This window comes from Antechinus flavipes, chromosome 1, assembly GCF_016432865.1.
Source record: "Antechinus flavipes isolate AdamAnt ecotype Samford, QLD, Australia chromosome 1, AdamAnt_v2, whole genome shotgun sequence".
Classification (NCBI taxonomy): Eukaryota; Metazoa; Chordata; class Mammalia; order Dasyuromorphia; family Dasyuridae; genus Antechinus; species Antechinus flavipes.
In genome coordinates, this window is record NC_067398.1 from 550,714,558 (window position 1) to 550,964,273 (window position 249,716).

At 36.0% G+C, this 249,716-nt stretch overlaps 1 protein-coding gene and 1 long non-coding RNA gene across 2 annotated transcripts; both read left to right on the forward strand.

Annotated features, from left to right (window-relative positions):
* Positions 1-51,138: 51,138 nt before the first annotated feature.
* On the forward strand, positions 51,139-192,923 carry GFOD1 (glucose-fructose oxidoreductase domain containing 1). The gene is made up of 2 exons (XM_051970665.1): positions 51,139-51,395; positions 191,421-192,923. Exons 1-2 carry the CDS (start codon positions 51,143-51,145, stop codon positions 192,338-192,340), a joined length of 1,173 nt encoding a protein of 390 aa, XP_051826625.1. The 5' UTR covers positions 51,139-51,142; the 3' UTR covers positions 192,341-192,923.
* Positions 192,924-192,982: 59 nt separating this feature from the next.
* Positions 192,983-207,669, forward strand: LOC127544161 (uncharacterized). Its single transcript, XR_007949385.1, has 2 exons — positions 192,983-194,292; positions 195,070-207,669. It is a non-coding gene; the product is annotated as an uncharacterized LOC127544161 (long non-coding RNA).
* Positions 207,670-249,716: the final 42,047 nt, after the last annotated feature.

Here is a 249,716-nt window from a genome sequence, read left to right on the forward strand (position 1 = left end):
AGAAAGCTGAAAAAATAATTTTTTTTTTCACAATTTGTTCTTCAGTCTTTTAGCCAGTCTTTCTTGGCTTATTTCCCTGCTTCCTGATTCCTATCAATTTGCCGGCCTAGACCTACAATATCTGCGTACTTCTGTTGACTCCCCTGGCCTCTGGACCTCTTCCCTACTGGGATCTATGAACTTTTTCTTAGCTGACCTCCGAGACAAGATCCATATTCCACATGCTTCACATGCTTACCTCTTTATGTCAAAGATTTAAATGACCTAAATATAAATTTTGCCCTCTTTGCCCTTTCCTGCAAACCCTGGCTCTTTCTGTGCCTGATTTCTTTAGCTGTTTTCTTGTCACAGTGTGGGAAATGGGCTACTTTCCCAAACACCTTCTCAGGTTTATTTTTAGCAGGTGACTGACCTATTTCCCCTTCCCAGAATTTTTTTTTTTAAGCAGAGGGCAGAGGCACCAGCAGGGGACTGAATGCAATATCTGCCTTTCCTTTCTTTCAGCCTCAGGAACAGAATCCCTTTTTCAGAATCCCTGCAGTCACCGTTACAAGATCTAGGCTCTCAGCAGTCCCTGTCAGTGCTGTGGACGAGCTGACATCCAGGAATCTCAGGCTGTCAGTTATGCTAGACTAATATCTGTCCATGTTGGAAAGGGTCAGTCAGTAGCCTGAGTTTCAAAGTCTGAAAATTGCAGCAAGCCTTGGAGTATGTTGGCTACTGGGGACCTGAAGGAAGTCCTGGGTGAAAGCCATCCTACATTATTTTATCTAAAACAAGTTCCTCCAGACTCTCGTTTCTCACCTTGTTGTGAAATAGTTGCACTAAATTGTTCTTTTCAAGCCTGGGTGGGAGTTATAGATAAGCTCCCGGGGTGTAATTTGGAGAAGAACCCTTTGTCTTACAGGCTTGATAATCTCTGATCCATTCAGACGTGAGCACAACATGTCTGGATGTGCACAAAGACAGAACTATGGAGCTGAATGGAGCTAGGGAGTAAGGGCCAGCAGAGATGTAGGTTGGGAAAGCAATTATGTACAAGGGATAATTTAGGAGGTGCTCAGGTTTTAGACATGGGGACAGACATATGGGTTTTACTGGAGGGCCAAAGGACTAGAAGTTACGGTTTTTGACTTGCTTCACAATTTTGCTGCAGAAATAAAGTCCATTTGACCCTCCCCCCTCAGTCTTATCTCAACTTGTGTCACACTTTGGGGTTAGGTCCTCTGGGGCATTTCACAGAATCATAGAATTGCAATTGGGAGAGACCTCAGAGATCACCAACCTAATATACATTTAAAGCATAATTCTTGTCCAAGATGTCACTAACAAGTATTCATCCACCCACCTAGGGTCATGAAGCACTCCACAGCCCCGTCCCCTGCCCTACAGGCAGTCCATCCCACTATTGGCTAGCTTAGATTGTTAGAAATTTTTCCTCATATTGAAATGAAAATTCCAACCCTATGCCTTCTACCTGTTGGTTTTAGTTCATCCCTCTGAGGAAAGGCAGAAATCAGTCATGAAAAATCTTCAGAAAAAGTAAGTTACCATGTCCTCTCTTCTCTCCCCCTTAGCCCCTAATCAAATGAGAAGTTTGTATAATTGCTAGATAATTTCTCTAGACCTTTTCTTCAGTTTGTCTCTACAGATACAAAAGAGAATAGTTTGGTTTCTTTTAATGCAAAGTCCTGTTTAGAAATCAGAACTGACTACTCAGAGAAGGGTAAAGAAGGCACCTATGATTTCACAGGCCAGGAAAACCCCTGTTTCTTTCCTCTACTTCCCCCGCATTCCCATTATCTTTTCCTTCTGAAATTTCCTTATTTGGGGACAAAGCCTTTAAACCCACAATTTCTTTAATTTTTCTGAAATTATTTCCTATTCACGCTGTACATATCCAGGGTATACTAGTTGTTTAATGTTTTCTTCCCAGTAGAATATGAACTCTTTAAGGACAGAGACTTTTTTTTGGCCTTCTTTACTTTTTCAGCATGTATTACAGTTTTTGGTATATGGTAAATACTTAAAAAGTGCTTATTGAGAGTGGAGGAGGAAACCAACATTTATAAAGCATATACTATATACTAAGCACTGCTAAACGCTTTACAAATATCACCTCCCTTGATCTTCAAAACAACCCTGGGGGAAGGGCTTTTTTTGTCCCCATTTTTACACTTGAGGAAAATAGAGGCCAAAAAAAGTTGTGGTGACTTGCTTATTAGGATTTGAGGCTGAATTTGAACTCAGGTCTTTCTGATTCCAAGCCCAGTGCTTTATTCCAATCTGTATTCTAGCTGTAATGCTAGCTGGATTGCCTTAGCTAACCTAATTAGAGCTATGGTTTAGAGCTTTGCCCCTAAAATAAGAAAAGAAATATATATTTTTTCAACTTAACTTCACATAGGCAATAGTTAATATTGTTAATAGGCAATTGTTCAATAGTTAAATGGTCAAAGGATATGAATGAATAGTTCTTAAAAGAATTGCAAAATACATGAAAAAAATGTTCCAATACTAATGCATTGTTGGTGAAATTGTGAAATAAAGAATTCTGGAGCACAATCTGGAAATGTGTTCAAAGGGCTATAAAACTGTACATACCTTTGACCCAGCAGTGCCATTACTGTGTCCGTATCTCAAGGAAATCATAAAGAAGGGAAAAGGACCCACATGTGCAAAAATTTTTGTAGCATCTCTTTTTCTTATAGCAAAGAATTGGAAAATGAGTAGATGCCTATCGATTGGAAATGGCTGAATAAGTTGTGATATATGAAGATAATGGAATATTATTGTTCTGTAAAAAATGATGAACAAGCTGATTTTAGAAAAGCCTGGAAAGATTTACATGAACTGATGCCAAATGAAACAAACAGAACCAGGAATACATCGTACGCAAGAACAACAAGAATGTGTAATAATCAACTATGAAAGACTTGGTTTTTGGATCACTTGGTTCAGTGATCTGGTTTTTTGATCACTTGGTTCAGTGATCCAAAGCAATCCCATTAGATTTTTGGACAGAAAATATCATCTGCACCCAGAAAAAGAACTAAGGAGACTGAACATAAATCAAAACAGACTATGTTCACTTCTTTTTTCTGTTTGTTTGTTTTTTAATCTCATCCATGGTTTTTCCCTTTTGCTCTGATTTTTCTCTCCCAACATAATTCATAAAATAATGTGTATTATAAATCAATAAATTTACTTGGAAAAAATGTCCCAAGATGCTAATATTAAGAGAAATGAAAATCAAATCAACCCTGAGGTTTCAACCTCAGACCCTTCATACTGGAAAAGATTAAAAACAAATGATAACACTCAGTGTTGGGGGTTGTGTAAGGATAAGCACATTGTTACTTTGTTGATGGAGCTATGAATTGGCACAGCCATACTTAGAAAGCAAATTATACAAATAAAGTGACTAAAAAGTCCCTCTGTATCAGATTCCATTACTGGGATTAGTCTCCAAGGAAAAAAAAAGATTTCTGTACTTATACTCTTCAATCAATCAAACATTTATTAAACACTTACTATGTGCCAGGTAGTGCTGGGGTACAAATGTTTAAAAAAAAAAGTCCCTGCTCTCAAGTAGCTTACAATCTAATGGGGATCACACACACAAAAGGAAGCTGAAATGTAGGAAGGGAAGGTACCCAAGATATGGTAGAAAGGTCAAAATTGTTCAAGCAGGTGAAGCTCTTTGTAGCTGAGTTTCCTTCTTGAAAGGAGGCACACTAATATATTGTTAATGGAGCTGTGTGAAGGTACAACCCTTTTGGGAAGCAATTTGGAATTATACAAATAAAGTGACTAAAATGTCCATACCCTTTGAACCAGAGACTCCATTACTGGGCTTAGCAACCGAGAAAACCACAGAAAAAGAAGAAAGTTTCTATATGTTCCAATCAATAAATATTTATTAAGTACCTACTATGTGTTTGGAATTCATGGTTTTATCTCTATTCAGAAATAAAAGTGGTGATAAGGCCCAATGCTGATGGGATCTTGCAGATTGATGAAGTTTATGGTAGTACTTTTTTTGTGATAGCTAAGAATTGAAAAGCAAAGTAGATTCTTGTCATCTGGGGAATGGCTAAATAGATTTTGGCACATGAATGGAATGGAATATTATGTTAAGAAATGATAAATGTGATAAAGTATGAAAGATACATACAGAAGCATGAAAAGAAGTATGAACTAAGGAATTATAAGAACTATACACAATAACTATAAAGGTGAAAATTAAGAACTACACATCAAAAAGCCAAAATTAAATGTAACAAAATTATAAAAATCAAACAAGATAGAATGAAGATATATGAGAAGAAACCCCAATCTATCCCTTTGTGGAGATGGGAGTCCAAGATATTATATACTGTATATGTTTTAAGACATTTTCAATGTATAATCAAATATGCTAATTTTTTCTTCTCATAACTATTTTTCATAAGAAAAGGAGCACTGAGAAGAGGAAGAAAAAATAGTTGGGATAACCATAGTGATACAAGAAAAGAAAATATCAACAAAAAGTTATTTAAAAATTCATACCAAGGCACAAATTGTGATAGGAGATCTTGTCCTCAGAGCAGGTTCTGATAAAACCTAGCATGACAGAGATGAACTTCATCTACTACATTGTTTTCCTGGGGCCACTTTCTAAAAGTTAGTGGCTGTTCTAGATTGTCAGAGGTCATCTTATCCAACCCTCTGTCTTTATTGTTTATTTTTTTTTCCATGCAAAATAATTTATTTGATAGGATCAAGAGGTTGTAAAGCAAAACTAGAAAAGAAAAGCAAAATTATCAAATAGTTCCACTTAAGCAAAGTAATTTTGGAAGTTTTACTTCAGAATGCAACCCTCTGTCTTTATGCAGGAAAGCATGGAACTGACTTGAAAAGCATAAAGTAATTGGGAAATGGAGGAAGCAGTAAGAAGCTGAACCTTGCAAAAGAATGAAGTAAGCACAACAGGGATGGTAGATTTCATATTCAGGAAATGCCAGTTGTTTAGCTAGTTTGTAGAATATGTGAGGGAAAAAAAATGTGCACCAAATCTGGAAAGATAGACTTGTGCTAGATTGAGCAAGCATTTAAATGCCAAACTGTAAAAGTGTGTATTTTGTCCTTATGACAATGGGGAACCACAGAAACTTCTTTAGCAAGAGAAAATGTAGACAGACCTATCCTTTAGGAGTATCAGTTTTGTAGCTGTGTGCAAAATGGATTAGGAAGGGGAGACTGAAAGCAGGAAGACCACCTAGAAAGTCATTCCTTTAGTCCAGGCTAAGTAAAATGGAGATTCTTAATTTGCTTACAAAAGAGGATAGAAATGGGGGATTAATATCTAACCAGGAAAGGGAAGGGGAAAGGGAAGATTGATAGGAAGTGGGGGTGAGAGAAAGAAACCCCAGGAGGATTTAGCCAAGCTCTCTGGCCCTTGGATGCCTGGCTGGGGAGGGAGGAAGGAAGGAAAGAATTTAGAAATTTTATCCAAGCCAATCCTTTTGTTATATAGATAAAAAATTGAGTCACAAAGAATGAAGTCACCTGGTCAAGGTCAAATAGTAGGTTGGTAGGGTTCAATTTGAAAAGTGAAATGGCATTATATGGCATTTGGTAAATGAATGAAATTCAAAATAATGTGCTATAAAAAAGGTCAGAATCATCCTACTCCATTTTAACCCTAATTCCTTAACTAGGGAGAATACCCTAGCTCAGACAATCATAGGCAGCAAGACTGGGAAAAGTGAGAAAAGTCTTTGAATGCTGTTAGATGAAGTGAAGTGATGCTAGACAAAAGTTGGCTGGGGGATTCATTACACCTCTTTGATGGCTCTCAGATAAAAGAATTAAGTTAGTTAGAAAAGGAATTTTAGAAATTGCAGCCACTTTCTGAAAAGAAACTACCTGAGAGTGGGAGTGATGGTAGGTAGGTAGGGAACAGGAAGGCTTTAGCTTTCTTTGCTCAAGTGCCCTCTTCCCACTCCCTACTTTTTACAGAATGAGGGCTCTTCCAGCTTTGGAGAGTTCAGAGGATGTTGAACTTTCCATCTTCCCATCTACCCACTCATATTCTAAATGGCATCTCTACATTAACTATCAGCCGCATTTACATTGAGAGAAAAAGACAAAAAAGGAACAGATTCCCCTACTAACTTTACAAGGAACTTCTTAGAATCTGTATAATAATAATAATAAAAAAAAAACAGCAAGCATTTATATGTACAAGTACTTTACAATTATTCTTTCTTTTAACAACACACAACACCACTGCAAGATAGTTATTATTATCATGCCCGTTTTACAGATGAGGAAACATAAGAAAAGATGATTTGGATACTTAATATATATTTATGAGAGAATCTTTTTTAGACTTTTAAGGAGGAACACTTAGGACTCTGAGAGAAAGATATAGCCAGCCAAGCTCTCTAGGGACCTTTTTCATCATGGGAGCATGGAAATTGGGATTAAAGGTGGCCTGGAATTCTTATAGACAAGAGTGCCATAACAGTTGAGAGAAAAAGAAAGAAACAGACACATACACACAGAGACAGAGAGAGAAAGGGAAAGAAAGAGAGACAGACAAGTAAAGTGAGACACAGAGACAGAGAGTCAGATATATAACAAAAGAGATAGATATATAAAGATAAAGATACACAGAGAGAGAGAGAGAGACAGAAAGAGAAAGAGACAAAAAGAGGGAAACTGAGTTCTCTTCTGTCTTGAGTGGGGGAAGGGTTTAGACTCCACAAAGGGGAGGAGGACAAGAATTTGAGGCTCCTTTGGAACCTTTTTATTTGCGATGTGTCATATGCTACAGAACCATCTGTTGTTTTTGAAGCCATTTCCAAAACTGTCCTAATGGCCTTTGTGCCTTGGAAAAGCAAAGCATGTTGGTCTCAAAAATCATCTTGCATTGCAGGGCCAGTTGGTAGCAAAGGAAATGCATGCAGTTCTTGGCAGCGGAGGACAAACTCTTAATTTAAGTATAGATCCAACATGTTCTGTCTCAAGGAAGAAATACAATCCAAGGCCCGACGTCAACCTGAAAACTAGGTGTTTTAGTCATTATCCACATTAGATTTGACTGATTTTAAATCAAATATTTTTGAGGTTGAGCAATAAAAAACTGAGGCAAGAGTTTATTGTCATGATTTAATATTTAGTGAGCATTTAGGAAGCTAGTATCAGGATTGCCTTTAATCTGCATCTTCTCAATACCAAGGACTGATAGATATCTTGGGTGATTCTTTGGATCTTATTCAACCAACTCTGATTTGCTCTATCTAGAATCACTCAGCTCATGTCTTTTCATTTTATCCACAAAGATAGTGAGATAGGATTTAGCTTTATCAGGACACGAGAGATTAGAGGGGTTCAATTTTCCTTCTTGACTCCATCCAGAGAGCAAAATGCGAGCCAATGGATGCTCATCTTGCATGGGATCATGGCAGACTGCTTTGTCACTGAGCTGCTGCTTCTGGACTGGGTTGCTGCTATTAGGCTGGAAGGTTGGACTTTGGGCTCTTAGGGTGTAGTATGTCTGCCAGAGGAGATAATCTGCTGGATGTCATGGGCTTGCTTTCCCATGGGCAGCTGAAATTTTTTCTGCTTTCATGCAGTGGATTTGTGGTATTATTTCATTCTCATCAGCTAGTGGAAGAGCACTAGAGTAACTAGTAAGAGTTACTAGAATAACAACTTTTGCCTTAAGATTGGCAGAAAAGGAGAAGAAATTAGACAAGAGGAGAGAAGAGATAGAAGAGAAAAAAATGGTTGTGGGGCAAGTTCCTAATGGAGAGTGTGTGGTATCAAAGAAATAAGTAGGAAGATGAAGGGTTAAAATTGGAAAGGAGATTTTTGTAGAGGCAAGAAACTGGAAACTGAGTGACTGCCTGTCAGTTGGAGAATGGCTGAATAAGTTATGGTGTATGAATGTAATGGAATATTAATGTTCTATAAGAAATGATCAGTCGAATAATTTCAGAAAGACCTGGAGATACTTACATGAACTGCTGCTAACCCTAAGTGAAGTGAGTACAACCAGGAGTACATTATATATAGCAACAAAAAGATTATGTAATGATCAACTGTGATTGATGTGGCTCTTTTCAACAGCAAGGTTATTCAGGCCAGTTCCAATGGTCTTGTGATGGAGAGAACCATCTGTACCCAGAGAGGGGACTATCGGGATTGAGTGTGGATCACAGCATAGTATTTTCACTCTTTTTGTTGTTGGCTTGCATTTTGTTTTCTTTCTCATTTTTTCCTTTTTTGATTTGATTTTTCTTGTGCAACATAATAATTGTGGAAATATGCATAGAAGAATTGCATGTGTAACATATATTGGATTATTTGCCTTCTAAGGTAGAGAGTGCAGGGAGAAGGGAGGGAAAAATTTGAAATACGCGGCTTTATAAAGGTGCATGTTGAAAATTATCCATGCATATGCTTTAAAAATAAAAAGCTTTAATAAAATTTTAAAAATGAAATTGTAAAGGAGAAAAGTATACTTTTAACTCTAAGACTGGAGCAAAGGCTGTGGGAATGAATGGAGATATACAAAAACTTTAAAGAATAGAGTAGAGGCTATGAACGATGGCCTCAATTTTCTCAATAAAGAGAAAGTCACCAGCTGAGAGGAATGTGTGGGTTGTAATTGGAATTTGAGGAAAGAAGAGAAAATTAAGAAGAATAAACGAGGCAAATGTGACAGTTAATTGGGGGAATACTAAAGGATTGCTAACAGTAAAGGTTTGGTTGAAGTTAGACAACATGGATTTAGATATATCATTAACATAGTGTATAGTACATTTCATTCATCCACATTTTTTTCCCTCAAGAAGTAACTTTGGTCTAAGAAGACATTTCAAAAAATGTTTCTCTCCCATTACCTCTAGAAGTAGAGATAGAGTATCTAGTAAAGTGCTTTGAATATAGTATATATTTATAAAAATTTCTTGGATTTAATTGAAAATCTTTGATTACTAAGAATGAATGAATTCTTAATCTCATGTATTAAATAATAGGGGAACGGAAATCTCAGCTTGTAAAATACATATTCTCCCTTCTGTGGCATAGTGGAAAGCACACTTGGATGTGTGCTTTGCATTTATATACTCTCAAGTTTTGAAGAAATGTCTTAATATCTCTTGGCCTTTGTTTCCTCACCTGTAAAAAATGAAGGGGTCAAACTACATACAAAATGGTCTAGTTCTAAATACCATGATCCTAAAAATTATGAAGCTCATTCCTTTATAATACTTACCATGCAGGAAAACATACTTAAGTTTAATCCGGGTAGAGGTAGGAAGGAGAGATTTCCCAATAAAAACACATATATTATGGACATATAGTGTAAATATTTATATGCAAAATAACTAAGCAGCAGGGTGTTACAGTATATAAAGCATTCAACCTGGAGTCAGGAAGAAATTTGGCCTTGAAAACTGACTAGATATGTGATCTTAAGTGAGTCTTTTAATGTCCATCTCTCTTTTTCAAAAGATGAATAATAATAGCATCTACTTGCCAGACTTCTTGTCCAGAGAAAATGAGATAATATTTGTAAAGTTCTTTTTTTAACCTTAAAGCATTACATAAATGCTTGTTAGTATTATTATTATTTTTTCTTTCTTAATTAGTTTGGACTTAAATACAGAAAGACCAAAGGAAAAAACATTTTCATGTACATAACATAACATAAAAAGAGTTTCATAGAAATTAATTTAAAGAAACATTACAGTAAATTTTAAAATATAATCTCTTAAATGTGCCAAAATTAAAAAGGAAAAGAAAAAAAATCACCTCATGACATCTCAACTAATTTTTTATTTTAATCTTTTTCTCTGTATCTTGGCATGCATTTAGCATTCACATAAATTTATGGGGAATCTATGATTTCTTAAAACCTCTAATGATAAGATGCAACTTACTTTGCTTGTATGAGGAATTTTCCTTGACGGCAAATATTTGTCAGAACCTTGAAGCATTATAACTAACCACCAGTTTTCTTTCTGAAGGCTAGATGTCTTTGGTTATTTGGAAAGCATTAAGTTAATAGAATAATATCAAGCTCAAGCATGTTTGGAATACATAAGCCAGTAACAGAATAGTGAATTTTAATTAATTTAACTCCCAACAAGAAGAAAAAAGCAATAACAATACCTAGGGATCTAGCTTCTCTTGATATTTCTTATATCCTTTCAACACCCAACTCTGAAGCTGAGCAACTCAAAGAATCTGTTATTATCAAAGTATATTCTAGGGAGACAAGGTAGGAAAAACACACTAAGAAATAGGTTATCTTAAAGTCTGCTCTAATCACAGAATCTCACCATTGGAAAGCACCTCAGAGGTGAAGTAATACAATCCATCTTTATCATTTCTATATCATACCTAAGAAATGGTCATCCAGATTTTCTTTCAAAAATTTCATTGAGAAGTAATCTCACTACATTCCAAAGTATCTTATTGCATTTTTGAATAGCTTTAATAGCTTTTTTCATTGAGTTTACATTTGTCAATTTTTAAAGTTTTCATTTATTGTTCCTACTCTTTTTATGTAACCAAGCAAAACAAATCAATTCTCTTCTTTGTGACAACCCTTTAAATAATCAAAGATAGCTATTATATTACCCCTCAATTTTTTCTTTTCCAGTTTAAACATCTTCAGTTCCTTCAAAATTACAATAATACATGCTTTTAAAGCTCTTCCCTATTGTTTTCTCCCTCTGTGGTTTGCAAAAATCATATCCTAAGCAAAGTTCATCATAAGGGCTTAATAAATGCTCCCTTCCTTCCTCTCTCTCCTAACTTCTCTCTCTGTCTCTCTCCATCCATCACCTCTCACCTATTTCTAGGACACAAGCCAAGGAAGTTTGATTGGAACCTTAAAGAATTTGTTGGTTTTCCTTTTAGTAGGAGAGAAAAGAAAAAAGAAAAGCAAATTTGAACAAAAACAAATATATTCTATTCGATCAAATGTTTTAATCATTTTGTCTTTGTGGTATCTACAGACACTAGCTTAGCTTTTTTATGCCCCAGCTTTCTTGTCTAATCACCCTTCTCCACATCAACTCCTCATATGCTTGTTGACAGCCAGAGATTTGAACAGAATCTTCATCTCAACAAAAGATGCACTTGGCAGTTTCTTTTGTGATTATCCTAGTGACTATAAGAAAATGAGAGCATCAATCGAGATTCAGCCAATCTTTCTAGCCTGTCAAAATCCTTTTGGTTTCTGACACTGGCATTCAACATGTTAGGTATCCCAGACAGCTTTTTGTCTTCCACAAATCTGGCAAGTATGTCATCTATGCCTTCATCTGACTCAATGATTAAAGAGAAAGAAAGTCAAAAATATTCCAGTGACAAGGACATATTCCAGGGTTAATTCATTAGCAATTGACTCCATCTCCCTTAGGGGGAGAGTTTTGAATTAAAAAGGCTATATGAGACCAAAGAATCATAGATTTAGAGGTAAAAGAGACCTTGAAAGTCACCTTGTTCAAGTACTTTCAAAGTACAGATGAGGAATTTGAGGTCCGGAGAAATCAAATGACAAGCCTATGGATGCATATAAGTAGTAAATAGCAGAATCAAGATTTGAAAATGTTATTCTGATTCCAGACTCGATATTCTTTGCACTGCTTACTCTACACTGGGGAAGGTGAGATTTGTTGACTGATGGAATGAAGCCATATTTCTCAGGCTTCACATTTTTCATTCCATGGCATATGTGTAATTTTTAAAAATTTGGCAATAATACAGCTGAAATTCTCTCTCTCTCTCTCTCTCTCTCTCTCTCTCTCTCTCTCTCTCTCTCTCTCTCTGTGTGTGTGTGTGTGTGTGTGTGTGTGTGTGTGTGTGTGTGTGTATGTGTTTGTACTCGTGGATGCCTTTGAACACTCAGGTGCTCTTTGCTAGCTGGAGTTGTAAATAACTTTAACTCTGAGGCTTCAGTTTTCTCATTTCTAAGAACAGGGGATTGGATTAGATGGCCTCTAAGATGCCTTCCAAGTTTAATATTTTATGATTTTAAGTATATGAAGGCTTGAAACTCAGTCATACAAGGCACTAAGCCAGACCTAGTTTTTAGAATTGCTGCTATGTTTGGAAAAGCTCTCATTCCTCTTTTCATTGTACTTTCATATCCTGGGTTCCCATCCTTTATTGCATTCCCCAGGGCTTGGCTCTCTGCCTGCCCCTAATTCCTGGTAAGGTTAACACCTACCAATTTAAGGTACCACACCTATCCATATCTTGGCAGTTATTTTACTGCTTGGTCTCTGGCTTCTACCAGAGAACCTGTTACCTGGAGCATTTGAGATCCCCTGAGGAACTTGTAAGGGGCAGCTAGATGCTAGAGGGTAGAGTGGTGGGCCTGGAGTTAGGAAGACCTATTTCAAATCCAGCCTCAGACATTTACTAGCTGTGAGACCCTGAACAAGTCACTTAATCCTGTTTGCCTCAGTTCTTCATTTGTAAAATGAGCTGAAGAAGGAAATGACAAACTACTGCAGTATCTTTGCCAAAAAAAACTCCAAATGGGGTCACAAAGAGATTGATATGACTGAAAAGCAAAGGAATAACAAGAGGACTTCCTCACCCACACTTGGATAAACAAACTACTTTAAAAAAAATGCAATTAAAAAAATCAACAGGTAAAAAAGCTTTACTACTCTATTACAAATAATAATGATAGATATTTTCTGATAGGCTTGTAGTTTATATCCCTGTAAGATGGAGAGTGTGAGAATTAGTCACCTCACCTGACATATATATGACAGGTGTCTCACTCAATCACATTGCTACTGGAGCTCAGTGTGAGAATGATATTTGGTTCATGACCACAGCCCGTGAATTTTCTGTGAACAGACCAGGGAGAAAACATAAATCAAATGACCAACTATTTAACTAAGATACTATAACAAAATAAATTATGAGGATAATCAAACAGTAAAACCATTCTCAGACTCTATTATTGCCAATCTACTCCTAATACCCAAACTAAGCTAATGGGTACATTCCAAATTTAGGTTGTTTAACATATTATGGACTCTTGCTACTATAGACCATTTCCCACAGACTCATATGAGATTGCAAAAGGGAATAAATACCTCCTAGAATAAACTCATGGTTGGGTTGGTACGGTGGCACAGGCATGTAATCCTTGTTTCCAGGGAAGCTGAAGATAGTGAATTGCTTGAGTTCTAGAATTCTGAGCTGTAGTGGGCTATGTCTGTTGGGTGTATGAACTAAGAAGTCTAGCATCAATGTAATGAGTACTTTGGAGAAGGGGAGGCTTGATCCTGAATCTGTAGTGGGATTGAGCCTTTGAGTGGCTTCTGTTTAGATAAAATGGGAAGATCCAGTTTGAAAGAAAGAAGAGATGAAGAATGAATGAATTAATGAAAAATAAAGAATCAAAGAAAGGAAGAAGAGAGAAGGAGGGAAGAAAAAAGGGAAGGAAGAAAGGGAAGGGAAGGATAGGAAAGAAGGGAAAGAAAAGGAAGGGAAGAGAACAAAAGGAAAGGGAAGAGAAGAAGAAAAGAAAACAGAGGAAAGAAAAGAAAAAAAGGAAAAGGGAGAGGAAGAAGGGAGAGAACTGCTAAACTTCTCTGGCTTTTGCAGCTCTATATACTACTGAATTTCTGTTCTAATAGAAACTGACCTCTGAGTCGCTTTCCACTGAAGTTCCATTTTATTTCTGATGCTTTCTCCTCTTCTCTGTTACTGAGGCAGGTGTGAAAACTTCTTTGGCTTATCCCTTTCTTTATAATGTTCTTAGTTTTTAGTCTTAGCTGAATTTGGCCTAGTGAATTCCTACTGCCTTAGAAAAGTCAGAGTGACCACCTCCTCTCTTCTCTCCCATCCCGAAAATAGTCATCATCTTCTACTGAGTATCCCTGAAGCTGAGGCTAAAAGACTCATTCTTTTTCATTTTTTCTTTCTACTCCTCTTATGTCAGGTGGTAAACTAGAGTCTTAGCAAGAAGAAGATATTGAAATGCCCATAAGCCTTCAGAAAATATTGCCTGTGTGTGTGTGTGTGTGTGTTTGTGTGTGTGTGATGTCTAGCTCTCTGCTAAATTCTGTTACCATGACAAAAGGCACTTCTCTTAGAGACAGATGAGGAAACTTGAACTCAAATAGGTTAAGTGATTTGCCCAAGATAACACATATAATAAGTATTAGAAATCTGGATTCAAATCTCAAGTTTTTTTGACTAATAGATTCCCTAATGGGGAAAACATAATTGAGAAAATATAGGCAGTAACTTAAATTGTCCAAGTTTACAAATCTAATTCTACATTCAAGTATCCATGGAGAGGGTCACATTTGGAACTGTGGACTTCTGAATTTGAGACCACTTAGCAGTGGAAAGAATTTGGTTGAGCAGAAGAGAAAAGGGACAACTGAATTGAGTAAAATCATTCACATTTTTACATTTTTACACATTTTTACAAAGTGAAATTAGGCTTAAATGAACATCAAGAGTAAGCTTGAAGGGATAGAGATATCATTAAAATAACATAGAATGTAAGGTAAATTAATTAAGCAGCATACATATTGAAAAAGAAATATATATGTATATACATTTATATTTTTATATATTATATATTTTACATATTTATTTGTACACACACACACACACACATATATATATTTAGCATATATACACATTATATATACATAGCAAGGGAAGGTGTCAACCTTTGTGGAGGAAATGAAAGAGAATGATTTGTAAGTTATGGCTGTTTTTCTGCAATCTCCCCAAATGCTACCTAGCAAGAAGATAAACCCTTAAAAATATGAAAAGCATATAGAATTCACTAAGGTAGCAATCCATAATGGGGAGAGACTGCAACCCAACAGATAGGGACTGGCATAGGATAATACAGACAGGATACAGGAAGTAAGGAACTGATAGGGCATATCTGTGCCAACAGAAGACACTAAAGAGAAAGGGTATAGAGAAGGGAAACATTAGAGAAAACATGGATAAACATAAAAAGAAGAAGAAATAGAAACAGTGTGGTGATGGATGTATATTTACAGGACTGGTCAAACAGAAAATGCATGATGAATAAAGTCACAATCTGGCACAGAGAAAATAGCTGTTATGTGGAGTTCAGCAGTATCCCATCATTAAAAATTAATAAATAATATAATAATAATAAATAAGAAGAACTAATTCTTGACTTTTCTTGCTGATATTTTATCTGTTAGAAAATATTTTAGATTCAATTCTGATCTGTTAGGGGAAACTTGTTCCCTAAGTAGAAGTAAATGAGAACCTTGTGAGGAAAGAAACCACCCTTTTGTAAAGTTTGTGAAGGATAAAAGGGCTAAGCACTGACTAAATTCTCTTGGAATTTAGACCACTTCAACTGGCGTTACAATTACAATAAACTTTGCCCCCTTGGAAAAAAGGGGTGGGGCTAGGTACTGGTCTGATATGTACACAAAACCTTAAGGGGGTAGTTGCAAAGAGTTCAGGGGGCAGAAACTAGCGTTCTATGGCCTTAGACTTTAAAAATCAATTGAGACACAAGGAACAGGAAATTGTCAAGAGCTAAGTCCTGATAACTGCAAATGATTCTGAAGAGGACAAAAAAGTGGGAGAGTATTTACAGAGGCTGAGTTGGCTTTTTGGTTGGCTTCACAAGAAATGGAAGCAAGGACAAATTTGATAGAATGGGATAATGATGTAAGAATAATGTTTTTGCCTGAACTCTGTGCTCTTCCCCAACTGCCCTATAGCAGTCATCATGTGTTTAGGATAGAATTAATGAGCTCTTATCTTTAATGAACAAGTAATGATTGGGAGAGAGGGAAGAGAAGAATAGTGACAGAAAGGCAAATCCTAGTGTAGCAGGAGATGTGGCTAAGGAATGTTTGGCCGAGGAATAATACAGGCATTCTTTCTACCTCCTAACCTCCTATATAAAGGTAGTACCAACTCTGATTCTCCTGTTAATAGACTCAATTTCTCTCTAATCTTTGCCCTGGGCTCCTCTGAGGTTGGAGAGAAGGAAAGACATTTCTTTAATGAGAGAGATGATGTCTGAGGTCACTGCCTCAGACAGCCCCAATTTTATTGTAAGTACCAAATCTCCTCCCCCTGGAAAACTGTTTAGCTCATTCTTTGTTCAAGTCACTCCAGATTTATCTATTCTCCTTTGTTTTGGGGGAGCTAAAATCATATGTATCGATAAAATCCCTTTTGATTTGAGGGCCCACCCAGTATTTCCAGTAATTAGAAAAAAAGTCTATTTCTCTTTTCTCTCTCTCTCTCTCTCTCTCTGATTCTAGTCTTCCCATTTTTATTTAATGTGTCCCTCAAGGACACACATATACACATACATAATAAATATCGAAAACAGGTTATATACTACAACCCACCCCAGGTGTTTTGTATAATCCATGAGTTAAGAATGGTTAAAAATTATAAAAAGAAAGCAAAGAAGGAAGAAAGAAAGAAAGAAAGAAAGAAAGAAAGAAAGAAAGAAAGAAAGAAAGAAAGAAAGAAAGAAAGAAAGAGAGGAAGGAAGGAAGGAAGAAGGAAAGAAGGAAGGAAGAAGAAAGGAAAGAAGGAAAGAAGGAAGAAAGAAAGAAGGAAGGAAGAAGAAAAGAAGAAAGAAAGAAGAAAGAAAGAAGGAAGAAGGAAAGAAGGAAGAAGGTAAGAAGGAAAAAAGAAGGAAGGAAGGAAGGAAGGAGGGAAGGAAGAAGAAAGGAAGGAAGGAAGGAAGGAAAGAAAAAAGGAAGAAGGAAAGAAAAAAGAAAGAAAGAAAAGAGGAAAGGAGGAAGGAAGGAAGGAAAGAAGGAAGAAAAAGGAAAGAAGGAAAGAAAAAAGAAAGAAAAGAGGGAAGGAGGGAAGGAAGGAAGGAAAGAAGGAAGAAAAAGGAAAGAAGGAAGAAAGAAAGAAAGAAAAAAGAAGGAAGGAGAGAAGGAGGGAAGAAGGAAGGAAGGAAGGAAGAAAAGAAGAAAGGAAGGAAGGAAGGAAAAGAGGGAAGAAGGGAAGAAGGAAGGAGGAAAGGAGGAAGGAAAAAAAATTCAAAAGATTATAAGCTTGTGATTTTAGAAAGGCCTGGAAAGATTTACACAAACTGATTGATATTGAATGAAACAAGCAGAACCAGGAATACATTGTACACAATAATAGCAAGAATATGGAATGATCAACTATAAAAGAACTGGTTCTTCTCAGTGGCTTAGTGATCCAAGACAATCCCAACAGACTTTGGATAGAAAACACCATCTGCATCCAGAAAAAGAACTATGAAAATTGAATGTAAATCAACACATGCTATGTTCACTTCTTTTTTCTGTTGCTTTTTTTTTCTCTCCCATCATTTTTCCCTTTTGTTCTCATTTTTCTTTCCCAACATGATTCATAAAGTAATGTGTATCAAAATTAATTTTTAAAAAAGATTATTAGCTTGTTGACTATATAAAAAAAAAAAAAAAAGATGATGGACCAGATTTGACCTGTGAGCCATAGTTTACCAATCTCTGAAGGGAGTAAGTAGGGGAAGGCAAAGCCCTCCATTTAGTTCAAAGCCTCCATGCAGTAGATAAAAGTGGCCACTCAGTAGCACTATTTAAAAAAAAATACAGTCAAGAATGTTATTACCACCTATATGGAACTGATCAAATTGAGAGACCTATTAAAGACTTTAGTTTAAAAAGGTCAAAGTCTCCCACTGAATCCAGAGCCGTTTCCAGTTGTCCTGATCTAAATCTTGCTATTGGACCCAGATAGCTCTGAAAGGGAAAGTGAGGCAGGTGACCTTGCACAGCCCTCCCTCACTTAAATCCAATTCATTTGCAAGTCATGACACCACTTCCCTGTTGTCACAGTTCTCTTGCAGAACAAAGATAAGCAACAATAACAACAGGAAGCATTGGTGTCTATAAATATTCTTTTGCAATATCTAATTGATGTTTATTAGTGGTTAACATTGGGGAGAATAAAGACTGGAAGCTTTAGATAACATCAGAGACCTTACCTTCTAGAAGTACTTTTTTATAACCCTTATAAGTGGGAGGTTTTACTAACCTTGTTCTGAGAATCCAATCTCTTAGCAGAAATGTGGATGAGGAACAGAGGTATGTTAATAAATGTTTGATAACTGGCTTTTTAGGAAAAAAAATACTGGACACTTTAAATTTTATCTTCATTAAAATTTTGTCACTTTTTCCTTTTAAATGATATTTTATTTTTTTCAATTCTATGTAGACAATTTTTAATATCCATTTTTTAAAATAAGATTTTGAGTTCCAAAATTTTCTCTATCCCTCCTTCCTCTTTCCCTCCTTCCTTTCCCTTATTCCTAAAATGGTGAATAAACTAGAATAATGGACCAAATCTAATAAAATAAAGTGTCTGACTCAATATTTTCAAGAATTTTTAGAGTATCAGAGTGGATACCATTTCTACAAATCTGTAACTCAATCCTTTCATACCTTGTTAGATAGCCTTTGTGAGTTACTGTGACCGAAAAACTCCCCCAAACAAAAAATCTCTCTGTATAGTAGTTAATCATCTCATGAAAAATTTCTCTGAATCTAGCTAAATTGATTGTTATAGAACACATATACAATCCATTATTTGACCACGATGAAAAGCCTTTATAATTCAGTAGGCCCTAATGGAGATTATGCTTTGCTGGTGCAGTCTTTTTGAGAACATCTATTAAGTACTACGTACTAAGTATTTATTTCATAGAAACACCTCCAAACCCCAGTGAAAAATTGGAATAGGAACTTGGGGGAAGAAAGTATTTTAAAGGTGGGATTTATTACTATACAAATAACTGCATTAAATCAACTCATATTCCAGGGCTTTATTCCTATATGTGCTGCTCAACAACTTCTTGTTTCCACATTATGGGTCAGCCAGCTATGAATGGGAGATGGAATATTTGTATAAATCCCAGCATTTGGCATAGCTTTTCCTTTAAGGAGGTGGCAAGAAAGCATTACTTTATTCCAGGAAAGATTTGAAAATTTTACTCCTTGTATATAGCTGTCAATCAGAGACTTTGAACCTTCATTCTGACATATAAGACTTGACTTTTCACAAAATAAATATTGATGTGCCATGGGTTTTCTGGCTTTTAAAAAAATACGTGCATTTGTAAAAGACAAAATGGAAATATGTCTCTTGTCATCTCTCTCCCATTCTCTGTTGTACTCACAGCAGCTGTGTCTATTTGTTCACCCTTTGTTCCATTTCTAATGACTGGCACTTGGAAGCCTAGATTAATTTGAAAGAGCATTGAGAGAATACAGAAAACCAGTTCATCCACTGTAAATTTTTTCTTCGTTTGTTTTTCCTTGGTTCCTGTGACTCTTTGGTCTGTACTGATATTCTCCATTTCAACCCTTGCTTTGGGGGCCCATTAATAGATGTAAAGAGTATGGATTTGAAATGAAAGAACCTAGATTCAACTCCTGGCTCTTACTCCTTACAAATTATGTGACTGTAAGCAAGTCACTTGGCCTTTCTGTTCTTCATTTGTAAAATGAGAGATTGGACTAGATGACCTCTAAGGCTCCTTCCAACTATAGATCAATGATTTTTATTCAGGTGACTCTAGATCCTTTTCTCTCATTTGTTGTGATGATTTTATTCTTGATTTTCCCATTTATTGACATTTTTGGCTGTTCAGCTGGTTTTGTCATCCAACCTTCCCATGCAACACCTTGCTATCCAGAATTCTTGTCACTGAAGTACCATGATCACCCCCACGATGTTATGATGCCTTTAGGGATATCATAAGTTTGAAATGACATAAGCTCAGTTTATATCGTAATAAAAGAACAACTCAAAAGTTCAAACATACAATCAATTGGCTATTTAATTTCTTCCATGTCAATTAACTGGTTTGACTGTGTTTTGTTTTGTTTTGTTTTCTTATTGAAATAACTGGTTGTTTTTGGCATTGGACAGATATGACCCTGGTTGCTATTTTTTGTCTTCATAGTGAGTTAGTAAAGAAAGACAATAATGATATAATAGCTGTTAGCAATTACATTAAGGTTTGCAAAGTACTTTATATACATAATCTCATTTGATCCTTATGATACCTTTGAGGTAGATACCACACGTATTATTTTTAAAATATATTTTTTTCTCAAATACATGAAAAGATAGTTTTCAACATTCACCTTTACAAAATCTTGTATTCCAAATTTTTCTCTCTTCTCCCCTTCTCCCCTCTCTTAGACAGCAAGCAATCTAATATAGATTAAACATATACAATTATTCTAACCATATTTCCATATTTATCATGCTGTGCAAAAAAAAATCAGATCAATGATTTTTCTTGTGCAATATGATAATTGTACAAATATGTATTGAAGAATTGCACATGTCTAATATATACTGCATTACTTGCCATCTAGGGGAGGGTGTAGGAGGAAGAGAGGGAGGAAAAAAATTGGAATACAAGGTTTTGCAAGGGTGAATGTTGAAAATTATCTATGTATATGTTTTGAAAATAAAAAAAATTAACAAAAATTTTTTAAAAAGAGAAAAATCAGATCAAAGTGGGAGGGAGAAAGAGAGAGGAGCAAAACCCAAGCAAACAAACAGCAACAAAAAAGGTGAAAATATTCTGCTTTGATCCACATTGTCTCTATAGTTTTCTCTCCACATGTGGATGTCTCTTTCCATCATAAATCTGTTGGAATTGCCTCAAATTACCTCATTGTTGAAAAGAATCAAGTTTATTACAATTGATCATCCCATAATCTTGTTACTGTGTACCATGATTCCTGGTTCTGCTCACTTCACTCAGCATCAGTTCATGTAAATTTTTCCAGGCTTTTCTGAAATCAGCCTGCTCATCATTTCTTATAGAAAAATAATATTCCATTATCTTCATATGCTATAACTTATGCCTCAACTGATGGAGATCCACTGAGTTCCTAGTTCCTTGCTGCTACAAACATTTTTGCATGTGTGGGTCTTTTTCCCTTTTTTATGATCTTTTTGGGATACAGGCCCAGTAGAGACACTGCTGGATCAGAAGGTATGCACAATTTTATAACCTTTTGGTCATAGTTCCAAATTGTTCTCCAGCATGGTTAAATCATTTCACAACTCCAGCAATAATGTATAAGTGTCCCAGTTTTCCCACATCCCTTCCAACATTCATCATTATTTTTTCTTGTCATCTTAAATAATATGAAAGATGTGAAACCACAGGTATTACTATCCCTGTTTTACAGTTAGGAAAAATGAGGCTCAAAGAGATCAATGACTTATCCAGTATCATATAATTAGCAGGTGTCAAAGATGAGATTTGAACTCAAGTCCAGCATAATAGAAAACATGCTGTCAATGAGAAAACTAAGTGGTACAGTGAATAGAATTCTCAGCCTGGAGATAGGAAGACCTGAGTTGAAATTTAGATTTAGAAATTTACTATTTGTGTGACCCCAGGCAAATCCCTTTACCTCTGTCTGCTTCCATTTCTTCAACTGTAAAATGAGAGTATTAATAGTAACCCATTTATAAGGTGGTTGTGAGCATCAGATGAGACACTATTGTAAGGTGCTTAGCTCAGCACAAAACCTGGTGTACAGTAGTTCTCTAAATGCTTATTCCTTTCCTTTTCCTTCTTCCGGTAGTTCTTTATAATTATATACTATACTTTGAGAGGAATAGGGCATATGACTGCACTTAGCTGAGATATGACACCTTTCCAAGATCAAAATGCTTTAAACAGAATATAAAGGGAAGTGTAAAGGGCTCATTGGAGAGATTAGGTCACTCAGATGAAAGTGGAACTGGAACCTTTGCTCTTTGAGCCCTATGAGTAAGTGGAAGTTACCCATGGTGTCAAACAATAGCCTTTTAATCTGTGGTGATAACCGAAGCACTTACAGATGGGCTGATTCCAGGAGGGTGTCCTGATCCAGATTCCCAGACTATGCTGCACATGATTCTCTGCCAGAAATGGACTTGCTGGGGCATGCATTGGTAAATGAAACAGATAATATCATTGAGAACTTGTATTTGCGAGTAGGGTCGCTTAAGTGAACACTGCTCTCACCTAAGAACATGAATTGTATGTATGTTGCTGACTCAGTAGCAGTGCCCTAAGAGAATGCCACAGGAGATGGAATCACATTAATTTAAGGGAAAATTGAGGTAATAAAAATACCTGTTTTAGGATTTAGGATTTAATGCTAGGGGGAGGGGAGCTTTGGTTAGCATTTGGCCCAAGAAAATAGACCTCAAAATGATATCAAATCCAACTGCAGGTGATTAAGAATTGGGTCTACAAAATGCTCTGATAAAGATTATCAAGTTTTTTCTTGCATACTTCCAACCCACGATTTCCATGACCTCAATCAGACTCAGACACTTACTAGTTATATGACCGGGCAAGTCACTCAGTCTATTTCCCTTAATTTTCTTCAGCTGTTAAATGGGGATAGTGTGAGAGTCAAATGAGATGCTAATTTATAAAGTGCTTAACACAGTACATACTAAGTATTATGTAAATATTAGCTATTATTATGGCTGTCATTACTCAAACTGGATAGGTAGGTAACACAAAGGCTAGAGCTCTGTCTCTGGAGTCAGGAAGAGGTGAGTTCAAGTTTGACCATAAACACTAGCTGTGTGACCCTGTATAAGTCACTTAATCCTATTTGCCTTTCCTCATCTGTAAAATAAACTGGAGAAGAAAATGACAAAGCACTAAAGTCTCTTTGCCCAAAAAAACTCTACATAGGGTCACCAAAACACAACTGTACAAAGGAGGAAGCTTTTCCTCCTTTTGAGACTAAATCCTTCTCTTTGTAGCTTTGGCCACTAGTTCTAGTTCTGTTCCTCGAGGCCAGGTAGGATGAGAATAATCTCCCTTCCATGACAATCCTTTAAATATTTGAAAACTGTTCAATTTGGGATTGCAATGTCTGAGAGTCATGGTTCATAGATGATTTGAAAAAATTCAAAGAGGTTTGCTTATACTCACAAAAGACTTTATTTATAAAAATATGGACAGATCAAACTCTTAAGTCTGGTCATTAGAAAAATGGGAGAAAATATAATGATAAATGTTGGAGGAAATGTGGTAAACTGGGACACTAATGCTTTGTTGATAGAGTTGTGAAATGCTCCAGCCATTCTGGAGAGCAATTTGGAATTATATCCAAAGGGCTATAAAACTGTCCAGACCCTTTGACCCACATGCCACTTATTGGATCTGTATCTCAAAGAAATCATAAAGGAAGGAAAAGGACCCACATGTGCAAAAATGTGTGTAGCAGCTCTTCTTATGGTAGCAAAGAATTGGAAAAGGAGTAGATGTCCATCATTTGGGGAATGGCTGAATAAGTTGTGGTATATGAAGATAATGGAATATTATTGTTCTATAAAACATGATGAATAAGCCAATTTTAGAAAGACCTGTAAAGATTTACATGAACTGATGTTGAGAGAAACAAGCAGAATCAGGAATACATTGTACAAAATAATAGCAAGAATGTGAGATGATCAGCTATGAAAGACTTGGTTCTTTTCAATAATTCAATGATTCAAAGAAAAAAATGGACAGAAAATGACATCTGTATCCAGAAAAAGAATTATGGAGATTGAGTGTAAATCAACACATGCTATGTTTACTTCTTTTTTTCTGTTGTTTTTTTCCTCTCCCATGGTTTTTCCTTTTTGTTTTGATTTTTCTCTCCCAACATGATTCACAAAGTAATGTATATTAAGTAAATAAATAAAATTTTGAAAAAAAGAATAAAGTTTTGGAGAGTTTTCTATAATGAATTTGGAGGTTTCAGTTAGCATGGGGAGAGTAAGGTACAGATAAGAAGGAGCCAGGATTCGTTTAGCCAAATTATTTAGGGAAGGGGACAGATAAGAAGTCAGGATATAGCTTTGACATAAAGACAAATAAGAAGTCCTGACAGGGCTTTTATGGGAGACAAATAAGGGACAACAGATAAAAGGTTTTATTGCTCTATATTCTTTAGCTAGGTATGCAGTTTTGAATAGATCCTGAGCTCTCATCCCTCTAGGTTAAGTGATTTACTAATAAATGTCTAAAGTTAAATTTGAACTCAGGTTCTTCTGAGACCAAGGCTGGTATCCACTGAACCATCAACCTATAGCTGTTCAATTTCTAAGACACTAGAAGGGATACAAAGATACAACATGTAACCTGTTAAGTAAATACAAAGTGTGTAAAAAAATCATTTCAAAAGGGAGAGAGCTCCAACAATTAGGGAGAATCCACAAAGATCTCTTGCAAGAGGTAGCATCAGAGCTGTTTGGAGGAAGCTAGGGATGCTACAACAAAATAGAAGAAAGAAGAGATCTACAACTGGAAGGGACCTCAGAGACCATCTCTATCATTTTACACATGAGTAAACTGAGGTCCGAGAAAGTTAAACATCCTAGTTACTAAGGAAGCAAAAATATCAGAGGTAGGATTTGAACCCACAGTTACTGAACTAATACTCTTTTCTCATGTACTTATGTGTGAGGAACAGCAAATAAGTCAGTTTGATAGAAACATTATCAAATGAGACTGGAGAGTTAAATAGATGTCCACTTGAGGAGGGCTTTAAATATTAAATTGAAGATTTCACGCTTTATCCTAAAGGCAATAGGAAGTCACTGGAGACTTTTAGTAGAGTAGTGATATGGCCAAATCTGTGTTGCAAGAATATTGATTTTATCCATCAGTGCCATTACTGGGTCTGTATCTCAAGGAAATCATAAAGATGGGGAAAGAACATGTGCAAAAATGTTTGTAGCAGCTCTTTTTGTGGTAGCAAAGAACTGGAAAATGAGTGGATGCCCATCAATTTGGCCATGGCTGTGGTATATGAAGGCAATGGAATATTATTGTTCTATAAAAAATTATGAACAAACCAACTTTAGAAAGGCCTGGAAAGATTTACATGAACTGATGCTGAGCAAAATAAACCCAGTAAATTTTGGATAGAAAATACCATCTGCATCCAAAAAAAGAACTAAGAAGAATGAATGTAAATCAATACATGCTATGTTCACTTCTCTCCTCTATTTTTTTCATCTCTCACATTGTTTTTTCTTTTTTGCTCTGATTTTTCTCTCTTACCATCATTCCTAAAGCAATGTGTATTAATATATATATATACACATACATATATATATATTTAAAAAACAGGAAAACTAAAAAAAAGAATATTGATTTAATAGCAATTTGAAAGATGAATTGAAAAGAAAAAGGATGAAAAACAGGGAGACAAGTTAGAAGACTATTTCAAAACTCTTACAAGCACTTATATGAACTACTTATATGAAATTCAATAAAGATAAATGTAGTCTTATACTTGGCAATAATGAATCAACTTCCCAAGCATAAGACCAGGTACTGTGCTAAGCACTTTGTAAATGGTATTTCATTCCATTTCTCAACAATCCTGGGAAGTAGGTGCTATAAGTGTAGCCATATTACAGTTGAGGAAACGTAGTTAGATGTTAAGAACTTTGCTTATCTGAGGTCATATTTGAATTTAGGATAACCACAGTTCAAAATAATGCAATTTTGGACTCCATCAAGTGGGGCACAGTCTATAAGACCAGGGAGAAGATTATCTTCCTGTAATTTGCTTTCTTCAAACCTCAGTCTTGTGTTGAGGAACCACAGTTTAAGAAGAACAATGATAAGTTGGAGACTGTCCAGAGGAGGCAACCAGAATGTTTTTTCTCTTGAGTCCATGACAGATGAGATTGATGAAATAAGTAATGTTTAGTGAGGAGAAAAAAATTCAGGGAAAGGGGGACATGATGGTTCAAGTATTTGAGTGGCTATTATATGGAGGAAGGATGAGACTTGTTCTGTTTGGGCCCAAAGGGTAGAACCAGGAGGATGTTACAAAAGGGCAAATTTAGGTTTCATACCAGGAAAAACATTGTAACAAGTAAGACTGTCCAAAAATTGGAATGGGAAACCCCAAGAGGTAGTAGATTCTTCTTCTTCAATATCTTTGAGCAGAATCTGGACAATCACTTATCATATATGTTATAGCAGGGATTTCTTTGATTTATTAATTGCACTAGATGGCCACTGTAGTCCTTTCTCAAACTCTGCTATTCTGTGAGATGTCTGTGAGACATAAAATTGGAGATGTTCAGTAGGTCAATGGACTGCTCTTAGTTTCCCTGCTCCAAATCTTCTTTTCTCCAGGATAAACAAATCTATTCTTATTTTACAAATGTGGGAATTAAGACCCAGAGATGGTAAATGTTTTGTCCAAGATCAAAAAATATGAAGTAAATTAATCAGGATATGAACATTGGTTCTGTGACTTTGAATACCTTACCAGTACACTACAATTCTTTTTTCTCATTCTCTTGCTGGATCCAAGGTCCTGACTCTCTTCCTACACCAAATATCTGAGAGAAATGATTGTTTCTCTTTTCTGTTAATAAGTAATTATTGAATCAGGATCAAAATTTTCCCCCTTTTCTACTTCCTTAAACAGAAATCAATCAGTGTAGGAAATCTTTTTCAAAGACTTATCCAGGAAAAGACATTTTCAGTTTGGGCTAATAGATAGATTCCTGCTCATTTTATTTACTTAAACAAGTCTGGAAAAATGTGGATTCTCTCTTTTGTTAACTAGATAATAAGGAAATTGATGTCTCTTTGACCAAAACTTGGGTGATCCAAGTCATATACCTCAAAAATCTCATTGGAATATAATCCACCTCTCATTATAATATTCATTGTCTCATTAATTGCTAACCAGAGTTGATTGCCACCTTCAGGAACACCTATTCTTCCAAGGACATATTATAAATTGGGAGCCTACCTCCATGAGGGTCTTTGACATTCAAGAGTAAAAAAACTGACTTTTTTATTAATACCATACTAGTTCTATTAGTAAAATGATTAAATTACCCAGAAATTATTTCTTTCAAAATTTTTTAATGTCACATACATACACATAGCTTTCAAGGAGCTGGTTATATATGATAAGACTAGCTCTCCACTAACCCCTCGCTTTCTGTATTTGAGAAAAGCACTTGTGATAAGATAATTTCTCTGTATGTTTACTGATTTTATAAATTACTAGATTTGGATTTTTAGCTCTGTTTTTTTGCATTTTGAATTCTGTTATTTGCCCATGTCTTCTCTTCTTTTCTGTCACTTAGTGAAGCTGCTTGGCTGATCAACAATGAAACACATTTCATTTCATGACTGTACTGCCTTTAATGAGAAATTCTGGGTGTAAAGTGGTCATCATGTTCTGGTGTTTAATTGAGTATATTTGAGGAGAAAGGAGAAGAGGCATTTAGATTAAAAATCTTAGGTCTTAGGTCATGATCCCCATCTTCCCACTACAAATTGCCCTGGAAATTAGTGATCAGTTTTGAAAAGCTGTTATTATAAGGCAGACTTTTAAGACAGTTTTTCTGGTTTGCTAATAAATGTGGGTCTGAGTAGTTTGTTAATGATTCAGGTTGCTAAACAGTTTTTTCCCCTATGTACCTATTGATCTGCCTTGAAAAAGTACCACATTTGCTTTCTGTTTATTTATAGAGCTAATGTACCTTGTTACTACATCCTACACTCCAGCTCTTTAACAGTCTGCCCAAAGTGACAGAAGTAAAACAGTATTCTATCACTCCTCAGGTATCATGGACCCAAAGAGGAAAGTGCCTCAGGAATTTTCAGAGGTCAGGATTTAACTGCAGTATTTTTAATCTTTCAAATAAATCCATGTGTATAATTACCAAATACTTATGCATTTCCTTTAAACTGGTTTGTTTCATTTGCTTTCCACCCTAAGTAACACATTGATTTGGCTGAGTTTGCTCACAAAGTCTCAGATGTTTCCTGTAACATCATGATTCACACTGAAGAGAAACCTGTAGTATCACATTCGCTTGGTTTATAAAGCTTGTTGAATCATGTATATTAACTGGTAAAACATAGGAATAGTTATGTAAATTCAAATCCTTTGAAAGTTCTCCCATTCTGTATTAAATATCTGGGAAAAAAAAGACTTTGGGTGAAATCAAGTGATTGATTTTAAAGAGCTGGAATATATTTCTTCTAGTCAAAGACTCTTGGCAACTTTGATTGGAAATTAATGCTAAGTCAAAGGGGCAGGTAGGTGAAAAAGTAGATAGAACACCAAGCCTGGAGTCAGGAAGACTGAGTTCAAATTCAGCCTTTGATACTTTCTTACCTGTATAAATTCAACAAGTCATTTAACCTCTATTTTCCTTAGTTCCTTATCTGCAAAATGGGGATCATGCTGAAGGAGATGTCAAACAACACTGGTATCTTTGTCAAGAAAACTTCATGGACAAAAATTTGTCAGGTTGCAACGTTCAGGTTAGCTTTCTGGAGAAGTGATGAAGGCAGGACAGCCACCAGGAGCATGGTCAAAAATGAAATGTCTCATTTCCAGTCCTTCTTAGCCCTTATATACCTTAGTACAATTACATCATTATAAGATACTGAATATGTGTGAACTAGAGGACCATTGTATCACCATACTAAATACTAAGTATATATGTGAACTAGAAAACCCTCATCTCATCAATTCCACTGAGTCAATACCTTGTTTTGAGTATACTTCTCCAGAGTTCCAGCCCTCTGCATCTCCCACTTTCTTTTATTTTAGAGCACAAGTGGTCACACCTTCCCTGACTTCTCAGGAAGAGAGGTGAAAACAGCAAAAAAGAGGTAATCACACCCTCCCAGACTTCTCAGGAAGGTGAAAACACCAAACCAGATATTGTTAGCAGGTTTCCTCTGGACTGAAGGGTCTTACTTGAAATATGTATACATAAATCCATCAGCTTGGGAGCTATTACACAAGCACATAGTAATATAACACAAGCTAGTAGTAATGTAACAAACAATATGAATCAACATGAGGAATTATACATGTCCATAAGTCCTAGAAGGAGGATATATAAATAACAATCGAATAGCATTCACTTCAGCAGCCAAGAGATAGTCCAAAACCAATCTATTGTCCATTACTTCATATGTCAGGGAATCTAATGATTTCTGCAGATTTTGAAGTCCTGCAGCAGTCTCATCAACAATTTTTGATGTTCAACAGTCAATTGTTACACATAGGGTTAACAGCCATACTTTTCCAGTGGCAAGATGGAACTATCTGACGTTTTTTGGGTCTTTTCCTTTGTTCCAAGGGTCCTCTCCATCTCTCTCCTATGGACAAGACAAATATGGCTCCTTGGCACCCAACTGATTCCTTTTCCATCTGTAGAGATACAAACAAACCCTCTCCCCCAAGCAGTTAACCTATCTGGTCCCTTCCATTCACCACTTTCTGGATCTCTCCACATCACATCCATAGCAATTATCTAAAGATAGTGGAGCTGATTGCACTGGACATACCCTTCCAGTGGGTTATAAAATCTGTCTGCTAGAACCAGTGCATCTTTATCAAAAATAAAAAAAATTAATAGTGTAAAGAGCTAAATTTAAAAGTTCTCTAAGGTTACCTGTGACTCCCCCTTTCTTTTGTTTTTGAAGGAGCATCTTAATGTCTCTGTTTCTCCTCTCTACTCTTGCCTGTCCTTGAGGATTAAAAGGTATGCCAGTGGTGTGTAAAATCTGATACTGTGTCACAAGGGGTGGACAAAACTGCTGCATGGGAAATCAGGGGGTGCTGATTGAGAAGCACCACACTTCTTAATTTCATCAGCACTATACTTCTTTCTTGTCCAATTCTTCATGCTTTTCATCTGCTTTGTCAGTACCATCCCCCTCCTGCTCGTTCTCCTTTTTCCTTATTTTAAAACTTGTGGGATTCCTTAAAGCCAATTGTATTATGTATATATAGAATGTTTCCTTAGGAATTGAATCAGGACCATTATCATTGTAATATTCAATTAGTTGCTGTCTCAGTAATTTCCACTTATCTGGTTCTAATTTTTCTTTCTTAGAGAACCAAGGAGACATGTATTCTAATGTATCTAAGAGTCCAATGATCTGCTCCGAAGTTACCAACAAACCTTGCTTCTTTATTAACCTAATTATGCTTTCTACATACTTCCCTTGGGGTGGGGAAGGCTTTTTTCTTAGTATCTGCCCCATTTTAGCTGAAATACAAAAGTGACTGGTTTACTAGTTTCTGGGTCACAGGAACTTCTCTACTGAATTTACAATCGCGTCAGTTGAGCTGCTGAGTTTAGATCGGTTGAGGTTTAGCTTTGGGGTACCCAAATAAAATTATGGTTTCTGGTGGTCAGGGAGTTAAATGAGATCTAATGGCAGTGCAAGGGTAGGGAGTTCTGAGGATTCCCTTTCTGGTAGCTCAAGAGTCCCCTGTAAAGGAATTTACAAAAATCTAGATTGATAAAAGAAGTTTATTATGGTCATTGGAAGTAAGGTTCAAGTGTAGTTAGTAAAAGGTGTTAGGTAAAGAGAGGAAACAGTATTCCAGTGGGCAGAGGCTCCTTGGGATGCCAAGTGTGGCATAGCACGGTGTGTTTGAAACTTCTGCCAAGAAAGGATTTTAGTTTGGCTCCTTTTATAATGAGAGATTTAGCTAAAGGGACCTGTGGGTGGAGTCCCAAGTTCGCTCAGATCTGATGGGGACTGGGACAAGCCTGGATTTCCTATTGGAATTCAAAAGGGTGCTTTTGACCAGGATTGGTAAATCAAAGGTCCTGGCTTCTTGAATTGATAATGTATCAGCCAGGTGGGGTTGGGAGTAATTGGACTTAAAAATCAATTTGAAAGGATCACAAATCAATTTCTTAAAGGCACCACAGCCCACTTCAGATCCTTACATCCAAAGCCTCAAAATGTAGTGTGCTTCTTTCAGTGCCCCATGTTCAGATGCCAAAATGTAATGTTTGGGTTAGCTTTCTGGAGAAGTGATGAAGGCAAGACAGCCACCAGGAGGATGGTCAAAAATGGAATGCCTCATTTCCAGTCCTTCTTAGCCCTTATATACCTTAGTACAATTACATCATTACAGCATACTGAATATGTTTGAACTAGAGAACCATTACATCACCATGCTAAGTACTAAGTATATATGTGAACTAGAGAATCATCATCTCATCAATTCCACTGAGTTAATACTCTCTTTCAAGTATACTTCTCCAGAGTTCTGGCTCTCTGCATCAGGTAGAGTCAAACATAATTGAATAACTAAGACTTAAAGAATTGAAAGCAACAATTTAGGAAAGAAAATCAAAGGACTTTAAGCTAACCTCAGAGCAAAGGTTTTTATTTTTTGGTATTTCTTTTGTAGAATTAGGTCATAAACTTTACAGTATTTGGTGACGGGCTAGAGAGTGGGTAAGTATCCCTGATAATAATGCAGGAATAAGATCATAAAATCATAATCTTAAAGATGAAAAGGATTTTTGTTGGATGATCTATTAAGGACCATACCTAGGTGAAGGGGCAGGTCAATTCTCCGAGAGCCTCCACAGCTGTGAATCATAAACTAGGAGTTGCAAAGCAGCCTTTACTGACACAAGTGTTACTTGTAGATTAGGAATGAAGTAAATTGGAGGCAGAGGGAAGAAGAGAGAGGTCAGACAATGCAACTGCCTCTCAGTCTCCTTGTATCATTATCATCCTCTCACATGAAAAGATCCATTCTACAGGTCTGAGTTAGACTTCCAGGAGCCACTGGCAGGTCAATTTATTGTTTTTTGAATTTTCTTGTTTTCCCTTGATTGGGAACACAGAGATAGCAAGTGATTATAAGTAACATGCACTGATAACCAAAATTCCACCATTCATTAAGGAGGCTCTCCAGCTGATTGAGAGATCTATGGCGATACAACTAGGTTCTGATTAGTTTGAATAATAAATCCCATAAAATGTATGCATTATTCTAATTTGCACTTCAAATTTCCATTTGACTGGAACAATAATCATATTTTATATAATTATAACTTCAAATAGTATGTATCCAAATACATACAATTACTTCATGAGATTCCTTATTAGTACTAATTTAGCCCTAGTTATACAATTAAGAAATAACTCTGACCTCACTAAAGATTTCCTATGCCTCATTTCCCTCCACATACTTTATAGTGAAAATGTTTTGATCTATTTACTATTTCTTACACATAAGTCTTCATCTTCTACTTCCTGGAATGTTCTTCTTCATCTCTGTCTCTTGAAATCCTTGGCTTCCTTCAATACTCAATTTAGGTATAATCTTTTGCATGAGTTTTTTTCTTGTATCATCAATTTCCAGTTTTTAGTGCCACCCTCTTCTAGCTTACCTAATAACTCCTTTTTATGTATTTTATTTATACTATGCAACCTCCATTTCCAATACATTGATTACAAAGATTATAGCTATTGTTATTACATTTTTAAGAGTGAAATAAAATGTTACAGAAAAGTCAATGTTGATGAGAAAACTGAAAAAGACCTTTCTGGGAGGTACATAGAATATGACAGAGAAAAGCAGGAGTGGGAGAGGGCTTTTTACATTTCCTATGACATAAAAAGTGGATGAATAGTCTGTTGAGAATGATAACTGGATGGAAGCTTTAGAGGCTGTTTCCTGTCATGACTGGGAAGAATTTGGAGTAATGTAGAGAAAAGAGATGGAGAGATCTTTTGTGATAAAGTTGTTTTTATCTTCATCTTGCAAATAATATATTTGAGAAGACACTTAATATCTTAAGAGAAATTGAATGACAGAACTAGTTTTCATAGGAAGAGAAATCAATTGGCATTACATTGAAAATCTGAGGTGACACTATAATTTTTCACAGTCAAAATATTGTAAATGATTATGGCTTTGTTATTCATGTATTTATAAATTATGTGTTTTTTATCTAATTATAAAAATTAAGCAATTTGTGAGATATTTCTTCAGTTACTTAAAACTACATATGGATAAGACCAAAATTTTTAATATCATAGATTTAGAACAGAAGTGACCTTGAAAGTCATTGAGTCCAACTTCCTTTTTTTATAGATAAAGAAATTAAGACTCAGGAAGATTACATAATCTGCTCAGGGTCACGGAACTAGTAAGTATCATCTCCCCATTACAATTGTTGTTGCTTTGTCCTTCCTTCTTGAAGGAGACCATGACATCAGAAAGATGTGAAGAAGTAAAATAAGCCCTAGGAGTGTATATAAAAATAGCATAATAGAGATTCAGTTCAAAACATAAAGAAATTGTCATAAGCATCCGTCATAAGTCACAAAGGAGTGCTATTTATTATGTGAATTAAAACACAGGCATTATCAAGGAAAAGGGTTTTAACAATTAACTAGAGGAAAGACAAGTTCCTTAATGGATCTCAATTAACTTGGAAGAAGCTGCCATAAAAGGGAATACACCATGAGGTGAGACTACTGCAGGCTAAATCCAGATTGGAGTTTAGCAGACTAACCGCAAAAGGGGTTTAGCAAGGGAAGGGGATCACTTCATTGACTGGCAGCAGACCCAAAAAAGAGATTTAGCAAAGATCTACACCACCATAGGCAGATGTTTTTTAAGGGTTTCTAAAGATCTCCATCCAGGGTGAAAATGTAAGGAAAGTCCACTAAAACAAAAGACCAACTAAAGAACAAAAGACTCAATTGTTAGTCAACCAATGAGAGTCAGAGTGATTTAGATTTAAAACATTAAGCCTTAATATAGTAACCTTTAAGGCTAGGATTGTTGAAATTTTTTTTTTTTTAATTCCCAGAGCCTAGACTTAATTCAATAGAATTGATTGATTTTGACCCAGTGTTCCTAGGTGGATAAATATCACAATTGGCTTGGAGGATGTTTTTAAATGGAAAATGTTATTCTTTTTTTTTTTTTTTTTTAATACACACACACACACACACACACACACACACACACACACACCTTTTTATTTACAAACCATATGAATGGGTAGTTTTTCAACAATGACCCTTGCAAAACCTTATGTTCCAACTTTTCTCCTCCTTTCCCCCACCCCCTCCCTTAGATGGCAAGTAGTCTAATACATGTTAAATATGTTAAAGTATATGTTAAATACGATATATACATACATATTTATACAGTTATCTTGCTGCTCAAGAAAGATCGGATCTAGAAAGAAGGTAAAAAAACCTGAGAAGGAAAACAAAAATGCAAGCAAACAATAACAGAGTGGAAATGCTATGTTGTGGTCCACACTCATTTCCCATAGTTTTCTCTCTGGGCGTAGTTGATTCTCTTCATTACTGAACAATTGGAACTAGTTTGCATCATCTCATTGTTGAAGAGAGCCACGTCCATCAGAATTGATCATCATATAGTCTTATTGTTGCCATGTATAATGACCTCCTGGTTCTGCTCATTTGGCTTAGCATCAGTTCATGTAAGTCTTTCTAGGCCTCTCTGAAATCATCCTGCTGGTCATTTCTTACAGAACAATAAGAGCTCATGAGGCATTTAGTCATTTTGAGCTAAAGGAAATTGGATGAGCCATGAATGGGCAAGAGGAAGTGTAGCTAGATAGATTACTTTAGGAATTGTATTTTCTAGTCTTTGATTTTTTTATGTGCTTTTAATAACCTTACCCTATGACACACTTCTATGGTCTGAAATATACACTTGATTAAGAAAAGAAAAATGAATAAATGCTGGAATCTATACCAGAAGATACTGTTAATGGTTAAGTAGAAGAGGTGAAAGAAAGATGTTACTGTAAATATCAAAGATGAAATTGAAACCCTTGTATTCTGACACCAAATCCAATATTCTGTTCAAAATAGCATGTGAAAAATGGAAGCCATGAGACCTTACATAAAGACTTTCTCGACAGGTTTGAAGAGGAAGAGACAATATCTGAGACAACTGACTGAAGTGAAAAGCCCAGGATTCTTCATGCCTTTCGTCTTAAGATTATTTATCACATCCTAAGTTGAATGAGGGAAGCATGTGCTGCAGAAGAGAAAGGAAGGAAGGCTACCTTGGAATTGTTGGAGCAACATAGATTTGAAATTTTTCCTTTAGAGTGTAGAGTTTGACCAACTAGGATGAAGGTTGGACTAGATATAAGTTTAAATTTCTCAGAGATCTTAGATCCTCTGATTCTGTAATTTAGAGTAAACTATTTCTTAGGCACCAAAGCAAGAAATAGAGACTCTGTGGTTTTCCTTATAAGGAAGAACATTTGTATTTGCCATGGGGATAGAATGGGATGAAAATCAAACACTTCTACCACAAAGCATTAAAACACAAGGGAATCCTTACAGTCAAGTCAGCCTCTTAAATTACAAATTTGTTAAGTTTCTTAAAACTATCTTGTAAGTAAGGTTATTATCCCTGAGAAATAACTTGTTTCAGTTACATAGGTCCCAATGAAAGAATGCGTTTACTGATAATCTACAACTTTGTTAAGTAAGAACAACTTATAATGATTGGCTTTTACATCAAGAATGTTAAGCTTGAGACCCCCTCCTCAGATATCAAGATAAGTTATAAGTTTTTTATGATGAATCTCTTACTATTACAATTACATGAGACAATCACTATTAAATGGCATATGCTAGAATTGTGAGTTTGTTTACTTTAAATAAAAGATCTTAGAAATTTGTGTGCAAATATTGAAACATTACTACTAGAAATTTAAATCTGTATTTGATTTGCTTTTAAGCTTTAAAAAATTATTAAAACAAAATTCTTACCTTAGAGGGGTCACATGTTTGTATCCCCTAATTAGATAAAGTATGTTACTTTCTAAAAAGTATTTTGGGTAATTTATAAAAATTATGAGCTATGCTTTAAAATTTTGTCAGCTCTGCTGGACATATGTATAAGTTTTATGAAATTTGGTCCAAAATTATTTAGATATTAACTATATTGTGAATTTTAAAGTTTGTTTGTTTTTAAAGAGATGATTTTAAAAACAAGGGACAACAAAGAGTGATTTGCAAAAGCAATTGATAACTTGAATGGAACATCTAATTAGAATATCACAAGGTAAAGTATTGATTTTTAAAATAACTTTTTATTTGGTACATACATTAAAATTGGAAATAACTATAAATTACATGAAATTCCTATCCATTTTTGTGATAGGCTATGTTATGTTTATTTGGCTATTACTTAAGAAAATTGTGAAATTGCTAATTAAATTATTTGGGGTTATTGTCATAATACTGAAACCTAAAATTGTTAGGGATTATGTGGGTTATATAGATACCACATGATGATAGGCACCAAGTTGAGATTTGGTCATATGAGGAATTCACATTGTCCATTGTCTTTGGCAAAAGGTAAATTTCTTATGAAAAGGGCAAGCTCCTAGTAGAACTTGCCATTTGCCAGGGAAAGGAAACACCCTATGAGATTGGGGCATGCCCTTAGCTAGCAGCTAAATCACAAAAGGGACTTAGCATCCTAAAAGAGTTAGCTCTAAGGAGAAGAAGTGGGGTTGGGAAGCATAGTGAAGTTGAGAGAGACACCACATGGAGTGGGAAAAGGAAAAAGGGAGATCTGTCTGCTTGGAAAGGTGAAGATTTAGCCACCCTTCCCCCGCTGGATATGGCTTTCTTATAAGTGAGAGAACAAATCTATTCACTGTAATTCATGCCCCTTCCCTATCTTCTGCCACTCCCCTTGCTGGTTAAATGAAATTACTTTAACATTAATTGCTTTTATTGCTTAAAGTAATAGCTTATATTTACATGGTGTTAATAACTGAATATTTGTTTTTATTTTTCAAATTTATGGCTACTTTAAGGCAAGGTCATTTTTGATGCTGTACCAAAGATAACACTGCTTAACAATGCAAGATACTTCTAAAAGGTTTGTTAGAACTGTAAGTTCTCTGAAAATGTTTTTTCTACCAATGTTTCCATCTGTCTTCAGCAAATTATTTAATATTTATTTAAGTGCATAATGGTCTCTTTGTTTAATGAATATGAGAACAAATATGATCTATAGCTTTCTTGAAGTATCTAGAGTAGAATTTTAACCTGATATCCTTGCACTAATTTTGGCTGTGTTTTGCAGGTACATTTGATGGATTATGCACAATGGTTTGCAAATTTTGTTTTTGTTTTTATATAGACCTGAAGCCCTTGATTGGTGAAACTTGTTGGTGAGATGAAATCTCTTGGGACTTAATATAATTTTGAGTTTTGAATTTGAATATGATTGCCTGATGGGTCATTGTCAGTAATTCACCATTCCAAAGAAATGCCATAAGTTACTCAGAGGCATGCCTTCCTGAACTGTCACAAGTGGATGCATTATCTGGGCAAGAGCTGGGAGGACAACCTTAGCCTCTGCTTAAGATACGAGCCTTCTGACTCAGTTTCCCCATTCTACTTCTTGGCTACATGATTATTCCTGAATCTGTCGTATGAAGTGGAATTGTTACTGCATGATTGGTTGTCAGGGCTAAATATGCTTTATCTTGTCATGTATGTGTTCTCAGATTGAGGCCCTGAAGAATCAGTTTTGACTGATTATATTATATTATAGTCATGTCCCTGCTTTTTCCTCTTATAGCAAATTTCTATAATCAGAGAAAGTGGTCAGTAGAAGACATGAGGCACAATACAAATATATAGATGACATCTTGATTTGCAGCCCAGCCCTGGAGATTTCTCTGCTTGTTACCATAAAACATTTAACTCTCTTGCTTTCTGAGGTGAGAGTTTCTTTGTCTGAAGGCCCACTCTGCCTAAGTATTTGAACCACTTCTCACCTTCCTTTTGCTCACTAGGAGAGGAAGCAGGACAAGGTTTTTTAAGACCTTGAAAGCTAAACTGATCTCTCCCCCATCCCTCTACCTTTTATACTGTACATTGATGGAAGGTGGGGACAGGTCCTCAACAGACTTGTTTCTTTGAGAAGAATCCTGAAGCAGCTTCAGAAGATGAGACCTTCATGCCTTTATCCCAAATGAATATGGGTCTGGATTGCTTCAGGTGGGAATGATGGTTTGGCCCTGAGACTCCAGGGCCCCTACAGTGCTGTAGTTCTAAGGATAACTGGCAGCCAAATGCCAATTTGTGGTCTGTGGTGACAAGGTTTCCAAGATAATTGGTGGGAGTTGGGGAAAACAGGGTCTCTGATTCCTGCTCATTGCCTTAAGCAGCCTTATTTATCACTCGCTTGCTTATGCACTTAATCACTAGAATAGTTTAAGATTTCTTAGCTAAAATCGTTCCTGAAAGTTTCCACTGATGGGTGGGTGTGGGTTCTAACTGGTAGAGGGTGGGTGATATTGAAGAGAGGAACAAGTTTGAAGGCCTAGATAACAAGGATGTCCTAGTGGAAGAAATGTATCAGGATTAATATGAGAAATCTTCAAAAGTATGAAATAAAGAGGAGGGACTGAATGGGACTAGGAGAAGATTTCTCAAAAAGTTTGTGAGATGAAGTGGGTCAGACCATAGGCCTAAGCTTCAGGAAGTTACATGACCATAGAAAGAAGACAGCATTGCTGACCCTTGGTCAATAGTTACTGCCTTTTCAGTACATCCAATGAACCCAAGTCTTTTGCTATTTAACCAGTTCACTATTTCTGTCTCTCCACCACACACCTTGCTGATCTGGTCAGTTGGTGTGCTTGGACCCCTCCTTGCAAGGACCAAATAAATGCTTCCTGTATGTACCTGAGGATGCTTCTAAGTAGTCAATTTGGGTAAGAGAATCTAGCACCCACTTCACACAAAATCAAGGTAATAAAAAAGAAGAAACTAATTTTGAAATATTTTATTTGAAAATAGACTTATTTATGATGCAAAATCTCGGTTTTTGGCCAATGATTTGCAATTCTAAGTGTCACTGACTTAATTTTTATTAGTACTTTGTGCTTTGCACATAATAATTTCTTGAAAAATATTGGTTGAATGAATAAATTAGAATACTTCTACAATCTAGTGCAATACTTGAAAAATTGAGAGAAAAGTTAGATCAAATTTCTAGTAGCCACTTAATTAACTGTTTTAATTTTAAATTTTTTTCTATGGTCTTAAACTTTTGATTATAGGTAATATTGAAAATTATTATGAAGACAGTTAAGTAAGTGCACCAGATGTGTTGTTGTTGTTGTTTTTTTAATGTGGTTTTTGGTCATGTGGATAGTTGATTAGGTTAATACTTTGGTGAGCACTATTGATAGGTTACAGATCTAAAGTTGGAAAGTTCCTTAGAGGTAGATCTAGAATAGAAGAATAGGAGGAAATGGGGCTGGATTTAATTTGGGAAATGATAGAGCATTGTTATGATCCATTGGATCATAGAGTTGTAAATATAGAAATGGAAGAGGCCTAGGAGGTTATTAAGTTCAAATCTTTAGTTTTACAGAGGAGGAAAGTAAGATTAAATCAATTGCTCAGATAGTAAGTAGCAGAGTTAATATTTGAACTCTGGTATTCTGACACCAGATTTAATGCTCTTTTTTTTTTTTTCTTAATAGTATTTTAGTTTTCCAAATATATGTAAAAATAGTTTTCAACATTTATTTTTGTAAGACTTTGTGTTCCAAATTTTTCTTTCTCCTTACCTTACCTTCCCAAAACAGCAAGCAATCTAATATAGGTTAGATATGTACAGTCATTTTAAACTTATTTCCATGTTTGTCATGTTGTGCAAGAAAAATCAGACCAAAAGGGGAAAAAAATTGTGAGAAAGAAAAAGCAAACAAAAATATGAAAATTTGTTTCAATCTATATTCTATCTCTATAGTTTTTTCTCTGGATGCAAGATGGCATTTTCCATCCCAAGTCTATCAGAATTGCTTTGAATCACCTCATTGTTGAAAGGATCCTAGTTTATCACAGTTGTTCATCCCATAGTCCTGTTGTTGCGATGTACAATGTTCTTATTATGCTCACTTCACAGCATCAGTTCATGTAAGTCTTTTCAGGCTTTTCTGAAATCAGCCTGCTCATCACTTCTTATAGAACAATAATATTCCATTGTTTTCATATAACATAACTTATTCTGCCAACTCTTGGATATCCACTCAATTTCTAATTCCTGCCATCACAAAAACTGCTGCTATAAATATTTTTGTACATGTGGGTCCTTTTTCCTCTTTTATAATCTTTTTGGGGTACAGACCCAATAGTCAATTATTGGATCAAAGGTTATACAGTTTTATAAACCTGTGAACATAGTTCCAAATTGCTCTCCAGAATGGTTGGATCATTTCACAACTCCACCAATAATGCATTAATGTTCCAGTTTTCCCATATTTCCTCCAACATTTATTATTATATTTTCTTGTCATCTTAACCACTGATTTAATGCTCTTGCCACTGTGTCAGAGGAGAGTTTATACAGCAGCTTGGCACAATGAATAGTGTTGGAGCATGAAGACATTGAATAAGGAAGAACATTTTCAATCCTGCCTCAGACACTTAGCTGTCTTAGATGGACAAATCCCATTTAACTCTTCTCAATTCCAGTTTTCTCATTTATAAAACAAAGATAATACTAGCTAGCCATATATGAGTAGTGTATTTGTTCTACCTACCTCATAAGACTGTTTTGATAACCAAATGAGACAATAAGTGTAAAATGCTTTGCAAATCTTAAAATGCAATCTAGATTTCTATTACCATTATTGCTGTGCTTTGCAAACTTATTTGTTATTGTTTAGTCATTTTTTTTACTTGTGTCCAACTTTTTCTTTTCCCATTTGGGATTTTCTTAAAAACAACATTGGAGTAGTTTGCCATTTCCATCTCTATTCCATTTTACCGATGAGGAAATTGAGACAAATGGGGTTAAATGGCTTTCCCAGGGTCACAAGTGTTTCAGGCATGTTTTAAACTCAGATCCTCCTGACTTCAATGCCAGCATTCTATCCACTGTGCCACTTAACTATGGCTAGCAAACCTTAAAGAGGAATGTGAATATTAGCTGTTATAATTGCTTTGCCACTTCCTTTGCAATACTCATCTCAAGTTGTGTACCACTTTTGAACACTGAAAGTCTTGCAGGTAACCCTTGTGGATGTGAATGGGATGTAGCATATTGACAACAACAGCACATGAAACAAATGAAAACTTTGAAACAAAAGTTGTCATCATGGTGAATTATGTTGATATTAAAGAAGTGGACCAATTGTGCAGAGAGTGAATGAGAACAAAAGAGCTTAGGAAAGAACTATACTGGTCTCCATAAATTACTTTTGGTATTCCCAAAGTCTTCATACAGTTTTAAATAATTAAAGCTTAAAACTTCATGAAGATTGTTAGCCGAAGACCTCTAGCACTTTGGAGAGGTCCTTTATGGAGGCTATGTTAAATTACATGAGTGTGTATCATTTAGAAAAAAAATCCAGTCCCACTAAACCCTTATTTCAATCAAGGAAAAAGAGGCTTTAGTAAGTTAAGTGACTTGCCTAAAATCACAGAATAGGAGTGTTCTTAACACTGTCTTATGAAGAGTCAAAGGTGTGGGTCAGTTGTGATCTCTTTAGAGGAGGCAATATCCAGATCAAAGAGTTTGCAGCTCCATGAATATATAATCTCTACACAGTGACAAAGCATTTTAATGAAAAGTTTTTCAAAATCAGTCATATGGATGTGTTTATTCTACATAATTTTAAACATCTGAATATTTGTAAACATCTTCAATACTTCTCAACTTCCAAACATCTGGATACTCAGCTTAGAGCAAACATTCATTTGAAAGAATGAATTTATTTCTTTTGGCATTTTGCCCTTGAAGATCCATCACAAATGTTCATTGCTAGTTAAATACTTTTTTATTTTCTTGTCTTCATATCATCTTTTATTCCTCCTACCTTCTTCACACTCATCCACATTGTCCCAACTGTTTATTTCAATCAATCAACTACAAAAACATAAAGTTACCTGGTGATCTATATTCTTCTATCTGAATGGAACACTCCCATGATTGTTACCAGTTAAAACTTACTTTTGTCAAAAAAAGGGAGGGCTAATGTTCATGAGAAACTAAAATGTGTTTCTATCCCTCATGTCAGGCAGTATTGTTTGATGGATGAAAATGTACTGAGTTAATGGTCACATTTTTCAAGTGTTCAAAAATACAAGAACAAGGAGAAAGAAAATAGCTACCTGTAGTATGTGTTGAGGTTGGGAAGGGGGGATCCCAAAATTCCCAGACCAGTGTCACGAGGTGTCTCAAAAAATTTTGCAGGCCTGAACCCATCTCCTAGTCAAGGAGCAAAGTTTATTGAAGGAAATTATTAGTTATTTAGTGGACTGAATTCTAAGGGAATCCAATAAAGAAATGAAGCAAAAAGAAACAACATATTGATAAAAGTTTTTTTTTTTTTTAAGTCTGCCAATGAAAACATTCAGAAATGTATTACAGTGTGAAAAATTATCAGAAATGTTTAATGAAGCCCTAGAATTTTCAGTAACTAATAAAATTCCTCAATTTTGCAAAAATGTAATTCAGGAAGGAACTGTGTGAGTCAGAAACCATTTAATAAAAAAAGACTGGAGAGATCTCTAGAAGCAAAATAAAATTTATTATACGTTCTCGAGAGAATCGAGGGTCCCAGCCATCGAGCAGACAAGGGAAGGGAGGAAGTACCGTAGGGGGCAGTGTCAAAGCTTTTAATCCCTAACGCAAATTCCCCCTCCCACCACTGACCCTCATCCTTATTGGCTGAGGATCTTACATTCTAAACTCGGGAACTACCCAGGAAATTGAACTTGACCAATAAGTACATAGTTGCCCATATTTGGCTGAAATAGGGAGGATAACAAGAAGGGGACTTAAGTATGCCCTTAGGGGGATAACAGGGAGGGGGCAAGAGGATAGCAGGGAGGACACTTTAAGTCCTTGACTTAATGCTTAAAGTCCTTCAGGCCTATCCAAACTTTGAAATAGATGAAGCCTTACTCGATTTTCACAACTGTCTTGAAAGACCTCACCTTATCTCATTCAGAATTAAATGTATCACATTCCTACAAATGTTAAGACTTATGAGAAGTCTAAGTATTTTTGAAATAGTCAAATTAAACTGCTCAAAGCAAGTTCCTTCTTAATTTGGTTCTAATAAATACAAGCGAGAATTTGTCATAGTTTTAGAAACAAAATATCTTAACAAGAACTTTACTGACTGATGAATGCAGGAAAACTTCATTTTACATTATTCCAAGAATGGATGCCTAGGTTAGTAGATACCCTTTTGGACCCTCAAATGCAGTGTTTTATTTCCTATTTTGAAAAGCATGCTCCCTACCCTCCACCCCCACCTCTATTCTCCATTAATTGTTACAGAAATTACAGAATGTGAATCTCTATATCTCATTACATAGCCATTCCCTGCCCACAATTAGTTTACATGCTTAAGGGGGAAAGAAAGTCAACCATGAAGAGCAAGAGACAAAGTCCAAAAGGATTCTTTTTTTTTTTTTTTTCAAATCTAAGGTCTGATTACAAAAGCCAGGCCCTGTCCCTAAGGAGCTTACATTCTTATGGAAGCAAAGTTCAGAGTGCTCTTGTTTAGCACTTGATTTGTTCAAATCAAAAACCGCCACCCCTCATTACTCTTTGATGTCCTTGTAGGTTTCAATAGATACATATATTTTAAAGCAATAATTAAACTAAAACATACATATGGAGTATTTTAAATACATGAATTTTGAAATATATATCTACATATTTTTCTATTAAAATCTTACTATTCTACTGTTGTGACGTCTCGAATTCTTTAAAAAAATGTATCTTTTGTTTCTGCATACTCAAAATTATTATTTCTAAATGCATTTTTCCCCCTTACAAGAAGCCTTCCAGAGAAGGAGGGAGGGAGCAAGAGGGAAAGAGAAAGAGGATAAAGAAGCACAAAAAACTGTTTAATGTACCAACCAAGTATGTGCATTTCATAGTGTTTAAAATGCTCCTCAATCACATCCCCAACATCTGAAAGGAAGGGAGAAAAGTGTATATTTTTGTGGAAGAGATGGCCTGATCTTAGGCACAGAGATGACAGATAATTGCCAGATAGAATCTTTTATAGGAAGAGCAGCAAACAGGACTATTTGGCTATAAGGGAGAATGCATGAGGGGAAGTAATATATAATCAGCCTGCAAAGATAAGCTAAAGAGAGATAAGGAAAGATTTCAGATACTAAACAGAGAAGTTTGCATTTTGTTCTAATAGTAACAGGAAACCATTGAAGCATTTTGACCTGAGAACAGAACCATATTATTGTACTTATTTGTAAGAAGGAATAGTCAGTGCAACAATAATAATTATTGATTAGATGTCTGCCTATAAATGCTCTTGTGCATATTAGTATGTAGACAGGATTTTGTATCATTTTTAATATGGGTATCATTCATGGTATTATGTGATGAGAATTATCTTGGCTTCTAACTTAGGCTTCCATTTAAACTTTTGCCAGAACATTGCTTTGCATTGTTAATCAAATCAATTCTATCATTACTTCTGGAAAAGAAATGATAATTGACACTTTTGACTCCTTTAACACACGCCAAGATGCCATAGATCAAGATTCCCTTCTTTGGCCATCTTTTCCTTCTATGCTTTTTTGCCTCAGTTGTTACCTAGCCTTAATCACTGAATGGGTGTGGCTTCAGTTAGACTGAGACCTGTTGAAGATCTTAGCTTAAAAAGACTAAAATTTCCCATTTCATCCAGGGCCATCTCTAGTTATCTTGATTTATATTTTGCCATTGGACCCAGATGGCTCTAGAGGAGAAAGTGAGGCAGGTGACCTTGCATAATCCTTTCTCACTTAAATTCAATTCACTTGCATGTTATGGCTTCACCTCCCTGATGTCATGGTCCTCTTTGAGAATGAAGGACAAATAACAACAACCTCTGAAGGTAGTACTCAGAACTGTGCTGGTAAATGCTAATCAGCAGGCCATCTGGGAAATGTGGGACATACTTTTAAATTTTAATCTACATCAACATTTTCTGCATCACTTTATAAAATATAGACAATCAACACAACAATAAATCAAGCTCTGGTTTATAGAATTTGCTAATTTCTGATCTGTAAATACTCCTGCTGAAAATAGAACAGTTAGCTCTCTCTGCTTGGCTCCAAGCCTGGCTCCAAGATACCTCTGGTAGGGTCTGAGTTTTGTTTTGGTATCCCCAGTTCCTGGCACAGCACATGGTATATAGCAGTTGCTTAATACATGCTTCTCATTCATTCATTCATTTAATATTTGTAAACATCATCAAAATTTCTCAGCTTTGGAATATTTGGATTATTTCTATAGTGCAAACATACCATTGGTCAAATTAATTTATTTCTTTGGGCATTTCACTCTTGAAGATCCATCACAAGTCTCCTTTGCCAATTAAGTACTAATGACAAACTTTATTTTTTGTCTTCTTCTCATCTTTTATTCCCTCGACCTTCTCTACTCTCCCTCCTACCCCACTATCATAGCTTTAAAAAAAAATCATTCACAGGTAAACTGTTCCTGATGGCCATTTGATTTAATGACTATTACAATCATAAGCCAAAAAAAATCAACAAAATCCCCATCAGAAAAACTGACCATGATTAAAGTCTCATCTAGATAGATATGTGACACATTTATACTAACCTTCTTACTTGCTAAAAGCTATCTTACAGAGGATATCCTATTTTTATTAATATCTATTTTATTATCCACACCTACAGCTACCTTTTCAGAATCACCACTAGATATATCCCTTACGTCATGGTCAAGAAGTATGTGCTTTGAAAAGTGGTTCTTTAGCTGTTATAATGTTCTATTTCTATGTTTGAAGGCCACTAATGTCAAACTTCAGATTTTTCATGTATGCTTTCATCAATCAATAAACATTTATTAAGCACCTGCTATATACAGGGAACCATTGAAGCATTTTGAGCTGAGAACAGAACCATATTATTGTACTTATTTGTAAGTATATAGTTTCTCAATATCACTTATTCTCTCTGCATTGGTTAAGTCAATCAGCCAATAAATATATATATATATATATATATAATAACTTTTTATTGACAGAACCCATGCCAGGGTAATTTTTTACAACATTATCCCTTGCACTCACTTCTGTTCCAATTTTTCTTCTCCCTCCCTCCATCCCCTCCCCCAGATGGCAAGCACAGCCAGTGAATATTAATCAAATTCCTTCTATATGTTAAATTAAAGCTTCGGGTGCTTCAACCTTTTTCCAAAAACTGAGATAACTATCTAGACTCATAACCAAATCACCCAATTTATCTGAAGATAGTAAGGAGCAGAATTTTGAAAAAAAAAAAAAGTTGTGTATTGTAGTAAAGCCGTGTTTTAAACTTGTTTTCAATGTTATTTAAAAATAACAAATATGGAGTAGAAATAGGATTTAAGATTCAGTTTTTATAAAAAAAAAGTCTGATATTAATATGTCACCTTTGTTTTCTGAATCATCTACAAATAGGCATGTCTATCAATATATGCCAGAAGGCAATAAATGTAATGAATGACTTTTTAAAATTGTTTAGTATACTCAGTAGAATCCTTGGAAGCATTCTAAGGGAATGAAACTCCTTGAGAAAGTACATAGGAACTTTTCAAAATTTCATTGTGACAAAAATATCAGGAAATGTTTTTCATTTTGACATATTTATACTTGATTTTACTTTACAATATACTTTGAAGCAGTAGATTCTAGGAGTTGAGTGTCTATTCCATTGATTTTCTATGTGATCTTGGTAAAGTCATTAACTTCTTTGTCTGATGAATGAAGATAAAGTCTGGGAGGGGTTTGTGTGTCTGTTTTTAAATGAGTTCTTTGATTATAGCAGAGTAGGGATCACTTGGTGAAAAACAATCTCCCTCTAGCAGTGAAGATTTAGGGTCATCATAAAAGTCAAATGCAATATTTTATAAAAGATTTGAAAAGGTTTAAATGTAAGGTATTATTGTTTATAAATCTTTATAAATATAAATCCCCAGAGGGGATTTATCCCAATTCTTACTCATACTGACAAGTAAGGTTTCCAAGAGAAATGTTAGTTACATCTTTCCCTGAGGATTTTGGAATTACTGATTGAAATCTCCCATTCTGGTGTGTTCTCCACAATATCAATCACCAATTACAGTTATTATCTTCCCTATTTCATTGATTGACTCAATGTTTAGTGTCCTGATATCATCTAATCAATTAAAACCAATTAGCTTTTGAAAGGAATATTTTTTGAAAAGATATATAAAAAATAGAAATTATAAAGCATTTTCACCAATACCTTCTCTAGAGATCAAGAGAGAAGAGGATAAAAGTTAAAGTGATTGCCATGAAACATTTCTTCCAGCTTAGTCTTACTTCTGAGTGTGGCAGTTACTGGTCAAATCACTCACTTGCTATGGGACATGGCATTTGACCCGATTGATTTATGGCTGGGTTGGACCTTGCAAATTGCTCACTCCTGAAGGTTATGTTGGCACTATCCCAAACTCAACTGCCAGCAAGCTCTGGTATAGATTCCTGTTCCTGAATCTCTGATAGCTCTCTCTTTGTGTTTTCGAAGGTTACAAGGTCACAACAATCTCTTTATAAGAACATAAAAGAGTAAACATGAGACAGGAAAAGGCATAGTGATAGGAGATGGACAATTTGGCTGGATTGTAAAGTATATGGAAACGAAAAGACAGACAAAATATAGATATTCTATATTTTAGTGTTCGATTTTTTTATGTTTCTATTATCTCCAAGACCCCCATCCCCCATCCTCTAAGAATATAAAACCTCTTTATAAGACAAAAAAAGTTTTTGTTTTTTGTGCCCAGTTTTATTACACTGGAAATGTTGTGAAGAGCTTTAAATGCCAGAGGCATTGTTTCTAGAGTTATAAATAAGGAGTTAATAGAGTTTACTGAGTTTACTAGTAAATCAATCATGAACTTTAGGAAAATAATTTTAATAAGTATGTTTAAGTTGCACTGAAATGAGGACATTCTTGATGCAGGAAGACTAATTAGGAAACTATTTCAATGGTAGAAATGAGAAGTTATGGAAGCCTGAACTAGGGCTCTGACTGATGAGTTGATGATCTGAGTGATGTTAATACTTAGCATTTATATAATTCTTTAAGCTAAGCAAAATACTTTATAAATATAATTTTTATCATTACAACTCTAGGAAGTAGGGGGATTATTATACCCATTTTATAGATGAGAAAACTGAGGCTCAGAGACATTAGTTGCCTTGGATCACACAGCCAAAATTCCAATTCAGGTCTTCTAAACCCCAGCAACTTAAACTGTGGTTCAAGATCCCATAGAGGGTCTTGTAACTGAATGTGGGGGTGGTGAAATTGTGATTTATTATAGGTAAATGTTTGATTTATATATCTATATGTGCAGGGTCATGTAAAAATTTTTCAGGTGAAAAGCAGTAGTGAATGGAAAAAGTTAAGAAGTACTGCTCTAGACACTCAGTCTAGAACTCTAAACATTGCCACCTAACTGCTACCGAGAATAGAATGCATGTGATGTTATAGAGGGAGAAACAACAAGATTTGCTAACTGATTGGAAGTGAGAGAGAGAGTTGTGGAAAATGACAGAGGTTGGAACCTGGGTAACTATAAGGATAGTGTTGTCCTCAACTGAAAAGTAAAAGTGGAGGTTTATTTTATTTTATTTTTTTAAAGATACGAGTTCTACTTAGATTATACTGATATAGAATCCCTACAAGCACACAATTTGGAATATCCAATAGACTTTTGGGGAGAGGAACTAGGGCTTGGAAGAAAGATTAGATCTGGGAGAAAATTAAATAAGTGGGAGTTGATAAGGTCATCAGCTGAAAGAGTGTGGAGAGAAGAGAGGTGCTCAGGACAGAGCTATGGGGTATATCTATACATAGTGGTCATAACATAACTAGTGATCCAGGAAAGAAAACTAAAGAATGTTCAAACAGAAAGACAGCCCAAATATAAATATTCTGTATTTTAGTGTTCGATTTTTTAATGTTTCTATTATCTCCAAGGCCCCTATCCCCCATCCTCCAAGAATATAAAACGTATTTATAAGACAAGGACTGGAAAGTTTTTGTTTTTTGTCCCCAGATGCCAGGCACATATTACCCACGTTAACTTCATAAAAGTTTGTTTAAATGGATGCAGTAAGTAATTAAATTGAACGAGACTGGAGACCCATCAAATGCTGTTACATGATTCTATTATTTTGTTTAAAAAATTCTAATTGTTGTCACAGTTACCATAGAGATTACCAACAACTTGGAAGTGAGGCTAAAAAAGTAAAACAAACAAACAAACAAAAAACTACCAGAGGATGGCTGTTGGCAATGAGAAGGGCTGGGGCAAAGGTTCTCTGGGACAAAAAATAACTTTGACAGCCCATGTCGCTGTGATCCATAGACTGCAGTGGCTATGAACTTGGCAAACAAATCTTTTTGCAGTCAATGAATGAAATCCAATGGGAGATCTATTGCAGGAAAACGAAAAGGCTTGTTTAACTTAACTGGCGATCCTTAAGAGATCTGATAATTTTCTTGCAGAAGAGCTTCTGCCTCAGAGATGACAGCAGAGAAACTAGCACTCCTTTGCAGTCTCCAAGACAGACCAGACCCTTCCCTGCCTCCTGCTGCAGCGTGAGCCATGCAGGCTCATATTTCCATTCACCTCAAATCTCCTTCGCGTTTTAATGCATTTCCTAGGACTGCACTCACAAATGAATGAGGGAAAGGGGATGTGGAGGGAGGGGGAGAGGGGCAGTAAATGAATGGAGCTAGTGAAAGGGATTTTTTTTTTTTTCCCTTTCAAATTACGCTTACTTGCTAGGTAGGATGAGAGGAAAGGGAAAGGAGGCCCGGCGTGTGATGTAGAAAGTAGGATATGAAGAAAGGCAAGGCAAGCGGACAGTGGATGCGTTGTGCAAGGATCTCTTAACTGCGTTGGAGTGGCCTGTGGGCTGCTGTCTGTAACCCAATCCAGACTGGCTTGCTCTGCCTAACAGCTTCGGGGAGGTACCCTGCTTGGCTAGCTGAGGGACAGGACGGTTGCTGTAGGCTGAAGGAGAGGTTACGATCACTAGCGCCCGACTCCTCCCGTAGCGGCTTGTCCAGTTGGGCTAATAAGCACGCCATCGCGACCCTCCCTACATTTATTTGGGGCGGGGCTAAGAGAGAAGAAAGGAGAAAAGAAGGTTGAGAAGGAAAAAGAAATAGAGAAGCAGAACCAGGAGGAAAAGAAGAAAGAGGTGGAGTTGGGGCTGTAGAAGGGAGGAGACAGCAGGCAGAATAAGAAACAAGCGACAAGTCCCGGGGGCGGGTGGGGCGAGGCGGGGTGGGGGTGGGGGTAACTGCTCAGCCCGGAGGCCAATAGTGTGGGGAGCTCGGGAGAGGGCGTTGCAGGAAAACCCAGGGAGCTGACAGCCAAACTCCCCAACTCCGCCTTCCTCCTAGCGCGAGCGAGCCGGGAGCTGGCTGCCGCCGCCGAGGTCGAAGATGGCAGAAGAATGAAGGGGCATGCCGATCTGCCGTGACTCCGCCGCTCAGCAACTTGGGACCCCCACCCTGCCAGGGAGCTCAGCATCCTTCTCCGCGAGCCTCCTGGAGGCTGCTTCGTTTTGGTTGATTTGATTACGAAGAGACGAGGATAACGAGAAGACAGAAGCAGATTCACTCCTTGCTCTGGAAGGTTGCAAGCTTTTTGCTTTTGGGGGGCGTCTGCGGGCTGAGGGTGGGTGGGACTCGCAGCCGCGAAGACAGTTGGGCGCGTGTGTGGGAGGGGTGAAGCCGGAGACCTACCCCTCCCACCCCCCAGTCTCGGGGCCGCAAAGGTTGGGAAGCTCGGTGGCGGCGGCGGCGGCGGAGGTGGAGAGGGGATGAGCCGGCTATGGAGCTGCCCAGGCGGTGCGCGCGGAGCAGGCTGCCGCGGTGGCCGGTGCCCAGCCTGAGCCGGTGCTCCTCTGGGCAGTGGGGCATTTGCGTCTCTGCAGCCACCAGGAGCGAGGGCGGGAGTCTCTGGAACCGGGCGCAGCAGCAGCAGCAGCAGTGGCGGCGGCGACTGGAAGGACTGTGAGCCACAAACGGCGTCCCTGAAGTGGGCTCGGCTTTCCAGATCCCTTGCGTGGCGCATGGTCCCCGAGGGAACCGGCTGGAGCTGCAAGGTCCGGAATCGTGGGGTGTATATGTGCGTTAGCCCGGAGATCCCCGTGGCTGCACAGTTTAGCAGCCATGCTGCCCGGAGTGGGCGTGTTCGGCACCAGCCTCACTGCCCGGGTCATCATCCCGCTCCTGAAGGACGAAGGCTTTGCGGTGAAGGCACTGTGGGGCCGGACGCAGGAAGAAGCCGAGGAGCTGGCCAAGGAGATGAGCGTTCCTTTCTACACCAGTCGCATCGACGAAGTGCTGCTTCACCAGGATGTGGACTTGGTCTGCATCAACCTGCCTCCTCCCCTCACTAGGCAAATCGCGGTCAAAACCCTGGGTGAGTGAGTGAGCCTTCTGCCTTTGCGCCTTTCCGTGACTCCCCAGTCTCCAAGCCCTTTCTCCACACCTGTCCTCCCCACCTTAGCAAGCCTTAGGAGAAATCCACTGACTCCCTCTGCCTCTGCACCCACATGTTCTATCTTCTTCACCCCCGGAGTCTTCCCTTCCCTGGTACTCAGGAGGTTCTTCCTTCTGCACGTGTATTAAGAGGATGTTGGAGGTGTGTGTGAGGTGGGGGGAGCCGGGGCGATACTGAGACTGATGCTGATCGCCAAGCTTGGACAGTAAGAAGAAACCAAATGCCGAGTCGTGTGTGTGTGTGTGTGTGTGTGTGTGTGTGTGTGTGTGTGTGTGTGTGTTGGCGTGTGCAGTCCCAGAGAAAACTGAGTAAATGACACCCCACGTGTTTAGGCTTTTCTTGGGGGGCTGAGAGTTTTGCTATGTAACTCCTGCCAAAACCTTGTCTAGGTAGTTTTTTTTTCCCACTGGGTTTGTTTGTTCGTCTAGGCTTTAGAGGAGAGGGTTCTGGGATAGCAAGCGTCTGGAATTATTCCAGTGTGAGCCCTTAGGCAGGAGGTGGAAGGAGATAAGGTGTCTTCCCTGGAGCCTTTTTGAGGTTATTCAAACGCAGTTAGGCTAGCAAGAAAGGCTTTGGTCTGGCCATATATATAATTTGGGTGGTGATTAAAACTACAACTTTGGAGCTTTCTTTTACATTCTTTTGGGTCAAGTCTAGCTTCTGGTTTGGGATTTGAAATAAGTGCTCTAAAATTCTATGAAAATGGAAACTGTGGTGTCCTAAGCATCATTTCTTTGTACCCAGGAAGACAGATGTCTCTGGTTCCTTTTGTAGGTTAATTGTTGTTTCCTTCCCCAAAGTCTTTCAAAAGCATTTCTAAAGCCTTAGTGTTGAAAGGCTTGATGGTGATCTCTTTATACTTTATCATCCCAGGATCCTAGATTAACATCTCTTTCATATTCCGGAGGAGGGAAAAACAACTCATTGAACACTCCTATTGTTAATTTTCCCAGGGACACTGTACACTATTTACTGGTTCTAGAAAACAAACATTGTCTGAAGTGTCATCAAAGGAGTGATATATTGTTCTTGAATTTTGGGGTTTTGGTGGGAAGAAAGAGAACATGATAAAATGTTAAAGGGAGAATTAAAAAAAAAAAAGAAACTAGGAACCATTTATGAAATACTCTACTTGTAAATATTAAATAGTATCAAATTCAAGAAAGAACCCAAGGGAAAAATATTTTTAAAAATAATCTTGGGTTTATAGTAGGTAAAGGTTATGTGAACTATGACTAAATCATAGACTTACAAAGAGGTTGGAAAAAACTTTCTTCAGGAAAGAAATCATTTTTACTAGTACATACTCCTAGTAGACATGATAGAGGGTCTTGGAATTAGAAAGATGAAAGTTCAGATTTTATATCAGACAATAGTTGAGTGATCTCAAGAAGTCATTTACTTAGTCTCATTTCCTCACATGTAAAATGGCTTTATTAATGGTCCTCATTTTACTAGGTTGTTGTGAGGCTCATGTGAGATAATAGGCAAAGCAATTTGAAAACCTTAAAGTGCTGTATAAATAAATGCTAAATAACTATTGTTATTCTAGAATCAATCCTAGAGGTTATAACCGATTGTATTCAGGCAGTATGATATCCAAGCACTGGGTCACAATTTCTTGTGTTTTAAACATGTGCTATGGTACGGTATAGTAGAATGAATGTTTGACATGAAATTAGCAGATCTGGGTTCAAGTACTGCCTTAGTCTCTAACATTTATTAGTTGTGTGGCTTTAGGCTAGTCATTTAAGTTCCCCAAGCTTAACCCTTAAGAAAAAAAAATGATGTTAGCTCCACCTCTCACATAGCATTGTTGTGAAGAAAGCACTTGAGAGTTGTCTTATTGGGGAGTCAGTTAAATTACTTCTTTGGAAAGAATAGAAGGTTTATTATCTTTGTCAGCTGAGAGTATATTCATACCATGAAATTGTGAATCCTTGAAGTTTTGATATTAATATCGCCACTTTTTTTTTTTCAAATTGAACTTGTGCTTTTTATAGTATAAGGAATTGGTTCTCTAAATTCTAAATCTGGCAGTTGATCTTCATCTTATAACCTAAAGACATTTAGATTTGCTCAGGGTAAAACCTTATATTCTTTTTTTTTTTTAATAATAACTTTATTTTCAAAATATATGTATAGATAGTTTTCAACATTCACCCTTGAAAAATCTTATGTTCCAAATTTCCCCTCCATTCTTTTCTCTAAACAGCAAGTAATCCAATATATGTTAAACATGTGCAATTTTTATATTTTTCCACATTTATCATGCTGCACAAGAAAAAATCAGATCAAAAAGGGAAAAAAATGAAAAAAAAGCAAGCAAACAACAACAAAAAAGGTGAAAATATCATATATTGTGATCCGCATTCAATCTCTACAATCCTTTTTCTGGATACAGATGGTCCTCTCTATCCCATGTCCATTGGAATTGACCTGAATCACGCCATTGTTGGAAAGAGCCTATCACAATTGATCATCACATAATCTTGTTGCTGTGTACAGTGTACTTTTAGTTCTACTCATTTCACTTAGCATCAGTTTTTGTAAGTCTCTCCAGGCCTTTCTGAAATCATCCTGCTGATCAATTTTTATAGAACAATAATATTCCATAACATTCATAACTTATTCAGCCATTCTCCAACTGATGGGCATCCACTCAGTTTCCAGTTCTTTGCCTCTACAAAAAGGATTGCTACAAACATTTTTGCACATATGGATCCTTTTCCCTTTTTTTATGATATTTTTGGAGTATAGGCTCAGTACTTATTGGATCAAAGGGTATACAGTTTGATAGCCTTTTGGCATAGTTCCAAATTGTTCTCTGTAATGGTTAGATCAGTTTACAATTCCACCAACAATGTATTAGTGTCCCAGTTTTCCCACATCCCCTCCAACATTTGTCATTATCTTTTCCTGTTCTCTTAGACAATCTGAGAGGTGTGTAGTGCTACCTTAGAGTTGTCCCAATTTGCATTTCTCTAATCATTTTTTCCATTAGATTAGAAATAGCTTTAATTTTTTCATCTGAAAATTGTCTGGTTTATATCCTTTGACAATTTATCAGTTGGAATGAAAGCCTTATATTCTTCAGAGAACTTGAATCTAGATCTTTTTGATTCTGTGGGCTCAAACTGGTTTCAAAAGTGCTTTACATACATTATTATTGAATTTGAGCCTGGCAATTCCCCTCTCCCCTACCCCCTATCCTTCTCCCTTTCTTCCCCTCTTCACCCCCCCGGAAGAATAACAGGTATGCTCCCAATTTTGTAGATGAACTGTTAGTCATAGGGTCATAAATGAAAAGCTGGAAGGGACTCAGAGGTCATTTAGTTCAGTAGTGTCAAACTTAAATAGAAATGAGGGCCAATAACCCCTAAATAAGAATCTTTTGGGGCTGCATGTTGATACTGTTTAAAAATGTAATAATGTCTATATTTTATTGTGTTTTTATTTATTTTGTTAAATAGTTGTAATCTGACCTAGTGGGTTGGGATGGACTGCAGTTTTGACCCCTATGATTAAACTCAATCTCCTAATTTTTATAGGACTATACTTCTAGAGTGGGAAGGGAGGCCATCTAGTTTAATCTTTTGATTTATAGGTGAGGAAACTGAGGTTTAGGGAGGTAGTTAAGTAACTTGCCTAAAATCACAGACAGCATTAGAACAGAGTTAATCATGTATTGGTCAACCTGCCCTCTGGCAGAGGGGGTGGGGGGAAGGAGGGGAAAAATTGGAACAAAAGGTTTTGCAATTGTCAGTGCTGAAAAATTATCCATGCATATATCTTGTAAATAAAAAGCTATTAAAAAAAAAAGAACAGAGGTTAGCATTTGTTAGACCAAACCATACTGCCTGTTAGGAAATTCTACCTGCAAAGTTTGAACCCAGGTCTCCCTAACTTTTAAATCTGTCACTCTATTCTGCCTGTGTTTATAACATAATTCTGTTTGATGGTGAGGGTACCAAGAATAAACACATATAGGGAGGATATATTGCTGTGTCAGTTTGGGAGTACAGAGCTATCGAGTAATCTGACATCAGCTGACACTTCTAACTTGAGCTGATAATTATGTATCAAGACACTTCTGTATGGAGAGGATGGGGTGGGGATGGGTGGGGTTATGTTGCTCCTGATAAATAAAACAGGCTCTGTTATGCATCAATAGTACTTCTTTTGTCATAAAAAAATCCTAAACAAATATGGTGTTTATCTTCTTAAAGAGCCTCTTCAAACCCAAGATTTAGCAGCTGGGTTTACTGTAGCTCAGAGAATAGAAAGCCTATCCCTAAAGCATGTTTGAAGGGAGATTGTTTTTTTTTTTTTTTTTTTTTTAAATTTTCATTTCATTTTTCTATTGTCCTGGGCCTTTTCTTTTCTTTTCTTTTTGATGATGACATTCATTGAATTTGGAATCTTAAAATTCCTTTTTTTTTCTCAATGACTTTTTAAAAAAATAATTATAACTTTTTATTGACAGGGTAATTTTTTACAACATTATCCCTTGCACTCACTTCTGTTCCGATTTTTCCTCTTCTGTTCCGATTTTTCCTCTCCCTCCCTCCAACCCCTCCTCTAGATGGCAAGCAGTCCTATACATGTTAGATATGCCTGGGCCTTTTCTTAAGCTTTGCTTGTCTCATTAGTGCCAATTGGATTAGAATTCAACCTTAATTTTGGTGCTGCTAATTTTTGGATGTGGGAGAAAGTTATCAGTGCAATTGTAGTGGAATTAGATTTTGTAGGGTTTAGGTCTTGTAGAGACTCAGGCAGTCTTTTTTTTTTTTTTTTTTTTCTTCCTCTTTCTTACTTCATCACTGGGAAAACCAGGGAACAAAAACCATTCTTCCAGGAGCACCTGCAGATGTACAATGGGTTTTCCTTCTTTGGTTGACTTTAGTCCCAGTTGGACCTCGAATAAACATAATGCAATAAATGAATGAAGCAAAAAAGAGATTATATTACAGGAGTTGATCTGGGTTGGGTTGCACTAAGCTTGTTTATATTTAGTGTTGAAATTAAAGTAATATGGATTGCTCTTTTTTATATGAAGATGTCAGGGCTGACACTATCAATTTTTTATCTAGTAGGGCAAACTGGCTTGTGCTTATTATTATTTTTAAACATCATAAGCACAATGGTCCTTGGAGGTGGAATTATATAGCTTGACTACATAGCTATCATTAACTACTACTGTTACTGCTATTGCTGCTATTATTACTACTGCTACTAATTCCATGTCTCCTCCCTCTCTTTATGGGGTCCTCTTCTAGAAGGAAGGACATTTATATGGCACTTTTAAGATATCCCAAGTCTTTTATATAAGTTAACTCATTTGCTCATATAGGAATCAGAACTTTGATCAATTTCATTATAATTATACTTTCACTAATTGAGCTAATCAGCTAGTGTAACTAATATTTAACACTTTCCTAACACAGTGATTTTTTTCCTTATAAAGAGAATTCCAATCTTCCCAAGTTGGGTATTTGTAATATAGGCATCTTTCATAGACCAAATTATTGATAGAATGTGGAAATCTGTGTACATATACTATGGTCCTTTCTGATTTCTGCTCAGTAGACATCCATTACTGAATAATTAAGATTTTGTGTTTATATGCAGGTAAGCTTTGTTTCACTTTGTAAATTCTTACCCAGAGCTACATTGGTAAGCTTGTTCCATGAAGCCATGAGAACTGCTCTCTTTAGAATATGAGAATCTCTCTGGGCTGCAGGACTGTTTGTTGTTGGCAAATTGTTTCCTCTGGAATAAATCATCCTACATTGGACTTTATTTTCTATATCTTCAATCATCAGGTGATGATTCCCCCATCTTTTACAAGTGACTAATAAAAAATATCTGCCAAGCCCTTTGAATATCATTTTAGAAAAAAATTTTTTAAGTATAGTGCTATCATTTTTTGGGAAAAACCCATCTCTGGAGCTAGCTATCAGATCTAAAGTGAATTAATGAAAAAAGCATTTATTAATCACTATTTTGAATACCATGCTAAGTATTGTGGACACAAACACAAAAGTTAAATGGTATTTGCCCCAAGAAGCTTATATTATAGAAGAAATCATAGATCCAGAGCAGTCAGAGTAGGTGTTTTGGCTTGAAAAATCAACCAAGAAATCCATGGAATGCAAGAGAAGTAGAAAAAGTGCCAGGTGGTAAACAAGAAGGTTGGTATCTGGGTATAAAGTGAAACGTGGCTGGGACCATAGAACAGAATGAGCCATGTGAGGCACTTGTAATCAAGGTAGCATTTGCCTTAGGAATTCTAAGTTGAAAATATCAGTCAAAAAACATTTATTAAGCACATAATTTATGCTAGGCAGTTAGATAGCACAGTGGGCAGAGCATTGGGCCTGGAATCAGTGCTCTATTATCTGAGCACTCATCTATCTGGCCTCCCACATTTACTAGATGTGTGATCCTGGGCAAAGGGCAAGTGACTTAATCTGCTCCGTTTCCTAATCTGTAAAATGGGAATGATAACAACAATTACCCCTCAAGGTTGTTGTGAGAATCAAAAGAGAAAACAATTGTAAAGTGTTTTTAGCACAACGCCTGATACGTGGTAAGCATTATATAGATGTTAGCTGCTATTTTATCAACAGAAAATAGACACTCATAAAATATAGACAGTGGACTGTCCCCCAGACTATTCAGCATGGCACAGCCCATGTAGTTAGCTTTTCAGTAAAGGTTGCTAAATATATTAATAATTTGGAGAAATTTAGCCCTTCTTGCTTTGCTAGGAAGAGGTTTTTTCAGAAACAAAAAATAGAATTTAGGACTCTCCTATTTCAAGTTTTTTAGCTTTTGCTCCTGGGAAGCTGACAATGCTACTTCTCTACCTTTATTTTAGGTTGTAAGCTGTCATTGGGACCATGTCAAGATAATTATTGCTCTATGGTAAAGAGTGACAATTTCTGTTTTAATGAGCTTCTTTTTTCCTTAACAAAAGATCATAAACTCAATCCATAGGTCTTTTTTAAACCTGCCAGATTATGGTCACCAAAAGACTCCTTGGATGCTAATTAAGATTTTAGGGCTTCACCTAAGCTTTGATCTTGTTGCATATTGTGACTGAGTCAGCTTTTGTCCTAACTTGTTTGAGTTTACTTAGCTGGGAATTTCAAACTCCCGGTTCTTCCTCCTATACTGTCAGCAGTTGCTTGAAGTTAGAAGGTTACTGCTTTAAAGGTCTTGAGGCTGGGACAGATGAGGAAATAAATCTACTGGCCATCATTGTCAACTGCAGAGTTCTAGCATGGTACACTGATGTTTGCTTTTCCATGCCTCTTTTAAGATCCCTTGTGGCCTTCTCCCCACCTTTTGTAAATAAATTGCTTGGAAGCATTAGTGGATACTAGTACAATTCAGGTATATGAAAATTGTAGAAAGTATGAGAAGTCCCTGGATACTACATAAACAAAAGAAGTTTTGATAATTATTTCTAAGAATAATTAGGTAATGTTATCCTCATTGTATAAAACTGAAATTTTGTTAATTCGAGTTATTACCAAACTGAAGATTTCTGACTTTGAAAAAAAGGACAATTGTACAGAAATGTAAACTTAAACAGAGAGGCTAGAGGCCTTTGAATTCCTCAAAATGAAGGGAGAAAAAAACCCCAAGATATATTCTGTGATTCTCACCAAGAAAGAATGAATAGGTAATCAAATAGATGTTTTGACTTAGATTACTCATATGACACAGTAGAAAATGTTTTTTGAATGGTGGGCACCAATGAACCAAAGAAATATATAACAAAATTTAGCCTCTCTATTATATAAACCTGTATTTAAACCTATGTGCAGAAGGCTATGAAAGACATAAAACTTAGCTCATGGTCTCTACTTTTAACTATAATAGACTACTAATTATATTATGCATATAATAACTATATTATATATAGCATATATGGTACAGTATTTATTATAGATACTAATATTACATAAATAAAACTGCTAATTATGTATTACATGCTATTATAATACTATTTACTATACTATTATAATACTATACTATAATATAATACTGTTATTCTGTAATAGAATATATTATTAAATATGTTAGTAGACCGACTCAAATGAGATAATTCTGCCTAGCAAGATGACCAGCAGCTAAGTAGCATTTCAAAATATTTTCTTGAGGATATTTATGTTTTTTGTACTTTCTCCTCCAAATTTACAGAAATATGGTTAAAAGTGTCTTTAAAAAAAAAAAAAGAAGTAGCTATTTTTCTTCCTTTTTTTTTTTTTTTTTTTTTTTGGTAAGACAATCAGAGTTAAATGACTTGTCCAGGATCACACAGCTAGTAAGTGTTAAGTGTCTGGTGACAGTTTGAACTTAAATTTTCTTGATTTCAAGATCAGTGCTATCCACTGTGCCATCTAGCTGCTCCCGAAGTTGGTGTTTTTTTAAAATCATAGCCTATCTTTATACTTAAGATTTTTGAAGGAATCACAGTGTGGTAATGAATGTAGAAAAGAAGCTTGGACTGAAGTGGAAAGTAAATGATATCTAAAGAAAAGCAGTTTCATTTCTAATTCTTATTGCTATAATTGATTATCTTTAGCTTTTAGCTTACATGAATTCCTTAGCTTTATTCAAAACAATTGGAGTCTAAGAAGCATAAAAACTCAGTATTAGTCAAAGAAATAGAAATGCTTACATGGTGTGAAGAGTTATATTAGGACTTGCAGCAAACTGAGCATCAGGTGATCTCCTGTACTGGCTTGCTCACTCTGCCCAGGTTTTAGTTTCTTCATCTGTTAAATGAAGGTAGTAAAGGACTCATGATGACCCATGGCTGGAAGGTATGGGGAGGAAGATGGCTTAAGTTAAGGATGATTTTTTTTTTTTGATTGAAATTTTTTATTTCCAAAACATATGCAAGGATAATTTTTCAACATTGACCCTTGAAAAATCTTGTGTTCCCATCTTCCTCTTCTCCTCCCCCCCTCCCCTAGATAGCATGTAATCCAATATATGTTAAACATAGTAAAAATATATGTTAAACCCAATATAGGCATACATATTTATACAGTTATCTTGCTGCACAAGAAAAATCAGATAAAAAAAGTAAAAATAATGAGAAAGAAATAAAATTCAAGTAAACCACAACAAAAAGAGAGAAAATACTATGTTGTCATCCACTCTCAGTTCCCACAGTCCTTTCTGTGAGTGTAGATGGCTTTCTCCATCACAGGTTAAGGAGGAATTTTTGAAGAATTGTGTTCAAACATTTATGAAGTAATGAGTTTTGTCATTGAAAGTATATAAGCAGAAAGAGGTTGCATGCCTCCTTATCTGGGACACAGTAGATGGAATAACTGAATTGGATGAAAGATTGGATTAGATGAAAATTTTTTACCCCTAGATGGAAGATTCAGCATGGGTTGGGTCAGTGATTGCAAATGCTTTTTTTTTTTTTTCTCTTTAAATTTAAGGCAGCACAATGTTGTTATTATTCCCTGCCTTCAGGATCGGCACACTATGGAAGAGGAAGGAGATTCTTTTAATTTGAGAATGTGTATTCAATTGCTAAGTTTGGGTTTCATACAATCCTTGAGAAATGATGTGAATGCATATATAGTTCCAAGTATAAGATCCATACAATTCATGACATATCAAAGCCACCTTTGAGAATTATTGAGTTAAACCCAGTGGCAGCTTGCTTGTATCTATACATATTGCCATAAAGCAATATGGTAAATTGTTCATATTGAAGAGGTAGATTTTTGTTTTCATGGGAAGGTTAGAGTCCAGAAAAATGCTTTGCAGTTTCTTGAAAACACTCTAGTCCCCACTCTTCTCCTTTTCAAACCTAGAACAAATTTGTTGTCCAATTTGTGGTCTGTCCCAGGTTGGACAAGCTCTCTAGATAAATATCTCCAAATACAAGTTGAGATCTTTATCATCTCACAAAAGAATATAATAGCCTATTGTGCTTCTTGTTTGTGGATTGTGAAAAATGATTTCACTCAGTAGAACTGCTTTTTGTCTTCTTTTGTTAGTGTCTTCCATCTGGATAAACATGAAAATTTTTAAGGATTCCTTAGAACAGAAGTGTCAAATTTATAACCTTGGCTGCATGATCTGATTGGGAAATATTTAATGAAATAAATTAAAATACAGTGCAACATAGACAATGTTAATTCATGTTTTTTTCAATGAATGTACAGCTGGTAGGGTTCTGTTTCTACTTGTTTGACATCGCTGCCTTAGAAGATATAACAAGAAAAGTAAACCGATTCAGTGATCCTCAGATAATAAACATTAATTTAGGCATAAAACAGGAAGATGTATGTTTGCCAAAGGTACTGCCTGGCATCTGTGATGGAGGAGATCCAAAATAGTCTGAGTTATTTATCTGATCATTCATCTTTTTATCTTTCCATTTTCCCCTAAAACTCACTCTAAATCTATTTTTCATTCTTATGATTTCTATCCTAGCAAACATCAAGTTCCAAATTGTTGTTTGTGGCCATTATAAAGGTGAGGTTGGACCTTTTGAAAATTTGATGCAGTTATTTTAAACAGAATTATTCATTTCTTTTTGTGTTTTTCTTTTTAGAAATTTTATTGATATCTTTATTTTAAAATCATTTTGTTTTCCAAATGTATAATATTCCAAATGTCTTCATTAAGACTTTTGGAACAGCCTTTATGTTCTTCCCCTCTTATCTTCACAGACTCCCTTCCTTGTAACAAAGAATAAAAATTAAGAGAGAAAGAAAAAAGTTTAGCAAATCTGACCAAAATATCAACTAAACTTGATAATTTATACAATGCTTCATACACATAATCAGTCTTCCATTTTTGGAAACAGGTGCAATTTTTAAACCTTTTGTAGATCAAACTTGCTCATTATTATTGTAGAACATTGAGTTTATTATTATTTTTTGTTGTTGCTGCTATTCTTTCCATTTCCATTGTTATAGTCACTGTATAAATTATTTTCCTGTTAGCCTTCTCCCCAGTATTTAGCACAGTGCCTGGCATATAGTAAGTGCTTAATAAATGTTTGAAGGTTTCTGCTTACTCCAAGTTGTATTGGTTCATATAACTTTAACCATGTTTCTCTGTAGTCATTGTGGTCATTGTTTCTTATAGCAGAGTCATATTCCATAACTTGTTTAGTCATTTCCCAATCGATGGGCACCTACTTTGCTTCCAGTTCTTAGTTACTATAAAAAGTGCTGCTATAAATATTTTGATATGGCATTATTCATTTAGAAATATCGACTTGCTTCTGTCAAATGAGGGTTAAGGAATAGGTGATCCTTAAGGTAAAGACTTTACTGATTCCTCTCTGATTTTAAATGTAGAACTATATAGCTGGATACACATAGTTTTGATTGCAGATCTTGGAGGAAAGTCAAGATCAGAATTTGTCTGGATGAACGTTAATTGCATATGCACACCAGGTGCTGAGACACTTGAAAGCTATGTGTGAGTCTGGAAAGGAGAATTGCAGGTTTAGTCAGCTATTCATAGAAAATTATCTTGGTAATATCAAAGACAAGGTATGGCTCCTACAGGAAACAGGGCTTCTGGAAACTGTTAAGAATCATTTCTTCTAGAAGAAGGATGTATAAGAAGGTGAATATGTGCATATATATGTGTACATATGTACATATATATGCATATATATTATATGAAACAATATTTCCCATGATGATAGTATGTTCGTATAAGAAGATTGTCAATAACCTATGGGTAGTACTGATAAATCCATTATTCTGACCAATCCAGCTACTCATCTTTGAAACTTGTGGCCTTTCCATCAGGGTGTTTGGACAAATCAGGGATGTCTTATGTGGTTTGGATTTTCCTGGGTTATATTATAAATCAAAGTATGCTGTTGGCCCTCTGGAAAAAAAAAATTAACAAAAGCTTCTTAATAGAATAGAATATTATAAGATAGTATTTATAAAATATTTGGTTATCTGATTAACCCCCCAGTGCAGTTTTGTTAGCTCCTGGCAATCTGCTGATCTTTTACTTCAATTTGTCTAGTTTCTACATGCTGTCATGTGGTGATCCTATAGAGCTATCAGGACCTTAGTCTTTTGATTTGTGAGATAGTGTTAGCTTTTGTCACTGCATTTCCTAGTCTGGTTTGGTATTGTGGTACCTGTCACTCATGATAAAAATTTTCCTGGATTTTCCAAATCTCTCTCCTCTGCTCCCTGTGTGTGTGTGTGTGTGTGTGTATAGAAGTGGGACTTAGCGTTCAAAAATCTTGTTAAATCTCCTTTGAGAAATCTTATATACTTAATTTTCAGAGTTCATAAAGAAGGAAGCCACACACTTTGAAAGTGATTCTCTAGTGAAAACCCCAAGAAACTTATTAACCAAGAGAATCAGCCTGTTGAGGCAGATGCTTAATTAAATGGTTAAAGACTGACATTTGTAAATAAACTAATATTGGACCCCAATAAGAGATTCAGTTTCAATGAGTTGGTTTTTAGCTTTTGAAGTGTAACTGTGGTCTTATCTCCTCATTTTCTTAGCCAGATATGAGTGATAGTACCATTGTACATTTCCATAATGCTTTATGGTTTACAAAGTACTTTGAGATGTTGATTCTTATTGTGACCTTGTTAAATAGGAAGAACAAGAATTAGTATTCCAGTTTTTACAGATGAGAAAACTGAAGCTCTGAAAGATTAAAATTTGCTTAAGGTCACAGGCAAGTGACAGAGTGATGACTTTGCATTTTGAATAAAAGTACCATCACAGTTTTATTGGCTTTTCATTTATTCAACAAAATCTACTGAGCTATTATTATAGACATAGTGCTGTGCTAGGTACTATGGAGAATACAAAGAAATAACAACACAGTTCCTGCCCTTAAGGAATTTATAACACAATATTTCATTAAACTTAAAAAAAAAAATCTTATTTATTTATTTATTTAGAGCTGGTCCTAAATAAGGACCTGTTTATTAAGGATCTGATGGGTACAGAACTGAAGATGTGTTTAGTTAAGACCTGGCTTTCAGCTACATAGGAGTTATAGTATAGTTGGGGGATAAGACAGAAACAAAGATAAGCCAAAAAAGTGCATCCGAGAGTTGGTGATGATGTGAATAGAGAGCTGGAGATTTATCTTCCTGACTTCAAATCTGGCCTCAGGCACTTATTAGCTGTATGACCTTGAGCAAGTCACTTAACCTATTTTGTCCTCTGTAAAGTGAGCTGGGAAACAAAATGGCAAATTATTTCATTATCTTCTCCAAGAACACTTCAAATGGGGTCATGAAGAGCTAGCTATCATTGGAATGATCAAACAACAAAATTAGAAAGTTGTAAAACTTAACTTCATTGGGGAATGAAGTGTTGAGATGAGTGAAGGTTGTCACTAGGGAAAGCATCGATGACTCCTCCTCTGGCTCTGTTGATAACCCTTTGGACTTCTCTATCAACCTTAGATGCTTTCTCTTCCTGGAAGACCTGTTCTACACATGGGGGAAGATAACTCTGCCCCTGAAGCTCACTTCTCCCATTGGCAAATTCCTGGAAACTCCATTTTGAGAATTGTCCAGACCAGCCATACTTACTCCTTTACTCCTTTTCTAGTTCTGTTGCTGATTGTCCAGATTTTGGTGCCCTCTCTTCTCCCTCCTGTTCTCCCCCTCCCCCATTAGAATGTAAGTACTTTGAGAACTGGACTTTCTTTTTGCTTGTACCACCAGTACAAGTTCAGCACTTGTATATAAGTTGACTTGATATCTTGGAAGAGTCAATTTTGACTCAGGCTTTAGTGGATGAGTAAAAATTGTGGGCAGCTAGGCAACACAGTGGATAGAGTACTAGACCTGAAGTTAGGAAGGAAGATTCATTTTTCTGAGTTCAATTCTGGCCTCACTTTCTAGCTGTCTTTCCCTTAGGCAAGTCACTTAATCCTGTTTGTTTCTGTTTCCTCATCTGTAAAAATGAGCTGAAGAAGGAAATGTTAAATCACTCCAATAAAACCTGATAAAGAGTAGGACTCGCCTGAAGTGACTGAAAATAGCAACAAGAAATTCCACATGTAAAGGAGGAGAAAGATATCATTTCAGATACAAAATATAGGCATAGAAGTAGGAAGATATGGTATAATTTGGGGAGCAGGGAGTTGTCTATTTTACCTGAAGAATAGCATGAATAAGAATAACAATGAACAAGACTAAAAAGGTTGTATGGCACCATGTTGTTCAGGGACTTGAATATTCAAATCTCGCAAACTTAATTTGGCAGGCCAAGGGGATCTCCTGAAGATTTTTGAGTAAATGCATGAGATGACCAGATTGATTCATAACGAAAATTTTTCAGGAAACAATATATGGATGGACTGGAGATAGAAGAAAACAGTAGCAGAGAAATCTCTGAATCATATAGTCCAAGTAGATGATAATGAGGGCTTTTACCAGGGCTGTGACAGCTGTGACAGAACAGGGGAAGAAAGCAGCAGGTATTGAGGAGATAAAAGTCAACAAAATTGGTAACTGATTACATATGAGAAATGAGGAGTACTCTTGCAGACATGATGAAGAATTGTGGATTAGGTGGCATTCCAAATTGGTGGCTTCCAGTTACCTAAATGAATGGACCCAAAGAATAGTAACCCTGTCAACCTGGGAATGAATTTCCGGTGGAGTGTCCCAGAGACCTGTATTTCATTCTTTTGTTTGAATAAATAAATGAATGAATGAATGAGAAAACAAATATATACTAGATGATTTTGTTGAATGTGCCAAACACTGTATTAAGTTCTGGGGACTGAAATATTTTTTATCATTGACTTGGATAGATGTAGATAGCATGCTTGTCAAATTTCCAGCTGACACCAAACAGTGAGGGAAACTTAAGAAGGGTGGAATCTCTATGTCCTCAAACTAAGGTCCTTTCTGTTTCTAATATTCTGTGATTACTACATTTTCAGAGATAGTCCAGATAAAGAGTTGGTACCTGGCAATTTTTTAGTATGTCCTTTTAAACACCCAGTGGAACTTTAAATAGCAATTGTTCCTCATATGATCAGAAATGCCAGCATTCAGGGAATTGAAACTGAGCAAGGAATTAAAGATGGGATTAGACTTAATGTACTCTCACTTTCTTTTTTCTTGATTCATTTCTTCAAGATCAAACAACTTTTATAAAAGTGATTTTATTGATTTTCTTAGGTACTGGGTGATTCAGCTCGGAGTTACAAAGACCTGAGTTCAAATCCAACTTTAAATATTTACTAAGTGGGTGAACCTGAGCGATTCACTCAATCTGTGTTAGCTTCAGTTTCCTCAGCTATAAAATTAATATAATGACAGTACCTACCTTCTAGGATCAAATGAAATAAATATTATTGATAAAGGGCTTAGCACACTGCCTTGCACATAAGTATTTATTTCCTTCCTAATGTAAGCACAAAAACGTGGAAGGCATACTTTCTACATTGAATAGGTGAAAGAACTGATGCTTAGCAAAATGACATGCTTTATATTCCAGCAACAAAGAGTCCCGTACAATGGGATGCTCTGAACTGGTCAGTTAGCATTTCTTGAGGATGACATCAGAAACTGGAAAACCAGAGCTGTCACTGATATGCTGTAATTAGCAGAGTTCAAATATACTCCCCCTGCATTTTTGTTATTTTAAGATGAAACACAAGACTAAGTAAAGAACTTCAGATTTTCTATAGACTTTTTCAAGTTCAAAATACCAAAAAAAAAAAAAAAAAATGGTGCCAAGAAGTTTCATTCTCATCTTTCACCACAATTATTTATCTCCATCTCTTGTATCTCAAATGGAGACAATAACGAGAGATTTAGGTAGAGGAGGAAACCAGCTTGTGAAAAGATTGGAAAGCATCTCAATGAGAAAAGCTTAAAAGAGATGCAAGAATGTTACCACTGTGAGAAAAATGCCCTCTATGTGGTAGACTTGGTCATCTAATCTGGGGAAGAAAAGAAATAATTTAATTAGGGGAATTTATGCAATCTGAGAAGGGGATGATCTACACCTTACTCTGTTAATGATTTTGTATGAATTTGGATGGAGTTGGATTGGTTGCATAGTCATTTTGCTTTTTCTAGTACAAGAACCACTGTCGGCATGTAATTGTAAACAATTGTAAGAGGATAAAAGTTCTCTTTCAAGAAAGATGTATCTAGAGAGAGAATCTTGATATGTTTTTTAGTAACCTCATCATTGTTGTTCATTTATTTTTCAGTTCTGTTCAACTCTTTGTGACCCCATTTGAGATTTTCTTATCAGAGATACGTGAGTGGTTTACCATTTCCTTTTCCAATTCATTTTACAGTTGAGGAAACTGAGGCAAATAAGGTTAAGTGACTTCTTAGCCTCATGTGGCTAGTTATTGTCTGAGACCAGATTTGAACTCAAGAAATTGAGAACTCATGATTTGTAAATGAACTAAAGAAATGATATATTTTCTTTTAACTCCAGTATTTTTGCCAAGAAAACCTCAACTGGGTCATGAAGAGTCTGACAACAATTAAAAAATAAGTGAACACAACCTTATCATTAGGAGGTGACAGCTAATAGAATTAGTATAATAGATGGGATTGAACAATGCAACATATTGACTATTTAGCTTATATAAAGTTTTGAAGCTTTACATTGTGGAAAAGGTTATATTAGGAAAAGGACACATTGAAAGGCCTCTGAACTAGAATAAATGGTCAATTTCAGTGATGGAGGGGTTACTGGGGCCCATATTTTATCTTATTTCCAATCTTTGTAATGTCTTTGTTTTTAGACTTAAAATCTGAGACTGTTTTTCATCTTTCTTTGTATCTCCAGTGCTTAGCACAATTGTCTGGAACAATGAAGATATTTAATAAATGCCTGTTGACTTGACTTGTATAAAATTTAAAAATAGTTGATACAGTATTGACTTTGTGCAAACTATGAAATCATTTGTTCAGTTGGCTTCCATACTGTTTGAAAGTGGGAGATTGAAATATTTTTCTTTTTAGTTAAAAAAATTAAGGTAATATATTTCATTTTTGGATCACTGTAAGTGTGCTTCATGTGTTACTTTTGACCTTCAGTGTGAGAAAACAATGAAAACACTAGCAGGTATTCTAGTTAACCAGTACTGACTAGTCAATCCATAAATGAATCAATCAATCAACTAATGTTTCTTTTTTTCTTTCTATTTTTTTAAATTTAGTTTTTTTATTGAACTAAATAACAAATAAGAAAAAACAGAATAGAAAAAGCACAGAAAACAAAAATAAACAAAACAAAACAAAACATTGTCATGTGACCAGCAGAGCATCAGGGAATATTCAAAATCTGTAAAAATAAATTTCCATTTCAAGAAAACATAGATGATAACAGAAGAAATTATATTTATAACAACATTTCTTTTTTTTTTAAATAGTTTTTTATATACAAAACATATGCATGGGTAATTTTTCAACATTGACCCTTGCAAAAAAACTTCTTTTTCAACTTTTCCCCTCCTTCCCCCTACTGCCTCCTCTAGACAGCAGGTAGTCTAATACATGTTAAATATGTTGAAGTATATGTGAAATACAATATATATATATACCTATTTATACATTATAACAATGTTTCTTAAGTGCCTACTATGTGCCAGGCACCATGATAAGTATAGATGATACAAATATAATAAATAAAATAATCCCAGCTCCAAAGGAGATTATATTCCAGTGGGAGGGGAAAAAAGGATGTATATATGCAGAATATATGTGCATGAAAAATTTAAATAAATATAAAGTAGTTAATACAGGGTAGTTTGTAATGGAGTATACTCTAAATTGAAGGAATCAGAAAAGTGTTCATGGAGAAACTAGTGCCTTACTTGCATCATGAAGGAAGAGAGGATTTATGTGAGGTGGAAGTAAGGAGAGAGTGCATTCCAGGCATACTGGACAACTAATACAAAAATATGGAAAAGGGACATGGAGTTTTGTATGTGAGAAACAGAGAGGACAAGTTTGTTTTAGATTATAGAGTTCAGGAAGGAAAGGAACATATAATGAGCCTGAATAGATATGTTGGAGCCATATTATGAAGGACATGGAAAGCCAAATCAAAGAACTAGATGAAACAAATCATTCTTATCTCATCCAAATTATTTTTCTTTGGTTATTTATCTTCCAGATTTTTGTCAGATATGGAAATTATATCTCCGTAGCTGTTGGTTTCTCAGCCATATTATTTTTGGTAGGCATAAGATCTTTATTTTCTCTTTTTCCTCTTTCCTTTTTTCCCCTTTTCTCTCTTTGTATTAAAATGAAAAAAAAAAAACAACAACAGGATTTTAATAATTAGAGATGCTCTAGAATTATAATTTCTTATGAATTCTCTAATCGTCATTCCTACCACATTAGATGTGTGACTATTAGCCTTAGTTTTCTTAACCTGTTAAAAAAAATAGAGGTGGCTGGATGACATAGTGGGTAGAGTACTGGACAACTTCTCTTCCTTTTCCTTTCAGAGTTCAATGCTGATCTTAGACACTTACTATCTGTGTGACCCTGAGTAAGTCACTTCATCCTGTTTGCCTCAGTTTTCCTCATCTGTAAAATGAACTGGAAAAGGAAATAGGAAACCATTTCAGTATTGCTGCCAAGAAGATGCCAAAATGTGGTCATGAAAATTGGACATGTTTGAAAAAATAACAAAAAATGGAAATAAACCCTGCATCCCTTCACTGAGATATTATAAGAACTATATACATATGAGTGAAGGTGATGATAATAATTTTAGTTCCATCTTCAATCAACTCTTGTGATTTACTTAATAGAATTTCCTAGATGATTTGGGGTCTAGTAAAATCAAACTTACTATAGGGTTAGCATTAGGGAATGGAAGCTGCTGTTAGTGGTGAGGGAAGGAGTATGTATGTGCCTAGGACTGTACCCACACATACTAAGTATGTCTTAGTATGTTCTTAACTCAATTCCAAAACCAATTAAAAATTATTCATTGTATTTTATTACCCACAATTCTTATTCCATCCATTAGCATGCATAATCAAGAATGGGTTGGATAAAAATGTCATTACCCTTGTCTAACATTCTCTTCACTCTCCCTCCCCCAAACTCCCCCACAGTTGAATAAATATATCAGAGGGGGAAGAAAAAAGAATCAGACAAAAAAATGCATTCTGGGCAGAAATGTCTGTGCCACGTGCAGCCTCCTCAGTGCACGTGGCTGTGTTTGCCTGAGACTCACAGAGCAACACCCCCATCCCCCTCACCCTGGCCCCCCAACCCCCAGTAGAGCCCATATGGGAGATTTGTTTATACCCATGATGCATTTCTCTTAAAATCCTGAGGCCCAGGTTTACAGCTATTTGGATATGTAGTTCTCTCTGATTTAATGTGCACAGCTGTTCACATCCAGGGCACTAAGGCAGGCTGCCTTTCTCCCTCTTAGCTCACGTGCACTACATGGTTTTGTCTCAGTGGTTCTAAACAGTCTTTTCATGCTTACATAAATTGGCTTACAGCTTGCATGCAGTGTGTTGCTTTCCCCAGGCTGCAGTTGTAGAATTAGTTCTGTCCAGAATACGGGTTCTTATTCTGTGATGAGGGATTTACTAAGGACAGTTGACATCTGTTTATTCTTTTCCGTCTCCTCCTTTCCTCCCCCCACCCCCAATCCTCTTACCATCAGGTATGCTGGCTTTATACAGTCCTAGGAACTATGCAGATTTACATCCCTAAGTGGAATTTGACTATTAACATATTTATTCATTTTCAAGTTTCTTTTTTCAGCATTAATTCACAACAAATATTTATTGAATACCTACTGTGTGCAAGACACTGTGAGAGGATACAAAGAGAAACTGAATCTGGTCCAACCATAAAAATGGTTCTTAAGGCTGTACTGTGGGAATGTGATGAATTATTCTAAGTACACATATCATTTTATTTCATTATTTCATTAATGAGGAGCTTTGTAGCTTTGGGAAATGAATGTGTCAAACAATAAATATCTTTCCTTCAAAAGCTGAACAAATGGTAATTATTTTTTTTTCTGGCTATTGTTGAGTACTTTTTAAAATCCTAAAATAGTAAACTAATGTTTTGTATGGATGGGATGGAAGAAGGGAATGTAGCGCTTAGTTTTTTCTTATTTTGGTTTTAAAATATTTCTTGGGTAAAAATGTAATGCTACATACCCCATTTTTTCCATATAGGATTGACTAATGATAGCAATGGGGGCAGTGAAGTAGCACAGTTGATAGAATGCCAGATCTAACTCAAAAAAACTCAATTTCCTAAGTTCAAATCTGGCTTCAGATACTTACTAGCTGTGTCACCCTAGGCAAGTTACTTCACCCTGTTTGCTTTAGTTTCCTCATCTGTAAAATGAGCTGGAGATGGCAAACTACTCCAGTATCTTTGCCAAGAAAACCCCAATGGGGTCACAGTCAGACATGACTGAAAAAATGACTGAACAACAACAAATGGTAACAGTGGAAAGGAATGGGGGCGGGGGAAGAGAAGGGGTCTTTGCCACTGATCTATAATCCAATTGAGTACCTTTAGTGCTATTACTATGATCTTCCACTTTCCACAAATTTTTGGGAAATCTGGAAGCATGGATATATGTCCGTATTTCAGTATTCTAATGCTCTGAAATGTTGCTTCTGAATTGAAATCAAGTCTTTGGACCATCTTCACCATATCTGTTCAAGTCCAAGGTTGCCCTAGGCACTTAAAAAAATGTCACAGATTATAGGGAGTAAAAAAAAAAAATCATCTGATGATGCTCCAATTTTTTTTCCACATCATTATAATTGCTCCATAGCATAAATCCTTTTAATCAAACTTACCTCCTGAACAGTTAACATGGAAATGACACCAAAAAGAAGTCATTTCTCTTAGAAGAAAAGCTAGTCTGACTGATTAGGGAAGCATCATAAAGAGTGAGCTTTGTATAAGAGAATGAATGAATGAATGAAAAAATATATATTAAATGCTTACTCCCATATGTGCTTTGCAGATATAAATGCAAATATATTATCTGTGCTCCAGAAACTTATATTCTATCTAGAGAATAATGTATATAGAGGAAGGGGGGTAAGAAAAAGTATTTTGGTTTGAAAAATTATAGGAATGGTGAGTAGATTAGGCACACCCTTTCCAGGATTAATGAGAATTGTTTTGATTATGATACTCCAATTGGAATGGGAGAGGGTTGGTATGGGGAGGGTATCCAGGCCATAGAGAAGTGGAAATATGACAAGAGTCAAGCTTGGATGTAATGGGGTGAGTGTCATGAGAGTAGGGACAAGATGGGGTCTTCTTAAAATGGTTTGATGAGCTGAAGCTTGGAGCAAGGAAAGAGTCCAGTACTGATACCTGGCTTCCAGTTAATGGTAATTGTGTGACTTTGGGCACATGATTTAATTTTTCCCCACCCGTTTCCTCACCTCTAATAATAATAGCTGACATTTATACTGAACTTTAAAGTTTGCTGACAGTTTTACCATAAGTATTTCATTTCAATCCCACAATAACCCTGGCTGTAGGCTCTTTGATAAGTTCTATTATTTCCATTTCACAGATGGGAAAATGGATACTTAAAAAATATATAACTAGTGTCTAAAATAAGATTTGAACTTAGACCTTCCTAAGCATTATTTCAGCACACCTCATTACTTCTTTGTGAAATTAGGAGCTTGGACTAGATTATTCCTAAGGTTGTTTCTAGACCTAATGTTTTCTGACTCTGACAAAATTCTTCACTTCTTACCAAAATGCTTGAGTGGCTGCTTTATTGTATTCCTTTGACCTCTCTCATGTTTTCCAGTGTCAGTGGGGCATTTGGTGGAATGAGCACAGCATTTAAGGAAGTGTTACATGAATACACACAACCATATTTTCAGTTTTAGCTTAAAAGTTTGTGTTTGTTTCAAGTCTGACTTCTTTAAAGCCCAGTCTGGTTCCTATCAATGTTTTGAGCCATTATTTCCATTAAATCATTCATTCATTCATTCATTCTGTGTGTGTATGTGACATTGTGATGGAGAAGGGAAGGAAGATAAAGCTAAATTAGACACACTCTCCACTATCTTCTGGAAACTTGGCAAATCATTGGACTATTTAATCACTAAATCACAAGATTCTTTTATATCTCTTAGATTTGAAACTGGAAGGGATTTTATCGATCACAATATTATTGCTCTAGAGATGGAAGGAATTTGTTTCAGACAAGATCGGGCATGTTCAGGATAGTATGGCCGTAGACAGAAGGAATTTCAGAGACCATACGATTCAATTCTCAATTGGCAGATGAGAAAAATGTTTCATGGAGGCTGAGTAACTTGTTCAAGGTAGTAAGTAGCAGAACTTGAATTTGAACCCATGTTCCACAAAAAGTTTTTCCATTGCATCATAATGAATGTGCTTTGAATGTACCCTGAACATTTGTTTAAAAACAAAACACTTGTTACTGGCTGAGTAGGTTTACTTAATGCAATGGATAATTTTAAAGGCTCATTAAAAAAAAAGGATTTCTTTCTTTTGTGTTATCCCTGCTGTATCCCAGAAGAACATTCTTCCCTTTATCTTTGGGAGGAGATATTTTCAGTAGAATGACTGGAATTTTGGAAGGTAGCCAGCAAGGTGGTTGTGTACATGTGTGGGCACATGCATTCATTTGTGGTGGTGTGGGGACCTTGGTTTCTAACAAAGCCTGGCCTGCTCCACACCCTTCTGAATCTATAGGTGCTGCTGGTGTCACGGAATATTAGAAATTATTGTTATGTCATTTCAGGCGCCTGAGATTTGGTTTCTCTATGGGCTATACTGGACTGGCCATTCTACCTGACAATTGGGAAGGATATAAGTAACTTTGCTAAAGCACAGGTACCACTCTGTCAGCTGAAGAGCAAAAAGATCCAGGGCCTGGTTCTATCTTTGTAGCAGGCAAATTCAGAGGAAGCTAAGGGAAGGAGGGAAAAAGCAGATCTTAACTTGCTAGGATTGAGTAAGTGGCTGGGTGCAGCCATCTTTCATTAGCTGGCTGACCTGCCTATGACTGGTTCTCTCTGTTTCATTATCCCACCTAACAGAAAATAAAACATGAAGCACTAAATTATTACCCTCACCGTAGTCAATCACTACCCAGCCAGACCAACCTGAGAAATAATTGGAGTTAAATTCAAACATTGACTGAGGACCTACTCTTTGCAAGATTCTACACCAAAAGTATGAGATAATTTTTTTGAAGGAAGGATTTTGAGATTCTACTTCTTTAGGAAGACAGATTTTCTCTCCTATTTTCTCCCTATATAACATTCACTAATTGTTTTAAGTTTGTGGTAGGTGATAAAGCTTTTATTTACTTATTTATTAAGGGAAAGTGCCATTTTTTTATTCACCCACTAGAATTAAATAAGTAATCAAAGAACCCTAGTACCAGATTGGGACTCCAGGGGATTGAGTCCATTGCTTTGCTTTCACATAGGATGGCATACGGCGGGATCTACCCAGGCAGATCATTAGTTTTCATGAAAAAGACCAATTCATAGCTGCACTTGACATTATAAATACTAACTCAAATATTTGCTATTCATTACAGTTAGTGTTTCCTAATGTCTTGAGTTGAACTTGACTTTTTTTCACAGAAATTTCTATTTCTGTTCTCCCAAATGAAACAGATCTATCATATCATCTATAGATTGGATAATTTGGATGTTAGCACATTTCTTGTTTTTTAAAAATTCTTATTGAGAGTTAGGACACTTAGATTCTAGATCTGGCTCTGTCATTAACTGTGTAACCCAAGACCATACATTTCATCTCCTAGGACCTCTTTTCCTTTCCTATAAAATAAGGTAGTTGAATTAGATTATGTGAGGATTCCTCCTTTACTATGATTCTTTCTTTCTCTTTTTTCTCTCTCCCTTCCTTCTTTCTCTCCTCTCTTTTTCTTTCTTCTTTTGTACTTCTTTCTCTTTTCCTTCTCATTTTTTCCTTTCTCTTCCTTCTCTTTCCTCTCTTTCTTCCTTCTTCTCTCCCACCCTTCTTCTCAGCTACCCTCCCTCCTTTCCTTCTTCTCCCTCCCTCCCTTTATTCCTTCCTCCTTTTCTTCCTCCCTCCTTCCCTCCCTTTTTCCCTCCCTTCTTTTTTCCCTCCCTTCTTCTTTCCCTTCTTCTCTCCCTTCTTTCCTCCCTTCCTCTTTCCTTTCCTTCCTCTCTCCTCCCCTCCTTCCTTTCTTCCGACCTCCTTTCCTTCTTCTCTCCCTCCCTCCCTTCCTTCCTTCCTTTCGCCTTTGATACTATTATTCTGAGATTTGTCTTTGAATTTGGCTACTATACATTGATAGTGTTCATTTCTGAGAACTTGTAGCCCTCACAAGCTGTATACTGCTGCCTTGGCACTTATTCATTCTGTTGAGAAGAGAGAGAGAGAGTATATTCATAGAACCACCCTTAACTTAATTTGGAGAGTGACGCTCAGCAAATGGCCTTTGTCTTCCTTTCTTCCCCTTGCTTAATACCATTTAAGCCACAGGTTAGTGCACTGGAGTCTGAAATTAACATTGGAGAAATCTCTCTGATAGTTCTCCAGACCTGATTTCCCAGGGGCTATTGATGTTGGCCCTAAATATTGCACACCATCATTTCATCTAGTTCAGATACTTAGATTAGTAGCCAGGAAGCCCAGGAGAAGATGGAATCCGGCCTAGGAGGCCAAGGAGAATAGATTTTCTTGGTTCTCTGTAATGACAAACATCTTTTGATAACTGGCAGTGTTCAGTAGGTTGGAAGGAATTTGATGTTATCCAAAGAATGCAATGAGGTAATTTGAACTGGTTTCACTTCCGAATGGCACATTCTTCCTCTTCCATTCACACTTGACCAAAGAGAAATATGTTGGACGTGAGATTTGTGATCCCTCAATTTGTACTACTATGCCCCAATATGATCTGAAGCAAGAAATTAGTAATGCTGGTTTGAAACTTTTATGAAACAACCTGTCACTATGATTGTATAGCACTGCATTTTTGTATAGTCTCAATCCCCCTGCTAAATTGTAAATTTCTAAACTATTACATTCTTTTTTTTTTTTAATTTTTATTTAATAATTACTTTATATTGACAGAATCCATGCCAGGGTAATTTTTTTTACAACATTATCCCTTGCACTCGTTTCTGTTCCGATTTTTTTCCCCTCCCTCCCCTAGATGGCAAGCAGTCCTTTGTATGTTAGATATTAAACTATTACATTCAATAAACAATTATTAAGATCTTATTATGTACAGAAGGCATCTCTAGATCATGGGCAGATAAAGACAATAAGCAAATCAGTCTCTGACCTAAAGGAGTTTCCATTTTACTTGGAAGGGTATCTATAGTACACAGATGACTATTTTTACAGAGTAATTTGAGGAAGGAGAAAGCATGAATACTTTGGGGGCTGGGAAGGCTACATAGCAAAGGTACTTGAACTGAGCCTTGAAAGAAGATAAGGAATCTGAGAAGCAAAGATAAGAAGTAAGTTCCAGGCAGAGGGGATAGCTAGTGCCAATGGAATGCCAAGTATGGGTAACAAGTACTTGCAGCTTGGTTCCCATGTAGGGAACATAAAGTGAAATAAAAGAAGTTTAGAAAGCTAAGTAAGGACTACATAGTAGATTACTTTCAATACTACGTTGAGGAGTTTGTATTTTATTCTAGTCAATGAAAAATAGGAAATCACTGAAGATTTCCTAGCAGGGGAATGATATAGTTGGACTTGTGCTTTATCAATATTACTTTGGCAACCACGTTTTAACTTTTTTTTTTTTTTTACCATAACCTCATGACATATCTTACCTGCTTAATACATGATTATTAAATGATTTTATAAATGAATTCTGAAAGGAGCTTTTGGCAAATTAGTTGATTATCTATCAGACATACCTCTCTATGTCTATATCTAGAACAATTCTAGGTTAGATAAAGGTGTTTACAGGTTTTTTCTTTGGATATCTCCATCATTATTCAGTGACAGAGCAGCTTGGTAGTACAATGGATAAAGTACTTCTCTTGGAGTCAGTTCTCATCTTTAGGAATTCAAATCTGGCCTCAGGTACTTACTGACTATATAACCCTGGACAAGTCACTTAATCCTCTTTGCCTCAGTTTCCTCCTCTGTAAAATAAGCTAGAGAAGGAACTGCCAAACCATTTTAATATCTCTGCCAAACCCCTTATGGAATCATGAAGGGTTGGATGTGACTGAAAAATTACTTAAATTTTTTTTTAATTTGAATAAGATATCCTTATTCAATCAAATGTTCATTTTTAAACACTTCTGAAATATATGTGGAAGGCTTGGCTCTTTTGCCACCATCTTAGCCAGAAATTCATACATAATTTTCAGCATAGGTTCATGGGCATAAAAATAATTGATGTCTGTCACTAAACATAAAGAGCTTGAATTTCATAGATGTGTGTGAACTTCAGACTTTTAAGTAGTGATACCCAGATTTGCTCACTCTTTTAAAACCAGGTTCCTTATATTTTGTTACCTTGAGATATTCAAATCACTAGGGGATGGCTTTTTAACAGAATTGGAGGATTGGAGGGTTTATGGAAAGACAGAAACAAATCTCTCAGGAGAAGAAACTCTTTGTTGATGATAGGAATGTCCACATCAGTGAAACCAGAGACTCTTAAAATGATCAATCTCTTGAAATTGAGGCACAAACTTTTTTTCTTAATTATTATTATTATTATTATTACTGATTTTAATTACTATTTTTCATGATATATAAGTAACTATGATAGAAGTCAGAAGACTTTGGCTTTATCCTAGGATCCTGACACTACCTATTTATGTGACATGGGCCAGTTACTTAACCTTACTGACCCTTATTTTCTCATCTATAGAAATAGGGATAATCATTCCTTTCTTGAGAATGTAACTGGATTTTATTTACACCTGTATGTATGCAACACTTTGTTAGTTACAAATGTAAGATATTAAAAGTAAAGGTAGTTCTTTGTTAATGAGCATGCTAATCAATTTTATATGGCTGTGTTTGAGCAGTAGTGTCAATAGAGTTAATTCCATTATCCAGAAAATTAATTCTCCACGATGCTGGGGGAATTTGGTGTTTTTGTTAATAAAACATTAAAATGTTTTCTTTCCATATCTATATCGTGCTGGAACACTGTCCTCAACAAATTAGAATACAATATAATAAGACCTCAAAAGGAAAGTTGCTGGACATTATTTAATCTTTCTATGTTGAATCAAAAACAATTTAAGGAGTTTGCAGTGACTGATGTCATTATTAGAACTATAAAGATTCACTTTACTGGTCAAATCTGGAAAGCAATAGTTAATAGTTGCACTAGATTGCTCACTAACAAAGGATTTACAGTATGTGAACTCCAAATTGTTTTTGTCTCCTGCTAACAAACCAAGAAAAATGAACACTTTTTTTTTTTTGACCTAGTTTGAAATACCATTTAACTTCTGTCTGGGGCTCCTAGTCCAAATGGTGCCAGAAGCAAGTGCTTCTTCTTCCTTTCCCTTTTAAATCCTGTTGCAGGATTTGAATGGATGATAATGACTCTGACATGGAATTTCACACATTGACTCACTAAAATCTGGGAATAGATGTTTATTTGCATTTCCAGAGTAACTTTCTTGCCTCTAAGCTTTAAATTCCTATAAGTGTCTGAAATAAGAAGTACTGGAAAGATCATAAGATTTGGAGCCAGAAGACCTGAATCTCTTATTGGGGCAGGTTCACTTGCTTATTATAAGATATATCAATTAATCTCTTTGAGCCTTAGTTTTCTTTTTGTTAAATGGATTTCATCATATTTGTTATTTACCTCCAGTGTTGATAAGTAAGCTTATGTGAAACTTAAAGTGTTCTTAAATATGCATTATTGCCATTACTATCATGATCTTCTTTAAGATGGAAATCATTATCCTATTGTTACCTTTTTCTCAGGCTCTTATGAAGAAAATATAAACTATAAAATATCTACACAAATATAAACCATATAAGTGGATCTCTAAACATGGGATTTATGTTATAAACTTGCATAAAGAATTGGAAATTTACAAAGACAAGTATCACAGTAGGTAATAATAGCCTACCCAAATAATTTTGGGCTCATTGTCCTAATTTTCTGGTCTTCAGTTTCTTTAAGCAATCAAGAAGCAATTGTCAAGCACCAACTATAGCTCAAGTGTTGTCTTGGGTACCATATACAAAAACAAAAGTAAAAGTTACTGCTTTCATAGAGCTTACATTCTATTGAGGGGAGATAACATGTACATATAGGAGAATGTACAATATATACAAAGTGTGGTGGGTGAAAAGTGAAATGACTAAGGAAAGAATGGTTCAATTTTCCAAGCATATAGATTTTTTTAAAGCAATGAATACCAATTGTCACAAACTGGGATCAAACCTCCTCAGTTTGAGTCTGGACCCTGAAGACAAAGAGATACAAATTTTTATAGATTAAAGATAATGCATCAAATGATGCCAATTAATTAAAAGGAAACAATACAACATTAGGTAATCTGATTTCTAATTGGATAAAGATGAGGAACTTTTCAAGTGGGGAGGGGGATATCAAACAGGTGCAGTTCAGAAATTCAGAAAAAGAGGTGTCCTACACCTCCCATGTGTATAAACAATCAAAGGAGTATCAAAACAATAACTGAATAGTATAGGGCCAGACATATGTGTTGCTTGAGATGGACAATTGTGAGAAAATTCTTTGCGTCAATCTTTGAATTTGCATTTCTAGGTCAGCGTAAGGTAGGCCCTTAGTTAAGGGTCTCTAAGCAGAAAGGAAAGATGGTCTATTCAGTTTCCCTGACATGCAGGGCTAGATTCAAACAATACACTAAGATTTACTCTCAACTTCTACAATTGAATAAGCTTTTATCATGAGGAGAATTTGGACTACACTCATAATAATAGAAATGGAACTGAGATAGCTCCCAAATGGAGTCACAAGATGGTGTCTCATACAATTCCTGAAATTAACAACTTCTTGTCCCAATTCCTTCAATTCCCACAACAGTTAATGTAAGATCTTTTCAGAAAACAGAAGGGAATGATGAAAAATTAGAAGATAGGCCTAGATCATATCTGAGGTCCAATTCAGCTATGATATTCTATAAATTTGAAACATCTTCTCAGCCCCAAAGGCAAATTATTATTTAATTCATCAAATCCTAAGACTCATGTACACTTTTATTATTTAGTAGTTTACAGCAGAGCAGTATATACACACACCTCATTTTGCTTATGACTCAAGAACTTAGATTTCTTTCCTGTATCTCCTTGTATCTATCATCAGGGCTCCTGGCAACCTAAGAAGGTCCCTATCTGTCATTATTAATCTTTTAAAAAATGTATCATTAGTGGAAAGAGATAATCATTTGAGGTCCCCTATAAATGTTCTTAGTATTATGTTGGTTATTTATATTTAGGATTGACACAGCACATTAAACCAAAGGGCTTAAAAGTATATTAGTGTGTATACTCAGCTCATGGGGATTTGGAAAGCTTAGATAAACCTCTGGAAATGTGTCTCACTGAGTGAACACTCTCCTTCCACTTAGGGACTCAATTTTACTTACCTTACTCCACCACAGGACCTGGTCCAATAATGACTGTTTGCATTAACAGAGTCACTTTCTTCAAAGAGTTCAAAGCACTTTCCAGATGTACTAATACATGCTTGATCCCTAAAAGTGAGCAAAGAGCAGCTCTTATTATTCTCCTCCATTTTACCGAACTTGGGACTACTTAAAACTCTTTAGGATTCAGTAAAAAATGTTCAGTACTCTTTATTACAATTGTTATATCCCTCTGATTGGTTTTCTGGAAAGGACGAGTCTGGATTGAATGAGGTGATATGCTTAAGAAAGGATGCCCTTCCTGTATAATCTATATAATATTGCTATATCATCAGCAAGGAGTGAGGAGAGAAAAGGAGAGAATTTGGAACTCAAAAGTTAAAAAAAACAAACCAAATGTTAAAAATTGTTTTTATATATAATTGGGGGAAATATTAAAAAAAGAAAGGATATCCTTTTTTCCTCCTGGCAAATATGTGTCTGCTGAGGGAGCTAGAAGGATAACTGAGAAAAGAAAAATAGGGTACTACTGCAACACTAATAAAGGTAATTGGTTGGAAATAGAGTTATTAAGAGAAAAAAATTTTTTTGGGGGGTGACCAATATCTTGGGTGATGGGAGAATACAATAGGTTGAAGGGTGCTTACAAATGTCAAAGAAAGAAGAGCTTATTCTAGTTAATTAGCCATGCTGTTGTGTTAACAGCAGTGATGGTAGCACAGCAGAGGGATCACAGCTGTGGTGATGCATTTAGGTCACCAGAAATGTTTCAGGCTGTGTATTACAGGAAGGGTCAGAGTCTGGCTGTTGTGGAGGCAAACAGACATCCAAGACCTCATTGATCTCTGAACCTGTGTGTCTTTTCATACTACCTATTATGTCCTTATAGAGGACTGAAGCAATGAGTTGAGGGTTTGTATTGGTCCTCACAACCCATGAGCATTTATTGAGCACTTTCTGCCTATGGGTCAGGGGTTAGGCAGTGGTAGTCATGAGCTTATAATCTGACCAGTTCTATAAAACACATAATATAAAAACAAAGAAACTTAGAATGTAAGACTGCCTACCATGAATTCCAGGTGCGTTGTGGAGACTAAAAACCTTTAAAAACTCATTTTATTACTTCTATTGGGCCCTAGTAATGGATGGATTGGCTTCTGAGAATGCTGTCCAACAAAGAGGCCATCCATGGAATATAGTGAGTTTTGGCTCACTATTCTCTGTAAGCAACTCCCCAGGAATACTACAGTATCCTGCAGGATTCCAGACAAAGACTTTCCTTTGAGAATTGATAGAAGGTGGAGAGGATTTCTTTGATCCCCTACCCCCAATTTTTCTTTTTCTCCCCCTTATCCCTTCTTTCTTAATGTCCACAATTGAATAAAGGCACATTGGTAGTACCTCTTTAAATAATACTCTTCAACTGTCATCCACTCATTCATTTATTCCTCATGAATGATTCAAACCTAGATTTTTTTTCTTTTGTGTAGAGTATCCTCACACAGCTCCCTAATCCCTCCAAGGTTTACCTTTTTGGCCAGGAGGGGAGGATGTGGTTCTCACTCTTTGCAGCCTGATGTGATTAAAAGGATGTGAAATAAGAGAACGAAAAAAAAAAGTGATTCCTGCTTCCATGTAGCCCATTTTGGACTATTCTTTAGATAATCCTGGGATTTTAGCTTTGTTAGATGAAATGTGCTTAGAAGAATTGGGAAGGAAAAGGAATCATATTTCTGGGTCATTGACTCCTTGCTGAATTTCTAGGAATTGCATTTGAAAACCTGTACTCCTACCTACAATTAAATTGCTGTGCTTCGAGGGAATCATCATCATGACTTAATGCTGACTGAAGGCTGTGAGAAATCACCGCCCAGAGAAGAAAAACAACATCTCTCCCTTCCCCCAGCTAATCTAATTAAATTGAATTAAAACACACACAAGTTTCACAGACTCATTGAGCAAAAAACATGATAATCAGCTTTTAAAGTGAAAAGATATGTAGCCATTTAAAATCAGGCAATACCATTTTCTCAGCAATTCTTCAACAGTGATAAGCTAGAGATATTCATAGTAATGTTCACAGCATGAAATCATGAAAAATGTAAGAGTTGGAAATTCAAACCTTTTTACTTAATGAAATTGTTATGATATAGAAAAATATTAATACACATGAATATTTTTATATGCAAGGAAGGCCAGAAAAAAGATTACATATGAAATAAATCTTGTTAACAAGCTATATATACAATAGGTTTATTGTTGTATACTTGAATACATACACACATATATACGTAAGTACACACACACACACACACACACACACACAATAATTTGGTAGTATCAACAGTGCCTTGCTTGTTGTCTGAACAAATAAGGAACACTGATCTAAATTTGTATTGGTTGTGCTTGAAAATTTATGTTTCACCTTATATAATCCATCACTTCTCCACCAAAAGGTGAGAGGAATGTTTCATCTGTAGTCTTCCAGAGCAGGAATTTGTTACTTCATTGATCCTTTAGTCTTTCAAAGTTGTTTTTCTTTACGATATTGTGGTCACTGTATAAATAGTTTCACTGGTCCTTCTCATTTTGCTCAACATCAAGCTTGTACAGGTCTTCCCAAAGACTTTCCAGAGCTATCTCTTGAAACATTTCTTATGTTAGCCCCCCTTGTTTCATGGTAGAAGAGATAGAGACTCAGAGATATGACATTGACCAATATCATCCCAAAGTCATACCAAGATTTCTCTAACATCCTGGTGAAGACAGAAGAGAGTTCAACTCATATGTATCCTCGTTACTCACCTGGCTATACTACTGAGGACTTTTCTCCCTGTCTTTATCATGTCTCCAGGATCACCTACCCCCTTTCAGCTTTTATGTTTTGTCTTTCTCTATCACATTTTAAGGTCCATGAGGACAGGGGCAAGCTTTCTTTTTTCTTTTTATATGTACTGATTCCTCACTGATTTCCTTGCTTCAGAAAAGTCATTATTGGGATAAGTCCACCATCCTGTAAGAACCCATCAGCTTAGATCTTCTACTTCATCACTATTATGTCCCTCTCTGGAAAATGGGGCCATGAATACCAAATTTTTACAATAAGGAGAGAGCTCAGCTCAGATATTTCCTCTTAGCTTACTTGTCTTACACTTCCTTGGAACTTCTCTCACTGACTTCAAAGTGTCCCAGGAAATTCATTATTGGAATAATGTCATTATTTTTTAAACTCCTATCTATCTTGGTATTCCTTTTTTTCTTTATTTTTACTCCCCCTGATTAGAGAATAATAGTGCTACCATGACCTCATTTAAGGAGATACCTCAGCTGAGACATCTCCTTGTTCACTCTATATTATCCTGGGATTTCTCTCACTGCCTTCTCCACCATGCTCCCAGTATTCCTTCTTCCATTCAACTTCTTTTTATGTTTTGTCTTTTCCTATTAGATTTTAATCTCCCATGAGGGCAGGGATAGCTTTTTTTTTTTTTTTTTTAAATGCATTTATATTGCCTAGTACTTAGCACAATGCCTGGAACATAGTAGGTGAGTGATAATGTTGGTAGATTGATACTAGACCCATGCTTTTTCCATTTTATCAATTGGTTGTCATTGAGAAGAATTCCCAGTTTTCTTTCCCCTTATCACATGTTCTTCTGAAGAATTGTTGCTCTACAGCCAAAAGTATCACGTGTTAAATATGCGTCACATGCGTAGGAATAAATATATGTTCACTCTACCCATATATCATGTGGGAGGATAAAATTATATGAGGAAGAATTGGAGGAACATCTAAGATGTAGGAAGCAGATGTGCCTGCGTTATGTTAGGCAGTATCTTAAAGTAGAATGGCCCCTTTGGAGTTGGATTAAGTGAAATGAGCCCTTTGAGAATTCATTGCCCAGTAATCTTTAATCATCTCTTTTACCTACTCTTGTTAATTATTTCTTAGGATTTTATATCTGCATCATGATGTATGGACAGCCACTTCATATACTAGCATATGACAATAATGGGTGACAGACCAGTGCCATTCTCATATGACATTGAACTTACAAAGAGATCCAGTGGCCAGTCATTTAATCTATTGGCACAATCCTATACAATCCTATACAAAGGAAAATATCTCCTATCTGAATTGTTTGGTTTTTTTAAAGTATTTTTCCAAATACACACAAAGACAGTTGTCAGCATTCATCTTTGCAAAACCTTTTGTTCCAATTTTTTTCTCGCTCTCTACACCTTCCTCCTTCTCCAACCAGCAAGCAATTCAATATAGTTAAGCATGTGCACTGAATTTTTTTTTTAACTAGCTTTCTTTCCTTGATAGCAGTTTCCCTAACCTAACAAAAAGGAAGCAAAATTCTTACTCACCTAAAATAAATTCTTACTCATTCTGGGCAAGTGGTAGGTGGTTATTATTAAAGATATATTAATGCTAGAGTAGGTTTTGAATCCTCCCATTAGCCCTATATATATAAACTTACTAAGCCACATGGAACTTCAAAGTTTAATTACAATCAAAGGATAACATGGCCAAATCGCCATTGGTTCTTTTTTTAATGGAAAGAATCCAGATGCAGATGGTATATAGCCCTCTGTAGAGAAGTTCTTCATAAAGCTGGTCTTACTCCCATGATGCTAGTTCCTGACTTGGACATCTAGAGATAGTTGGCAACAATTTTTTATGATCAGCAAATATTTGTTGAGCAGTTACTACATGCAAAGCACTGGTAGTAAATTCTGAGTCACTCATTTGCTATTGATATTTAACTGTATCAGTGGAAAAGTAAAGACAGTGAAGATTATTCTTCACCAAGCTTTGCCTCGGCCTTTTGGCATAGTCTGAATCTGAATGCACTGAGTGGGAGTGGATTTGAAGAGAGAGATGTTGTAATGTTTATTCCATAGGAAGGTAGATGCTAATTTTTCATTGACTGGTAGAACCTCAGTTACTTGTGTCAGCCTTGTGTCATTGCCCTGAAAGGCAGTCTGGTACTTTGACTCTGGACAGCCACCCTGTCTTTATTTGTTCCACGTAATATGTCTGGACCACTAAGAATTATTCAGCAGTTTGACATGGAGGCAGGGAAGAGAGAAAGTGTGGATATATTCCTCTCCTAGGAGAGCATTTGATTCACAGAAATATATTGAATGTCAGACTTTAGAAAATGGCATTCTTTTTTAGATTTCTCTTATAAAGTATTTTTTGGTTTTTTAGAAGGCACTAGGAAGAGGAAAGGGCATGGAATGAAAATTAGTTTTTTTTTAAATCACAAGATGTTTCACTAAATGTCACAAAACTTGGTGGGGAACCTGAAAAGGCCGACCTCCAGCATGAAGTCCACTTCATTTAAAAAGGCATCCCTTGCTCTGCATCCATTGAAGTATTAAGGGTTAAGGCTTATCTACATTAGAAACTTCATTGCCATTCTATGAGTTTCAGGTGAGTCCAGTACTATGTTAACAAGAATAGAATGCCTATATAAATGTTTGTATTCTTCCCTTCTCTATTTGTATCAGTGTAGAAAATGTTTAATTAATAGACAACTTGATAAAAATGAGTAATGATAGCTTCCATTTCTATAGTGCCTACTATATGCCAGGCACTGGGCTAAGTATTTTATATAAGTCATCTCATAATATCATAGGTTGGTAGATATTATTATTGTCTGAGGCAAAAAGAGATTAAATGACTTGACTTAGATCAACCAGTAACTTGTCTAGGGCTGTATTTGAATCCGGGTCTTCCTGCCCTCAGACCTAGTACTCTATTTGCTGTACTAGCTGAGTACCTGAATTCAACCAATTAATAAATTTGTGTTTAACTATGACCCAGTTAAAGAGGTTAAGAGATCATAGGATTTAGAGAGCTGGCATAGACCTTAAAAATTAGGTACCTTTTGCTCCCTCACTATTACAGGTGAGGAAACTGAGGTTTAGAATTGCTTTAAGTCCACAAACAGATTTGTCCAGAATCACACAGATGACCATTAGGAAAGCCAGAATTTCAAAGCAAATTTTTTTTGCTACCTCTCTGTGGTTTGATTGTAGCTCAAGCTTGCATTTGGGGTTAATTTGTTTCCTTGGCTGCCCCTCCCCCCAGTCAGGTCCTTTTGTGTTCCAGAGAGTGAGTTTATGCATTTTTAAGTGAAGGAAGGTAACTGGTGCCACTTGACCTTCTGTGTGCTTAACACTGCCCTAATACGGGTCTTTGTGTGGGTGTTTCCCATTAATTTGACTGGGCTGCTTCTCTTCTGAATCAGCTTGTTTAGATCCAGCTAAGTTTGCAAGCACAGGATGAAACCAAATATCAGATGTGATGTTGGCTGTTACTTAGACTTCAAGCCGGAGGTCAGCCTTTTCAGGCTCCCCGCCAAACTTTGTGACATTTAGTGAAACATCTTGTGACTTTTAAAAAACTACCTTTCAGCCCCTGCCCTTTTTTCTTCCTAGTGTCCTCCAAAAGAACAATTTTTCAGCTGAAGTTTGTTCAGTTCAATTCCATGGATGCTTGTTAAGTGCCTACTATGTGCAAAGCTCTTGGGGTATGAAGACAAAGAAGGGGAATGATCATACAAGTAGGAGAAGAGCAAGGGAGAACAGCATGGAGGACGCCAGGGATGGGCAGACAGAGTTTAGTTGTGGGGAGTGAGATTGAGTAACGTTGTTACACACTTCTGAAGTTGAGTCCAAAACAGCCTTTTAGAGCTAGAGGCATTGGCCAGAGATGTGAGCTCTTGAGAATGTGGGAGTTACTGTTGCCCCAGATGTGAGCGCTTGAGAATGTGGGAGTTACTGTTGTCCCTTGCAACCTTTCTGCTGAGGAAGATCATTGTAGCGTCTCTGGATCTAGGATTGACTTTCTCCTGGGAAACACAAGCCCCAATAAGGGCTGACCAGGAGTTTGGAATTATCTCGGTGATTTAGTCCTAGCATGTAAAACCGAGTTCAGATCAGGTTAGACTGGACACACTTGTGACGCATAGGAATATATATCCATCCCCTTGCCTTCCAAGGATCTGTATGCTTCTAAGCAGATAAGGACAGGTGCCCACTTTAGGTTGTATCTTGTAACTGGGTCCACTTAACACTTGATAGGACCTGAGGTCAGTCATTAAGATCAATCTTGGCAGCACACGAGTCTCATACAGTGGCAGCTAGAATTTGGTTGTGAGTGACAACCGGAGGCAGACTGCAGAATTCCTGAAGGCCTCAGCTTGCCCACTCAAGCAAGACCCTTAATCCAACCTATAGGGAATGCTTCTTTCAGCATACAGGAAGACTAAATAACATGAATATTCATCAGAAACTGTCACTCTCAGTCCTATGTTGTGTCTCTGAATTAGAACTGTGCATTAAGCACACTATAACCCAAAGGAGTGTAAAGAATCCAGTCAGCAAATCTGTGAAATCAGGGTGTGAGAAATTTCAGCTTATGTGAATGTGTGGCTGTATGCATATGTATAGGGGTGCCAAGTCTCACCCTGAAAAGGATGTTGTAAACAGGATGCTATAAAGAGGTGAGTCTTGAAGGATCTGAAGTTGCAAGTGCAGGCTGAAGGGATACGATGGAAAGGCATGTGTTATTGTTTATTATGAACAAAAAATATAAAAACATTATTATTCATATTATAAATATAATAATTGTTAATAAATTTATAATGAATTGATAATCATATAGCGCCCTAAGGTTTACAAAGTGCTTTATACATGTTATTTCATTTGCTTTGCCAATTTTAACTCCTGTTTATCTCTTTTCTCCCCCCAAATGAGTCCTTTTAAACATATAAGGTATTTTATTTTATTTATTTTTTTTAAATTAATTTTATTTAATAATAACTTTGTATTGACAGAATCCATGCCAGGATAATTTTTACACAGCATTATCCCTTGCAATCACTTATGTTTCGTTTTTTTCCCTCCCTCCCTCCTCCCCCCCCCCCCCAAGATGGCAAGCAGCCCTATATAAAACATATAAGGTATTGGCATTATGTTTTGGTAGGAGTATGGTACAAGTAAGAGAAGAAAATGATACCCATGTGCCCACAAAATCGAGAAAACAGAGGGTGATGATGGTGACTAGACACTTCCCAATGATACTCTGAAGTATTCCCTAGATATGCTTTCTCTTTAAGTCTTTAAAAGAGCATATGCTCTTAGTCACAGAGTGTTATTCCCAAAGAAGCAGGCTCATTCTCCTTGGTATAAGTCTGGTTCAAAAAAAAAAAAAGAAAGAAAAGATACCATTCCTATGCCAAATGTGAGAATTAAGCACTTAGTTATTATCTTTTCCCAAGATGTTCTAAACATTTTATAGGCCTCAGCATACTCAGTGTGGAAAATGAAGAGTGGAAACTCTAAATTTACAATCCTTAATATCCTATTTTAGGAATCAGGAAACTGAGCCACTGAGAAGCTAATTCATCTCTGAAGGATTATCCAACAAAGTTTATTGGCCAGTAATTATGCATTTAGATGTTGGAGGTTGTTTTTTGTTTTTGTTGTTCAGATTTGTGAATTTATTAATTCCTAACCCCATTTGGGGGTTTCTTGGCAAAGATACTGGAGTGATTTGCTGTTTTCTTCTCCAGCTCATTTTACAGATGAGGAAACTGAGGCAAACAAGATTAAGTGACTTGCCTATGGTCACACAAATAAGAATTTGAGGCTGGGTTTGAACTTGGGTTTTCCTGGGGCTTTGTCCACTGCTTACTTAGCTGTCCCTAGCATTCACTGATAGAGATCAGTAATTCTTGAACTTACCATCATATATAAAGACTGAGAGGTTATAGATTGCTTGGGGTCACACAGCAATGTACTCTCAGGAGCAGAACATGAATCCAGGGCTTCATAATACTGAGGCCAGTCCTTTATTGTCTTAGTCAGGCTGCCCTTTCCATGTTCTGGTTATAAAGTGCTTTAAAATACACCATCACTTTTGATCCTTATGACAATCCTTTAAGCTCTATTGCAAAAATCTTCCATCTCCATTTTATGAGGAAGGACAGCTTTTTCAATAGCAGAAAGCTAGGATGTCATAAAGCAAAAACCTAAATGCAGGTCTTCCGTCTTGTGGCATTTGACTCTACTATGCTACTTCTAGGCGTTTGCATCAGATCTCAATGCATCTTCTGTTATTTTTTTGGAAAGGGTGAAGTACTATATGCACAGTCAACTAGATTATTTCTTGTGCCCAAAGTTCTGGAGACATTAAGTGGAGGAAATTTCTCAAGCACCTCTAAACAAGAGAATGGGGAAAAACCAAGTAAAACGAAGGGGATGGAAGGAAAAGTGCAATCCTTACTTGAACTCTTATTTGTGTGACTTACCTTCACTTGTGCTTAGTTTCTTCATCTGTAAAATGGAGACAATAATATTTGCACTATTTCACAAGGAAAGTACTTCATAAATCATTATTTAAATAGGAAATGTTATTAATATGGATTATATTGATGTCTCTTTTGGATTATGACAGCAGGGGCTATGGAGGGGCAAAAGGTCCCTTCCTTACCTTTTATAATGAGGGCAAACAACATCAAAAGCAACTTTGGCATAATGAGGGCAAACTCATCAAAAACATCTTTGATCTAGACATGGGCTAAAGTATCTTTGCAGTATTGTAGTCTAGAGAATACTGTTGCCTATATCTCTCTGCTTCTGCCTATGACACTATCTCATTATTATCTCAAGCAAATAATTTTGGCTTTATAGATCAGACCCTTAGCTTTCTGGAATGTTAAGTGCTGAGGAAGGAGAATGTATATAACTCCTGACCTATGTTGTGAGTCAGATAGGAGATGGTGGTCCTAGTCCTGGCTCTGTCACTCACTGCTAGAAACACAAAACTGGGGGATTTCCCAGAGTGGCTGAGAAAGAATATGTGATGCATCATTTAACCTCATTTATTAAATGAGGATAATATGTACTTGGTGGCACGATGGATAGAATACCAAGCCTGGAGTCAGGAAGACCCAGTTCAAATCCAGCCTTGGATACTTACTAGCTGTGTGACCTTAGGTGAGTCATTTAACCCTGTTTTCCTCACTTTCCTCATCTATAAAATGAGATATAGAAGGAAATGGTAAACCACACTAGTATATTTGCCAAGAAAATCCCAAATGGGTCCACAGAGTCGGATGTGACTAAACAATAATAATAATATTTGTTCTGCCTTATTTTGAACATTCTGGGAAGGTCTAATAAGATAACTGCAATAATATGATAGCTGATATTTATATAAAATTTTAAGGTTTGCAAAATTCTTTACATATATTACTTGAAGTAATGCAAGTTCAGAAGAACATAGATTAAGAGCTGAAAGACCTTAGAAGCCATCCTATCTACTCTCTTTGCCTTTGAGCTCATTGAAAAAAATTAAATGGCTATATACAACTGACAACTATTAAAAAAATGATTAATGCCTCAACTTCTGCCTTTTTCCAATTGGCTCAGAGTCATGAGACCTGAGTTTGGCTTGAAGCAAGTTTTTAGTTCTCAGTTCCTCAATGAAATGGGAGGGCTGGTCTTGGTACCCACTAAATGGTACCTTCAGCTCTAAATGATTCTATAAATTACCTTAAACCTCATACTTCATTGTCTACATGTATGAACTATATTTCCCATCTGTTCTCCAGTTGCCCAGGATTGATTATTGTTGGAATTTGCCCTCTTTTCCTCTTAGAAAACATGTATGGATACCAACTTTCTTGACATTTTTGTCTTTTGTCAGCCCCTGGTCATCTTCAAATGGCAATTCCTACATTGAGTTGTCAGATCAAGAGTGCCCTTATGTAAGAATTACCTGTGACAACTTAGATAAGATTTGCAATAATAGATTATTCAGAAGAATAAAGCATAGACACTAACTCAAGGAACCATTCCTTTTGGGAATGACAAAAAGCTCAGCGGGGTGTGGGGAGAGACATATGTTACATTGCTGCATTGCTCATTGATGTAATCTTTGCAACATTGCCATAGACATAAGTGACAGAGTAAGATGTAATAGAAACAATGGATCATAGCGTTTTAGAACTATAAGAAATTTTACGGATTATCTAATATCCTTCCTTAAATTTTTTTTGGTCATTGTTTTATTTTCTTATTTAGTATATTTTATTTCCATTCCAATTGCATGTTAAAATAATTGATATTTTAAAAAGTTTTCAGTTCCAAATTCTATCTCTCCTTCCATCCCTTATCCTATGAATAAGGATAGTGAAGCCCAGGTATGCTAAGTAACTTGCCTATTGTCTTCAAAAAGGGCTTTGTATAGTTTAAAAAACTTTAAAATTCTTAAATATTAATAATTTGAATTGAACGTATGATTGGAAAAAATGAGCTTTCTTTTGATGACTATCAATTAACCATAGGATATAGTTTTTCTTCTTAGAAGCAGCCAGGGACTTAGTGGATAGAACCCTGTTCTTGGAGTCAGCAAGGCTTGCATTAGTAAGTCAGGCACTTACTAGTTGTATGATCCTGGGCAGGTCATTGGTCCTCTGTTTGCCTCAGTTCACTTAGCTGTAAATTGAGAATAGTAGAGCCTACTTTTCATAATAGTTGTGAGGGTCCAGTGAGATCAGATTTGTAAAGAGTTTAGCACAATGTTTGGCATATGGAAATCCTATATTAATGTTAGTTATTATAAGTAGTAGTAATACAAGAAGTTGCTATCCTAAATTTTTCATTGGTTTTTAGCAATCTCTTTTAAGTACTGTTTGTAGATTGATTCTGTCATATTCATAGATTGAGTTATTAAAGTGTCAAGGTACATGAATTTTCTTGTGATGATTTTATACTTTTCTTCCTGATCTCCAGTTACAGGTGCAACCGCTTGGCAGATGTATTGTGGCCTCTGCCATGTGATAGTGCTGCCATGGATACTGAAGCTGTGTGGCAAGGAAAACATCTTGCATTCCTTTGAAGTGATAACACAGTAGAAGCGGGCTTTGTGCTCATCTTTTTAAGGCAGTTTCCCTGTAGGGATCCCCATCCAACTCATATTCTATGTGAGAAGCCTACTGAGCAAGGTTCAGAGTTATATATGTATACATACTCATCATCCCTTCAGAGTAGCTTAGACAGAAGTTGACCCACAAGTAATTTCTTTGGGATGGACCACTGACTCCAAAAAGCAGTGTTGGAGTTAACATTTGGTTCTATCTACCTGCCCCATTGGCAAAAAAATATTGTAATACATAGATTGTGGGGCTTGGAATCAGCAAGATTCATTTTCATGAGTTCAAATACAGCCTCAGGCACTTACTAGTTGTGTAAGTCACTTAGCCCTGATTGCCCTAAGGTTTCCTCGTCTGTGAAAAGAGCTAAAGAAGAAATGGCAAACCATTCCAGTATCTTTGCTAAGAACATCCCCAAAGCTGGGGGGACATAAAGAGTTGGACATGATTGAAATAACTGAACAACTTTCCCCATTGTGAAGAATACTTCTCCATCATAATTTCCTCTGGTTCTCATTGTTGGAGTGCTTCATTCAGCAATTCTACAAGCATTTATTGAGTTCCTGCTTACTAACACAATGCCAAATAAAGGAAATCCTAAAACACAGTCCCTGCCTTTGTGAATTTTATAACCTAGTTGGGATGAAAAGACTAAGACAAAAGAGACTATCATTGGATGGTACATGCTAAAATGGCTGAGACATATATCACTGGACTTCAGAAAAGGGATATATTGAGGCAGTGTGAAACTGTGGAAAGAATGCTGATTGATCCATTAGAGTGTAAGTTTCTTGGAAGCATGAACTATTTTATTTTTGGTTTTGGATGTGTATGCTGTCTACAATTTAGTGCAATATCTGGCACATAGTAGGTATTAAATAGATACTAATTTAATGAATGAATGAATGAATGAATTTGGAGCTAGAGAACTTATGCTCAGACCTCACTCTGCTCATTACTTTTTGGGACTTTGGGAAAGTAAATTCAAATTTCTGGGCCTTAGTAACCTTATCTATAAAACTTTGGGGAAAGAGTTGAAACAAAATCTTTAAAATCTCTATAGAGAAATGATAATTCTTGCCTCAGAGGATATTATAGAAAATTACATTGCAAACTTGAAAAACTGTAAAATGAAGTTTTTTTTTTTTTTTGCTACCTTGTTAAATTTAATATTTGTTTTAAAAAACTATGTGCAACAAAGATTTACAGTTTCATGCACAATCTATTTATATTTACATAAATAAATACATAAATATAAATATATATGTATATTTATAATCCAATTATAATTTTCTTTGCACATTGAAATGTTTGTTTGTTGATCAGGTCCATTATTTATTTATTTATTTATTTATATATTGTATTTAACTTATATTTTAACATACTTTTTTTTTTTTAAAATAATAACTTTATATTGACAGAATCCATGCCAGGGCAATTTTTTACAACATTATCCCTTGCACTCGCTTATGTTTCGATTTTTCCCTTCCCTCCCTCCACCCCCTCCCCAAGATGGCAAGCAGTCCTGTATATGTTAGATATGTTGCAGTATATTCTAGATACAATATATGTTTGCAGAACAAGTTTGCACTTGTTGTTGTTGGAGAATTGGATTCAGAAGGTAAAAACAACTCGGGAAGAAAATCAAAAATGCAAATAGTTCATATTCGTTTCCCAGTGTTCTTTCTTTTGGTGTAGCTGTTTCTGTCCATCATTTATCAATTGAAACTCAGTTAGGTCTCTTTGTCAAAGAAATCCACTTCCATCAGAATACATCCTCATATAATATCATTGTCGAAGTGTATAATGATCTCCTGGTTCTGCTCATTTCACTTAGCATCAGTTCATGTAGGTCTCTCCAAGCCTCTCTATATTCATCCTGCTGGTCATTTCTTACAGAACAATAATATTCCATAACATTCATATACCACAATTTACCCAGCCATTCTCCAATTGATGGGCATCCATTCATTTTCCAGTTTCTAGCCACTACAAACAGGGCTGCCACAAACATTTTGGCACATACAGGTCCCTTTCCCTTCTTTAGTATTTCTTTGGGATATAAGCCCAATAGAAACACTGCTGGATCAAAGGGTATGCACATTTTGATTACTTTTGGGCATAATTCCAGATTGCTCTCCAGAATGGTTGGATTCGTTCACAACTCCACCAACAATGCATTAGTATCCCAGTTTTCCCGCATCCCCTCCAACATTCATCATTATTTTTTCCTGTCATCTTAGCCAATCTGACAGGTGTGTAGTGGTATCTCAGAATTGTCTTAATTTGCATTTCTCTGATCAATAGTGATTTGGAACACTCTTTCATATGAATGATAATAGTTTCAATTTCATCCTCTGAAAATTGTCTGTTCATATCCTTTGACCATTTATCAATTGGAGAATGGCTTGGTTTCTTATAAATTAGGGTCAGTTCTCTATATATTTTGGAAATGAGGCCTTTATCAGAACCTTTAACTGTAAAGATGTTTTCCCAGTTTGTTGCTTCCCTTCTAATCTTGTTTGCATTAATTCTGTTTGTACAAAGGCCTTTTAATTTGATATAATCAAAATTTTCTATTTTGTGATCAGTAATGGTCTCTAGTTCATCTTTGGTCACAAATTTCTTTCTCCTCCACAAGTCTGAGAGATAAACTATTCTATGTTCCTCTAATTTATTTATAATCTCGTTCTTTATGCCTAGGTCATGGACCCATTTTGATCTTATCTTGGTATATGGTGTTAAGTGAGGGTCCTTGCCTAATTTCTGCCATACTAATTTCCAGTTATCCCAGCAGTTTTTATCAAATAATGATAAAATGAAATTTTTAACCACCACTACCACCCATCACCACTGCTGTTTTTCTATACAATCAATGTTTTATTTTGCTGGTTAGTTTTAAATTCCAATCCAGGGCAGTATGTTTATTAATATATAGAAGTAAATCCGGGGACTATAGTCTTCCTTGTAATGGTGCCCTCTATCCTTATTTTTATGGAAAAGGGGAAAAGACTCTTTGGAATTTCACTCAAGGGTTTTGTATAAATTTGGAAGAAATAATTATGGTATCAAATTTTTTTTAATAGCAGAAGGAAACGCAAGGTCACAGTATTTTCATCGTGTTTTTACTGTTTAACAATTTGACAGTTTTTACTGCTTGACAATTTCCAAAGCATTTTTACATACATTATCTTACAGCTCATTGATTTGGAGCTAGAAAGCATTTTCAAGAACATTTATTCTGACTTATTAATTTTATAGATGTGAAAACTGAGATCCAGAAAAGCTAACTTATTAGTTGTTAGCCTGACATCACACAGGTAGGTAGTGATAGAGCTGGGATTTGAATCAAAAAAATCTTCTGACCCCAAATTGAGCATTCTTTCCAATGCATAAAAATACTCAAAACATTCCTAAATGTTTGAGCATTAAAATGTTATCTTCCCTATTATATGACTGATGAGACTGAGAGACATTAAGCGATTTACTTTTAAAGGTCAGGCAAATTTTGAGTCAAGACTTGCATTGGACTCCAAAGCTAGTGCCTTCCCCGTTATACTTTTGGACACTTTTTATTTAATTGGCTGTAGTATTCTGTTAACCAGGAAGTAGGAATCTGCACTGATTCTATAGGGTGCCAGAGAAGTATATTATCCGATATGAATGCTACATCCTACGTGGAACAAAAGAGAAATATTCCATCTTGAAAGTCCTTAATGGGCATCCCTCTCTGTCTCTTTCAGTCTCTGTCTTTTTCTCTCTGTGTGTCTCTTTCTCCCTCCCTTCTTCCCTTCCTCTCTCTTTCCCTCTCTCTCTCTCTCTCTCTCTTTTTCTCTCTCCCTTCTTCCTTCCCTCCCTCCCTTTTCAATCTAGCATTGACTACTTTTTGCTGGCCAAATGGCTGAGGATTTCATTCATACTCCATAAGCTGATGGAGGGAATCAACTGCATTTTAGATTTGTTGTTTAGGTTGTTTTCATTTGTGTCTAACTCTTTGTCACCCCCTTTTTGGGGTTTTCTTGGCAGAGATACTGAGTTGCCCATTTCCTTCTCAATATCATTTTATAGACGAGGAACTGAGGCATACAGGGTTAACTGTCTTGTGAAGGTTCACAAAGCAGTTGAGAATATTGCCTTTCAAAAATGATCTGCTCAAGAGAAAGTTGGGCTCGGAGTCCAGAATTAAAACAGAAGAAATTTAATATTAAACATAGAGCCATCTTGAGCTTTTTGTAACATGTTCCGTTACTACAAACAGGATTCTCAGAAATTGCTTTGAAATAGTTTGTAAATTTAGTCACTACTTTGTGGGTTTAAGATGTTGACTTGGCCTATATATATATATATATATATATATATATATATATATATATATATATATATATAAATGATTTCTTGGCCACTATATTTGGAAAGACCAAATATTTTGAAGCATATAATTCTTTTTAACATAGTTGGCAAAGATTATTTGACAAAAATTGCTGGGAAAATTGGAAATTAGTATGGCAGAAACTAGGCATTGACCCACACTTAACACCGTACACCAAGGTAAGGTCAAAATGGGTTCATGACCTAGGCATAAAGAATGAGATTATAAATAAATTGGAAGAGCATAGGATAGTTTACCTCTCAGACCTGTGGAAGAGAGAGGAATTTATGACCAAAGAAGAACTAGAGATCACTATTGACCACAAAATAGAAAATTTTGATTATATCAAATTGAAAAGTTTTTGTACAAATAAAACAAATGCAGACAAGATTAGAAGGGAAACAATAAACTGGGAAAACATTTTTACAATCAAAGGTTCTGATAAAGGCCTCATTTCCAAAATGTATAGAGAATTGACTCTAATTTATAAGAAATCAAACCATTCTCCAATTGATAAATGGTCAAAGGATATGAACAGACAATTCTCAGACGAAGAAATTGAAACTATTTATAGACATATGAAAATATGCTCCAAATCATTATTAATCAGAGAAATGCAAATTAAGATAACTCTGAGATACCACTACACACCTGTCAGATTGGCTAGAATGACAGGGAAAGATAATGCGGAATGTTGGAGGGGATGTGGGAAAACAGGGACACTGGTGGAATTGTGAACACATCCAGCCATTCTGGAGAGCAATTTGGAACTATGATCAAAAAGTTATCAAACTGTGCATAACCTTTGATCCAACAGTGTTTCTCCTGGGCTTATATCCCAAAGAGATACTAAAGAAGGGAAAGGGACCTGTATGTGCCAAAATGTTTGTGGCAGCCCTGTTTGTAGTGGCTAGAAGCTGGAAAATGAGTGGATGTCCATCAATTGGAGAATGGTTGAGTAAATTGTGGTATATGAACATTATGGAATATTATTGTTCTGTAAGGAATGACCAGCAGGATGAATACAGAGAGGACTGGCGAGACTTACATGAACTGATGCTAAGTGAAATGAGCAGAACCAGGAGATCATTATATACCTCAACAACGATACTGTTTGAGGATGTATTCTGATGGCAGTGGATCTCTTCGATAAAGAGCAAATTCAGTTTCAATTGATTAAAGATGGACAGAAGCAGCTACACCCAAAGAAAGAACACTGGGAAATGAATGTAAACTGCTTGCATTTTTGTTTTTCTTCCCAGGTTATTTATACCTTCTGAATCCAATTCTCCCTGTGCAACAAGAAAACTGTTCGGTTCTGCACACATATATTGTATCTAGGATATACTGTAACCTATTCAACATGTAAAGGACTGCTTGCCATCTGGGGGAGGGGGGGTGAGGGAGGGAGGGGAAAAATCGGAACAGAAGTGAATGCAAGGGATAATGCTGTAAAAAATTATCCTGGCATGGGTTCTATCAATAAAAAGTTATATATGTATATATATATATATATATATATATATATATATATAAAACATAGTTGGCAAAGTGCAGTCAATCTGTTCCAGTTTGTGTTTGGGAAGGATTCTGAATGTTGCATTAGATCATTTGCTGTTCCTTGCCTCAGACATACTTCCTATTTCTAAAACTTCTCATTGGCTGTCCCACATCTTGTCCTTCCTCATCTTCAGACTCCTGTTTCTTTCAAGTCCCAGCTAAACTCCTACTCTAAAGTTTTCCTGAACTCTCTTAATTCTAAGTATCTGCTCTATGAGGTTATCTATAATTGTCCTGTAATTATTGTTCCTACCTAGTTTTTACCTTTTGTCTCCTGTTGGATTGGAGCTTTTTAAGAGTAGGAACCAAGTTGGGTCTTTTTGGGGAAGAATATTTACATTTGTTTGTATCCCCAGTGCTTAGCACAATGTTTGACACAAAGTAGGCACTGTTGTTGTTTCATTTTCTTTTCAGCTAATATTTACAATATGTTCATTTATTAAGTATTGTTAGAGAATGCAAGAGAAATAAAAGAAATGGTCTATTTAAGAAGGTCTTATTCTTGCTGGGGAGGTGGACATCATCTTTAAAAAAATGACTGAAATACAATTATAAAGCAACATATCAAACATGCCAATTAACACAATGTAGATTAATTATGTGACTGCTGAGAGGTTGCTTTGTGAGGACGTAATAGACCCCTTCTATCCATCACTAATTTCTATTTTAGGTGATAAAGCTTTGATAAGATGATAAAGGTTTGAGATCAGTTTTGAGAGGTGGAAGACATGGATTGGTAGAAAAAAAATATCTTGACCCTTAAGTTCTCCAAAGAAGAAAGGCTTATAAGAGAGCGCTGATGGCTCCAGATGAGGTGTGGGGGTTGGAATTTGAGCCAAAAGATAGAGATTCAGGAGCTCCCTTGGTTGTCAGGGAGTTAGATATCCTTGTAGTGATTTCTCATATTGAATCTGATAAGTCATGAGGCTTGAGGGGAAGGAGAAAAATTGGTCCCCTAGATAAAAGAATTAATAGAGAGACCAGAATTAGACTTTTCAGAATATTGGCTCTCAGCAGTAGTTCTGGATTCTGTAGTCTTGTCTTTATCAGAAATGGGGTGGAGAAACATGGATGAGAGGGGTATTGCTATTATATGCATAAGTCCTTCTTTGAGGGCTGCTGAATGGTATAGTGGATACAGTACCAGTCCTGGAGTCAGGAACTTTCTTCTTCCTGAATTCAAATATGGGTTCAGACTCTTAGTAGCTGAGTAGCCAGTCATATAACACTTTGCCTCAGTTTCCTCATCTATAAAATAAGCTAAAAAAGGAAATGGCAAACCACTCCAGTTTCTCAGCCAAGAACATCCCAAACAACTGAAACAGCTGAACAACAAAAGCCCTTCATTAGGCAATGGTTCATTTATCAGAGGCAGCCTGTAAAGTTATTTTTGTAGCATAAAGTCTTATGGTTGAAAAGAAATAATTTATTCTAACTCCCTCATTTGACAGTTGAGGAAACGGGCCAAGAAAGATGAAATAAATGATTGTCCATGGTTTTGTAGCTACTTAGTAATAGAAGAAGGATTTAAATCCAGGTCTTAGAAAACTCAGTCCAATATTTTTTTCCATTGCCTCATTTTGTCTTCCTTGTCAGAAACCTATATTTGGAATGGTTGTATAAAATCCTTTTGTTAAATTCATTAACTGTCATAATATGTTATGTGCCAGTATTATAAATAACATTTAGAAATCATAAATTATGTCAGGTTTTTTTGGTAACTTCTCCCTCAGGATTGCCTCTGATGTTCTTTTAAATTTCTTTATTTCAACTGTGTAAAAATGCTGAGGGGAAGGGGTGGAGGACCTACTCTTTGTGACTTGTCTAGCCCTATTGTTTGTTATGTATGGTCTTTCCTAATATCATTTGAAATGGATTTCTAATCTGGAAATAGAGAGCCCTTAAATGATCCTGTGGTGTTGGCCTGCTGGCCAAGGCTTTTTGCTTATCCCTTTTCCCTAAAACTTGAAACCCAGATTGTTCATTAAATAGGTCTTCTCACAAGAATGTTTAGTTCATATATTGTGATGGGGAAGCAATGTTCCAATCCTTTTCAAGACTGCTCATCTCACTTTGGTGTCTAAAGAATCACCCAACTCTTTACTATGGTTCCAAGATACTGTAGTACGTACAGCAGCCATTTCAACAGATGGGATAAATTAGATTGACGGTAACCAGCAGATTTCAAACTTGTCAGTATCTACCCCAAGCATGTAAAGACTTCCTGTAGACTGGTGGGTGAGAAAAGTCTGTTTCATTAGCCATGATGAGGATTGAAGTTTTTACTTATAATCATTAATATAATAAGATCATATGAATACATTATAGTACAAATATAATTTAATATAACTGTTATATAATATACAATAATAACTATAATTCTATTTATATATAAATATGTATTCTTATTTGAGAGACTTTATACCAACTTTATCAGTACTTTTTTTTTAATTTAGTGACTAATGAAAAGAACATTTAACTAAAATCCCTTTCCAATGCTTCATTGAGACAAAGAGGTGACCACGAGCTCTTTTGTGTTATGCCAACAAAATGTAAGCCATGGAATGGACTTCCATGTTGGAAGAAATTTTTGTATAAGTCTGATGACAGATTATGTGCCTGTTGTCTATCTTAGGCCTAGCTAAATCTGGGGAGGTTTATCACTAGACTGAGCACAGGTGATCTATTTTTCATCCACTCTGCCTCTTGAAGACCTTTTGCTGAGTTAGTTAGGGGTTGTGGACTATAGTAGTAGAGAGAATACCCTCAGTAATAAGTCTGCCAATCCTTGATGTATAGAATATATAGAGATAGTTACCAGACCTGTAATTTCATTTTTCTAAGGAACAACGAAATGAGGAAGTACTTTTTCCCAATGTAAAATGGTACCTTCTTTGAAACTTATAGTATTAGAGAGCTACTCATCTCATTGAGAGGGCAGCCAGTATTTGTGACATTGGTAGAACCCAGGGAAGCCTAAAGGTTCTCATGTTCTTATAACTGGAGGGGTGATACTTAAGACCTCCTATAGACTTTTCCCATTAGTACATCAGTATAATGAATTTCTCAGATTAGCAGATTGTTACCTTAGTAGAAAAAGAGATCTTGTGTGCAGATTACTCCTTAGTGTCATGGATTTGGATAAAATGTGATACAGAAGGAAACTGTGGTAGGAGGGAACAGAGCTATTGAATAAGAATCTAGAAGAGGGTCAAGTGGATACCATATTGAGGGTTTATGTTTAGAACAGTGGGATGTGGATTTGAAGAGCTATAGCCTGAGCTCTTATTAATTTGTTTATATAATGTAGAATGAGTTAGCATATTGATTATTCATTCAACTTTCATATGAACATCAAAGTTCTTACATGGGTCTGGGCTCATTTGCTGTTTGGATGGTCAGGAACAAAGGAGCACTAAGGCCACTGAGAGCTCTCCTTGGTCCTGCTTCAGATCTCAGATCTCACATCTAGCTTCTCCTGCTAGTCTCATTTCTGTTTTCAACCAACCTGTCTTGTTTTTACTGATTTTGCTTTGATACCATACTCTTTTTCCCTTATTTAAGGAAGGGTAGTCTCTGTAGGTGTGCTTGGAATCAGACCTGCCTTAGTTGTCTGATAGCACTTATTTTATGAAATGGAAAAGATGATTCACATTCATTGGAATAATGTCGTATTTCCCAATTAGGTTTCCAAAATGTTTTTTTTTTTTTTAAACAGAACTTGTTTTTGTTTTTAAATTTTTAATAAACTATCATTTTTTACTTTATCTTTACTTATCTTACAAACTCCTTGCATCATAAATGTTGATTCCCACTCAGTGGGTGATACTGGGGAAAAAACCAAAGCAAAACAACTTTTTAATCTTGTTCTTTGGAGAGGTATATATTTATAGCAAGAGATTAAAGACAAGGTGGTGGCTTGGTGCTTCAGTGACTTTCTTTTTTCCTCCAGTATTCTCCTTGAATTTCACTGCCAGCACAGAGGGGAAAAAAATCTTTTTGTATTTGAACAAATTCACATATAACTCTATCTCTGCCACCCAGTGCATTTCATGTAATCAAGGCAACAAGCTGCAGGTTTCCTTTTGTTGTGATCTTTTATACAGCCTCTGAAATTCACTGTACTGCATGAAATGTTCAAGCTTGCAGTAATGGTCAAATTTGTATGCTGTGTGTCTCTGTGGGAAAGATCTCTGCTGCTCCTTTCTATTAAATGTCTGTTAGAGGTTGGGGCTGTTTACGAATTTCTATTCAGCAGTGTTCAGGTTACTTATCTCAGGAATCAACATCTTAATTTTAGGTAAGTAGGGAGAAATTATACTTTTTCTTTAGAGCATTTCTTTCAGGAAGAACAAAAATACTATATATCAGAAACACATATACTAGGATTTTTCTTTAAGGTCTTCCTTCCCTGGCCTTGAATGAGTATTTCCCTAAAAGTATATATTTTGGATATACTAGGGAAAAAAAAAAACAGATCATACTAATGACGATATTCAGAGTATATATTTGTTTATCTTTGACTTGGAAAATAATAGCTTATTTAAAAATAAATAATTATCTAGATATTCTGATGGGGAAAAGGATATTTGGCCTGAAGTTTTTTAAGAAAAAAAGATCTTATCTAATTGCAGAGGGCAATTATTATTTTCATTATAGGAGGGGTATGGCCATATTCATTTACTTGATTAGTAATCTCAGTTCCTTATTTAGATCCAGATTTATATTCCCTTCAGAATTGAAATATATATGTGTGTGTATATATATATATATATATATATATATATGTATATATGTATACATACATACAAAAATATACATACATATTTTCCCCTGGTAATTCCTTTTTCATCAATAGAAAGTAAGATTCATATTCATGAGTGTATATATATATATTTTTTCATATATGCACATACATATACATGCATGTGTGCATGGTGTATATATATATATGAAAGAGAGGGAGGGAGGGAGGAGGAATGGGTTAAATTGGAAGTTTGCTTCTAATGTCTATTACAAAACTCTGAATACTTTGCAGTCTCATCTATTTAACTCTGAGAAAACTAGATATTGATTTGTTTGAGATCTCTCTTCTTCAAGCAAATGCTGGCTTTTTAATGTTGAGTTATCTGAATGTCAGGTTCATGACATGGTATTTAAAAAATTTCACTGTTATTCCTATTTTTGTCTATGAAGTATATTAAGATAGAATTATATTTTAGAAAAAATAGGAAAATATTAATAGCAGTGATTTTCTTTCTTTTTTTCACATGAAATAAAATTTTAAATTAAGATATTTTTCAATATGCTGACTTTGTTTTTGTGGAATATGTCACTTGCAAATGACATATTTCATATTTAGGAGGCCTATTATCTGCAATTATTTCACATTCTTTGCCTTCATAGAAGCTTCTTGCATTAAACCATTAATTCAATAATATGGAATTTTTTTTAAAAGCACTTTATAATAGCAAAAATGGACATGAGAAGGATAAAAAGAATCTTCAGAGATGATAGAAAAACCTAAAAAAGGACTACATAAAGTGTCTGAAAGAATATGACTTGTTTATAATTAAAAAATAGAAGGAATCACTAAGGAAAAGATAACTATTCTTGATTATATGGAAACAATATTTTATACAACAAAAATAATATAGTAAAACAATATTTAAGGCAAATATTTCAAATTAAGATTTAACAACTAATACACACTTATTTTTTGTTTCTTCTTATTATTGTAGCTTTTTGTTTACAAAACATATGCATGGGTAATTTTTCAACATTGACCCTTGTAAAACCTGTTTCCACTTTTCCCTTCCTTCCCCCCACTCCTTCCCCAAGATGGTAAGTAGTCCAATACATGTTAAATATATTAAAATATATATTAAATAAACATATATGTACATATTTATAGTTATTCTGCTGCACAAGAGAAATCAGATCTAGAAAGAAGGTAAAAAAGCCTGAGAAGGAAAACCAAAATTCAAGCAAACAATAACAAAAAGAGTGGAAATGCTATGTTGTGGTTCACACTCATTTCCCATAGTTCTTTCTCTGGGTGTAGCTGATTCTCTTCATTACTGAACGATTGGAACTGGTTGAATCATTTCATTGTTGAAGAGAGCCACGTCCATCAGAATTGATCACATAATCTTGTTGCTGTGTACAGTGTACTCTTAATTCTACTCATTTCTCTTAGCATCAGTTCATATAAGTCTCTCTAGGCCTCTCTGAAATCATCCTGCTGATCATTTCTTACAGAACAATAATATTCCATAACATTCATATATTACAATTTATTCAGCCATTCTCCAATTGATGGGCATCCATTCAGTTTCCAGTTTTTTGCCACTACAAAGACCACTGTCCCTTTCCCTCCTTTAAGGTCTCTTTGGGATATAATCCCAGTAGGTGACACACTTACTTTTTAACATAGGACTAGAAATGGATAGTCAATGGCTATGAATAGTTTAGTGAAAAAGAAAGAAATTGTTTAAACTCACTTGAAAAATTCTCAGTCCCATTACCAAGCAGGAGGTGCAAATTAAACCCATTCTGAGGCATCATACTAGACCTACCAAACTGACAAGAATAATTAAAAAGCATTGACACTGAATGAAAGTGTTATGGAGAGGCAGGCAAACTCAATCATTGTTGGTTGAATTACAAACTTGGCAGGGATGGGTTATTTTTAGAAAGTGATCTGACACTATACAGCTAAAATTGTAAAATAATCATACTGTTTTATCCCATATTTCTATTTCTGGTGCTATAGTACAAGAATATTATTATTTTTTTAAAACAAGTATTCAGAAGGTTTTAAATATATATGTGTGTGTATGTATATGTATACATACTTATGTTTACTTAATGTTTAATGGTAGGAGATTGGTTAAACAAGTTGTGTTACATTAATATAGTGACATAGTATGCAGCTAGATCCTTGAAGTGATTTCATTATTCAAATCCTCGTGACATTTCCAGCAACTATATTTTATATAATTATAACTTTGAATAAGCAATTATAAAATACATTTGACTGTTTCTAGAGATTCATCATCCATACTAATTGAGACATGGCTACAATTAAGATAAAGAACTAAAAATGGGGAGGGGGGGAAGGAAAGAGAATAAGTATTTGTTATTAAGTACATATTATGTGCCAGATTAAGTATTTTTATTTAAATAATAATGGCTTCTTATTTTCAAAATGTATGCAAAAAAATATTTACCTTATTTGCCAATATTTACCCCACACAGCAAGTAATCCAATATATGTTAAACATGTGCAATTTTTCTATACATATTTCTACATCTATCATGCTGCACAAGAAAAATCAGATCAAAAAGGAAAAAAAAAATGAGGAAGAAAACAGAAGGCAAGCAAACAACAATAAAAAAGGTGAAAATATTATGTTGTGATTCACAATCCTCTTTCTAGATGCAGATAGCTCTTTCCATCACAAGTCTATTGAAATTGACCTGAATCACCTCACTTTCGCAAAGAGCCATATCCATCAGAATTGATTATCGCATAATTTTGTTGTTGCTATGTACAATGTTCTCTTGTTTCTACTCATCAGTTCATGTAAGTCTCTCCAGGCCTTTCTGAAGTCATCCTGCTGATCACTTTATGTAGAGCAATAATATTCCATAACATTCATATACCATAACTTGTTCAGCCATTCCCCAATTGATGGGCATCCACTCAGTTTCCAACTGTTAAGTGCTTTGCAAATATTATGTCATTTTATATTCATGCTATTATGATCTCCATTTTACAATTGAAGAAATGGAAAAATAGCTTAAATGACTTGAGCAGGATCACACAATTAGTAAGATGAATTAGAATTCGGGTTTTCCTAACTCCAGGCCTAGAAATCTGTATGTTTTGTAGCTGCCTCTATATGAACTTCTATGAAGTAATTAAAATTGAAAAAAAAATCAAAGCCAGAAGAACAAAAAACAAAACTATAATTATACAAAAGGGAAGAGATCATGAGGAATGGGATAGATTAAGAAACCCAATATAAACAGAGAGAATGACTGAAGAGTTAAGACATCTTATGCACTACGATTCACTTTTTTAAATTAAATTGTTGCAGAAACTACTTGAGTAAGTATAGATATTTATAATTTATAATATATCATTGAAAAGGGATGCATAAAACATCCACTATATGATTACTATATGCAACCTTGTAGGATCAGAGAATTTGGAGAAATAAGTGACTGGAGGAAATAATTTAGTTTAATTTCTGCTTTTTTGTAGATGGAAAAAATAGAAACCTGAGGCTAATAAGTGATTTCCCAGGTTATGTAACCTGTTAGTGGTTATAGATCTTCTGAACCCCCTCTCAGAGTCCAGTGCTTTATTTAAGATTTTTTTGAGGCAGATAATTTGCTTTACACAGTTTATCTGAAAAAAAAGTTTTATGTAAAAGAAATACTGTTATTCCTTGGTTTGGTGGTAGTCTGAGCTTAAGCCAGTCCTACTGAAAATCTATTACTTCTCATTTTGGAGAATGTGTTTACTTTGGTGCAACAATATTTATTCAATTCTTTGATGCATCTTTGATCTTGCTCTTGTGGATACTGTCTCTGGCTATGTAGATAGTTAGTCATGGAGACTTCTCATCTTATATATGTATTCTAGGCAAGAAGGTGTCAGTGTATAGAATGATGGATCTGGAGTCAGGAGTTCATTTCTAGCCACAGATACTAGTTGTATAACCAGGAGTTCATATCTAGCCACAGATACTCATTGTGTAACCACTTCTGCACCAGTTTCCTCATCTGCATGCTGAGGATAGTAATAATGCCTACTTACCTTACCAGAGTTGTAAATTTTAGATGAGATAATATTCTTAACACAGTCCATGGCACACAGTAGATGCTTAATAAATGCTTGTTTCCTTCCTTCCTTCCTCCTACTCCTATTAATCCTTTATGGAGGATCTTTTCAATTTACAGAGGTATTCCTGTCCACGTTTTTTTTATCCCTTTGGTACCAGTGGTCAGACTGTCTCCTTGTCTTCCATTACTTTAACTATATGATTGTCTTACCTCCTTTGTTGATTGTACATTTCCCCAATGATATCCCAATGCTCACAAGTCATTGGAGATAATAAGGTATAGTCTGCTTATACCCTTTATGTTTTTTACCCCTTAGGAATTTTCCATGCAATTTTGGTTCTTTGAGGATTGTGTTTCATGCTTTGCAGCTGTGTCAGTACAACAAAAGAATATGGGATTTTTTTTTTTTAATGAGAGCTGCTTGGGAATTGTTGGAAACAATTACCTAAATATTCCCTCATTTTTCAATTCAGTTCACTTCTTTGCCCAGGTGATTGACCAATACTACTCAGTGTTAATAAGTATCGAGGTCCCACTGTGCATACACATGGAGAAAACTATTTCATTTTAAAACTATAATATGTATCTGCTTATTATTTAAACCTATAACTAAAGTCCCTTGAAACTTCATTGTAACATACAGATGATCCTGGATTTTTCCAGGTTTAGCTACAGATTTCAACTTCAGAAAGAATACAAAATGGAAAGCTTCAACTGTAGACTTACTAGTGGATTTAGTGTCTATTGTCCAAGAATCAGCCTTGCTAGGTAAACTGGGACTCAACACACACACACACACACACACAATTCATAAAAATTCATAAGTAGCATCTGGTAAGATGTAGTGGATTTTAGAATCATAGGTTTAGATCCTAAAGGGATCTCAGTGACCATATAATTAAACTTCCATATTTTACAGAAGAGGGGACCAAGGCCTACAGAGATTCATTGGCTTGCTTATGGTCACATAGGCAGTTAAGTGACAAAGAAAGGATTTAAATCTAAATCCTCTGACTCCAAGTTCCATTGTGTTTCCCATTGCTTTATTTTATTGTCAGTTGTAATCTATATTGTTGCAGGTTTTATCCATACTGATTTTCTTTCTTTCTTTCTTTTTTTTTTAAAATATGATCTAAATTTATTCACATAGATATGGACCGTCTCTGTATGATATAAAAGGGGGTGGATTGTTGGCAAATAATGAGTGAATTTGAACTTTATAGATGAAGCAATCTGCCAACGCCAAATCATCTTATTTTCATTCTGTGCATGTCTGAATTATTCAGATAATTGCACAAGTTCCCCAATTAGCTTGTGGGGAGAGAGCCATAGAGAAGATCAGGACCAAAGGTGTAATAATAGGACAGAGATATATGAAGGAATGCAAAATTTTAGCAAACATTGAAGCATTAAAAAAATTAAACCAGTATTTAATGCTTTAGTAGTGAGGGGAACTAGTGATGTTCATTTAATAATCCAATTATTGTTTACATTGAAAGCTGCTCCATGATTTAATAGAAAACATATCTGGTTTTGATTTCAGCAAACATTTGTTAGCAAGATTGCTGCCAGGAGACCAAACCAGTCCTAGAATAAAGGGAGTCTTGTTTGTTGCTTTTTCTAGGAAAGTGTAGAATGTTTCTCGTATGTCAAATGTTTACACTGAGAAGAATATGAGTTAATCTTTCAAAAATCTTCTTTAAAAATTTGTATATTTAATAAGTTTGAATTAACCTGAAAACTCAGCGAGCATATAATAATTACAAGAAGAATGAGAATAATGATAACAGTGCACATTTACATGTGTGCCATGCTTTCTTCTAGGTTTTTTAGTATGTGTATACTAGAAGAGCATAAGAGAGGATTCTCCTTCTATTATGCTGTGTTCTTGCCACATTATCAGCCTATTTCTTTTTTTAGTACATGTCCTGAAAAGTATCTTTTATGGCAATATGCAGCTGTATAAGTGTGAATTCTCTTTTTTCTCTTTTTCTTCTACTTCCCTTTATTACCTTCCCTTTCCTCTACCTCTTCCTTCTTATCATATTTATATTTAGTACATTTATTATCCCTTCCACATCATGGGACTTAGGGGCATGGTGCCTCCACAATCTGGAAAATCTGTTAAAATATGTTGGCTCTTCCTTCATACCAGAGAATAAGTCTGAATTATTACAGTATTAAAAGATAAAATGTTATATTTTAAAATAATATGTGTATGAATGTACAGTATATATTTCTGAATTTCTAAATGTTGTGTCATGTATTGGTTTTTATGTATTATCTGTGGCTTCCACAAAACTACTCCAAAATTCCCATTTAATTTCTTATGCCCACTTAAGAAAAATCATAACTGAGATGGGGGAAAGTTATGATGTGGAAGGGATAACTATTAGATAGGCACAGTAGAGTGAGCAAAGGTGATGATGATGATGGTGATAGCAATGACATTCCCTTTGTGATGAATGACCCATTTCTCTCATCATACAAAACTGTCATTTAAGTATTATCTTTGTTCTTCAAAACTAGAATTATGACAGTATTAAGGTAGGCAGCATAGTAAAATCAGTTTAGCATTCAATAAGCATTTATTAGGTAGCTGCTAGGAAGGAAGGGAAAGGAGGGAACAAGGATTTATTGAGCATTTATTGTAGGCTAGGTGTGCTAAGCACTTTACAAATATCATCTCTTTTGATCTGCATAACACCTTGGAAAATAAATCCTATTATGGTCCCCATTTTATAGTTGAGGAAAGGAGGCAAATGGATTTTAACCTTTGCCTAGGATCATATAGCCAAAATGTCTGAGAATGTATTTGAACTTTTTCTTGACTGTGACCAATGTGCTCTTTCTTTGTATGTATGTGTGTGTGTGTGTGTGTGTGTGTCTTTGTTTTTGTCTCTGTCCTTGTCTCTATCCCTGTGTCTCTTTCTCTTTCAGTCTCTGTCTCTCTGTCTCCCTGTCTCTTTCTCTGTCTCTTTATCTCTCACTCTGTTTCTCTGTGTTTGTGGCTCTGTCTTTGTATATATGCTCTATGTGTGTATGTGTATATATATGTACATGTGTATTGTGTACATACACATACATACATACATACATGTAGCTCTGTTGAGGAACACAAGGCAAAAATGAAACATACCCTACCTGGATTTTATCTAACAGTATACTATAATATACATGGACCTGGGGGTTAGAAGACTTGAGTTCTCCATGTGGCTTTGATACTAAATAGTAAGTCATTTCCATCTATGTTCTTACTTTCCTTATCTATAAAATGAAGGTGTTTGGGCTTGATCTCTGAAGTTTTTTTTACCACTCCAACATTTTAATTTCATAATGTTCCCATCCTTACTATTAGAGCTATATATATATATATATATATATATATATATATATATATAATATATATATATATATATTTTTTTTTTTTTTGGTGGAAGATATGTGCACCTTTTGTTTCTTCTCATTCACCTCTTTCCTCCAGTTGCTGCAAAAGAAAAGCATGATTACCCACTGGGATTTAAGCCCATACATAGCCTCTCTGCAGCTCACTAACTGAGGAGAGTTTTTCATTTCAAAATTAAATGAAGAGATGAGATAATGAGCAGCATGTGTTCAAGAGTGAGAGCTTCTATGCATTGTTTCTATCCAGTGTTGTTGGTTTATAATTTAATGTGTATTCCTCGGTATGCCCAGAATTACCTTGAAATTCCTCAGTGAATTTGTTCTAAGAGTACATACAAGTGTTTTTTCAATTCTTCAAATCATGATTATCAGTCTCATGAGGACTGATTGAGAATGGGTATTCTAGAGGAAAGAATGCTTAGGGAAGACATTATAGTTGCCTTTAAGTACTAAAATTTGGAAGGATTAGATTTGTTTCTTTTGTCTCCAGAGAGCAAGACCAAAACTAGGTGATAAATTTTTCAGGGAAAGATTTTTTTTTGCCCATTCAGGACAACGAAGAACTTCCTAGCATGCAAAAATGGGACAGATAGGTGCTTTAGGTAGTGAGTTTCCTGTCACTGGAGGTATTAAAAGGCTTGAAGACCATATTTTGGGGATGATGTCAAGAGAATTTATGCATCAGGAAGGGGATTGGATTAGACATCTTCTAAGTTCTTTTCCAACTCTGAGGTTCCATGATCATATAACAGGCTTGAATGGCCATTTTCTCCCTTGCCTCTTGATTTTGGCTTTTTTGTAAGGTAAGCTTTCTTGCATGTAACACTCTAACACTCTAACCATTCCTTTACTTATTCAGAGCTCTGATTAGGGTTTTGGTGGGAGAGCATCTAGAAGTTATTGGTTAAAAAGTAGTATTTATGAATTTCAGTTGTGTGCTTCTAGTTACTTGTCTTTACAGACAACTAAGTAGATGCAATTTTTTATTTTTATAAATATACATAAATATAAATAAATAAATAATAAGGGTGAATAATAAATAAATAAATCCCAAAATGAAATTTTTGCAGAATAGAGTGCATAATTTTTCGGCAGTAAAAATACCTTTATGCCAGAGAGTGATTTGAGAGAAGAAACTATCTTTTACCTTTCTTTATATTCCTAATGCTTAGCACTTGGGCACTTAAGAAATGCTCTTGTAGGCACTTAATAAATTTTTATTTATTTTATTAAGGCCCATATTAAGCACTTAATAAAAGTTAATTGAGTATCCATTTTAGTAGGGTATGGATACATGAGAGCATTTCCTTCCCCAACCAATACCTAAAACTTTAAATTTACTTCAAGGAGATAGGTCCTGGATGGATGCTAATTGAGTGCTATGGATGCACATCCAGGCACTAGTTCTCCTTGGGAGCTTGGGGCTTCCAAAAACACTTAATTCTCTGCATAGTTTTATATTTTGGCTATTGATTATAGTGTCTTTCTATTTAACCACTGAATTCTAGGAGTTCAGCAATATGTTATGGTGTATGTAAGAGAGATTTAAGATTGGGAGACATGAAAAACTATTAGAGGGTGTGACAGAAAAAGGACATCCATGAACTACATTGTCTAATAGTCAGATGATCCTCTGTGAGTTCAATAAATTCAATTAAAATAAATTTTTTAAAAATTCAGAGGAGTAAAGCTGAGCTCTCTTCCAGGGAAATGATGGAAATATAATCCAGAATGAGATAGTATATTTGGACATGGCCAATGTGGAAATTTGTTTTGCTAGGTTCTGCATATTTATTGTGAGGGCTTAAAAAAAGTTATCCTTTGGAGGAGCAGTATGTAAAAGAGAAATAATAACCCCCCCCACACACACACACCTTTTTAAATAAAGAGGCTTTATGTAATAAATTGAATTGGAGTAGGACCTTGAAGACTGGAAAGATTTAGAAAGATGGAGAGAACAGATAACATTCTAGATGAGGATAAACAAAATCATGAACACAAGAATTAACATGATATTTGGGAGTGGAGGGGGAACAGTAAAGATAATTTTCTTATTAGAATAACTGTGTTATTACATTTTCCTCAGTCTTTTCATTTTTGAATAACTAACTTAACCAGGAGTATGGTTTAGTAACATTTAAATTAGATCATTTCTTGGGGTTTCAATTTTTAAAATCTAAAACAAAGATGGTTCCTGAAGACTCCTTCGGACCATAACCAGTTAATGAAAATCACATTGATTCTTGATCATTTAGGAATGATTCTTTCTAAAGAGATAGTAGTCCCTTAAAAGGAGGGACTATTTCATTATTGGTATCTCCAACATGAATCACAATACTTGTGTATTTCAAATATGTCAAATTTTTTTTGTTAAATTGATTTTTATGAATTGAAATAAAAGGATTTAATGGAGAAATATGGGTAATCTTGATTTATTTTTATTTTTTCATAAGAGCTCATTTTACCCAGTTGAGATATTTTATTATACAATAATTGAAGTTATCATTTTCATCTCAAGCCTCCAGGCTTTTGGGCACTTCATTTAATCAGTGAAAAACCTGGTTATTATTCTCTTGGAGATGATTTCACTTATCTTGTTTCCTGAATGAAATAGTTACATACCTGTAACTTATGCCTTATGACATATGACAGGCAGTACTTTGTGGCCATCTGGTGTGATATGAAGTCTAGGTGAGGGCTGAATCCCCGTGAATAAAGAAATTCTTCCATTCTATTTTTCCCCCAAGAGGAGCAGAATATGACTGCTGCTGAGAAGGAAACAGCCATCACCTCAAAGAGTGCATTTGGATTGCAGAGAAGTAATTTTTTATGGAATGAATCATTAAGGGTAGTGGGATATGCACTTTAAACTGACTTCTGTCAAGTGTTATGTTTTGAAAACAGGGAAAGGATATAAGCAGTTCTGGGAAAAGGAACTTAGCTGGCAAAGTTGCACATTTTGTGGCAACATGGCAAGTGTATGATAAATTTCATTAAACATTTATATTAAGGTGCTGTGATTATTACAGCCTTTTCCTTGTGGTTGATGAAGAGAATGTTCCTGAAGTACGACTCAAATGATGAATTATAACCTCAAATGTCTATAGATATACTTAGGTCATGAAGACAGCATACAAGTGAGATACAGGGAATTTGTCCTTCATTTATAAGAATGTTATACCCTTCTCTTCCATCCCCTGCCCCAATATGTCTCCAAGGTGACAGCCTGGTGAAGCCAAGGAACCCTTTTGATAGCCTGGTGAACCTTAGGAATGCTTTTCAGAATAATATTTGTAAATACATGTTATATAGGATTATAAAGGAAGCCAATTATATTTTAAAAGTTTTAGAAATGTATATAAATATAAATATAAGAATATAAATGTATAAATATTTTGGGTAACTTTTTCAATGTACATATGTATTTTTTGTGTGTGTGTGTATGTATATATAATATATATATATATATATTGGGTTAGCTAGATGGTACAGTGAATAGAGTATTGGGCTTGGAGGCATGGAGAGAGAGAGAGAGAGAGAGAGAGAGAGAGAGAAGAGAGAGAGAGAGAGAGAGAGAGAGAGAGAAGGAGAGACAGAAACACACACACACACACTCAGAATTTATAGAATTCTTGACCCAGATAAGGAAGGGAGAGAGAATAACAATAATGGTAAGCTAACATTTATATAGCACTTTACCATATATTATCTCCCTGAATCATCACAGATTGAACCTGTGAAATTGATATCCTTGTTATTATTATCATCTTCCTTTGTTGTTATTAGTGTTCAGTTTTGTCCAACTTTTCATATCCTCATTTACAGATAAGGAAACTGACATTTTGAGAGATTGTTCCTTGCCCAGGATCACGATAGTTTGTAAATGTTTGAGGCAAGATTCAAACTCAGGTTTTTCTAATTCTAATAATGTGCCTCTAACCATCAGGTTTGTTCCTGAAGATAGAATACAGCTTTGAGGGAAAACTTATGTAGTTATGTATAAATTAGAGAGGAGGAGGTTGTAGTGGTTTATTTTCCCATGAAATCACTAAAAATTATTACCTAAGAATTTCATTCCAGCGAGATCCCACAGTTCTGATTTGAGCCCCAATAAAACCAGTGCTGCTGGTATCTAGTACTTTGTATCCCTTGAATGCTTCTGTGTTCTTACTGGGCTGATATGTATTCTTTTTGCTTCCACTAATTCCCATGCAAGAGAAAGCCAATCTGCCAGATCTCTCTGGGACTATTATGACTGCAATACTGAAAAAGAGGGTAATGAGGAAGGTGGGCCCATTCCCTGTTTTTCTTCTGCATGAAATTATTCTCATACTTTTTTCCCCCCCATTTCCTTTGAAGAAAGGACACTTCTAATTTAAGTGGAATAAAAGTGACACAGTCTTAGAGAATCATGATATTGTGGAAAGAGAGCCACACCAAAATCAGAAGATTTGGGATTCTACTCTTGGCATTACAGCTAATTGGTTGAATGATGTTGGGTAGTTAATTAGCCAGTCTAATCTTTAATATTCTCATCTTAAAATGAAATTATCTCTAAAGTCATAGCTTATAAAGCTGAGAGGAATCTTAAGAGATAAATTAGGTCTACTCTATTTAATAGAAAAGCAGCTGAAACTTAGAGAGAGGATCAGTAGATCTAGAACTGACTTGAGAAGTTGTAGTTGAGACGAAGTATTAAGTGACTTGCCCAAGATTTCATAGATGATAAGTAACAATTGTGATTGAAACCCAGATCTTCTGACTCCAGATTTAGTAGTAGTAGTAGTAGTAGTAGTAGTAGTAGTAGTAGTAGTAGTAGTAGTAGTAGGAATAGTAGTAGGAATAGTAGTAGGAATAGTAGTAGTAACAATAGAATTAGTAGTTGTAGTAGTAGAAATAGTAGTAGTAGTTGTAGCAGTAAAAGTAGTAGTTTATGTAACATAGCTAACATATATGGGACTGCTTGCCATCTAGGGGAGGGGGTGGAGGGAGGGAGGGGAAAAATCGGAACAGAAATGAGTGCAAGGGATAATGTTGTTTTGTTTTTGTTTTTTTCACTGTTTAAGGAATTTTTATTAAAGCAAGAATTTTATAATCCAAATTACATTTCCTTGCTCAGCTATCAATTCTGTTATCTAAAACAGTGGTGATATTCTGAGCTTTTCCACAGTAAAGAATTACAAAATTAAATAAAGGAATGGCAAGGGATAATGTTGTAAAAAAAATTACCCTGGCATGGATTCTGTCAATATAAAGTTATTATTAAATAAAATAAAATAAAATATTTTTTTAAAAAGTAGTAGTTTAGTAGAAATAGTAGTAGTAGCAGTAGTAGCAGTAGCAGCAGCAGCAGTAGTAGTAGTAGTAGTAGTAGTAGAAGAAGAAGAAGAAATAGTAATTGTAGTCTTTGTAGTAACATTCATATAGGAGCAACTATTCATATAGGAGCAACTAGGTGGGATACTGGATAGAGTGCTGGACCTGGAGTCAGGAATTCTCATTCTCTTGAATTCAAATCCAACCTTAGATATTTTCTAGCTGTATGATGCTGGGCAAGTCGTTTAACTCTGTTTGCTCATCTGTAAAATGAACTGGAGGAGGAAATGTCAAATCATGCCGTGAAAACCCCAAATGGGGTCAGAAAGAGTTGAACACAACTGAAAACAGCTAAACAACAACAAAAAACATTCATGCCTAATGTTGAGGTCTGCAAAGTATTCATATTCACCACAAATTTATAAGGTACATGGCATTTTTATCTTCATTTTTATAGATGAGGAAACTGAGGGGGAGAGAAGTCAAATGCTTTTCCTCTAGAGAATACACAGCTGCTGAGGCTGGTTTTGAGTTCTTCTTTTCTCTTAAGCTAGAACTATATCCATGACACTTTCCTCACTCATCACTTTTAATGTCAAGATCTAGGTTTATATGAAACCCTATCTTAGTGAATCTAGACAACTACATCCTATTTATGGTGGTGAATTGGGGTAGTGATCTGTTCATGGGAACTTCAGCCTATCTTTCTCTTCTTATGTATCTTCCTAGTATGAAATGGAGTAAAGTCTTTGACAAGGAAAAAAAAACAAAAAACCAAAACCTAGCTTCAGTGGAAAATAGATCACGGGATCATGAAAAGTCAACATGACTGAACAACAACTCTCCTACTCACTGTTCAGAGATAGCTTGAGACTCAGGGGCTACAGGGCTGTACCACTTGGTCCTTCAAGAAATCCTGGTGAGTTTAGAGTAATGTATGTAGCTCCATCCCAGTCTTGGTCCCAGGTTCTGCCTCTAATTTCTTTCCCTCTTTATGACTTGGTGACATTTCTCTGGATCCAGAAGTATTGTACTAGAAAATTCTATGTATGTTTATTCCTAATAGCTAGGATCCTGGATCTCAGTGGCCAAATCTTCCAAGCATATTTTCATTTAGGGAGGGAAAAGCATGATGGAGTGGTTAAGTTTCTGACTTGGAATCTGAAAGATCTGGATTCAGATCCTATCTCTTATTCTTACTATGTGTATGATCCTGGGCAAATAACTCTCAGTTTTCTCATCTGTAAAATCTTATAGAGTTGATAATGAGATAATATTTGTAAAGCACTTAGCACAGTGTCTGGCACAAAGTACTATATTATAATATTATTAATTATTATTGTAGTGTTATTAATTATTCCGTGGACAAACTGATTAACTTTCTGGGGGATTTGGGTTTTCTGAAGTTCAACAAATTTGACTAAATAAACATTTATTAAGCCCACACTATATTTAGTTATACACAGCACATAAGGATTCATTAAGATATTTATCTTCACATGTAACATAATGAGATTGAACTTGATGGTCCCAAAAGTATTTTCTAGTTCTCATTCTATGAACACCTTATTGAACAAGTAGTCTCATCAGTGAGAAGATAGATCATTTTGGGTGGTACAAAATCAATGAGACTGACCAAATTACTTGTTACCATAAATCTTTCTGACATCACCATCTAGTTTTTCCTTCTGGGCAGTCTGGGGCAAAACTCTTAAAATGACGACAAGTACTAAGTTCATAGAGAAGTGTCTCTTGATTGGGCTCCAGAAGTGTCAAGGCAGACTTGACTTAGCCAGACTGGCTTTCTAAATCTAAACTTTTCCACTTCAGCAGCAACTGACACACTCTTGGATCTTGCTCAGCAGTGCTGGGAAAAGTCAGATGTGGGATGAAACCTCCTGTTTTCTCACTGTCAGAAAGAAAAGTGTGATTCATCCACTACACAGCACAAGCTGTGAGATCCTCCTAAGGCTTCTCCAGAGATCAAGCTATTGACATCTGTGAAACTGGAGCAAACTGAAAGTGCATGCTGGGTATTGGCATGCAAATGAACAAGTTAATTAGGTAAGTCAGGTGGCCATCTCACATTGGACCCAGAGGCTCCTTTGGACAGTAATGCTATTCCCCCTTCACAGAAGGATAGCTCTGTGGCTTCCCTATAGGAAATTGAAACAGGCTTCTAATCATGAGACATAATGGCTTCATTGCCTCAGCCCCCTGTAGCAGGTTCTCTAGGTTTCTTCTGCTCCACTGGTTTGCTGGGCCAGGAATAGGTCTATGTCCCCTAGGCTTGTCTTGAATGCCACTGGTCTCTCATCAGTGTCTTTGTGCTGTAATTTAGTTTATCTGATGGATGAGAGAGCTCATCCATAATACTTTTGGCCTTATACCTTTGCATGGGGGAATATTTAAATACTCAAGTGGTTCACTGATGTGACTTCTCCCTTCAGGGATGCAGCTCTATGTTTACTTATCTCAGACCAGTTTTATTCATGGTCTCCCATAAGTAGTCCATCCATCATAAAGTAGGGCATCCTTTTTCTCCTTTGATATCACAAGAATCCTAAGAACATATAGTTGTTGTTCAGTCATTTTTTTAGTGGTGTCTGACTCTTATTGAATCCATTTGGTTCAAAAACCCATTTGGGTTTTTCTTGGCAAAGAGACTGGAGTGACTTGCCATTTACTTCTCTAGCTCATTAAAAAAAATTTTTTTTTTGTTTAAATTTTTAACATTGCTTTATGAATCATGTTGGGAGAGAGAAAAATCAGAGAAAAAGGGAAAAATTATGGGAGCGATTAAAAAAACAGAAAAAAGAAGTGAATATATCACGTGTTGATTTACATTTAGTCTCCTTAGTTTTTTTTCTGGATGCAGATGGCATTTTGTCCAAAGTCTATTAGGATTGTTTTAGATTATTGAACCACTGAGAAGAACCAAGTCTTTCATAGTTGAACATCTCACATTTTGCTGTTATTGTATACATTGTATTTTTGGTTCTGCTTGTTTCTCTCAGCATCAGCATCAGTTCATGTAAATCTTTCTAGGCCTTTCTAAAATCAGCTTGTTTATCTCCCCCTTCCCCCTCCCCCCGAAGCAATTAAGGTTAAATGACTTGCCCAGGGTCATACAGCTAGGAAGTATTAAATGTCTGAGGCCAGATTTGACTTCAGGGTTCATGCTCTATCCACTGCACCACCTAGCTGCCCCTCATCATTTTTTATAGAACAACAATCCATTGTTTATATATATACCATCTCCAGCTCATTTTGCCGATGAGAAAACTGAGGCAAATAGGGTCAAGTAACTTGCTTAGGGTCACATAGCTAATAAATATCTTAGGCTATATTTGAACTTAAAAAAATGAGTCTTCTTGATTCCAGTTCTGATGTTCTATCCACTGTATCATTTAGCTCCCCAAGAACACATGGGCTATCCAACAGATCCTTGACATCTTTATCCCTTGTTCTTGAAATCAGAGGATTTCACAGTTTTGTTACTTATTCTTTCTTCTTTCTGTATTATCACCCTAATCGGGGATACTGGAAAGATGGTGGTGCTTTTGACAGAAATAGGGAAGTTTGGAAGTGAGGAGGTTTTTTTTTTTTTTTTTTTTTTTTTTTTTTTTTTAAAGATGAAGAGTTCTGAGCATATTGATAACTAGGGCACCCAGTTTGAAATGTCTAATAGCTGATACAGGACTGAGGGGGTGACTGGGACTGAAAATTGAGATCTGCACTGCTTTTCTACCATGAAATGATTACAAGAAACTATTTCAGTTTACTACAAAATATGGAGATAAGGATAAGGGTGATCTATAAAAGAGTAAAATGAATTAAGATCATATTCTCCCCCCCCCCCAAAAAAAAAAAAAGGAGTATCTCTCTTCTTTCAGTGAAGCTTTTTTGTGCTTTTTAAAGAGTCGACCTATAGGCTTTGCTTTATGTTTAAAAGCACTATGTCTAAAAGCAAATCTGCTTTCTTCAGTGGATCCTGAATCCTTGAAATGCTATGTGCTATTAACATACTATTAGTGGAAAGTTAGGCAATCTTGGGTATCAGAGACCAATAACTGAAAATTAAGTCTGTATTTCCACTGATGGTTGCAGTTTCTTTTCTTTTGTCTCTTCTATGTCCTCCCCCACCTTCCTCTCATTTCCAGTTTCCTTCACAAGGGGGTGAGTAATGCTCACACTCTTCTTAGATTCCAATATGAAGCTGCTAGGTGTAGAAATAATTCCAGAGGAGGCACAGATTTCTAGGGAGGCTCAAAATGAGGAAGATTTTTAGGGGAGGGAATGTTGTCAATTTCTAATGTAGGACTCCTAGAATTGGATGGATCCTTAGAGACAAATCTGATCTGACCTGTCTTACCCTCATAGCTACAATTTTTTGGAACCCTTTTTCAAATTCTACCCCCTCCCTCCTTTCCTTCCCTTCCTTCCTTCCTTAATATTTTATTTTTCTCAATTACATGTAAAAACAATTTTTAACAATTTTTACATTTTTTTTTTTTAAATTTTGAATTTCAAATTCTCTCCCTCCCCTCTCTCCCATGAGAAGGCAAGCAATTTGACATAGGGTTATATGTGTGTAGTCATGCAAAACCCATTTCCATGTAAGTCATTCTGTGAGAAAAAACAACAACAACAACAACAAAAACAAAAACATCAAGGAAAATAAAGTAAAGAAAAATATCGTTGATCTGCATTTAGGCTCTACCAGTTTTTTTCTCAAGAGATGCACAGAATCTTTCATTATAAGTCCTACAGAATCACCTTAGATCACTTTATTGCCGAGAATAACTAAGTTATTCGTAGTAGATCATCATACAATATTGCTGTTACTCCGTACAATGTTTTTGTGGTTTTACTCATTTCATTTTTCATTAGTTCATGTAAATCTTTCCATATTTTTCTGAGAGCATCCTGTTGTTCATTCCTTAAAGTACAATAATATTCTATCACAATTATGTACAACTTGTTCAGCCATTTTCCAATTGATGGATATTCCCTCAATCTCTAATTTTTTTTTTTTGCCACTAAAAGAAATCTTATAAATATTTTTGTGCATATTTCTTTTTTATCTCTTTGAGATACAGATTCAGTAGTGGTATTCCTTAGTCAAAGAATATGCTTGGTTTTATAACCCTTTGGACAGTTCTATGTTGCTCTCTAGAAGGGTTGAATCAGTGTACAACTCCACCAATAGTACATTAGTGTTTTAATTTTTCTTACCCACCATTTGTCATTTTCCTTTTCTGTCATGTTAGCTAACCTGATAGATATAAAATAGTAATTCAGAGTTATTTTAATTTGCATTTTTCTCATCAATAGTCATTTAGAACATTTTTTAATGTGACTAGTCATATGATTACTTTGAAAACTGCCTGTTCATATCCTTTGACCATTTATCAACTGAGAAATAGCTCTTATTTCTTTAAATTTAACTTAGTTTTTTATGTTTGAGAGAAGCCTTTTACTCACTGCAAAAATTTTTTTTCATAGTAATGGTGACCAGTAACTGTGCATTTCACTCCATTCTGTTTTCCCTGTTTATCTTCTCTCCCCTGTCTATTCATATGGAAAATAGGTATGAAAATATATATCTATGTCTATCTGTCTAATTCTGTGCCCTGAATCTATCACCTCTATGTCAGGAAGGGAAGCGCACACTTCATTATCAGTATTCTGCAATAGATGGTGGTTGTTTGTCTTTCTGGCTTTGTTGTTATTGTATAAATTGTTCTCCTGATTCTGCTAATTTCATTCTTCATTTTTTTATAAATACCTTTAAATTGTTTGTTTTTATAATGTTGATGTTGGAGTAAAAATCGTTCTCATGGTTCTGTTCACTTGATCAATTCATATGACTTTTCAGGTCTCTTTGAAATCATCTGTTTCCTCATTTCTTACAGTACAATAGTATTTTGTCACATTCATAAGCCTTCTTTCTTCTGAGTTCAAATCCTATTTCGAACATCTCCTGTAGTATGAACCAGGCAAGTCACCAAACCCCTGTCTGTTTCAATTTATTCAATTTTAAAATACCTTTCATGATTCTTGGGAAGATTAAATGAGATAATATTTCTGAAGTGATTAACAGAATCCCTGGTTTAATAAATGCTGATTTTCTTCCTTCTCATGTATGACATGTGGTAATGACTAGGTAGATGCTAACCCATTTGTGTCCTATAAAAAGGCTCCTACTAAAGCAACGTCAGTCACTCATCAGGAAATAGGAAACCAAACTCTGCCAAAATAGCCTAGACCTGTTTGTGAGCATCATTCAGAAACTTCAACTGAAGTAGGAAATTGGTAGTACAGTTGCTCTAAAACAGTTGGATTTAGGATTAGAGGACCTGAGATTAAATTCTGACTCTGACTCTGACTCTGATTCTTCCTACTTGTATAGTTTTGGGAAAGTTCCTTATTCTTTCTAAGCCTCAGTTTACTCTGAGTAAAAATGTAAATTTTTGGACTATGTGACTTGAGTCCTCTTTTCTAGCTCTCTGATATTATGAAGTTTTCTGTAGTCCTAAAAATTAATCCCATCCAAATTGTATGAACTTAATTTCTTTTTAAAGTGCAGGGAAACCTCACTAATAAAAACATGGCATTTTAAAGTTTGTAAAATGCCTTACATAGTTATCTAATTTGAATGTCCCAACAACCCTTTGAGAGAAGTATTCCAATTATTATTATCACCAATTTTCTGAGGAGGAAACTGACACAAAAAATCTAAGAGATCTGGCCAAGGTCACTTGGCTAATTAAGTGTCAGGGATGAGATTTAAACTTCAGTCTTCCTGACATTAGATTGGCACTTTGTTCTGGGAGTCCCTAATACTTTACATTTCTTTTTCAAAGTTAGCCTTTGCGATTTCACTTAATCTTCCCAGTATCCACATGAGGTGAGTAAAATTTAAAAGAATCCTTTTAAGGATTTGTTTGACTTCTGTCAAACAAAATAAATAAAACCCACAAACAAACAAACAAAAACTTATATAATACAAATAATTAAGTGTTTTTGTGTTTTAAAATATAAAGCTTTATTGTCTGTTCTAAGTCATATATGTAAGCTTTGAGGCACATGAGTTTACTCATTCATATCTATCAGTTAATTGTGAAACATTTATGTGTTGGGCATATGCAGAATCCTAGAAATACAAGATCAAAAACAAAAGAGCTCCTGTTCTCAGAGAGCTTACATTTTATTGTGGGAAATGATATGTAAAAGTGTATGTAAAAAAATGCAAGGTTTTTTTTGTTTTTGTTTTTGTTTTTGTCGGAGTGGAAAACCTCTAACAACTGAAGGTGGGGAGAATTAGAAAAGCTTGCTGTTTTTGTTCAGCTATTTCTTTGTGACTCTATTTAAGGTTTTCTTGGCAAAGATACTGGAGTAGTTTGCCATTTCTTTCTCTAGCTCATTTTATAAAGGAGGAAATAGGCTTAAATGATTTCTCCACAGCGAGGAAATTTCTATGGTTAGATTTGAACTTAGGTTTTTCTGGCTCCAGGACTGGTGCTCTCTTCATTGTACCATCTAGCTAACTTTTGAAAGAAAGTAGGAATTCTAAAAGACAGAGATGAGGAGAAGATACATTTTATTCATGGAAGCATAGATATGGAAGATGGAGTGCTGTGTGAGAAACAGAAAGATGACCAATCTGATTGTATGAATTGAGTATCAGAAAGATTTTACATAGAATTGCCCAATGTATTCTTCCAAACAGGCATTCATTCAATATACCCTGACTCTTGAAGAGTACTAGAGCTTCCAAGTAGTATTAAAGGGCCAGATCCTTGGAATCAAAGAATTTTAGAACTAGGAAACACCACAGAGAACATCTCTAGACCTTCCCCTTTCCATTTTTTTTTTTTTTTTTAATAGATGAAGAAGCTGAGATACTTAAGAAACAGAGCTAGGACTACATACCTGGTTTGTAATAAACTTTTAATAAATTCACTATACTGCACAAAAACCCATACTTGTTTTAAAAAGAAGAAAAGAAACATTCCTCTTTCTCTCTGTGTGTGTCTGTGTATCTATGTCTGTCTGTCTGTCTATGTCTCAGCTTTATATAAAGCATTTTTCAAAGGGTTACTTTCTGTCTACTTCCTCATTTGGTTTGCTGTTAGTCAAAGAAGGTAACCAGTGTGTTCTTTGGAAAGTTACAAGTATTATAGAAACGTAAAGTGTTCTTGTTACTGTTAGTATTAATGAATGTAAAAAGAACTTCAAAAATTCATAGGATTATAAATTGAGAGGTGGAAGGGATTTTAGAGGTTCCCTGAGTTTAACCCTTTTATTTTATAACTGAAGAAACTGAGATCCAATTATATAATCCAGTCAGTAAGGGGTAGAAGTGGCTTTTATAGAAATATAAGGAGTTCAACCCACTTTGGTTCATTCTCCTTTAAATCAATCAAGTATCACTGCTGAAAACAAGGTAGAATAAGGATCCCTCAGCCATGGGCTGTTTTCATATTATTTTGTTTGGCCCAGGGGTCAGGGTCCTAAGGTTCCCATCCCATTTGGATACTCTTGTTACATTTAACTTGGTTGATTAACATATGGATTGACCTGAGGTTTTTGCTTAAAAATCCCCAGGTGAATTGTCTTCTGTGAGAAGCATTTATTCTCTGTTCTGGATGTTCCTGATGTGCCTGTCTGTAACAAATAATTCTACCCATCATACTTGCCGGTCATTCACTCAATTTTAATAAGGGGCAGAAACCAGACAAACAGGGGCTCTTAAGGAGCTCTTTGTGCATCTACTATTGCTGATCAGTCTCTGCTATAGTTTTTTGGAGGAGTGAATTTGGTGTTATTTGGGAGTGTACTTCAGTGTTCTCTCTACTTTTCATTTCAATTTATTTCTCACGACCTGCCCCCTGACCCAGATAATACAGTAAGTGACAGGTGGGATCAGTACAAAGCCTGGGATGCTGAGCAATGTAAAGTAATGATTCTCTGGTTTTCTGGCACTCATTTCTTCTCTTGTAAAGCCAAATCAAGCTGTATTCTCTCTCTTGTGTACAAACATTCTTACTCAGTAAAATGTAGAAGGATTTTTTTTGTCATGCCATAAAAACAAGCTGAGTCCATTGTGTGAGGAAGAAGCCAGAATCAGGCTGTTTAATTGGTCCATTTTCTCCCATTGAGTGGGTGCCCCTCAGCTTTGTGGCCCCCATTTCCTGCTAATTTTACCTCAAGGGTGTGGAGGGAGGAGCAGGAAGCTGAGGTATGGTGGTCCCTGCTCATGTCAGCAGCTGTAAAACACATCTGAGTAAGAGTGTTCTGCCTCTGCTTCATACTTTCTTCTGAAAGAATAGGAAATGTATATCTTTTATTTTGTTTTAAACCAACCCAGTGAGAAATGCTCAACAATTCCATTTGCTTAACTACTATGGAATAAAAGAATCAAGGCAGAAAGTATGGTTTTCTAAAGTAAGCTTGTTGGAGGCAGGAACTAGTTTTGTTGTCGTTTTGTAAAGGTTGATATAGTATAGTAATTTGCATATACTGGGCACCTGATTGTTGGTTGAATTGTCAAGACAGGGTGGAAAATTTCAATTTTAATCTTGACACAGAACCCCAGATTTTTAGATCAGTTCTTTAGCCAGATTCTACATTTTACATTGTAAACTTTTGTTGTTTCTAGGCCAGAAATTGAGAACAAAAGAATAGGAGCTATAAGATAGATCTTTTAGATATATTACATTTAGTGGTAGACCAAACTCTTTTAACTTATAAAGGTAAGTTTAATAAAGCCAAAACTTTTGAGCTAAAAAGGGATTTTCTCTGGCTTGTTTATATAGTCTTCTCTGTAAAATGAAGGCTTAGGAGAAGGATAATAGTCATCTTCCTGTATTTGAAATGATTTTTATGGAAGTGGGAATAAATAATATCCTTGGACACAGATGTCAAAACAAGTACCAAATAGGTGCAAATTATAAGGAGATATATTTTTATTCTACATACATAATGAAGAACATTTGAACAGTTAGAAAAGTGAGTTTCCGATCAGCAGATTGGTTAGGCTTGATGACTGTTGATCAGGATTATATACCACACTGAAGATTCTGCTTTGTGTGGGAGATTGATGCTTTCCAACTAAGATTCTAAGGAAAAGAGTGCCCACCTATCTCAAGGTATTCTATTTTGATTTCTTTAGATATGAGTTACAGTTGTTCCATCTCTAAAAACTGACCTAAATTAAGTGCCGATTGGGACTTTATGGTTATTCTTAATTATTCACATCCCAGGAGTAGAGTTTCTCTCCAGGAGTCTAGAAGATATGTTTACTAATGAAGTAATCAGAGAGAGCAGAATGTGGAAAGTGGAACAGTTCTTCCAGGGCTGTGTTTTACCTTTTCCTGTATTTTTGGAAATAGTCAATTAAACCAAGATACACTCCTTGAAGGCACTAATTTTTTCATTTATGTGTTTGTGCCCTCAACATTTAGCACATGCCTGGCACACAGTAGACACATAATAAATTTTGTTGATTGGTTTTTAAAGGAATTGGTATCCCAGGACACCCAATTTCAAATCAGTCTCATATACTTCCTAGCTGTGCGATTATGGGCAAATTTTTTATCTTCTCTGTTTTAGTTTTCTTATCTGTAAAACGAGGATAAAATAGACCTTCTTAACAGGATTGTTGTAAGGATCAAGTGAGATATTTGTTAAGTACTTTGCAAATTGTAAAATGCCGGATAATCAACCAATAAACATTTATTAAGAGCCTCCTGTAGTTAGCATTTTATGCTAACCATATAAGTTCTAGTTCTTCTTCTTATTAATTGGGAAGGTAGATAAGGGACAAGAGAGAGTTAAGATAACTTGTTTTGCATAATGTACAAAATTTATTCCAATAGTTAAGACAAAATAACCATTGATTGCCCTGGATGATTCCCAAGTCTGCAAGCTTCCTGACAGTTTCAGGGAAGCATTTGGTTCAAACAAAGGTATCCAACAAAGGTATATGGAAGAACAATAGTTTTTACTAAAATGGAAATGATCTGAATAAAAAAGTTATTTAAGGATATTTTATTAATGTTTCTGCCAGGACTTTCCTAGCTGCTCCTCCTCTTCCTTCTCCTCCTTCTCCTTTTCTTCCTCCTCCTCCTCCTTTTTCTCTTTCTTCTTCTTCTCTTCCTCCTCCTCCTTTCTTCTCCTCCTTCTCCTTCTCCTTCTCCATTTCCTCCTTCTCCTTCTTCTTCTTCTTTTCCTTCTTCTTCCTCTTCATATTCACATGCCAAGCACAGCTTGGCACATAGTAGGCACTCAATTAATACTTATTAATGAATTGAACTAGTAAACATTTAGTAAATGCTTGCTGATTGACTGCCAAAGCATAACTCACACCCAGTTACAGAATTTCAAAAGGGGGAAACTATTGGATAATAATTGGGACATGATTGGTATGGCTGTGCTCCTTGTGAAGCATTATTGCCAACTCCTTTTGGGTTTCTTTGGCCTCAGTTTCCTCATCTGCAAAATGAAATAGACTGACTAGATTGTTATTCTTTACAGTGCCTTAAAATTAGTAAATTCTATAGTTTTGTTTTGTTTTTCATTCTCATTGATTTATTGAGTTTGAGATACATACAATTCATCTATAGTTTTCATTTAGGGGTTCTTTTGACATTCTACACTTCAGAATCAAAGCTGCTGATGTCCTGAATGCCACCAGAACTGAACCTAAGGATTGAATTGATTGGAAGAACATGTATTTGAGAAAAAGAAGGTTTTTGCATCTGTGCTTGTAAAGAGCCTTGAAAAGGTTATTTCATATGATACTTGGGTCATAGCCAGCCTCTGTTTTTCAACAGCAAATTGTTTTTTTTTTTTCCCCCTTTCTCATTTTATTTTTTTTCCTATAAAAATCACAACTCATAATTTCTGGTTCTAAGCAATTGAGGCTTCCCAGTAGAAAGGAAGCAGCTGTTGAAAAATCAGTTTATTACAGATTTCAATGTCAAATTATACCATTAGCTAACCACCGTGGGGGAAAATCCAATGACTGACCAGCAAAGCAGCTTTAACCCTTTTGAAAAATCTACTCTCTCTTCCAGAACGAGCCTATGGCAAAATGGCCTGAGAACTCTTCTGAGAGTATCAGAAATGTGTCTGGAAGGATTTTTTAAAGGCATGATAGAAGTGGGAAGACCAAGCATGAATTTGATACTGATTGTCAATCATGATAGTAGTGGTAGATGTGAAGGAGTTAACAAGAGGTTCCTTAAAATTCACGTATGTCTACATAATCTTCTCTGTTGAAATCCTAGTGTTTAAATTTTTCTTTTACCCAGAGTTTTGGGTAATGGCAACTTTAAGCAAAGAAAAAAAAAAAGTTGTAGTGGGGGATAATTTGAATAGTCTCAGGATTTCAGGATTTTCTTGTTATATAGCCAGTCACTTGGTCCTATGGTGAATGAAACTGTGGAGTTATCAGGGAAGCAAAGATAAAATTGTCTTTCTGTCATGGAAAGTTTGTGACTCAGGTTCAGTTCTTCATTGAATCATAGCATTGACCTTTTACTGTGGCACGAAGAAGCCTGTGAATTTAAGAAAAGAACCTGAAACACACATAAATAAGCACACTCACTGGAGGCTCTGGGAAAAATCCCCTAACTCTGACTGTTTTACTTGATTGGCTTTTGATGTAAATTGCCAGGCAGAGTGTTTCAATAAAAATACTGAAAAATACATAATAAAATGCTGTGTGTGTGTGTGTGTATGTGTATGTGTATGTATGTGTATTTGTAGGTTTTATGGTAAAATTATCCCAGTATTCACTGTCACTGTTCCGTGAAGGTGTTTGGTTCCTTCAATGGACTCTGGAACTCTTCTTGCTTCATTAGATTCCTTTTTCTTTCCTCTGCTTCCCCTTCTCTTCAACATTCTAGCTGTTGCTAGGGCTTTTTTCCTGAAAGATCACTAAAAATAATTGGCTAAGCCCTGAGCAGGCTGAGATGATTCCTCTGCAATCTGGGAAATACAGAGTTAGAGCTTGGGTTAGAGGGAGCTTTAGGCAGCATTTGTCACCTTTTGGGAGCCTGAAGTGAGTTCTGTTGCTTCATCATTTTTTTTATAGAGACTCATATTATTTATAAAGCAAATCCCATGTGTATTTATTGTACCCAGAGGATGTTAAAGGAGCTGGAGGGCCAACCTGGATTCTAGTTTTCAAATAGAAATTTTGTTGATTTATTCATTGACTTGAATTCTGTGTACCATCATATAAAAGGAAGTGTTTCTCTGTCCCTCTCTCTCTCTGCAACTTAATCAGAATATCAAATCAAATCACAAGTATTTGTGGAGTGCTTTTCATGTTTCAGACAGTGGAATACAAATGGAGCTGAAAAAAAGCACGTGTCTGCTCTTAAGGAGTTTACATTCTGATGGGAAAGGACTATATATATAAAAGGGAGATAAAAAAGGATGGAGGAGAAGGATAATAATAATATATTGTTCTTATGTCAATCGGGTTTATTAATATTAATATTTATTATTATAGTTAACATTTATGTAGTGTCTAAAAAAAATAAAATGATCCTTGAGAAGTAGCTTCTATTATCCCTATTGTGTAGATGCAATAAGTGTATAATATCACATTTGAATTCAGGAAGGTGAATCTTTCTGACTCCCAGTCCAGTGTTCTCTCCACTGGGCCACTAGTGTCCTACTAAATAGATTAGAGAACCTTAAATACCAGTTTGGGAAATTTTAAATGCTAGGCTATAACATATAAGCAAATTAGTATCTATAAATTGAGGTATTTGGACTAAATAATTTCTTTAAAATGAGGAGTAGAATGGTCTCAGTAAATCTGGAAAGATTTTTGTGAACTGATACAAAGCAACAGTAATATTAGAAGATGATCAACTGTGACTTAGATATATTCAGCAATATAATGATCTAAGACAACTCTGAAGGCCTTATGATGAAAAAGGCCATCCATCCCCAGAGAAAAAACTGATAGTATTTGACTACAGATGGAAGCTTACTTTTTAAACTTTGTTTTACTTGAGATTTTTAGGTCTGTTTTCTTTCATGACTAATATGGAAATGTTTTGCATGATTATACACATATAACATACTGAATTGCTTGCTTTCTCAATGTGAGGAGGGGAAGTGAATGGAAAGAGAAGAAGGGAGAGAATTTGGAACTCAAAGTTTTAAAAAGCAAATATTAAAAATTGTTTTTACACATACTGGTGAAAAAAATTAAATAATTTTTAAAAAATTTCTTAAGATCTCTTCCGGTTCTGACAACCTTATGGTTCTAGGATTCAATTGTCTTTTGTAGACACAAAGCAGAAAATAACAAGTTTGTCTACTTTCTCTCCATTGTAAAAAGTGGTCTAAGGTAGGGGTAAAGACTTTTTTGCTTAGGAAACTTCCAAATCTATTTGTGACCCATCTTGTCTGTACTGTGAGGTCTTAGATTGTAGATTCATAGATTTAGAGGAACCACAGGGGACTTTTAGCTCAACCCCCCTCATTTTACAAACAAGGAAATGAAACCTAAAGAGGTCTTATTTACCTAATGTTGTTGTTTGTTAGTCAGATGCAACTTTCTCTCATGACCTGTGTACTATATTGTCCATAGGATTTTCTTAATAAGGATACTGGAGTAGAGTAAGTCAAACAGGAGTTAAATGACTTGCCCAGGATCACATAGCTAGAAAGTATCTGAGGTTGGATTTGAATTCCTGTCTCCTGACTCGAGGTCCAGGACTTTATCTTATTAAGCCATCTAATGTCACATAGAGATAATAAATATGAGAGTTGGGAATTGAATTAAATTTTTAAAATTTATTTATTTTTTTAATATACATTAAGAATCATGTTGAAAGAGAAAAATCAGAATAAAAGGGAAAAACCATGGGAGAGAGGAAAAAAAAAGAGAAAAAGAAGTGAACATAGTATGCGTTGATTTAAATTCAATCTCCATAGTTCTTTTTCAGGATGTAGATGGCATTTTCTTTCCAAAGTTTATTGAAATTGCCTTGAATCACTAGACCATTGAGAAGAACCAAATCTTTAATAGGTGATCATCTCACATTCTTGTTGTTATTATATTCAGTATATTCCTGGTTCTGCTTGTTTTGCTCAGCATTAGTTTGTATAAATCTTTCCAGGCTTTCCCTAACATTAGCTTTGAATCAAGATTTTCTGACTCCAAAACTAGTGGGTTTTTTTGTTGTTGTTTTGCTGTAACCTAGCATTTTTTTTTTTTTTTTTTGGACTCGTTTCCAGTTAGCACCAGTCCTTGCTATTGACTTCCCTAGAGGATTAGCAAAGCCTTTGTTACCATCTGAGTACACATCCTAGAATCTGAGACCATCTTAGGGGTAACTTTGTCATATATGGTGTAATGGAAAGAACATTAAACTTAGAAGACCAGGGTGAGTGATTATGAGAAAAGTATTGTGGAAAGCTCAAAGCTATCAATAGAAATGTAAGTTTATCATGATTAAATGAGAATTTTTGAGGAAAACTGGGTCCTAGTATCTTGCTCAAGGGCAAAGAAGTTGGGATGGTACTAGAATCTAAGTTTCTAGAATCTGGGTCCCTTACCCTTTTGTGCATGATTTAGGATTGGATTTCTCTGTAACTAAATAATATTCTTCAAGTTATACTTCACTTGCTTGGGAAAACATGAGTATATGGCTCATGGTTGCATTATATCTACTTGACTGATTTGCTTAAGGAAACTGGGAGAAAGAGTAAATGACAAAAGTGATTAAAGGACAACAATTTCAGCTGCAGCATCATGGAATTTCAGAACTAATAGGGACCATGTTGAGTTTGTAGTCCAACTAACCTTATTTTAGAGGGAAAAGAACCAAGAGTAAGTGACTCAACCCAAGAATACATAACACTCTGATGTTGGAGCTCTGAAAACATTAAGGACTGAAAAAAACAACAACCAATATATATAAATGTAAATAATCAACTGAACTAGCAAAGAAGAAAAGGCAGCACCATAGACAGCAGCTAAATAAATTTCCAACTTGGTGCACTTTCTATTATGTTACACAATCTCTTTCATAGGACCTCTTAAAACTTTAGCTGTTCTTCCAGGGCACCTTTGGGGAAATGACAGGAAACAATAAATAAGAGGCTAGGTCTTGTGGTAAATAATTATTCTTTCTACTAAGGAAACTGAGGCTGGCAGATTTTTTGAGCCCAGAAAAGCCAATGATCTGGTACCTGCATCAAGTCCAATACTAATATAATGAGCCCCTATAATTGGAGGAATTTCAGTCTATTTAAGGATGGATGAACTAGCCTACACAGGGAAATAGAGATGGTTAATGCTTCTATTCCAATCACGTTGGGATCAATCTATGAGAAACTATTGGCACTTGCTGCCTGAGTAAGAAAAGGATTCCCCATCTGTTTCCTTCCTTCCTTCCTTCCTTCCTTTCTTCTTCCTTTCTTTCTTCCTTCCTTCTCTACCCTCTCATATAAAACACACACACATATATATATTACTTCATGTATGTATATATAGATACACATATACATGTATATATAAATATGTTAATATTTAATAATTATACATAATGGATATATATGCTCAAATATATATAGAGAGAATCTGAGTAAGATAAGGAGATATTGTCTGTTCTCTCTTCTCTTCTATCTCTATACATACACACATATATACATACACACACACCCTATATAAATAACTACTTAGATGTATCTACATATATTTATACACTCACATATAGAAGATATATCTAGTGTGTGTATGTGTAATTGGTGGGGGAGCTGTAGAATAGGGAAAAAACGAGTATCTGTAAGATTTAGAGACTTTAAAAACATTAGCAGTGGTTGGAAGAAAACCATTGTTATGGGAAAATGGGAAATTGATATATTAGTTGAACTTAGTTGCATAAACTTATAAGAGCAAGGCGGAGACATCCTTCTAAACAAGTTTAGTAAAATCCACTTTTAAGTTCTAGCTATTTTGCTACTGATTTCTCAAATAGCAGGTCTTTGAGAGAATTGAAGTAACTGTTTTGGACTTCAGTTTCCTCCTCTAAGAAAAAAAAATAAAAAGACTGAAAAAGAATAGGAGGCAAATGAGCAGTTCCTCTGCTATCTGCTAAAGGTTTCCTTGGAGTTTCTTACATTCACTATTACTGAAAGGGAATGCTGGTTAGTTTCTTTTCCTCTGCTAATATGCTTAAATCCAGTGGTTCGCTTCATCTGATCCACAATAAAAGGTGTTTGGCTGTATTATTATGATTATAAAGGATGTCTTCTTTGTAGCTCGATGGAGAATGTAAGTCAGAATAATAATAACTGACGTGTGTGTGTGTGTGTGTGTGTGTGTGTGTGTGTGTGTGTATCATTAGCTCATTTGGTCCTCAAAAAAGTTCTGTGAGGTAGAACTACAGGAATTATTGTTTTGCAGATTATTATTATTATTTTGCAGGTGAAAAAACTGATGGTCAAAGAGATTCCATGATTTACCCAGAGTCACAACATTAGTAAACATCACAGATAGGGTTTAAAATGAAATCTTGCTGACTCCAAGTCCAGCTCTCTGTCAACTGCCATGTTTTTAGTCTCATAGAATTAGCAAGAATCACTATGGTGAATTTCAAATCTGCCTTCCTACATTTACTAGCCATATGACTATGGGCAAATCTCTTAACTCCAGTTTATCTCAGCTTTCTCATCTGTAAAACAGGGATAATAATAGCACGTCCTTCCCTGGTTGTTGTGAGGATCAAATGAGATAATGATTTCAAGTATTTAACATAGTGCTTAACATATGGTAGGTGCTACATAAATGTTAACTATTATTATTATTAGGATACAAGTTTTAATGTATATAAAAGCCCTGTCTCAGGAATTTGAAAGTCATTGCCACAGGAGCATCTGAGTATTCTATTTCCTCAGGCATGTTTCTGAGTACCTTTTTTTCTGTTTAAGTCAAAGGAAGAAATGCTTAATATATATTTTTAATTAGTCCTGGTTCAGAGACAAATCCTCTTAGAACCTTTGTTTAAGGAGGGCATTCAGGCCAACCATGATTTTTTACCTTTCCAGGCTTTGCTTGAACTTTCTTTACCATGGTTTTGCTCCTTTCCACCCCTTTTCAGTTTAAAAAAAAAAAAAAATCTCTTGTCTTATTAGAATGCAGGCACATTGAGGGAAGAGGACTGCTAATTTCTTTCTGCTTGAATTTCCAGTACTTTAAACACAGTATGTGCTTAATGAACATTTGTAGACTTGTTGATTAAACTTAGATGATAGTAGAGAAAAGGGGATAGATCCAAGATATATTGTGGAGGTGGTAATCTGAGTTCTTTAGGCAATGTGGTGCTAGATCTTAATTGGCCCTGAATAATAATAATAATCTCTTTGGAATATAAACCTAGTCATACTTGGTATTTTAAATGATTCTGCTTCCTATAGCTGGGCTGTATCTATCAAAAAGTGAGAAGACATAGAAATTGAAGAACATGATTATATAATTGCCCTTTCCCTTTTTCAAGAAAAAAAAATTGGTCCTATCTGCTATGAATTCAATATGTATTTGTTTAATTATCAATTTGTCCTCTGTGTAGGATTTCTATATTCCTATGGAGGATAATGAGAAAAGGGTTCTAGGTTTTCTTTTTCTTCCCTCTCAGGATTAGCTTGTTTTCCTCCCTAACAGCCTCCATTTCATTTTTTATCATCTTTGGTTTTGTTATGATTTATTGTCCAACCTGTCACCTGCAGTGGTTTCAGTGGAAAACTATAGTGTGTGGGTGGTGGCTGGCTTCCAGAACTGACATATGCAATTCAGGGTCAACACTAGTACTGAGGCAGTTATTATGTGTGGCTGAAGCTTACAACTGCCCTTCTCTATGCAAAGAGAAAGTTCACAAACTTTTCTTTTCTCACACCTGTGGGATAAAAAACTCAAATATCAGCAAATGGGGAAACTGGGGGAATATGGTCTTATAGTATCTGTTGTTCAGTTGTTTTAGTCATATCCATGACTTCATGACCACATTAGGAGTTTTCTTGACAAAGATGCTAGAATAATTTGCCATTTCTTTCCAAGATCATTTTACAGATGAAGAAACTGAGGCAAACAATAAGAAGTATCTTGCCCAGATCACCCAGCTAATAAGTGTCTGAGGCTGAATTTGAATTCAGGTCTATGTGATGCTAGACTATGCATCTTAATTTTTTAAAAAAATTACTGAAGTTTTAACTTGGTATAATTATTAATATAATGCTAGAAGTGTTAGTATTCTTAAACATATATGATCAAGAATGACAACAACAATAAATGATATGTTAGCAATATACTGAATTACTAGCCCCAACCTCCCTTTCCAGCCTTAGTAAATATATTTTTCTCCTCCTCATATTCTGCCAATCCAGTCTGTCTAATCTTATTTTTCCTCACACATGACATTGCATTGGCCTATTCACTGATATCTTCCATGCCTGGAATTCATCCCTTCTTTACCTTTCTGCCTCAAAAAATTCCTGTTCCCTTCCCCCCAAATTTAACTCAAGCACCATATTTTTTTTTCCTACATGAAAACTTTTGTGATTCTTAGTAGCTACTAGAGTCTTTCCCCTGACAATATATAGATAGAGAATATATATAAACTACATATGTGTATATATGTGTATGTATGTACATTATACACAGACATACATTCACACATATATTCTCTATCCCATCTCTTGTCCACACTTTCACCCTCCAAAGAATACAAGTTCCCTGAGGGAAGGGCTGTTCATTTTATTTTTTGAAATCTCAAAGTCTAACTCAGTACCTGACACATATAGTTGGTGCTTAATAATTGAATGTTGATTGATTATATACAGTTATACATTCACTTCAAGCAGGAGTTTTTTATTTTATTTTATTTTTTATTAAAAACATTTTTTTTTTCATTATGGGTTCATTTAACAATCTGGTAAAGCATATGGACCCTTTTCAGAATAATGTTTGTTTGCCTATATTTATGATGGAGGGAATAAATGTCAGTGAGAGATTAATGAAAAAAAAATGTATTGGGGGGGGCGGGTCACAGACCCTCCTTAAATCTATCCAGGGACTTTAAGTATTTGGTTGATATTGTTATGCTGTCAAGAATTAGTTATACAAGAGAACTGTTCCGTTCTGCATACATATATTGTATCTAGGATATACTGCAACATATTTAACATATATAAGACTGCTTGCCATCTAGGGGAGGGGGTGGAGGGAGGGAGGGGAAAAATCGGAACAGAAGTGAGTGCAAGGGATAATGTAAAAAATTACCCTGGCATGGGTTCTGTCAATAAAAAGTTATTATAAAAAAACAACAACAACAAACTGTATATTTAAAAAATAAAATAAAATAAAAAAGAATTAGTTATAGTTTTTAGGTCCTAAAAATGAAAGTGATGGGAAAGCCATGGGTGTTATACTGGCTGGAAATCTGTGCCTTAGGCCCACATGGATGCTAAGACACCTTAAGGCTCTGTGCTTAGCCATTCACTTGACTTGATGTTTGATGCCTTAGGGGTGGTGATTGAAGTTACCCAGACCGGACACTAGTACAGGAAATGGATAGAGATCTTCACCCAGAGGAAGGATGCAGGGATAGAATGATTCAGAAGTCTGTTGATACCTTAAGGGCTTAAGTCTGCCCTCTCTTCCTCCCCACCCCTACTCCCCCACTTTTTTTTTTTTTTTTTTGAGACTTTCACGCTCTGAAGTCCACAGGCAAAAGAAAAATTGTTTAAAAATACCAAGAGGGGAAGGATAGATGACTCATTTGTGGTGGGAGGTGCCATTTCAACCACAGTCATTTTGTTCCAGTGGGAGCCTTTACTAATCAAATTAAAGCTCTCAGAGAAGCTAGTTTTGAAGAGGGATTAGTGGCAGGAAAAACAGGTCAGACAGAAGCTGGGGGGCAGGACAGACAAGGCTGTTCTGGTTTTTTGAGAAGAGTATAGAGGCCCAAGAAGAGGACTAGGTTTGGAAATAGAGGACTCTGGCTTGAGTCCCAGACACCTGTGGGAAACAGCAATTAACTTGCTTCTTCTCTCTCAGCCTCACCCTCCTCAGTAGTTTGAATTTGGCGACCCTGCTCTCCAGACTCAAGAATCTAGAAAAGTATCAGGAACAAGACTGGAAGAGAAAGACTGAATTTGCTTGGCCACAGCTTGCCCCAGTACAGGCCTGAAAAGTGGTCTGAGTATAAGAAAGCAGATGAAAACATTTGCTTGATAAAGATAAAAGTCAACCTTTTCCCGTTCCCCCTTCTACCCCTTCCCCTGTGGACAACACTATATGTTTCCTACTTTGTGGCTTTTATTCAACTGCTAGTCTTTCTGTGACTGGAGGGTTGGTATGCTTTCCATTCAGCACTCACACTTTTGTTTCTAGCTTGGAAACAGCCTGTGCTAATGTATCAGATATGTTTACAATTTTGGCTAACCACTAACTACCCTATTTATTGGACTATATGACCTCTTTTGTCTTTTGAGGAAAAAAAAGGCTTACACTAAAGATTCTCAAGGCCACATGATTACTTTATGCCTTTTAATCTGATTTTTGACTTTGACTGAATGAATCAAAGAATAATTGTATTTTAGAATCAGGAGAAACATTTTAGATCATAGATTCTAATCCCTTTCCATTTTATAGATCAGGTCTTCTTAAACCTTTTCCATTCGAGATTTCTTTTCACTTGAGAAATTATGATGTGATTCTGGTATATAAGTATATAAAATAGTTATACAAATCAAATATTTAATGATAATAAGTTATAATTTTGTCATCCCCACACTCACACTTACATGAGGTCACGACCCACAATTTAAGAAATTGGGTCATAAATGAGGAAATGGAAATGTAATCCACATCTATTTTATTATCTATTTTATCATATTATTATTTTATTATCTATTTTATTACTATTCAATAGAACCAGGTAGATGGCAAAACTGAATCTTTTTAGCTATAGCTAATTGCTTTAATAAGGTAGGTAGAAATTTGTAGTCTCCTATGTATCCTATCATTTTATTCTATATTGTCTAGTATTGTTCCCAAATGTTTTATGGAAGAAAGATAGACTCCAGAGGCAGAATTGGGACAGTTAGATGAAAATTATGGAGAGGATGATTTTTATTCAATATAAGCAGTTACGTGTTAGGCAATGTTTAACAGCTGGCTCTATCAGGAAAAAAAAGTACATATAACACTTAAGTTTAATCTTCATTATGAATATTTTTTCAATTATTTTTGTAAGCTGTTATGAGCCAGAACTCTGTACTTGAAACAAGGATTCTTACAAGATGTTAAGTCAGTGGAATTGATAATACAATGGTTATCTAGTTTAGCATGGTAGTTAATAGTTCTCTAGTTCAGTATGATTGATTTAATCTTACAACAAATAATTGATTTGTACTCAATATACTGCATATAAGCTGGGACAAATTCAGCCAGACAGATTCATTTCATCTCCCACCTTTGTGGTGGCTAGAGGCTGGATAATAATATTTTATTCCTCTCCCTGTAAAACATTTTTTTACATTTTAAAAAGTTTTAAGTTCCAAATTCTGTTCCTTCTGTGACCCCCCACTCCCCACAATTGTAAGCAATTCTATGTAAGTTAGACATGTGCAATCATGTAAATCATTTCCATATTAGTCATTTTGCACAAGAAGACTTGACAAGAAAAAAGGAAAGAAGGAAGAAAGGAAGGAAAGAGAGAAAGAAATAAAGAAAGAGTATACTTGAATCTGTGATTAGACAATATCAGTTCTTTGGAGGCAGATAGCATGTTTCATCATGAGTCCTTTCCTTTTTCTTTGATTTCTTTGGGATACAGAACTGCCAGCAGTATTGCTGGGTCAAATGTATTGCAACTGTATTGTATTGTCAGATGTCTCACAAAGTTTGAGTGCCCTTTGGGCATTCAAATGGCTCTCTAGGATGGTTGGATTACTTCCTAACTCCACCAAAAGTACTCTAGTGTCCCAGTTTTTCCATATCCTCCCCAACATTTGTCATTTTCCTTTGCTATCATATTAGTCAATCTGATAAGTGTAAGATGATACTTCAGAATTGTTTTGAGTTTTCTCTAATCAATTGTGATTTAGAATATTTTTTCATATAACTGCAGATAATTTTCAAAAATTGCTTTTTCTATAAAACTATGCATATCCTTTGATCCAGCAACACACTACTACATATGTATCTCAAAGTGGGGGCGAGGGGGAGAGGAGAAGGACCTATTTGTACAAAAATATTTATAGCAGCTCTTTTTTGTGGTGGCAAAGAATTGGAAATTGAGGAAATGCTTATTAATTGGGGAATGGCTGAATAAATTGTGATGTATGATTGTGTTGAAATATTATTGTGCTATAAGAAATGACAAGCAGAATGGCTTCAGAAAATCCTGGGAAGACTTATAGGAAGTCATGGAAAAGGAAGCAAGAAGAACCAGGAAAACATTGTACTCACTAGAAGCAATATTTTCAGATGATTAGTTATGAATGTTTTGGTTATTTTCAGCAAGATGTAGATCCAATACAATTCCAGAGGACATCTGGAGATGGATCCATCTCCAGAGAATGAACTAATGAAATCTTAATTCCAACTAAAGCATACTTTTTTTTTTTTTTTGGCTGAGGCAGTTGGAGTTAAGTGACTTGCAGGGTCACACAGCTGGGAAGTGTTAAATGTCTGATATTAGATTTGAACTCAGGTCCTCCTGACTTCAGGCCTGGTATTCTTCACTGCGCCATTTAGCATACTTTTAAAAAATATATATTTTTACTTATAAATAAGAGAAAATTAAATTTAAAATAAAACCCCAAACCATCCTTTGGAATGCTTCACATTTGTACTAATGAATCTTCCAGCTCATTTCAAAACAAATACGTTTTGCTTAGTTATCTGTCAAGTAGCTATAAACTTCTTCAATGAGAGGTCTGATTTTAATTTCTGGGAGAGCATTTATTTAGGTTTCAACTATTCTCTGGGAGCTGCATTTATTCTCTTTTATTTGGTATCATTTATCCTTCCAAGATCTCTCCAATATAACAGATATTTCTACAGATATCAGGCAAAAGGAGAAATTATGAACCAGAATTTATCACTGGGTCTTGCTAACATTTTTGGTCTTACCTTTTCTTCCCTCCCTCCTTCCCTCTCTCCTTTCCTTCCTTCTACATTCCATAGAAAGCAACACTGTTGTGAATGTCATACATTGAGTGACAGAATACCCTGTGTGCTGCTTTCCTGAAGGAAGCCGCAAGGTTGATGACTTTCTATCATGTTAGCCAAAAAATGCCAAATGGACAGTCCTTCCAGTTCAGCTCATTCTTGGCTTACCTTCCTTAGGATGAAGGTAGGGAATGAAGTGGGAGTTAGTCAGGAACTCTGTGACTCTTGATTTTTCAAATGCCCTCTATTCCCTTCTAGATACCCTCTATCAGAAAGGAATTTTTTTTTTTTTTTTGTCTCTTAGATTAGGCATTTCTTCTTTTGTTCTCCTTCTGTGGAGAAGTTGCTTACTTGCATCACTGCAGCCTGATTTAGGCTGATGTTCAAATGACATCAAACAAAGTCAACCTCAAAAAGGCATTGGGCTGTGTTGACTTTCCTTTGCAGTTCAGAAAGTTTTCAATTTCATAATGCCAAACTCTAGAACATTTTGTGAGTACTAACTGGCCCCTGAGAAATAGAGTAGAAATGAGAAGACTTGGGCTCCAGCGTTGGCTCTCTTACTAAATGGCAGCATGACCTTGGACAAATTATGCCTTGAACTTCAATATCATCATCCAAAAAATCATGGGGTGAACTGGATCTCCCTGAAGTCCCTTTCAGCTATAAAACTTTCCTCTTCCTTCATTATCACATCTTCTTACTCCTCTCAAGTAATTATAAGAAATACAGTTTGTCCCAGGAAAATGATCAGTTGCCCACACAAGCCATATGGCTCCATATAAAAATGTTGCTTCCGACAGGGAATAAGGGATATAAGTTGTTTGTGAAGAAATTCTAGGGAAAAGTTTTTGGAACTGATTATTATAGAGGAAGAGCCTGCTGAGGGAGTGTATTGAGCAAGAAGGTCCCTCGCCATTGATTTAGGCAATGGTTTGTTGAAGGATTCTTCCCTTTTTTTGGATCTCTTGTTTCCCAAGCATTGGTAATAGAAATCTTTGAGTGAGCAGCACAGTGAAAGCAGAATAATCTTACTATTACAGTTCCTTTGTCATTTCTTTGTTGTTGTTTAGTAATTTTTTAGTTGTGTCTAACTCTTTGTGACCTCATTTGAAGTATTCTTGGCAACGAGACTCAAGTTGTTTGCCATTTCCTTCTCCAGTTCATTTTATAGATGAAAAAACTGAAGCAACAATTAAGTGACTCATCCAGAGTCACACAGTGTATGAGGCCAGATTTGAACTTAGGAAGAGAAGGCTTCTTGACTCCCAGAACTGGCATTCTATTCACTGTGCCATCTAACTGTCCTTGTCATATTCACTAGGGACAATAAAATTTGACCTGAAAACGAGGTGTTTTGAGTGTTATGAAGTGGGATAGGGCTTGTGAAGTCCTCTAAAAATGTCTTGGAATTCATTAAATTTCATCTGCCAGCCTGGCAGTACAAGATTTGTCAAGATTTCAAAGGGTGGTTTAAAAAAAAATGACATGGAGCCTTGGATGGATAGCCCTTTTGTGGTAGATAGGAAATGGAGGGGAAAGGACTCTGGTAAAGAAACAAGGACACACCATTGCTTTGATTCTAAAGCCTCAGGAATTCTGAAAGCAATGAGATGCTGGACAGATTCCTAGAAGGTGTTTGAAGAATATCCTTTCCTTTGGCTGAAAATATCTATTGGATCTATAAAGTTAGTAAGGTTTATTTAAAAAGAATTTTTTTTTTCTGTGGGGCAGTTAAGTGATATAGTGTACCAGAGCATATAGCCTCTGGAGTTAAGAGGATCAGAGTTCAGATTTGATCTTAGACACTAGCTGTGTAACCCTGGGCAAGTCACTTAACCCTAATTGTCTTAAAAATGAAACAAAAGCACTTTGCTAGGATGTCAAAATGTAGAGCCAGAAAAGACTTGAGAGATCCTTGTTTAAATCTCTGATTTTACATATAGGGTCTGAGAGACATTGAGATTGCTCAAAATCAGAGATTTGAATTTGGGTCATCTGACTTCATAGCCAGTATACTTTCTACACACAGGATCCCGCAGTGAGCTAGTATTTAGCAATTCGACCTAGTTCTGTATATAAAAGTAACTCTTATGTGCTTGCCTTAAACAATACAACATAAGTCTCTTGGAATTGCCTTGAATCGTTGCATTGCTGAGAAGATTAAGGTTGATCAAAATAACATCATATTGCTGTAATTGTTTACATTGTTTTCCTGGTTCTGCTTATTTTATTCAGCATCAATTCATGCAAATCTTTTCAGGTTTTTGGGAAATTTGTTTGCTCATCATTTCTTAGAATAATAGTATTCCATTACATTCATATACTGATGTGGGTGATATAGACACCAGATGATGGTAGCATCAAAAGCTGGAGTTCAGTCATGTGAAGAATTCACAATGGTCATTCTCTTTGGCAAAAGATAGATTTATTTAGGGAAATAGGTTATAGACAAAATGAAGAAATACAATAAATACCAGGAATGGTTAAATATGAAATAGAATAGGAGAGCATATGAAAGACAAGTACTTCAGTGGAACTCACAATTACCCTGTAGAAAGGGAGCATCCCATGATTTTGGGGCACGTCCTTAGCTGGTAGCCTAAATTCTGAAGAATTAGTTAGCTATAATGAGGAGAAGTAGGATTGAGAAGCATAGTGGAGTTAGGAGAGATACCACATCACATGGGGGAGGTCTAAGAGAAAGACACCATGAGGTAGAGTGCCATGACAGACTGACCCAAGGGAAGACAGCAACCACGAGATGGCCCATAAGTAGATTTATAAGGAAAATTTCACTTCAGGGACATAACGTGGACATGGCAAGGTCAAGCGGTTCATGACCCCTACAGAGGGTGGACTTCAGGAGTTTGAAATAACTTGGATTTCTGACTAGATGACCTCCCTAGAGTATGTGACCAGGGAGCTAAATTGATCTCTATCAATGTCTTACCCTCTGCTTGCCTCAGGGGTCAATTCTTAGGTTTATTTCCATAGAACACACCTTTCAGGCCCTCATCATATTCTACAACTTGTTCAGTCATTCCCCAATGGATTGGATTTCCAAGATTTCCAATTCTTTCCCAAAATACACATTTTTTCTTTCATTTTTTTTATTAAAGCTTTTATTTTCAAAACATGCAAGGATACTTTTTCACTATAGACTCTTGTAAAACTTTGTATTCCAATTTCCCCCTCTCCCCCTACTCCCTTTCCTAGATGGCAAGTAATCCAATATATGTTAAACATGGTAAAAATATATAAATACACAATTTTTTATAGAGTCTTCCCTTAGACTTCTCCTAATTTCTTGGATTCCTTTTCTTTTCCAGGGTTTCATTAGGAATTATGTTAGGAGTTGCCAATAGCTATTCCAGAGAATTCCCTAGGAGAAAGATAAAGATATTCAGTCAATAAACACTTAGTAATTCAATTCAGTAAACATTTCTTAGGTACCTACTATGTTCCTGGAACAATGGTGCTAAGTGCTAGGGATACAAAAAAGGGAAAAAAAGACAAGTTACTACCTTCAAGAAGCTTACAATCTAATGGGGATGGGGGGAGCAGACAACATGCAAATAAATGTAAACAAAGCAAGCTTTATACAAGATAAATAGGAAATAACCAACTGAAGAAAGACACTGGAATCATGAAAGGTTAGGAAGGTCTCCTGTAGATTGTGGGATTTTAGTTGAAACTTAAATGAAGCCAAGTAGGTCAATAGTCAGAGCATCTGTTTTGTACCTAGCACTGTGTTAAGTGCTGGGGATGTGACAGTTCCTGATCTCAGTTTTCAATCTAATGGAAAAGACTATATACATTAAAGGAAGCTGAAAAGAGAGGGAGGAAGGAAAGGTACCTTGTTTAGGGTATGATGAAATCTAAAATAGTACAGCTAAATGGAAAAGAATAGATTCAGGCATATATATCCACATTGCTCTTGACACAGGGACTGCATATAGTGATTAATGATATTAACATATTTCAATAGCACAATAAAATTTTCAAAGTGCAGCCCTCCCAGTAATTGAGCCACTAGGTAGTACAATGGATCGAATTGGAGTCAGAAAGATATGAGCTCAAACTTTACTTCACATAGCTGTGTGATCCTAGGCAAGTCATAATTTCTCTGAGCCTCAGTTTCCTCATCTTTAAAATGAGGTAATAAAAACTTCTACCTCAGGTAAGATCAATTGAGCTCAAAATAAAAGCACTTTGTGGTTTGCAAAATGCCTTTATAATCAATCTCATTTGATAATAAAAGCTAACTATTATTTCTTTCCATTTTATGGAAAAAACCAAGACCCCAAAAAGTAATTATCCAGTTACATGTTTACTAAGTGGAAGAAACTCAAAACCTGAATCTAAACCGAGTCTTTTTTCTACTATATGCATTGCAAACTTTAAAGCTTTATATAAATTATATAAATGATGATGATTTTCATGAGGATGATGAGAATGATACCTTATTGTTGTCTCCATTGCTAGTTGTTTCCTTTTACTGGGAGCTTGCTAATTCTATCATTAATATTATAGCTTAATTACCATTCCAAGAAAGGCTATGGGTTGAGATTAACAATTCATCCAAGATTGGGTTGTCTGCGAACTCTTCTGTATTGGAAGATAGCCACTTTCCTGATGAAGGAAAAAGGAATGTTCTTTCTGTATGTATGGAACAGATGAATGTGTTTTTTGGTTCCACATCTGGAGGAAACAGATTTCATATTAAAATTGGATTACAAAAGGCTGCTGATTTTTGTTTGTTTGTTTTCACACATTAGGGAGGAAGACAGGACTGAAGGCAACAGCAGAGATATAATCGAGTCAGTCCTTCTGAGAGGACCATTTCCATAGCTGAGCTCTGCCCATTTCCTCCCCAAATCCTAAAATTCCCTTCCCTGGCCTTCCCTGGCCTTCCCTCCTCCCCCTTCTTTTTTCCTTTCAGTCAAAAGTTAATGATTCCACTTAATAATGAAGACAAATTCCAACCAGGGTCTTTGGAACGTCCTGAAATCTGAAGTAATCCATCTGATTCCTATTTTCAGGGTCTAGGACTTTTTTTTTTAATGTGAAATTAAAAGCAACTCAGGTTTTTTTGTTGTAACTTTTTTTTTGAGGCCTTGTACTTGATTTTTATACCTTATAAAAATTTACCACCATTTGAAATGCATTTCCTTCTATTGTATCCTTGTCATTCTGCCCCACTCATTCAATAACTACTATTGCTTTTTTGGGGATACGGTTTGATATAGTTGGTGGAGAGACTTGTAGAGCTTGGTGGAGAGGTGAGTAGAAAATGAAGGATGGAGGCAAAGGGCAGTAGAGGATTTAGTTTTCAGTGCCAGTATTGTGAATAATGCCTCCTAAATTTTTTTTTCTCCTTTTCCTCTTTGGATTCCAAACAGGGAAGGGACTACATCCAGTGTATCCTGTATGGATCTTTGACATAGATTCCGGATCTCAGAGATTGTTCTCTAGTTTCCTTTCAAATTCCCAGCCTTTCCAGTGTTCTGGAAGTTTAAAACCCCTTCTTATCTGTACTGAGCCAAGTGGGCCACCTGTGGGTTGAAGTTTTCAGTCCACATATTGTTAGGCAGTGCCAAAGGCTATAAAGAATAGGCTGTATTTAAAGGACTGGAATAGTCCATCTTACTGTGTGGGGGTCTTTCTCCTCTACTGCGAAAAGCAGAACAAGGTCTGGAAAATAGCTTCTTGTGCACCTTTGGGTTTTAAGTATCTCTATAGATAATTGTACTCCAAAACTATGTTTTAAAATAGGTGTTGCTAATACATTGTTGGTAGAATTGTGAACTTATCCAACCACTGTGGAGAGCAATTTGGAACTATGCCCAAAAAACTATCAAACTGTGCATACCCTATGATCCAACAGTATCTCCACTGGACCTGTATTACAAAGAGATCATGAAAAAGGGAAAAGGACCAACTTGTGCAAAAATGTTTGTGGCAGCCCTTTTTGTAGTGGCTGGAACTCAGAACTGAGGGGATGCCCATTAGCTGGAGAATAGTTGAATGAGTTATGATGTATGAATGTTATAAAATATTATTGTTCTATAAGAAACAATTAGCAAAATGATTTCAGAAAGGCCTGGAGAGACTTGAACTAGCATGAACTGATGCTAAGTGAAATGAGTAGAACCAGTTAGAATATCGTATATAGCAACAACAAGAATATGGGATGATTGATTCTGATGAATGTGGCTTTTTTTTTTTTTTAACAATGAAGTGATTCAGGCCAATTTCAATAGACTTGTGATGGAGAGAACCATCTGCATCTAGAAAGAGGACTGTGGATCACATCATAGTATTTTCACCTTTTTGTTGTTGTTTGCTTGCTTTTTTTCTTTCTCATTTTTTTCCCCTTTTTGATCTGATTTTTCTTGTGCAGCATGATAATCGTGGAAATATATATATAGAAGAATTGCACATGTTTAACATATATTGGATTAGTTGCTATCTAGAGAAAGGTGAAAAAAATTGCAAGGATGAATGTTAAAAACTATCTTTGCATATAGTTTGAAAATAGAAAGCTGTTGTTGAAAAAAAAATTAAAAATAAAGTAGGTGTTAGTAGCTTGTTTTCCCAGACCTTCACCCATTGTATTCAAATTGGCCTTGGTTTCTGCCTTAGGTATCTGACCATTTTTTCATAATTCTATTTGCTAACAAATCTTCCTATAAACAACTTAATTTCAGTCTTACAAATCCATACAAATAGAATGAATCTCTCAGGTGGTCTCTCTTTATCTAGTGTTGCTAAAAGAAGGCAGCTCCTAATTCATTTTACTGAGATGTAAAAAGAACCTTAGGATTATCAAGTCCAAAATTAATTTTATAGATAAGAAAACTGAGGTTCAGAGAGTTTTGAAATAATTTCCACAGGGTCACAAAGATCCTGTGTTTCAAATATAAATTCAGGTTGACTGGCTTAGTGTTGAGATTTTGAGCTTAACCTGTAGATGCATTAGATTTTAAACATTTAAGAGTCCAATTATATCACCCACTGTCCTCACAAGGCTGTTATGAGGAAAATTCTTTGTAAACTATATATTTATCACATATACACATACACAAAAGTACACATGCAGGCACAACTGTGTGTATATATAAAAAGATATACATAGGTGTGTATGTATACATATATACATACATACATACACACATATCTATCTATCTATCTATCTATCTATCTATCTATCTATCTATCTATCTATAAAACCAGAATTTTAATTACATCAATGTAGGCAGAAAGTGAAACATTTCCTTCAACACTGTACTTAAGTAATTCTTCTGCATCATATGGAGAGCTGCTTAGGGCATTGAGAGATCAAGTGATTTGTTCATGGTCAAGCTAGTACATGACAAAAGCAGGGCTTGAGCCTAAATCATTACTATCAGCATAAAAATAATAATAATCAGAAACTCTATGGTGCCTTTAAATTTTGCAAAGCAATTTACAAATCTCATCTTAGTTGTTCCTCACAACAACTCTGTGAGATAGGTGTTATTATCTCTGTTTTACAGATGAGGAAACTGAGGCACGGACAGGTTAAGTGATTTATTTAGGGTCATCAGTGTCTTGAGTTGGAATCAAAATCAGATCTTCCTGAGTCTACCTTCCTCTACTAATTGTTATTTCAGCAAATATTTAGTCTTGCCCACATGTGTGATATCGTGCCTGTCATTGGGGGCACAAAGATACGTCTGTTTTGCCATCTGTGAAATGAGTAGAAGATCTCAAAAGGTTTTTCCTGTTCTACATGGCTGATCCGATGGACCCATCTAGGATTCCAAATCGATTGCTTTTCCCTATATACCACCACAGTGTCTGACAGTAGTGAAGAAATTGCTTTTCTAAAACTTGCACTGGTTTGTGCCCTGATTTCTCATAGACCTATTTCTCAGACTTTGCCCTCCCCACACCTGTGCTACTTTGCATGGCTACTGTATCCTTTGCAGGCTAACTACAGGAGCAAGCCTCCCAGGGAGAAACAAATTTTCACTGAAAGGGCTCCATGCCAGCTGCCTTTGGGACTGCAACGAAAACAACATCCTTCCCACGACTAACATTGTTTCTGAGCAGAATTTTCCCAATCGTCTCAAACGCCAACCACCCACTTTAAAACAACGGGAGGAACCACAGGGAGGCTTTTGCCTCCCTGCCTGAGATAAGGCACTTGCCATATTGTGCGGAAAATTTAATTAAGTGAAGCGAGACAATTGGAACAGCATCCTGCCCCACGAAGGAAAGGGAATTAACCTTTGCCTGCTGCTGCTGTGCCCAAGGTCATGTTGAGTCATGTTATGATCAGACTTGTTTCTGAGCTCTGAGGGCAGATGCCAGCGGATAAGCTGCCCCTGTGTAGAGCCTGGAGGCGGCTCTTCTCATTGGGCTCAGAGCTTCTAGTCTTTCTTTATTGGCCATGTTTTGGTCAGGAAGCGTGTATTTTTTGCATGTCTTAGTGAGAGACTAGATTCCCTGGGAACAAAGCCAAAGGCGTCTGTCTTTTAGAAGTTGACCTGGGAATTCCTTTGTTGGCCATTGATCTCTGGTTGGGTAAAGTCAAAGGCAACCTCTATTTCATCATAGTTTATGTTGAACAAATAACAGCCAACCCTCATATGGGATTCCTCTTTTAGAAAGCTTTCTATATAATATAATCCTCACATTTGGTCAAAACAGTTTGTTTTAAACAAACAACCTTTTGAGAGGGAGAGTTGTGAGCATGATTTATTCCTATTTTACAAAAGGGGAAATTGAGACCTATTAAGGAAAATTTTCTCCACATTTACATGCAGAGATGATTTGAGGGGACCCATTCTGATCAATACTATAAACAAATCATGTTTACATGGAAAATCTCAAACTGGAAGGCTCTAAGTAGCAGTTTGTTAAGAATCTGTTTTGTTGTGTGAGAAGTAAGAGGCGTAGCCCATTCAGATTGGTCAGATCACCATTGCAAATCAGAAAATCAGTCAACAAGCATTTATTAAGCATTTGTATACCTTGTGCTAAGACCTGAGAACACAGATAAAAGCTCCACAATTCCTCCCCTCTAGGAGTTACATGCTAATAGAGGAAGACATAAAAGGAAGTTAAAAGGGCTGTTTCGGAGACTGCCTAGAGAGGTTCCCAGTGCAATCTAGTGAAGAGATGGCTGGCCTCAGAGGCCCTCTTTAAAAGGAGAATCTTAGATGAACTAGAGTCATCCAGTGAACCTGAGGGAGAGATTACTAGAGAAAGGTACTTTTAAGGTGTAATATCAGCTCCCTGGTTATCTTCTAGAAAGGTTAGAAAAGCCTGTTAACACTACAAATGAAGAGCATATTCAAATGATAATAAAGAGACTACTGATTGTGGCTGAAGTTGGTTTATTTTTTATTCTTGCAAGAAAGAGGCAGGTTCTAGGAGGATCTCATTTCATTGGAGATCAATGGCCAACAAAGGAATTCCCAGGTAAACTTCTAAAAGACATCTGCCTTTAGGTTTGTTCCCAGGGAATCTAGTCTCTTATTTCCCAAAGGGTGAAGGGCAGGATCTCTCTCTCTTTGCCCCAATTGTCTGGTGATAAGAAAGTAATAGACTGCTTGCTCCTCCTATTGCATGCATCGACTTGACATGTTCCTCTCCCTCATCATACGACCCATGTTCAAAATGGCAGAAAACTCTTTTAGGGAGGAAAAGTTAATATTTATTAACTCATTAAGCATGCTTATTCAGTGCTTGCTGTCCCCTTTCACCCACTTCTTGTTTTGGGAATTTTTATTAGATTAGTTGGGTGGCTCAATATCTTGTTTTTGTACATTGAATTTTCTCTGTCTTTGTCCTTATATGGTAAAACAGTTCTATAGATTGCACACACTCTTATGGATTTATATCTCTCAGACCAGCTTAGCCAATGTTCAAACAGACAATGTTCACTTTTCTACCATTCCTAAAATTGTCTCCTTTGGAATTGAGGAAGAGTTTACAGTTTGTTAAAGGAGGGAGGACTCATATCAAGGAAACTATGGATCTCACAAGGTTTGGAAGGTAAAAATATTCATATTTTCTATGAAAAACAACACAATTCAACTCAAACAAATTTTTAAAGTGCCTATTCCATATAGAGCACTGTGCTAAATTCTGGGAAGATACAAATCCCTGTCCTTAAAGATCTTATAGTCCAGTTATAATATATGATATATGCGTTGATAGCTATGTCTGTAATCTTTATAGACATAGTTATTAATAAATATAAATAAATAACTTCATCTAATAGCAATAACTTTAACTGTGATTCCATTGATTGGTGGTTCCCGTGAATAGTACCTTACTTTGAATAAACAATCTTCTTTAAAGAGCAAATAAAATAATAGACACTTGCCTTAGGATTGTGGATAAGTCATTCAATCTCTGGCTGCCAAAATGTCCTCATCTATAAAATGGAGATAATAAGTACACCTACCTTCTAGGATTGTAAAATAAGATCAATATTTACAAAGTATTTTGCAAACCTTAGTGCACTACATAAATGCTATTATTATTATTATTATTATTATTATCATACCATTCAAAACATTCATTACTAGTGGTCAATCTTGTGTGATTGCCTCTAAACACTAAGCTAAGCTAAAACTTAGATAATGGCCATATATAGCAGTTCCCAAGTCTGTGCTCTTGTAAACTTTGTCAGTTTGGAGGACCTGCCAAAATTTTTTTTATGCTGATATAATTTTCAAAAACTCATAGTATCATTCTGATACTATGATGAGGTATAGGAGTAGAGCTTCATTGGTGTAAAAAAAAAATCTTATGGCCAGACTTCTTTTTTCCTTTTCTTTATTTTTGCAACTGTTCTTTCCTAAATTTTTAAAGAGAAAACTAAAATATTTTCAAAGTCTGACCAGGAACAAAGGCATCTTTGGCATGGAAATAGTGTTCATTTTCAGATTGGGCTTCATAAAAGATGAGGGACAAGAACTCTTATATAAAATTGCAAAAATCCCAGTAAAAATGGGTTTGATTTTCCATTAGCCAGGGAGGCATTTTATTTCCTACAGAAATGGTAGCAGACGAGAAAGCAATTAGCGTTAGTGGGTTTATAGTGACGTCCCTGGAGTCGGCATAATACTTGGGCCAGATGTCTGTGCTTTACTGATTCTCTGTTCAGAGAACATGTCAGAGTTATTTCTAACCCTACCCTGTCTCCCACCCTGTCTCTCCTTCTTCTCTCTCCTCCCTCTCACCCTCACACACAGCCCCAAAATAACCCAGTTAAGAGAACAAAATATTCCCTGAACATCTGAAGAAGGGTTGTACTTTGGAGAATGAACAAGCATGCAGCCTTTTGGGAGGGGAAATCAAGAACAGGGAAAATGGACTAAAGGGCTGACTCACTAAACAGCATAGCCTCCTAATTCCTCTCCTCCCCCCCACTTAATGACTCTATCCAAAGGGTTCCTTTATGCCAAAGCTTATCTGGGACTAGGTCTTAAGATGGATTGTAGCTGGAGAGCAGGAAAGAAAAGATTCTATTTCTCTTCTTTGTTTCACTTCTAATGTCCTACAATTCTCAATCTACCCCTAGCAGAAGTAGAATTGAGAGCAAAACAGGGAAAGAAAAGGCTGAAGAGAAATGAAGCAAAGAGAAAAGAAAAAGATGAAAATTTTTTCCATCATATAAATCTCTTAAAGACTTGGAATGTGATTTCATCTTCCTCATTTTAAGTCTTTTGGGGCCAGAAAAACTCTTCAGATTAGTGAATTAAACCAGCAAATGTTGGACATTCATTTTTAAGTGACATGTCAACTTCTTCCAAGATCTGGTTTTGAGTGGTTTTCAGGAACACAACATGAATAATGACAATCATATATACTTTTATATAGTATATTTAGGATATATACTTTTATAGATATTAAGCAATTTCATAGAAATTCTCATTTGAGAATTTGCATCATTTGAGTGTCATAAGTCAGAGGTATTTAGAGCTAGTATTCTTCAGTTTATAAATTGGACAACTGAGACTTAAAGAGGTCATGTCCCAAAGTCACATGGATAGTAGGTTAGCCAACATAGGTTTCAAACATGGGTCTTCTGATTCTTCTTTTCACTATCCCCATGCTGCCTCTTATCAGAAAATTTGGATCCTAGTCCTATTACTTCCCTTTAGCTATCCGACTCCCCATAAGTTTTATATATATATTAATTCTCTGGCCTTAGTTTCCTTATTTATAAAGGAAGGGCTGAACTATATGATCTCTAAGTTTCTTCCAGCTCTAATTTAAAAAATCATGATTCCGTAATTCAGTGGATATGGGAAAGGAATAGGTCTGTCCTATACTACTGTGCTTCAATTTATCTCTTCTTTAAAATGTGCGGCAACCTTTTGTATTGTACTCAACTAGGAGATTTTCAGTATTTTCTACACCAAGAGAACTTATGTCTGTCTCTACTAAATAGTGAATTGAAATTATCAATTCTTAATAGTAACAATTTTGTATTGTAGCAGATGCTACCTCATCTGAATCTAGTCTTTGCTATTCAGTCACCCCTTTCATTCATTTGACAAGCACTTCTTTAGCACCTCCAATAGTGCAAAGCACTGTGCTAGGGGATGATACTGAGGCAAAAGAAAAGCAATCTCTCTCCTGAAGGAGCTAATCAGAGCTGCTAACTGATGAGAATACTTGACATGGAGTCAGGAAAACAACAGTTCACATTTTGCCTTAAATATGAATTAGCTGTATGACCCTGGACAAGTCACTTACTCCCTGTCTGTCTTTATTTCCTCATTTGAAAAATAGGAATAACAATAATAATATCTCTTCGGGTTATAATGAAGATAAAGTGAGGTAACATTTATAAAGCACTTTGCAAACTTTAAAGGACAATATAAATGTTTACTATTATTAGTACTCCTACTGGGAGAATAAAGCAAGACAAATTTGAGGGAATTTAAAGAGTGAACTAATGATCGCAAACATGGAAATCAGAAACTGCTCCCCTTAGGAAGTATCATTATTAGAAAAAGAAAAAAAAAAAGAACAAGAAGACATCCATAATCATCAACCCGTATGTCTAATTTTATCTATAAGAAATCTTTATGAAAATGATCCTCATATTTTGTATGTCAGATGACAGAATGATGCTATCCTTATATTCTTGTCTATCTCAGACTCTTGTATGATTTTGATATATTCATGGATTATATAGGCTTATCAGTCTAGAACAGGAAGGGACTTCAGAGTCCATCTAGACTAACCTCCACATTTTATACATAAGGAAGTTGAAGCCAAGGGAGGTTAAGTGACTTGCCTGTTTCCTCTCTTGGGGAAGCCTTCAAGTTTTCATTTTTGTCCTGCCAGGTCAAATGCCTTCTTAAAATCAATAAACAGTAAGCATAGAAGCATCTTATATCCTCTTTGTCTCTCAGCCAGTTGAAAGACTATTTCTAATGTGATCTGTTATAAAAAATTGTAAAAGCTTACCTGCCTCCTTTTTGTATTTTCATTGCAAATGCCCTCTAGGCATGTATAAATGATTCTCATAAAGATACTTTTGAATGATTTTAAATTAAAAAAATACACTCATTGATTCATTTTATTTCACACTGTCAAGATTTTCACATCTTTCTCCCTTTCTTCTTCCCACAGAGTCATCTCTAAAACATAGTATTTTCTTTAAAACAGAAAGAAAAAATTTGAACAAAAGTGATAAATATTTTTTTAAAAAACATAGCATTATGTGTAAAGTTCTTTGCCCAAGAACTCTCCCCTACTTCTACAAAGAAACAGGAGGAGATGTCTTCTTATATTTCTTCTATGTGTCTTAGGTTTCTTTATAATTTTGTAACATTTATCTTTCTTTCTTTCTCCTCTTTCATTCTTTGAAATGTAATGAAAGTATTGAATTGAATGATTGTAATGAAAGAATTGAAATGAAATGAAAATAAGCATTTATGTGCTTGCTGATAGTTTTTTTTTTAATAGCAAAGGAAATAATTTATTGCCTTTATTTATTTGCCCAGTGTTTTTTGTGTGATGCAATTCAAATTTTCTAAAACATTTAGAAAATTGTGTTGTACATTTATTCTTAATCCTTTTTTTAAACAAATTCTGAGCTTGATAAATGTCATTTAAAATTTGCACTTCCAATATACATAGTAGCACAGAGAAACTTTGAGATACTTGAAACTTTGAAGTTCTTTTGAAAACTTTTATTTTATATTTGATCAATTATCTATTGAGAAATAGCTCTTAGTTTTTTATATTTCTGTTCATTTCTGATCCATCAGGATTGCAAGCTTTAATCATTTTGTCCTAATTGATAGCATACCTTTCTGTCTTAGTTTATAAAGATTTTTTTAGTTACTGGTGTTTTAGATCTTATTTGTTTTTTTAATTTTGGTGTCTGTGTTTGTGTATGCATGCATTGTTTTTGTCACAATCACCATCTTTGAGTCTGCCCACCTTTTTGTGATACATCCAACACAGATATCTTCAGTATGTATTTTGTAAATGTAGTCTTTATGATCAAGAAATTTTTCCTTAATCTGATTTCAAATCTTACTTGCTATATGAGCACAGGGAAGACCCCCCCCCAAAAAAAAAAAAAAAAAGCTGAGATATATTTTCTTAGAAGAACTTTCTTTGTTTTCTGCTTTACAGTAATAGATTAGATTAGAGACAGTGATATAGTGGAAAGATTGTCATTTTAAAGGTCCTATATATGATCTGAATCTCTCTTTCTAAAACCTCTATGACCTCAGACAAATTATTCCTCCTTTCTGGACCATGTTTTCCTCAACTGTACTATGAAGAATAGGGCTAGATGATTCCAGTGGTCTCATCTAGTGCCAAGTTCTGTGACTCCTCCCTAAAAGTGCTATTGTTTTCTCTGGTAGAGCACCTATAAAAGAAAGAGATACCTTTGTTAATAGAAAGGTAGAGGTAGTACCTTAGTAGAAGTATAATATTATCACTTATTTGTTTTTCCTTAAGCTGTTCCAAAGTCTCACTGTTTAATAAGACAACAATAGAAATATTACCCATTTCCTTCTGGAATGGGAAAACTGTTTCCCATATGTCCATATCATTCTTTATACTCATTTGATCTTCAAAGTATTTTCTAAGTATTAGCTCATCAGTCACATGCCTGCAGTGGAAAGAGACTGTCATTTATCCCATTTGACTTGGGAGTGTTTCTGGAGTGTTTGTTTTTAGCATCTTTATCTGCTAAAGTTTTTGAGATCTTTTAAGACTCAATCTTACTATCCTCTTTTCCTTTCCCTGAGTATTTCATGGCCCAGCTACAAGGACTCTCTCCCTCCTTAATCTCTCATTCCACTGTGTTTGAACTTTTCTCATGCAATTATCATAATAATATGTTTGTATTTACTTCTATACCCCATTCCCTCACTAAATTGTAAAGTGCCTATAGAGCAGAGATCATTTTTGTTTTTCCACTTCCTATTTCTGGTTCCTAGTAGAATACCTTGCATACGGCAGAACACACTACATACAGTATGCATACAGTGCATACAAATAATAAATATTTGTTGATTTGAATTGAACTTCATAGCGATTAGCTTACATATTCCAACAAATATGCTCCCATTCTTCTTTTCTTTTTTCATCTTTATTTCTGTGGAACCTGCTCTGCTTTCCAATTAGATGTTGGAATGAGAAGACCTTATTCTCTAAGACATCAAGGAACCTTTACTTCAAAAGGCAACCTTATGAAGAAATGACTGTGGGACTTCACAGGGTGTGTGTGTGTGTGTGTGTGTGTGTGTGTGTGTGTGTGTATTTATACACACACACACACACACACATATTTGGATAAAAATTCAACTTTTTGGAAAGTGAACCCACAGCTTTCAAGAAGAGTCTGAAGTAATCCATTTGAAAGGAACACTGCCCTAGAAACAATACCACCTTTCTTTTTTAAACACATTATTACTGTAACTGGCTCCTGATTAGTGCTTCCAGTATTAGGAAAGATGAATAGAATTAACTTTGTCCATGGAGTTATTGTGAATAGAGCTTAGAGATGGGCTCAGAAAAAGGACTCATTTGGTATCCAGTAGGACTCTGAGTCTCTTAAATGTCACTCCTTGTTCCTATCCTGGAGTGTTTGTGCTCAGGAAGCAATTCCAGCTGGTGCTAACCCAGACCAAGAGACAGAAATAGTTTTTCTTATCTAGCAGAAACACAGTGAGCTGAGTAGATCCTGCTAGGAGGGCCTGATTCAACAATAGAGCCATGCACTGCCCTCTGGAATACAAAATTACCTCCTTTCAGATGAAATCCAGTTCTAAATCTATGATCCAGGTATAAAGATAAACATCCATCATTTTGGGGGGGCAAGGGGCAATTCTCAAAATTCATGTTTTCTTGAGAGTCCTGTTTGTTTGTTTTTTTCCCCATCACAGATTTTTAAGCTAGAAGGGAATTTAAGATAAACTCATTTGTTATCATCACCTTGATATGGCACAGTTGGCCATCATTATGACCATTCAGGCAGATATATAGAACTTGAAAGTGACATGGAAAATGAAAAGAGTACAGTGATGGGGAAGATAATTTTATCACAGCAGATTAAAGAGTGAAAAGAAGAGCAACATTATATCTGCTTCTTTTGGGAACCTTTGTTGCTCTTTTCCTTATCAGCTCTGACAGAACTGAAGGGGCATAGTGATGGACAGGACATGATTTACCATTAGCTGTGTTACAGATGGTGACCATCTTCTATAAGGGCAATGTGTCTCATCCCATGGATGCTTTGTTATAACTGGATCCTTAGGCCAGCAAAGAAACTAATTTTGAGTCTTCAGAGAGTACTCATATGAAGCATACTCATCTATAAATTCTTTGCCTTCCTATTCCATGGTTGGGGAGGGGAGAGGGAAGGAAACCACTTTTAGATCCCTTAGCCTGAACAGCTGGGATTTAGAAACTTTTTTTGGCTGTCCCATATTGAATATTAGACATTCCTGGAAAAAAGAGATGGCATGAGGGCCCACAACAAGGCTGAAGTTTGTATGGATATTTTGTTTCTTTGGAGACCCTCCTGATGCCAACTTTCAAAAGATCTGATGTGTGCCTGATATGGTGTTAGAATTATAAAGGAATAAGGTATTAGATCAAAAGGACCTCAGAAGTCATCTAGTCTGGCCCCTTTCTCCCTCTCTTTTCTAAAGTCTAGTGTGGTCAGGGGACTTGTTCAAAGATACATAATTAGTTGGCAGTTCAGAGACTAGAACTAAAATTACCAGACTTTATTCCAAAACTATTGTTTTCCAAGGTTCTATAATTAAGATACTTCCCATACTTCTCATATAAAGTGGGGAGAGACTTAGTTTTTTGTCTTTGTATTTCTTTATCTCACATAGCTTATGGTATTCCTATTATAATTAATGCTTGTTAATTGATTGACTTGTTTATCACATATGTGGCAAATACTTCATTCTTTGCCATCCAAACAATACTTCATCTTTCTTTCACTCTCCCAGCTTCAAAGAGTGTTCTCTTTTAAGATCTAGGGAATTAGCTTATACTAAAGTTGACTGTTCCCCTCCAGCTAAAATTTGAATCATCTAAGCCACTCCTGGACCAAGGACAATCCAAAACTGAATTGAACTTCAGATTAGTTATCTTTTAATTATGGTTGGGAACTAGACTAGTTTCTAGAAATGAAGGTGTGAGGAAGGCAGTAGGGTATAGGAAAGAAAACTGTACACATAATCAGGAAAGTTGGTTTTTTGTCATTGTTTTACTATTTAATCTCCGAGTGATTCTGGGCAAGATATATGAATACTTTGATCCTTTGTTTTTGTATCTCTAAAGGATTGAGCTAGATATCTTTTTTTTTATTTTTTATGATTTTACCTACTCTGGTGTGTTGGACCTAATGTAAGACTTCTTTTAACAATGACAGGTACCTTTCTTGTTGCAAATGATCTCTCAAATCTAAGATTATTTGCCCCTTCTTTAATTCTTATCCCAGTCATATCCATACCCCCAAATTCTCAATATCCCTCAAATTTACCTTCCATTTTTATTGAATTGGGTTGATGAATACATTGTTGTTCTTCAGTCCTGTAGGGTTCAACTTTATGTGATCCCGTGGATATTTTCCATGGGATTTTCTTAGCAGAGATGCATGTTCTTTTCCACTATGTCCCTATTTTACCAATGAGGAAATGAGTCAAATGGGATCAAGTGATTTGCTCAGGATTATACATCTTGTGAATGTCTAAGGCTGGTTTTGAACTCAGTTCTTTCTAACTCTTGTCCTGGTGCTCTAATTATTGTATCACCTACCTGCCAATACATGCAAAAGATCTACTGAAAATTATACTTTTTTGAATTGCTTTGAATGGTTCACTTAGCAATGATTCCCTGAGAGAAACAATAATATCTCAGTTGAAAAATTGTATATAACATTATTATATATAATTATATTAAAATACAACTGTATAAATGACATAATATACAATTATAGTAATTACAATGGTATTAAATTATATACAATAATAAATAAATAATTTTCTTTATTATCTCCACTATTTAACAGTTGACAAATGTTATACTGTTATAATCTTATACTATTATATTATAGAATTATGTTACATAATATTATACAGTCATATTTAATATTATTGTTTATAATATTATATATTTATATATTTTTGACCTGTTTAATGACTTTATGGTTCAGAGCCAACATTTCTTTCTCATAGTCTGGATCCCAGCTTCTTAAACTGTGCTTTGTGATCCCACATGGAGTGTTGTAACTGAATGTGAGAGTCATGAAATTATGATTTGTTACCAGTAAATGTTTGATTTGTATACCTATTTTGTATACCTGTCTGCCCAGGGTCACATAAAAATTTCTTAAGGGAAAAGGAGTCACAAGTGGAAAAAGTTTAAGAAGCCCTGGTCTAGCCCATTTCACATAGCCTATTTAAAATGTCATAATAGAGAACCCTGTGAGCTTAATTTTGTATAGTTAAAACAAACCAACAAAAAAAGCAGAAAGTCAAGGGTAAATGGAATTAGGAGATTTGAGTTCAAAATCACTTCTGCTATGTATACACTGTGTAATAATACATACAATTATTTGTCCATATTTTCCTCTCTGGGACTCGGCTCCCTCATCTTGTAAATGGAAGTTAATAAATTATATATTGCCTGTCTTGTGAGAATAGAACTTATGAGGATAGTCATTTGCAAACTTTAAAACATGATGTAAACATGAATTATTATGTATTATTAACTTTTCTCTAAGTTATAATCTCTCTAAGAAAACTTGGATTCAGTAATAATAATAATAGATCACTTTATCATTTTATACACAAGTTACAGTATAAACCCTTGGATACAGGGTGCTAAAAAAAAAAAGGTCAATTTTCTTCCTCTTCATCCCCTTCCAGCACCTATTATATAGAAGAAACCTGATAAATGTTGAGTGACTATTCTTAAAGAGTAAAAAAGAAAATGAGTTTGCTTTTTAGGATCTCTGTGAAATTATACAATATTATAAATGCATATGTTTATAATAATGTACTAGTAAATGTTCCTGAGAGTCTAGCTGTGCAGAGAAATAAACACTATTGATTTTTCTTGGTTGCTTTGTGATATTCAAACTAGAGACTCCCAGTGTTTAAAGATCTGTAATGATGGAAATATAGCTTTACATAGAAAAAGATCAATATGAGTTAGCATATATCAATAGAATCTACAGAAGAAAATGCTTTGCTAATTCAGGCTTAATTCTTTCTCCTCCCCAGAAATTATAGAGTGGAATATAGTATAGAGCTATAGAGAATGTTACATGTTTATCCTGTGATTTTTTTAATCATTCCAATGAAACAAATTTTAATACATGTTTATGTGAGTGAGTATGGTTGTAATTATAGGACATGAAATTGTATATCAATTCGTAAGCACAACTGCTGTGCTGTACTTTAAAGGAAACAAGCATTTACATATATGTGTATATGCACACATATGTATATGTTTGTGTCTTTATATATTTCCAATTACATGTTAAAATACTCTTGAACATTTTTTTTGTTTGTTTCAAGTTTTAAATTCTATTCTTCCCTTTCTTTTTCCCCTCTCCTCTCCCTGAGATGGCAAGCAATCAGATGTTATACATGTTTAATCATGTAAAACATTTCCATATTAGTTACTTTGTACAAGAAGATGTGAATAATATGACCACTATGGAAATATGTTTTAAATGATTGTACATGTATAACCTATATTATATTGTTTGCTCTCTTAAGAAGGGGGAAAGTAAGAAAGGGAGGGAGAAAAAAATTGGAACTCAAAATCTTACAAAGATGAATATTAAACTATCTTTATATGTAATTGGAAAAATAAAATACTATTAAGTGAAAAAAAAAACATTTCTAGGGAATGTTTTGGCTACACAAAAAACAACCCCCCAAACAAAACAAAACAAAAACCAAGAGAATATGAATAAAAAAAAAGAAGAAGAAAAGAAAATGAAAATGGCATTCTTTAGTCTGTATTCAAACAATACCAATTCTTTCTTTGGAGGTAGTTAGTGTACTTTATCAACAGTCCTTTGGGATTATCTTGGATCATTGTATCGCTGAGAGTAACTAAATCATTCACAGTTCTTCATCATAAGATATTGGTGCAACATTCTTTTGGTTCTGCTCCTTTTACTTTGCATCAGTTCATGCAAGTGTGTCCAGGTTTTTCTGAAATCATCCTGCTCGTCATTTCTTATAGTACTCCCAGCTTTCTAGGAATTCTTTTAAAGTAATATATCATGTATGCAAATAAGTGTAGTATAAAGAATGTTTATGCAGAGGAGTGTACTAATGATTGGGAGGATCAGAGAAGGCTTCCTGGAAGAGATGTTACCTGACATGAGCCTTAAAGGAAGACTAGAATTTTAAGAAATAAAAATGAAGAGGAAATTAGGCTTGTTTCTGGTAGTGTGGTAGTGCAACCATGCAGAGAAATAAACATTGATTTTGCTTACCCTACTATTTGCATACCATTCATGAAGAACATTTTATACAAATGCATAAGGGTGGATTATATACTAATGAGTTCAGAGAACTATTTGTAGTCCAGTTTGATCGGAGTATGGGGGAAGGGTATAAAAAAAATAGCTTGCATTTATATAACTCTTAAAGGTTTGCTGATTTCTTTACAAATGCCATGTCACTTGATCTTCACCCTCCAAAGTAGGTCTATTTAGCCTTATTTTACAAATGAGGAAACTAAGATATACAGAGGTTAGGTGACTTGTCTGGAATCACAAGTAAGTATCTTGACTGTGCTATCTACTATCCACTGTGCTATCTAAATAACTTTAAATAGACAGGGGTTAAGTTGTAGAAGGTCCTAGATGCCCAGGGTAAAGAGATTTGAATGAATAAATTATGACCTTTGAAGTACTAGCACTAGTTGTTCCTCAAGCTCCACCAAGTAATGTTGACAGGTATAAAACCTAAAGGTTGAATGAATGGATAAATGCATAAATAAATATCAAAGCTGGGGAACTCTGATTGTCCAGCAAATTCCTTTATATAGATTTAGAGCTAATCTAAGATAGAAAGGTAGCAGGCATTTTTCTGAGTAGGTTTTCTAGTCAGTTCATGGAGAAGAGAGAGAGAGAGACTGTTTAAGTGACTTTTTCTTCTAAAGCTGTCTTGAAGTACTGGGTAATCAATAGGATGTTCCTATCACTCAAATAAAGAGCAGTAAGTGTCTGGATCCCATAAGAAAATGGGATTTCAGATAGGAGTTAAGCAAGAGCAATGGCAGAGAAAAATAAGCAAAGTATGTTCATCAGAATAGAGTTCCCCCTGTTTGGCTTTCACAGGCAATGAGACTATAATGGCAGGGAAGACCTAGGTTGTAGAAAATCTTGAATATCGGGCTAAGCAATTTTGACTTATATCATGTAGGTAAAAGACTCACTGGAGGTTTTGTGACTTAGTGAAAGATGAGTGTAGCAGTGATAGACCCAATTGCATATGAATGGAAGAAAAGTTAGGAATCTGGTACCATAATTATAGAAACAGAAAGGGAGGAACATTGATGTAAGAGACCCTAGGAAGGAAACATTGGCAAGTTTTAGTGACTATAAGAAGGTAAACAGTCATGGACAACTCCAAATTCAGTTCTATTCTGTTCTTTCATCACTTTTTTTTTTTTAAGGATATAGTAACTACATTTTGTAAAATAAAAAACAGATCGATCTGTACTTTAGCCCAGATCATTAAAAAGATCCATCTTCTCAAGCATTAAAATAAATTGAGTACTTGCCCATCATGCTGACCTGTTTCTTGACCTCTTTTCCATACCCTGTTTTTTACTGCTTCTGCTCCCAACAGGCCACACTTGACACACAAAACTAGAGTGAGTGACTTTTTTTTTTTTGCTGAGGCAGTTAGGGTTAAGTGACTTGTCCAGGGTCACACATCTAGGAAGTGTTAAAGGTCTAAGACCAGATTTGAACTCAGATCCTCTTGACTCTCAGGACTGGTGCTCTATCTATGCTCCACTTAGGTGCCCTGGGAGTGGTTATTCTTGCACAGGTATTTCCCCCAAATCTATCTTCTCCCTGACCTCTCACAAGTATGGAAGTAGCATGTATTCATTTCATTAAAGCATATTGTGCTGAGCTCTGGGAACCCAAAGACAAAATGAAGCAATGTCTGCCTTCAAGGAAATAGTATGCTTTTGGGGAAAAACACACCCTAAACACAGAAAAATAAGTAAAAAATTTTCTTTGTCCTTCATTCTTAAAGAGGAGCAATGACATCAGCAGGGTGACGTCAAGTTAAATACAAAATATATTCAAAGTAGACACAGTTAGTTCCAATAGTAGAAAGGACACCAGCTGCTGAAAGATGGGGAGGTGGGGATCGGAACAAGAAGGAAGCCATCAGAAGACCTCTTTTATGAGGTAGCTTCCCTTTGATCTGAGATTTGAAGGAAGCCAAGGATTCTAGGAGGTGAAAGGGAAATGCGTTCTAGGTCTAGAGTAGAGTAGAGTATTACATGAAATTACAGAGATGAGAGATGGAATGTCATGTACAGGGAGCAGCAAGTAAGTTGGAGAAATGGAGAAAATGGCTAAGTGTATGTATGTAATCTCTGATATCAGAGATTCTGAGACTGGTGGATCATTTGAGCTCAGGAGCTCTGAACTGCAGTGGACTAAGCCCACTGGGTGTCTGGCACCAACATGGTGAGCCCCTGTGAGCAGGGATCCACTAGACTGCCTAAGAAGGTCAAGAATGGAAATGGAACAAGTCAAAGCTTTTATGTCAGTCTGCAGTGAGATTGGACCCTTTAAAATGTTGCTATACTTCTAGCTTGTGAGAGATAGTCCCCATTCCAACCTCCCAAAGAAAAGAAAATAGACTTTTGTATTCATTATCTATTGCCTTACAGTATGTCCAGATAAAACAAACTCTTGGTTGTTTTTTGTTTGTTCGGTGACATTTTTAAAGAAAGAAGCCTAGGCTCTGGTAAACAGAATGTTTCTGGAATATGCCATTTAATATCCTTCCTGAGCAGGAAGAAATGTTTTCTCATATTTGTACAAGCACTTTATGTCTTATTTGACCATGTCAAACTCTTATTCCATAAACCACAGTGGTTCCCTATTACCTCCAGGATCAAACTTAAATTACTCCAGCATTTCAAAGTCTTTCATAGCTTGGCCCCTTCCTCCATTTCCAATCTTTTTGGTTTAACAAGGTAGTGACAGGGATAGTGTCCTATCTTTGAAGCTTGTGGAATGCCTCACATTTAGGAGATAAGAAATTAAAATTAAATTTAAAAAAGAAATGAATTTGAATTGTTCAATCAACCTTCTTCCTTCCCTCCCTCTTATGTGCTTGCAAATGAACTTTCTTTAAATCTCATACTAGTTTTAAAAACCTATGACATAACAAATATGGAAATAGGTTAAAAGGATTGCACATATTTAACCTATATCAGATTGCTTGTTTTTGGGGGGAAAGGGAGGTAAGGGAGAGAGGAAGAATAATTTGGAACACAAAGTTTTACAAAAGTGAATTTTAATAGCTATCTTTGCATGCATCTGGAAAATAAAATACTATTGAAAAAAACAAAAACAAAACCTGCAACCCTTTAAAACAACAGAAACAACAAGAACAATGAGGAATAGAATGTAGGACATGTGGTGGAAGATAGTTGCAGGTACCAGGGATCTGCAAAGCTTTATTTATTTATTTGTTTATTCATTCGTTCATTTATTTATCAGTCTACCTTTCTATTTATTTATTTGTTTTTGTTGTGGTGCGTGTCTAAAAGGTGAGCTTCTCCCAAAGAGGACAGACGCTCCTCTGTCTGAAGCACAGTTAGTCTATTTCTCCATCTCTGGGGAGTCTGGGTAGCTGTGTCCTAGACACTTGATTTAGAACTGCTGATTCATAAGCCTCAGTCCTTTTCCTCATTATTGTTTTTGAGTCATTTCAATCAGGGCCAACTTTTCATGACTCTATTTGGGGTTTTCTTGGCAAAGATACTACAGTTGTTTGCCTTTTCCTTCTCCAGTTCATATTAGGGAAGAAATAAGAGGTAAATGGGTCAGGTGCCTTGTCCAGGGTCTTATAGCTAGCAAGGCCTATTTTGAACTCAGGTCTTTCTGACTCGAGGCTGGACACTCTATACATCAAAGGACAAACTTAAATCTATATAGGACTTTACATTTGACAAAGATCTCTTATTCATTATCTATTGCAATGGAGCTTATCTAGATAAAGCATTTTGTTTATTAAAGAAAGAGCCTATGCTCTGGTTAAACCGAGCATTCCTGGAGTATACAGTTGAATAGTCTTTTGGGTCAGGAAATGATGCCTGCAATATTGTCTTAAGTTTACATAACATTTTGTGTCATATTTGATCTTGCCCTCCTCCTATTCGATAAACTTCAGTGGCTCCCCATTACTTCCAAAGTCAAACATGAAATTCCCTGCTTGGCATTCAATGCCCTTTATGTTCTGTCTCCTTCCTCCTTTTCCAAACTTCTTACACTTTCATAAGCCCCCTTCCACCTACACACAAATTTTGTGAACCAGTGATACTACTTTCCTTACTATTCCTTGCACAGGACACTCCATCTTCTTGTTCTGGACATTTTTTCTTACTGTCTCTCATACCCAGAATGCTTTTTTCCCTCATCCCTGTCTCTTGGCTTCCTTAAAGTCTCAGCCAAAATCCCACCTTCTCTGATTCCTATCCCATCCCCAGTCCTAGAACTTTTCCTCTGTTAATCTTCTCCAGTTTCTTCTATATTTAATTTGCCTGTATATAATTGCTTGTATGTTGCTTCTTTCATTAGATTGTGAATTCTGTCAGAGCAGGGACTATCTTTTGCCTCCCTCTTCTACTCCATTCCTGTTGCTTAACACCGTGCCTGAACATAGTAAGTGTTTGCTATGGTTCTTCCTCAAGTTCCAGTACCTTTATCCTTCATCTCTGACCATCTAAAGCCCAGTCATCTTTCAAAGTTCAGCCCAAAGCTTTCCTCTTCTAGTCCTGAACTCCTACTACTATACTACAATCAACCCACTTTTATATAGCACTTCACATTCTACTTTATATCCAATATTTACCACATTAGATCTTCACAACTATCCTGTAAGAGAAGCAAGTTAGATGTTATTATTATTATTATTCCCATTTTACAGAGGAGAAAACTGAAATTCATGCATTCTAAGTGACTTGTCTAAAGTATCAGAGGCAAAACTGGAACTCAACCAAACCTTGGACTTCTGATTTAAAATCTCTTGTGCTTTTCATTATTTATTATTTTTGGAAAAACATACTGGAACATTTCATTATAGGGCAGGTACCTAATACAGTGCAAAGTTTGGCGTCAGGAAGACTCATCTTTGAAAGTTCAATTCTGATCTGAGATACTTATAAGTTGTGTGACTCTAGGCAAGTCATGTAACCCTGTTTGCCTCATTTTCCCTCATATGTATAATGAGGTGGAGAACCACATAGTCATTTTCCTTGTGAAGAAAACTCCAAATGAGGCTCATGAAGAATTAGACATGATTGAACAACAACAATATTCATTTTACACTCGCCAATAATATCCTGTGATAACCCTGGAAATTTATTATTATCTAATTTTTTATTATTTAACTTTTTAAAAATTAGAAGACTTTGTCTTTTCAGGTCATCTGTAAACTCTTCCAAGACAGGGTCCTTTTCTGTTGGTACTGTACTCCAAAGCCCCAGGCAGTGTTCGGTCTATCGAAGTTAGAGTTGAACGAATATTGGCAGAGCTGCTTATCAATTCCTTAGCTAAGTAACTTCATTCTGGGTTCCAGATGCCTGAGAGCTGAACTTGATCCCTAACATTCTCCCAGCTCCAAATGCAATGTTTTATAATAGTTATAAGAGTGAAAACTGAGCGAAGCTAAATTGCCTTTTGTAACCCACAGCTGTAGAATCTACTCTCTCTTTTTGCACCTTTTTTTTTTTTTTTTTTTAAAAAGAGAACAGGGTAGCAAGCTTTGTTGTTACCTTTATCTGTGTGATGTTTTCAAGGATAGCAGAATCTTCTTGCCAACATGCTGGCCCTTCCGAAATAATAAATAAAAATTCAAAACCTATCTTCAACTGCTCTATATAGTGTTCTTCTTTCAGGTTCTTATCCAATCTAGTTATAAATAGAACAAAGTAGCTCCTAAGGAGAGGCTCAACTATATATTCTATCTTGATAATCCAGTAAAAGGAAAAGCACATACCTGAGATTAACCCACATTAACATTATAACATTATAAACCCCTCTTCTGGTCTTTTGGTGCCATGAGTATTAGTAGTTGCCTGGCAACTAGATTATCTGTATTCTCCCAGGGTGGCAGAATAGGACTAGGCTGTTCCCATTGTTTGAAAAGTGTCAGGTGTGAGGATCCCTTAAGCAGGAGGTTAGAACAGTGATACTGACGCCATACAATTGGGTATCATCCTCTGGGCAGACCTCTTCATTTTGGAAAGAGGATTTTCTTAAGAAGAAAAAAGGAGAAAGTTTTTCTGTGTAAGTTTATTAGACAAATCAGATTTTGATATAAAAGCTTGATTTATTAGGAAGAAAATTTAAGCCATAAAGATCATCATCGTCGTCATCATTGTTAATTTCCTCCTTGGCTGCTCCACTCAGCCTTCTCCACTGTCTCTGGAACTCCTTTTCCTAAAAAAATCAAATGAATTCTATATTGCTACAGTACTTTTTTCCCCAGGGCCTCTTTCTCCCTTTGACTGGAAAGGTAGTAAGGGTAGTCATCTGAAAGATCTTCTTGGATTCTCTATTCAAGGAGGGACCCAATGCAGATACTTCATTGCCTACCTCGCTATAGGACTTCATCATGCCCATTAGATTGTGAACTTTTTGAAGTCAGAATTTCCTTTACTTTTCTTTGTATCTCTAGTTCTTAGCACAGTGCGTGGCATAAAAGGCTTTATAAAAGTTTATTGCCTGGTCAACTATTAATTTAATGAAAAGTTCAGTATAAATACTTTATTGATGTGGAAAGAATATTGAGCTGGTAGCCAGAAGATTTAGTTCTAGTCAATTCAACCAATATTTATGAAGTGCCTAACACATATAGTGTATAGAAAGACAGAGTAATTGTCCTCTGATTGAGGAAGAATGAGTTCAATAGGTTGGGTGACTCTGGATAAGTAATTTAATTTCTTAGAACAATGCTCCCTTCCTAACCACTGCAACTCTTAAAAATTCTAAATTGTAAAAGAGTAGCTAGTAGAAGTTATTCCCTCACATGAGTTTTCTACACCAATGAAATCACTTGTGATATTTTGCTTCTATCTTTTCAGGGCCCAACACATTGATTTTGGGTTTTTTTTTTTTTTTTTTTTTTTTTTTTTTTTGGTATATTGAATTTTTAGTTTATATCTTTGAATTTTTGAAAATAACTTTGTATTTTCAGTTTATACATTTGAAAACATTATGCTGAGAAGAGTTTGCTAAGTGTTACCAGATTGCTAAAAGGGTCCATAATATGAAAAAGATTAGAAATTTTCCTTGAAGATTATAAGATACACAGATGCTGACACATAATTGCATTATCTCATTCAGGACTTGTCTTTATCAATGAAATTACAAGTTTATTCCTTAACTGTAAGTAGTCCAGGAGATATCTGATATTTCTCTAATCTGTAACCTCTGTAGACCTGAGACTCCTCAGTAAGATACAACAATGTTATACACACATATGGGTAACAGACTCCCATCCCTTAGATTGGCAACAAGAACCACAAGTGGAAAATATTGCTGTGTTGAAGGGAATTCGAGTGTGACCTATTTATTCCCTGTATTATAAATCTGGTTCAAAACTGTTATCCCTTATCTGCAGACAATTCTTAGATCTTTAATAGCCCCAAATGGGCAGGATCTAGGCTTTCACAGCAACTAAATAGTAGATATTGGGTAATACAGAAGTACTTTATTGAGTATAAATTTTGGCCTACTAAATATATTTATTACTTATTTGAGTGTATTTGTTTTATTTTATATACTTATTGAGTACTACAGGTTTTTTGTTTGTTTGTTTGTTTGTTTGTTTTTATAGTTTAGGAGGTAATGAAATTTGATCATTTCCATTTTATGGAGGAGAAAACTAGACATCAGAGCCATGGTCACTAATTGTGAACTCAAAACTCTTGACTTTTAAGACCAGGACTGTTGCCTTCATAGAAACATAGATGCTGAGAATAGAATTGTACCTGCCCAGGAAGATTTTAGGACTGCAAGCAGTACTTAAAATCTTTGGGCCTCAGTTTCCTCATCTGTCAAAAAGTAAGAGTATTAAACTAGATGCCTTTGGAGATATCTTCTGGTTCTAAATTTATGATCCTTTGTTTCTGGAGAAAGAGAAAAAGGAGAGTGGAAACTAAGGTTAAGAAGAAGAAGAAGGCCCTTCCTGAGTGAGGAAAATCTAAAAGGAATAAGGGGAAGGAAGGTAAAGGTGGGAAGTTAGAGAGGCAAACTAGACAGTTTGGCCTGGGCTTGTCCTTAAAAGGAAGCAGGTTGTATATTCCCTTAAACAAGAAAAATGTAGCTAGCATTTATATAAAGTTTTAAGATTTGCTAAGCACGTTACAAGTGTTCATTTTATCCTTATAACAACCCTGAGATGTAAGTGCTGTTATTATCCCCAGTTTACAGATAAAAAATTGAGGTTCACTGAATTTATATAACTTGCCCAGGGTTTCTGAGACTGTGTTTGACCTTAGATCTACCTGGCACCAATTCCAATCTTCCATCCATTGTGAAGTTTTTTTTATGAATTGGAGATTCAGTGACAAAGTTCAGTCCTTTTCTTAAAAATCCAGAGTATATACCTTGCTACCTGCTTCTCCTTGGGTTCTCCTCTTTTTTTATTCCCTTCTATGGGTCCCCATGACACAGGCTTGGTCTTCAACTTCAATTTCCTGTAGCCTTTAGGACAGTATCATACTCATACTAACTTTAATGTTCAGAAAATCTCCAATCTCACCCAAACAAGAACTTCTACTGACACTGCCTTCAAAGAAAGTCTTTTAAAATTGCTGCCATCCCAGTTAGTAGCCAACTTGCTGGTGATGAACTTCTGGAAGCTCATATAGTTCTAGCTGGTCATCTAGAGCAAAACTTCTTAAATTTGTAGGGGGAGGGTGTCACATAACTAAAGGTGGGTATCTGAAAAATTTGATAATAAAATGGCAAATATTCTGGATTTAGATGTGTGTGTGTTTTTTTTGTTTGTTTGTTTTGTTTTTTTGGCTGGGGCTTAAGGAACTTGCCCAGAATCACAAGATTTAATTCTTTATGTAAAAACAAACAAGTATATCACTTTCATTAGTATGCAAATTTGCTTTAAGTTTTAATAAATGGCAAAATTATATTTATACCAAAGAATTATTTTAAAATAAATTTCCTTATGATTTATCATCAATAAATATTTGATTTATATACCTATTTTTATATACTTATATACCCAGAGTCATCTAAAAATTTCTTGGGCAAAAAGGGGTAGCGAGTGGGAAAAGTTTTAAGAGTTCTGCTTTAGGAGAAGATACAATATGATTCATTTCCCAGTATTCAAAAGCTTTTTATATTGGTAGTTTTTGTGGACAGTTGTCATTGAGAATAATAACATGTGCATGTAGCACCTTAAGGTTGTAATCCCCTTTTCTAACACCACCAGCAGCAACAGCAACAGCAATAGAATGATGCAGTGATGCAGAAAAGGAGATGCCACCAGAGCTGGTTTTTGAAGACGGAAGGAGCTTTAATAGACAGAGATGAGGAGAAGGAAGAACGAACAAGTCCTCAGGATCCTCACTTTATTTTATAGATGAGAAAAATGAGGCAGAGTTAAGTGATTTGCCCAGAGTCACACAAAGAATACTTTGTATCCCTTTCTTCAACATGTTTTCATTTCTTGCATTTTATATGTCTTGGAGATTTTCTTCTTTTTTAGCTTAACATATTGTATTTATTTTTATTTATTCTTTTAAAAAATTTTTCATAGTATTCCAAATATAGATTTCAACATTCCCATGAACTTCTTTTAAAAAAAGTTCGATAACTATTTTCTTATATAATTGGTTTCCTTTGTAATCCTTTGTATTTTATTACATGCATATAAAAACATAATTCTGAGAAGGGGTCCTGTGCTTCACCAAATTGCCAAAGGAATCTAGGACACACAAAAAAAGGTTCCAAAGCTTTGGACTCGATGGTTACTGAGGTTCCTTGCATTACTAGAGTTATGATACTATAAACCCTGTGACGTAGGTAGGATGAGTATTATTTTAACTCATTTTACAGATAAGGAAATTTCAGGTCTGAGAGAATATGATTTGCCCATGGTAACACAGTTAATAATTATCCAAGATGAGGGCCAAACTCAGTCTCCTGAATTCTACTCTGTAACATAGCATGCTTTCTCTGAATAAGAACATGGTCCCCCCACCTCTCTGCCCCCCCAAATAAGACATGGAGTACTAGTACAAGGAACAAAAAAATGAGTGAATGAAAGAATGAAGAAAAAGGTTGTGTAGAAGTCTCAGGTGAACCTTTTTCAAATTCTGGCTGGGCACAACCTCCCTCGCCTACAAACCACTGAATGAAACCCTCTTTTCCCCATGAAAGCTGCAGCTGGATTTATAAAATGATTATGGTGGTATACAGTATTATAGGCAGGAAGAGTATTGGATACTCTGGGTTTGGCTGTGTGCCTTTATACTGACCCTTTCCCTCTAATAATCAGGTCATTGTCCGAAGGAATTTAGTAAACGGTATCCCTCCCTCCCCCTTCCTGACTACTTCCCTGTCTGTAAAATGGGGACAATCCATCCTCTGTCACTACCAAGAAGAGCAAAGGAGTACTAGAATCTATCAAAAGTGCTTACAAAGGATGCCCTGTTTTAATTAATTACTAGAGAAAAGTAGACTTTTTAGCCAGGTTTTACTGCTTAAAAATAGTCTGTATTATTTGCTAATGTAACAAGCTGGAGGGGAACACAAGCCAATCCTTGGAGTTGGTGCTTTATATGACTCTTTCCTCAGTGGAGTAAGTGATAAACCAGCTTTTCCTTCTGCTGAGAGAGGAGAATTGGGTGACTTTTCACTCTTGGCTGGGGTGTCTTGTCGTCAGACCTAGTTGGTAAAAATAAAGCTCTATCTTTTTAACACAAATGGTGGCAGGAAGGAAAGAAGAAAAAAACAACCCAAACCTGATGTGGGGGAAGGAGAAAGGGCCCTCTGGTGACAAGAGGGTGAGCCTGTTAGGGTAGCTTGTAAACTGTTCCTTGTTGAAGACTTGGCTGTCTCTCTCTCTGCTGGCAGGGTTCTCAGCCCACAGCTGATGTCTTAACATGAACCCAATTCATTGTGTAAAAGAGGGAGACCTGGAAGTTTTGTTCTCTGGGGAAACAGGCTCGGTATATCACCAAAAGAGTTTTATTTTTTCCTTTACCAGCAGTAGTATGATTTGTTTATCTAGAGTAGTTAATAAGGAACTCGTGCTGGTGGCAGTGTTCCCCTGTTTTCATCCCCACAATTGTAGGTACAGAAGATACATAAAAGAGATATTTACCACTTCCATTCTTCATAAATGGACTAAGTCTTGAATTGCTGCACATCTTTTAGATTAAAATTAAGAGCTGAAGGACTTGTCTTCCCTATGCATGGGCACCTCTCTAGTGTAGACAATAGAATTATGGAGGGAGAAATATATCCCACTGTCCTTTGCCCAGGAATAAGGAAAGAAAAGAGTACTCTGACCTCAAGGACCATCTTCCATGCCTAGTTTCCATGCAGTCTGGAAGGCAGGTAGAGCAGGCTAATCTTTCTACTTCTCTTCTCAGGAGACAGCTGGGATTTGGGAAAGCACAATGGTTATGCATGGGCCTGCCCTGGATAAAGTCAAAAGGATTAGGGATAAAGACATGGAAAGTGAAAACTCAAACTTTTCCATTTGTGTGCTACTCATCCAAGCCCCAAGAGTTCACAGGAGAAGCCCAAACCCCATTTCTGCTAGAGCATGCTGCTAGGGGTAGGTGGGCTGGAAGCATATTTCCTCAATATTTATAGAGGATACTATTTTTAAAATAGACTTTTGTTTTTAAAAGTTGAGGGTGATGTGGGATAAAGGGCATGAAGAAATATATCAATATGTTAGTCTGTGTGTTAACCAATTTAATGTAAAATTCCCTTTCTTTGTGTCCTTGTTACTTAGCACAATGCCTAACACATGGTAGGCTCTTAATAATTGTTTAGTGATTAGTTGATTGGATTATAAAATGTAAGGGTTAAAAAAAAAGGCGTCGGTGGGGGGATGAAGATATCAGTAAAAGGAGAAAGTGCTCCAGGCAAAATGCTAGTCTGGGACATATTTTGGTGCTTTTCTTTATCCTGTTTTCAACTTTCCAAATCTTATGTTTAGCTTTGAGATTCTTGGCTGAGTTCTAAAGCTTATAATTTTTCATCTTATTCATTCTCCACTCATTGGAATTTTGTTGAGTCGTTTTTCTGTCATCTCCGACTCTTTATGACCCTGTTTGGGGTTTTCTTGGCAAAGATACTAAAATAGTTTGCCATTTCTTTTCAACTCATTTTATAGCTGAGGAAACTGAGACAAATAAGGTTAAGTGTCTTACCCAAAGTCATACGGCTAGTGAGTGTCTGAGGCTGAATTTGAACTCTGGTCTTGCCGACTGCAGAGCCAGTGCTTTATCTACTGTACTAAGTAGTTGCCCCACTAATTAAAACAGCACATTATAATTGTTTGAGGTTTTATCCTACCCAAATTGCTTCCTACCCTCTCTATGTCTTCACTTGTTTTTTCTTTCCTCCAATCTCAAAGGATAAGTGGTCTCCATCTTTATTAATCCCTCCACTTGTATCTTTAATATTAGCTCTCATCTTTGGAGGCAAATTCAGTGTATTCTCAGTCTTGATCCTTGACTTTCCTTAAGCATTTGTCACTGCCAACCAGCCCCTCCTTGAAAGTCTCTCCTCTGTAGGTTTCATCTATGCTACTTCTATTGGAACCTGTCTGACTTGATTCTTTCTGTCTCCTTCACCAGTTGATCTTTCTCACACCTGAGAGTGGGTGTTTTCTAAAGCTCTAAGTTCTTTCTTTTTCTCTTCTCTCTTTACTTAATCAGCACAATGGGTAGAGTGTTAAGCCTAGAGTAAGGGAGACCTGAATTCAAATCTGGCTTCAGACATTTAGCAGCTTAATTTAATCCTGTTTGCTTCAATTTCCTAAACTATGAAATGATAAATGATAATAACGGCTCCTATATATCAGGATTGTTGTGAAGATCAAATAAGATAATTGTAAAGGATTAAGCATCTAGTAGATGCTCATTAAAAGTTGTTCCCTTCCTTTTTATTCTCATCCACTCTCATTGTTTCAATAATCACCTGTTTATTTGATTACCAAGTTTATATAAAATGCTTTGCAAACAGTAAAGTTTTATGGCAATGGTGCAGCAGATGTAGTATTGTTGTTATTTTTAGTTGTGTCCGACTTTTTGCGACCCCATTTAGGGTTTTCTTGGCAAAGATAGTGGAATAATTTTCTATTTCCTTCTCATTTTACAGATGAGGACACTAAGGCAAACATTACTAAGTGACTTGCTCAGAATCAGTCAGCAATTATGTATCAGAGACCAGAATTCATAAGTCTTCCTGATTCCCAGCCCAGTGCTCTAGCTATTGGGCTACCTGGCTACAGAGTGCTGGACCTCAGATTTGAGGTTAAGATTTGAGTTAAAACTAGTCTTAAACAAAATTATTAGCTATGTAATTCTGGGAAAGATTGTTGTGAAAAAATGAAATAATATTTGCAAAATGACTTATAAACCTTAAAGTGTTTAATAAATGTCGCTATCATCATCTTTATCATTATTATTATTATTCCTCAGTTGTCATCCCTGAGTTCCAGATCTTCATTTCCAATTGCCTGCATGACAACCTCAGGCATATGTCCTTTTACCATCTTAAACTCAACATGTCCAAAATAATTATAGTGATGATGGTGGTGGTGATATCTTATGTATAGTACTACAAGGTTTGAACTGATTTGATCCTCACAACAATCCTGTGATGTAAGTGATATTATTTTTCCTTTTTAGAGATGGAAAAATTAATGCCAAGTGACTAACCACCTTTGCCTCTGCCCTATCTCCACTCCTTGTGAAATCTACCTCCACAACATTCCTTCCTCTTCCCTTAAAATGTTGCCATCTTAGTTTAGGTTCTCATGCTATCTTTTCTGGACTACTAGTCTTGCTCTCTCCAGTATCCAGGAGATATACTGGTTTTTTCTTTACATCTTTGTCAGTGAAGTCCCCTTCTTATTGGTAATGACTCTTCCCCCCTTCAGTTTAATAGGAACTTTCTTTGCTCAAATTTTATTATATCATCTTGCCCTTATTTCTCTTTTCTCTTTATTCCATTTTGCCTTACATCTCACTTGTGCCTCTGCTATATTTTCCCTGTTAGACTCTAAGCTATTGAAGAGCAGAAACTGTCTTTCTTTCATCTTTGTATTCCTCCATGCTTCCCCAAGGGGCTCTGATTACATATAATTTTTTAAAATTTTATTTTAAAATTGTATATTACTTTTCTAATTACATGTAAAGATGGTTTTCAGCTTTCCTTTTTTGTAAGATTTAGAGTACCAATTTTTTTTTCTCCCTCCCTTTTTATCTCCCTTTCTGCACTCTAATAAGCAATTTGATATAGGTTATATATGTACATTCATTTTTAACATATTTCCATATGAGTCATTTTGGGAAAGAAAAATCAGAACAAAAGGGAAAAACTGCAAGAAAAAAAAAGTAAAAATAGTATACTTTGATCTGCATTCCTTTTCCATAATTCTCTCTCTGGATGTAGATGGCATTTTCCATCAAAAGTTTATTGGGATTGTTTTGGATTACTGAATTGCTGAGAAGAACCAAATCTTTAATAGTTGATCATCACAAAAATCTTGCTATTGTTGTGTACAGTGTTCTCCTGGTTCTGCTCACTTCACTCAGCATCAGTTCAGGTTTTTCTGAAATTGTGTCATCATTTCTTATGGACTACTATTATATTCCATTATATTCATGTACCAAAAGTTATTCAGCCATTCCCCAATTGATGGGCATCCACTCATTTTCCAATTCTTTGCCAACATAAAAAGAGCTGCTACAAACATTTTTACACATTATGTGAAGTTTTTTTAGTAACAATTTGTTAAAATATCATTAAAACTTAAAAATAATTTGTTAAATTGAAAACATCATTTCAGCCATTCTTCACCAACCTTTTGAGGTTAGAAGTATAAATGTCATTATCCTATTGTATACTGAAGAAACAAATTCAGAGTGATTTGGTGATCAGACCAGGCTAGTATTACAGAATGGGTGCTCTGACTACCCATTCTTCACTCCGTTCAAGGTTCTATTGGATCCTGTCTCCTGAGGACTCCTAATAGAGATGACTGCTAAGGTTGCTCTGGAAGCTCTTAATGTACAATCCTATGAGCTGAGAGCAGATGTTACCAATTTTTATTTGGAAGAAATAGTTCTCTTAATGTGCCCCTCCAGGGCACAGCACCAGGTCCAAGAGCATATAACATTAAGTGACATAAACTCTTAAAAGTATTGATTAATTAATTCCTTATTTCTAACTACCCACACCTTCTTTCTCCAATAAATTCTTTTCATAAAAATAGATTGTACCTAAGGAATAGGATGCTATGCTTGAAACCAGGGAATTTAGGCTCTACTGGCTCTGCTAATTGCTGCTGGTTGTCAGCACCAACAAGAAGAATCTTTGTGTTGGGGAGTCTATAAAGCAGATATGGGTAATGCAAACAGTTCACTAAACTAATTGCTGTTTAACAGGGTCAGCACTGGGGGAAGGGGAAAAGAAAAGCTGCCTCTTTGGGTGGGTGGGGAGCCTAGGTAGGTTGGATCCTCCCTCCCTCCCTCTCCCATTTGACTACACAAAGCTACCCTTCTTTCCGATGGCCCAAGAGTCCTGCCCAGGGTTTGGCAGGCTGCACGTCTTCAAGCAGCACCTCAGGTTTCCCTGACAGCCAGCTCATTGCTTTCATAGAAGGTGGAGCTCTGTGGCAAGCCCTTGGCTGGAGGAACCCTTTCTGTGGTGTGTGGTATTCCACTGGGCATGAAACTAGTCTCCTCTGGAAGGCTTTGCTTGGAGCTGTGAGTGTTACTACCTAAAAGTGGATCGTATTTGGGTGTGGATATGTGCATATTTTTGGACACTATCTCTTCTAGTTCCTTCTTTCTGCCCTTTGCCTGTTAGAGCCCTGTGCATGGGGCATTCTGATCTTGAGATGATCTCTGCTTCCTGCCTCTTCCCTGATATCCCCTCAGTTAATCTGACTGGGTCCAGTGCCATGGGACACTTGCCCTGATCCAAAGACTGATCTAGGGCAGCCACCATCACAGTGACCTTTGTAGTACTTCCCTCCCCTCTGGCAAATGCTGCTCCTCCTTGGATGCCAGCCCAGATCTCCTCTGAAGCACCCTTGCTGAGGTCTGATAGGTCTGGAAGAGCCTGAGAGAAAGGTCATGTTTCCCCAACTCACCTTGTGTGAGTCAGGCCATCTGTTTCTTGTTGAAATGCTCTGATCCCACCTTTCTGATAGCAATAAAATACTGATGATTTGCTAGATTGAAAATGAACTTCTTTGTTCCTGGGTGATACCCAGAGGTTTCATAAGACATCTTGTTCCTTGGAAGCAGAGTTTTCAAGAGCTGGCTTCAGATGAGCTTTTTCATTATTTTTCCAGTCAGAGAAGTTGATATTGCCTATCTCAAAGGCACATGGGTCAGTTGAAAAGCAATAAGTACATTGGACTGAAAAGCCAGGGATCAGTCACTCAGCAAGCATTTATTAAATGCTTACTATATGCCAGGAATTGTACTTTATGCTAGAGACACAAAGAAAGGCAAAAACATAGTCCTTGTCCTCGAGGAGCTCATAATTAGAAGTAGTCAATATGCAAATAGCTATCCACATACAAGATATATAGAGCAGTGTTTCTCAAAATATGGTCTAGAGCAGGGGTCCTCAAACTTTTTCAATAGGGGGCCAGTTCACTATCCCTCAGACTGTTGGAGGGTCGGACTATAGTAAAAACAAAAACTTTGTTTTGTGGGCCTTTAAATAAAGAAACTTCATAGCCCTGGGGGATAATCATCCTCAGCTGCTGCATCTGTCCCGGGCCATAGTTTGAGGACCCCTGGAGAGAATCCTGGGGATCTCTGAAACCCTTTTAGAGGGTCTACAAATTCAAAAATAGTTTTTATTTCCAATATGGTAAATGTCTATAAATATAGCCCAGATAAAAAAAACACTTTGGAGAGATCCTCAATAATTTTTAATAGGATAAAGATACTGAAAACAAAAATTTGAGAACCACTGACATAGAGTATTAGTGGGATGTAATCTCAGATTAGAGGCACTAATGGGATGGGGGATGAGGAGGAAGGATGGAATAGGAAATATCTCTTGCAGATATTGTGATTTGGGCTGAATCTTGAGGGAAGCCAGGGAAGCCAAAAGTTGACTGAGACCAGAAGAGAAAGAGCATTCTAGACATGGGGGATTGCCAGTGAAAAGAGAAGGGTTTAGGAAGATTCAGTGAATTGTGGGGGGTCCAGTGTGGCTATAACAGGCCACATGTGAAGAAGAATAAGGTGTAAGAAGACTGCAAGCGTAGGAAAAGGCCAAGTTGTAAAGGGCTTTCAAAACCTAAAAGAAGACTATATTTGATCCTGAAGCAGACCTTGGTTCTGGTATTGGTTCCACCACTAATGCTCTGTGTGCCCTCTGTGTAATTGAATCAAAGCATTGGGAGCATTGTCATTTCTACAGTATAACATCAGTCTTGTCTACCCATAAGGGTAATCGTAAGGACCAAATGAGAAAATGCAGCCTGGAAATCACCAGACCGGGAGCTAATCTTTGGAATTCCTTCTCTGAGCCTCAGTTCCCTCATCTGAAAAAATTAGATAATTCCTAATTTCTCTTCCAACTCCAATATTCTATGATTCAATCAATCTATTGATAAATATTTGAGTAGCTATGTGACAGATGTTGTGGTAGGCATGGGTAATACAAATTCTAAGAGTATATCTATCTGTCTCCTGTCCTTGAGATGCTTACAGTCTAGTCAGGGGAAATATTATTCCCCTGTACAGGTATAGAGAAAATATATGTAAAATAAATAACAAGTGATTGGGGAGGGAGGAAGAAAGGGGAAAACTTTATCTAAGTGGAAGCAGTTTAGCTGATTCTTAAAGAAAACTAGGAATTCTATATAAGGAACAGAAGACTATTTTGCTGGACTATAATGTGAATGGAGAGGAGTAATATGTAAGATGGCTGGATTGCTACCAGGTTTTGAAAGTTTTTAAATATTAAATAGAACAGTTTATATTTGATCCTCGAGGCTACAGGGAGACTCTAAAGTTATTGAGTAAAGAAAAAGCATAATCAAAATTGAGCTTTAGAAAAATCATTTTGGCAATTTTATGGAATTTGGGTGGGAGTTGGGAGTGACTTGAAGCAAGAAAACCAATTGTTACAGTACTTAATAAATAATCTTGACTAAACAATAAAGACTATTGCAATTACAGCAGTATTGGCTATTATTACATAATAGTTTAGGTAGAAGGTTATTTTAACATAGAGAAAAATTCCTTGAAAACAGATGGTACTATAGAGTATAAGATATTATTAATACTGTTGGAAATCATCCTATTTAGGGATTCAAGATTCCAGATTTCATATACTTTCTGTGTATGATAATATGGGATAAACTGATTGTTATTTCCTGAAGCTGCTTCAGCCTCTCACCTCTTTGCCCCATATTGTGTCTCTGTAGAGAGAGTATGAATAGACTTCTATTGAAAGGGAGATTAGCAGGCATTAAAAACATACTAGCATCTAATTAGGATTTCTTACTGCTATAATCAGAAAAACTGAAAAAGCATAAAAAGGTAGAACTTTGGAGAAAAAAACAAGCAAGCAACCGTAAAAATAATTATAGGCTGGCATTTCATAGTACCTAGAGGGTAACAGAGTGTTTTCCTCCCAATAATCCTATGAGGTGATGAGTGCAATTATTCATATTTCTTTGAATCAAAGGGGTATTTTGCAGTCATACATCAGGAATCTGTATTTGCATATTGATTCTGATATATCACTCCAAACAAATGTGAGTTATTATTCTTAGCTAAGACTCTGACATCTTTCCAGCAGTACCAGTTAAAAGGATGGAACACTTAAAAAACAAAAACAGCAACAAAAAAACCTTCACTTTTAAAAAAAATTCACTTTATTCTGACATATCAAAAGAACTCCAGTCAACCAGTGATTGGTTATGGGCTTCCTTTCACTAGGCTTTCATTGCCCAAGGGGATCAGAATTTTGAACAAGAGGGAGCTTAGAGATTACATGAATTCAGGCCTTATTTTTTATAGATGAAGAAACTGAGACTCAGGAAGTACCCATAACCAAAGCAAGATTTAGCCTTAGGTATTCTGATTGCAATGGGAACCATGTGAATGAGGCTAATTTTCCTCTATAGCAAACTCATCCCAGTCTACTCTTCTTTATTTGGGTCTAGAAATATAAGGAGTCTTGGCATAGGGAGCTGAATATAGGTGACCAGAGACTTGGAGAATAGAGACTTAATCAAATTGCTTTGAGACTTTTATGTTTAGTCTCAAACTAAGAATCAGCTTTGTATGTTTTTTTTTACTTTTTCTGATTATAGTTGTGAGAAATGTTTAGCATGACTTTGGATACTCCCAGTAATTTGTTTGTAGTAAGGTGTGATTATATGTACATGGGCATTTGTTCGAAGAATAGAGATATATATGTGCTTCAACTCCCACTCTCAAATTCTATACTGGATATTTAAAAATCAAACATGCCTATGTCACATATTATTGAAAATGATGGAATATAAGATGAGCTTGGTCTAAAGGAAAGCTTGCCTTCATTACCATTGGCAGCCTGATAGAAAGCCTTGGATTTTCAAACAGAAGATACTTCAGTCTGATTCCCAGCTTTGTTTTTTCTTGGTTATGGAGAAATTGTCTTTCTGGGCTGCTATCATTACTAAAGATGAAGATAAAGGACTTCATTAAATTCATAAAATCAAAGACTTTTAGAGCTGATGTAATGGTATCATGGAAAGACTGCTGGATTTAAGTCAAAGGAACTGGCCCCAAATCTCAGCTTTGCTACTTACTCCCCATGTGACCTTTTGCTAGTCGTTTTTATTTATTGGGCCTCAATTTCTTTATCTAACCTTTGTAGACCTATGATTCCACCAAATGTAAAAAAGGGAGGAGGGGAGCAGACTAGTTGATTCCAGTGCTAAATATATGATCCTAAGGTACCTTAGGAGAAGAAAATGGCAAACCAATATCTTTGCCAAGAAAACCCCAAATGTGATCATGAAGAGTCATACATGCTTGAAAAAATGACTGAACAACAACAAATATACCTTAGAGTTCATCTAGTTGAGGAAAGTGGAAGTCTACAGGATTACATGATTTTCCTGAGGTCACAGAGTCAGCTAGTGGCTAATTGTGGTATTCTTTTTCTTTTTTATAATATGAAGGTTCTCTCTGGGAGCAGGTTTCTTGGGAAGGTTTTCTGGAGGCAGCCTTAGTTTCAATTAAAAGTAATAATCGGCCAAATGCAGCCAGGTGATAAAAGTTCAAATCTTTTATTGTGTCCTTCAATATAGCCCGGTTAGTTTTCTTAGAGACCTCTCTCTCTCCTTGGTTCTAAGAGCTCTTGCAGCTTTGTCCTTTGCTTATGCCTTTGCTTTCTTCTGCCTCCGGCCAGCACAAAGGTGGAGGATGGAATAAATATCTTGTCTCCTTGCCTGGGGCTTGGAGAGCCTTTCAGACCAGCCTTGGTCTCAATGGAGGAAGTGCAGGAGCCCAGCTACCACAATGGTGTGAGATGAAGTGAATGAATCTGCTGCGCCTCAAGAGGGTGGGCTTCTTCTAAACTGACTTAAGCTCCCCTCTCAGTCTTTTCAACTGAACTCTGCTGAATGAGCTCAGCTGTTTTTATGCTATCTCAAAGGTTGACTCCTCCTCCAAGAATGGGATTATGGGATCCGAGGGTGGGATTATGGGTTTCCTCCCAGAGTGCTCTCTGGCCCTAAGAGCTTCTTGCTTATATGAGCTCTCTAAAGGTGTGAACACAAGCATTGTTTCTATCAGTTCCACTTAGTACCTTGTTTCTTCTGGCCCTTAACATCTCCTTGTAAGATCAGATCAGTGATACTGCACCATGCTAAATTAGATCATTATTGTCTCTATCAACTCTAATGAGTTAACACTTTGTAAGGATTCCAACAGCTAATGGTACTAATATCTTCCCTAGAAAGAGTTTAGTTCAAAGAATCAATCACATTAAGCTCCTGTTTGCTACAGGAACTATAGGCAGTGCAACCAGGAGAAGAAATATCCCAACTCCAACATTTACTGTGATTTTTAGGTAAGTCACTCAACCCTGTGAGGCACAATTTCCTCATTTGTAAAATGAGGATACTGGCATTTATGATATTTGCTTGACAGGAAAACGTTAATGGATAGGGAGATAACCTTGGAATCAAAAAGTTGGCATCAAGTATCGTCTCTGGCACTTATGGTTATATAATTCTTGATGTGTTACTTAACTTGTCATCACCCTAGGCAGTTCTCTAAGATTTTAAGTTACAGTGATAGTGCTGAGTTTAAACAATTGTAGGTTTAGAGCTAGCTAGAAAGGACCTTACAAAGCAACTAATCCAAGCTTTTCTTAGTACAAGAAAAGGTAAGGTCATATGGATAAATGAGTGGCCAAACTGGGATTTCAGTTGATAAATATCAATAGACATTTATTAAGTGCCTACTGTGTGCCAAGCACTGTCCTAAGTGTAGGGATACAGAAAGAGGTAAAAGGCAATCCCTGCCCTCAAGGATCATATAAAATCTTTCTTTCTTTCTTCTTCCTTCCCTCTTTCCTTCCTTCCTTCCTCCTTCCCTCCCTCTCTTCTTCCCTCCCTCCTTCTCTCCTTCCCTCCATCCCTCCCTTTCTTTCTCCTTTCCTTCCTTCCTTCCTTCCTTCCTTCCTTCCTTCCTTCCTCCTTCCTTCCTTCCTTCTTTCCTTCCTTCCTTCCTTCTTTCCTTCCTTCCTTCCTTCCTTCCTTCCCTTCCTTCCTTCCTTCCTTCCTTCTCAGATTAGAATTCATCCAAATTTATTAATAACTCATACATTGTAAACCATAAAACATTTTCATGTATGCTTTGCAAGTATCATTCTTTTTTTTTTTTTTTTTTTTTTGCTGAGGCAACTAGGGTTAAGTGACTTGTCCAGGGTCACACAACTAGGAAATATTAAATGTCTGAGGCCAGATTTTGAATTCAGGACTGGCACTCTATCCACTGTACCAATCTATTGCCCCAAGTATTATTATTTCTGATTTGCAATTTAGGAAAATGAACCCCTTTTCCTCAAGGGGTTACAAAGCTAAAAAGAATCAAAGCCAGCATTTGAATTCCAGTCCTCTGAGCACAGGCCTCTTCACACTTAATAAATGCAATGTTTTCCAATCACATTTTTATAGAGCCTCTGAATTGTTTGTTTTGTGTTCCTATGGCCCAACCTTCTTTTGATAAGCTCTAAACTTACCTAGGCTGATCCTTGGCCAATAGATTCAACTTTCTTTAAAAATAAAAAAGCTTTATTAAGCACTCATTGACTCCAAATTCAGTATTTTATCGTAAATGAATCCCAAATCCAATCCTAATCCCTATGCTATTGTAATTATTACTGAAGTCATTTCTTCTTCTTTTGTGTTAATTCTTCTAAACAAAAATTGGGTATGGGATCAGGGTGCTTCACTGTTGACCCAGCAAGTTCAAAGTTTGAAGAAGAAGAGTCAAGTAGAGTAGACTGAGAGCTAAGGAAGAAGTTCAGATGTTTCTTCAAGTGAAGGGCTGATTGACTGATGTGAAATGGGTATGTGTGTCTGGGCAGGGTTATAAAAAGAGTTTATTTGTCCAGATGGAGTTTCTGCTGCAGTCCTGAATCTATTTCTTGCTGGGGCAACTTCGGCTGGTTTTAATTCTGAGAACATTAAGCAAACAATGTCTGTCTTTCCTCTGGATTATCCTATGTATAGGGGACCTGTCTGGGAAATGAAGATTTGGATCATCTACCTAAGCTGGAAATGGCCTTGGAACATTCCTATAACTGGGAAAAAAGAGGGAAGACCATATATATTATGATGACTTGTAGGAAACACAGCTGCAAAGCCAAGCTGGCCTAAGTTAATGCGGAGTAAAGACTTGTGCATCTGATTTGGCTCCCAGAAGGGCTGAGGCTGTTGACAGGAATGAAATAATAAGAGCGAATGCTTGGGGATGTAGTAGTGACTTTGCAGATTTCCACCATCGATTAGATGAGAAAATGTGTAATTGGAAATGTTCCAGCAGAAAAGAAAGGCTTTGATTCTTTTAAGGAATTGCTACAACTCTTGAATGGTGGATTGGTAGCAATACTGTGGGTCACTAGTGATTACTCTTGAATCAATAGACAGTAGATCCATTTGAAAAGCTGCTACTATTTATCCTTTTCTAGGCAGTATGATGAGAAGAGACCTTTTGTAAATACTCTTGGGATCTTTGCCTCTCCCTGCATAGATTTAGGCTTTCCCTCAAATCTCATAGTTCTTGACTAGTGGACAATGAGATAGCAAATGTGGAAGGGTCCTAGGAGTGATGAGGAAACTTATGAGGAAAGAGCTACTCACTAATATTCTCTTAGCCATTGAATCCTTGAAAGCATAAGGAAAGAACTACACCAACAACAACCAGCATGGAGATCATCTAGAGAAAGCTTTCAGCTCTATCCATTGGTTATTCTTGCTTTACAGTAAAGGTCCTTAATTTGGAGTCCCCAGAAGCCCTTCCTGCCCCCTCTCTCCCAGGCCAATGGATAGACTTTAACAGGTCTAAGAACTTGGATAAAATACATATCTATGTATATATATACATCTCTCTCTTCTCTTCTCCCTCCAGTTTCTCTCTCCCTTCCTCCCTTCCCCCCTCCTCTCTTCCTCCTCTCTCTCTCTCTCTCTTTCTTTCTCTCTCTCTCTCTCATATATTCTTTTTTTTTTTTTAACCAACCTCTAACTGAAAACAAACATCATTCTGAGAAGGGATACATAGACTTTACCAGACTGCCAAAGTGGTTCATAACACAAGTAAGGTGAAAAACCCTTCTCTCACACAATATTAAAAATAATATAATACTCATCTTTTTTTGATCAACTCTAGCACTCAATGAACACCTAAGTGGTGCAGTGGATAGAGTGCTGAGACTGGAGTCATGAAAATCTGAATTCAAATCCAGGCTTAGAAACTTACTGTATGATTTTGGCAAGTTTGCTTCAATTTCTTCATCTGTAAAATGAGCTGAAGAAGGAAATGGCAAGCCATCCCAGGATCTTTGTCATGAAAATGGGGTCTCAAAAAGTTGGACATGAATGAAACACTATCAGTACAACTAGCATTTAAACACTAAAAGTTTGACATTCAGTTCAATTCCAGGAAATTAATTAAAATCATTCTTGTTAAATACATAACTAGTCCTTAAATGGAGTCTTTTTTGCCAAGTGGAGTTATTGTGAGGTGATATTGTGAGATACATAAGGACAGTGGTAAAGAAATACTTTCTGAAATTATTGTGTAAAGTTCTGGGATTAATAACAACCACAACACTGCTGATAATAATAGCACAAGAATAATAGCACAACTTCCCTTATCAAGATGCAAATAGTTTGTAACAGAAGAGGGAGGTAGGAGACGGTGCATTTTATTGCGTAATGGGATAGATCTCTGCCTGGAAGTAGATACTGTGCATTTTAATAAAAGCTCATTTTGACAAAATTGAATGACTAGGAAAAGATTAGCGTTTGGGATTAACTTCCTGTGTCACTATGGGCAAGTCATTTCCCTGTCTGGATCTTATTTTCTTCAGTCAAGGAGGTGGACTGGATAATCATTTTGGTAAATTGGCACCAATGATGGATTTGGAAGGAAACAAGCATTTATTATGTGTCTACTGTGTGCCAGGTACTGTGCTAAAGCGCTTTGCAAATGTTATCTCACTTGAGCCTGACAGTACCCCAGGAAGTAGGTGCCATTGCTTTCCCATATTCCAGTGGGGAAAACTGAGGCAAAGAGAGTTTTAAGTAACTTGCTCAGAGTCTAGCTAGAAAGGATTTGAAGCCAGATTTAAATCCATCTTCCTGACTCTGTACTCTAAACAAGCTTGTAGGATCATGTATTATGTTCCAGGCATTGTAGTAAGGAATGGGAATATAAAGGATAAAAACAAACTAGGTGAGTCTTCACCTCCATCCAAGTCTAACATTCATTGGCTGTCATTTCTGTTCTATAGCACTTTTATCTGTCAGTACTCTAATCTTGTGATATATGCAGTTAGTATGCATTAGTCTTGTCATTTTGTGGATGAGAAAAGAATGGGGTTACACTTCATTTCATTTGAAGACAGAGGCTTAATAGATGGAGAGTGGGAAGGGATGAAGAATAGTGAAATGTTATTGACTTTCTTTCTTTTTCTTTAAATTCTTTCCTTCTCTCTCTCTCCCTCCCTCCCTCCCTCTTTTTGTGCCCACCTTTCCTGCCCACCTGTGATTCCATTACTGCAGGGAATTTCTGTTGAGATAACTTCCTCTACCAATGCAAATTAATAATAACTATAACTTACACTCTTCAAATCTACTTCTTCATTTGTTAAATTGATGAAAAGACTGACCAACACCACAATTCAGATCTACTTTCAGTGGGAATTGCTCATCCCTTACCAAGATGCAAATAGTTTGTAACAGAAGAGGGAGGTAGGAGACAGTGCTTTTTATTACATAATAGGATAGATCTCTGCCTGGAAGTAAATACTGTGCATTTTAATAAAAGCTCATTTTGATAAAATTGAATGACTAGGAAAAAGATTATTTAATTGTAAACAGAGTATGTGAAGGGAAACAAATAGCTTCTTGATTATTTAGTTCACAAACTTAAATGGATCAAGGACTGTCTACTTTGGGGAGGATTTAATGCCATTCTGTCTAATTTGGGATGATCAACCAGCATCTTTTATTAAATAAGTTTTACATAGATCACCCTATACTAGCCATTTGTGTTTGGGCTGGATACAAAAAGAACTGGAATTATAATCACTGCCCCTTTAGGAGCTTACAGAACAGGGATACAAACATTCTAAATCTAAATAAGTGAGCACTTGAGAAAACCAATATTCACATTAGTACAAATAATATTCAAAACTAATATCTTAATACTTGGGAGGAGGTAAGAGAGGGATCAATTGAATGAGTTGCTGAGTTGAATTGGGAGTATATTATCAGTTTTATTTTCTTTGCTATCAAGAATTGCAAGGCCAGAAAATGAGTGTTGGGTTTTTTGTTTGTTTGTTTTAATCACAGAGACAGAACAACCAAACTCGTTGGAGTAGATAGAACTAAACTTTTTTTTTTTTTCTCGTTAACATCTTGAGCTGCTTTGGGAAAGTTTGGGGTTTGGCAAAACACAAAACACTTTTTCCAAAGGACTCAATCTTTTTTCCCTTCTCCATTTTGTATTCATGTTTGTTTGCAGGGAAATAGATGCAATCCATATGTTTCAGATTACTTCACTTAATTCTATGCAGCACTATTTTCTCTAGGAGTTTTTTGATGTTTAAGAAGCTTTTTGATCTTTGGTCTTAGAAGGAGGAAGCAACATTTGTCATGAGAGGATATAAAATCAGATCTCCAAAAGTCTGCCTTTGCTGTAGAACTGAGACATCTGGAAAAGAGCAGATTTGGGATTGGATCTCTTGGGCTTGTTCTCAATCTGCTTCTCTAAGCTTCTCCTGTGATGAGAATTCATAGATTCTCACAAAAAATTCATAGACTTGGCACAAAAGAGGAAAATAAAATTTTACTTATCACTGAATCCTATAGTGTTAGTATATTATATATATTCCTATATATACTATATGCTATGTATAAGTGTATATATATAATCCTATAGTATACTATAGCCAGAACCATAAATCAGAAATGACTCTCACTTGAAACCTTCTGGACATAAGAAGGGATGCTCTGCCTTCAAATCATACTAGGTCAATTTTTTAACCAATCAGAATAGCGCCACAAGATAATAATAATAATAATAATAAGCGCCACCTCCCTTATCCCCCCAGTCTTGAAGAGTAGTTACCAATGATCATCATCTATCTGTGTGGTGATATTACATCAGGTCCATATTCTTGTTGGAGTATATAGGTGTATATATGTTTTTTTTTCCCCACAAAGAGCCAGTTTTACTATTTCTTTTCCTTTTCTGGGCTGTCAGCAGGTAATCACAACTTCATGAAACTGATGTGAAAACTAGTTTTATTACAAGAGAAATGAACATGCATATGGAACCCAAAGAGTTCATAGTCTGTATAGAGGTTTGTATGTTTATAAAGTACAACAAAGGAAGGAGGAAGAAACACAAATCTCCACCTAAAGGAACATGGCATGAGAGGGGGAAAAGTGCAGTAGAGGTGGGAAAAGGACAAAACCCCTTCAGAGGGGAGGAGCAAGACTGAAGCAAAAGGTACATTCTTTTCCCTTGAAGACTGCTGGGTTGTGAAGGTAGGATGGTCTGGTTATCCATAAGGGTCCCAGCTACACACACAATTTCTCAGTCTAGTACAGACTGACTAGCACCTGTTTTGACTCTCAAGGACACACAAGAACTCCAGTTTGGTATGCAAACAACATATTATGTCAGCTCATTGGATGCTTCAATATATTCGTGATCTCCTGTATATGCTAAGTCCACTGTTTATGGAAAATATGAAAAAATCAAAAAGATATGTTTAGGGGATCACTTAACAGGATGTAGGAAAAAAAATCTTCTTTGTTAGTTATAGTTATAGGTATAGAGATACCCAAAATATGTGTAATATGTAATATATATATATATAATATGTAATAATGTATAATCAAGTACCAGTAATCTAGATTTTTTGAAAAGTAAAAATAAATTGGAAAGCAAAAGACTGTTTATATTTCCTGAGGAAGTATTCTCTCCAAGTAGTGTTCTCCAGATTATTGAGTCATTTGGCTTTTGGCAATGAGAGAGTAGACTATATGATGGGAAATTTCAGGGAATCCTGGACATGTACCATGTTCAAAGAGTTTGATGCCTGAAATTTTGCAATCAGAGCTTCTTTCCTTTGACTTAAGTCTTAGAATTGAAACTAATTTTGATGATAGTGGTACTATGTGTGGGAGATGTGAGGTATTTGATCAGAATATCAGGACATTAGATAGATAGAGGGAAGGAATGGCCAACTGGAATCTAATGGTCCTGAATTTAAGCCTCACCTAGTTTATAATATTGTGAGAGCAGGTACCAACATGATTAGATAGTGATGAATGTTGGATTTAAAAAAAAAGTCTTGAGAAGAACTTCTTTCAACCAATAGATCACTAAAGATTTCAAGTACCATTTCTGGAATGGATGTTTGCAGCCTCCTTCTTACTCTCTTCCTTTCTTTAGAGTCCAAAAGGCAAGTGCATTTCGTGAACGCTCTGGTGATTTGAATGGAGTCTCTTATGCTTAGGTGCTATGAGAAAGCAATGGAGGACTATAGTCTTCATTAGTTCTCCAGATCCCTGTTGTTTAAAAAATCCCTGCTAAAATATCTTTTGGATTTTGAAAATAGTATATTGACAAATGGTTTTTGTACTAATTTAGAAGGCATAGATATATAAAGAAAAACAATTATATTGAAACATGTTTATCAAAATATGAAAAAACTAATTCATGGACTTCAAATCCATTACTATACCATGCTGGTCTCTGACCCTGTTTGGTCTAGATGCTTCTGGGAAAGTCTAAAATAATGCAAACTTTTTGAGGGTCAGGACCATTTTTCTTTTGATCTCAGTATCTCTGGAGCTCAACATAGTGTATTGTTTATGCATATATTCCTGAGGTAATGTCACATAGAATAAGCTATGGACCTGTGGTTTTACTGGTATAAGGAACCCCAGAAGAACTGACTTTAACAATGTAGGCCAGTGCCTTGTAAGGAACATATAGTCTTAGAGAATTTCCTAAGTGCATCTTAGAGATTGATCACGCAGGGTCTCATAGTCAGTATGTGTCAAAGGTAGGATTTGAATCTAGCTCTTTATGATTTCAAAACCTGCCTATCTCCTTCACTTTATTGCATAAATGGGTAAAATGGTGGACTTTGAGAGCTATAATTGTTACCGCTAGCAAATCATTTAATCAATCTCATGCTGTTCTCCAAAATTTGCTTACAGAGTTAAAGAGGTATTGTGCTAATAAGTGGGGTGGGGAGAGAGAGGGAAGCTGAGATAGGCTGAAAGCTGGGCCACCACCTTGATCAGTCAGCAGTTACCAATATTGAGACAAGAACCTCTATTAGCAAAAAGATTATGATTTGTTAAAGGTTCAAATAATGATTAATTTTTTTAGCAATATTTTTTAATTAAAAAAAAAGAGGCATTGTATTCTATGAATGGAAAAAGTTCCCAAAAAAAGTTGATTTCTCATCCTTAGTCAAAAATATCTCTTCCAGTCTCCTCCCATTTACATTTAAGGAGATGAAGAGAGTGTTAACAGTGATGACCCCTGATATTCTGACCTATAGAATGTGATCCCTCACCAGCTATAAAGAACTTCAAAAGGATAGCAGATAACTATTGATAAGCATTAATTAGAATTGTCAAACAATTGAAGAAGAGACGAAGTTCTTTTAAAAAATATCTTCTTCAGATCTGTCCCTAAAATCATTTTTTAAAGTCACCTGAGCCATTCTTTTCCCAAGCTCAACAATAACTTTTGGGGTAACTGCTAATAGTACTTCTCACCTCCTAGTACGCATACTAGCTCTTACATTCTCTTTTCTTCCTTAAAGGTATTGGGAAGAATGTCATCTGTGACCGAACAGCTACCCCCCTCGATGCTTTCCGAATGATGTCGGCTGCCCACTACTACCCCAAACTCATGAGTATCATGGGCAACGTCCTGCGCTTCCTGCCTGCCTTTGTGCGCATGAAGCAGCTCATCCAAGAAGGCTACGTGGGGGAGCTGCTGGTATGTGAGGTTCAGGTGCACAGCGGGAGCCTCCTGGGCAAGAAGTACAACTGGAGCTGCGATGACCTGATGGGAGGCGGGGGCTTGCACTCCGTGGGCACTTACATCATCGACCTGCTGACCTTCCTCACCAGCCAGAAGGCGGTGAAAGTTCATGGGCTGCTCAAAACCTTCGTGAAGCAGACGGACCACATCAAGGGCATCCGCCAGATCACCAGCGATGACTTCTGCACCTTCCAGATGGTGCTGGAGGGTGGCGTGTGCTGTACTGTAACCCTCAATTTTAACGTGCCAGGGGAATTCAAGCAGGACATAATTGTGGTGGGCTCCGCTGGGCGGCTGATGGCGGCTGGCACAGATCTCTATGGCCAGCGGAACAGTGCCCCGCAGCAGGAGCTCCTGCTGCAGGACGCTACTCCCGTCAGCAACTCCCTGCTGCCGGAGAAAGCCTTTAGTGACATCCCCTCGCCGTACTTACGGGGGACCATCAAGATGATGCAGGCGGTCCGGCAGGCCTTCCAGGACCAGGAGGACCGGCGGACCTGGGATGGGCGGCCCCTCACCATGGCTGCCACTTTTGATGACTGCCTCTATGCCCTCTGTGTGGTAGACACCATCAAGCGGTCCAGCCAGACGGGGGAGTGGCAGAACATCTCCATCATGACTGAGGAGCCAGAGCTGAGCCCCGCCTACCTGATTAGTGAAGCCATGCGCAGGAGCAGGATGTCTCTGTATTGCTAGCATGGGTTAGAGACAGCAATGGCCGCAGGAAATTTGGGGACGGCGGAGGGATGGCATTGGGGAGGTGGAAGAAGAGTTCAGCCGAATGCTTTTGGGGGTGGAGAAAATGAAGCTTCTTCTTTGCTGCAAAAAAAAACCCTTAAGGCTTTGTGGGGAATGTATCCCAAACAGGATTCTTTATGGGCATGAAATAACCACATGAGGATTCAGAATCCTCTGGGCTGCACTTGTCTTATCAGCAGCCAGTAGTGCTAGCTGGCCGAATTCAAGGTGGAAATTCCTATGTGGTTTATCTGCCTTTTTTGCATTTACTGTGAAAGGTAGAGGGCTTTTTTTTTTTTTTTTTAAACTTTCCTTGCCTCTTCTCTTTGCATCACTTCTCAACATGTGGCTCTGTACCCTCCCCACCCTCCATATTTATCCTACCTTTCCTCCCCAGCCACATGGTGCTATTAGATCAGGCTGCATTCAATGGCTAGCTCTGTTTGCTGCTGGCATGAATGACCTTCCCAATACCCACTTCTGGCACCATGTGGTTCTGCAATCTCACATCTTCATATATACCCATTTTCTCCAGAGGAAAAAGATGAGCAGAATGTGTGTGTGTGTGTGTGTGTGTGTGTGTGTGTGTGTACGCAGAGATGAGTGTGAGAGAATTGTCAAATGTCATGGTTTGGAAGCTGGCCAGTCATTTTTCACACTATACTGTTTGAATGAGAAAGAATCACTAAATCTTATTCTGTAGGGAAGGGTATAGTTTTTCTGGGTAACACAGTCCCTCTTTCACTCACTGGCTGCCTCTATTCCTTCCTCTTCTTGAGATTGTTGGTGAGGGTCTTTCCAAAAATTAGCTTACACCAATTTTTTCCCCGTTGCTTTGATAAGTAACTTGATGAGCTTGATGAGAAGCAGAAAGTAGAGCTCCTTTGAAATTTTTTTTCTTACAAAATTGGGTTAGAAGACAGGGTTAAATCAACCAAAAGTTTGAATAACCATACTGAAATCTCACTATAACACTTTTTAGATTTTAATATGAGATAGAATTAAAATTTATGGATATAAGAGAGACCATAGGTTACACTAATATGATTTTGTTTGCCAAGGTGATTACACAACTCAAACCTCAGGTGTATATAATATTAAAAAGCTAGTGAGGTCCATCTATCTTTGGCTAACAGTCCCATCTGTCCTTGGTATAGAGTGGAGAAAAGCAGGTGACTTGACATAATAGGTATAACAACCCCGAATGAATTTAAAGCTCACAGTACTTTTGGAATCACCTTAAACTGTATTAAACCTCTTTCTATTCACTTAGGTGAAGAAAAAACATCCCAGAACAGTTGCTCAGTTTTTTTCCCCTATAGTTTTGAAAAGAAAAGAGCTGATTTAGTCCTTCATATCTCTCTAAAAAGAATCCTTTCTTCTTTGCATCCTTAGAAAAATAAGGATCATCTGACTTGCCTCTGATCCCAAGATCTAGGTCAGTCTCTTGGTGAATTTTAGTTAGTTAGACATTTTAAAATGAAATCAAAGGGTATAAATTTCCTTGATTTGAGGACATGTGGATCCCTCTGAAACATGATTAACCCTACAAAACTTGGACAAATCACTAAGCATCTCTTTGCCTCAGTTTCCTACTCTTTTAGAGGATTGGACAAGATTACCTCTATGGTCCCTTCTAGATCTAAATTTATGATTTGGTAATTCTCTGGACTGAAGGTAGAAAGTCCCTGATAATTTGTTGCTTGGTCTGTCACTGACCCATGCTGAGGGAAGAAAGCTGACTTTAGTGAAGATGGCACAGACTGTGAGTTATTTTTCAGTTGACTGGAAATAGAATTAGAAGAAACCTCTAGAAGACATCTGACACTGAGCATGTACATATCTAAACTGATGGGCATCTTTAGCTTCTCTTCTCTCCCTTCCCTCCCCACCAGCAAAATATATTATAGGTCCCTGGGCTACTGTAGTATATTTTAATTTTTTTTAATAAATTAAAATCCTACTGGAAATATTCTGCTGTATCCTGTAAAGGATTAAGTTTAAGGATCATCAAGGTTGAAACAATTACTCCTTTCTAACTGTAACATCCTATACATTTTGGTCACTGACTTAAAGCCATTACATAAGGAGTTCCAGCCTCTTGCTGCAATAGATTCAAAATGGAAAATTTAATAAGATTTATACATCTCCTCGGAATCACATTAGACTTCTTCAGGAACTCTATTTCTTGGAGGGATTCACATGAACCAGGACCTCCTATCCTTATTTTCCTAGGTTTCTAGGCTAGGTGGGATGCTTACCTTTGGGTAAATAGATTTTATGGGTCCTGAGTGAAAAAGTGCATAAATCACAGTATGTTTGAAAAGAGATGCTTGTCAGTAGGAAGAGAGAGAGGACAAGGTAAATTTGCCTATTCTCTTTGTTTAAAATTCTAAATCACATGCTGAAATTTGGAAAATCTTTAGTAACTCGCCATAAGAGGAGGGAGATATTTTCAAAGACTTTATGATAGAAATTCAGGGTTCTTTTTGGTAGCCTGTGAGTGTCCTCTTTGAAGATGGGACATGGTTCGGTGAAGATGGCACGGACTGTGAGTTTCAGTTGACTGGAAATAAAATTAGAAGAAATCTCTAGAAGACATCTGACACTGAGCATGTACATATCTAAACTGATGGGCATCTTTAGCTTCTCTTCTCTCCCCTCCCCACCAGCAAAATATATTATAGGTCCTAGTTGGACAAATCACTAAGCATCTCTTTGCCTCAGTTTCCTACTCTTTTAGAGGATTGGACAAGATTACCTCTATGGTCCCTTCTAGATCTATATTATAGGTTCTATAGATTATATAGATATAGATATATAGATCTATATATTATAGGTTCCTAGTTGAGAAAAAAACAGAAGGGAACATTTTAACCCAGGAAACTCCAAAGACTAGCTCCTGGATTGCTTCTGTTGCAAGCACAGGAAAGAGAAAATACTAAGGATAGTATGATTCTCTTAAAGTCATAGATAAAATCCAACATTACTCAGTTCTTGCATCTTAACTTCTGCCCCAGTGCCAATGAATTTAGAATCTTAATAAATGGAGAGGAAATACACAATATTTTTTCTTAAAATGAGATTTGGTTGGATATCTCTTATTTTTACATTGCCTAGACTTACCCCTGTGAGTATTCTTCCTCCTTTTCCCAGAGATCTATCCCTTATAATGACGATTTTTTTTTTATTTAAAGGAAAGGAGGAAGAGAAAAAAAAATCAGTAAAACAGATCAATATATATAAAAAGAAAAAACTGATGTTGTATATAAAGTTCCACATCATGGATTTGAATCTCTTACAAAGAAGCTGGGTGAGGTCTTTTTTCTCTATCTCTAAATTCTATGGAAGGCTGGGTCTGGAACTGCAAAGACTACTAGAACATCTACTAAACCTGGATAGCTTCAGCTATTGCTGACTCCTCTTCTGGCTGCTTGCAATGATACCAGGGGACAGAGGCTGCCCTTTCGTTTTGCTTCAAACTCTGCTCCTTATTATTCTGCTGATTTGCCCCATCATAACTTGTGCCCCTGCTCAGTTAGGAATATCTCCAATTATTTTATGGAAGGAAATGGAATTATGTCACCATTGACTAAGACTGAAGGTGACTTCATTAAAGCACTTGTGCATTTATAGGCTAGATGTAGAATGCCATGACTGACAGAACTGGAGCTAGCTCCAAACTCAAGATAAGTTCTCTTAGGGGAACTTCCTCAATGACTCTTAAAACTCATAGAATGCCAATTAGAAGGAATTTCACAGATTATTTAATCGAAACCACAATCAAACTCAAATTCCTTCTACAAAAGAGGTTATTCAGCTTCTACTTGAAGACATCCAGAAGTGGCAAATTCATTACCTCCTAACCTAGCCAGTTTCATTTTTAGATGGCTCTAAATAATAGGAGTTCTTCCCTTTAAATGAATTGGATTGAACTTTTTCTTTATACTCTCTGCCCATTACTTGCAGTTCTGTGGTCCATACCTTCCCTTTCTCCACTTTTTCTTCAGGTAAATCATTCCTAGTTACTTCAACCGAGCCTTTCTAAGGCATGATTTTGAGTCCTTTCACCATGCTGGGCGTAGTTTAGGCTGTCAGTGTCATTCCTAAAATATAATATAAAAAACAACAATCCAGATAAGATCTGACTAGATTGCATTAACTTTTTTGGTTGTCATGTCACACTGTTGACTCATATTGAGTTTGTGATAAATGAAAACACCCACATCTCTTCCCATATGAGCTATTGCTTAACCATCTTATATACTCATGTAAATGAATTTTTGAACCCAAATGTAGGATTTTACATTCATTTATCACTACAAATTTTTTTGTTAATTGATTTGGCCCATTGCTCAAGCTTGTCAGAATCTTTTTGGATTTAATGTATTTTCTATTCCCTTTAACTTCCTGCCACATAAAAATTATAACATTTGGACTCTCATTCAAGACACTGATAAAAAAAATATTGAATGGAATAGGGTCAAGGACAGAACAATGGAATGTTACTGAAGATTGACCTCTGATCTGTCAACCATCATTTTTTTGGTGTAACCCTCACCTAGGTAGCCGGATAGTTTACTCTCAGCCAAGATCTTTCTATCTTTTCTCAAGGATATCACAAGAAGCTTTGCCAAATGCCTTGCTTGACCCAAGGCGATTACAGAACAAAGTAAAACTTATAGCACTATATACACTCTAGACAATATTTTTTTCCCAGAGGCAATTGGGGTTAAATTAGTTGCCCTTGGTCAAAGAACCAGGAAGACAAATTATTTTAACCCATCATTTTCCACTGAACTATTAGTTGAATATCCAAAAAGGGCAACGAGGTTAGTCTGACATCTCTTGCACTTAATGGACCTTTTTATGGCTTTCAGTAATTACTCTTCTCCAATTGCTCAGCTAAATTCATTTCTCCACTCTGCTGCAAACAAACCTTCTATTTGATATCCTGGGTCTTTTGGAATGTTGCTAATAGTGAAGAAGGAAGATATAGCATCATCAACCCAGAGCTGAGAAAGATCTAGGAAGCCAACCAGAATAACCCTTTCTTTTGACAGATATGGAAACTGAGGTTAAGTGATTTGTTCAGTGCCCACAGGCAGCACAGATAGAATTTGCGCCTGAGGTCCCTGATGTCTTGCTCTTTCCACTGTATTGTGATTCCTCTCAGGAATGTGATACTTTCAACCTTGGCTTTTTTTTTAAATTGGAACAAGGATCACTCTCTTCCTCTACTAACTTGAAAATAGTTTTCTGCTTGCTCATAGCTGAGTGATTAAGGCATCTCTGTACTAAACAATGACACCCATCCTCCTGTTTTTCAGGATATAGCACTTGACATTGGGTCAGAAAATTATTGAATTGCAAAAAGAAGTTAATTTTCCCTTTTCAGAATGAAAATGTCACTCCCTTTAAAATCTTGCTTTCTGAGTTAATTTTTATTGCAGATGATAAAAAGAAACCACAAAGCTAAGCATTTTTGAAAGACTTGTGATTGACTTATTGGATTCTTTTTTATTTGGCTTACTCTGGTCTAAGTATAAATAGAAAAAAAGATCTTGTTTCAGTAAATAGAGTTTTTTAATATTCATTTGTATATGTATGAGAGCTTGAGCCCTGGAGAGCCTTGGTTTGAGTTTATTGTTTGCCTCACTTTGGATCTTATCACAAAATTGTTGCATAAAGGTTTTAGCTAGCAGCTGTGCTCTAGGCTGATGTTCATCAGGGCTTAAACCAAGTGAGAACTTTCACAAAGTGGGATCATAGACAGTTAGAACTGGAAGGGACCTTTAAGTTCATTGAGTTTAACCCTCTCATATTACATATGAAAGAAACTGAGTCTAGCAAATAAATTTTCCCAAGGTTATAAAACTTATTAGTATCAGGACTGACATGAACTCAACGTTAACTTCCAGGCCAGAGATCTGAAGTCTACTCTTGCTTCTGTGATCTGATCGGTGGTTTTTAATAGATATGGGGCAAAAAGATTAAGGAAGGTGGTGATGGTGACCACCTAGGAAGAAGGTAAACCTGTTTGCAGTGAACAAGAGAAAAAAAGATTTATTTATATTATAATTATGAAATCTGACCCCTTCCAAGTAGAAAAGGAAAATTATTTGTCAATGGTCACTTAGATATTGAGTGGCAAAATCAGAATTAGAACCCAAGCCTCCTATCTTTCTATCCTATCCCTTTCACTATATGATTCTGTTTCCATCAAAAGTTTCACATAAAACATTTTCTTACATAATACCTTATAATCATAGGTTTTGAGCCGAAAGGAACCTAAGAAGCCAGTTACCAAGCTCTTTAATTTATAGATAAGGAAACTGAGCCTAGAGAAAATGAATCACCCAGGTAGGGTTTGAACAGAACTTTGGACTGCAAAACTACTTCTTTTCCACTACGCCAAACTGTCTCTTCATATGTACCAGGAATCCTTGCTAACAATCATGCTTCCATTTTTTCCCCCTGTCATTGAATAAGGATATACATAGCTACATAGCTACACAATTTTTTCCTCTAAGTTTCAAAGCTATGAGATCGAAGACCCAGGCAGTAGGTTCACTGGAATTCACACTTGGTTTAGAATTGAGAAACTAAGGTTTGAGACCCAGCCTTGCCGTTTATTGAATGTGTGGACTCTTCTCTGGGCCTGTTTCCTGATATGTAAAATAAAAGTATTGGAGCTCTTGAATTCTATAGTCCTACATTGGATGTCTTTCTTACTAGGGTAATCCTCCTTCCCTTTTTGAAAAGTCCACAACTCAAAATGTCATGTTTCTTTAATACTTATTTTTTTCCATGGTGTCAAGAAACAGTGAAATAAGGTATTCCATAGGAGCATTTTTGTTCCTTGCACATCCAGATAGGTGCAGAAAACCCAGGAAGAATGAATGATTTTTGCCATCTTGGTCTTTCATTACTGATAGATGGGTGAGTTGGCCATTGATGTTGCTGCCATGGTATTAGTGTTTTTATTTAAAAAAGAAATGAGGGTGATGAAGGGGAGAGAGCTCTGAAATTAGGTTAGCATTATGTCTAAATATTTAAGTCCATTGGACTGAGGATGTAAAAATTAAGGAGTCCTGGGTCTTTCCCAAATGGATTAGCTTTCCATTGCAGGTCTCCTGAAGTTTTAAGATGATACATTCTGGAAATTCCTATGTCGGTAATATTTTCCTTTTCCTCTCTCCTTCCCCCCCATCTCCTGACTTCTGAATAAAGGGTAATAAGAACACAATGTAAGCAGTAAATTGAAGTGGAGGACAAGGCGGTGTTGGGAGTGTTGGTTAAGTAATCAAAAAGGTTGAGCAAATATAGACAATCTTAAAAACAACAATTGCATCCAGAAGTTTGGGGGTTTGACTCAACTGCCCTTCTCAGTCCACTCTTCCACCGATCTCTCTGGATGACCATCTTTCCTCTTCCTTTCCTCAACCCTTCCAGCCCAACCGTAGAGCTAAGCTGCAAATGTCAGCAGCCCTCAGTCCTTAGCCTTGCTCCACAGCTGCCTTTAGCTCCAGGTTTGGCCTACTGAACAGGATGAGTGGTTTCTGATCTGGAGGCTAGTCCCCCATGAATTAAATGAGAGCAAGTGATCCCCACCAGCCTCTTAACTCATCCCCTTTTCTTTCCCATCTATGTCATGAACATGCCCGGTGCCTTGTCCTGGGGAAGGACTTAGCCCCTTGCAGTTTCTCTTTCCTGAATGCTGCCTGGTGCTTTTCCAGTACTGCCTTTCTTTTTGTTTTCATTTCTTTCCTTACCAACAAACCTCGCATTCATTTTGTTGCTGTATCATTGTGGAGTATGTATTTATTGTGTTTTACATATATGTGTACAAATACAAACCTATATATATATATATGAAAAATGTCAACGCATGAACACATGTACAGTAGATATTTTAAAGAGCTATTTATCAAAAAAGATGTGTGTTATAAAGTAAACAGAGTCTATATTTTATATATGATGTAGATAGGAAAAAAATAGCATTTAAGTTATAGAAAGAGGAACTTTTTTTTCTTTTGGTAGCAAAAAAAGGACAATGAATGTGGCCATTCTTGGTGTTTTGAGTCTATGCTCTGTGATCCTCATGTTTTAGCAACCAGACTGCTCAGTGAGGAAGCCTTTCTTCCCTGTCTTGTCTCTTAGGGCCACTTGCTTTTCACCTCGGAGGGGCTCTCTTAGCACTGCTCTGGGGAACATAGTTTTCCTCACTCAGCCACCTGGTATGTGATGCATAAAACATGGTTTCCGCCTGTTCTACATGTTTGCATTATGGGATAAAGAAACTCAAAGTGGCAAATAAAGACATAAAAGAAGAATGTAATCCCAGCTGTTTTCTTTTCTTTTATATCGCACGCTCTTCCCCCACCATAACTTGCCATCTGCACTTGGGGAGATAGAATTCTTTTCCGGAGGCACTTGGTGAGTGGGTTACCTGGCTGGCCCAGGGCTTTTTGATTTTCATTTTGAGGGTAGAGAACAAGGAATGAGAATTATGTGTCAGCGATGACCAATAGAAAGATCAGCATCATGAATCAAATGATCCTTAAATTTAAGATCACAGAACACATTAGATCTGCAAGTATCTATAAGGAGCCTGTCCCCCTCATTTAATATATGGGGAAACTGAGCAAAAACAAAGCAAAAAGACCTACTTGAGGTCCTATGGGTAGTTTGCAAAGTTAGATCTGAACAAATCTTCCCTCTCTAATTCCAGTCCTCCTCCCACTATACAATTGCCTCTTTGCTTTCTTATGATGCTATACACATGATAATTGTTTCAAGGTTATTTATCACTTGTCAGAGGCTGGTCTGTTTTGAATCAAGACCTTTGGAATAAAGTTGAACAGGTCAGTTCAAAAATGTTTTTAGGAAGTATCTGGACTTCCTTTGAGAACCCCTGAGAGCTGGGTTAACTGTCCTTCCTAAGTATACAGATTTCTATTTAGCCAACTGAGGTGTGGATTAATCTGGAAAACTTCTAGGTCATCCTAATGGTGATAGCTTTAAAAAGGAGTCTCCAAATAGTCCCTACTTCTCCAGACACTTTCAGTATAACCCAGAGCTATCTACTCAGTTAATAACTCAACATCGAATTTGTGGCTGACACTGAATCAATCTACAACTGTTAGAGGAAAAATTCATTTAACTGGCTAAATTTTCTGGTAAAAAGGTAAGAAATTAGTAGTACAGAGTTTTGCATGAGGAGTACATTCTGAAATTCTATCTGATAATAGAAACTCAATCAGTCACTAATACGTGAAAGATAATTTTTTTTAAAAAGTTAATTTTTCCAATTAACAAGTTTATTTTCTCTCCTATATCCTCACCTGCAATGAACAATAAAAAAGAAAAAGACCTCATAACAAATATGCAGAGTCAAGCAAAAGAAATTCTCACATTGGTCATATCCAAAAACTAGTAGCAGGCTGCATTTTCAGATCTCTTGAATCATGATATATCACTGAATTGTTCACGTTTCTAAATCTTCAAACCTGGTTTTCTTCTGGTTTTGCTATTGTACAGTTTTTTCTTTTAGTTCTGCTCATATTGCTCTATGTCAGTTCATGAAAGTTTTCTTGATTTCTCTTAAAATTATCCATTTCATCATGTCTTAGAATTTTAGGATTGTATGACATGGAAGACACTGGTACAGGACCTCCCAGCATAATGTACTCTTCTTAGAGAAGGTACTATATTCTATGAGCAAAGCAAAATTGAATTAACTCAGAAGTGAGATATGCAAAATAGAGAAGCCCCCCCAAATGTTTATAGGAATTATTTGTGTCTGGCCTGTAGCAGAGTATTCTGAGTTCATATTGGTCTGATCAGCTCCAGTTGGATGCACTGTAACTTAACCCTAACATAATGATGCCATTTTGATCCTCTTGGACAACAAAGGGCAACAATGGATCAATACTATTCCCTCATATTCACATAATGTAATTTGGTTAGCTACTTCCCAATAGGTGAGCAACCACTTAGTTTCCAGGTTTTTTTTTTTTTTTTGCTATTATGAAAAGAGCTCCTTTTCCTTTGATCTTTTTGGGGTCATGAAAAAATTTGTAGCATCATAGCATCCTAAAGTTTTTTAAAAGCACTTTTGTCTTTCCCTAAATATATTACAGTGAAGGAAATCTGATTAAAAATGTAACATTTGTCCATGGATAGAATTCTAGAGTTATCCTTAAGAAAATGAAATTCAAATTTACACTAAATGGGCCTTCTATATATTTCTTTTGGCAATGACATGAATAATATAAGGAACATAAGAACATTAAAAAAAGATCTCTCTACTATTAAATGCTAGATCTCAAATTGTTATTTACCTCAAGCTGTTAAAAAAAAAAAAAAAAAAAGAGGTTACCAAAGTGCTATACCTATGTTGCATGAGTATCTGGCATTAATGCAACTCCTGTCTAAATTTGCATCAAAACCAGTCATGCATATGGCCTTAAATCACCCTTTTCCTTCTAGAGTAAATTTAAACAAGGTCAGCTAAGAAAAGACTTTTGATCTTTTTCTGGGTCTTATTCAATATCTAAAAATAAAATGGTTGGGCAAAGTAAATTTTGAGGTCCCTCTCAATTCTAAATATATGACTGGTTTAATTATGTTTTTTTTGTTGTTGTTTTGTTTTTGTTTTTGACAAATCTTCTACAGGGGACCCTCCCAAGATATATAAACCTTCCTCTGCTTTCAGGAGTGTGTGTGTGTGTGTGTGTGTGTGTGTGTATCTTCCAATGATGCAAGCTGTCTATCTTGCTTTCTCTTGTTCTCAATACATAATGAGTACATTATACATCATGATCATATTATCCATCTTTATGTGTTTTATGATACTACTCCATGTAACAGGATATAATTTAGCTGATGTATTTTTCTCTCTGATTATAATAGGGACTGACACACAACTAAAGGCTGATATTTCTGATAAATTTCAGTTTACAGAGAACTCTTTATGTTTATTAAAACAACAACAATACTTTACTCTCTGTCCTTTAGCTGTGAGGAACCCTGTTCCATATTCTCATACACTCCTATAACATTCACAGAGACACAGGGGAATGTTTGAGTTCTCTCTGATCTGGTAGATTTATCGATCTTGAGTTCTTTATCCTACGGACACCTGTACAAAGCATTGTAAAACCATAAAACTCTACATCATTAACTGTCATTTCCTCCCCTTTCTTTGTAAACCAGGTATAATCACAGCTACTATTAATTCACAGGCATGCTGTGAAAAATGTATTATAAAAAGTATTAGAGCTTTTGATTTAAGAATAATGGATATGCTCATACTTAATGTTGTCTGCCCAAATGCGAGAAAATAGCTTTAATGTCTGTACATTGTTTCCATCCCTTAGGATGCACCTCCTTTCTATTCATATAGCCATAATTCTAATCCAAGACTTTACCACCTCTTTTTACCAGGTCTGGTAAGGTCCTGGATTAGCAATTAATTTATCTTCCTGTTTCAAGTGTCTGCTCATTCCAATCCATCCTCACTCAGCTTCCAAGCATTAGTTTGTCCATTTAACCTCCTTGCTATATGAGCTCCAATAATTCTATTACCTCTAATATCAAAATAGTCTTGTATATGGCATTTAAAGCTCTTTGTCACCTGCCCCCTTTCTCTCCTTCCAGTCTTCTTCACTTGACTCCCTTCAGTCCTACAGTGGTCTGCCTCTGACCGTCTCCCTGTGCCTGAAATGCTCTTTCACCTCACGTCCATTTCTTCATTTCTCTGTTCCAAGACTCATTTCAAGTCTCCCACACTAATAGTGCCTTTTATCTGAGATTATTCTCCTTTTGAAATTCTTACATGTTGTCTTCCCTTTTGGAATGTAAGGTCCTTGAGAGCAGGAACTAGAGGTATGGGTTTTTTTGTTTGTTTGTTTATCTGGTTTTTTCCCCCTTTCTTTTTCCCTGTATGTGTGCTTAACACAGTGCCTGGCACATATTAACTCCTTAAGAAGTGCTTGTTGATTGATTGATCCCCCAAAACTTTCAGCATGTGCTTTTTCTAATTCATCCTATATTTTATTCTCTTTTCCAGTGCTTCTGATAAGTTTGGGGTTGCAATAACCTAGTTTGAAATAAACATGTGAGAAATTCACAATAGTCATTCTCTTTGTCAAAGGATAGTTTTATTTAGGACAAGAAGTTACAGACAAAATATGAGGTAAAATAGGTACCAGAAGTGGCAAATATGAAATAGAGTTGGGAGAGCATATAGTTAGCAAGGAAAAGACAAGTTCCCTTGGGCAACTCACAATTAACCAGGAGAAAAGAAATACTCCATAAGGTAAGAGTAAGCCATTGACCAACAGATTAGATCCATAGAGAAGTTTAGCAGACTAATCAGAATTATCTAGAATGAGGAGAAAGGCAACATTAAAGAGAAAGGACTATGGGAAAGAGAAAGAGAATACCTTATAGTGGGCCTAGTGCTGAAAAGAACTTAGCAAAGATCATCATGAATAGATCTTTTATAGGGAAAATACAATATTGGGGTTTCTCAGGAAAACCAGGGAAGTAAAGATGGGAACTAAAAGGGAGGATCAAAGAAGAACCAGATGGAATACCTGGCAAACCAAGTCCCAGACCTCTCCAAAGATATGCTAATTAATATCTCAAAAGGTTGTTCAAAGATAACAGAGGTTGGGGGATGGACAATGGAGATTGATAAAGTGTTTCTTACAATCACTCTATATAAACAGAATATTATAGGAATTGGTCATAGCTGATAATAGCAAATAGATTTGGACTTTTTCTTGACAAGGGAAGAAATTAAATGCACATCACTGCCTCTGTCAGTTCTATTTCATGTTAGGATATCTCAATGTGGAAAAAATGACTTCCCTGATTTTACTGAAATGTGTCTGTCATTGACATTAGTGGTAGTTACAAGGATGAACTATGTGTCTGTAAGGTAATTTTTGCTTGAGTAGGTGAAATTAAGTCCTCAATAAAACAATGATAAGGTTTTCTACTTTATTTGCTCAATCTATTAGCTCTGTTATAACCTGAGTAGAAAAAATTGATCTTTATTGACCTCATGTTATAGCCCCTTCTCCCAGGTAACAGCTGCAATGGAGTGCCTTCGTGTAGGCGATGGGCTCACTAGAGGCTCCAGTCCTTCTAGACTGAAGAGATGAAGAAGATTTACTGTCTCATAGAGTTCAAGTCAGGTTATGATCAAGGCCCAGATAGCACCAGATTTTATCTGAGCCAAAACCACAAGCTAAAAAATAAAAACCAATTGATGCTAATTGAAAGTTCTCAAATGCTGAATACAAATAAATCAGGCTTTCGCTAGAACTTCATCTTTCATTCTTGGTCTGTCAATGAAGATCAAGCCTGATTAACAGGGGGACTATTCAATTCAAATCACTTAACATTGATGAAATGCCTACTGTATACAGAGCACTGAATAGAGTGAAGAGAGAATAGTCCAGTTTTACTGGATCATAGAATGCATATAGGGGAGGGGTATGGGCTAAATCTGGAAAAGTGGTATTTCTATTAAGTGAAGATCCTTACAAGCCAGATAGAGGAGTTTTAATTTTACCTAGCAGGCAGTAAAGATCTGTGAACAGAGGAATTATGTGACTAAATCTATGCATAAAGAAGATGCCTGGTTATGGTGGCAGTAAATAGTCATAAATGTTATAATAAATGTTAATCAAAAATAAAAATAATAAAAAGAGGCAAAAGACAATTCCTGCCCATGTGGAGCTTACAATCTCATGGAGGAGACAACAAACAAACTTAGACAAAGCAAGCTTTATGTAGATTAAATAGGAAATAATTAACAGAGGGAAAGTACTAAAATCAGGAGAGATTAGAAAATAGTTCTGCTAAAAAAATGAGATAGTAATTGGAACTTAAAGGAAGCCAGAGGTCACTAGTCAGGAGAGAAAAAGGAAGGCATTCAAGGCATGAGGAATGGTCAGAAAAAAATGCCCCAAATTGAGAGATGGAGAGTGTTGCTCATGGAGCAATCAGGAGACCAGTGTCATTGGAGGGAAGGCTCCATGAGCAAAATTGCATGGTTGTCTGTTCATAATGGCTATGGTTCTGAGATGTGTATGACTGTAAGAACTTAAGTAGTTCTCATATCTCATATTGTTTCATGGGAATGTGCTGTCTTCCCAAACAGAATCATAGAATTAGAGGAGAAAGAACCTTGGGGGTCATTGAATTCAACTTTTTCTCTTTATGGGTGAGAAAATTGAGGCCCAAATAGGTTAAGTGATTTGATCAAAGTGACACAGAAAGTATTTGTTGGCTGGATTCCTTTGGGCAGCTGCGTCATCAGTACTAATGGTCTCAGAAGTCTAGCTAATATTCAAATCAGACTAAATTCTTTGGGCAGCTCACTAGGAACTACACAGATTGCTCCAGTAGGTTCAAGGCCTATGACCAAATGAGGCAGAAGTTTTGTGAAGACTGCAACATATGGAAAAAAAACCTAGAACTCATTTACTCTCCATAGGACTCTTGGGCATGGCTTCCAGAGGTGGAAATCTCTGGTACTTCCATTGTAGAATAATACTAAGGGAATGAGAGAAAGGAAGCCTCAGATTAGAAAGTCCTAGCTGAAGCCAGGAAAAATATCCTGGTATAAAATAGAATTTCTTAAACTTTTTCTAATGTCAATCCTTCTTCACCTAGAAATTTTTACAATTCCCCATCTTGAATCTGATGTGAAATGTGTCTGGAAGCATTTGTGCATGCACAGTGCAAAATGCTTATGTTGTGTGTTCAGAACCAAAGCTGTAGTAAAGTCAGATAATGTACCATGGCAAGCAATACCAGAAACACTTTGGATTTTATATTTGATTTTGAATTAATTTTTGGTCAAAATGATTTCAGATTTTCCAGATCTTCACATTCAGTTACATACCCCTATATAGGATCATGATCCTCAGTTGGAGAAACTTTGGTACACAGGAAAGATTATTGGTTGACTATCTGGACACCTGGTTTTAAATTCCAGCTCTGCCATTTACTAGCTATGTGAATATAGGCAAATTTGTTGTTGTTTTTTCTATATCTCTGCTCATATGCCTGTGAAATGGAGGGAAAGAATACCTGCACTTCCTGTCATATAAGATTGCTAGGAAAATAATTCTTAAAAACTTAAAATGCTTTAGGAATGTTAATTTAAAAAAAAAAGATATTTCTGCAAATACAATACCAGGACTTAAAAAAACTATTCAAGTTACTATATAAATGGTCAGTAGTTGCCTTGTGGGTTTTTTTTTTTTTCTTTTTCTTTTTTAAAAAACACTTGCTTCTAAATCTGAAGACTTGGATTCAAATCTCACTGTGATTGCTTACTATTTGTATACTCTCTTGTTTCCTTATCTGAAAATGAGGGATTAAACTTAATTATCTCTGCACTTTTATAAGCATTTATTGAACTCCTACTATATGGGAAGATCTGTATTGAGGGGGTGGAGGTTATAGGAAACAGCAAAATAAACATGGTTCTAATTGAGTATCCAAGAGTCTGGAATGACTTAAAACAACTGAACAACAAATACTTTCTGTGTCACTTTGATCAAATCACTTAACCTATTTGGGCCTTAATTTTCTCACCTATAAAGAGAAAAGGTTGAATTCAATGACCCCCAAGGTTCTTCTCTAATTTTAGGATTCTGTTTGAGAAGACATTCCCATGAAACAATATGAGAACAGCTTTACTTAATCATCACAATGAGTAATCGTTATGTGCCTGTGGCAAAACACTCCCTTACCTGAATGGGAATGATGTCACTCAGCATATGTTTGAAATGTTTTTCATCCTTTGAAACTATAATGATAGGATTCTGGACCACCTTTGATGGGGTCAGGAGCAGGTCTGAATGATGATTCATTAAAGAGAACCTAGTAACTTATACCAGGAAGACAAGCATTTATTGTAAACCCGATTGACCTAGTCATCTCTATCCTGGGAAATGTGAGAAGAGCTGAAGGCCTTTCCTAGGAGGAAGTCAGGAAATTTATATATGGCCTAAAGGGAACATGGATTTTTTTCTTCTTTTAAAATCGTTTTTATATCCATTTGAAAAAACACCAAAGACATTCTCATGCATTATGTACATCTCATGTGACAAAAAAAAAAATTAAAATCTATCAAGAAAATAAATATGCCTGACAGCTTAGACAACATTTTGCACCCATAATTTCCCTTCAAGAAGAGGTAACTGTGTTTTATCTGGTTTTCAAGGACCAAGATTGGTAGAGAATGTTGGCTTTTAAAATAAGAAGAGACAAGGAGTCTGCTTTTTGTATTTAAAGATATGATGCCAAGCTAAAAAGCTCCAGGTGAAAATGGAACCATCTTCAGGTTGCCAACAGGCTAGTATTTATCATAGTTGCTTCATACCGACATGAAGTATTATGACTATTTCATTTATTTTTTATATTGCTAATCTAGGGACATAATTGGTAGAACAGTAACTTACCAGCTTTTCCAGGGTAGAGTAGCTGCCAATTTAAAGTTGCCTATATATCTGTTTTCCAACAAATGCTGGTTACACAAAAGAACATCACAAATAATGAATAGCATTTATCCAAGCAAAAAGCATACAGGTGTCTGAGAAAACATGCAGATTAGAATTATACAAGAAAATATGAAGAGTAAATGAGCTCTCCTGCTGGGAGCAAGATAAAACAGCTCAAACCAAGTGAGAATCTCTGATCTTACCCAAATTCCCTAACCATTAAGGAAGCAAGCTGGAAATCAGGGACTTGTGGAAGAGTCAGCTCCCTCTATCTCTCTGTAGTTTTCAAAGTCTATTTCTTTCCCCTCATATGTCTGAAACTGATTCTCAAGAGAGTCTGGCATCATGTACATTGTCTTAAAGAATGTCTCTGTCCTTCAAAAATCTCACATTGATTCTTCCTCTCATGCAGTCACCCTGCATTATGTCAGCATTGTCTCCACCAGATAGGAGAGTCTCAGACAAAATGCCCCAAATTTGGCTACAAACAATATATAATTAAATGATACATAATTAAATAATATATAATTAAAATAATGTTTAAAGAGGACAAGCATAGTAGTCTTTTAAAAATGTAGTTTGAATGAGATTTAGGATTGCCAAGTGAAGGATAAGGAAAGGCTGTAATCTTTCTCAAGGGGCATCAATTTTGTTGCTAGAGAAAAAGCCTAATAGCCAAGTAGTTCAGAGTCCTCTAGTCACAGTTGGGGACAAAGGGTAGACCTTACTATCAAAACACAAGGTTCCCAGTTTATAATCTACATTTCTTAAGATGTGACTTGGTCGTTTCAACAAAGAGGTACTTCAGGTCAATTCCAATGATCTTGTGATGGAGAGAGCCATCTGCATCCAGAAAGAGAACTATGGGAACTGAATGTAGGTCACAACATAGTATTTTTACCTTTAAAAAAAAAATTGTAATACTCTTTTATTCAAGAAGTATTTGTTAAGCTCCTATTACCTGCTAGATATTGTGTTAGTTATTGGCTTTTTTTTAATTAAAGCTTTTTATTTTCAAAACATATGCATAGATAATTTTTTAACATTGACCCTTGAAAACCTTGTGTTGCAAATTCCTCCCCTTCTCCCCACCCCCTCTCCTATATGGCAAGTAATCCAATATATGTCAAACATGTTAAAATATGTATATTAACTCTAATATATGTATATTTGTATAAAATAGGTATAAATATACCTATTTATACAATTATCTTGCTGCACAAGAAAAATCAGATCAAAAAGGAAAAAAAAAAGAGAGAAAGAAAACAAAAGGCAAGCAAACTCTCCGTCACAAGATCATTGGAACTGGTCTGAATCATCTCAGAAATTGAGATTGAAAAGAGCCATGTTGGGGCAGCTAGATAGTGCAGTGGATAGAGTACCAGCCCTGAAGTCAGGAGAGTCGGCGTTCAAATCTGGACTCAAGACACTTAACACTTCCTAGCTGTGTGACCCTAGGCAAGTCACAACCCCAATTGCCTCAGGAAAAAAAAAATAATGAAAAGAGCCATGCCCATCAGAATTGATCATCATAAAATCTTTTTGTTGCTGTTTCACCTTTTTTATTGCTATTGGCTTTTTTCTTTCTTTCTCATTTTTTCCCTTTTTTGTTCTGATTTTTCTTGTGCAACATGATAAATGTGGGAATATGTTTAGAAGAATTGAACATATTTAAGTTATGTTGGATTATTTGCTGTCTAGGGGAAAGTGGAGGGAGGAAGGGAGAAAAATTTGGAATGCAATATATTGCAAGGGTGAATGTCGACAACTATCTTTGTATATATTTTGAAAATAAAAATCACTTATTAAAAAAAAAGAGGAAAAAAATGGCTTAGGAGGTATGTGTGACTGCCAAGATTTAGTCCCAACCCTGGTCAAGAGCTGATTCTTCTAAGAAGTTTGCTTATCTGTAAAATGGGGGTAATAGTAATACCTACTACAGAGTTATAGGAGATAATATGTAAGCATTTTGCAAACTTAACATATTTGATAAATATAAATGATGTATCAGAGAAAGGATTTAATTCAGGTTTTCTGAGGTTAGAGCCAGTACTTTTTCTAAGAGATTGTACTGCCTAAGTTAGCTCAGAAGGGTCTTGAAGGAGATGATAGATGTGAGTTAGCAGAGTTAAAACTGGAGGATATTTTCAGTATGATGTGATGCCTTGAGCAAAGGCACACAAAAAAATGTACAGCAAGTTGAGGGCAGCAGTCAGCCTAACTCAACTTCAGTATAGTAACTGACTGCACAAAGCAGAAGTGGGGTACGGGGTGGAGCAGGGCAAGACAACTAATTTAGGAGTGAGGCATTTTACGGTTTTTACCCATAAACTTCTCTGTATTGCATGCTGCTCTTGTGGCTGCTAAAATGAACCAAATCTAGAAGAGTACCTTGGTATAAACACACCTATAAGGTGTCTCATCTCTATGTGTCAATGCACACACAGATGCAAGGGGGAAGAAAGATAGGAGAGGGACAAGAGAGAGAAAAGCAGTTTATGCCAAGAGTGAAAAAAGATGACGAGAAAAGTTGCATAATATGAAAGGTGATGGAGATGAGTACACGTTGCAGCAGAGGTATGTACCATGATTCTTCTGTGACTATTAAGACCTTAATCTCTGAAAAGAAAAAGGATGACAGATAAGGAAGGTTGATGGTTGTGATGGGACTTTATAGGAACTTTAAAAGATTAACTCATAGTTGTTTGTTTTTTAAATTTTATTTATTTATTTTAACTCATAGTTTTTAAGAGTAGGAAAACAAGGGCATACTTTTAGGTAACAGGGAAGAAACCAGTAAGTAGAGAAATATTGAAGATTAACTAGAATTCTGCAGACCTTTCTAAGCCATTTCCCCCTCCCTCCCTTCTTACTGTCTTGCCTCTGAAATTAATCAATATATACTCTATGTATTTCTTCTGCGTTGATCGTTGTTTGAATATTGTCCCTCGCTAGAATGTTTCCTTGGTAAGAGGGTCCATGTTTTTGCATTTTTTATAGTATCTTATTTTTCCAAATATACACAAAGATAGTTTTCAACATTTACCTTTGTAAAATCTTCTGTTCTAAATTTTTCTCCCTCTCCCCCTCCAACAGAAAGCAATACAATATAGGTTAAACATGTTGCTTTTTTTCTCTTCCATTCCTGGGGTTTAACATAACACTTGGCATATAATAAATGCTTAATTAATCCTGCCTGACAATCTGAAAAAAAAAGATTGAATCATTCATTTTTTATAACTGGGTTAATACTTTAACATAAAGCAAGTTATTTACTGAAATGGTTTTATTAACTGCTGAATCTCACTGCTCTACCTTCAAGAGTTACAGTTCAAAGTTTCCTCTCTCTGACCACATCCTTCTTATTAAAAAAAAGTTTTTTAATGTCTTTTTTGTTTTATTTTGTTTTATAGACTGCAGCTCCCTCTCTCACCCAGCTGGAAGTACCTGAGTCCTCTTAAAGCAGGTCTGATGCTGATTAATACAGGAACTTTAACTTTCTCTATATCTGACCTGGAGCAGTCCACCCCTTCCTTTGGCACTCTGCTGTGGGGATTTACCATTTTGATGCCAGACTTAGTGTGAACACCCAATGAGTTTAGTCTTGTCACATCTCAGAATTCCCAAGTTCAAGCAATCCACCAGTCTCAGCTTCCTTGGTATTTGAGTTTGGATGTATTCCACCATGCCCAACAGTGCCTTTATTATTTTTTAAAATATTACATTCATTTTTTCCATATATCCTTTATTCTACTCTCCATCAGTGAATCTATCATGTCATAAGGAAAAACAGTTAAGCCCAACTACCCACACAGTGACCACTACCACATGTAATGACATATGCAGTATTTTGTACTCTTGGTTCCCAGCATGTCCAAGTAAAGAAGGTTTGATCACAGTCGTCTGACTTTTCTATAAATCTCCCACATTTCCTCACCCCACAAAACTAATTAATAGACCCTTCTCAGAATAGAAACCCTACTCTATTCTGATCATCAATCCCACTCTGTTCAAGACAATCTAATTCACAAAACATAAAAAGTTTCTATGTGTAAAATACTGAACTAACCCTTGGGGGCACAAAAATAGATTCAACAAATACCTTTTTCTCAAGGAATTCAACGTTTAATAGAGAGGAAAAGATATGTACATAATTATGAAAGAAAGGAAAATCTAATGGAATGAAGGAGAGATAATCACACCATGTGCTCTGCTCTGCTGGTCCCACAGCCACTTCATTGTAGACTTTCTTCACAATCCAGATTCCCTTAGCCATACCATTACCAACCTTACAATATCTCTCCCATTTACAATTCTGGATCATTCCTACTCTCTCTTGTCTTTTCCCTATTCCTAAATCCTACTGCAAAGCTAGAGAAAGTTGACTTCCTGATCTAAATGTCCATCAGAACAGAGATAAGCAATTCAACTTTTCCACATCTAAGGTAAAAACATAAAACAATTGCATTGACTTATGTCTTAACTTATGGCTTAATCAGTATAGAGATAAATAGTTGTATTTTTTCACATAGACTAAGATAAAAAACTATTTAAAAAAATGCATTGACTTATGACCTCAAATGTCCACTAGTACAGAGATAAACAATTCAACTCTCCCATTTCTACTAAGATAAAAATCTAAAAAAAAAAAATGCATCAAATAAAATAATGATCAGCAAATGCAGTAAGAAACTACATTATGTGATTTCATTAATTTCATAATTGCTTCAAACCTCCCCCCCTCCTCCCCTCAATCAGTTAGAAGCCCATAGGCAATAAGAGAGAGGGCCACCAGAAAAAGCAGTAACCATGCTAAGACAAATAAGCAGGAGAGCTCCCAGAACCAAAGACACTTCTTATAGTTTTCCAGTGTTTAGTTTAGTTGATCTACGGCAAGATAAATAATTTTCCTATCACTTCAAACAAACAAACAAACAACAACAACAACAAGAAAAAAACAGCAGAGGCAGAGTCTGGCCCTAGAACAAAGCCTCAGGTCAGGAACTAAATCTGGAGAGGTGAATAAGTCAAAGAAAACACTAAATAGTCTCAAAAACTATTTTAAGTCAAGGGATCCCTAAAAAGAAAGAATAAGCAACTCTAATTATAAGCAGAGACTCAGAGGAAAACATGAATGCTTCCTTGACTTTGCCATCATGACATTGCTTCAATTTCATAAACTCTTAGCAGATGGGTTAAATCAGGTTAAGGGTGACCAACAAGCTTCACACCTATTAGTGAGAGGAGGATGTCTACCCCAAGCATGTAAAGATATCCCCTGGCAAAATGGGCATATGAGAATAATTTGTTTCAATAATCAAGCAGACATTGTGAAACACTTAGAACTACTATGTCTAATTGACATAGCAGAAGCCAAATTATTCACTGCATTCTAGGCCATTGTCAATTGTTTGATTTTTGTCTTGTGACTGGACTTTGATGATTCTGGAAGTTAGAGTAAGACTGATGACTTTGTGCTACTCTGTCTCTCTTAAGTACCATTTACCCAAGTCAAGATATCACCATGATGTCAATGGTCCTCTGAAAATAGAGGACAATTAATAACAATCTCATTGTATATATTTAAAACCATTCTTTTGAGAAAGTGTCCATAGACTTCTAAGATATATTACAAGTCATCACAAGCAACGCCTTAGCTGATCAATTAAAAAGGAATGTCTCTTAGATATTAGAAAGAAAGCTCTCCTCCAGAACCACACAGAGAGGCTGCTGTAGTCCAGCTCAACTTGGATTTCAAATCTGCTTTACTTATCAGTTGTGTGATCCTGGATAAGTCACTTAAATCTGCAATGTCTTGATTTCCTTATCTGTAACATGGACCTAATAAAAGGTTTGTGATGAGGATCAAAAATATAATCTGTATAAATTGATTCACAAACCTTAAATAATTATATAAATGCTGGCTTCTATCATTTTAGAAGTAGCTAGATGTCACAATGGAGAGTGTTGAACCTGGAGTGAGAAGGATCTGAGTTCAAATTCAGACTCAGATTCTTACTGGTTGTCTGATTCTGCTTAACAAAAATTGCTTAACCACTGTGCCTCAGTTTTTTTATCTTTATAATAGGATAATAATAATAATAATAATAATATCTATTTCCCAGGGTTGTTTTGGGAATAAGATATTATTTGTAAAGCACTTGTTGTAATGTCCAGGCTAGCTCTCTTCAGGACAGTCAAAGAAAGTCCTTGGTCTTTAGGAGGAGAAGTGAAGGAGGTAGGCAAGCTGCCATGTGGCTCATCAAAGATGGATCCTGGACTCTGGAATCTGGAACCTGAAGTCTTCCCTACTAAGTATGCTGTGGCAAAGAGACTCTTTCTCCCTCAGCCCTCCAATCCTTCCCTAGGATTACCTCACCACAGCACATTCAGCAGGCACCAATCAAAGAGCCATCATATCACCATATTATCTAAGCATATGTTTATAGAACCATTCTCTCACATTGAGTAGGTACTTAGCCTTAAGTACTCTGCTGTTCTGGATTCAAGTACACCTTTTCAAAGTTCCAGCCCTCTACACTTTGTAACTTTAATACCATGGAAATGCTGTCAGTACATACACTTAATTTTTACTTCAATTACTGTCCTTACACCATTTCCCTCATATATTCCTTTTTTCTTAGAGACCTTAGACAATTATTTTGCCTCTCTGGAATTCAGTTTCCTCACGTAAAATAAAAGTGATCGAGCTCTGGAGGTGATCCTATCACTTATGCCCCTTCATAGTTATTTCTTTTGACTCTCATCCTCCTACAACATTTCAGAAGAAAAGTTGTTCTTCTTTTCTACAAAGAACTCCTCTCCCTATTTGCGGAATTCCATTTCTTTCTAGTTTCTGGTAAAATGGTGGTCCTATTTTACCTTTATACCTTTTTTTTTTTTTTTTTTTTTTTTTTTAGCATATTCAGTTATTTGCCCTCTACTGGGTTCCTTCCATTAACCTTCAAAGAGGGACCCAAAAATCTTTCCCTTAACACTACCATGCATTCAGCTTTCATTCAATACAAAACAAGAATGGTTTGTGAGAAAAGGATATGGCATCAGTATGAGATCAGCTCAGGATTCCTCAAGGACAAGTCATCATAGAGTAACCTTTTTTTCTATGATAGAGTCATTAGACTGGTTGATCGGAGAAACGTCACAGACCCATACTTTAGGGAAGAATTGAACCATGTTTCACAATGGCCTAGATGACAAGATGGAGAAATGTGGGTCATCTAGCTGGCTTTGGGACTGGTTAAACAACTGGAACCAACATGTTGTGTAATGGATCAATGTCAACTAGGCAATGTGCTGTAACTGATAAGAGTGCTTGGAATCAGAAGACCTGGGTTCAGATGTCACAGGAGATACTTGTTATGCAGTCAAGGGCAAGCCATCTCATTTCTCATCAGTCTCTCTCATCTTCAAGCAGGGATTCTTAACTTTTTTGTGAATCCTGGAACCCCTGGGCAGTCGGATAAAACCTATGTACTCCTCAGAATAACATTTTTAAATACATAGAATAAAATATATAATCTTATGAAAGAAACCAATTATATTAAAATATGGTTTTCAAATTTTAAAAAAAAAAACATAGACTCTAGCTTAAAAGGCTCTGAATTAGAGGTAGCTTGACTTAGAAAAACTACTACATTTAGAATCAGAAATATTAGAAAACTTCATATACTTAGTAACAAGAATTTGTTCCCTAAATTCAAATGTGCTTTTAGACTTAGTAGCTACATGGCCCTAAATTTGAATGTGTTTCATATACTTAGTAACTGTATGTTCCCTTAATTCAAATGTGCCTTATAGACTTAGTAGTTCTATGACCCCAAATTTGAATGTATCTTATATACTTAGTAGCTATATCATCCTGGGTAATTCATTTGATTTCTTAATTTCCTCATCTGGGAAATAGGGATAATAACAGCATGTACTTCACTTGCTTTTTAGTATCAAAAGAGAGTGGAAATTGAGAGCTTTGCAAATGTCAGCTATTATCTGTCAAATGGGAATAATAATACTTACACTGCTTCTTTCATAGGCTTGTTCCAAAATCACTTTACTAGCCTTAAACCACTCTATGAATAATAGTAATTAATAATAGTAATAATGATGATTACAGCTAGCATTTGTATAGCACTTTGAAGTTTGCAAGCTATTTTATAAATATTGTCTCATTTGGTCCTTACAACAGCCCTTAGAGATATGTTCTATTATTGCCATTTTAAAGAGAAGCAAACTGAAACAGAAGTAAAAATAGGGGAAGGTCTGGCATTGTAGTTCACATTAAAAAAGACTGGATTTTTATTTATTTACTTTCTTTTCCTAGTGTATCACAAGATCAAAATGAATCAACAGCTTAGAGCGACAGACCCCCCCAAAACCAAAGGAAAATCAACCCTCCCCAAACCTAATGCAAAATTATACTTTACATCGATAGAAATATAATATCTGAGGGAGGGAATGAACCCTTTTTATAAAGGCCTAGTCAAACCACAATCAGAATACTTTGGTTAATTTTGAAGATTGTCAGACAGTTATAACATGTCAGAGACAAGATTTGAATGTAGATTTTCCTGATATGTATGCTTCCCCTCTTTCTAATATTTCATTCTATATTTGCATTATAAGATAATGGCACAACTTATATGGATTAATGTTTTCTCCCCACTTATACATACTATATTTAAGGATATTACCAAACTGGAATATAGCCAGAGGAAAGTAAAGAGAATAATGAAAGTACTCAAAACCATGTTATATGGGAACTGGTTGAAGGAACCTGGGAATAAGTACACTAAAAAAAAGACTAATGAAGAATAAAAATATAGATATGATATTGACCAGATTTAATAGTTCTTTGGCTATTAACTATGTTAATGGATTTGTACAATGTCTGTGCCTCAGTTTCTTCATCATTAAATTGAGAAATTGAATTAGATATTCCTTAAAGCCTTTCTTGCTCTAAAGAACTTAAATTTTTTGTTAATGAAAATCTTCTAATCAAGAAAATGGATAGACAGTATATCATTAATTCAGTTTAGGGTGCAGGAAAGGAAGACACTCATAACACCTACTATGTGTCAAATATCTCATTTATAAAATTAATTAGAGAAGTAAATGGCCAACACTACAGTGTCTATGTCAAGAAAACTCCAAATGGGGTGACAAAGTGACAGGCATCACTTTGAACAATACAATTGAATAACATGTGCCAAATACTTTACACTTTGTACTTCTGTTTGAGTTTCCTTATCTCTAAAATGGGCATAATAATAGCATGTATGTTCAAGGTTTGTTGTGAAGACCAAATGAGATAATATTTATAAAGCAGTTTGCAAACTTTAAAGTGCCATGTAAATGTTAACTATAACGTTAATAACTATTGATATTATTATTATTATTATTTGTATAGTGGTTTAAGGCTAGCAAAGTGCCTTTTGGAATGAGGCTATGAGGAAAAGTGGTATAATTACTATTATCCCCAACAACAGTATTGTTGAGATGGATGATATTACTATCCCCTTTTCATGGTTGAGATGGATGGTAAAACAGAAATCAAATAATTTATCCAGGGTCAACCACCTGGAAAGTATTCAAGACTTCATTTGAACTCAGTTCTTTCTGACTCTAAACCCAGTTTTATCCACTGAACAAACTAGCCACTTCTGCCTACCAAAATTATTTTTAATTCAGTCCTGCACAGAGGCTAGGGAAAGGATGAAATGTTTGCTTATCCAATTACTAGTGAAATGGTAGAAGAGGGAGATTTCAGAATTGGTAGTTCTTGCAGAACAAAAAGACTAAATTAAAAAAAGAAAAGAAAAGCAATCAATCATTTAGGAAACCCTTATGAAGCACTTGTATTTCTAGAAATGTTCTACATGCTGGGAATTCAAATCAAAGAATGAAAGAATCCCACCTTTGAAGGACCTTACATTCTATAGAAGGAAGGGGAGAAGAGGAGAAGGAAATAATAAAGAAACCTCTCTTGATTATGAACAGATAAATATTTATGCACACAAACTATGCCATTATTTAACAGTGAAAATGTAGGCTCAAATATTGCATGGAAGGAAGTTTAGATGTCAGGAAGTCCACCTGCTTGAATGTTGTATCCACGGATCCTTAGAAGAGATGTATTGGATACAGTTCGAATAGGTTCAGGAAAGACAGTTGTTCCATTTACTCCTTGGAAAACTGCCAATACTACAAATTAAAGCTTGATTTTTCATTTTATAAATGATCTAGATTTAAGAAAGTGGAATAGAAAATGTTATTTAACTCAGTGTATATATATATATATATTTCCCCTAGAGAGCTAGTTATTAAACATTTACTTTGTTGTTTTTTAAAATCACAGAAATGATTTTTTTCTTTTAAATAGTTTTTATTATTATTATTATTAATTATTTTTGCTGAGGCAATTGGGGTTAAGTGACTTGCCCAGGGTCACACAGCTAAGAAGTGTTAAATGTCTGAGACCAGATTTGAAATCAGGCACTCCTGACTTCAGGGCTGGTGCTCTATCCACTGTGCCACCTAGATGCCCCTATATTTCATTATTTTCAATTACACATAAAGATTATTTTAAACATCCATTTAAAAAATGTTGAGTTCCAGTTTTTTTCTTTCACTCTCTCCTCCCTGTTTCCTAAAATGGCAAACATTTTGATTTAGGTTATATATGAAGCACAGAAATGATTGCTTGCAAAAGTGGAAGTGGAAAAAACCTATTCACTTTGAAGAAAATTAGTGTTGGATTTTTAAACAAACCCTTTAAGAAACAAAAGGGGAGAAAATTGGCAAATACTTTAGTTTGTAAAAGAATCTGGGGATATAAACCATCTTGTATTAACTCTCAGAGAACAATGACATCCTGTTTTCACTTTCTCTCCTTCCTTCTTAGCTTATGAGTATATGGATACTTAAATTCTGTCATTGCAGAAAGTAACTGTGTGACTGGGCTGCTGATAATTACCCTGGAGGCTTTTCCAATGAGAGAGACCTCCTTCTAATCCTCCATAACAACAGTATTAAGATGTGAAAGATTTATATAACATAATTTTGACCATATTAGTTCTGTGTATTTAATATGAAGCAAATATTGTGAAATCTGAATCAATGTCCTCAGTATTCCTAACTCTTCCCTACTCATTATAAGGTATCTGTTGGTTCTTTTTCAGTCTTCCACTTTCCAATTTAGAGACAAAATGACACAGACAGAAAGATCACTGATTCTAAACCAGGCATTCGTAACCTTGTGTGTCAGAATAAGTTTTGTTTTCTACACTTATAACTGAAAAAATATGGACTATAAACTCTTTGAGGGCACAGATTATTTAACTGTCAAATTTAAATTAGAAATTAGAGAGAATAAAAATACTTCCCCCTCCCCCTCTTCTCCCCTTCCCCCATTAATGTTCTTCTCTAAAATATAATGTTCTCTGGAAGCAAGTTTCTTAGGGGGCTTCTGGAGGCAGCCTTCATTTCAGTTCAAAGTAATAATCACCTCAAAAGCAGCCAGGAGTTAAAGTCCAGATCCTTTATTATCTCTTCCAAAATAGCCCAGTTAGCTTTCTTACAGGCCTATCTCTCTCCTTGGTTTCAAGAGCTCTTGCCGCTAGTCCTTTGTCTCTGCCAGCTTCAGCCTCTCTTCCTCCGAATCTCCAGCCAGCACAAAGGTGGAAGTTGGAATGAATCTGCCTCTGCCTCTGAGAGTGTGCTTGTGGACTTCTGTGTCTGGCCCTGAGAGCTTCTTGCTTATATGCTGTGCACTGAGTATACTCTAATCATTACATCACTAGGAAACCATTATTTGTTGTAGGATTAAATCAATGCTAAATTAGATTTAACCATTGTCTCCTCAATTCAACTTAGTATCTTATTTCAACTTCTGGCCCATAACATCTCCTTGTAGAATTAGATCAATCATACTGAACCATGCTAAATTACATAATTATTGTCTCTTTCAATTCCACTGTCTTAGTACCTTGTAAGAATCATAACACCCCATCCCCCCATCCAAGTTCACAGATATCTGAAATCTTTTCATGGAATCCTTGGAGATCTGTGACCCCAAGTTAACAAACCCTGCTCTAGAGCCAGGAAACCTTAGTTCAAATCTTGCCTCTAATATTTATTACTTGTAGAACCAACAGTGGACAAATTATACAGTCTCCTCTTAGCTTCAGTTTCTTGATTTGTAAAATGATGATTGTGTTGGCAAAGAATCGGAAAGTGAGGGGATGCCCATCAACTGGGGAATGGCTAAACAAATTGTGGTATGATTGTTATGGAATACCAATGTGCTATAACAAATGATGAACTCAGTGGTCTTAGGAAGGCATTCAAAGACTCATTACCTCCATACTCATTACCCCATTTGCCCTTAGGATCAGGTTGCCTCATTTTTCTGAGTCTCAGTTCCTCATCTGTAAAATGGAGAGGTTGAGCTAGATGATCTGTAGCTTCCCTTTCAGTTCTAGCATTCTTGGATTCTGGGCTGCTAACATGTTCTTTTGCCTTGTCTTGATGGCCTATGGAGCTCTGGCTCAGAGTATACTGATGTTCAAGTAGCTTTTGAAAATTAAATATGTCTGATCCCTGCCTGACATCTTGGTGAGGCTGGTGAGGGAAAAAAAAAAAAAAACAACTAATTAGTATTTCTTTTTGAAAACAAATTGTCTTTTTGTTATCTCAGAAGCTATTAATAGAATCCTACTGACTACAAAGGGTTTGTCTTTTCTTCTGACCATACTGGAAGTGAGCAGATAGATGGCACTGCTAAAGAGGACATGGTTATGATAATGAATCCTTTTCAATTCTGGGATGTCCTCAATAATATCAGTAGACATTTGTAGAGGGTTTGAAGATTTACAGAACAACTTACAAATATTACTTCACATGGGTCCAACAGGTACCACCTTCATTTTGTAGATAATGAAGCAATTTCAGACAGAGTAAATGAGTTGTCCATAGTCATAATCAGAATCAGAGCAGGATTCAAATTCACATCCCTCTTATCTTAACTCTAGCAACTTCTGCCTGAAATACCATGTTGTCTTTCATTCTGGACTCTGAAAGTGACTGGATTTGGGGATATTAGACCAAGGGTTTTCACTTTGGCAGCATGTACTCTTTAAGAAGAAAGGACTGTCCACAGACTGCCCCTTCTTCCCCCAATATAGTGAGAATAGAAAAAAAGTTGGAAGAAATCAATTTTCACAGTGTGTGATTGAATTGTTATCATTCCACTTCCTCCACTATAATGCCCATGTATTTTCCTGTATTAGATATTTGTATTCTGTGCCTACTCAAAGACCATGCAAATTAACAATTTCCCATAGAACATTTTTATATAAGTTAAATCCTCTAGAATTCAACCCAATAAATTTTCTCTTTACAACCTAATAGTAGTTTCATTGATTCATTGATTCTTTTGCAGTTCAGAGATCTAAGGGAGGAACAAAACCTTTTTAGAGTATATAATTGTAAAATCTTAGAGACAGATTATCTCAGCATTAGTCTTGAACCTGGATTATAAATAAGATAACTTGGAAGTTGCCATAAAGTGAATAATATGATACTGGGAAAGAATGCTAGATTTGATACCATGAAAGCTGAATTGGAATCTCAGTTCTTCACTTTGCTAGTTGTGTGACCTTTATTTCTGGACCTCAATTTCTTTATCTATAAAATGAAGGGAGTTTCACTAGATAATCTCTATTGTCCTGTTGTACAGCTTTAAATCTATATGATCTTCCAAGATTACACACCTGTCAGTATATCTTGATTTTGTAACCAACCACAGGCATGTTGGTAGTCTGAAAGTTACTGCTATTCTCACAAATATTTAACATAATCTCAGGTATATGCGCGTCAAACTTGTCAATTTGAGGTGTTTATTTGTTTAAGAAAAACTGGTTCCGTGTATCTTGCAGCTTTTGTAGCTTTTGAAAAATGGGTGTATCTGATTCCTGCCTGCCAGTGTTCTTGGTGGTGGTGATGGTGGTGGTACGGTCAAATTCAGCATTATTTTTTTGGGGGGAACCTAATATCTGCCTGATATTTGATCATATTTCTCATAATCTACCCTCTCATTACTGGAAATCAATATTTCAGGAAAAGTAGCTCAGAATCACAAGGTGTCTGAGTTGGCAGAAAACTGAGAGGCTATTTAGACTAAGCTGCACCTGCACAAAAGTTCTATGGTGGCTTGGAGGTTACCTAGGAATTGAAAGAACAGAGTAGAGGGCAAATTCATCATCATCATCACTAGTATTTCTATAGTGATTTAAGTACTTTACATATGCAACCTCAAGTTTTACCAAAATTTCCCTGTAATTAATTTAAGGATAATAGATTTAGAGCTGTGATGGTATCTTAAAGGTCCTTTGGACCAACTTTATTTCCAAAAATCTATTTTGATACCTTCTGTTGTGAATGTCTCCCCCACACAAATTATATTGTAATTTGCTTCTGCTATTTCTTCTATCAATAGCATATAAATTCCTTGGGGGCACAGACAACTTAATTTCTGTCTTTTTAGCTCCAGTGGAATCAGGAAAACTTGAGTTCAAATCCAGTCTCAGACACTAGCTGTAGGACCCTGGGCAAGACTTCAACCCTGTTTGCCTTAGTTTCCACATCTATAAAATGAACTGGAGAAGGAAATGGCAAACCACTCCATTATCCTTACCAAGTGTCAGGCATGACTGAAAAAAATGAACAACAAATTCCTAGTGCCAAGCACCGTATCTAGCATGTAGTAGATACCCAATAAATGTTTTCTGATTGGCTGACTTAAAGAAAATAGTCTTCTAGCAAGGCTCGAGCTGGCCATAAAGACCTTGGGATTTATATTTTCCAATATCTTTGTGACCAGCCACATCTTCCCAGAGCTTGTCACATACAAATGAAAAAACAGAGGTCAAGTGGGAGTGGTTGTAAAATGACTTGCCCAATATCCCACAAGCAGTAAAGAGAAGTAAGATTTGGACTCAATATTAACAATCTACCAAAAAAAACCCAAAAAATAAAAAAAAAATCTACTATTCTTCCTACTACATTATTCTGTAGTTTCAAGTAAGAATATGGAGACAGTGTCCATCTGTTATCCAAGTAAAAGTTTAACTATATTTGGAGAATTTTATCACTGGTTGGCTGCAGGTTGGATGGTGACATCAACACAGAAACTTTCCCAAATTCACACTGACAGAACTTTGAAGTTTAGAGGGCTTGACAATATCTTCTTACTTAATAACCAATAAAACTGGAGAAGCATTAGTAACTTGAGTTGTCTAACAACCATTATGACAAGCTTCTTAGATCTTCAACCAGAAACTCCCTTCCTTTTAAATTAAACACATTATTTAAATTTAACTTCCTGTCCCCAAGGAGATAATTCAGTTATTTCTGACTCTTTGTGGCTTCACTTGGGGTTTTCTTGGCAAAGATACTGGAGTGGTTTGCCATTTTTCTCTCCAGCTCAATTTTACAGATGAGGAAACTGAGGCAAACAGGATTAAGTGGCTTACCTAGAGTCACACAGCTAGTAAATGTCTGAAGTTAAATTTGAACTCAGGTTTTTCTGACTCCAGGCTTGGCACATTATCCAGTGCATTGCTTGGTTATTTCATAATATTATTAGTTTAACATGTATATAGCACTTTAAGGTTTACAAAGCACTTTATACATATGTTATCTTATTTTATTCTCACACCTGATCCCTTGAAGGGATGTGCTATTATCATCCTTATTTACAAATGGGAAAACTGGGGTAGAGAGGGACTGAGTAAATTGCCCAAAGTACCATAGCTCAGAAGTATTAAAGCCACATTTGAACTCAAGTATTCTTGACTTCTAGTGTAGCTACCTATAAGCTAGAGACTTTTTTTCCTGATAAAAGTTCCATAGAACAGGAGACAGTAAATGAATGGAGAAAGACTGCATCCTTAGGATTAGAATGACATGCTAGCTAATTCACCCTGGTTCTCTGTTTGACTTCCTATGTTCTGAGTAGATGGTAGCCCTTCCTTTTCTGGGTTATATCTCTAGAGGTTACTCATTGTTTTTTCTTCTGACACTTATGCTTGTATCTCCCACCTCTCTTCTTGCCCCTGGATTTCAGATTTTTCACCTACTCACAATTTCCTTTATTATAAAAAGTCAACTTTTTTTTTCTTCACTGAACTGCTTTGTCCATGGTTCTTTATACTTTGGGCTATCTTTGAAAAACAGAATTACAAGTTAGTTATTGATAAGGGATAATAGATTTGCCTTCATGGTCGTCTTCTGCCAAAAGTTATATCATTGCCTTGTACATAAATCATTGGAGTATTTTTTTACTTTGTCAATTAAATGAAACTGTATCTTTCCTACCATTTCATGAATAAAATTCTGGCAACTTCCTTATGTGATATTGAGTGTGAGATAAATGATGCTAAGGCCTGGAGGTTGATGCAGTTCCTGGTAAACTTGAGAACCATTTACCATAGCATGGTGGACAAAGGAAAACTTCTGGCATCTGCGAACGTGGCTTCAAATCCCACTTTTGATACTTATTACCCAAGAAACCTTGAATAAAGCATCTAACTTCCCTGAATCTCAGTTTCCTTACCCATAAGTTGAAAGGGCTGGATTAGATGTTCTCTAAAGCCTCTTTCAGCACTAGTTGAAGTCTATGAATTTCATGACTCCTAGCTTGTGTGATATCCATTAGAGATTATTTGGAAGCCCCTTAAAATCTCATTCTAAGACTAAGCAAGTTTACATAAATATTTAAGCAGATCTGGGAGCAGATCTCCTTCTACTTTATTTCTGTTCTTCTTTGGGATTCCTCATGGGAAATATCTTGTAACTTGCTCATACCCAATTGCACACGCAACTGCTCTAACTCCAGGCTGCTTCAATAAAATGAGCACTGGTTTTAGAATCAAATGACCCAGATTGGATACTAATCTGGTATGAATTTCACAAATTCCAAACCCTTTGGAATTGAAAGTGACCCAAGGGAATCCAATCCAAGCTATAGCTGACCAAGAATTCCCTCCATGAGCATCTCTATGAGCAGGTGGTCCAACTCCTATCTGGGAACCCCAGTGCAAGGGAGCATGAGGCAGCCCATTATACTTGACACAGCTCTAAAAATTTCTTTCTCCCTACATAGAGTTGAAATTGTCCTCTCTGAAACTTCCAACCATTGTTCTTTGTTCTATCCTCTGAAGCCAAGCATAACAAGTTTAATTAATCTTCCATGTGACACTTTTGCAAGTACTTGAAAATAAGACTCATATTTCCTTCTCTCTAAGTCCCCTCTTCTCTAGTCTAAACATCCCCAGTTCCTTCAAATGAGCCTCATTATGGCATATGGTCAGTCATTCCCCATTCCACCCACTTTGGACATGCATTAACTTGCCAACATTCTGAACTGTGGCTCCCAGAATTTAGCAAAGTGATACAGATATGTTTCAATCAGGGTAACGTTCAATAGGATTATTACCTCCTTTGTTCTAGACACTATGCCTCAATCAATGTAACCTAGAATGACTCAAAAAGGAAAGACAGACCCTGTCTGTAAGGAGATTACATTTAACAGGAGGAGCCAACACATAAAAAAAAAAAAAAGTGCGGATGAGGGATATTTTGATTTAGGAAATTACAGAGATGGCAAGTGAACAACAAGGAGGACAAAGTTGAATTGATTAAGGTTCCAGAAAGGTAGGAGGAGGAGCATGAGAGGAAAGAGCTACACTTAGGACAGTATGTAAGCTAGTGAAGAAATGGTAGGGAAGAGAAATGAAATATGGCTGGAGTTCCTAAATATCTGAAGAAACCACTCATCAAGATACAGAGATCCCAGGGATGGAGCTTCAAGCAGAAAAAGTTAAGTATTTGAAGCTGGAGGTGGGAGTGAGGCTTTTACTTTAGCTTGAGAAAAGAGAACATTTAGTTCTACATTCCATTCTCTTCATGTCCAAAATCAAGGAATAATTATTCATTATATCCATGTTTGATTATTGTCATATTAAGATAATTGTAGATGGGCTAACATGGCCCTAATAATAGCCATTTTCTTATTTTCCCAGTTCCCATTGCATTCTCTTCTGGGTAATTTATAAAGATGAATTAATCAGCACCAAGGCATTACAACTTATGGAACACTGCTCTATGAGACAACAAGTTGGGGTTATTTTTCTTCCTCCTTGTCTAATCACCTACTTTATAATCTTGATCAAGTCACTCAAATTTTCAGATGTGTTTATACAATGATGATTACCTATGTTGAACATAGGGGAACAAAATGTCCATTAGAGTTCTTTCCAATTCTATAATCCATGGTTTTAATTGCTTTCTGAGGACACTCCTTGGTCAGAATGCTCTTTGTATTTGTTTTACCACCTTGTGAGATGGAAGGCAGAAGGTTCACTGAGTTTGCAATTCTGAGTACTCTAAAAACAGTGCTTTAAACAGAATATGTACTCTTAAAGTGTAACCATCCAAAAATACTATGAAGAAATTAATATTCTTGTACTAAAGACTACTTAGAGATTCAAATGGATCTGTGATCAGCTCATCATCTCTTGTTATATGATTCCCAGATTACTTCCTCCTCTCTTCTTCAGGATTCTTCTTGGATTATATGTTGTAACCTGCTCACAGTCAATTCCTATAGCCCCAAACAGTGCAATGGGTCAAGGGTGAGGGGAATAAGGGAAGTGAGGAGAAAGGGAAGGAAATAAAAATTTATATGGTGCCTGCTATATATGATTGATTTGTTTGTTGTTCATTTTTTGTTTTCAAAGAGGATCAATGACATCATGAGGAGAAAATGACTTGTTTATGAAGTGGATTTGAATGAGGCAGAGTTGCACAAAGTCATCAGCTTTATTCTCTCTTCCAGAGATATCAGAGTCCAATGGCAGGACAAAAATCAAGATAACTGGGGATGGTCCAGGATGTAGTGGATAACTTTAGCATCTTTCTTTCTTTGCTGAGGCAATTGGGATTAAGTAACTTGTCCGGGGTCATACAGCCAGGGAGTGTCTGAGACCAGATTTGAACTCAGGTCCTCCTGACTTCAGGGCTGGTGCTCTATCCACTGCACTATCTAGCTGCCCCCAACCTTAGCATTTTTCAAGCACCTCTCTAATTCAGTGACCAGTTTCAAGCCTCTTTATTACCTGCATTAGTCCATCTGCTGAGATGGTATCTGAGGTCAAATTTAAACTCAGGTCTTTCTGACTTCAGGACTGGTGCTCTATCCACTGTGCCATCTAGCTGCCCCAGCAGGTACATTTTTAAACATAGTTTTTATATATACTACTATTATAATGTATATACATACTAACAGGTACTGTGCTAGCACTTTACAAATATTGTGTCATCACTGAGTTTAGAGTTAGAGGGCCTAGGTTTGAATCCTAAGTTATTTGAAATTCAATTTTTTTTCTCTGAACTGAGAACAGGCAAGATAATAGAATGACAAATTTGTAATTAGAAAGATCTGAATTAGAATTCAATTACAGAAGCTGACTAACTGTGTGATTCTGGATAAAGTATTTAAACTCTCTATCTCAATTTCTACTTCTGTAAAATGAGGATAATATCTTCTCCATAAAACCTCTGTAAAAAGAGAATAATAATACTCTTCCAGTTGTTGAGAGGATCAAATGTGATAACTTAATAAAATGACCTACAAACTTCATAATGCAGTTTACATCAGTAAATATAAAATATCATAACATAACATATCATAATATAATATAATATTATGTACATATATATGTGTGTATATATATATATATATATATATATATATATATATATATACACACATATATATGTAATGGACAGCTAGGTGGTACAGTGGATAAGGTATTGGGTCAGGAGTCAAGAAGACTCATCTTCCTGAATTCAAATCTGGCCCCAGAAACTTATTAGCTGTATGACCCTAGGCAAGTTATTTACCCCTGTTTGCCTTAGTTTCTTCATCAGTAAAATGAACTAAAGAAGGAAATGACAAATCACTCCAATGTCTTTGCCAAGAAAATCCCAAATGGAGTCACTAAGAGTTGGACATGACTGAAAAACAATTGAAGCACAACAAAAATAGTCATATAACATGTAAAATTAGCAAAACATTATATATTTGTGTGTGTGTTTATCTTTGCCAAAAAATCCCAAATGAGGTCACAAAGCATTGCATATGACTGAAAATGACAGAACAACAAAATTTTATATAAGGTCCCTTTCAGCTCATTGTCCTTTGATCAAAGGCAATACATACTAATAGCCTACCAACATTTTCAGCCAGACTACAGAATTCTATAGCCCCCAACCACATCCATGATTCTACCATTTTTCCCTCCTAATCCTTCTTTCCACTTTAATCTACACCCTTCATAGTTCTTTATATTTGCCAGCACTTATAAAAATCTCTCAGACCTGCTACTTAATTTATTTTAAGCTCACTTCCTTATTTTCTGAAAACTAAGATTTGGCTGTGCTCTTCCCTTTCCCCCTCCCAAATACATATACACAAAAAGTAGAATTGAAGGATTTGTATAACAGAAGAAACATGACAAACCATTTGGGAATGACTCCTTATCAGGGGTAGTTAATAAGTGATAAAGTGAACCTGTCATATCCAGGAATCTCTTCAAAAAGAAAGAAAAAAAAAAGAATAGGAACATAGCCAGGGAAGGGAGCCAAGCTTTTCCAGACTTGTTTTAAGTCATCATAGAAACAGCTGAGAACATAGGACATTATGTTTCACCCTGTAGTCCCCATTTATTGACTTTCTCCACTCCCTTCCCTCACCTTCTTGCCCCTACCCCTTTATTTCTATAATCAAAGAAATGTCTCTTTTCTGGAAGAAACCCTTGGGGGCAAAGCTGTTATCAGTCATTCATCAGCACAAGACCTAACTAGATTTATCTAGCCACCCATTCATCCCTCTCCTTGGTTCAAGTCTGTAAAAGCAGCTGGCATGAAACAAATCTTAGTTTCTGCCTGGAGTAGATTAGGGACCCTTATCAAGATTAATGTCTTTTATTTTGTTCTATATGTTATCTACCCACCTGCTTCAAATGGTATTATAGCTAAGATGCCAAAATCTTGATTTCACATTATACCACTCTGGAAGTTTCTCAGACTTAAGCTATTTTTAAAAAAATAATTTGTTTAATGTTTCCCAATATTAAAAATATTTTATCTCAATTTCATTTTAAACAAAAATTGGTTTTGAAATCATGATATATTGAACTGGGTATGGTCCATAATAAATATCCCTGATTTAAAAAAAATAAATAATGACCAAAAAACCTTCCCAAATATGGGAATAGTTCCATATTGATAAAACTGTAGGTCATATGGCCAATGGCCATGATTTGTATTAAAATGAAAGCATCATTTTGTATAAGTGAAGAAAAGCCTGATGCAAAAATTGTGGAATTTGAGAAGCATCATCAAGGAATCTTATCCCAACACCTTACCAAAAGGAGACAGCCCAGAAGTCTGAATTCAAGAGCCATCGATAGCAGTTTACCACCCAGTTCCCTTAGCCATTTTGCTGTGAAGCAATCTAGCAGCAGCCCTTGCAGGTACCCCAGGCACAGCTATTGAAGATGCAGAAAAGAAAATTCTTTCCACCAATGTCTTTGGTAAAATCAAATGGTTCACTATTAGAAACTGATTAAAGGGGAGGTATTGCTATTGCTTTCTTGCTGCACCATAAGGACTATCAGACCTTTTCATCTGACTTATGGCTGAAATCTTTCACATGTGTTTTCTCTTTCATTAGAATGTTAACTCTGAGACAGGATTTTGGGGAAATGGTGAAGTAGGTCAGAAAAGTTTTTACTCTTCAAATTTCTTCCACAGAAAAGACAGAACACTGTATCAGAGAGGATGTACAACAGCAGAAATAAACACAAGTCAGAGTAAAGCAGTTGTTTTCCTGAGACCCCAGAGAAGACCTCACCTCCTGAGGCTGAGGTTCTGCTTGAGTGAAGTACAAACACCTTCAGGCTAACTCTGTGGAATCAACAAATAACAAGCCCTAGGGGCATCTGGGACTGGGAGGCAGTTTCAGCTTTAGCTTGAGGTTTCATCTCTTGGACAGTTTGGGAGGTGGCTCAGTTGGATAAAATTGAAGAACTTTCCACTGTCCAGATAGTTTCTATGGGAATAGAGATCAGGGTTCATATTCAGAGCAAGATAATGGAGATATATATATAAAAAAAAAGCCACTCCTTTTTCTTTTTTTTCTTCTTAAAGTTTTTTTTTATTAAAGTTTTTATTTTCAAAACATATACATGGATAATTTTTCAACATTGACCCTTGCAAAACTTTGTGTTACAAATTTTCTCCTCCTTTCCCCCCACCCCCTCCCCTAGATGGCAAGTAATCCAATATATATTAAACATGTGCAATTCTATACGTATTTATACAATTATCTTGCTTCCGGGCAGCTAGGTGGAGTACTGGATAGAGCACCAGACCTGAAGTCAGGAGGACCTGAGCTCAAATTTGGCCTTAGACACTTAACACTTCCTAGCTGTGTGACCCTGGGCAAGTCACTTAACCCCAATTGCCTCAGCAAAAACAGAAACCAAAAAACCCAATTATCTTGCTCACAAGAAAAATCAGATCAAAAAGGGGAAAAAATGAGAAAGAAAACAAAATGCAAGCAAACAACAACAAAAAGAGTATAAATGCTATGTTGTGAACCACACTCAGTCCCTACAATCCTTAACATTGAAGGACTATAGATCTTAAACACTCTATTTTGTAGAGCAAAAAATCTGGGGGTTACCACTAAGATTAGCTCATTCTTTGCCTTTCTAGTCCTTAATCTACCCAGCCCTCCAAGAATTTCTCCTTTAGCCTCTCTACATTTTATCTCTCCCCTTGCCCTCTTATTTTTTTTTCTGAATTTAGAAGATTTTTATACCCCTCTATATGTATATGTTATTCCTTCTTTAACCCCTTCCTAATGAGAGTAAAGCTTCAGCTATTCCCCCTGACTCCTACTGTATAATGCTGAATGGGAGAAAAAAAAATTACAAAACCAAATGAATTTCAGATATTTGTGACAAAACCAGCAGAATTTCTTTTCTTTTCTTTTTTAATTAAAGCTTTTTATTTTCAAAATATATGCATGGATAATTTTCAACATTCACCCTTGCAAAATCTTGTGTTCCAAATTTTTTCCCTCTCTTCCCCTCATCTCCTTCACTAGATAGCAAGTAATCCAATATATGTTAAACATGTGCAATTCTTCTGTACATATTTCCACAAATATCACTCTGCATAAGAAAAATCAGATCAAAAAGGGAAAAAAATAAGAAAGAAAACGAAATGGAAGAAAACAACAAAAAGGGAGGGGAAAAAATGTGATCCACTCTCAGTTCCCACAGGATTCTCTAAGTATACCTTTCTGTGGATGCAGATGGCTCTCTTCATCACAAGAACATTGGAACTGGCCTGAATGAGATGATTCTTTCTCATTGTTGAAGAGAGCCATGTCCATAAGAATTGATCATCTTATAATCTTGCTGTTGCTGTGCATAAGGATCTCCTGAAAACCAGCAGAATTTAAAAGAAAATTTGACATATAAAATCCAGAAGAAATATAAAGTAAACATTAATGACCAATTATAAGGTACTCAAAAAGGTAAAATCATTTACTTTTTATGTATGAAAATATTATCAGTTCTTTTATGACTGCTATTTTTATTTGGGTAGTTTGAAAGAAAAACTTGAACTAGCTAAGTATGATGGGATGATTCTGAAAAAAATAAAACTAGGAGAGATAAAAAGGAATAATCATCTCATACAAATGAGTTTTAAAAAAGCAAAAATACACAAGAAGAGAATAGGAGGGAGGGTAGATTGTGCTGAAACTTTACTCTCATTGGCAATGGGTTAAAGAAGGAATGACATATACATATAGAAGAGTATAAAAGTCTTCTAAATTCAGAAAGAAACAAGAGGGCAAGGGAATAGATAGAATGTAGAGATAAGCTGAAGGAGGAATTCTTGGAGAAGTGGGTAGGTTAAAGAATAGCAAGACAAAGTAGCAGGTTTAGAAGTAAAGCAGAGTAAGGAGGGATAGGAGTAGTGTGAGGATAGAGGAAAACTAGGAAGGAAGAAAATATGAAACAAGCAATTATAGTTCACAATGTGAGCTATCTACAAATATAAACACAAAATTCTTTTTATACAAATAATGTTAGATCTCAACAACTGAAGTAATGTTTATTGTTCATCAATAGGGAAAATCAATGTAATAATTAAAAAAAAAACCTGAAAATTTTATCTAATCTATTTATGTAATGCCATCCCAATTAAATTATTAAAAAAAACTATTTTACTGTTAGGAAAAACTAATTCAAACTCACATAGAATATAGAAATGGGAGGGGATTGTTCTGTACATTAAAGAACCCTATCAGAATTAACATTAATAATTTCTTCATAAAAAGTGTTAATTCAACTACCTCCAAATGAGGAGTTCCTATAAATAACAGGTACAACATCAATGTTGTTAAAATTCCTCTAAGCACAATGAATCTTTTCTAATTGCCTTAGTATAGAGTCATTTTTAGAGGTTATAAATTGTCCTTAACAGGAGGTTCCTCCACAGGTCCTTTAAACCTGGTTGTTCTCAGCCTCTGAACTGCAGTCTCTGTTATCCTGGAACTGCAAACAAAAAAGGTGTAGTCCAGATCATCAGTCCTTGCTTCCTAAGGGCTGAAAGAGATGAGGTCACTGCCAGTAAATAATTCCTTAAAAATTCATTCTTTGTTTCAAAAGAAGGTATTTCCCTTTCCTTTTCCAAATGAAGTAAAACCAAACAGCATCTCATTTGGGGAAAGTTCCAGCTTACTTCTGGCTACAGTTCTAATTTTTTAACAAAGCAATAAACAAATATTTGGCCCAAAGTGATTTAGATTCTAATATCAATTTAATCATTTCTTAAGAACCTGATTCATTCTTTTTACTTTCCCTGATGAGGGCAGATGCTTAGGTGTATGGAATTGCCACTCAATTTGCAATCCCTATCCATTATTTCTTATAAAACCTTAGAAGTAAAGTATGTTCCATTAGCAGAATAATTAGTCTCTACCAATCCATACTTAGGCATAATTTGTTCCAATGTTATTCCACTATCCCTCTTAAGACAGCAGAGTTCTGGAGAAAGCTTCTAGCCTTCCTATCAAATAGTTCACTATAATCAATAAATATCTCAGTTTTTCCCATTGGTATTGTTTCAATAAAACCAAAGTTGAATATTCCAGGTTCACTCCCTCCCTCCAGAGTGAACACCTCCTCAATTCCATCTTATTTATCTTTAGATGTAAACACACCTTTCAGCTACAATTTGTTTTGCAATTACACATATCCCTATGCACCAATGTTCTTGCTTTTAGTTCTTTGTTAAAGCAAGAAAGCAAGACAAACCTTAAGATCCAGAATCTAGGTAATATCTAAATAACTTTGGACCAAATTTCACAAAATTTATACCACATATCCAACAGGGCTGACAAAATGTTAAAGCACAATTTGTACAATTTTTACAAATTGCCCAAAATATAATTTAGAAAGCAACATGGTCCCTTAAATATTTCATCTAATTAGGAGATACAAACATGTGGCTTCTTAGGTAAATTACCAGAGAACTTTGTTTTAATACTCCAATTTTTAAATTAAAATCAATTAAATTAAATTAAATTTAATAATACTTCAATATCAATGCACACATATTTCTAAAATCTTATACTAGAATAAACAAGTTCACAATATAGGGGTCCTCAAACTTTTTAAATAGGAGGCCAGTTCACTGTCCCTCAGACTGTTGGAAAGCCGGACTATAGTAAAAACAAAAACTTTGTTTTGTGGGTCTTTAAATAAAGACACTTCATAGCCCTGGGTGATGGGGATAATCTTCCTCAGTTGCTGCAACTGGCCTTCGGCTGTAGTTTGAGGACCCAGTAATTATCCCATACAATTTCAAAATCAGAATTCCAATTTAAACCCACATAGCCCCAAAATTTAATGTGGAGGAAAATTGCCTTTTCAAGTCTGTCGATCCAATTTCACCCTTCTACAATTAGGGGTGAAGAGAAAGAGCATACAGGATAGTTGAGCTAATAAATCACACTCTTCTGTATACACACACACACACACACACACACACACACAGAAGGGGAATATTCAGAGCTACCATTTCTGGTGCAAGGACTAGAAGAACATCTTTAAGAAATTAGAAATTGGTGGACTTTAGGCCCCTGGGGGAGAGAGTCAGAGGGTTTTGGACCTAGGTTTCTGGCCCAGTGACTACCCCACCTTTGAGCCAGAAACACCAGAGAGCCATGTCAAAGATGTTGGGGCACCAGCACAAACTCCAGAAGAATCCAGGCCATCCAGGGATGCCAGCCTAATCAGAACAGATTCCACAAGCCTCTCCAAGGGAGACAAGCAGAGGGCATTTCAGATTCAGGCCCTCAGAAAGCTTTTAGCCATTTAATTAGACCTACTTAAAAATATAATAGACTAACTATCTGACTGAGACACCATACCAAGTAACTTAATGATTAGTCTCAAAAACCCCAGAATCTACTAAAATGTTTTAGCAATTCTATAACCTATAGTTCTATAGCTATTTCTAAAAACCCAAATTGGCCAGTTCTAGATCTACAGAAATATGTCTTTTTTTTTTTTTTTTTTGATGTGGCAGTTAAAAACTTCTCTCTCTAGCTAAAAGCTATTTGCATAAGTCTAATTATGTTTAAAACAAGTACTTTTAAATCCCAAATGGTCAAATCTTTTCCTTTGTAATTCATCTGAGAGAAACATAGAAGACAAAAACCCAGGTTCAGACACACACACACACACACACACACACACACACACACACACACAACTTTTCTAAAAAAACCAAGCTCCAGTTCTCTGGCTCCTCCTCGAGATGGAAGGGAGTTCTGGAATAACAGTCATAGGAATTTAATCCAATCAGAGCAGAAGTTCTGGAGCTAGTCCAAAGACCACCAGAGAACTCTCTGGAGGGTGCAAGCTCAAAGACTTGCAAAGACCCCTCATGAACAGGAAATATCCCAGAAAAGCCTCCAAAACTGCCGAACAACTATCCAAATTAAAATCAGAGATTCTCAAGGTAGAAAAGCAAAAAAGGTTTTATTCCGATCTCACGAGAAAGGGCAGCTCCCAACAGACAAGGTGTCTCAGTAAAGGAGTGCAAAGCACAAAGTTCAAAACACAAATATAGATTCTAACCCCTTTTTTTCTGGCTCTTCATTCTATTGGCTGGGAGTCCAGACTCCCATTCTGACTCAAAACTGCACTTTGGAAACAAAGAATATTAGTCAATAACGCAATCTTTACCAGATTCTGTACTTAAATTTAATGAAAAAGGTTGGGGGAGAAGGACAGACAGAAGGGGAATGTAAATTTATCTAAGATAATCAAACACTTGCAGCTTTTTAGTAATAGCTCAACTTGTTATTTCAAAATCTCGTTACAATTAGGGAATGGGTCAAAGCCACATTCTTATAAGAGATCTTCACTCAGTTCATCCTATTCATAGATAATAACTGAAAACAAGCATAATATGGTCTTATATATATATGGGTATGAATGTACATGTGAATATATTTATTTATAGATATATCTTTGTGTATATATGTATACGTATATATGTGTGGGCAAGTATATATTGCTGCACGTAATTGTAGCTTTCTTTTGGGAGAAAAAAATAAAGTAAGAAGCACACTGCAGAAAACAAACAAAACCTGGAAGGAAACAGAGAAGTTGGACAGCTATGAAAGCAATGTCTAGTATTTATTAGAAAGGCTTTCTTGAAATGGAAATTTACTGTTTTATATTGGATTCTTTCTTGTGTTCTGTGTACATGGTATTTTTTTCTTTTCTTTTTTTGTATGTTTCCTATTTTTTTAAGAATAAGTAATAACAACAATAACAAAGAATGCAAGCTCTTTGAGAGCAGGACCAGTCTTATTTTTCTAGAGATATCCTCATTCCTTATCACAGTGCTTTGCCCATTGTAAGCATTTAAATACTTTATTCATTTATTTATTCATTGTCTTTCCACTCTTTGCAGAGAGCTAAAATTCCAACATTAGAGCTTTGCCTTCTGTAAAAATATAAATACTTCTGGGAAAGACAACATGAAAGCCTTAACAGCTAATCATTAGCATCTTAATGTAAAAAGGACGATTTCTTCTTGAGTCACTTCAGACATCATTTGGAGTTTTTTTGGCAAAGATACTGGAGTGGTTTGCCATTTCCTTCTCCAGCTCATTTTACAGATGAGAAAACTGAGCCAAACAGGGTTAAGGAACTTGTCCATGGTCACATAGTTAAGTAAGTGTCAAAGGCTGAGTTTGAACTCCTTCCAACTCGAGGACCAGCATGTTATCTACTATCTGTCCTAATAGAATGATGCATTTTTTGCAATGTATCAATAGCAAGATGATATCTCCTGGAGTTCTTTCTGAGTTTCTAATATTCTTATTTGTTCCTCCTCTCTACCTCCAGGACTTCTCTTTTTTCTGGGTTCACATAATACTTTGTGTTGTTTTTATTGATTTCTTATCTTCTCTTTCTTAATAGTTTTAACTGCTAGATTGTAGGTAATTTCCTTATAAACAGGAGTCATATCTTATTTCTCTTTGCAATTCTCTCAGTATCTATCCCAATGCTTCATGGTCATGGCTTATTTCTTCAGCCTCTTCTATCAAAAACGATTTTCAGTTCAATGTCTCCTGAAAGATCTAATTAATGAATGAAGTCAAGGTGTTGATGATCAGCAAAGCTTACAGTATTAAGTCCTCCAATTTTTAGGTCAATCAAGGGGAGAATGAGAGAACTGGGCACCTAAGAGTGATTGGCATGGTTACCATAGGATAGGATGAAAGAACTACAGGAGGAAGGGGGACATCAATAACAAATTTTGCTAAGTCTGAATAAATTTCAATATTTTACAATATTGCTCTATGATGGATAGAGATGAAACCCTTATAACTTAATACTAAAACCTCTATCTGGTTAGCCTGAATAGTACATTGAAACCATCAAAACATTAAATGAGCCAGAGAAATAATAGGTTACTGTGAAATTGTACTTTAATATTATATATATATATATGTATACCCTACATACACATATACACACACACATATATAGGTATATGTGTGCTTATGTATATATATATATATATATATATGTATTAGAGAAATTATTATTTACTATTGGAGAGACACAGAATTTATTCCTTTCTGAAATTTTATTCTCTACTAGACCAAGTCAACATTTGAAAGATTTTGCTATTGATGAGATTGGATTAATTTTCTTCTCAATCTTGTTCAGACCCCACCTATAGCAGAAGGAGGGAAAGGTGGTTTGCTCAGGTTTGGGAGGAGATAAATTCTTTGATTAGATTGCCTAAGGCTTAGAGGGATTTGGAAGTAAATGACATGATCAAAGTCACATCTTGCAGTCCCTCATTAGAATAGGTCCACTTCTCATTAGAATATTCATTCTTTCTCATTACTTATTAGCCAATCAGGGTCAATTTACAATCTCAGCAAAACCCACTCTTCTAAATTCACATAAGCACTGCGTGGGTTCAAAAAGGCATCTTTTACATTCAAAAATGTCACTGATCCCTTTTATTAATTGTTGCTCACATGATTAATAAGATGACTAATTACCCAGAAATTCTGTCTTTCAGCATTTTGAATGTCACATGTGTATGTATATATAATGTATATAGATATATGGCTATATTTACATACATACCCACATACAAATATGTATGAACTTAAATACCAAATAAAACGAATATTTCCATACACAAAGTAGAATATGCAAAGAGAATTTGTAAATGAAACTGAGAATCTCTATTTTGCATGGCTTACTTTTCAAGTATTATAATAAATTCAGCATGTAACTTTCAAGGCTGGGCTGCTTAAGAATGTTTCCTTCTGGTCTTTCTTCCATTTTGCACTTACAAAACAATCCCCTTATCTTTTTTTTTTTTTCCCCCTAAGTGTTTTGTTCCTCTCTTTCTCTCCTACCCTTCACTTTCCCAAGAAATGTGGAAAGGAAAACAAAACAAAGAAAAACTTGTAACAATTATGTCTAGATGGGGCGTCTAGGTGGATAGAGCACCAACCCTGAAGTCAGGAGAATCTGAGTTCAAATCTGGTCTCAGACGTTTAACACTTCCTAACTTGTGTCCCTATGCAAATTACAACCCCAATTGCCTCAGCAAAAACAAAACAAAACAAAAAAAACAAACCTTCAAACCCCAAAACTATGTCTAGACAAGCAAAACAAATTCTTATATTGTCCATTTCTGAAAAAAATATTTCTTAGTATCTACATTTTGAATCTATTACTTCTCTATAGGAGGTAGATGGCAAACTTTGTCATTCATTGATCGTCTAGAATTATGGTTGATTATTCCATCTATCAGAATTCTAAAATTTTTTTCAATTCTGTTTTTCTTTACAATGTTGTTATTGTAAAAGTTGGTCTCTTGGTTTTTCTGTATATCTCATTTTGCATGTTTGTACAAATTTCCCCAAATTTCTCTAAAACCATCCCTATGGGCATTTATTACTGTGTGATATTTTTAGCATTCAAAAATTTTTTTATTTAAGAATCCCCAACTATGTCCCCAGTGGCCCCCCGTAGATTTCAGCTTACTATAACAGAAAGAGGTGCTATGAGTATTTCTGTTCATAATGTCTCTTTTCTTTCTTTCTTTGTGCCTTAGTAGTATATTTATTAGATAGTGATATTTATTGTAGGTATGGTGTCAAATGCTCAGTTTAGTGACTTTTGGGGTATAGTTCCAAATTGCTTTTCAGAATATGAACCAATCCACATATCCAATAATATTGCATTACTATGACTATTTCCCCCTCAGTTCCTCTAACAATTATTTCTCCTCTTATCCCCCCACTCCATCTCTACTCTCTTTGTCTCTCTGTCTCTTTGTCTCTGTCTCTGTCTCTGTCTTCTGTCTGTCTGTCTGTATCTCATCTCTCTCTGTCTCTTTTTGTCTGTCTCATTTTCTTTGCCAATCTAATAAGTACCAAAAAGAATATCTCTGTTGCTTTAATTTCTATTTCTCTAATTAAGTGGACAATAGGCATTTATTAAGCACTTAGTATGTATGTACCAAGCACTGTGCTCTCTAGGAGTTTACATTCTAATGGTGAAGAAAAGACATAAAATGAAACTGTTATTAGTGATTTGAAGCATTTTTTTTCATGTGGTTGTTAATATCTTCAATATCTTCATATCCTTTGATTATTTATCTAAGTAAAGGGTATCACTTCATCATTAAGCCTTACTAAGTATTTTACACACATTTTCTTATTTAAGTCTCACAAAAGCATTGTGAGATAGGGGTGATATTACCCTATTTTACAGGGGGGATTCAGAGAGATTAAGTGATTTGTCTAGGATCACACAGCTAGGATTTGAATATTTTCCTAACTGCAGATTCACTTATGCTACAATGTGTAGAGACTTTCTAGATCATCTCCAGTAAAATAGTGAACTAGGAAACAGATTCTTTCAGACCTCTCTGTTGGGGCTTGAGAGATCATAGGTACTAAACAGTTATGTCAGAGATCCACAGCAGAAACAGTACTCTCCAGGAGCAGCAGTGCCCATAATGTAATTTTGTATTGTTCAATAAAGCGATTAATCATATCATTTTGTCAGTGTTTTTGGTAAATCAACAGATCTTTAATTTGAACTGATGTCAGTGAGCTCCCACAAAAGAGACGTAAATTAGCATTCAGTATAACAGAATATCATCAGTAATGTACTTACAGATTTCTCAAAATGTTCTAACCTCTATCTTCTTTATAGGTTTATCACCGGTGGTCAGCTCAGGGAAAAAAAAAAATCATTTTCTCTTTTTGTATTGGATTTTCCATTCGCATCCTGTGAATGAAAGCTCACATTTCCACATACTGATTTCATAGATATTGCTATAGATGTTTATCTTTTCTGTACTTACTATTTCAGCTGATAATCCTTCTATAGCTCAACAGATCAAAGCTTCTTAAACTACATGTTGAGACCCCAGGTGTGGAGGTCAAGAAAAATTTGGCAACTATAAAAGGTTTCTTAAAGCTCTGTGTCCTGCAGTACCAAGTATTTTGCCAAGATTTAATTCTTTATGTAAAAACAAGCAAGTACATGCATCTTGTTAGTGTGCAAATTTGCTTTCTTCTTTAATAAGTGGTAAAATTATATGTAAACCAAAGAATTGTTTATAAAATAAAAATTTTTAAAGGTTTATTATCTGCAAGTGTTTGGTTTGTATAACTATTTTACATACCTACAAAGTGGGGTACTATAAAAATTTCTCAGGGTCTTCTTAAGTCCTGTACTAGATAACCTCTTTAAACCTTAGTATTCTACTTCAAGAACTGCTGTGGTTGAAAATAAATTATATTATTACTTGGTGATGAGTCCCTTTGAATTTTCCAGGGTTGGCCCTTAGGGTTGGCCTTTCAGGCTGTTGCAGAATTTGTATATGAAGCAGCACTGCCCTAACTTTTACTTTGCTGGAAAGTCTTTTTTCCTAGAGTGACCTCCATATCACAATGAGTGATAGAGGAGAAGGACTTTAGCAGAAAACTTTTTATGTATGTACGCTCAAAGAATGCATTGTCAGTGCTAATTACACTTAATAATAAGTATAAATCCTCTGGGCTGTTGGAAAGTTGCTAGTCCTAAGTGAATACCAAATCTCCTAAGAAGCAGAAAGCAGTTGAAACTATTCACTGGAGTAGAGTCCTTCTGCTCAGACTCAAAAGACTAGGATTGTGAGGGGACTGGAGAACACGGTAGAGCTACCTACTTCAAAAGTAATTTGAATGGGCTAAACTGAATGTGGAATTTGCAAAAGAGATTTCTCAGGGATAGCCAAAGAGAGAAGGAATTAGGCTAAGAGTGAACTACCTGGTGGATAGGTATTAGGTCCTCAGGAGTGAAGAATTGCTTAAGTAAGATTTCCTAAGTTAGGTGGAGCAGAATTCTATTGTTTTAAGTATTTAATTTTCTTCAGGCTTGGACTTGATTGGGTAGTTTGGAGTTACTGATTTAGAGCATGTAGCCTTTAGTCTAGGCACCTGGAATTCAGATGGTTAAATGTGTTAAGATCTTTTGGTGAATACTTTTTCAAGTGACTCTCTAGTTGCTATTCCCTGAAGGCCAGATGGTCCATTTCATCACCTTTGAGTCTTTCAGTCTCTACCATTGGCTCAAGTACCCACCGATTATGTTACCCAATACTCAGGAAACAATCAATTTATTCCATTTAAACATTTAACAGTCATATAACTTTTACAGAGGAATTTTACTTTAAAAATATAATAAGAACGCAGTACAAAATTCTTCCCCTAACACCTAGGAAGGCATAATCCTTTTCACAATCTCGCCTCTCTGGGAAAAGGAAGGAAATTACATTGCAGTTTATGTAACATTAGTCCCTAGTCTAAAGCCTCTTCTTCACTTGACTTCTAGAACACTGACTTTTTCCTGAGTTGATTGGAATAATTAGTCAGGAATTCTGGATTCCAAGAACCTCAAAACTTGAGTTCCTGTGCTCAGAGTCTAAATTCTCTGTACCTGGGACCGAAGTGGGCAAATGAATCAAAGTGAAAACTCCGACTTTTTATCATAGTTATAGGACCTAAAGGGAGGTGAAAGTGGCCCTCAGGCCCTTCCTGACTATAGGAACATGATGTTCTGGCTGTGAATGAATGAGTCCTTCATCTCTGCACACTTAGAGAAAGTGTGTGTGTGTGTGTGTGTGATAGAGACAGAGATGGAGACAGAGGAAAAGAGAGGGAGAAACAGAGAGAAAAAGGGGGAGACAGAGAGAGGGGGGAAGAGACACAAACACAGAGAGAGAGAGAGAGAGAGAGAGAGAGAGAGAGAGAGAGAGAGAGAGACTGTCCTCAGTCTGGTAATTTAAAGATAAAGGTATTTCCAGTAATACAGTCAATGGAAAAAGATTATTCCCAAACATGTAGGTCAAGGCAGACCTATACTATACTAGTTTTTCTGTCTCCTTACATCTTCCATGTGAGGGCCCTTCATCTTAGGTATTCTGAGCATCACCAAATACTCTACACTATATAAACTATTTAATTATTATTATTATTATATTTAGAAAGAGGTAAAGCTCTTCTGACCTCATGGACCATTTATTCCCTATGGGTATTTTTATAGTTATGGTGATAGTGATGGTGGTTGGTGTTTAGGCATATATGACTGTTAAAGATCTCATTTAGGTTTTCTTGGCAAAGACACTGAAGTGATTTGCCATTTCCTCCTTCAACTCATTTTATAGATGAGAAAATTGAGGCAAACAGTGGTAAGTGACTTACCCAGGTTCACACACCTAATAAGTGTCTGAGGCCATATTTGAACTCAAGAAGATGAGTTTTTCTAACTCTAGGCCTTGTGTTTTACTCACTCTGCCATCTAGTTGCCCACATAGTTATGAACTTGGGTGTAAATTCTTGCATAAGGACCTGGAGAGTTATACTTATCAATACTGAGTGTTTGTAATCAGTAAAAGGTTTTTGAAAATCATCTAGTTCATTGATTCATTCTCTTCAGATGCTGAACATACATTTGGGACCAGCCTGCACCTGGCGGAAGGCAATTATTTGTAGCTATAATTACCTGTGCATATGGGTCTCTGACATATAACAACTCTAACCCAGGCAAATCTAGAAGACTCTAAATTGCTGATAATTTGCCAATATACATCCGGAGAAGGAGTGTCAATACAGGAATTTCCTGTGAAATCCCACTCCTAGAATAGTAATTACAGTATAGAAATTGCTTATCTACATGGTGTTTATATTTCTTAAGAATCCTTATCAGGCAATGTAACCTTGATTTTACTCAAGACAATTTGAGTGAATATTGTTGTAGTTCCCTTTTTGCTGAAGAAGATGATGGGAAATAAAAGAGAAGGACCCCAAGATTTTAGGCAAAAGCAAAAGCAAGAGGGTAGCCAGAGGGAAGCGCTCCTTTTATCAGCAATGGAATTGACAGTTCTCATTTTTATCCTTCTCAGCTGATGACCCATTTGTCTCTCAAATATAGAAATGATGTCTCTTGTAGCTTGAAGAAAAAATTTGAATCAAAACTGAGAATAAATTGAAAGCTGGTTTGGATCAAATTAGAGAAGCAATGAATTCAACATACCAACTCCTTTTTTTCTTCCTCCTTTCTCTGCCCTCCCACCTTCCCAGGGATATTTTTCAATAAGGGATAGCATTTATTGGTATGAATAAATATTATTGACTTGAACTGGAACTGAATTACAGATATACTCAAAGCTGGTCTTAGACAAAATTATGGAGTCTTTGAAGTTTATCTTCAGTGTTTTCAGGCTCCCCATTTTGCACTCTCTTTGCACCTTAATAGAAAAAGCTATTTGTAGCTCTAGTTGTCTGTCCACGTGGTATTTGTACCTTTAGAATTTTCCACTGGCAAACTAGTTCTCAGCCCTTGTCTCCCCTCAGGAATAATATTTATTTTTGTGCCCTTTAAAATTTATTCTGAGGAAAATACCATCCATTCCTTGCATTCTACTAATGCTACCGCCCTAATTTAGTTCCTGGACTATTGTAATGACTTTTGAAATGCCTGCTCATGCCTCTTCCTCTGATCTTTCTCTTCTCCAATGCATTCTTCACAAAGTTCCCATTGCAGTTATCTTAATACATGAGTCTGATCACACTCTTTCCTTGATATGCTTAGCACAATTCCTGGCACATAGTAGGTGCTTAATAAATGTCATTGAATTGAATTGAATAATTTCCAGGATTTTCCTAATAATTAAAGGATAAAACGTAAACTCTGTAATATTCAAGGTCTACCAAATCTATTTGATATACTGTTCTGAATTAATTTCAGATCCCTACCCTTCATGCACTCTACATTCTAGCCAAATTAGACTAGTGGCTGTTCCCCCACAATCATCCTACTGTCTCTTACTTCTGTGTATTTTCCTCCTTCTACATTGTTTCCTTCTCTTCCTTCAAGGCCCAAATCATGTGCCAATTATTCCATAAAGCCTCTCCCCCTCTCCAGTCTGAGAAGAGACAGAATTACTCCATCTTTTATACCTTTCTCCTACCTACTTTTCTATGTACTTCTCTGATGTACTTTTTTCTTTCTTCCAATTACATAATATATGCAAAATAGAGGAAATCCCTTGCTCTGATAATTTATAAATATTTTGAGGGCAGAAACTTCTGCCTTTTTACCTCTGAATCCTCAGAACTCAGCAGATAGTAGAACTTTAAATGTTTGTTGAATTTGACATCTTTGAACCTGATTCCTGATGAGATGTTAATGACTAGTGAGGTTTAAATCTTCTATTGTATTCCAGAGGACAAGGTTTAAGCCAAAAGAACAGATCCTTAATTGTGGAATTTCAAGAATTAGTTAGCAAGGTTGTTTTTGGATAAGGGTGCCTTCCTAGAGAATTACACCTCTTGGGTGGCTGCCTAATTCAAATTCATGTAAGGTCAGCCTTGGACTTCTATAAATCTGAATCAGATTAGACTAGAACAATTCAGATTGGACTTCCTATAGGAAGGATGTCTTTTGCAGCTGAAAGAGGACCTGGGTTTCCTCCCTCTTTACCCTACCATATTCTTCTCCTTTTTTTTCTAGGCTCTTCATGTGCTCTAACTAGTAAGACTTTTCTTTTTCTTTTCTTCCAAGAACATTCCCCTTTTGCAGAGTAACTCAAGAATGAAAAAGGAAAGAGGAAAGAAGGTATAGGTCAATGGAAAGGCAGACAGGCAGTGGGCTCTGGGGAAGATGGAAGACTGAAGAAGGGGGTAAGAGCAAAGGAAAGCAGAGGCTTCCAGGCAACATGAAGGTCCAGTCTCTGACAATGAGGATGGTGATTTCAGAGGAAGTTGTGAAGCCAGGAGGCAAAGACTTGGTGACTGGAGGATGCAGGGGAGAAAGAAGACAAATATATGGGATACAGGTCTTGGGAGCTGAGAATAGGAAAGGGAGGGAGAAGGGCAGATCCTGTGAATGTAACTTGGTCTACCTCCATGAATCATGTTCCTGGCATAATCAGGAGACTCTGTTGTTATTAGAGTCGAGTAAAGGAGAAAAAAACACTGCCTTAAAGAATGAGAAAACTTAGGTTTTAGCTCTACCTTTTCTATTTAACTGCAATTCTAGATAAGTCACTTGCTTTTCAGTATCAGTTTTTTTCATCTGTTAACTAGAACAAGCATGGAGATTTCCTTCCTTGCTTTAACACCAAAGGCAGACTAAGAGTAAGTTAAGGAGATGATTTAAATTAGGACTCTAAGTGAATGATAAATATTTAGCACGATGCAGTGGATAGAGTAATAGTCAGAAAGACATAATTCAGATTCTGACACTTACCAACTGTTTGACAAAGGGCAATTGACTTGACTTCTCTGAAGCTCAGTTTTCTCATCTATAAAACCCCTCATAGAGATTGTTGTGAAACCCCACCAAAATTATGTATAAATGCTTTATATACTCTAAAGTTTGTTATAAAATTATTAGATATTATTATTATTAATAAATGGCACTATATGCAAAAATGTTTGTAGTAGCCCTTTTTTGCAGCAGCAAAGAATAGGAAATTGAGTGGATGTCTATTATTTGGGGAAAGGCTAAATAAATTATGGTATATGAAATAATGGAATATTATTGCTCTGTAAGAAATGATGAGCAGACTGATTTCAAAAAAGCCTGGAAAAACTTATATGAATTTAAGTGAAGTGAGTAGAACACAGTAACAGCAAGATCATAGGATGATCAACTGTGATGGACTTGGTTCTTTTCAACAATGAGGTAATTCAAGGCAATTCCAACAGACTTGTGATGGAGAAAGCCATCTGAATCCAGAAAGAGATGACTGAATGTGGATCATAACATCATATTTCACTTTTGTTGTTTTTTTTTTTGTTTGTTTTTCTTTCTTGTGACTTTTTCATATTTTTTTCCCTTTTGGTCTAATTTTTCTTGCACAACATGACAAATACAGAAATATTTTTAAAAGAATTGCACATATTTAACTGATATCAGATTGTTTGCTGTCTTGGGGAAGGAAAAGGGGAATAAAGGAGAAAAATTTGGAACACAAAGTCTTATAAAAATCAATGTAGAAAACTCTCTTTACATTTATTTGAAAAAATAAAATACTTCTGAAAAAATAATAAATATCAGGATGAAGCTGGTTTTATCATTGAGAACATTTTAATATATTTGAACTAATGATAATTACACATTAGACAGTGCTTTGTAGCTGAATGGTTGCATATGTATGTATGTATGAATATGTTATATCCCCATTCCCAGCACAGTTCTGCACATATCGATTTTTAGTGTTAATTGAACCAAAGCTGAGTTACTAATATTAATTCATATTTCTATAGCACTTCACAATTTACAAAATACCTCCTCACTAACAATCTTGTGAGGTCAGTGCTGATATAGCCTTACCTCTGAGATCAGAAAGTCAAAGAGAGTGAAGTTATTAATCTCAACTCACATTGACTAATTAAGTGGTATAACTGAGACTCAAAGACTTGTTTTTCTGATCTAGAATTTGTGCTCATACCGCCATCTGATATTCCCAAACATACTTTTGTTTCTAAATTCTTTGATGTGGTTCAAGTGAATGGTAAATGAAGTTGAAGATGGATAGATAAAGCTAGTTTGGATTGTCTGCAGGTTTTAGTGACACAAATTTAAGAGCAATCTACAGTATAATTCATCAGTCTAGCAAGCAAATAACACCTCAGGCATGGTATTCAGCAGTAGGCTGGTGATGGTCTTACTGTAAGAGCCCTACTTTTGTGAGACCAGGCTTGAAGTACTATGTTTAATAATGGACTTATTTACTATTTAGGACATAATCTGGATCAAGAGCATACAGCCAAGGCAAACCAGGATAATGAAGGGTCTTGAGTTTTTGGGATATGACAACTATTAGCTTACATCGGGTTAAGTGACTTCCCCAACATCACACATCTAGTATTAAGTGTTTGAGACAGGATTTGAATTTAGGTCCTCTTGACTCCAGAGCCAGTGCTCTATCCCCTGTGCCATCTAGCTGCTCCTCATTTTATAGAGCTTTATGGTTTATAGAGTACTTTACAAATATAATCTCAGTTGATCTTTCCAACAACCCTAGGAGGTAGGAGCTATTAATATCATCTCTATTTTATAGATAAGAGAACTGAGGCAATCATGGGTTGAGTGACTTGCTCTAGATCATAGTTAATAAGTAGCTGAGGTCAGATTTGAACTGACTGCAGGTCTTCCTGATTCTAGGTTCTTTGCTCTATTCAATGCACCACCAGTTGCTAGGAATTGAAGGAAGCAGGAACTTTTGGCTTAAAGAAAATGTAGAAGATGGGAAAGATACCATAGCTCTTTCTATTTTTTGAAGAACTGTTAGGTATAAAACAGATTAGGTTTATCTTACTTGGGTAGAATCAAAACTATATGCATTTTTTTCCTGAGGCAATTGGGATTAAGTGACTGACCCAGGGTCATATAGCTAGGTAAGTCTGAGTTCAGATTTGAACTCAGGTCCTCCTGACTTCAGGGTTGGTGCTCTATCCCCTGAGCCACTTAGCTGCCTTGTAGATGTATTTTTAGGTTTATATATTAGGGAAAACTGCTTTCCCAAAGTGTGTGTGTGTGTGTGTGTGTATGAATTTTAGTGAGGGTGTAGTAGATTCAGGAAGAAACTAGATGACCACTTTTTGGATATGTTGTAGGGGAATTTTTTCCCCTGGATAAGTATAGATCAGACTAGGCCATTCCAATGTTTCCCTCCTTTTTTGCTTATAATTGATTAGAATGGCATTCCCTTTTGAATCCCAGAAACAGCAAGAGAAAATCTCAAAAGGGTATCATAGAGGCAGAAACAATATCTCTCAGACACTTATGGCCACTGAGCAAGCACAGGCTCCATCTTTTGGTAAGATATTTCCATTATTGCATGAGATTTTTACGCAGGTATCCAAAATACCAAGCTGCCCTCTGTTGTTTTTGTTAAGAATTGCAGCATAATGCTGAGTGAAGTGAACAGAACCAGAAGAACAAAACAATGAATCAAGTACTGGTTTGTAAATTATATATTTCTGAGTGTTCACATTAAAATTTGACAATAGGTCAAAATAATTTAAAATAATTTAATAATTTAATTTAAATTTAATAATTTAAAATCATTTAAAAATGATTTTAAATTTATGGAATAAAACAAACATTTCCATAACATAGTATAAAAAAAAGATTGCACATAAAATTGCAACTTAATTATGTACAACTTATTATTTTCTTTTAAGTATAAAATAAAGTTATCATGTAACTTTGTCCCCTCTTTTTTTCTTCTCTTCCCCCTCCCCTGACTTAGAGACAGCTACAATTACACATAAATGTGTGTGTGTGTGTGTGTGTGTGTGTGTGTGTGTGTGTGTGTGTGTGAGAGAGAGAGAGAGAGAGAGAGAGAGAGAGAGAGAGAGAAATCATTCTATGTACAGTTCTATTTCCCACTTTTTTTCTGGATGTAGATAGATCTTCCTTCAAATGTCCTTTTTAGTTAATTTGGGTATTTTTAATAGTCAAAATTACTTAGAGGATAGAGACCATTTCATTTATGTTTTTGTAACCCTA

Coding starts and splice junctions, on each gene's coding strand:
- GFOD1 (XM_051970665.1), top strand. CDS start 51,143: ATGCTGCCCGGAGTGGGCGTGTTCGGCACCAGCCTCACTGCCCGGGTC. Junction 51,396..191,420: donor AATCGCGGTCAAAACCCTGG/GTGAGTGAGTGA, acceptor TCTTCCTTAAAG/GTATTGGGAAGAATGTCATC.